At 43.1% G+C, this 282,910-nt stretch overlaps 6 protein-coding genes across 22 annotated transcripts; 4 read left to right on the top strand and 2 right to left on the bottom strand.

Moving 5' to 3' along the window:
- Positions 1 to 44,254: 44,254 nt before the first annotated feature.
- Positions 44,255 to 50,515, top strand: ATP4B (ATPase H+/K+ transporting subunit beta). The gene is made up of 7 exons (XM_075436851.1): positions 44,255 to 44,366; positions 45,717 to 45,845; positions 47,021 to 47,134; positions 47,913 to 48,112; positions 49,479 to 49,535; positions 50,094 to 50,186; positions 50,354 to 50,515. The coding sequence occupies exons 1-7, from the start codon at positions 44,255 to 44,257 to the stop codon at positions 50,513 to 50,515; spliced, it is 867 nt and encodes a 288-aa protein (XP_075292966.1).
- Positions 50,516 to 57,467: 6,952 nt separating this feature from the next.
- TFDP1 (transcription factor Dp-1) lies at positions 57,468 to 106,412 on the bottom strand. 3 transcript variants are annotated; one of them, XM_075425459.1, is made up of 12 exons: positions 106,291 to 106,411; positions 105,328 to 105,412; positions 91,861 to 91,927; positions 76,890 to 76,996; positions 71,643 to 71,764; positions 70,173 to 70,338; positions 69,831 to 69,977; positions 66,685 to 66,753; positions 65,182 to 65,333; positions 64,236 to 64,402; positions 63,528 to 63,609; positions 57,470 to 58,832 (listed from the first exon to the last, which is right to left on the bottom strand). In XM_075425459.1, the coding sequence occupies exons 2-12, from the start codon at positions 105,337 to 105,339 to the stop codon at positions 58,685 to 58,687; spliced, it is 1,239 nt and encodes a 412-aa protein (XP_075281574.1). In that variant the 5' UTR covers positions 105,340 to 105,412; positions 106,291 to 106,411; the 3' UTR covers positions 57,470 to 58,684. The 3 variants fall into 3 exon arrangements, with proteins under 3 accessions (XP_075281593.1, XP_075281574.1, XP_075281584.1); XM_075425469.1 differs by having other exon boundaries at positions 69,831 to 69,974; XM_075425478.1 differs by lacking the exon at positions 63,528 to 63,609 and having other exon boundaries at positions 57,468 to 58,832; positions 106,291 to 106,412.
- Positions 106,413 to 108,100: 1,688 nt separating this feature from the next.
- On the bottom strand, positions 108,101 to 154,030 carry SLC9D1 (solute carrier family 9 member D1). 3 transcript variants are annotated; one of them, XM_075425305.1, is made up of 14 exons: positions 153,679 to 154,018; positions 153,422 to 153,517; positions 150,485 to 151,027; positions 145,700 to 145,879; positions 134,957 to 135,148; positions 133,672 to 133,800; positions 131,710 to 131,802; positions 130,343 to 130,529; positions 129,265 to 129,382; positions 128,496 to 128,691; positions 122,174 to 122,324; positions 115,854 to 115,933; positions 115,200 to 115,349; positions 108,101 to 113,568 (listed from the first exon to the last, which is right to left on the bottom strand). In XM_075425305.1, exons 3-14 carry the CDS (start codon positions 150,929 to 150,931, stop codon positions 113,455 to 113,457), a joined length of 2,037 nt encoding a protein of 678 aa, XP_075281420.1. In that variant the 5' UTR covers positions 150,932 to 151,027; positions 153,422 to 153,517; positions 153,679 to 154,018; the 3' UTR covers positions 108,101 to 113,454. The 3 variants fall into 3 exon arrangements, 2 of the variants coding, with proteins under 2 accessions (XP_075281420.1, XP_075281430.1); XR_012764475.1 differs by lacking the exons at positions 108,101 to 113,568; positions 122,174 to 122,324 and having other exon boundaries at positions 115,262 to 115,349; positions 153,679 to 154,027; XM_075425315.1 differs by lacking the exons at positions 108,101 to 113,568; positions 115,200 to 115,349; positions 115,854 to 115,933 and adding an exon at positions 115,940 to 119,290 and having other exon boundaries at positions 153,679 to 154,030.
- Positions 154,031 to 154,062: 32 nt separating this feature from the next.
- On the top strand, positions 154,063 to 183,197 carry DCUN1D2 (defective in cullin neddylation 1 domain containing 2). Of its 8 annotated transcripts, XR_012764479.1 has the most exons (8): positions 154,459 to 154,964; positions 156,533 to 156,749; positions 159,835 to 160,003; positions 163,118 to 163,248; positions 168,003 to 168,108; positions 169,509 to 169,636; positions 170,798 to 170,874; positions 176,856 to 176,942. XR_012764479.1 is itself a non-coding variant. In XM_075425343.1 (7 exons), exons 1-7 carry the CDS (start codon positions 154,164 to 154,166, stop codon positions 180,472 to 180,474), a joined length of 780 nt encoding a protein of 259 aa, XP_075281458.1. In that variant the 5' UTR covers positions 154,063 to 154,163; the 3' UTR covers positions 180,475 to 183,197. The 8 variants fall into 8 exon arrangements, 6 of the variants coding, with proteins under 6 accessions (XP_075281458.1, XP_075281495.1, XP_075281477.1 ...); XM_075425343.1 differs by lacking the exons at positions 154,459 to 154,964; positions 168,003 to 168,108; positions 169,509 to 169,636; positions 170,798 to 170,874 and adding exons at positions 154,063 to 154,166; positions 179,542 to 179,638; positions 180,395 to 183,197 and having other exon boundaries at positions 176,856 to 176,938; XM_075425380.1 differs by lacking the exons at positions 154,459 to 154,964; positions 168,003 to 168,108; positions 169,509 to 169,636; positions 170,798 to 170,874 and adding exons at positions 154,081 to 154,166; positions 179,542 to 179,638; positions 180,395 to 183,197 and having other exon boundaries at positions 156,353 to 156,749; positions 176,856 to 176,938.
- Positions 183,198 to 187,745: 4,548 nt separating this feature from the next.
- On the top strand, positions 187,746 to 222,731 carry ADPRHL1 (ADP-ribosylhydrolase like 1). 6 transcript variants are annotated; one of them, XM_075425265.1, is made up of 9 exons: positions 187,746 to 188,279; positions 191,935 to 192,099; positions 198,325 to 198,450; positions 200,954 to 201,094; positions 204,608 to 204,735; positions 208,240 to 208,372; positions 209,647 to 209,800; positions 215,991 to 216,676; positions 217,475 to 222,731. In XM_075425265.1, exons 1-9 carry the CDS (start codon positions 188,066 to 188,068, stop codon positions 220,762 to 220,764), a joined length of 5,037 nt encoding a protein of 1,678 aa, XP_075281380.1. In that variant the 5' UTR covers positions 187,746 to 188,065; the 3' UTR covers positions 220,765 to 222,731. The 6 variants fall into 6 exon arrangements, with proteins under 6 accessions (XP_075281380.1, XP_075281370.1, XP_075281360.1 ...); XM_075425255.1 differs by having other exon boundaries at positions 215,991 to 217,324; XM_075425273.1 differs by having other exon boundaries at positions 187,749 to 188,279; positions 215,991 to 216,192; positions 221,508 to 222,731.
- A 19,853-nt stretch (positions 222,732 to 242,584) lies between these two features.
- GRTP1 (growth hormone regulated TBC protein 1) lies at positions 242,585 to 282,348 on the top strand. Its single transcript, XM_075425232.1, has 8 exons — positions 242,585 to 242,744; positions 244,423 to 244,574; positions 250,680 to 250,838; positions 257,145 to 257,269; positions 261,046 to 261,142; positions 279,114 to 279,286; positions 279,410 to 279,595; positions 281,719 to 282,348. The coding sequence occupies exons 1-8, from the start codon at positions 242,707 to 242,709 to the stop codon at positions 281,806 to 281,808; spliced, it is 1,020 nt and encodes a 339-aa protein (XP_075281347.1). The 5' UTR covers positions 242,585 to 242,706; the 3' UTR covers positions 281,809 to 282,348.
- Positions 282,349 to 282,910: the final 562 nt, after the last annotated feature.

Below are 282,910 nucleotides of genomic sequence, written 5' to 3'. Positions count from 1 at the left end.
GTGTATGTATTGAACTTCTTCAGTCTTTGGCTGATTTCCCTAGAAGATTGTTGGATGGAAAGAGACAACTCTCTCAGGTACCACCCCGAGCCTGTGAAGCCGAGTAGGCCTGGAGCTAAGGCCAACCACAAAGCCACCTTTTTCTCTTTGTGTCCTCTAACCTGGAGGGGTTGAAGAAAAGAGAAAAAGGAGACTACAGGTAGTATTCGTACTGCGTATTAATTACTAATTATTAATATAACTTAATGAAGTAGTGGAATGAGAAGACAGAAAAGGTAATGGTGCAAATAAAACATTTCTTTGAAAGTGACCGGTGTGGATGAGACTGATAAAAAAGATCCAAAATCTGGTATAGACCCTCAGGTTCAGGGATGGCTACGGGCAGAGGTTTCCATCAGCACTAAGTGACAGGGAGGGCTGCAGAAGCCTGTAATTCCCCAGGCAGTTTGGAAAACAAAGACCATATGCAGCATGTATTCTTGGGTGTGATGGGCTATAAACTTTCTCTACCAGCAGCCACCAGACAGATCCAACAGCCCAAAGGGATGCTGCTTTAGACTTCTTTTCACTAAACAAAACGGATATTATAAATCTTTTTTTTAGATAATTTGATTGTAGAAAATAACCTTTGATGAATGACTCATGTTTTTCAATGCAAATTTCAGAAGAGTCAAAAATAGATCTGGTCCTGCCATCCTGGATATCAGAGGGCAAACACTAAGAAACTATGGAAAAATGATCGGTGAGGCTGCCTGGACCTAAAAACTCCAGCATTTGGATGTGAAAGAATCATGGACTTTAAATCCTAAATGAAAAATCCTGTATAGCACTTTCATCTCCTAAAAGAGGTTGGAATATGTCGAGAACAACTGTAGACCTAGTGCATAAGTAACTATCTGAAAGAGGACGTTGAAGTAGTGAGTGAACTTACAGAGAAGCAAACAGGAGAGCTACAGTTTGCGGGGTTAGAAACTGCAGAACTAGAGAGAAAGAATGGATAAAAATCGAGCTCAGCCAGATGTTGCAAAGAAAAGGGTAACAGATAACAAAGAATTCCTCAACTATATAAATAAAAACATACCTAAAAATAAATATTTTTATTAAAAAAGTATAAATTCAAAGAAGGAGCTGTATGATCAGTAAATGCTAGGGGTGGGATGAAGACTGAGGCCGCTCCAAATCTTAGAATCATAGAAATCATAGAATTATTAAGGTTGGAAAAGACCTCTAAGATCACCAAGTCCAACCATCCACCCAACACCACCATGTCTGCTAAACCATGTCCTGAAGCACCATATCTACACCTTTTTTTTAACACCTCCAGGGATGGGGACTCAGCCACCTCCCTGGGCAGCCTGTTCCAATGCCTGACCACTCTTTCATTAAAGAAATTTTTCCCAATGTCCAATCTAAACCTCCCCTGACACAACTTGAGGCCATTGCCTCTTGTCTTATCGCTAGTTACTTGGGAGAAGAGACCAACCCCTGCCTCACTACAACCTCCTTTCAGGCAGTTGTGGATAGTGATAAGGTCCCCCCTCAGCCTCCTCCAGACTAAACAGCCCCAGTTCCCTCAGCTGGTCCTATAAGACTTGTTCTCTAGACCTTTCACCAGCTTCATTGCTCTTCTCTGGACACGCTCTAGCAACTACATGTGCTTCTTGTAGTGAGGGGCCCAAAACTGAACACAGTACTCTTGAATGAATACATTGCCTCAGTTTTCAATCAGAAAGTTCTTTGTATGAGGATATTGGCGGAGAACCTAAAGCAAGTGAGGGTAATGTAGATGATGACATTAGCAGATGTGAAGTGGAAGCATAACAGGCTGTTTCTTGTGACAGGCCCCAGAAAATTGCACCCCAAATGTTGAAAGAATTGGTAGCTACGTTTTCAAATCCTAGGCAACGTTTTCAATGGATCAGACAAGTTGGAGATAAAGGAGAATAGGAGACCTCTCTTGTAAAAAGGCAGAGGGAGTGAGGGGAACAGCAACTCCATGCCCTGATAATTTGGCTGGGAAAGTCTGAGAGGTAAGTGAAAAACAGGTTCAAATACAGTATGGTTTGTCAAAGCTAGGTCATGTCAGACTAACAAGATCTTTGATAAGGTAAATTATTCCTGAGGCAACAGCAGTGCAGCAAAGCAAATCTGTCTGGATTATGCTACGCGTATGTTAGATTCCTTCAGAAAAAATGACTTAACATGGAACAGACAGGTCCATATACAGGTCACCATCAGGTGTGGAGATTGCTAAAGGGAAGCCGAGATACCAAAAGGGGCAGGCTGTCTGAAATGTGCCTCAGGGAGCAGCCTGGAGACGAGATCACTGGTGGTGTTGGGTTCAAGGAGTGTATGTGTGGTTATGAAGTGTGTGACCATCACAAAGCTGGTAGACATTGCTGTTCCTGAGGACTACGGGAGCAGGAGCATACTAGCATGTTAGAAGCGGGTGATGGTGGAGCTCGCACACTTGCAAACTGACAATGAGAGCTTTTATTGTACCTTTGGAGTCTCCTCAGTTCAGTGAAACTGAGGAGGGATCTGCGTATCACCAACAGTATTTGCAAGATGCCAATGCAAAGGCTGCTAAAGAGATGTGTTCTAGGATGTGTTATTTAATACTTGTTAATTAGTTCAATGCATTAGAAGTGCGGTAGAACTTCATTTTGTATTTATGTCGCTGGTTGTTTCTAAAGCCAAAAGGATTTTTTTTTCGCCATTTTGATGTGTAACTTGGAAGTGAATTTTCGTAAGATTTTTAAGGTCTTTGTTTCTCAGATGCCTGGCTCGTGTACCTTATTCACACGTCTAAATTAAATTATTTGCTAGATTTGTGCCCAGAAGGAGTCCCCGCATTCCACGGGTAGGTTTGCAGGGCTGTTAAAGAGTTTTTGTAATGTGTGTGTTACATGGAATGGGGCCTGTTTGTCAGGAGAAGCTTTGCATTTCACCTAAAGAGTACCCTGTTGGCGCAGGGCCTGAAGGCCTCTGTGATGCCGTTGATCACTCCTGCTCCCTTCCCGTGGCACGCGGCAGCTTCGAAGATTTTTGTCTTTTGTCCTATGGGTCATCATTATGCTGGTGAATGCTTTGGAGCTGAGATTGGTCACATGTAAAACTTGTGTCTTGTGTGTCCTTGAACTCTTTTCTTCTTCCCGAGCTGTTTGGTCATTTCCCGCAGGTCGTGTTTTCCATGCTAACGAATGTTCCTGTTGCTTCCCTCCAGTCTCTGTGTCATCACACTCTGTGTGGGCTGCATCTTAAAGGGTGATGCCCAACAGCTGGGCAATATTTAAAAATAATTTTGAATTCTGAATCTGTCTACTAGCATACTCCCTCCAAGATACTGCACACTTTTTCCCAACTTTATGTCCTCAGCAAATTTAATAAACCTAATATCCCAAGGCCACCAGTGACAATACTGAGCAGTACCAGACAATGGAAGCACCTCAGCACTTCCCGTCTTCCAGGACCATTGATAGGCATGACTCTCCAGCTGCTTTTTTCATCCCTTCTGTACTATTGTCATTTACACTCTTTTTCTGTAGGAGGGTCCGGTCTGGTACTAAGTCCTGTTGTATTGGCTTCATTCTTTTGCAAGGATTATTTTCTCAATAACCCCTTTTGGGAATCCATCGTGGGCCTTTGGTGGTGGTGGTGTTGTCTTTTGGGGAAGGTTGTTTGTTTGATTATAGTAAAATTCAAATAAAAAAACCAACCTTTCCAGCCCTCCTCCGTGACTCCTGCTCTCGGCAGTGGTTTGTTTCCCAGGCCCAGACTCAGACATCCAGTCACAGAGACTGCCAGTGTGACGCAGCTTAAACAACCCCAGTGCTCTTAAGTCTTCAGCATAGTACTTGGACTGCTTTTGTATTCCTCAAAAAGTTTGAGGCCTGCCTCTTCCTCACTGTATTTGAACCCCCAACAGAAAGGTAAGCCAGTCATCGCTGAGGCTAAACTCAGGATTCTTAATAAGCCAGCTTGCCCAGTCATGGGGTCATGACAACGAGGTAAGCAGATTTCATTTGTTCATGATTTCTAAATAGTAATTATTGGCATGGTTACTGGTATAGTCCTTCTAGGAACACATTGCCTTAGTTCAGCTGGGCAATATAAGGAAATCATGCAAGAAGTGAAAGGAACAGAAGTAGCCACGAGGTTGAGGTTAATGGCCACTGACTATATGACTAAAATAGTTGATGGCTATTAAAAGACAATTACTGGACAATTCACTTCAAAAAATCCACTTCCTGGCACCAGCCAGATTCCAAGGTGTGGTTTGATTTGGCTTTATTAGCAGAAGATTTAAAAGACTCTATCTGCCAGCTTAGAAATGGACTTGAGAAGGTATAGCTATTCATAACATTGTTCGGAGGCATCTGAGATAATGAATGACAAATGGGTACATGTTTGTCAAAAGCAGATCTGAAGTCTTTAATTGCCTTCAGTAGACTTTTCACCCATTACTTTGTGCAAGTCAGTTTTTGAACTTTATAAACTTTTGGCATTCACAACATGTTGTGACAAGGAGCTCCGTGGATATATGTGTGCTGTGTGAGGAAGTGGGATATCCCAGTGGGAGCAAGAAGCAAACTGAAAAGAGCAAGATAAAAGTCAAGTAAATGTCAGGTGTATTTAGAGACAGAGGAGAATGTACCTGAGGAAAGGTACATTGCCCTTACGAAAAAGCAATTGCTACACGATACCAAAAGTCCTGATGTTACTTATCTCCTAATAAAGCTAGATAATGAGACGTCATATGGACGATGCACATAACCATGTCAAAGCAACAGTATTGTGAGCAATGGGCTTGACTTTGCTGAAGATGGACAACTGTCTTTTAGCTTGGCTAATGACAATACTGCTTTCTTCAGGAAAATCCTGTTGCTCAGCGAAAGAAGGGAATTCATCTCATTCAAAGGATTTAAGAAAGGAAGATAAAGCAAAATGCGAGGGGTAAGCAAGAGGCAGAGATGAAGGTCCTTTGCGGTAGTTTGGAGACAGGCGTAACAAAATGCAAAGATGTCAAATGTAACGTATTCAGAGTCCTAATAATTATATGTCCCCATTAACACAGAGTATGAAGACATGCAAGATCAGAAGACATACAACTCCTCATATGAAGGTGCGACTACGAAAATGAAACGTGCAAAGGGTTTGCAAAAATCTGTAACAACAGGATGAAGTCTCTGTACCCTTATCTTACTTCATGGAACAGTCAATAGGGTTTTAGTAAAGCATGCGAATATCTTATCTTTCAGGTGCCTTCCAAAGGATTGACTCAATACAGAAATAAAATCTCTGAAAATTGAACTATTCCTTTGATAGATTAAAGTGGCTTTCTTTGGGTAGTTGTAAGTTAGTGACTTGAGAGGTGTAGACAGAACATACCAGCCCTTCGTCAGGAAATTCCTATTGGTAGGAATAATGGAGAAACTAAAGTAAAAAAAGGTTTTCAGAGAAGTACCTGGTTTTGAAATATTCTTATATTGATAGAGCCTAATTTTATATAAGCTGGATGTGTACCTCTGCAAGATGATTAAGAAAGGTGTGTTTGAAATGCACCAACAATAACACATCAGATGTGTGACCTAGTCACTAACCTAGTTTGTGTTGTGAACTGTTACATTAATTTGTTCATAGGTAAAAACGTATCTACAAAGGTATTTATCCCAGTCCAAACAGGAACAGATCATCACTTTTTGGAATGCATGTTACAGAAACTCTTCTGGAAAATGCGGCTTAAATTTCAAAAATATGCCATCACCAAAAGAATAAATCAATTTGAAATACAGGTGTGGTATGATATTTTTTACAACAGGCATAAATTCAGTTACATTTCTAAGCAGTAAATGTAAAATTTGATTAGTTATTTTGCCCATCTCAAGGCATCTTCAAAAATTCCTGTAATAGCACAGTGAATTACACTATCCATTCAAATTACATTCTTTTTAAAGCCCAAAAATAAGTGAGGCATCCTGTTCCTTTCCTGATGTCAGCTGGTGCCTGATTTAGTCAGGCACCCTTCGTGTCTGCTGTACTAGACACTGGTAAAGCCTAGGACAATGTGTAATACAACCTCAGTGTGGGAAAAGTGCTCCTTGCACCCCTCTCTTCCTGTGCCAGGTTGTTTCCTCAGTATATTCTCAACAGCTTTGCTCAGTTCAGTTTTAAAGTCTCATTTACGATGTTCTCCTTTCCCTTGACAGGCTGTTTTACAGTTTAATGGAAACTGAGGAGAGTCAAGAGCCAAGTTCCACTCTGAGAACCCCCTTGAGAGTTGTAATCTACTGCAACATTTGTCAAGCTGATCTCCTAACTGTTTTACTGATGTAGCCCTTAAATAACTCACAGTACTCTTCTGAAACTCTGGACAGTGAAATATGAATTAGAGTAGTATTCTGTCGTGCACTGCAGTTTCCACTGTATCAGAATTATCTAGGTAAGGAGAACAGCGAAGTTTGGAGAAGGTGGTAGTGTGGCTAAACAGAGAAGAAGAGAGCAGAGGGAGAGGGTGAGCGGAGATAAGTGGATCAGCCTTTGAAGCTCAGGTCTAGCAGGAAAGGTGCCAGCTGTGGAGCGGAATCCTGGTAATGTAGAGTGGGTCTCTTTCTCCCGCCCAGGAGGCCCTTAGGAAGCACCCGGGTATTTGGCAGGCGATAAGATGGTGGGCTCTTACTGCAGTCCAGTGTCTCAGCGTTTCTACAGTGCTCACCTCCATTGAAAGGATCACAACAGCAGCATTTATTTCACACAGGAGAGAAGCAGCTTGCCAATTCTTAAAAGCTTGTCTTTAGTATTAAATAAAGATGGGAAGGTGTAACAGAAAGCAGGCCATAAAACGTGACTCAGAGGCTGGGTCCTCCAGTGGGGCGTTGTGTGATGTAGCTGGAGAGATGAGGATTCCTGGCTACTTGGCAGAGTAATGCGGTGAGCGGGGTGAATCACATTTAGTGGGAGACAGGGCAGGATTCGCAAACAGCAAGTGGGCTCTGGGTGTCAGAGTCCAGGTGGCTTTCCACCAGCCTCGCTAGCCAGCACAGCGACTTGGAGCAGCTGCTGCTTTAGCTCAGCTGCGCCTTCCAGCCCTGGAAGGGGCTGTCCCTACACCCTCCAGCTGGTGGCTGTACCCATGCTGGCTCAAAAACAGCAGAGGAACTTGGCCTTTAATTTTAAAGGGAAGGGTGATGCTCCATTCCCTGTTGATACCTCAGTGGGGAAGAAATTCTTCAATTAAAAGTTAAAATGTCAGCACTTTATCTTCCAAATTCATAACTTCGTTCATTATGGCAGTGCAACGGAAGGGCTACAGCCTGGTTTATTTCTTCTGCTTGATTTGAAAGTACCAGAATTAATGGTGCATGTGGTGACATGGGCTGCTTGTGGAGATAAAGAGGAGCCAGAGGGTAGGAATAAAAAAAGGTCACAGGTTTTAAGATGCATTCTTTACCCTCATGGCCAAGGCACTTTCAGCAGCAGTTTAGAGTCTTCCAGGCACTTTGTGTTGTAAAATACTAAATTGTTAATAAGGGAAAAAGAGTTAAAAGTAGCTGGTGGACCATGACTTGCTGCCAGGGAGGTTTAACCATCCAGGAGATGGACTATGGCTTGCTGCTATGGAGGTTTAGACACCCATGTAGAGGACAAAAGACACAGAGCCACTGCAGCCCAAAGAATTTCACAAAGGAAAGAATTTTTATTCTTTCCTTCAGTTGTCAGTCATAGATAATTCTCTCGACCTCAAAGCCATCACTTAAGCAGCAGAGTCCCTGTGCTTTGTGTGGTTAGCCCACAAGAACAGTATTTTCCACAGTGCAGGACAGCACCCACAAGAACCCAAGAGAAACCTCTCTAGGCTGAAAAGATTTAAGCCATGAACAAATGCTGAGACTGGATTAGAACAACCGTGAGTCAGACTGGTATTTGCAAGGCCTGCATCCTCGTTAATGTATCTCCTTCTTTGCTGTCTGTGGACCCCCAGCGACAGAGCCCTCACGTTGCTGGATGCAAGGGGTTGTGCAGAGGTGAAGAGAGTGCTCCTGAAGGAGTAGGACAAAATCAAAGCCTTTCTGTCTTGCTTGCTCTCCTTCATGCAGAACTGCCTGCTATGCTGGAAGAAAGCCCTGCCGGTGTTGGCAGTGCTACAGGGGAGTTGAAGGGTGACAGCCCAGGGAGGCCGTTCACAAGGTGACAAAATGCAGTTGCCCAGGAGGAATTTCAGACTCTCTGAGTGCAGCCACTGAAGACAGACGCTTTTTAATAAGCTGCTTTATTCTTCCTCAGCAAACAAGTTACAGCACTGGGTAACAAAACAAGAGACATATTCTTTGCTTATGCGCAGATGTAAGCAGACAGATAACTAGAATGAGAGTAGGAAACCAGTCGCTCTATTGTGCACTTTTTCAGTGCCAGTAACAAAAGTGGTCACAGAAGTAGGAGTAGGGAAAAAATAGAGTGAGAAGTGAAATCAATCAGCTTGTGTCGGCTGGAGGCACTGAAACACCTGCGGAGGCAACTGTGCAAATGGAGCCCAGCATCATTCTTGATTTCATAGACTCTTAAGGGAAAAGAAAGGTTATCTTTGGGGATGAGCTGACCTTTTACAGTAAACAGATAGCTTGATAAATGAGGTGATACTTTTGCTTTGGAGAGGGACTTTTCACAAGGGTGTGTAGTGATAGGACAAGGGGGAATGGCTGTAAACTAAAAGAGGGCAGATTTAGATTAGGTATTAGGAAGAAATTCTTCACCATGAGGGTGGTGAGGCACTGGAACAGGTTGCCCAGAGAAGCTGTGGATGTCCCCTCCCTGGCAGTGTTCAAGGCCAGGTTGGATGGAGCTCTGAGCAACCTGGTCTAGTGGAAGGTGTCCCTGTTCATGGCAGGGGGTGGTGGAACCAGATGATCTTTAAGGTCCCTTCCAGCCCAAATCATTCTATGATTCTATGATTCTATGATTCTATGCTTCACAGACTATGAATGATGGTTTACATCCGATATTACATTAACTTTATCCACTCACATGACTGGTCAGCTGAACAAGTGTAAACTTCAGGTAAACTTAAAGCAGCCGTTACGGGTTTGCCTCCAAGGTCCCTTACAGTTCCTTCTCAGATTTTGATCAAGACATCATTTTTCAGGTTACTTCCCTTAGCCACAGCATCTGCTTGGTTCCAGCATAAATGCAGCAGCAACAGATGATTCATGGATTTCTGGCCCTTTTTCCTGAGGATCCACAAGAGTGTGATCAGTTATTTGCAAACTGAGCTTTTGTTTATGTTGATAAGATAAATGAAGCTGTAATAAACCTATTTTTATCATAAATCATCTTCAAACATCTATGGTTTTTTTTCAGTGAATCTGTTGTGCAAATAATGCAAGGAACTTTTAGAAAAAGAAGCTGACCACTTCAACAAGAATACAATATTGAATATTTATTTATGCTAATATTCATGTCTTTTTCCCTTTCCAAGAACAACCTTGATATTATCCAGTTATTAGAAGTAAATCACAAATGCCATTAAAGAGCCTGTCAACATCATGACTTCATTATTATGTTTTGCTGTATCTTCCCGTCTTCCGTGAAAGTTTGAGTTGATAAAACAGAGGATATCTTTTAGCACAGTTCCGTAGCATCTTGATTTCCTATATATTTTTTCAGGTCACATCTGAAAATGTGTTGAAATTGATACTGAAAACCTTGATCCAGCAAGCTAGCAGGTGTCTGCTCAACATCCCGCCCTACAAGTCATCCCTTTGGCTCCCATGGACACCCCTCACCACCTCTACTGTGGTCCTACCATGAAGAAGGCAGATCCTGCCAACCCACAGGCAAATTCTTCTGACTACAGCCTGGCCCATGGGCTTCAGAGGGTCTCTAACTCATACAAATGCCATTTCCACACAAGTCAGTGCAGGACTGCATCCTCTAAGCTTATAACCTTGTATTTTACCAATAGATGGATAGAATGCAGTAATAAAGATTTATGAGCAAGACTGAGCAAATGCCTGAGCAACTGTTGTATGTAAAGGCTTGAAAGATTTAGAGAGACCATCCAGAACGTGTACCACCTCCCAGCACTACCGAAAGGGCACAGTATATATATCACACAGTGGCAGAAAAACTGCTGTAGGTACTTCTTTGCAAAGATACTTCAGAAACTGTGCTGCCGACATTTCTCACGTGTCTCTGCAGCCATCTGCCTTACTACATAGGTACCAGACTCAAAAGAGAGTGAGAAGCTAACTGGGAAGTTTCTGAATTCTTTGACAGTTATTGAAAACTGCTTTTCCATGTGAAATAATACCTCAGTTTTAGGAGTTGGGCCATCTGTGAGGAGATCGGCTACAAAGGTAGGAATCTCCGTTTCCATTTGCACAAAGCCTTCAGTCCTGGATTTCTTGCACGTTGAGATTTCAAGTCTTAAGCCTGACTGTTTCAGGAAAGGGTGCTACATTGCCTGGCTGCCTGGGTCACTGGGAGGGATGGGGAAGGGTGTGAAGACGGGCAGAAAAGCACTGTGGAGATGGAGTTGGTGAAAGATCCATCTTCAGAAAGGGAACGTTTGCTGAGAGCTCATGTTGGTGGGAGGGCATCACTTGTTCATCCTCCAGGGCAGCAGCAGTTCAAAAGTATCAGGGATTTATAGTGTGTGAACTGGGCCCAAAGGATGCAGATTAGTGGGACGAGGTGCAGGTGAGGCTTTAAAAAATGTCTGGTGAATGAAATGTAATTGCACATAGTCGTAACTCACTTGTGTAGGTGTATCTATTTCTATTTGAATATGTATACAGACATGCTCATGTGTCCCATTAAAAGATGTTGTTGGGTTCATAAAAACAGGAGCCTTACCATATGTCCTTCGTGGGACTCAGAGCCAGTAGGAATTTTTTTTCGCAGCTAATTGTAAATCTTTCAATTTACTTTGACACTTTCTTCGCAAATTGATCCTAAGTTCCACGCGTATATTTGTTACCATAATTAATCCTACGGACACAATTTAATATGAGAAATAAGCCATTCACTTCATCTATTCGTTGTTTCTTTCTTTTTGTTGTGTGTGATCAGTCATCCACCTCCAAGGCTTTCTAATGGTTGTGGCATGGGATTGCCCCGGAAGGAGGGAATGAAGGATTTCCCCTCAGAACACTCCTGCAGTGTTGTTTTACACCTGCAGCCTCGTGCTATGACCACCAAGGTGCAAGGACACCTGAGACTTCCTTACCACCCTGGAGGGAGACCTGATGGCTCCCAAACCCAAGGTTTCAGCCCTCCTTGCACAAACATACCTTCTCCCGTCCCAGTGCCTCTGCACCTTGGCTAGGAAAAGAAATCTTTTAGGATGAACTTGAATAACAATTTGACATACCCCATATACTACTGTTTGCTCATCAATATATGTGTTTATACAGAGAATAGTCATTTCTTGAGCATCTATGCAAACAAAAAAATCTCACCCACACAAAGTTTATGAACAACATGTAACGGAAGTTACACATTTAGCAGTTAGGAAGAAGAAATGTTTGTGAATCTGGTTTAGTACTGGGTTTATTCTAGTAAGAACAAACCAACAGACCTGGAAACAGGGACTTTGCAGTAAACCTGAATTGCATTAACATTCACAAAAGACTTCTGGCTCTAGCGAAGGGTGCAGTTTTGTGGTTCCCTGTATCTGCCGGGCTGCACAAGAAAGAAAGGAGATGGAGCACCTAGTTAAAAGTAGTTGCTTTCTGCAGTTGAATAACCAGCTCTCCACACGCTGTGTATTGTCTTACATTTTAAATAATACTTACCCCAAGGTCCAAATGAGTCAGTAGATGTGATCACAGCTACTAGTATATAGCAGTTTATTTCAAGTGCTACAGGTATTTACTGAATTTTGCTTTAGTAAAACTTTCAAAAGGGCCTTCATTTAGTTGCTACATTTTGATTTAGGTTCTGTCATGTAAAGGCATTCTTCTCCCACCATAGCTCCTTCAGTAATAACTAAGTTTACTGATCCACTTGGCTGTTATCCCTGGAGGACTTTCTGAGCAGAAATTAAAGATCTACATTTCCAATGTCACTTTTTAGTCACTTGGGAGCATTTATGCCCTAAACCACATCTGCTTTTATGGACCTTGATTTGGCATTTCCTTTGCACCCAAATTCCTGCCAAGAGTGATGCCAGCCTGGCATGCACGAGGGAAGTGGCATCAGACCCAAGGGCTCTCTGCCCTGACAGAGTACACTTAGGATAATTTAAGATTTTGAGTCTGGCCCCTCCTACATCTGTACTGAAGCTTTTACACATCATGTCAGAATTTGGCGCAGTTCGGGTTAGCAGATGAGCTAAGGCTGAAGTCACAATTTTTGGAATCTAGAACTTCACACAGTTCAGAACAGAACAAGGGAAGTAGTAATGGTATTCAGGGTTCTAACCAAACACAGGTTTCCTGAGCACACTCAGAGAGAACTAAGCTGCAACACTGACAGGAGTCACTCAAAAACTGCATTACGAATGGAAGAGTTATAGAATACCAACATACAGGAAAGAGTGTTTTTACAGACCTGTTTTTGGAAAAACTCCTGTTGCCATGCATCATTTCATACCTCTACATTAACTTTCTTCACAAGTTGCTGGCAGTTACTCCCTCAAATCTCGTGTTTCTCTTGTTAGCAGCAGGTAGCTGAGTGTCACAGGGCTACAGCTGGTACTCACCGTTAACGGTGGGCACGCTGTTAATGCAGGTCCTCAGCAGCTACAGTGGGACACAGAAATACAAGAGCTTCTCTCTCCTGGGTGCCTTTGGACCATGTCGCTGGCACAAGCATCCCCGGGCAGAAACTCAGCCCCATTTTGGTTTGTTTGTAGTACGAGAGAGGAGAAATACCACTGGGGTTGTTACATGTTAAATGTGAGGTGGCGACTACAAAATCCAACCTACAAAGCCAAATTCATTTTTAGAATGGTCTTGAGTGTTTATACTCCATATGAAATGCCATAGTCTTTTGCGGTGAGAAGAAACAGCTTAAGGATTGGAAGTGAAACTACGTTGAGGCTAGCTGATGGCCAAAGCTGTGACCCAAAAAGATACGGTGGCAGATCCCTGCCTGACTCCAGCAGCAATGTGCCACCTCTGCACACTGTGGGGCCGCTCCTAGCCCAAGTAGCTCGGCATCTCTCCTCAGCCCACGTGTGTTTTAAAAATAAGGTGATGACCACAATTTATTTAATAATTTCATGGCAGTGGTGCTCGCTGGGGAAGCCTCTGTCTGAGGACAGCCTGTATTCACTAGACCAACAGTACTTTGGGAGGAATACATTTGCTGCTACTTATGTTTGCTAATGAAGGTGGACCATCATTACTGTCTCCTCCAGCATGGAGGCACTGGTTTTGTTTCTTATCCAGACAGTACTTAATGAAAACTGCACAAATAGCTCATGGCATACGGGCCACAACCGCCTTATGTCAGGTGAGTATTCTAACCACTAAAGTAGTGTCCTGCTGCAACGTACTCCATCTCTTCCACAGATTCAACATGTTCAGCCAAGCCTTTATAGAAAAGTGTTAGCTCCACTGATGCTTTGGAAGCAGAGGTGGGGAATTTTTTGCCCTATAAAGGAGACTAAATGGACAGAGGCATCTGCCTGCAGCATTGGGATGTATCTAGATCTTGGAGAATAGGATAAACCACTCTTCATGGTCCCTCCTCAGCATGCTCAAAATTTGGAGTGCCATGTGAAAAGACCTAACTCCACATACTCTGCTGACCAGTCCCTGGGCTGCCTCTGTTTCAGAGGTCTGAATTCAGTTTGGGCAGAACTTGCAGGATCTTCAGCTTATGGATAAACACCCGTTTTACTATGGTTTGAACTAGAGTGTAAATTTTATATATCGGATTCCTGCCTTGCATGTGTGCATGGGTTTTATCCATGATAAACACAAGGCTACTTTTCACCTCACTGGAAAAAAAGACATTTAATTTGAAAAATGATAATAAAACAATGTAAACAATGGGAATAAAACAAGAGCTGCGATCCAGGTTCCTGCCATAATGCAAGCAACTTTTGAAAGAAGTCAAATAAAAATACACATCATTCTAATTTCTGATGTATTTAGGTTGTTCTTTCTGAACACAAACATTTAATATTTTTAATTGCTACAAAAACCTCATAAGTCTAGAGGACTTCCATGCAGTTGAACAAAACTGTCTTCATCAGTCTGGAAGATGATGGCCACCTGTTAACAACAAAGCTGAGTCTTATCCAGCCTTCAGAAATTTTAATTATCAGCAAACAATTCACAAGCACGCGTGTGGGTGTTCAGCTCTGCTTTGACATAAATGTCTACCATTTCTTTTGCCCTTTTAACTATAGTGCATCATAAATAAACACGAAGAATTTCCTATCTAGAGCGCTTTGTTCCATTTTTTACTACTTACTTAGACTGTTGTTTTTTAAGTAGAAGCTACTTGTTGATTTATAAGCTGCAGTTTTCTTACTGTGTTAAAAATTTCCTGCTATAGAGCATCCCCTACCAAGCAAGGATGCCAGGTCTTTAATCGTAATAGCACCTCCTTATCTGTTTGTATATGACAGTTGTTTGTGGAAGCTTCTATCCTTTTCATTTTGGTGAAGGACACCTTTAAGAGAACACGTTTAGGAGTCTGCTGTGTATGTGCTGTTCATGCAGCCCCCAGCATGCCCTGGCTTCGCACTCGGGGATAAACAAAGAACTGGTGCCTGCTTTAGAAAACCTGGACCAAAGGAGAAACACAAATGGAAAGGAAGGAAATGGGACATGAAAATCTTAACTGGGTTGGAGGTTGGCCATGTCATGCTTACTCAAGAGGCTTTTGTTTGATTTTCTTCTCTGGAAATGGGTCTGAATCAGTCACGCTGCCTGCAAGTTGTTTCTGGGAGGTGTTTCACTAACAACTTTTGAAGCCTGGCCAAAGGGGCACCCTGGGCTTCAGCTCAAAGCACACAACACAAGTGACTGTACACCCTCTGAGATGTTTACGGTGTATAACGGGGTGGGGGGCGGTCACAGAGGGACACATCATGAGGGACAGAAGGTCATATGGGACCGAGAGGCCAAGCCAAGACCTCAGCAGAGGAAGGAGAATGCCAGAGGAAGGACTTAGGGAAAGCCAGGAGGGAGACAGGTCATAAATGCTGCAGCATTTTAACTCCTCAAATAGTGACTGTGCTTTCAGCAAGACATAAATTGACCCCAACCTTATGGTGACTTTAGCAATAAAAGCTAACTTTTTAATTAATTACACAGTGAACAAGAGAGAAATGAATGTTTCTTTTCTATAATGATGATGTGCATTTGGTAGTGCTCTCCTGCTGCCTAAATAAATGGCCAGCAGACTGTTGTGGTGCTCTGGCACCGCTTCTGGAATTGGATTATCTCCCCTCCTCCACCTGGAATCACAGAACAGTCACTCTTAATTGTGCCTTCTAGCTGATTATTAGCCACTGCTTCTGATCATGCTCCAGCTCTAACCTCATCTGCTTTTTATCGTTTGCATTGCCTCTTTATCATTGCAATAGACCTGTCTCAAGGCCCCGAATTATTTCCTATCACCTTTGGGTGCGGCAGATTGGTTTGGGGATTTTGACGGCTCCGCTTGCCTCAGTGCTGTTCACCTCTTGTCTGAAGCTCTGGCTGGTTGGGTTCTGACATTGGCCAAGAGCAGGGGCAGTTCCTACAGGTGCTGTTGAACTTAACTCTGCCTCCAGGGATGAGGACCCTGAACCAGCACGACCTCCATGTGGTGGCAGTCTTCAAGTAGCCTGGCAGGCCCAACAGTGAAGGTACTGTGAGCTACAAAAAGGGAATCCGTTTTGGTACCACACTGCCCAGTCTGTCTTCAACAGCATCGATATGAAATGTAGCGGTGGCTGCCAGCCCGCAGGTGATAGGCGAACCGATGACCTTCCATCATGGTCCAGGGGCACTGGCATAGTGTAAGCAGTGCATGGCACAGGCTGTAAAATGCACGCTTAAAGGTGTTTCATGTATGCAGTTGTTGTCTTCTAAAAATCCTCATGCCAACCCTCCATGCAGCCAGACAGGAATTGCCTCAAAGTCCTTGAAGTAAACACATTTCTTCTTTAAAATCCTATGAGACAGCCAGACCTCCTTGCCAGGAATGTGATTAGGCAATCACTTGGAGGCTGGAACAGGGAAAAGGAATATATGAAAGAGATAATAAATTCATCTATTCATACTACAGATCATGAAAGGAAAAAATCTGGCAAGCACCTGACATGTAAGAGGCTGGTCTGGAAGTTGGGAGACAAGGAAGAAAGAGCTTGAATAGAGCCAGACTTCTCTGGAGGAGCAAAAAGACCCAAAATCGCTAAATACTGCAAGTATTTAGCCCAGTGAGACAGCAAATACTGGATGAAACTAAATTCGTATTACCTGAGTGATTAGTTCACTAAATACCTGGCAGCAGCCAGCTCTGAGCTGCGGTGCCGAGTTCAGCAATGCTGGAAATTTCAGACAGGGAAACTGAATACCGCATCTGTATTGCTGCTATCGATTACTTTGCTTGCATTTATAAATAATGCTGGGTTGCTTAGGTTGCCGGTTACGAGCTCTAAGACTATCGGGGGTGGTATTTCATTCCTTCAGAAAGACTCATTATGCACTCTAAAGGACATCACTGCAGAAAGAGGCATTAAAGCCACAAAGCAAGAAACAGTTGCATGGAAAAAATGAGTCTTCATCCCACATCAGGAGGAATCTGAGATCTTCTGTCCTTTTTCCTGGGTGAAAACAGGACGCTTACCTCCCAGATAGTCAGTCACCAAGAAGCTGGCCTCACCTATGGAAGTACTCTGGTGTTTCGGACCCTGGTTCCTGAGTCACATTCACGGAACTGAGAAAGCAAATCCCCGCATCCTGACGAGGCCTGTGATGCAAGAGCTAGTACTTGGCAGAAGTACATCTCTGATGTAGGAACATACAGTACATCTACATCTACACATGCACACCCACGCATATGCACAGTGTCCAAGGACCGGTGAGCTTGGGTTAGATGAGGTAAATAAAGTACAAGGGTTTACATGTGCAGCTACACATCAAAATCCTCCATGCAGCTGATTTGCCTCTTGAAACCTGGGAGAGGTATGGCCCCTTTGAAATTGAGACCCGTTTAAGGAGGTGTCTGCCATGTTTTCACACTCCAAAATGGACATCAGAGGCACCAAATTCATGTTTTTTTATAGTCTCTATGTTATGAATAAATGTAAGGCCCTTTTCTTTTCCAGGTTATTGTTAGCTGATGTGCAGATAACATATCTGTCCGTACAACATCTATAGGTCCAGCCTTGTGCAATAACTGTCTGCAATTCAGGGACGTTGTTCCACTTGTTTAAGAGGAAGAGCATTGCCTGGAAAAGCCCTGCTCAACCCGTGCTTTAGCCGATGAATGCTTGAAGGTCTCTTAAGGTTTTTTAAGGTTATTTTTTCTCCTTTTTGTTCTCCCTGGGGGATTTTTATCCTTGTTTCCCCTGGAGCTGAGACTTGTGCAATTGTGCTGCCTGTCAATCCCTTGTAATAACATTTGAACCCAGTGGCCAAAAGTAATCACACTTGGCAGAAGGCTGGACCTCCGAAGCATAGCACAACTGGGGTAAAAGAGGCAACCAGGAATGAAGGGAGAGGGAGTAAGTTGGTGCACTCGTTGCAGAAGGGTTTCAAGGAGAGATCAAGCACATTGGGAGGCACCAGAGGAGTTACACAGGGGAGAGATACATAAGGAACAGCTTTTGCCGATTCTGCCCATCACAGAGCAGCTTCGAAAACCTGGATGGACCATTCAACACTGACAACATCAAGTATATGTCTGCATGTAGATGAATTTCCTCTCCAGCTTTCAGCTTCCCAATAGTGACAAACAGATGAGGTGTGCTGGATCAGTTCAGTCCGGCTCAGTTTTATTATATCTGCAGAATCAGATTTGTTCTTTTGCGAATGACTTCAAGAGACAGTGTTTGGGAGGCATCCCTGGCACTGTTCCCTTTAAAAATCAATTGCTGAGTGCTTGTAGCCAAGCACTTAGAGAAGCAGGATATATAGTAAAAAGTAAGTCTGTTTCTTTCCTCTCTTGTCATGGACTGTGCTTCTCAAACAGTCTATGCCATTATATGAAAGCGGACGGCATTTCTTCTCCGTGCAGTCCATACGGCATTGCCATGTTGAGCACAAGTGGTGGCGTAGCGGGTGGTTTCCTGAATAGAAAGTAAGTATGTTGATTTGTGTCAAAATATCTCATCAATGTCCTGGAAAAATTGTGAAGCCCACTGAAAGAAATCATGATGGACTGCAGACATAAGAAGGGAGAGGCAAAGCTTTCCCTCAAGTGACACGCAGCAGCCAGTAATACCTCCCCAGGCAGGTTAGTGCTGCTCACAGGGGGACCTTCTCCCAGCAGGAACCAAGGATTTACGCTTCCTTATTACAAAAGGACATCTGATAGCCCAGTTTGCTCTGCTAGGCAATCTATCATTTATTTATTGGGCTTTAATGGGATTGAATAGCTGTCTGCCCCTCCTGGATGCATCCTGCTTTCTGCTCCATGAGTGACTGATAGGCACCGCTAATTTTGCGGTGTATAGATTCATTGATTTTAGGGGGAGGAGATGTTTCTTAAGATGAATACTGTGTGCTTCTCCCCACATACGGAAAGCTACAGCAGAACTGGAAAAAATGTGGAGATGCATCAGGATGAATCTGTGCATCAGCAGTGAGGATAATCAAAGGCACCGAGTGGCCTCTGCACCAGCAACCACTGAATCGCGGAAGGCTCTTGTGTTTGAAGAAATGATGAGCGGAGGTGGCATGAGGGAGATCGGCAAGACCATGAATGGCAGGTGACAGTCACCAGCTGTTTCTTCTAATCCAAGAAGCACAGGGCATCAAGTGAGCCTGTCAGGCGGCAGTTTTAAAGAACAGAAAAATACTGGTGTGCGTAGGATGCAGCTAATCTGTGGGCTGCCTTGCCAGAGACCTTTCGTAGGCTAAAAGATCACCCGGGCTCAGAACCCAGACCTGTTGAAAGGAGAGTCATCACCACTGGTTTAGATCGTAGAAGTGTCCCTCTGTTTCCTTATCCCTCAGGGGCATTTGGGTCTGTGTCTTACGCCCAGACATGATGGCAGGCAGCTGGACGAAGGCTGCCAGGAGACCCACAGCTGCCTCCCATGCCCAGCCCAGCCCAGGACAGCCTCCTGAGCGTGGGGATGCTCCAGGACTTCCTGCCCCATGTCACACAGTGGGGCTGGATGAGGGCAGGGGGCCCCTCCTGTGTCTTGCTGGGAGAGCAGTCTCAAGATGCGGAGCAGTTCCCCGTCCGGTGGGTGTTGGACCAAGGGCCCCCATAGGGCTCAGCCAGTTGAGCTGGGGAAAAACCCACATCATAGCTGTTCCACAATGTCCTACAAACCATTTGTATAAATAACCCAAAAAGTAGTTTGAATGCAAAGTGTGTGTGCTGGGGAGACCATCCCCTCATCCCAGCCTCCGAGCCCCCCTCCTGGGGCCTCGACCACACACGATCATGTTCACCTTGTTCGGCATCCGGCACATACGCTGGTGACACCTTATATGCCCTCCTCAGGTTGCTCCTCAAGTAGTCAGACTTCCATTATTTAATGAATCCATTGATTTGGTAGCAACTGAGAAGCCTGTACAAGACCAACCCTGAGAGTCAAAAGGGAGGGAGGCTGCAAAAGCGGAGATGAAAGGCATCCTGCTGGAGTCAACGGCATCCACGACACAGAGTTTCTGGATGTCTGTTGCAAGGGCCAACAGCTGTGTTACTGTTACTGGAGAAAAGGAAGAATAAGGTACAGTAGGAAAGCAAATCATAATTTCATGAATGTAATGTATTAGCCGAGGTCGCTTTTCCTCCTTGTGCAAAACTCTTCTCAAAGCCAACAGAGGTGGTGCGTGCACGGAGGTCCCGACGGAGTTCAGAATCACAGAATCACAGAATAGTAGGGGTTGGAAGGGACCTCTGTGGGTCATCTAGTCCAACCCCCCTGCCGAAGCAGGGTCACCTACAGCAGGCTGCACAGGACCTTGTCCAGGCGGGTCTTGAATATCTCCAGAGAAGGAGACTCCACAACCTCCATGGGCAGCCTGTTCCAGTGCTCCGTCACCCTCAGAGTGAAGAAGTTCTTCCTCATGTTCAGACGGAACTTCCTCTGCTTCAGTTTGTGCCCATTGCCCCTTGTCCTGTCACTGGGCACCACTGAAAAGAGCTTGGCCCCATCCTCTTGAGACCCACCCTTGAGATGTTTATAAACATTTATTAGGTCCTCTTGCAGCCTTCTCTTCTTCAGGCTGAACAAGCCCAGTTCCCTCAACCTCTCCTCGTAGGGGAGATGCTCCAGTCCCCTCACCATCCTCGTAGCCCTCCGCTGGACTCTCTCCAGTAGCTCTTCATCTTTCTTGAAGTGGGGAGCCCAGAACTGGACACAGTACTCCAGATGAGGCCTCACCAGGGCAGTGTAGAGGGGAAGGAGAACCTTCCTCATCCTGCTGGCCACACTCTTCCTGATGCACCCCAGGATCCCATTGGCTTTCTTGGCAGCCAGGGCACACTGCTGGCTCATGGTCAACCTGTCGTCCACCAGGACACCCAGGTCCCTCTCCACAGAGCTGCTCTCCAGCAGGTCCACCCCAAGCCTGTACTGGTGCATGAGGTTGTTCCTCCCCAGGTGCAGGACCCTGCACTTGCCCTTGTTGAACCTCATCAGGTTCCTCTCTGCCCAGCTTTCCAGCCTATCCAGGTCACGCTGAATGGCAGCACAGCCTTCTGGTGTATCTACCACACCTCCCAGTTTGGTGTCGTCAGCAAACTTGCTGAGGGTACATTCTAACTCTTCATCCAGGTCGTTGATGAAGAAGTTAAACAAGACTGGGCCCAGTACTGACCCCTGGGGGACACCACTTGTTACCAGCCTCCAACTAGACTCAGCGCCCAGTTAATGAAACTGGGCTGTCTTTAGCCATCTGAACTTAGCAAACCCGTTAAGCCAATGAGAGAAGAAGACAACAAGGGAAACTTATTAATTTCTAATATGTAAAACCAGATTTAAAATAACTAAAATGTAAAAACCTTTTACTTTCACATATTCCCTGCATGGCTTGTATTTCTTAGAAACTAAGAAAGAACAGGTAACAGAGACCTAAGACGATGTCCAGTCCCTATCCTTGCTGGTGATAATGTTTGGCAGTGCTTGCCCTATCTTCTGAAAGGCTGTACTGTCCCTGAAAGACTCTTCCTTACCCTCCCCACACTGCTCCATAGTGCTGCTGGGGGCCAGAGAAAGCCCTCCTGGGTACTCCTGCTCCTCACTATGCAACACATATCATGAAATTCAGCCCAGTCTTTGCTACAGTGATCTCCTAGCTCACGGTTTCAGAAGTGATTTACAACTGATCTGGAAACCTGTGGGTGAAGTTCCCTATGAGGGCATAAGCACATAAAATGTTGATACTCATTACTTCCCACCTAGCTCCGGAGAAATTTGATTTCCCTAGCTTTCAGCCAGTAAAGACTCCTAAGTAGCAGTAAATGCAGCTTCAGAGGATAAAAGAACTTTACATTTCGAATATAGATTTTTTTTTCTGTTAATCGTGCCCTTTCTGAAAGATGGTCAATAATGAACCATCAAACACACCAGTATCAAAAAGGTCTGCCTTTCTGCTGCCTGCCCTGTGCTGGGGACACCTCTACAGGTGGGTCCTCAGCCTCAGAAGCAGCTCTGGTTCTGCTGGAGGGCCCTCCCACAGCAGCCATTAGTCCCACGTTCAGAAAAATGACCTGACAGGTTTCTCTATCTGCTGCTCTTCACACGGAACCTTTGCGCCCGTGATGCTGTTCTGGAAATACAGTACCGGATAACACGTGCGGTCAGTAGATTACAACCTGCCATCTCATCTGTTCTCGCTGTCTAGGAGGAAGGTATAGGTTCACCAAATTAGCCCATTACCCTTCAGACCAGTGCAACTGCACGCGCGCAACCTTAAAATGTCCAGCCTGACAGGCAACTTCGAGCTGCTACCGCACACACTCCGCTTTTGCTCCTTATTGTGCAGGTAAGAGAGGGGGATCAATGCTCTATAGTGTACTGAGTGCTAGTGATTACTGATCCTCTTGACTGTCTGGCTGAAGTGGCATCGATTTATGAGTATATTTGCAGAAATGCTTAGGAAGGAGCAGACACATGCGCATGCATTCCTCATGGGCAGAAATGAAGAGAGGAGAAGTGCAGTTAGCCTGTATCCACACTCCCCGTCCTGCACCCCCAGAACACAGGACCCAGACGACTAGACTTTATGTGTTTTGATGGAATGAGACCACACACGAGTCAGCGGTGGGGGTACATTCACACACACAGCACGCCCGCTTCTGCCCAGTACATCTGGGAGCTCTGGGTGAGTGTTGGCGTCTGTCAGTGAGTCCTGCAATGAGCTGTCGGAGACGTAAATAGGAATTCAACTAGCAACACTCTGGACATTTACAAAAATTATTTCAGATTACTTCTTAAAGAAGAGGAGCTTTAGCAAGCCCTCACTTTTCAGCCACTCAGCAGACAGCAGATGCTTTCCAGCCTCTGCACTGCCAGGGAGTTTGTGCTCACCTGCTGAGCGCAGGCGCATCCTCTCAGCAGGGCAAAGCCACGCAGCAGGCAGCTTGAGGGCAACGCTGCCCGCTGCACACAGCCAACGCACTTTGCCTTGCGGCCTGGCCCTGGCAGGCCCTCAAGCAACTGAAGTGACTGAGATGGGAACCCCCAAAACCAGCAACTTTAGTGCAACCTGTGAGGGGAAGACAGCTGTCCTGGCCAGGAACAAGGCCAGATGCCCCCCCAGAAGCATCCCATAGGCAGCAGCACAAGACAGATGAAGCTGGTGGGAAGCAAACAGCAGTGGGATATGTGGTGGGAGAGGAAACTGGGTGAGCAGCAGGATCTCGGAACAGCTGGAAAAGCAGATGGGAGAGGCAGGGAAGTAGAAGGAGAAACGCAGGAGAGAAACAGAGCAGCAGACAGAGAAGGAGGGAGAAAGCATGAGCAACCTCAACAAGGAGCAAAACCATGTTCTTTGCTATCCTCAGGGTGCATCAAAAGCTTTCCTTTCTCAAAGTTCATCAGCTTCATCCAGGTCTCAGTGCCAGAGCTCTGGGACCCTGAGGATGTATGCGTCCTGGTGATGGGACGTGGTAGAATTGGAAATTACCCACATTTCCTCAATTTTTTGATCATGTGGGTGTATCACAGAATCACAGAATGGTAGGGGTTGGAAGGGACCTCTGTGGGTCATCTAGTCCAATCCCCCTGCCGAAGCAGGGTCACCTACAGCAGGCTGCACAGGACCTTGTCCAGGCGCGTCTTGAATATCTCCAGAGAAGGAGACTCCACAACCTCCCTGGGCAGCCTGTTCCAGTGCTCCATCACCCTCAGAGGGAAGAAGTTCTTCCTCATGTTCAGACAAAATTCCTGTGCCTCAGTTTGTGCCCGTTGCCCCTTGTCCTGTCACTGGGCACCACTGAAAAGAGTCTGGCCCCATCCTCTTGACACCCACCCTTGAGATGTTTATAAACATTTATTAGGTCCTCTTGCAGCCTTCTCTTCTTCAGGCTGAACAAGCCCAGCTCCCTCAGCCTTTCCTCGTAGGAGAGATGCTCCAGTCCCCTCACGATCCTCACAGCACTCCGCTGGACACTCTGCAGCAGCTCCTCATCTTTCTTGAACTGGGAAGCCCGGAACTGGACACAGTACTCCAGATGGGGCCTCACTAGGGCAGAGTAGAGGGGAAGGAGAACCTCCCTTGACCTACTGGCCACACTCCTCCTAATGCATCCCAGGATCCCATTGGCCTTCTTGGCAGCGAGGGCACACTGCTGGCTCATGGTCAACCTGTCAACCTGTACGAATTGTATTGCGTTTTTGTGTCAAAATTATGGGGGGGGAGGAGGGTTGAACTACAGGGGTGGCTTCTGTGAGAAGCTGCTAGAAGCTTCCGCTATGTCTGACAGAGCCAATGCCAGACGGCTCTAAGATGGACCCACTGCTGGCCAAGGACGAGTCCATCAGCGACAGTGGCAGAGCCTCTAGGATAGCATATTTAAGAAGGAAAAAAAAGGTGTGTGATGGCCACTTGCAGCTGGAGAGAGGGGTGAGAATATGTGAGAGAAACAACTCTGCAGACACCAAGGTCAGTGAAGAAGGAGGGGGAGGAGGTGCTCCAGGTGCCAGAGCAGAGAAGACCATGGTGAGGCAGGCTGTGCCCTTGCAGCCCATAGACGTCCACAGTGGAGCAGATGTCCACCTGCAGTCCATGAAGGACCCCACGCCAGAGCAGGTAGATGCCCAAAGCAGGCTGTGACCCTGTGGGGAGCCTGTGCTGGAGCAGGCTCCTGCAAGGACCTGTGGATCCATGGGGAGAGGAGACCACGCTGGAGTAGCTTGTGTCTGAAGAACTGCACCCCGTGGAAGGGACCCATGTTGGAGCAGTTCATGGAGGACGGTCTCCCAGGGGAAGGACCTCACACTGGAGCAGGGGCAGAGTGTGAGGAGTCCTCCCCCTGAGGAGGAAGGAGCGGCAGAGACAGCGTGTGATGAACTGACCGCAACCCGCATTCCCCGTCCCCCTGCACTGCTTGGGGGGAAGGGGTAGAGAATTGGGGAGCAAAGTTGAGCCCAGGAAGAAGGGAGGGGTGGGGGAAAGATGTTTTTAGGATTTGGTTTTATTTCTCATTTTCCAACTCTGATTTGATTGGTAATAAATTTAACTAATTTCCCCGAGTCGAGTCTGTTTTGCCTGTGACGGTAATTGCTGTGATCTCTCCCTGTCCTTATCTCAACCCATGAGCCTTTAGTTATATTTTCTCTCCCCTGTCCAGCTGAGGACCGGAGTGATGGAGCAGCTTTGGTGGGCACCTGGCAGTCATGCTGGCTAAACCACAGCAGTGTTCATCGTAGCCAGGGCAGCTCTTGCTGCGAGGGGCCCTGGGGAAGTGCCTGCCCGAAGGATGAGCTGGGAGAGATGGGGGGATGTGGGGAAACGCTGGCAGAGTCAAGGCACGGGGCCGCAGGGCATCTGCAGCCCCCGCCACTGTCCCTAAAGCTGCAGGCAGGGCTGCAGGCCAGGCTGCTGCCCCAAGGTTTGGGGGACCACCTCGTCTACCTGCTCAGCAATGGACAGACGCTGCCTCCCCTTGATCTGCCAGCAGGAACACATCTATGGAAATCTTCCAAGGATAAAAAAAAGCTGGTGATTAAGGGCATTGAGGTAAAGCGGGTCACTGGGACATCAGAAGGCTTGGAAACCATCTCACGTGCAGTTGTGCTGGCTGACTGGATGGGGGCAGCAAAACTTTGGGGAACTTCGGACCCCAGCTCAGCGCAGGCTGTGTGTGGCCCCAGATGTCCTTTTCAGGGGTACTGACAGCCCTTGCACCCACCCAGCCGCATCCCATGCCCAGCTTTGGAGCCCAGCGTGTGTCTACAGAGTCCCCAAAGTGTTCAGTGTCCCTGAGAGTGCCTTGGCCTCAGCTCAGGTCCTGTGACCTCTTGCTGAAAGTCTCTGCATCCTGTCACCCATCCTCAGAGCTACCCACTAATAATTCATTTAACGATAACGGCATTTTGCAACATTGGCATTTAAAGTGACTTTACTGAGTCAAGGAAAATAAGTTGCTTACAGGGGCACAGTCACAAAGCAGGCAGAAAGCAGAGATCATCGCAGAGCGCTTCTGCCCCGTACATCCCCACCTAGCAGGGTGCTGCTGTCCTGGGGCCGTGGGAAGGAACAGCCCACACAGCTCTGTTTCCCTTGTGCACTGAATGATGCTGTTGCAGCTGAAGAAGGGAGACTGGGCTTGGAATTTAGGACATTTTGGTGCTCCCCATATAGCTGAAGTCATGGCTGCCCATATGACCAACAGGAGCAGCCATTAATGCAGGGCTTGTTCAGGGACTTGTCAGTTGGTGAAGGGTCTGGAGAGCAAGTCTTCTGAGGAGCGCCTGAGGGAACTGCGGCTGTTTAGTCTGGAGAAAAGGCGGCTGACCTTATTCTCTCTACAGCTACCTGAAAGGAGCTTGTAGTGAGGTGGGTGTTGGTCTCTTCTCCCAAGTAACTAGCAAAAGGACGAGAGGCAATGACCTCAAGTTGTGTCAGGAGAGGTTTAGGTTGAATGTTTAGGAAGAATTTCTTTACTGAAAGAGTGGTCAGGCATTGGAACAGGCTGCCCAGGGAAGTGGTGGAGTCACCATCCCTGGAGGTGTTAAAAAAAAACGTGTAGATATGGTGCTTCAGGACATGGTTTAGCAGACATGGTGGTGTTAGGTGGATAGTTGGACTTGATGATCTTAGAGGTATTTTCCAACCTTAATGATTCTATGATTCTTCTGTGACTCCTCCTCTGCCACTGATAACCTGTGTGACCTTGGGCACATCACTGATCCTGTCTGCCTCCATTCCTTACCTGAAAACGGTGATGACAACCCTCCCCGCCATCCTCACAGAAGTATTGCAAGGTGGTAAGATGTCACAGTGGTGGGACCCACATACATAGCTGCAGTGCAGAGTCCTGGCAATGGGAAATGAGATTTCTTGTGGATCTACAAATCTTGGGAGTTCAGTAGTAGGGCAACAGTTCAGGTCAAAGTCATGATGCGGCTTCACTAAGAATCGTCATGAGCTTTAAAGAGATTTTTCATCTAAGTCTAAATTTAACTTGAACAGATACATCAGCATGCCAGATTTGAATTTTTCAGATCACTTTGGCTTAGTTGAAGGCATGCACTGCTGTGTACCTGAGTGATTTGACCTCTACAAGGTCCAGCTGCAGCCTACTGCTTCCTTCTCTGCAAGGTTCTTATCGTGTTCTGTCAAAACAGGGAGACAAAAGCAAGGTGGATCCCACCTTGATCCAAGTCAGGTTGAGACTGAGCTTGCTTCCCAGTGTGGGAACTTGAAAGCTTCCAAATCTGACTAAGGAAGCATATGAGTAAAGCCACCGATCTCCCAGTGCCTACCCAGGCACCACAATAACACTGGTATTCATTGTGTGCACACACACAGCCCCCCTCCTGCCCCAGCAAACCCTGTGTGAGCAGAGAGGCGGGGCCAGCGTTCACCCAAGATGGCCTCCATCCAGCCTCAGGAATTCAGAAATGACCCCAAATAAGTAATATAAGTAATATAATAAGTAATATAAGTAAAATGCCCAGCTTCAGAGAAGCTAAATTGGGTGTCGTTCCTCTGCTGACTCTGCAGGGAGCCCTGGCTGGTCACGCAGGCACAGCAGGCAGGCAGCATGGACGCATCCCCAGACCATCCATGTTTTATCCACTTTCAGCGAGGCACGGGCACCTACATGCCAAAGGTCCGGATCCCCCGAGATATCTAAGTACAGAAGTTTCACTGAAGTACTGCGGAGCGTATTCACAGCTGAAAGCAAGAGCAGGCTACAAAAACCCCATGACTAAATAACAGCAGGGTCTGTGCTAGACCATTTGGAGGTCTGTTTATCCACTGAATGAGCAAGAAGAGCCAAGAACACAACACAAATAACTAAGAAGAGAAAGGATTACTAGCTGCTACTTACCAGCCTGACTTCTCTGTGAGCCAGAGGTCTTTCTTCTCCACCAGTCTGCAAATGGAGTGCTTGAAGACTTTTGTTAATCCTCTGTGCTGTCCTACAGTAGCTTTATAGCAAGCATCCCCCCATGTCCTTGTTAAGACGTTTCTGCACTTTAGCAAATGAAGTAAAGAGATTTTTTTAATTGGATTTCTGTGTACATATGGTTACCCTTAGGACAAGCCTTTATGTCTTTCTAAACTGGAAGAAACTCTTCGCCTGATTCTCTGGCTTTCTAATTGGAAAGTATCTTGTTGCCTGTCGTAGATATTAGTCATTATGTCCTCTCTTATTGCACTTCTTTCCCCCTGGTTCTGCTGTGCGTCATTCCACTCCTGTTTTTAGCTGAGCACTATTACAAGAGGCACTTTCCAAATGATCGATTATTACTGAGCTGCATTTCAAGTGCGAAGTCAGACTTCGCTTGGAACAATTTCACAGCAGTGGATTGCAAACTGGAGTTTAAAGGGCAGGAGGAAAAACATGAATTGTTAAACACAAATGGGAAAAACAACAAGAAAGGGCACTATCTGCAGATATGCCAGTGATTTCAGGCAACCAGACCAAAGACCCTCCACCATTACACCTCTAGACAACAACCTACGGCCCTGATGAAAGCAGTTATTTAGAAGATATTTCCTACTCTTTTCTTCATAAAGAAACAGCATTCAGTACAGACTGTGAGAGGTTTTCACCCCATTTTTAACATCTGATTCACTGCCACATTGCAATCTGAGGTTTTCATCACGGTTTTGCATCTGCACGATATTTTTTTCATCCTGGAATACAAAGTACAAATATCTGTGTAAACAGAATAACCTGAAAAAATGTTACGAATACCTGCTCAGACTCACTCACTGAGCAAATAAATAAGCTCATACAATTCTATCGAAAGCCCTGAAATTATCATTCTAAACCTGAAAGATCAATTTATGATTCATTTTCATGCCCAGCTGAAAATCTAGCCAGGGAGGAACATAAAAACGCTAGATAAAATCTGTTTCTGGATGTGTGTGTGTGTTTCAGGGCTGGAAAAAGTCTGTCTAGAACTATCACACATGGTTGTGTCCAAAATACGTTTTTGGCAAGTCTCGTGTCCCCCTCTGTAAGCACGCAGCGGGGGTCCCAGCCCTCCATTTGTGAACGCTGCGGGGTCCTGGGTCAGCGCATCTTTGTTGCCGAGTATGGAGCAATGGTCTCCCTCACGAAGAGTGGCGGACCCGCAGGCTGCCCTCCTCGAGCCAGCAAAACGCCGGCTCTGCAGGAGTCCCCGGTGTGGGCTGCTCACTGTTGGGTGCTGCCGTGCTGCTGGTGCCTGCTGGGCATCACCATGGGTGGGAGCGCAGCCCACGGTGGGCGCCCGGCCGGAGAGACCCCCGACAGTGGACAGGCAGGACAGGCAGCCCGCACCGCAGAGCGCGCCAGGCCCGCAGAAAGACGCGATGTGACCCTGTTATGGACCACATCACCGTGTGCCTCCGGCTGATCCGCAGTTTGTGTAAACTACTTGAAAGATACATTTTTCTCCTTTATTTTAAAAGTCGCAATGAACTAATCTGTGATCTCTTACTTTCCCTTTTTATACTTTTTGTAATAAAAATTAAAATTTTTTTGCTCGATAGCAGCTGTTTTCTGAGGGCTATCATTATTCAAGCATCTCTCACTGGTAAATGTCGAGGTAAGAACGCTTCTCAAATACTGCCCCAATGATCTGGCAGTGGATGCACTCCTACATATTGAACTGCCCAGCACTGGTCTCTGAAGGGGCTTACTGAATCTATTGCATATTATTTCCTTATGAATAGCATTAAAAATGGCATCAAAAGCTCTTTCCTCATTCAAATGGTGTTTTGATTTGTTTTTCCTTCAGTAAAAGAAACTCACCGCAACGGGACTCTGGCAGCTTGCCACAGGCTCACCGCAGCTCACTTCACCGAATACCCTCTGCAAGAAGAGCCCTACTCAGTGGGAGGGGGGGCAAATTTTTATTAATATCTGTATCAAGAATCTCAGACAGGGTCTTTGAAGTCATTGGGGTAAACTGAAGGCTAAATCAGATCTGTTGTTTTTGCTCTCTTCGGTTGATGGTTCAGGTTTACAAGTTTGGCGTTCTGGCGATGTTGTAAAAGTCAGATGAGAATCAGGCTCAGTGTCTTGTGGGGTGGCCAGCAATCTTTGCCATGGATCCCACCAAGTTTGCCAATCTTAACACTCATTTCTAGGAAGGGATAAATCTAGTTACAGGTATGAGGCAACTGATAAATGCAACAAATACATCTTTGTGCCAGTCTTACTATTTAGGAACAGAACACGTTCTTTATAGCAACTGGGATATATTTCGAGAGCCAGGCCTGGTATTCACAAGTACCTCAACAACTTCTGCTTCTAGCAGTAGTTAGTTCCAAATACTGGGACTTCGTACTGTTGCCTTGGGATCACAAGCTTCATTATCCATTATGGATGCTGATCCCAGGCACTCAGCTCAATATAAAGACGCACCGATACTTAAATTCTGATGTGTAGCCATATTCTGAAATGTTCCCATCTCAGCAGGATGACAGCTAAACATAAAAGTGCCATAAATGCTCCTAACCCATTTTAGTGAAACACTCAGCTTTAAAACAATTTTTTTCAATCTGGCATTCCCTTGAAATGTTGATTTAGCCAGCATTTGTATTAATGGCATCTCCATTAAAATTGTTCACCATGTCTCTCTGAAAACAGAGTTTTCTAAGTCTTGTAGTGAAATAACCAAAAGTGGAACTGTTTCATCCATAGCCATGTACCTTTTTAACGTCAGGTCGCTAAATATAAGATTGTTGTACAAGACAGTGTAGTTTAGACCAGTGGTTTAATAGCTCCAGAAGTAGGCACACAGAGATGATTCAATGCGAAAACCTGCTTGTGCTCAGCCCTTGTCCTCAGATTTCTCTCACTTCCTCTTTGCTTGAGGATCCCTCCTTACCACTTACAGTCCTACTGTCAGGAAAAATCTCACCGTCTTTTCCCAGTTACCAACATTTGCTGGAACAACAGAAATGTTTCTGCTTCTGGACAGAGACTGAATGCATAATTTTTGCCATTTCCTCAATCGTTCAGGCACCGTTTTACAACGCCTCTCAGCACACATGGTTCCCGAGATGTGCAAAGGGAGATCTGTGGTGGTTTCCAGAGCCGTGCAGTCACGCGCAGCTCACCGTGGAGGACCCTGGGGGCCGTTCCCCCTGCACTGCATCCTTTCGGGCAGCCCCGGAGGGATGCTGTGGTGGCTGCCCGTGCCAGCACCCTGCTGCTGCTGCTGCTGCTGCGTGTGTGGGTGCAGGACAGCAGCAACACGGTCCCACCATCACCCCTGCTGCTGCAAGACAGGTGACTCCTCGAGAAATAACCTGACCTGAGTTTGGGGTCGCTTATAGCATAGTGCCATTACATCGTGCTTTTCGATAGCTCAGAATACTTTATTCTACACAAACAAACACCTCTTTATGCAGCAATAGGAGCCACGTCAATTCAAAGAGCATCAGTCTGTTGTTATAACAAGGCCAGGAGGACGGCTGAGCAGCTCCAGAGGGACAGGGAGTGTAAAAGGGCGTCTGCATGCTAAAATGAGCTCATTAACCACTGAGCAGCCACTGTGGTAATACTGGAAGGTAATTCCACGCTTGCTAGCTGGCCTCACTTCCTTGTATCAGCCTGGAAAATAATGCCTTTATATACATACATGTTTATATATATACACACACACACATAAATAGAAGTATTTGTGTGTGTGTGTGTGTGTATATGTATTCACACATATATATCATTGGCACCAGTAGGGGAAATAAGGCCTATGGGGATTTAGCTCTTAACAAACATGGTATTACTCAGACTGACAACACAGGAGGAATCAGCCATGCATACCTGAGGAAAACCTTCAACGAGCATGAGGGGCATCTGTAAAAACACATTTTCCCAATGGTATTTTAACACCCACAGCCTGAGACGCTGCTTTCCACTCGGTCTTGATTTCTCACCCAGTCGCAGCTGACCTTTCCCTGCCCAGTCTGGTGCAGAGATAGTGTCCCAAACAGCACACCCAACGGCTGCAGACAGACCAGATGCCTCCAGGCAAAGGCAACCGGCTGATCCTCACCTCAGCTGGGCTGTCGGTGGCGTTGGGCAGGGAAGGAGCTCTCGGTGCCGGCTCTGAAGCTGCAATAAAGAACACAATTATCTTGTCACCCAGGTCTGGCAGGGCCCCGCTACGGTCAGGGCGTGTCCAGCTTTGGCTGACACCAGGTTACATCCTTCATCTGTTTTGGCCGGGAAAGAAGGGGAGACCGTACCTTGAGTCACCCGTTACCTGGGGGAAATCTGTGTAGCAATCGGCAGACAGCAGCAGCCCAGTATCAGACAAAGCCAAGACTGGGTGCAGGCCACAAACAAAGGGAGATCAAGTTAAGGAACATACAGATAAATGTGGTGTTTTTCAGCTGGCCAAGAGCAGAGCGATTCATCAATGAGTCAAAGCAATCTCTGAGAAAATCGCTGAGGACTGGCCTCCTTCCCAGGGGCCCAAAGACAGGTAAATACACCACCTTCGTTTAAAGCAGAGGGAAAGGAAGGACCTGTGGAAATAAGTCAGTCCCACAAAAATGCGGATGAAGAGGCTAGAAAAGGGCTTACACAGTCACTTTATAAATATCTGCAAGTTCATAGGGTGGTTTAAGTCATGCTGAAAATGATGGACCAGCCTCATTTCTTGCTTTGCTTAGGAGGGCAGGTGGTAAACTTGACGTATCTTGGTAAGGTTTTCAATTGTTTCATGTAGCATTTCTCCAAGCAAACTTTGATAATGTGAACTAGGTGAATTATAGGTGAATAACCATTAGGTTAACTAGGTGAATAACCATTAGGTCAGTTCACAAGCATTTGAAAACCTGTTCCCAAAGAGGAGTTTCAACCTTTGTCTGTACTTGTCCATGCTTGTAAACTGGGAGGGTACTCTTGAATGAAGGAATCTTTCTCCCTAAAACACACTGTAGGTTTAGTGAGGAACTCGTACTTCATCACCTCCTCACCATTACACCACTGGTAATGTAATACCTGCTTTAGTGATGGATTTGTTGGATAGTGTTGTTAATCGTCTAGCAGAGGCCGGGTAAAGAGTGCAATCATTAATTTGAAGGCTATAATTTGTAATACAGAGACCTGCTGCACCAGAAGGAGGGAGTGATGCAGCAGCCCAGCGGCAAGAGTCACCTCAGTGCCGCTGCATATGGTTTTCCCAATCTCTTGTCCTTAGCATGTAAGAAAATGTTGAGTCTTGGGAAGAAATGCTTTGAAGCTGCTCGCCTTTGCTCTGCTGGGTGCTAAGTTCGTTTCTGAAAACAGGCACAGCAATTGAGCTGGCAGTCCTTCGAAACAGGATCAGTCCAAACACCTAAACTAAGCGAGGTGCATTGAAATTAAGGCACAGACTCTGCATTGTTACTTCGTCTCAGTTAAAAACTAATCTGAAAATCAGTGCACATCTGCTACCGATGCAAGAGAGATGGTCAGACTGTCCACAGGGGACTTCAAGTAAGAGCACGGGGAGGTCTGGCAGGATTAGAAACTTGGGCTGAAAACAACATGGATTTCAGTGTGGCAAGGCACAACATACAAAGCCAGAGGGCAAATATGTGAACAAGTAAAATTCGATGGGAGGAAGGACTGTGCAAAGAAGCAGCACTCAGAGGGGTTTGCAGAATTTGCTGAATAGTAAGTACACATCAATTTGCAATTTGATAAGGCTATGTAAAAAAAAAAAGTCCTAAGCCATTCTCTCATGCTGAGACATCATGTTACCAAGCTGAGAAGCAGTATTCTTCTCTTTAGGCCAGATCCCAAAGTAAATTTCAGCCAATGGGCACATTGCCATTGGTTTTAGTGGGTTTGTGGTTGGTGAGGCCACATCTTGAACAGCATTCAATTTTGGGCGCCTTATTACACCCAAGACACTGACAAGCTGGGAGAAGTTCAAAGGATAAATGGTAGTAACAGAATTCAGGAGAACTGGCTTAGGAAGTAAGACTGAAGAGTTATTAAATTATTAATAGCATGGCTAAGTGATATCTCGACAGTCTTTGAAGCAAGGAGGCATAAAGGAAGGAGGGAACGGTGAGGGGATGCAATACCTTGTAAGGTGGCGGTGCCATCAGAGCCATGGTGAGGCCAGAGCTGGGGAGAAGACCAGCCTGACACATCTGAACAGATTTGAAGGCTGAACCCCCCATAACTTCAGTGTGATAGGAGTTCCCTGCAGTGAAGGGGTGCCACCGGCTGCCCCTCTGCCCACAGCACCCCCCAGCCAGGTGCCACAGTCCCCAAGGGGTGCCTGGCCTGCCCAGGGGTGACGGACTGCCCCTGGTACAGCGCTGCCCTCGCCATCGGCTGGCCACAGGCTGGGCAATGAGTCTTAGGAGCGAGGTCCATCGGGCATGCTGATTCTGGGCTTCTCTCAACCTGCTGGCAGCTCTGGGTTCCTTCATTTAGTCATAGCAGCAGCTTTTCTAGTGGACCAGGTGTCCTTGGAACATTTTCTTTACTTGTTTTTCGTCTTTGTATGATACAGCCATAGCTTCACACATAGAGACACCCCCAGGTATCAACAGCTCACAGGGGGGCAGGTGAGGACATGCGGCCTGAAGTTGGGCAGAAAGGGCTTCAGGGCTCGGGAAGAGAGCAGAGATACCAGGCCTAACAGGCATAATAACTTGTAACAAGATAGACAGTACACACCATGCACAGCAAATTCAGATGCAACGTGAAGCTGCAGACCAGTGAAGAAAGAACAAGGTAGAAAAGTATGTTTGCAAACACAAAAATGACCCCGCGCAGCGCCTTGAGTGAAGCCAAAGAAGCCATCAACACAGACATCACTTTGCTCCCAGCATGGGACTGCAGCTGTTCGTGACTCACCGTAGCCCCGACCAGCCCCACCAGCAGGACACCACCAACCTCAGGACCCCAAGGAGCGGGGGAGGGGGAAACATAACATCAAGAGGAGGGGTAGTGGCTAAAAAGTGTGTGTACCATTTTAGCTGCATTGTTATTCTTTCCTGCAGCATCTACATTTGGACTAATAAGGATTAGACTCCTAAGATTTCAATTATACTAATAGTAAATTCTTGGCTTTACTTGATGAGCATCCTTTTCTTGTCCATCCCAGCCTTGCCCACGAACAACACTTTGAGTGTAAGCAGAGCCAGGGCGCAGCTTTGCAGATGGGCGTTTGGCTGGGCGCGTGGCTCATTTCCTTGCGATGCCGCGTGAAACTCTGTGGCCTGTGATTGTCTGTGCAGATGGAGAAATCCCTTCAGTGAAAGGTGATGAAGCCAGAACTGATGGAGATGTTTCATGGGATGTTTAACGTTCCCAAGGACCTCTTTACTCGCCATCGTTTGAAAGAGACCGTGAGCAGTAGCATGTTGCCCTCATAACAGCAGGCTGTACCAGTCAACCATGCCTGAAAGGAACATCACTGGGGTTTGCTATGTTTATTTTTCCGTTTGATTTAGCAGGCTTTCATAGCAATAATTTCCTTTCATTTCTGAGGAGGCAGAGGGGTTGTGAAGGGAGCTGGCTGGGCTTGTTGTGGGGTCAGCAACCCTTGGACAAACAGGAGCAGGACAGAAAAGCAGAGACCAGCCAAGCTCCTTTGGGAAAACCGGGGTGAGGCGTAGGTCAGCCCTGAAGACAGGCTGCTTTGCCTTTTCCACAGCCCTGGTCGTGCTGTGCTATTGTCAGCCCAGCATTGCGTTTTTTCCACTTCCCCCCCACCCCCATTGCTCTTGCCACTTGCCCTGAGGCTGGACACAGTGGGAGCATCAGTTCAGTTCAACTCCAAGATGTTTTCGCTGTTTTCTTCCCTGAATTGCTCAGGCTGCAGATCTGATGTCTTCATTCTCAAACACAGAATAACTGCGTTCCCCAGGTCTGAAAAATGCCAACAATTTTTCTCTTGTCAACTTGCAAAACACGTGAGAGAAATGAGAGGGATTGCCAGTGAAACACACAAGCCAGGTTTTAAAAACAAAAACAAAACGCCAAAAACCCAATCAAATTGTGAAACAACATACAACCCTGGACACGACTATTGTCCCTTCACCATGCTCCACTGTTTGAGGCAACGATTTTTGCTGCATTCTCTTACATTCTGGATTTCAGATTTCAGAAATTTTCAGAAAAATTTCATTACTGTCCCCATGAGAAAGGCAGAGCAAGCCCAGCCTGCCTCTGCCGGGGAGCCAGGCTGAAATCCTGACAGCCCCCATCCGCTGGCCGGAGCAACACTGGACCCAGCACTGGAGAGATCTGTTCTCTTACTTCTTCTCCTGCTTTCCTCTCTGTCTCTGACTTCATAGGCACATAAGGATGATGATGTTGTAAGTTGGTGAATCCGCTGTATTTTACAGTTTTGCAAAATCAGATGTTATATTGCTGTAAGCTTTGCCAAGTCAGTATCTGTTGCAACCCCGCTGCGTTAATAATAATGTCGTTATAAAGTCACGAGGCTACCGTCTTTTGAAATTTCACCGAATTCCAAGTAAAGCTTTGTTTTTAGTCCAACCTCTTGGGTCTTTGTCGCGACTCCTGGATACCACGCAGAGAGCTGGAAGAGCTCACCTCCCCTTGCCTGTGGAGTGGGATGGGACCCTGGCCCCCAGCACGGCGCTGCCAGCAGGCAGCGACCCATCCCTCCCAGTATTTCCCTCACCCCACCTCCTGCACAGCCTCCACAGGAGGGGGGAATCGGTGCCGTTACCGTGAGTGAACGAAGTTAATCCTGTATCAACAACGACGCCGAGCTCCTGTTCAGTGCTGGGCAAGCCTAGAGCTGCCCAAGCAGGAGTGGCACATGAGGAGCCCTGTTCAGCCTCCGCTGTCGGAGGTGTGACAGCTTCCATGTCTGCTCAGGACAACATCTCCGAGGGACAGCGCCTTAGGCTGGATCTAACCTTTAAGACGTGGTGCTCCAGAAGAGGCCTTCAAGCTTACCTCTCAAGCTTGACAGAGTAATGGGAGAGGAAGGGGCTTCATCTCTCTCTTTCTATATACAAATTCAGCTGTCACTACAGCAAAGCAGCTCTCCCAGACACGCTCTCCATGGCTTTTTTTGGTGATTCTGGGCCTCCCTGAGGCCAGGCTTTGCTTTGTTCACGCCTAGAGAAGGGAAACAGATGGAGCCTGCCTAGTCCTGCCCGCCACCATGCCCGGGGATGGAGCGTGCCCCAAGCTCCCCTCAGAACTGCTGCAGGGGTTGCTACCCACCCTGGCAGGGGAAGCCGGGCCACGGGCTCTCCTCCAGCCTTGTGCCATGCCCACACTTCTGCACGACCTTCTCCCTTGGCCATCCTTCCCTCAGCGGCCAGCCCAAGGTCGCCGAGGCAGGCGTTAAATACCAGCCAGGGACGGCAAACAGCAGTCCCCGCTGAGGCAGAGCTGGGGACATGAAACACGACAAAAGGCTCTGGGCTGAGGGACCTGAGAGCCAGGAGCCTTTCAGCAGAGCCCACAGAGCAGCCATCACTCCGTCCTACCTTGGTAAACTTCTTCAGACAGGCAATGCTTGTTTTCACTCGCACACACCAACTTTTCTTGAGAATCCCGTATTTTTTACAGCTGCACAGGGGTTGTGTCAATGGCTCAGCAGTCCCACGCAGCTGTCAGGTCACAGGACCTCTGATTTCAGCTCTGGGCACCAGCGCTTCCCCCTCCCGCTCTTCCAGCAGGTTTCTCACTCCACTTGCCCTCCGCATTTGCTGCATTCCCACACGCAGGCATCAGTGCCCTCTGCTCACAGCTTTCCATCTCCAGTGTTTTGTCCACCTCACGTGGCAGGAGACAAGCAGAGGGAGATTCCTCTGGCCTCCTGTGCAATTTAGTGAGTAAATCAAGGCATCAAGGACTCAGCTTCAACTCCGTGCAGCCAGATTTCACTCTTTGTTCAGAATAAAGCCAGAGGAAAATCTGTCATTACAAATCTTTGCTCCTTTCATCCCAAACTTTTCCTCCAGCCTTGCAGGTGAAACACCAAGTTCTGAGTCAATTTGTTTGATGGGAGGTGGAGAACCCCTGGCTCCCGATGGGAAATGTCTACACTCGGCACTCATGCATGTGAGGAGGTGCAGCTCTCCTTGGCTCTGCTCTAATCATGGTCTCTGCTGCTGCAAAGCAGAAGAGGGCAGGAGGATGAGCCCGTGAAGGTGACATGGCTGTGCCTGGCTCGGGAGCAGGCTGCCTGCATCCACAGCATGCAGCACATGGTCCTGGGTCCCCTCCGAGCCCCTCATGGTGCCTCTTTGGCCCCACCAAAGGCATAATCAATATTTTTGCATACTTTTCCAGGTCTAAGTCTTAGAAGAGGGTAGGGCTGTGCTGCAGGCAGCGTGTTGGGGGGGCTTTTGTGGCATGAAGCAGAGGGGACCTGTTGTGTGCCCAGTGGTGCAATGCCAGGGCATGAGGGATGCAAGCCCCCTGGGTCAAAGAGAGATGCCCACACTACTTCTGAGGTCAGCCCCAGCACTCAGCATCCCCATACCCATCCAGCAGCCAGAGCTGTCCAGGATGGTGCCCACCCCGGCTGGGACTGAGCCATGTGGGTGACCGGGCTTGTTGCAACGTTTCTTTTGCAGTGGCTGCACTCCTGGAGTCCTGTCATCCAATTCTACCTTTATTGCGTGAATTACATACACTGGTTTTTGCTGGTCTTGTTTTGTTGTTTTTTAAGGCAAGCTATTTAATAAACATAACCCTGGAAATTTTATACTTTTCAATTCCGAGGTCAAGCTGCCACAGAAAGATGGTATGGCTTCCTTCCACTGGGGCAGCCCCTGCCTGAAAGGAATTTCAAGTCTTCCCTTCACCTACAACACAAGCAGTAAGAGAAGCTTTACAAAAGCAGCACTACTCTTCAGAAGAATGCTTCAAAACACATTCAAATTCATGCAAAGTCTGCACCAGAGTCTCCTGATTCAGTGAACCACTGTGGGTACGGAAGAAGAGCTGTGATGGCGTATGGCTGTCACACACCTGCACGTACACAAGCACACAAGCGAGGGGACACGGGCACAGTGCCCCTGATGGACTCACCTCCCAGAAGGAGCAAACCCACCTGCTGAGGCAGGAGGAGCTGTGAGAGGGGCAAGAAAATAGAGAAGATGGGGTGGGAGGGCAGAAGCGGGAGCGCAGTCCCTGTGGTAGCAACAGCTGGGAGACTGGGAGGCGGTTTGCAGCCTTTCACCAGACCTGGCAGGAGGAAAGGTTGAAATGTCAAAATATCCCAAGAATAAAAAATTCCTGAAATTTTAAAACATTCCATTTTGGGTCAGTTCGGTGTCAGGCCGGGTTAGCCTCTCCTGTCACATCACCTGGGGGTTCACGCTCGAGCACCTCTTCTGCCGTGGCCAAGGTCATGGGATGGGCACCCTGGCCGGGCAATGCGGTGTCTGCCGAGGAAACCCCCGTCCCCACGTGCAGCCCCACTGCTGTGTCGAGGCTTGGCATAGCCCTGCTCCCAAGGGCTGAGCAGAGGGGCTTGGAAGCAGGGGAGGGCTTTGCTACCTCTGAGGGAGCCTCTCAGAGCAAGCAGGTACCGATGAATCCATCCTGAACCAAAAGCAAGCGATTTGTCCTGATCAGACATCAAACTGAAAAGACAGAAAAGTCTTCTCATTTGGATGAAGCAGCCTGGAATAAAATATTCAATTTTTGTATTCTCAGTTAAAACTGGAGAAGAAAATGAAGAAATAGAAACATCAGCACTTACTGATAGGCAAGTATGGTGCTTATAGGACTACAATAAGATGTGCTCTACCCCTTATGTGCCGCCTTCGAAACCTGTGAGGTTTGGCTTTTTCTAAGCATTTTTCAGCAGAGTTCATCCCTGTGCAGAGAACACGTGCTCATGGGCACAGGGCCTGTTTTTCTGAATTACCTCTCCCACAGCGGTGGGAGGACATTCATACAGAGACCTCAGGGGTCACAAACCACACGTGGAAAACCAATTCTTCTCCATGGTCTGCTGGCAGCTCTGCACGGGGAGGAAAGGAGAATGACGCCTGTGTGGGTTTCGGTGGTGGTGCATGAGTGATTGGTGGGGTTCAATGGGTGTGATGCGGGGCAGCCACCAAGGCTTTGGCACCTGCTGCTACGCCGAGCTGGTGCCGTCGGAGAGCTCTTGGGGAAAGCAGAGCAGAACTACTCGGCGCTGTCACAGGGGTTCTCTGTCCTTTCCAACCAGGGCTGTAGGACCTACAACATCAGGTCACTCCCGTGACACTGAGGACAGCAGAGTGTGCACTCATTTTCATTAATTCCACCAACAGACCTGGAAGTGACAAATACAGAAATGGAAAGTGTTGTCATATAACAACAGTATCACAGGTTTTCAGTGTTACTTGTCCTCTCCTCATTTGCCTCCTGCTAATTAAGAATACATTAGGATCGCAGGGTGGTCTGTGCAGGAAGGGACCTTTGGTGGTCCCCTAGTCCAACGCCATTCCAAGGCAGGGCCAGCCCCAGGGGTACAGCAGGTTGCATGGGGTTGCACCTTGTTGGGATTTAGTCTCTGAGGATGGAGACTGCACTGCCTCTGGGGGCTCCCGTTCCTGCGGTGACCACACTCATGGAGAAAAGCCTTCTCCTCTTAGCTTGCAGGAGTTTCCTTTGCTGCCACTTGCATTTGTTGCCTCTTCTCCTTTTGCTATGCTCCTCAGAGGTGAGCTTGGCTCTAGAACCTCCCTTCAGGCCACTGAAGGCAGCAGTCAGGTCCCTCCCCTGCCGCTGAGCAAGCCCCAGACACAGGGCTCTGGCTGTGGCCCAGTGAGTCTGGACGAAGGCGAAGAACCCACCACGCTGTGGTCCCAGCTTCCCAGGTGCTGTCTGTCCATCCCCCCGGTCTGCCTGGAGCCGACACGCAGCTCCCTGTCTGGCTGCTGCATCACAGGCTCCACTGACGTCAGGTTGGGTGATGTCAGGTTGGAAAGCCACTGCTTTAACCCCCCAGCCTGCACATCTCACATGGGGAAACAACCAGCCCGGTGGGCACGGCACGCCCCTCGTAAACCCCAACCACCCTCCTCTCTTTCATGTGCTAGAAGTAGCTTCCAAGAGGAGTTTCGTACTTCATGAGTAGTTACTTGTTTTCTAACCAGTCCCATGTCTTTAATCATGTTTAGAGATCATGCAAGTGAAATTGCAGTTTTTAATGAAAATTGTTTCTGCAGTTATCCGTCTAGTGTTAGATAGGCAGCGCCTATTGACACGCACCAGGCCACACACAGCTGGCTGGTAGCACAGGCGGCAGCTCTCCCACAAGCAAGCCTTGTCTTCAGTTCCAGTGCTGGCTCAAGACCGGTGATCTCTTCAATAAAGCAAGGTCCTCAGCTCAGGTCTACTGATGGATCACTCTCCAAATATTGCTGTCTTTCATTTTTCACTGACAAATAACTGACATTTTCATTAAAAATTTCCTATACGGTAGGAGAAATCTGAGAGAAAAAATATCTTATTATAACTGCCCAATGTTATATGACTTTGTTTTTCTTAATTCTGTTTTTTATGTAAATGCATTTTTGTAATTTATTGGTTCTAATATATTTAATTTCTGCATCACTTGAAATTACGTACATAGCTTATTATACAATAAGGATATAATAAAAATATACTAATTCTATTTATGCTTTTATATTAATGTGGTTTATGCATTTATCTAATTTGTATTTTTGGAGCTTCTACTCAGATTTCCATCTGTAATATTGTTCCACCTTTTGTTGTAGATACTGCTGTTAATTTGGTGCATTTTCAATTTTCACTGAACTTTACTCACCCTAGTTTAGAAATAAGGACATTTAATTTAAACCACCCAGTTAAATCATTTAGCTTCCCTACTCTTTCTTGGTGCGGCTTGCACTGCTGAATCTAGGTTAGCAGATAACGTACAGGTTCCAGGCAGCGTTACAAGCGGCCGGGCCCTCCCCCTCCATTTGAAATCTGGCTTTCCTTTCCTTCAACCACCCTTTTCCTGCCTGTTCTGTAATACGCAGATCCTGACAGATTTCTTTGCCCCCATTGGGATGAAAGCAGGAGACAGTGATGCTCTCCCACTGCCCGCATGGTCCTGTGGAGCTGCCCCGTGCCTCCCTCACCCTCCCACACGTGGCTCTGCCCTCCTGGATTGGCCCTCTCCCTCCAGCTGAGTGGCCACATCTGGGCGAGTTGTGCTGAGCTCGGCAGAATTTTATAGGTTCCCCGGCCAGCAATAGATGGGAACAGACGGGATGAAACGCGAGAGAGAAGAGCACACGAAATCCTTGGACTCCGTTTCGTTAGAGTGCAAACTCCTCAGTTTTGAGAGGCTCCAGTTCACCTCCTGCGCAGACACTTGCACCCTGCTGGTATCGACATCGTCTTCACCGTGTGAAAACAGAAGTAACAACATTATCCTTTTGAACATAATTTGGGATTTAATTTCGTCATCAATAATTAACTTGTTGTTTAGATTTATTTGCCTCCTGAAGTCCATGTACTGTTAAATTATCACCTTTCTGCAAGCAGTGCAGAAAGTGCTATTTCTTCACAAAGCTTCCAACTCTGCATCTCGCCTAGCCCAGCTCTCCTCGCCTTCAGATCCACCTCAGGGGCTCCTGCTCAATACAGGAAAGGTTAGATCCTGCTGAAGACCTGTTGCTTCCCTTCCTGCTTTTCCCCCTAACCTCTTCACTCCTCTGCTCTCATTTCGGAAATTGCTATGAGGGAGCCTCCACAAGCCTGTTAACCTCTGGGCAGCTGTTTAATTTTCATCATTTTCAGGCTGCTGTCCAATCTCCTTGTCTTATTTTAACCTTAAAAAACCCCCACCACGTTTGTCCTGAATATCAGTCGGCTCATGGTGTAATGACAGAAAGCACCTTTTTGATCACCCTCTCTCCTTTCTATGGGAAATACAAATTGGTCAAATGTCCGTAAATCTTATTTTTCTTTTATGCCCCAAATTGGTGGCTATGATGCTAAACTATTGCACTGCCTGATCTGAGGCAGCAAAGCACAATAAATCTCTCTCTGTGTTCAGAAACTCCGCATTATTTAGCTGACAGAATAACCCTGGCGCATTAGTCCAGCAGACAGGCTCAGTCACAGCTGTCTCCGTGTCCAAATATCCCAAAGCCTCTCAGCTAGCCTTATATATGTGCCCATTTTAAAGACTTTGCCCACACGACATGTCCTGTGAAGTGGGTGAAAGGTGGGGCATGCCAACATACCTAGTTAAAAGGAGCTGGTCCTGCTGAATTCACTGGATGACTTGGGGGTTTGACATTACTGGGGTTCAATAAAAGATTAAGAGCATTAGGGAACAACTTGCCCAGCCAGCAAGGACACCAGAGTGCCTGGTAGGGCTTTCTAAAACCCAAGCTGCCCTTGCAGCGGGGGTGGTGGGAGAGCCCCTCGGCTCTGCCACTCGCCGTGCACCCTTTGCTTCTCCGTCTGCGGGGAGCTGCTGGGGACACTTTTCAGCCCTGCTCCTCTGTGCACAGAGCGAGCTCAGGGCTGGCATCTGCCTCTGGATACACCACTGCGTTTAGTTTAAAGCAGATAGAAAAGGTAATTAAATGTCCAGGGAAGTGGTGGAGTCCCCATCCCTGGAAGTGTTCAAAAAACATGTAAATGTGGCACTTCGGGACATGGTTTAGCAGGCATGGTGGTGATGAGTGGATGGTTGGACTTCATGATCTTCGAGGTCTTTTCCAGCCTTAATGATTCTATGATTCTATGTCACCTGCGTGTTCTCTGCTCTGCCTTGTCATACACCTGTATGGCAAAAATTTCATTACATAGCATTTTTTTCTTTTGCTCTCTCCAGTCTTTCTTCTGGCTTTTCCAGTGGTGTGCGAGGCAGGCAGAGACAGCAGCAAACAAGGTGGGGATACCCTCTGAAGCTTAGTTAGCATCGTCAGAGATCACCTAGAAATGTTCCCCACAGAAATCAGGAAAACGTCAATCCTAATTTCCCCAGCTGCGCAACATGGCAAGCGCTCTGGGAAATGGTGCTTTTCCCTGACTCACTCCCCCTGCAATCCCCTACATCCCAACAGACGGCTACAGGTTACAGTGGGAGAATTATATCCACTCTTTGCAGGTTAATTGGGAAAAAAAAAAAAAAAGAGAAAAGCAAATCCAGAGAGAAACAAGTTCTCCTTCGCTTTATCTGCTCCGATAAGAGCTATCGCACCGAGTCTATCGCAAGCCCTACAGGCGCTCAGCAAAATGCGTAACTCTGCTGATCTGCTAAGGCAGTCAAGAGAAAGGAGAAGGGCATTTGATAGGAACTCACTTTTCCTTGCCAGCCTCAGCACCAGCAATATCAACACCCTTTATAACGAATTGTATCTGCTGCAGGTTGATAATGGTGAGCAGGGGCTTTCATTGGTATAGGAAGTAATCTCGGTGACCTTCAGCGGAGAAGTAGGTATAAAAACCAAAGTCTTTTTCCTGGGTGACCGTTTGGGCGCTGGCTGAATTTCTTAGTTTCTGAGAAGGACGTGTTTTGGGGAAATTTTGTGAGAAAATGGCAACTTTAAATGAAAAAAAGACCTGCAGCGAACGTATGGAAAATTTCCGTCGTTTCGTCTGGAACCCAGAAACAAAGCTCTTCATGGGAAGAACCTTAATTAACTGGGGTAGGTTTTCACATGCAAGAGTCTTCTCTTCCTTCTGGTATGCTTAAAAATCTTGGGTGGGGTGTCATCCTAACGAATGGGACATAATGTGGTGGTAGATGCGTTGTCATAGGTGAAGACATCAGTTCCCATATACGCTTCTGAGCCACTTGCAGGGTGCCCCTGTAAGCTGAATCCATCAGATCGAAACGTTGATTCAAGCAGTCCCTGCAAATGTAGGAAAACTTTAAACTGGGTTTGGACCAAATACTTCAAAAGGACAAAACTTAACAGATTGACAGTTAAATTATTAATAGCTAAGGGCCATGATTACGGTGTGGTTCTGACATTGCTGGCTATATGGGGTTATGGTGTATGGAGAATTTTGCTGATTTGGTGGGTTTTGTCCAATTCTCTGGAAAGGTGTTTTGCTGTTCCAAAAGTCCTTTCGAAATTATTGTCTGCTCAGTAGATCTTCTCTCTTATCACTGCATGCTAATACAGACTTCTGTCTACAATGACGATGTGTTTTCTGACCTGCGTTCCGGGAAGGGCAGCGCTGGCCATGCTCTTCCCACAGACCGTAAGAGTAGCTTCAAGTTTCCAGGTGATTTTTTTTCTGCCGTACAGCCCGTGAATGTAGCTTGGCAGCCATTCTTAAAACCAGAATTTTACAGAAAATGAAACCGAAATGTGATCATTTCCAGTTTGGAGAGAAGAAGGTGCTGTGAGGTGCTGGTGAATACTGGGAGCGGTTTCTGACGGGCCTCCCAAAATAACCACCAGCTGCTTGCGGGGCACCGGCCACTGGCCAGACAAGTTATGCACATACGGACAGAAACACGGCGTCATTTTGCGCCTCACACCAGAAGAAAAGAGCGAGGAGACACATTTTGCTGAAGGTGATTTCAGATGTAAAAGGCAGCAAGGTGATAGGGGTCTAAAGTCAACACAACTGAAACACTGACATCTGCCATCCAAATAACACAAGGAGCAACTTCGTTTTGTCACAGAAACCACCTCGGCTGTGTCGCTTTGTCCATGTGTAAGAAGTAGATAAATGGTCTTAATACACAATGTGACTTCAAGAAGCCACACAATCTTTTCAGCTTTAAATAACCTGAGCCAAGCATGAACTACTTCAAAAATCCTTGTAAAACTGAACAAATCTACAGCCAAATTTTTCTAGCAGAACATTCTTTTGAGTGTACAGAAAAAGATCCAAAACACCTGTTCCTTTGCAGGGAAAACCCTCCTGGGGCCAAGGGCAGAAAGGAGATGGCAGCTGCTGCTGGGACAGTCCTGGCTGCAGGGGGATCACTACACTGCCTTGCTCGAAAAATGAGATTTTGCCCTAATTTTTTTCCACAGTGTGGATCAGCCTGTACTACCTGGCTTTCTATGTGGTGATGTCGGGGCTGTTCGCACTCTCCATTTATTCTTTAATGCAGACGGTGAATCCGTACGAGCCGGATTACCAAGACCAGCTGAAATCCCCAGGTACTGCCACGGTCCGGGCAGCTGCTGACCGGGAGGGAGTTAAACTGCGTGGGGCTGGGCTGGGCTGAGGCATCAGCAGAGCCCAGCACGAGGGAAGACAAATATAGAATAAATCAGGTTGATTATTCCCAAAAGATCCCTGAAAAGGTTAACCTCTGCCTGAAAACACTTTTAGATTTAAAAATAAAAAAGGCATATTTATTTAATTTATCCATCTTTGTATATTTATATATTTCGTATATATATAAATACATATATAAATATATAAACGTAAATATGCACCTCCTCTCCCCATGGGCAGGGGTCAAGCCCTGGGGAAACCCTGGCTTCTGCTCCAGCCCCTCAAGCACCCCGGAGGGTTTTGGGGTGCCCGGCAAGACGGAGAGGTGCTGGGGTGAGCAGGCTGGGGTGGGTATTTCCACACTTGCCAGCAGCATGGGAAGTCCCTGGGAGAGCAGGAATCCCTCCCTGCTGGGCTGTGCTGTGCCAGTGGCCAAGCAAGTAAAAATAAAGCAGGCAAAGACACATGGGATTAGAAATAAAGATCTGTGGGACATGAAGTGAGACTGGGGAGGGACAAGACAGTATCAGCGAGAGATCATCAGCGCCTACTGCTAAAATTTCATCCCCCTAATGGCTTGTTGTTACAATGGGGAGGAAAACATTACTTTTTCGAAGCTGTAGCCCTAAAAAATATTCTGTCTGCCTGCTGCTGAATTTTGAACTTTCCTTTCCCAATACTCAGTAAGTTTGGTGTTTGCTGCCAAAATAATTCCTGTAACATATTTAGTGTGGCTCTTCCAAAAGCTGTTTCTCCCACTGCAGTACAGTCTGTTTCTTTAACCTGACATGACTATTGTAACTGTTATTTTTAACAAGTCCTGGGGAAATCCAGTGCAACTGCTGGAATGATTTTGCAAGCTGTTCTGATAACGGCATGGATATACACAAAAGAGGAGTTCAGCAGTAGCAGAGGCTTTAGGTTTTCGGTTGAACAATTCAGAGCTGAGACGGTTTCTGTACATGGTTAAATCCTCCCCAGCAAAACCTGGGGATCTCCTCCACTTACAGCAACGAGTCTTGATGCAGCGTAATCACTATGGTCAATTAAAATAAACCAATCCGTGCCTGGCACCTCTCCTCTGCTTTGCCTTCCCTTTTCTTCTCCCATGAAGGTGTAACGTTACGACCCGACGTTTACGGCGATAGAGGACTACAAATTTATTACAACGTATCCGACAACAAAACCTGGGAAGGTTTAGTGACAACTCTTCAGACTTTTCTGACAGGTAAAAATGAGGTTTCCTGCCTAAAATTGAAGAAACGTGCTGTCGTATCTCCCTTATTAGGTCTGAGGACCTTAAGTCAGTGTTTCCATTTTCTATTTGTCCTTCTGAAGTCAGAGATTTTGAGTGGAAAATGGATCTTCTGAAATGGACGAGTAAATCACCTCATGGATCTATAAATCAAACATATATAAATTTGTCTATTAAAGCAGAGCTTTTAGTTGCTGCTTCAGAGCTTTTACTTTTTTTTCAATCCTGAATAGCCTTAAGATAGGCTAATAGAAAGTTGGAAGGAAGAGGCTAAAAAAAGGTCTTAAAAACTAGCCTCATCTAAATTAATCTAATATTGTCTGTGACTACAGATACCAAAGTGCCATAATAAGTCTCGTGAAGCCGTTGCATAGTGTCATTGGAGAGTATAGTCAAAGCAGGTTAGGTGCTCTATTTGCTTGTTCATATCTTAACGTGTTTATATTCCTTGTGAACCTTAATATCGTATTTCTGGTTTTCATACGCACATTGAGAAAAATTATATTTGAAATGGACTTCACGTGGAGCTATCAACACAAATTGCCAGCCTTAACTCAATTTGATCTCTTCTTTTTGCTTTGCCTGAGTAGTCTTAAAAAAACCCCAAGACCCAACAATTTAAACTTTCCTCCTTCCTTCTATTCCCAACTTCACTTGAAGTACGGTTTCCCATGATATAACCTCCAGCCTGATATTGGGATGTATAATTTATGTAAGAAAAACTTCAGAGGGGAATTCTTCTTCCTTCTAGCATATACGCCAGCTGCTCAGCACCTGAACATCAACTGCACCAGTGACACATACTTCATTCAGGACACCTTTGATGGCCCGAACAACACAAAACTGTCCTGCAAATTTACCTCAGATATGCTGCAAAACTGCTCCGGCATCACAGATCCCACTTTTGGATTTCCAGAAGGAAAACCCTGTTTTATTATAAAAATGAACAGGGTAAGTACAAACTCAGGTGATGAGCAGGAAAGAATTCACCAAAAAAGACCCTGACAGCTCCAGTCTCCTCCTCTGGGTAGCTGCGACGTCGCCTGCTGCCCCGGGCTCTGATCTCTGCTTTGCGCTGGGAGACAAATCCCTGTGCTTTTCCCGAGAGACCTCCGGAGTTACTAGAGGGATAGCGAAACTCCGTCATCACCCCTAGGAAAGTAACGCAGGGTAAAGCGATCTCTGAACTGACTCTCTAAAGCTTTGGCTTTTGTTTAGTTTTGTCAGGATCTCCGTAGCGCTCTCATCCGATGAACTGGTATGTAAAGCAGTTTCGTTCTGCAATACCGCAGCCCTGTGCCTTCAGCTAAGGCGTTAGGGTGTGACAGCGACTGAAGCGGTTTCAGAGGGGTGATACTTGCACACCTCATTTCTCCAGGCTGCAAAGAAAAACTTCAGCGGAACATGTAATTCAGACCTGGTGGATTTTTTTTTGCAGTGAAAACCACCAACACGTGTTTTTTTGAGAGCAAAAAGGGAAACTCCTATGCTTCTTTTATTTTTTTCAGGATGTAGACAAAGGCATAAGCATTTTATTTTTGTTTTCAGATGAAATTGAGCCTTCTAGATCAATTGCGGTAGAAAGTGAAGAGCTCAAATTTTCCTCCAGTTCCTGATAAACACTTGATTATTGGTTTGGCTTGCACCCTAGGCGTTTTCAGGAATCCGTGTGAGATGTAACGGTGAGAGGAGAGCTGTGCCCCTGATCTTGGCAGGTGAAAGGCAGGCTTTCCCCCAAAACGCCTTTGCCTCCTTCAGCACGGCTGCGCGCCAGCCCTGGCAGGGGAAATGCGCATGGGTAGTGCCCAGGTGGCCTCACCTCTTTCGCCTTTGCTGCTACAGGATGTGGCCCCACTGTTGTTGTAGGATCAAATGGGCCCAAGGGTTTCTGCCGAAGCCAAGGTTTTCTAACGAGGTGTAAGATGAAAAGCACAGACTCCCAGGTTCAGCTATAGATTCATTCCCAGAGATTCAGCTTTCCCTTTGTTGCCCAGCAATTGGCTGTTTGCAGATGGCCCCGGCTGCCTGGGCATCAGCAAGAACAAGTGGTGCGTGCGGGTAAGTGCGCTGGGCCTGCTGGAGGTGCCTGCCCTGGCCAGGCTGGAGCCCGTCGGCAGTGCCCGTCCGGGGCAGCACGGAGTCCTGCTGCCTAAGCATCCAGCCACAACACGGCTTTTCACCGAGGTACATGAGATGAGATGATCTGACAGTGCCTTACGCAGAAACACGTTAAGCATCCTCTGAAGCTCAGTTAATCGTTTGCTTCTTTTTATGTCAACACAATTTCCAAGATGACCAAATGTGTTTTCTGTTTCAGATTATCAAGTTTTTCCCTGGCAATGGCACTGCACCGAGGGTGGACTGTACGTATGTGGTAAGTGCGTGAGGTCTGAGCCTCAAAAAATTCAAGTACTGCAGCTCTGCTAGCAAGTGAAGTGCAGCTGCCACCAGAAAGATTACCCTGCAGCTCTGCAGATTAGATCATTCTGGCCAAATACTGGAAATACTCTCAGTCCTGCGCAATTTCTTGCAGCACCAGACACCCTAAGAACAACAAAAAAAATGTTCGCTTTGTTTTAAACAACCCGAAGAATTGTTTTTCCGTGCTGCAGAGAACATTTGCTATTTGCTTTCAGCCCCCACCAGTGCAGTTCACGCCTCAGAGCAGCCCCTTCAGGCTCTCTGCACATTTCAGCAGGTCTCCACGCACTGAATTCACAGCTGCCATGAAAGAACACTTGCCTGTTTCTCTTGGCAATAGTAACAGCGGGAGATTTCCACTTTTGTTCGAAAAATAAGACCGGTGCTAAACAAGACTGCTGAACTTGAGTTCTAACACACGCTGCGCAGCTTTTAGCAGCAGTAAAATGCTTGCCCCGCGCTGGCTGACGACCGCCCAGCCAACGAAGCCGCTTTCTTGCTTTACGCGCAGGGCAACGAGCCTCGCCCGCTGGAGGTGGACTACTACCCCGCCAACGGTACCTTCAACCTGCACTACTTCCCCTACTATGGAAAAAAGTCACAGGTGGGTGCTCACGTAGCTCGGTATCGTTTTTCTTCTATATCTTTCTATGAGATGAAGCGTGTGGAGCACCTCTGCAATCTTCCCAGAACTGGAGAGAAGGCTAATTTTAAGACTTTATTTTTAAATTGGTTGCATGAAATGAAAGTGCTTTTCTTCTTTCCCCCTAGCCCAGCTACAGCAACCCACTGGTAGCTGTGAAATTTCTCAACATTACCAGGAACGTAGAACTTAAAATCGTGTGCAAAATCATTGGAGCTGGAATTACCTTTGATAATGTTCATGATCCGTATGAAGGAAAAGTGGAATTTAAATTGAAAATAGAAGACTGAGCAGCAACAGAGACGCTTTGGGAATACACGTGCTAAGACTGATTTACCTACTGTCACACTCATTTGTATTTATTTTCTCACTATGATTTCCATACAAATTTATGCAAATTACAGTGCAAAGAGACATTTTCCACTGAAAGATGACCCATATAGCTAAACATCAAGATACCACTCTCAGTGTATGAAGGAGACAGGGATTATCTCAATGTACATAGCTTACTATTCCAAGGCTAAGGTATGCTGCTGCCTTCATGCAAATATTTGTACAAAACCAGTTTCCTCTAAACTGAATAGCTGTGCCTTCAAAAAAAATAAGTATAGGATCAAAACATCATTTTCAGTCACTTTCCAAACCATAATATATAATTGATGCATGATACTAAATCTTGGATACTGAGTAAAAATTAGATAGCTAGAAAAAGAAACCAATACTTTCAAATACCAGCAGGTAATATAATTCTCAATCTCTCTTTTACAGGATGCATGAACTATAAAAGTATATTAAAATTATCTGTATCCCAGTGTGTTTGTTTATTTGTATTAGGCAGCCAAATCAGCTTTTTTTAGCTGACAGATCAATGACTGCAAAAGAAGTGAACTTGAAATCTGTCCTCTAGCTTACAGATTTTATTGTATTTTATTTACAACTTCCGTATGTGTATACCTTCATGAAAATGACCGGTAAGACTGTAACATCCAGTTACACTGGGAGAACTGTGCTCATTTAACTGTTGGGAGTTTTCCTCCAGTAGAATAGGCCTGTGTTGTAGTGATGAGTTTTGGGTTACTTGGAATGATCTGCAGGAGAATGAAGTAACACTAAATCGTTCAGTCAACCTGAAATTTGAGAAGTTTAACGCTACCACATATGATACAAATACACAGGCTTGCAATGTCTGTGTAGTATGTTTATGTCAGATGAAGTCCAGGATGCTTCAGCCAGAGAATAACATTGCACAGAAAAAAGATATTCAAGGGAAGAAATCATTTTAACACCCTCACTGCCTGGACATTTTAGAAAGTGGGAAGATGTGACAGCTCAACGTCCTTTACTACAGTGACACTCAGACAGCCAGCGTGCAGAAAGAATACGGCTGGAGGGGAATATTTCCCCTTCAAAACCGCAACTGGTATTTTGAGCCTTTCTTGGAAAAATTAGGCATCTGCATTTCAGAACCAGTAAGAAAATGCATCCTCATACAAGAAGTTTCCTTTCCCCTGGTCTTTCCTGTTTCAGTTTTTACAGCGAGACTTTGTCTCTCTTCTAAAAGACCGAATTAAAATAAATTTTATGTCCTTGTTGGAACACAGGTCTCCCTCTGGGCATCTTTCCAAAATAATATGAAAAACATTGAAATAATAAAATATTTTTTATAACAAGATAGCAATTCATGCTCAAAATTAATTCAAGGTTGTCTATAAACAGAACATTTAAATATTTCCAAGAAAACGGAGAACTCTTCCCTTGGTGTCTCTAACATAGGCAGGTTCTCTGCGTGACTGTATCTGATTTAGCATTTACAACGTGCATGTTTGAATCGGGCGATGCAGTATCAGTATCACAAACTCACATTTTAGTTCACGCTACATCACAACGTAGGAAGATGCTGAAGAAATTTCCCACAAACTGGGTGTCTGCACAGCCACAGCCTCAGAATGACAGCCTAGACTGGCTTTATAAAAAGACCTCTGATGCGATAAATACACTGAACGGCAAGACTGAAGCGTCCTTGTGTTGACCAAAGGACGATGAGTTCTGAGGTCAAAAAAAAGGGTATGCAGGTCCACCAGATCTGGTCCTTTCAGCACAAAGATGGTCACCCTGAATTTAATTTCTCTTGAACTTTTAGCCATCTGAGATTACTCTTTCTTTACTGGAATTACAAACAATAATAGCACAGAGCACAGTTTGTGGCTACTATAGCTGAAGTAGAAAAGTTCTGTGAAAGCTCTAAGTGTATTAATCTGGGTATAGTTAGTATAAGCTTGCCTGGAACCCAAATATAAGCACACTTAAATAGCAGAACAACCAGCATGCAAATATTTGGTAATACTGTGACGGTGCAGCCCAACGCTACGTGCAAGTGTTTCCTGTAGCGAGCAATGTAACCATCCGAACAGCCAAGACCAGGCTTGCACAGCTGCACTTCAGAGACAGCCAAGCAAGAAGGGTTACAAGACAAATACCAAAATAAGCACAGGGGAAGGAAAACGGACAGGGCATCCTGCCCAAGGCACAAAAGGGATGACTGGCAGAAGCAAAACCAAGTTAAGGAGCAGCTGAAATCCCCCTTCAGGCAGTGGGGCAAGACACATAAAATACCAGCAATGACAGGGGAGAAGTGAAGACTGACACTTCCTCTGGTGGAAGAGCTCTCCAGCCTGATGGCCTTCACCTTGGAGACTAACGAGGACCTCGGCCATCAGTGCTAGCAGCTCCATGCTACCGTACAGTCACAAACAATGTGGTGTACAAGTGTTATCGACAACAGTGGTCTATATAAAGTGATAATAATTAATAACTTGCAAGATCTAATTAGCACAAAGCGAGTTGTTAATTTAATAGTTTTAAGTTTAAAACTGGCCTTGTTTATCAGTCTTTTAAACACTCCTTGCAAGTCTCCAATTTCTTGAGATACACACACACACACACACACAAGAAGATACAGATAATACACACAAATTCAGTTGCAACATTCGAGATATTTGATTGGAGCAAACAATATAAATGGGATAAAACTATCAGGCTACATGGGTTTTTGGTTAGGAAACTGAAACAGCGCATTTAAGAAGTAAACACCAGTAAACCCAAACTCCTGAGTTTAGCGGGATGCTGAGGAGCCGGGGCCGCCTGACAGCAAGGCCGGGCCCCTGGCCGGCAGGTGCCACCAGAGGAGACGCTGGGGGGGCAGCCGGCACCAGACTGCCAGTCGTTATTCTGACCGGCTGTGCAACAGGCAGGCTATCTGCGAGAAGAGGCATAAGGAGGATAATAATGTGCCATGAAACTAGTCTCACTGACTCCATGATTTTTTATATCCAACACATTTTAGTTTCCAGACTTGTCCCTTTAAGGCGTTGTCTAAATCTCTCTCGAAGCTCAGTGCAGAAAGGACAGAAACAGGGCAGTTTCTTTGAGATGTATCTTCCTCTCAACACTTCGATCTATTCTTATGAATATTCATGCAACTGGTAAAGCCAGTAATTGAAGCGTAAAGTCCTAGTGTCTATTACTAAAAATCACGTATTAAAATTAAGAGTGCACAGTGAATACAAGCTCCTTGATGCTTAAGGGATTTTCTGTGCTACGACTACGGGACTACAGTAAGTTTAAAACATTTGCCCTCTACCTTGCAAAATTTTCAAGTATTACATATTAAGTCTTTGCTTAATGGTATCACATGATGTCATTGCTATTGCACTTGGGAATCCCTCCCATCATTTCATACAACTGTTTTTAATCTTTTACCTGTAATAAACGCCAGGCAGCAACTGATTCTGTGGCAAATACAGCTGTCTAACCACACGCTACTTTCTGTAATTGGATGGAGAGTAACAGCTGCATCTGTAATGCTTGCAAAAAATATTTCATGCTTTGCACATATACCCCCTTCACAGGCTTCACCTCTTTCAGATACTAAAGTTCAAGCTCAAACAAGATTATCTCATTTAATGTAAAATTAAAACGTGCATGAAAGAACAAGTGTCCTTTTCCTCAATTTCATTTGAAAAACTCTCACCGAGGACAAAGACTGTTCACTTTTCCTCTCTTTCTTTTTCTTGGTGTCAGAGAAAACAATGCACACATGGCACCTCTCATTATGTTAAGAGCAGAAATTGAGCCGAAAATACCCTTTTTTAGGTTTCCACTACTTCTCTCGCACTGGGTCTAAAATAAGAACCCAATTCTGGAGAGACACTTCGGATAACGTGCTTCATCATTAACGTGTGTATTTATGTGTAGTCCTACTGTTACCAATGTGGGAATTCTATCATTCCAATCAAAATATGTTCCAGGGGTTTATTAGGATCTTTATCAAATAGATAACTAATTCTAATTATTCTGATTTCAAGTCCCAGTCCTTCAATCTCGTGTCACTTTTCTGTCTGATCTTGATTAGCCTTTTTAAATGGTATCTTTTTGTGTGACCTCACATAAATCCAATAGTTTCCTTTTTTTTTTTTTTTTTCTTTTTGAATTAAAATAGAGTTCCTTAAATCTTTTACTGAGAGATCTTGACCTTAGGCATCAAGTACCTGGGGGAAGCGCTTTTTCCTGAATGGTTCCTAATTTTTGCAATACCCTTCTTAAATGGTGATGCTGACAAGTACGCAGCTGCTCACTATTGTCTCACCGTATGCGTTTGGACATAACAGCACTTTCCAATCCATTATTTATTTTATCTATACATCCAAAATCAGATCAGCCAATTCCCTAAAACACTGCGTAGGAGACATATGCGGTTCATGCCCACCTTGACACCCACATCATTTTTAGGATCCTGCAGTTTCAGCACGTTGTCTTACCTCCTAGAAGCATAGTTGAATTCTTTGCTCAGAAGACATGGAGTTTAATCATAACATGTTTTGGACATGCCCTGCTTGCCAAGCAATCCACACTGATCTGTCCTTTTCATTGTTTACTTCTTTTCTAACCAGCATCACTTAAAAATATTTTTAATATTCTTCTGGGCTATTGAAGAAAATATTAAACAGAAGCACAATCTTACTTGATGTAGCTGTTCAGTCAGTGATAATGCCATAAAAACTATTTTTGATTCATCAGTAAACAGTTCATAACCCTTTAACACATAATGTGTTGCTATTGTAACATACATATTTAAAATCCGAACGCAATGAAACAGGAAAAGCTTAAAGATGCTGAAACACATCAATCGTTTTCTTCATCAGCTGAAAGTTGTAATCTCCTCCCATATTCGTATGGTAAGAGCTATTCTGTACTTCGTCCTTAACATCAACGTTCCAGGCTTTTCATCTTCTTTGAACCGTTTCCTTCAAGAGTTTTTCTAGTACGAGGTTCAGTACTGATGTCAGGCTTTGTAGACCACATTTGGAAAGGACTTCCTCACATCACCTGGAAAACTGGCACTCTAGTATTATTTCAGTCTGTAAGAATTCACTATTTCAAGGTTCATTAAATATCAGCATCAGAAACGTAGAGATCCACTCTCTACCTAGCATAAAGTACTTGGGTTGCCCGTTTTAACACCGCTCTATTCTCTGCCACATCAGGACATTCTGCCCTTATCACAGCACGCCCATGAATCAATAATCATTATTTTCTCTGTTTAATATTTCACATGTTAGTGCTGGCATATTTTGAATGTCTCTCTGGGGACAGCACATCTCCAGCTGAGTCACAGGCAGACGCAGGTAGGTGACAACCATCATCATGTCAGATGAGAATTACCAATGTAACCAAATGTTGGAAGATGGAAACGCCTGTGCATGTCAGTTGCTGCCCTTCTTCAGTCTGCTCTCAGCACCGCCTGTATTTCTGCTTCTTAGAAACCTCATCCTGAAGAAAGACAGTCTTCACTTCTACATGCTCATCTAACTACCTTTTCCATCATAGGAGTTTGGTAATTTTTGACAGCTTTTGAAAATGAGCTGAGCTTCCATTCTTTTTCTGCTGAGTCTTTGGTACACTGGCAAGCCAGATGATCCACTTGTTAGTCTGTTCACAATACCAATAAATGGTTTTTTCTACCATGTTTTTTGTTTTCTTTTCCTCTCTTTTATGGGATCCATATGGTAATTGAGGCTGGAAGGCACGTCACGTTGTCTCTAGTCCCTGCTCAAAGTATGGTCAGCCATGAGGTGGGACTCCACATTGCTCAGGGCTTTTATCCTGTCTGGTCTTGAAAACCCTAAGAAAAGAGTCAGCACAAGCTCTCTGGGCAAACTGTTCCACAGCTTGACCATTTTAGGTTCTTCCCTAAACCCAGTTCAAGCTCTTGTTTCAGCTTGTGCGTGTTGCCTCTCCTCCTCCCACCATGCACCCCTGTGGACTGACTCCATCTTTGCAATAACTCTCTCGCAGTACTGGAAGGCGCTCTCTCTGTGGATAAAATTGCCGTTCAACAGCAAAGATAATCTGAGTCAGCTGACTCAACCGTGACAAGAACCTTAACTCTAGCATTAGCACTGCAAAGAACGACATCTTCAGTAAGAAACAAAGCATGCAATTAACTCCCCACAGATGGTTTTCCCAGTAATTTGCTTGCTTCACTCTTATTACAAAAAGGTTTGATACAACTAGAAAACTTTCACTGTATTGTCAACTGCTCTGTAGTAAGCACCCACATCCCCTTGCCACAGAAGATTTGTCAAGGCATAACCCCTCAGAGAAAAAACATGTAACACTTCATATTTACCACAGGGCCTAAATGCATCCAGCAGCCCTTACCACAGGCAGAGCAGTTATTAGACTGTAAGCTGTCTTTGCAGTGACTCCCTGGAGTTTGTGGAAGCAACAAATCCTGACGCTGACAGCAGCCTGCAGAGTGATCGAGCAAGTTCAGTAACCTGTGCTTTCAGGTGAGGGCAGGGGATGTGATATAACAAAAAGGTTTAAGGTGGAAGTATACAGAAAGTATATAAAGAGCTGTTCTGAGGGCATGGGAACGTATGACAGAAAGCCAGGACTGAGGACTATGGGGCAAAAAGTTAGAACAGTAAGGGTGCGTTTTTAAACATGGAAGCTGGACTGGAGTACCAAGACTACCCTGACACTCTGAGGAACAGCAGAAGACGTGACAGAACACACTACACATGGTAAGATGCTGCTTTTTGCATTGGAAATTCCCAAGAGCTATAAGGACAAATTACCAAGTAAAAGCAAAAAATCTGGGCCCTCTGTAGCGCAGATGCAGTATCCTGAGACAGTTAATTCTAGGTCTTGTGATGAGAGGAAGTGAAATGTTCTAAAATAACCCTAAATTAGAAAAACCACAGAGCTTGTTAAAAATGCCCATGCGCGTTTTATTAATAAAAACTAACAGTGCCAAGGTTAAACAAGTCAAACAATTATAGTCTCTTTATATTCCATAAAATATTACAGAAAAGTTTATTTGTGTTTCAATAAAAAGACTACTGTCTTCCAATAGGCAGCTGACAGTATTTGTGCAGTTAATTGTTTGTGAATAAATTTAAAAAGACTACCACCTGCCCTGAAATTCCTTTTATAAAAATGAACTATTAAAAATGATTGACAAATTTTGAGTTAAAAAACTTAAAACATTCTCTATATTTAATTTCAACTTTATAATAGATTACAGGAAGATGCTTATGAAACAAATACAAACATTTGTTTCAGTACATGTCTTTATATGATAGACTTATAAGTATGTAAACAACTATATAATAAAAAGTTTCCAAAGTCTGCCTGTAAGAAATCAGGCAAATTTCACCATAAGCAATAAATCATTCCAAACCTTCAAGACATTTTATATAGCTGCACCAACTGGCAGTAAACATTTGCCAAAAACTTTGTAATTCATATGTCCCAACATACAGTGAAAAGTATATAAACTTGATGGAATCATAATGTTAGATATAATTTAAGGGAAAATAAGTTCACAACAACATTTCTGGAATTTAACATGTAAAAAAGTAGGACGTATCTTTCTTGTTTGGTTCTTTGGACACTGCGTGATTAACAAAAAACACTACTACATTAGCTCACTATCCCTCAAAAAGTGGCATAATCGCAATACACTCCAAATAAATTGCCATTCAGTGTATTCATTTTCCACAGAAGGACAGCATTTTATTTCTCAACGATGTGTCTACATTTTCTTTAGCAAACTTCGCAAGAACATTTGGGGCAAAATCCATTTTCCTTCAAGTAAAAAAAAAAAACCAAACAAAAAACAACCAACAAACCAAAAACCCCTAAAACAAGAGTAAATAAAGGCTCTGCATTAACACACTGGTATCAAAACACACATCCACACCACATTTAAAAATATCCTACATAAAACAATCCTCGTTTGCTTATCAGAGGTGCAATTTCTAAACTCAGAACTGCTTACCAATATTCTCCTTGAGGGATGGGGCAAAGTAATTTGAGACACTTCTCCCTAGAACAATTTATTCCTGAAGCTTGCTGAATTTTAACAAAAAATAGTCTACAAGCAAAGGGCATCAGTCGTCATCATCATTTTCATTAAAATCATCATCGTCATCATCATCATCCCCAACGTAAGAAACTGGTGTTTCAACTCTGGAGCCACTGTACTGAGATCCATTGGAACTTGTAGCCAACATCCCATCTCCACCATTGGAAAAGTCACTGAGCAAAAAAACAAAAAAAGAGGACAGTTGACATTGCTTAATGATTTTTCCCAATTTACTGTGCTCTTAAATAAAATCATACATCCACTCCATTCCTTTAATAGATCTGCCACTGCTGCTTTATAAACTGTCTTTAATACACGTCTAGTTGTTTCTCAAAAGCAGAAACTGTTGGAAGTAATTTTGAAACGGTTCTTACTCATTCCTTCTTTTAGGTTTACTATAAACATTAAATCCTCTCACTGGCACCTTGGAAGTATGCTTTCCAGGTTTATTCTAAAGTACATTCAGTGTTAAGGCTACACAGCCATCTAAGCCCTTCAATATTTTTATGTAGCACTGGACACTTGCATCACAAGAGAATCACGTCTTTCAGAAGCACTAATCTTGATTCAAAGACTTGGAAAAGGAATGAATTAATTGCTTCTCCTTAATTCCTTGTTATTACATGGCAAACTATCAGTGAAACACATGCTGCATTTTTCACTTGAAAATGTTTTCTTATTATGCTTTTCTTTTCTGGTTTAAAAAACATACCAAAACAAAAACCAATCAACCTCTTCAGCATCTTGTATTTTTCTCTCTGTGAAAGTATCCCTACTCCTGGATCAGCAAGTACATTTAGAGAGTATCCACTTTATTACTTCAATGTGTTCTTTTTCCACCAAAATACACACACGCATTGTAGATATGGTCTGAAATCTCTTGTTCCTGGATGAATTAACTGTATCCAGAAGTATTTTATTTTAATAGAGCCAGAACATTCCTGCCCCCATTATTGCCTGCTATTTTGCCAATCTGTTTTGTTGTTTACTTTCTCGGTAGTTTGATAAACTGTTAAACTTGGTCACAAATTCTTGACAAAATGTTTTTCTAAAAATCAAAGAAATAGTATACCCAACTTGAAATACATTCATCATTAAAAAACTGCTTTAAAAAGTATGTTTGCTAGTCATTTTTTAATATGGCTAATGCACATAATCAATCATGCACACTACTGTGGTATGGAGCTAATTCAATGGTCTATTGTCACACAGAGGGAAAATGAATGGCCGCAACCCTGGAAGCTCACAGGGAAAACATACCCAGTGAGGCACTTTCAAGGGTTTCTGCTGTTCTGCACCCTAACTCAAAAGGAAGATACTAAGATATCTGTCTAGCTGTAGTCACATGGCTTATAACAGGTTCTCCATAATTATCTGCAAAAGCAATTTCAAAAACAAAGGAAAAAACATGGAGATCATTCTTGTGTTCCTCTGAACTTTGAAAGTACAAACCCAAAAACCTGTCTCCCCTCTTTTTGATAAAAATGAAACTGGATTTCATAACCTGAATATCCTAGCAAGACAAACAAACTGGGATGAAAGCATTGGCAGCGGCATCTTGAGTCTTCACAGAATGGTAGGGGTTGGAAGGGACCTCTGGGGATCATCTAGTCCAACCCCCCTGCCAAAGCAGGGTCACCTACAGCAGGCTGCACAGGACCTTGTCCAGGCGGGTCTTGAATATCTCCAGAGAAGGAGACTCCACCACCTCCCTGGGCAGCCTGTTCCAGGGCTCCATCACCCTCAGAGGGAACAAATTCTTCCTCATGTTCAGACGGAACTTCCTGTGCTTCAGTTTGTGCCCATTGCCCCTTGTCCTGTCGCTGAGCACCACTGAAAAGAGTTTGGCCTCATCCTCCTGACACCCACCCTTCAGATATTTGTAAGCATATGTGTCTTCTGCACACTTTCTTTAGAGAGCGTGGTAAATTAATTTACAGCCTTTATTTTCCTTGGCAGCAATTTTTGGTACCAGAAAAGCTACACATCTTGTAGTTTCCTACTGCCATTAATATTTCTATATGTACTATTATTAAACACAATTTGTCATTCCCCTTTTCCAGCCTCCTAAGAAACAGAAGCGGTGGGAGTTCTTGTGCTTCTCACCAAGATAATGAACCAGTTAGCCTCTGGTATTCTACTGGCATCTGGCTAGTAGTGGCCCATTTAAATTTCAAAGTCTTAAAAATACACAGTCTCTTTTTCACAAACACCATGCTCACTATCACACAAGCAACCTTAGTGAAAACTTTATGCACCTTGTAAGTTCTGCTTCTCCAAAGATGTACTGGCGATATTCTCACTCAAGCTTCGGCTCTCTCACACAAAACAGGCAGAATTCCCCACTCTCTTTTGGGTAGCAGGAATGGGCTGGAGCATAAACCATGCTCCTCACCACTGCCAGTGCCACACATCCCTGAGCTTAACTGTTTCCCTTGCAAGTTATTTCCCCACCCTCCCCTTTTTTTTTTTCACTTTGCATTTAAGTAAGTCTATCATCTACAAAAAAGGTCTGTGGTTTTGTTTTTTTTAAGAAATGCTTTAAAAATGTAATTGCATTAGCCTTTTAAATTAGGCTAGATACTGTATCTTTAGAAGGACCTCCTTCCAACTCTAACGGAAGGCAGATGGGTGAGAGAAAGCTGCCAGAAGACTGTCTTCAGAGAACAATAAAGCTGTACTTCCTTTTCTAAAGAACATACAATTTTTGCCTTTAAATACAAATGGCTTAAACGGCCTAAAAATCAGGACTTAAGAATTTCAATGGTACACCAATTTCCCAAATAGTTTACAATGCAGAGCCTGCCAGTTGATTCTGACATACAACAGTCACTGTTGTGGAAAGAGCCAAAGTAATCTAGAACTTTCCCACTCCTTTCAAGCCTCACCTCAGTGCTCACTAAAATCATGGAACAGATCCTCGTGGAAGTTATGCCGAAGTATATGCAAGACAGGGAGGTGCTTAGGGACAGCCAACAGGGCTTCACCCAGGGCAAACTGTGCCTGACTAATCTAGTGGCTTTTTACGATGGAGCAAATGCATCAATGAACAAGGGAACAGCTACAGAAGTACTCTACATGGACTTCTGGAAGGCCTTTGATACAGTCCCCCACAACATTCTCACCTCTGAATTGGAGAGGTACGAGTATGACAGGTGGACTATGTGATGGATAAGAAATTGGCTGGATGGCCATGACCAAAGAGTTACAGTCAACAGCTCAATGTCCAAATGGAAACCAGTAGTGAGTGGTGTCCCTCAAGGCTCAATTAAGGGATGGGTTGCCATCCAGAGGGACCCCGACAGGCATGAGGAGCGCGCCAATGCTAACCTCATAAAGTTCAACAAGCCAAGTGCAGGGTCCTGCACCTGGGTCAGGGTGATCGCTGGTATCAGTACTGCCTGGAGGATGAATGGATTGAGAGCAGTCCTGTGAAGACTTGGGAATACTGGTGGATGAAAAATTGTACATGAGCTGGCAATGTGCACTTGCAGCCCAGAAGGCCAACCATATCCTGGGCTGCATCAACAGCAGTGCGGCCAGCAGGTCGAGGGAGGTGATTCTGCCCCTCTGCTCTGCTCTGGTGAGACCCCACCTGGAGTCCTGTGTCCAGCTCTGGGGTTCCAGCACAAGACAGAGATTGACGTGGTAGAGTAGGTCCAGAAGAAGGCCATGAAAATGATCAGAGGGCCGAACATCTCTCCTATGAAAAAAGGCTGAGAGAGTTGGGGCTGTTCAGCCTGGAGAAGGGAAGCCTCTTGGGAGATCTTATTGTGGCCTTTCAGTACCTAAAGAGAGCTTGTAAGAAATACGGAGAAAGACGTTTTACCAGGGCCTGCAGTGACAGATAAGAGCAAACCGTTTTAAACAGAGAGGGTAGGTTTAGACAGGATGTATGGAAGAAATTTTTTACTATGCCGGTAGTGAGGCACTGAGACAGGTTGCCCAGAGGAGCTGTGGATGCCCCCTCTCTGAAGTGTTCAAGGTCAGGCTGGACAAAGCTTTGTGAGCAGCCCGATCTAGCGAAAGATGTCCTTGCCCATGGTAGGGTGGATGGATTAGATGATCTCTGATGATCCCTTCCAACCCAAGTCATTCTGCAATTCAAAAATTGCTCAGATTGGATTAGTTCCGTTACATGTACAACTGAAATTTAACTAACTTTTCAGATAAGGCTAAGTTTCTGGACACAACAGAAACAAGGGGCAGAAAATGAACACTTTTGCAGACAATTTGTTCAGCTAATCAGCTTGCCCAATTCGAATAGTTGTTGACTATGTTAAACATTTCCATGATATTTGACTCATTTTACAACTTAGTAGAGCTTACAGAAGGACATCTTTTTGATGAATGCAGTAGCTAGAAACTAGCGCGTAGTGACTACATAAAGGAAAAGTGTCTTATATAGCAAGAGAAAAATAATAGTTATGTTCAGAAGTGACGTATGTCCACACAAACTTAAACACAAGTTGCAGTTTATCACTCTACCAGCTTCTGATGTTGTTTAAAACCTAAACATCACAATCATTTTTTAAGTTAGACACTAATGACCACGGGAGAATCTTCTCCATATTGTATCTTTAGAGAAGTATCTGTTTTCTCTCACAAACTCAAAATTCAGCAAAAATAACACCTTCAAGATTAATAGCAGTCCAACAAATTTCTTTTCCACTATACAGGAAAAGATTTCTTTAATGAGACTGGTAAGAACCACCACTACTGAAGTAAAAGTGATGTCTGAGAATTAACTTAAACACATATCCACGCCACAATTAATCAAAACAGAATTTGTTTCATGAAGTATTTAATCTCTCTAAGTTTCTTTGATGATCACAGATTTTAAAAACTAATTGATAATTTTATCTCACCTGGCTGAAAATCTTGTGCCATTTGATGCAGAACCTGATGAAGAGGTGACATATACACTGCTGATTGATCCCTGAGCCATTTCTGTGAAACGAACAATATGTATTTCAAGAATACTTCAAAACACACTCAACTAATTTAGTGGAAATGCTTAATCCTTTTCAAGTCCAGAAAAGGAGCCTTGCAACCAAAACACCACCACATATTGATGTACTATATCCAAAACTGTATAATTGAAAACCAAGAAGCTAATGCAACAGCAAAAATTCAAAATACATTAAAAAAAAATTATTTTGAAGTGAACAAGTCAGATGTCTTCAGTATTCTTACACAACGAAAATGATAGAACGATACAAAATGAAGCCATGACCATGTTTGCACTTACTACCTTTTGCCTTTGCAGCTGAAAAAAACTGTAAATACTGTCCTCTTTAAAGAATTACACACTGCAAAGATCTGCTTGTGAGGTGTAATGCAAAACGTTGTTCTGTGAAGAGCACCAGCCCATTCTCTATGAATCTCTATGTTCTTTGTTCCCTAAGGTACACTAAAAAGCATATATATTTGAGAACTTGTTAGAAAGTTCTGTGATTCTGTGAAATCTTCACCACAAACCAGTGGAAATTAACCGATCTTAGATATTTTCGTATTTTTTCCTTGAGTCCCATATTAAGGAGGAAAACAAAACAACTCTTCTTGGAGTAACTAACCTGTCACATATGGTTCCAGAGCTTTAGGAACCAAACTCCTTGCAATTTTTAGGTCCTCTGCTGAACAGCTTCCAGATTCTAGCCCACAAGCCATTCCCATTCGTTTTAGTACTTCTATATCATCATGAATTTCAAAAGTATTGTCAAAATTAAATAGATATTCAAACCTGGAGAGTAAAAAAAATTCTCAATTAGCTTCAATTACTTTAACTACCTTTCCAGTTTCAGAAATTTCAGCATTTCAAAAACTTGACACACAGTGACACATCACATTAAGCAATCAAATTTTTCAAGATTTATGTATTTGACAGCAAGCAACAAAAACTGTAATTATACACACTATATAAATCATTAACAGGTTTAACAGATACAGAGTTTTAATTAAGTGCTTTGCATGTTTGGTAATTTTTTCTTTACTCCCATTCCTCTGCCTACCATGTATTTTTTTTTCATGTTTTTAAGCTTTTCTAGTAAGCTAATAAGTGCAAGGAGAAACCACTCCTACATTCAGCTTTTATTTAGCAGATGTGAAACCTGGCTTTCTGAACCAAAAGTAGAGAACAGCAGTTTTGAAAGCAAAATCCATTTTCAGTTCTTCTGGCTGTATTTTATCATGTTAAAGCCAAAGGAAAACACTAGTTGGTAAAGTACGATACGAAACTTCAGCAGAGCTGCCTGACTTTGCTCCTAACAACTCTAGATAGTAAGTCTTAAGTAAGTTATTAAATGTGAACACAATTCTTCTATTTATTAAAAAGCTCTATAAAACTCTGTTTCTATTCAACATAACCAAGTTTTGCCTGTCTTAAACGCATGTTCTCAATCTACAAAAAGCACAGGTAAAATAATGTGTATTTCATTTTTAACAAATCTAGATGAACACTTTAGCATGGACATAGAACTCACAGCTGTACCAAAAGCCAGACAGAACACTTTGTTAACTCACTTGTCATTTGAAATACTGCAGTCAATCACTGTCTTCTTGCTGGTGTTCACAATGATAAATGGCAAATGGATGACAGAATTGGAAGGTGGCGGTCGATTTGCCTGTTGTTCTGCTTGACGGTTTCGCTGAACAAGGTTCTTGAAGGCAATTTGCTAGAAAAAGCAGTAGTGATATGAAAGTATGAATTAAACCTTAAGATTCTGTTAACAGAAAAATCCCTCAGACAAAGAATACCAGCAATAGTTGAAGCAAGTAAATGCTGCAAAGGTCAGAATGTTCACCATATTCCTGCATGTTAAGATGCAAGAACAGACACAAATGATAGTACTGAAAAATACAACAGAGTAAAACTTCACTGAGGAGAAAAAAAAAAAGGTATTCTAATAACTACTTCAGGACAGTTCCTTGGACAGATCCTTAACAGTATGAAACGACAGTGACTAGAAAAAAGAATTTTCATACAGCATCCTACTTCTACTCTGTTTAATATTCCCTGCTAGCTACTGCACTCCACATGAACAGCTGAATGATTAATACTGTATTTTTGTTGAAGTTATATGTTAAAAGACAATTAACATTTGGGATTTGAATGTCTGATGTTGGGTTTCTGAATTATTCAGCAAAGATTAGTGACTTTACTCTCACGTCTTACCAAAACTGCTTTTCAGAATGAAGAATGTTCATATTTTAAAGATTAGCAATTGTAAGAACCAAAAACTCAAGTTAACTATTGAAACTCAAGTTATAAATCTTATAGTAGGCCACCAAACTAAGAAAAAGTATTTTTCTGGTCATGGAATCAAATTAAATAAACAGGAATTAAAAACAAAATCCAAAGCCAAGAAAGGGGCTGATAAAAATCAGACACCTGTCGAGACTGCTGTCCCAAAGCTGCCTGTACTTTCTTTCTGCATACCTTCCCTGAGATTCTCATTCCTACTGCACAGGTAATGCAACTATTAAGGGATACATTCCGGTGAACCAGTAGCACAGTGACTTCAGGGATAGACTATGGCTTCCCCCAGCGTTCTAGGGGAAACGTGGGAAGGAATTCAGCAACTGTTTCACAGCAGTTAAGCCACGTACAAAGCAGGGGCAGCAATGTCCCAGAAAGGCAAGACACAGAGCATTATGAGAGATGACCTCTACAGCCATGTAATTTTATCTATGGACTCTATCACAGAAAAACATTCTAGATACAATAACTGGAAAATTCAGAAGGTACAGTATGAATTACAGCTCCTGTCAGCATAAATCCTGTTAAACATACTTGAAACTGCAAAATAATTCACCATAACTCACGGAAGGTTGCTGGCTTCTCCAACGGCAATGGCCAATAGCACGGTCCCAGCTAAACTACAGCGCGAAATTAAAACTGCATACGCCTTACCCTGAAATTCACCTCTAATCTTCTCAGAAGCTTCCCATCCCTCACTGGGATAAAACAACAGGAATATAGATATAAGTTACCTTGCCCTATAGACAAGAGTACCTTGACTGTACCTGTAGAATGAGTTCTTGTAGTTGAGACTGTTTTTGCTTTATTCTTTCAAGTCTTCTCTGTTTCTCCACCTTAAGACAGAACAAGGATTAGTTAGTTTGTTGGTTTTAAGCAGCATTTTATATCAACATTTTCTCCCATTAAGATCTTTTACACAGAATCACAGAATGGTAGGGATTGGAAGGGACCTCTGTGGGTCATCTAGTCCAACCCCCCTGCCAAAGCAGGGTCACCTACAGCAGGCTGCACAGGACCTTGTCCAGGTCGGGTTTGAATATCTCCAGAGAAGGAGAATCCACAGCCTCCCTGGGCAGCCTGTTCCAGTGCTCCATCACTCTCAGAGTGAAGAAGTTCTTCCTCATGTTCAGATGGAACTTCCTACACTTCAGTTTGTGCCTGTTGCCCCTTGTCCTGTCGCTGGGCACCACTGAAAAGAGTTTGGCCCCATCCTCCTGACACCCACCCTTCAGATATTTGTAGCCATTTATAAGGTCCCCTCTCAGCCTTCTCTTCTTCAGGCTAAACAAGCCCAGCTCCCTCAGCCTTTCCTAGTAGGAGAGATGCTCCAGTCCTCTCTCATCATCCTCATAGCCACTGGCCTTCTTGGTATCCTGGGGTGCATTAAGAAGAGTGTGGCCAGCAGGTTGAGGGAGGTTCTCCTTCCCCTCTACTCTGCCCTAGTGAGGCCCCATCTGGAGTACTGTGTCCAGTTCTGGGCTCCCCACTTCAAGAAAGATGAGGATCTACTGGAGAGAGTCCAGCAGAGGGCTACGAGGACAACGAGGGGACTGGAGCATCTCTCTTATGAGGAAAGGCTTAGGGAGGCTTCTAATGCACCTGAAATTCACCGCCACAAATGACTCAATATTCAAAGCAAACTTCATACAAAGTAAAAATTTGTGGAAGAAAAATTAACTGAGGGCTATTAAATAGAAGGTTACTATATCTGCCTCAGCGTGTGTGTGAACCACAAGTCACAGAAGAAAACATGACTAAACACTTTCTCTAATCTTACACTCCTTCCTAGGTAACTGCTACTGTCTGGCAAGGCACTGAAGTGACAGATTGCTGGCCTGAACATCAACTTTTGTTCTTAGGTCCTTAAAATATGCAACTAACAAGAAAATGACTGGAGTTAATAATTCACATGAATGCAGTTTTCTGTTTGTTTTGGGTGGAAAAAATCCTGAAGTGTACACAGTTGAAAAAATTGCAAAAAGGTATGACTTAGAAGAAAAAAAGGCAGGACTAAGTCTTATAATTTAGCATTAGAAAATAAGTCAAATAACTGCGTCCCCCTGGAAAAACTTACCACAACTCACCTGAGATTTTCCTATCACATACATGTAAAATACATAGCTTTCCATATTATTTCAAGATACAGACCTTTTTAATTGCCTCACAGCCTCTCTTTTTGCATTACCAGGACATATTTTACCAAATCTAATATTCTAACTTACACAAAGTATAAGTTTAAAAAGACTTAAAATACCAAATACGTGAGGGGGAACCCCTCAAACTCCAGTGTTCCCTTATAAACTATTTAGCTTGGTTTTTCAACAGTTTAAGGGTAAAACTAAGCAAAATTAGAGGGAACAGTAAAAAAAGTTTAGTAGGCTTAACAATTTCACAAATTAAGTATCAGCCTCCACAAACTCACTATAAAGAATCTTATCCAAAAAATTGTCAGGTAATGTCACTAACAATTTAAATGTCAATAGAGCTTGCAGAAACAGGAGCTAGAATACTCAGAAGCAATAATGGGGAAGGGAGGAATCCTGCAATTTCCTCAAGTGAACTCAACACATTTTAGGATTTTTACTATTTTCAAGACTATATTACACTTGTGGCTCAATTATTCAAGGGTTAATTGAACTCTTTCCAATTAACAAGTTCTCACTTTGGTATCAGAAGTTATCACTGTTCCCATCTTAAACACATGAACATTCACTGTGTATTATTACATTCAAAGTTCCTTTTTTTACTTCAGTAGTACTATCCCACTTTTTAGCACATTATCAATCACGACCTCAAACCCAGCTGAATGATCCACACTCTTCTCTTTTGTTCCAACATTACTGGCAATGCCATACTTTGTGAGACAGATCCAAAGAGATCTACTTTTAAAATCCCCCCAGCTAGCTGGTTCCCTATTCAGCACATAGCACTGTCATCTTCAAACCACTTCACCTTCCATACTCACCCTACTATTTATGCCCCAATTATCACTCTCTTACATTAACTCGTAATTTTCACTTGGGATGATTAATACTTAAATAAAACTCACATTGATTAGATACCCTGTATTTTCTTCATCTAGATAGCAATTACAGTGCTAACTGAAAAATAATTACCAGTATCAAACAAAAATCTCCAAAGAATTAGCCCTTTGTAGATAGATTCCAAAACCTTTTTTTTTTTTTCCCCTCTCTCTCCAATTTTCCAGCTTCTGCACTGATTCTTTCAGTCCTTCTGAAGGAAATTTAGGCTTATTAAAAATAAATACAAACTCTCATTCTATTCTGACAAAGTGAATTGACTTTGGTAAATCTTGGTAACTTTATTATCCTACAAATCTCAGTATACTTAATCCTGCCAGAACTTATGAATGCCTTTCAGTATAAAACATTTTGCGTCTTAACCAAGACATGCAGTAAAAAAATTTGACATGTTCAGGTAAGACAAATGTCAGTACTACGCAAGGCCTGCAGCAACAAGGAAGGAGCCATGAATACATATAGTGATCTACACGCCACATCTATCATCACAGATACATTATTTGTCTGGCACATGGAGAAAGCAGTCTTCCTGACTCTTGAGCACCGCTACTGGAATGCTGGAAATACTTACTAATCTTTCAGTTTGATTAACTTCCACTCAGAACCATTTCACATATACTGTAAAAGCTGTGACAGAGCTGTATTTTTGACACAGAAGAATTAAAAATAAATATATTTAAGTAATCTGGAAGTTTTAATGTGTTCTGTAAATACAGATAAAAAAATTAAAAAAAAAAAGAGTCAAAAGGGACCATACTATTCTACCTTGCTATCTCAGAAGATCACATGCACCTGTTGGATCAGAACATACCAAAGCTGTAAACATTTACTCAAACACAAAGCCACTGTGAGTTTCCTAATACATGTACCTCTAAATTCTGACATTCCTGAGCCGAGTTAGTAGGTAGACCAATCCATTTGATTTCCTTCTTCTCCTTAGAGATAATGTTCATGGCCATAAGGACATTTAAGGCATCATAGACACGTCGTCTAATATTCTTCTGGTCATAAGCCTGCTGTAGACATAGTGCATTAATAAAAAACATACCTGTGGCAAAAATATTTTAAAATAAATGTATTACAGTAAATGGGTAAACTTGGGTAATGTCTGAACTGTTTCATTCAGCAGTAGGAAAAGAAACACAAAAGTCTTAAAAGAAATTTCTCTTCCCCCACTCAGTTCACATGTAATTGACCTCCCATATACTTACTGATTCATTTGGTGAAATGTGATTATCAGTGGTACTGAATTCTGCAACCAACTCGTCTGCCACCTCATTGTATGAGGTGGTTCCTTTTCTTTGTACCTTCTCACAAACCTTCATAGAGAAATGACGTAAACCCTTGCCATTCTTCTCTCCTTTTTTGTTCCGCTTCCTAAATATACGTATAATATATATTTTAAGAAGATTTGAACTTTGGAATATTTAATTAACGTCTCTTTTTCAAATACAGGCACACTGCTGCAAAAAACAAGCCTTCCCTTTTGTTCTGCTTCTCAACCCTCCCAACATTTTTTCCTGTATTTTTTCCCCCCTACAATTTACAATAATTAACAACTCTAATATCTTGATGCTGAAACACAGTACAAATTCATCCTTTTGGCAACTCTGCTAGCTCCAGCAGCAGATAATAAGTTAACAATAGGGATATTCATTGAAGATGTCAGTAAATAAAACCTTCCACGTTTGAAGACAAGAAAGGGTAGGGGGACAGAGGCCTAACTATGAAAAGTGAACTACATGAGATAAAAGGTTTGGGGCTTTTTTGTTTTGGCTGGTTTGTTGGTGTCCCCCCCCCCCTCCTTTTTTAAAAATTTAAATAGGCCATTGACCGAGCATTGTTCTACACAAATCCAATAATCACTGCACAGATGAAGTCCACTACTGGTTGAACTCACTAAACATTACACAGTAACTAAAACACACATTTGAAGTTATACTGTATGTGAAGTTGTTACAAAAGTTTCAAAGTAACAACAGATGCAAGAAGTATATCAAAGTTCTCTGCATAGCTTTTAAATAAAAAGTTCCTTGCAACTTGAGGAAAAATATAAGTATCAACAAAATGAGTATCAGCAATAGAACTTCTCAATTCTCTACAATCTCATTTTGCTGTATAATTCCAAAGTAGAAATCTATTTATGTGTAACAAGACACTGACAATAAATTTAGTTTTAAAGCAACTATATTTAACCAGAGATGCTTAAAAACAAGCTTGCATGAGAAAAGACACCAAAAGAATGCATTCATTGCATCTAATGCTTTTTTCCCCCCAGTAAGAACTACATTCTTATTTCAAGTGATACTTCAGGATACATTTGTTCAATCTGATATGTTTTTTACTTTCTCGAAATACACCAGAAAAATAGAAAAGCAAAATTAACAACTGAATCAAGTCAGATGAATTCACATATCCTTTTAGAAGCTAAATTCTCTAATGGTAAGTAACCTGAGAATATCCATTAGTGTTTACAGAAAATACTCTTCGTTTTTATGACAAACGAGGGGTTATTCATTCTTGTTTGACTATGCTTGGTTTTAGTACAGTATAATTTATTGTTGAAGTGTTCTTGATGGAAAAGTAAATATACTCTCTTGCACTGCTAGCCTCAAGAGTACATACACTATCACAGCGAACATTTAGAACAATTGCTCCTTTGTAACTTTTATTTTGCTCACCCAGCAGACCATGGCGAAGAATCTGCAGTCTGGTTCTGTGATACAAAATGTGTGTTAGGTGTATGTGGACTTCCTACCAGGATAGTATTTGGCGCTGAAGGTCTTTGAGGTGTACCAATAACCTACAATAAAGATAAAATTATTTGGAAAATGATCTTAAGTATTCAAAGATATTCAGATACTGCATTACTCAAATGATGTATTATCCAAACATGAATAATGCATTTCTACTTACTTTGATGCATTAAATTTACATACACTAGCAGAAAAACCTCCTATTACATAGTTAGAAGCACACCCTGAATAATGAGCATTTATGTTTTATCCTTCTTAAATGAACTTTTCATGCTTGTTGTATTTCTTAATACTGTTGTACACTAACTTTGATCTTGTCTAAGTGCATACACACACACACACAAAAAAAAGAGAGAAAAAAAGAAATAGGAAAACAAAGGGGGGTGGGAGGAAGAAAAGACAACCCTACCAGGCAACGTATAAAGCAGCTGCGGTAAATTACAGTTGAAATATTAACATGTGAAACAAGAAGATCTGAAAATCAGTAAAAACAGAGGGAAAATGGGGAGGTGTCGCAACAAAGGCCAAATTCTCTCCTGCAGCCAGTCTCACTACAGAGCCAAGACCAAACTACAAGTATGTTAGAGGTAAGGAAGAGTAAGGGCCAACTTTCTTAATGACTGCAGTAAGTGAGACCAATTTAGGCAAAACCATTCCATTCTGAACATGTTAGGAGCACACACTCAGCTGACCGCCATGTTCCAGCCTACAGGTAAGTAGTTCTGAAGATGTGCTAATCTGGTCATGAGTAATGCATACATCCATTCATACAGTGAGCCATGCTCCCCTTATCTGTGAAACTAGCTGAAGCAGAACTCTTACTCTTGCAGATGATGGGTTTTTTATCTCCAAAATGTTTTAAATGTAACTTTCTAGAGAATACATATTTACAGATTTCTGTTTTGTACAAAGATATGCCCACTTTTTGAGAGTACATTTACCTCCTAACGGAAACAGTATGTTGCATCTCTGACATCAGATAACTGAAACCAACATCAAATGAACCTGAGCTCATAACCACCCACAAGCTTGCTATATATTTTCCTGCAGCCACATTCTGCCTCGTCAACAAAATTTTAAGTTTCTTCCTCAATAACTTTATCTCAACAAGAAGAAAATAGGAAAACTGAAAATGCAGAATGAAACATTTTACGCATGAAAGCTAAAATGAACCAAAATTTGAACAACCTTTAAATGTAGAATGCAAGAGGCAGTCTGTTGACTATCAGGTGTTCATGAGCACAGCTGCCTGGAAGGACAAACAGCTGCATTTCTTCCCAAATACTGTCTCTTTGTATTATGCTACATCTCTGAGTAGTTAACATACAAGTTTGTTACATCCATTTCTGACAGATGGAAAATCTTAGGTCCTCCTCCCCTGTGCTCATTTCCACACTTAAAATGATTCTAATTCTTATGGGAAGTCAACTAGTCTGCCCTATTACTTTTCATAAACAAAAAAATCTGATTGAGGGAAACACAGTGAGGGTGGGGGATGCCAAAGGACAGGCACAGGACATATGTGAATCAGCTCACTTTCTCCCCATGAAAAAAATACTACCAGTTCTGCTATTGACTGGTCTGGTTCACCAAATGTCTCAAAAGACTGTGAAAACCACCAGTGTGCTATTCAAGTAATGAAGACAATACAGAGAACAGAGGAAATCTGTTAGGCAATTTTTATTCCCTAGGGTGCAGCTACAGAGGACTGGAACAGATGATTCAGCATCTTCGAATCACAGAATGGTTCGGGATGGGAGGGACTTTAAGATCATCTAGTTCCAACGCCCCTTCCATAAGCAGGGACACCTTCCACTAGACCATGCTGCTCAAAGCCCCATCCAGCCTGGCCTCAAACACTTCCAGGGAGGGGGCAGCCACAGCTTCTCTGGGCAACCTCTTCCAGTGCCTCACCATCCTCATTGCAAAGAATGGCTTTCTCGTATCTAATGTAAACCTACTCTTTCTCAGTTTAACGCCATTACCCCTTGTCCTATCACTGCACGCCCTTGCAAAAAGGCCCTCTCCAACTTTCTTGTAGGCCCTGTTCAGGTACTGGAAGGCGGCTATAAGGTCTCCTCGCAGCCTTCTCTTCTCCAGGCTGAACAGCCCCACAACTCTCTCAGCCTTTCCTCACAGGAGAGGTGCTCCAGCCCTCGGATCATTTTTGTGGCCTCCTCTGGACCCGTTCCAACAGGTCCATGTCTTTCCTGTGCTGAGGGCTCCAGAGCTGAGCACATGACTCTAGGTGGGGTCTCACCAGAGCGGAGCAGAGGGGCAGAATCAACCTCCCTTGATCACGCTCACAGAGGCTAAAATTAGAGGGTCCCATTCTATTCCCTAGCTTTCCAACCCCACGAACAGCCCCACCATCACCCTGGTGCCACATCTAGAATTTGTATGACTGTGCAGTAAGATGAGAGCCAAGCCAGTACAAGGGAGGGGGTGTAATTTGTAATTTCATTACTGTCCCCTGGTTCTGGTATTTTTCTAAGAAATTTTTTAAGTTACCTGAAAGAGCACTTCATTTGCAACATTAAACTCAAGTATATACACAGTCTCACAATAACACCCAGAAGGGACCCCCCTCTGTGCCATTATGGCCTGTGATCCATAGTTAAAACATTCTCCTCCTACCACTGGTTACTGATTTTAATTTAAACGAATGCTTAACTACTCTGAATATCCTCGTTTCCAAATTTATTGATAAAACATCTCCTACTGAAGGGGCATTTTCATTTAGTTGAACTTGTTTCGCTACACTCTAACCTCCAAGTGGCTGCTGGAAGTAGTTAATGCAGAACCACTGCCGGAAATATAGCACAGTGAATGATCTGCAATTACACAGACACTTCATTAATCAATAATCTCCAGTCTGTCTCAGTCTCCTCAAACTGTGTGAAGCTCAAGACTTAAACACAGTGATACTGGATCTGCAATTCAATTAAAAGCACGGAAGGATGTACAGGTTTGAGGATTTGTCTTTTCTTCCTCTCTTCAAATTGAGAGTTATACCACAGCAGCTACATAAACACGGTAACAGTTTCAACGTATGTTCAATAAGCAGTTATACAGCTATGCTGCCTATTGCAGAGAGACTAGACCATCGCAGTATCTGTACAGTTGAAGAGGTACACAGAATCACAGAATGTTCGGGGTTGGAAGGCACCTCTGGGGATCATCTAGTCCAACCTTCCTGCCAAAGCACGGTCACCTACAGCAGGCTGCACAGCACTGCGTCCAGGCGGGTCTTGAATATCTCCAGAGAAGGAGAATCCACAACCTCCCTGGGCAGCCTGTTCCAGTGCTCCGTCACCCTCAGAGGAAAGAAGTTCTTCCTCATGTTCAGACGGAACTTCCTGTGCTTCAGTTTGTGCCCATTGCCCCTTGTCCTGTCACTGGGCACCACTGAAAAGAGCTTGGCCCCATCCTCGAGATATTTGTACGCATTTATTAGATCCCCTCTCAGCCTTCTCTTCTTCAGGCTGAACAAGCCCAGCTCCCTCAGCCTCTCCTCGTAGGGGAGATGCTCCAGTCCCTTGATCATCCTCGTAGCCCTCCGCTGGACTCTCTCCAGTAGTTCCTCATCTTTCTTGAACTGGAGAGCCCAGAACTGGACACAGGACTCCAGATGGGGCCTCACTAGGGCAGAGTAGAGGGGAAGGAGAACCTCCCTCGACCTGCTGGCCACACTCCTCTTGATGCATCCCAGGATCACATTAGCTTTCTTGGCAGCCAGGGCATACTGCTGGCTCATGGTCAACCTGTCGTCCACCAGGACACCCAGGTCCCTCTCCACAGAGCTGCTCTCCAGCAGGTCCACCCCAAGCCTGTACTGATGCATGGGGTTGTTCTTTCCCAGGTGCAGGACCTTGCACTTGCCCATATTGAACTTCATCAGGTTCCTCTCTGCCCAACTCTCCAGCCTGTCCAGGTCTCGCTGAATGGCAGCACAGCCTGCCAGTGTATCTACCACTCCTCCCAGTTTTGTGTCATCAGCAAACCTGCTGAGGGTACACTCTAACCCTTCATCCAGGTCATTGATGAAGTTGAACAAGACTGGGCCCAGTACTGACCCCTGGGGGGCACCACTATTTACAGGCCTCCAACTAGACTTAGCGCCGCTGATGACAACCCTCTGAGCTCTGCCATTCAGCCAGTTCTCAATCCACCTCACTGACCACTCATCCAGTCCACACTTCCTCAGCTTCCCTAGGAGGATGTTACGGGAGACTGTGTCAAAAGCCTTGCTGAAGTCTAGGCAGACAACATCCACTGCTCTCCCCTCGTCTACCCAGCCAGTCACACCATCGTAGAAAGCTATCACATTGGTCAGGCATGATTTCCCCTTGGTTAATCCATGTTGACTATTCCTGATAACCTTCTTTTCCTCCACTTGCTTGATGATGATCTCCAGGATAAGCTGCTCCATCACCTTTCCCGGGATGGAGGTGAGGCTGACCGGCCCTGGGTCCTCCTTCTCGCCCTTTATACATTTATATACAGTTTATACATTTAGGCAGCTTCAGTTATAAAACACTCCTTTGAGCTTGGAGTTGGGAAAGGCAGATGCAAAACTGCTTTGACATATTCCATTTCAGTTGTTTATGTAATACAGTTGCCTTCCAGAAGATTAACTGAGACCAATTTTTTTCAGATCACCAAATTTTAATTTTGATCACTGTAAAAGTGACTTCTCATAACCTATGTATTATCTATCACACTCTTAGATTCTTCGGAACCTCTAATTTTATGTACTTCACACAAAGCTCTGATGTGATTAAGCAAAAGGATATCTAAATTAAGCACTAAGAAATGTAGCTCTGTTTTCAATTTTGTTCTAACTTCAATCTCAATAAAAACGTGCTAATAGACTTCACTTACACTTCCCTAAGCCAGATTTCAAAGCAGAATCTGAAAGAGCCCTTGATTTTAACTGGCGAGACTAGAAAAGATAAAGCCACTTGAATATTCAGGTATCCATTTTGACAGTCACCTTTGCATTTCTTTATGCAAAAGAACATTTGCTTCAACATGAGTCTATTAGTAGCAGAAACAAGCTCAGACTATCTGCCTATGACAAGTGATAACCAACTAACAAGCTACAAGTCAGATTTACAGTATGTGTAAGTAATAGCGCAAGCAATAAAAAACCCCATGAAGCCTCCTTACCACTTGTTGTGCAATGTTGACATTTGACTGTCCGAATGTTTTTGGCAGGAGCTGTTTTCCAAGTGTATTTACTGCAGAAGGATGAACAGCCAATAGAGAAACAACTCCTAAAACAAATACAAGCAGACAGCTTCCGGTCAGACACAATCTATTATTTTAGCAACTGCAGTTTCACATATACTACCAATGTGTATTAATAGAAACTAGCTCTGAACTGCACAGAGTCTATAATATATACATAACATTTACACATATGAACACAAAAAAAAAGAGTCAAGATTCATGATACGTTTTCTCAAACTTTCTCCTATGTAACTTTTCAGGTCAGTGATCTAGTATGAACATGTTTTGATTCCTTGTATTTGAATTTTTCTCTCGAAGCAGAATAATAGAGGTAATGGGCATCTGACAGACAGCATGATCCTCTCCTCTTCTACCCCTATCCTTTGTGGCTACTGAAATCTTTTCCCGCACCACCTGAAAAACTTGCTCAATGCCCCAGCATACGACATACTCTTCTGAGGCATGCCGGTCTACAGAGGATAAAATGTGGTTAGCACTGGCCTTTCCAAGAGAAAATTCCCAACCTTCCCCTAAATGCCCCCTCCCAGATGAAGGCAGGGAACAAAATAACAAAAGTCTTGAAGAATCTAACGTTTGAGCAAAACACACATCTCACAGTAGACCAACCCTGCAGCGAAAGCTGCTCTTTTCCTGTTCATAAGCCATTCACAATCACCACTGATAAGTAAAAGCAAGTCCTACACCACGTAAAACAAAAATTCAACTACAAAAATACCAAGCCACATATCTAGCAATTTGATGCTTCATGCCACATTAAAAAAAAAAAAAAAAAAAGAAACAAGAAGCAACAAAGACTGAATACAGAAGAGTAGTAATGGGACAAACAAGTCTTCAAATACTGGAGACATTTATTTTGCTGAAACATCTGTCATTTGGTCGTCATGTGAAAGTTTAGCAGTTCTTTCCCTCAGATCACTTTTAAAGGGGCCAATGAAGCCAGAAGGATTTGGCACAATTCCCATTCCTCTTCCTTTCGTTTTCCCATTACCAGATAGAGAAGCAATAGGCAAGAATTTTTACAACGGTTACCAGGAAAGGCCGTAACAAGTCCTTGATGCCTACTATCCCTCTTACGCACTCAGGTAGTCTACAGAAAGTTGGGAACAACTCCAATCTTGTTTAAGCCCTTGCTTTCCAACAGGCTTGAATTTCCTACCTGCTATTGCCATACCGTGTCAAACTGATAGGTCCACACAAGAACCTATTTTCAGTCCCCCAGACTCCAACAGGACGCAGTAGCCTGTCATTCTTCCATTATTAACCAATTTTTCAGTACTCTTTCAGAAAGTCAGCAGCTATCTAGTTCATAACATAAGTCTTTTATGCCTTTCTGATCCTTGAAGTACACCCATCACTACCACGGCCTGTTTCGCTTGTGTTCTTCCTCTCTGCAGAATGCAGTAAAGCGATATAAACTACCCTGGCTATCAGTGTTGTGTATCTTCTTCTCAGCTTCCTGGAGGTCAATGCGTCTTTTTTTAACCTCTGCCTCATTGCTTTAAAAACAACTAAGTAATCTGAAAACTGTATTTCCAGTATAAAGAGTTGTAACTGCTTTCCAAAGTAAAGATGCCTCATCTGTTTGATCAGTTTTCCTTACCTTTGATGGTTCTTTTTGCCCATACACTTTCGAGTTCTCCTACTTCTTGAAATTTATTTTTGCAGGGGACAGGGATGGATACATTATTCATTACAAAGGCATGCAAATTACAAGTGTTATTAATTGTACATGTTATGCAATTAAAAATGTTATTGTATAACCCCATAGCACATTTTCTATTTTACTCCCTCTTCTTTTCCACAAAATTCTCAAAATTCACCTTGCTTATTCCCACCAAATACCGATACCACATTTTCACAGTATAACCTACAATGACTTCAAGATCTCTCTTAGGTGCTAATAGCTCACTTGGGGTCCTTATTGCATCTAGTTTGGTTTTCACCAATTATTAACCCATGGGAGGACCGTCCAATTCTGTGACACCTTAGTTTCTTTAACAGGCTGATTAAGGACCTTGATAATCAAGGGGGGTTTGCTGTTATTTTTAAGAAATCCAAGGACATCACACTGATTAGATAACCCTTATCCACATGGTTGTTGACTCTTTCAAAGCATGACTGTGAAAAGGCCTAACTTCCCTTTGCCCCTCCCTCTAGAAAAGCCCTGTTAACTCCTGCCCATTATCACATTTGTCCTTATGCCTGATACTTCTCTGTTATGCTCTGATTTGCCTAACAGAAGCCTGACTCATCTGCAGTTATCTGAGCCCTTCAAAAACTGGTGCAGCATATGTCACTTTCTATCCTTCCAGTGCTTTATGAATTATATATATACTAAGGACAGAAGTACCATTGCTAGGTACTTTAAGAATTTACAGGTAGATATTCTATGGCCATGATGATTTCTAACTATTCACGTTAACAATTTTCCCTAAGACAACCTCTAGCAATACTGCAGCAGGACAACTTCATAAAGATCAGTATTGCCACGAGACTCTGCCTAATTGTCTTAATCATTTATCTGCTCTGTAGATGCATTCAGAGACTTCGTTCTTCTGCTATGTTTAAAAATACATTAATTCTTTACACTATCGTGTTGTTTCTTAAAAATTTTTAAGCAAAGACAAACACAAAAATCCTGCAGCTGTAACAGTGAGGTCAGGGGTCAAATGGTTAGGTTAGGAAGCAGACGTGCAGGGGTCCAGGTTGACAACAAATTGAATGTGATCCAGAAGTGCACCCCTGTGCTAAAGAAGACTTAACTGATCCTGGGCTGCATTTGGAAGAGTACAGAAAGAAGTACAAAAGCAGTGATTATTCCCTTTTACTCCAGCATTCTTTAAACTGTACCTGGATTAGCCTGTTCAGTTTTGGGGCCCACAGTGCAAGAGAGGCATTAACAAACAGGAGAGAGTCCAGCAGAAAGACACTAACATGGCTAGGGTACTGGAACAAGGTGCAAAGAAGAAGGTGAGGGAGTTTGGCACACTCACGCTGTGGAAGGCAACATTAAGGTGGGACAAGCAGTGTTTGTGGGAATGTAATCACTGCTTTCAACTACCAAATGGAAAGTTAGAGAGATGACAGAGGACACATCAAAAGGAAAAGAGGCAAGGGTCACAAGCTTCTGCACAGCAAATTCCAACCAGACACGAGGAAAAAAAAAATTCACAATGAGAAAGGTAAAGCACAGCAACAGGTTGCCTAGGAGGTTCCTCAGAGATATACAGAAAAACTCAACTACTGGAGGCTCTGTGCTTCGAAGCTGGCCCTGGTTTGATTGTAAGGTCAGATTAGATGGCCTCCAGCATCCTTATACTACTCATATAATTCTATGAATAGCTACCTTGCAACTAAAACATCTGCATGAAGGGCGGAGTATGCACTATGCTTAAGTTTTTAATCACATTAACATTTCCTGTGGTGCTGTGCCAGAGTTAATTCATGCAACTGCACCAACCTGGCTTTATACAAAAACTTATGTATGTCTATACGGCACAAACTGATTGGCAAGGAAGTGCAAATGTAACTGGAAGAATAGCAACACACACTTCAGTTTGAAGTGAAGTCAACCTACAGAACACATCATCCTCAATAGGAAAGAGCATAAATGTTCAACAACAGGAAAAAAATGGAGGGTTTTTTTTAAAAGTGTGTTTTCAATTTGTCTCTGCCCAAGTACATCCTCCTATTTTCTCATTTATCTGATGTGCAAACATTTTTCTCACATCCATCTGCATTTCCATCAAAGGTTCACAATGCTCTGTTTTTGTAGTGGTTTTGTGTGTGGTCTGTTTGTTTGTTAAGTATATAAGCAGAAACAACTTCACTAACTTAGCTTTGCAAGTAACTGACAGCTCAGTTTCTCAAAGGAATATTACTAATCACTTGTTAATTACTGTTACTCTCAGAGCAATCACTACAAACCAAATAAACCTTCACTTTGTGGCCAACATACAGTGTGCATAACAGCATGTAAAAATTAAACCGCAAGTTTGCAAACAGCTTCCCTGGCACCAGCTCCTCTTCCTTTTCAAAACAAACACATATTAATACCGCTAGTTCCTGACACACTTTTTTTCTTCTTCTAAAGACTTCAAAAACCATGGGAAAAGGCCACGTAAAGCACAGAAAAAAAAATTACAATTACATGGAAGGACATAACTGCTGCTTAAATTCTTGGTCTCCCAGACATAGCCAGTTTCAAAGACAACTCATAGTAACTTACAAGCAATCACTAAAACTAAATTAAAGTAGAACAGCAAGTTCCAAAACGCTTCCAAACAGAAGGTAATGATACAGGTGGGATCAAGGAGTCATGCTGTATAAAACTGGTACAGGAAAAGCAAGAGGACCCTTTAACCTGTTTTTTAATCGGTCTACAAACTGTTCCAGATAAGTGTTCTCTTCATACAGAGGATGCAGTAAATAGCTTGCTTTGGTTCCTGACTGCATTTAGGGGAGAACTTTTGAACTGGACCTTTGCTTGCATATAAAAATAAGCCCAAGAACTTTACCAAAAAGAAATAATCCCTTGCAGAATTTTAGCAGTAAAAAGGACTGATGACACAGCCAATTATGAGCATTTTAAATAACTTAAGTTGCCACAGAAAAAGACACAGTACATCTAAAATTTGAGAAAGGAGTGCCCTCTGCAGACAAAGCAGTAGACCTCTCTAAAACCTGACTGCTCCCGTTCATGAAATGGTAGTGACTTTGAATTTGGTGTTTCAGATCAGAGGACTCCTTGCCTCAGGAGCTGAAATCTCACTCGTTCTAGGTGCTGTATCATTTTCTGACGTAATCTGTCCGTTTCCTTTACTTGTGAAAGAGTGAGCAACAGGAATGATGCAACAACAGAAGTTAACAGAAAAACAAGTCAGTTTCCTTATAATGCAGTCCTTAACAAACTAAGTCGTGTCAGTCTGTCTTCTAGCATAAAAGCAATACTGTATATGGGAGAACTGGATTTGTCAAGAAGGTAATTTTGCAAGCACTTTTTGCATTATTACCAGCCCCAAAAAGACCATATAGAATGAGAAGAGTGGTTTCTCAGAGTGCAAAGTAATTCATGCCATCTGCAAAAGTCTCAACCAAGCTCTGTCCAGCAGATCACGTTGTACGTAAATACGCTACATACCAAGCAATAGAAATTTAACAAAACACCCAAGTTTGTTTTGTGATTTGTTTTTGGTTTTTTCCTTAAAAAAAAAAAGGTATGGGAGACATCATGGAAGCTCATCATGGAGACTGAAAGATAAGGAAGGCAGATCCTAGGAAAAACTTAAGTTCATTAGTCAGCATGAGAGTCTAGTACATAGAAACAACAGTAAAGATGTGCCTTCAAATAAGGAAATCCAAAAAGCTCCCCAGAGTGGAAGAATCTCTAGAAGGCTCCAAATCTTACAGGTGTGCAACCTCTGAAGCTGAGACAGAGAATGAATCCTGTTTCAGACAGCAGTGAAACAGAGCTCAGAATGTCATCTATATTTAAGATGGGAAATAATGCACAGAAAGTGAGAATTTCAGAGCTACAGAAAGCTGGTAAGGCAGTCAGGACACAAGCAAGTAAGTTGAGAGAAGTCCTCAACTTATCTACGCAACCATCACTGAACAAGAGGCAACAAAAGAAATGTCTAAAAGAAACATCCTGGAACAAGGTATCATAACAAGAAAAGTTTTCTGTATGAATTAATGGGGCAGGCTTCCACGTCTTTCTCTGCCTCAAAGCATCATGACAGCAGGAAACGGTGTACTAAAATCTCAAACCCATTAAACTGTCTCAATACAGTGCCTATGCAATACTTGACAACAACCTCATTCAACCACAACACTAGACACAGCTGAAATGGAAGTCAAATGCCAAGCAGGTCCCTCAAGGACTGTTTACAGTATTTTCTGTGCATTTTGCTTTATAAAATCTACCCCAAATCACTGAGCCTGAACTTTGCTTTCTTCCAAGTGCAAGAGGAGTCTTGAAGACACAGCTAGGATAAAAACATTAGTTTAAAGGTGCTATTTAAAGTGCCTTTTATCCTGTCCACATCGCCTTCATAGAAACTCATTCTTACCACAAAAGCATCAACTTGACTGCTTTAGATTACTAAATTACATATGCATAGAGATTCTCAGGTCTGAGAAAGAAGACAGAGGTAACAATGATATCCTAGGAGCTTATTCCTCAGATGTCACTCCCGTGAAGTTGCAGCTTTTAACATCTCTCTCGCAACCACCACAGATATTTCATGATTAGTTAGTTACATGCTAATTTTCGGAAAACACTGAACACTGTTTGAGGGTATCAACCTGCCATAAGCTTTCACAAAACACAGATGATAGTCTCTAGCTGTGCGCCAAGTAAAAATACCTCTGCTTATTGAGTAAGTCACACCATCCTGTTAAGACAACATGCTTATATAGCAACTCTGAACACTTTTACAAAGACATCGATCTTCCCTGGTGTGTAGTACTACTAAGTTCTTAAGCAACTTCTTACACCAACTCATACTTTCAGGTGATTCTTACCATCCTTAGACTAGTAATACTTTAGCTATTACAAAACAGTCTTTCCAAGTCTGTGTTGAAATAAACTGTGTGGTCTACCTATATTTAAAAGTCTTTTTAGACTTCTGAAAATATCATTCCTATTTGCAGCAACAGTTCTATTTTCCAAGTTTGACTTTAGATAATGTTAACTATTTGGATTTACCTCAGCTGCAATAACACACAGGCATTTTATAACCAAGGTTCAGGCATGTATCTGTTTATTAAAGCATGAATCACGGGCTCTGAAATAGATCTTTACTTCTGTTCCAGAGGAACAATTCCAGTCACTGCCAAAAGTCAAGAAGAGTTGGATCTTGCAGATAAAATTATCAGTAAAAGTACACTGCAAAAGTTTATTGTCATATAAACAAAAAAACCATGACAATTTTACAGTCAGGCAGTGTTGAAATGTAGGAGTCTAAATACTTACAAATCTACATACTTGACTTTAATTTTTTTCAATCACTGAATCTGAAATAAAAATAAAACCAGAATTCTTTATGCCCATAAAATGTGAAACCTATTTTGAAGTGTAAGAGGTGAAAGGAGCTAAAGACATCTTTCACAAGTATCTTCTGGTTACATACCAATAATGCCACCTACTGGCATGACAGAAGATCCAAATTTTCCTTCCAAGTAATTTAAGAGGTTTAATTTCAATACAACATTAAATACCATTGGTTATCTTTTCCCTTGCACTCATTTAAAGCTGATAAATTCTTTCACCCAAATGGCTTCACTAGCAAGGGGCAGGATTGAAATTGAACAGTGTTGTATTCAATACTTAAAAATAGTCTGAATGTAGCAAGGACCAGAATGTAGTCGTTTTCTTCAAAACGCAACCTTCCAGAACAGCAAAATTTCTAAGTCTCACACTCATTGCCAAATAACTTTTAGAGGATACAAACTTGTGAGGAAGTTTTACTGGTTCAGCACCTACTAAAAATTCTTTCCATCCTTCCAACCCGTATGTATTTTCTAACCGTCAAAATGAATTCTATTTACAATTATCACCTAAAGTCCATGCACAGGGTGAATTTTAGCAATTTCAGGTTGTCGTGGTTTAACCCCAGCTGGGAACTAGGCATCACGCAGCTGTTCATTCAGTCCTACCCGGGTGGGATGGAGGAGAGAATCAGATGAGTAAAAGTGAGAAAGCTCAAGGGTTGAGATAAAGACAGTTTCAGAAGTAAAGCAAACACGGCGCATACAAGCCAGCCAAAACGGAATTCACTCACTATTTCCCATCGTCAGGCCGGTGTTCAGCCATCTCCAGGAGAGCAGGGCTCCATCATATGTAATGGTTACTTGGGAAGACAAATGCCACCACTCTGAACTTCCCCCCCTTCCTCTTTCTTCCCCAACTTTATATACTGAGCATAACGTCATACGGTATGGGATATCCCTTTGGTCAGTTGTGGTCAGCTGTCCCCCGCTGTGTCCCCTCCCAGCTTCTTGTGGACCTCCAGCATCCTCACTGGTGAGGTGGGGTGAAGGGCCTTGACACTGTGTAAGCACTGCTCAGCAATAAATAAATTATCTCTGTATTATCAACACTGTTTTCAGCACAAATCTGAAACACAGCCTCATACTAGCTGCTATGAAGAAAGTTAACTCTATCCCAGCCAAAAACAGCACATAGGTTTAAGCAATTAGCCAGGTGGATACCCAAAACTAAGCCAGGAATTAACACAAATTTACTGACCAACTCTCGGAAGCCTGTTCCAGGGTTCGACCACTCTCTCAGTAAAGAACTGCTCACAAGTGTCGAGTCTAAACCTCCTCTGGTGCAGCTTTGAACCACTCCCATGTGTTCTATCACTGGATCCCACAGCAAAGCGATCAGCACCTCCCTGTCCCTTCTCTGAAAGCTGCAGAGAGCAACGAGGTGGCCCCTCAGCCTCTCTTTCACCAAACCAAACACAGAGTCCTTAGTTGCACCTCATAAGACATGCCTTCCAGCCCTTCCACCAGCTTTGTTGCTCTGCTCTGGATGCACTCAAGGACCTTCACATCCTTCTTAAATCGTGGGGCCCAGAGCTGCACACAGTGCTCCATGTGAGGCCGCCCCAGCGCTGAATACAGCGGGACAATCGCCCCTCCTGACCGGCCGGCTGTGCTGTGTTTGATGCGCCGCAGGGTGTGGTTTGTCCTCTGGGCTGCCAGGGCACGCTGCTGGCTTCTGTTGAGCCTGCTGCTGACCAGCACTCCCAGAATCCTTTTTATGATTACCAGAAAAAGGGATAGAGCTATGAATCACAATTTGGGTGCCCTTACAGCTTTTCTTCACCTGACCTATTATAAATCTTGCTTCCGATTATAAATTGAAGGTTTACTGGGATTAATTTAGGCACAATTTCTACAAAACCCATGCTGAACATAGGGTAAAAAGAAAAGGGAAGAGCCCTGAGTAATGGTGTTCTCAGCAACTGAGGCTTTAGGGGGACAAAGACAAATGGATATTTTGGAATGAGGCAAGGAAACTTGCAACTGCTTCCAATGGGATTCAGCATTCCTCCACAATCTCACACTTGAAGCTGACAGTAAATAAAACAGCTCAGGACAAGCAGTAGATATAAAACCAAGTGGCTTCATTAGAGTTCATCAGTAAGAGGACATCTGGATATACAGCTACCTTTTGCTGCACGTGTTAACTCACTAGCAAAGCTACATTTTAAAAGCACCTGGCACTGGTCAGGATTTCCTGAAACAAAAATTTCCCTTCTCATCTCTGCGCATTACATTACTGCTTCTCTCCAAAACAGGGTTATAGCAGAAAACCATCTTCCTGGTCACCAAGTATACCAAACCTTTTGCAGCCATACTTGTACCAAACCAAACAACTCTGGACCAAATCTGGGGATTTGTGCCACTTAAATCCTATAAGGCTACAAACTCCACAGACCTTGCACTTAACAGGAAAGCTGCACTAAGACGTAGATGTGATACCTCATGTCCTTCCAGAAGCTAGAGCTTTTCAACAGCACCACCGTGGAGCCAAACATACTGAAAACCCTCATTACCTAAGTTTCCTCATCCAAGGACTGGCAAATATTCAAACAGTAAACAAATACATCCCAAACACATGCATTTCCATCAAGAAGAAAAACTAACTAGATGGTACATTTTCTGAAACTTTTTTAAGATCTCAGAATCAATAAGGCCTTAGATCAAACAAGGGTTGATATAACTGATGTATCACTCCACTGATACTTTCCCAAGGTATAACTTCAAGAACTAGCCTTCCAGACTAAATTCTCAGTGGAGAAGGAACAGAAGCAGACAAGAGAAAACGTTCCTCTGATGAGCAGAGCTAACAGTGTCATCTTAATACAAGGGAAAACTTGCACCTTGCTTGGGCAGCTCAGTGGAACACTTTTTTTTTCAGGGCTAAACGGGGTGTTCTCCCAGGAAAGATGATGGAGCAGCTCATTCTAGAGGTCATCATCAAGCAAGTGGTGGAAAAGCAGGTTATCAGGAGATAACCTGCACCTGAGAAGGAACAACCCCATGCACCAGTACAGGCTTGGGGTGGACCTGCTGGAGAGCAGCTCTGTGGAGAGGGACCTGGGTGTCCTGGTGGACGACAGGTTGACCATGAGCCAGCAGTATGCCCTGGCTGCCAAGAAGGCCAACGGGATCCTGAGGTGCATGAAGAAGAGTGTGACCAGCAGGTCGAGGGAGGTTCTCCTTCCCCTCTACTCTGCCCTAGTGAGGCCCCATTTGGAGTACTGTGTCCAGTCCTGGGCTCCCTAGTTCAAGAAAGATGACGAGCTACTGGAGAGAGTCCAGCGGAGGGCTATAAGGATGATGAGGGGACTGGAGCATCTCTCCTACGAGGAGAGGCTGAGGGAGCTCGGCTTGTTCAGCCTGAAGAAGAGAAGGCTGAGAGGGGACCTGATAAATGCCTATAAATATCTGAAGGGTGGGTGTCAGGAGGATGGGGCCAAACTCTTTTCAGTGGTGCCCAGTGACAGGACAAGGGGCAATGGGCACAAACTGAAGCATAGGAAGTTCCAGCTGAACATGAGGAAGAACTTCTTCACTCTGAGGGTGACGGAGCACTGCAACAGGCTGCCCAGAGGGGTTGTGGATTCTCCTTCTCTGGAGATACTCAAGACCCGCCTGGACAAGGTCCTGTGCAGCCTGCTGTAGGTGACCCTGCTTTGGCAGGGGGGTTGGACTAGATGATCCGCAGAGGTCCCCCTTCCAACCCCGAACATTCTGTGATTCTGTGTTAACACTCCAGTAATGGAAACACAGAGGGGTATCAGAAAACACGTGAATTTACACCCACTGTCTTCTGGGGGTTGCACAAGCACTGGTGGAAGCACAAGCTTCCAGATAATTTTTACCACATATAGACCGATACATCTTATTCCACACTGAAGATGTTTTTGAAGACACTTTCAAAGCATTTTCCAGGATGATTATTTTATGTCCGTGACCAATTGACTCAAAATTACATGTATTATAAACTTTCCTTTTTGTTTTAAACTATTTTCTCCTCTTAAAACAAATACACTCAGTCTCCTAATCTGGAGTTGATAGTTGAGACCAGTCTCTCCAAAACCAATCAGACTGAAGCATGTCCCCAGTAGCTAAGTAAAAAGGCTATCTAGGTTGGTAAACTGTTTCTGACAGTGGATATTAGTGGACAATCAGGGAATTAATGTAGAGACAGGACTTGCAAACAAAGATAATTCCCTAACATACCCTCCCTCTCCCAGATTCTACAGTTTCAGGAATTTTTGAGCAAGAGGTTGTTCAGCATAACTGTTCCTTGTAACTGCTGAGCAAGATAAGTGATGTCCCCTTTCCACCACTCATCTAAGAAACAACAGCTACATACCCTATCAAAACTCAGTCTAAAAATAACCTATTCCCAGTTCCCCGATTTCTACCAGTGTAGATTAAAAATTTTCAGAAGTCCATTCACAGGCTATTCTGAAAGTGTTGCAGCAAAGCTATTCAGGCTGTACGAACTGTTGCATAATAACCCATTTTGGCTAGAAAAGTCAACCTTTGCTTATCTTCCATAGTTGATTCATATACCTACCCCTTAGTCCTGTACTCACCTTATAGACCTTTGATGTTACAGAAACAGTTCAAGACAAGTATTCTGCTCTCTTTCTCCCAAACCATGTTTTTGCAAGCATGTCCTTACAACCCAAAAGACAAGTGATTTTTTTGTCCTCTGCCACCTCCATAAAACCTTTCTGCCTCTGACAGCTGACCTCCTCCTCCTTTCACATCTGGGTGGCAACACACAGAAACCGAACTAAGTCATAAGTTTCTTGTTGAGGTTGCATTCTTAATTTGCTGAGTCTTCCAAAGTTCGACTTTTCCAAAAAGATGCTGGAATGCACCCTCTGATATTACTAATCCAATGACCTAAAGTGCTGTGAGAGCATAAGGAGAATGAACTTCAAAAAGTAGCCAGGCTCTTGCATTTTCCCTGAAGAGCCTGCCCTGTTACTGTTGTTGGGGGCAGCAGACTGGGCTAAGCAAACCGCTCATCTGGCACAGCAGGGAGACTCGATCTCGTATCAGTAATACAATGTATTCTTAAACTCTCCTTGTGATTGACTTGCAATTTGCAGAAAAGACTCCGTCCTTTTAAAAAACACAAATCCCGGGGGGGGGGGGGGGGGGGGGGGGGAAGAGATTAGGAAAAAAGCCAACCACAAAAGAAAATACTCCCACTTCTAATGATGACCACCAAAGAACAGAAAGATTCTTTCCTGACCTACTTCAATTCATCCTAAGAAGTACACCAGCCACACTTCTGCTACCCTGTGGAAAGCTTTTTTATCTATTGCCGAGTGCTGAATCCTCTTCATTGTGAAATTCAGAGAAATTTCGCACAAACTTGGCAAGACAGTAGAGGACTGGACTTTTTGATATAATGGCACGTAAACAGATACTTTCAGACAGCAGGTAGTACTTCTGTGTAGAGTAGCTACATTTTAAATGCCAACATCTAAAGACTACACAAGACCCCTAAAAATTATTAAAAAGTGGCAACAGACAATGAGTGCCACTTTACTGAATAAATCCCAATACATGTCTGAATATTTTAGTGACAAAATATTTGCTATTTTAAGCTCTGATTAAGACTACAGAGCCTGCATATAAAACACAGACAAGTTAGAGGCAGGAAACATAAGCAAGCCAAGACAAACAGTAGTTCCTTCTCAATATTAAGAATTTAGTTGTTGCCCTTTAACTTTAGAAAACTTGCCTAAATGAAATGAGGTGGTGAAATTAACTGAGGATAGCTTAGTTTGCTTGATTATTCATGGTGGTATACATGGAGAATAGAGCTCGACTCTCAAACCAGAGAAGCTGCAAGCATATAATAAACTATTTAATCACTTGAATTTATTTTAGAAATTGTACAAGCAATGAAATGGCCTCTATTTTGCTTAGCTCTACTTTAAGAGCTACGTAATAATGGAAGATTCACATTTCCAATCATTGCTGTCTAGACAGCACTGTCTGTTTTGACTAGCTCTCCACTGACTGTAACAGGGTCCAGACACAGACACCTACATGGGTGTAAAATGTCTGCCCTGACAAAAAAAATCAGGTATACTACCCACTGCAGTATCGAAAATCGTACAGCTGTTAAGGATCAGTTACCTACCTGCACACTTTTTTTTTGTTCAGGGGTGTTTACAAATATACACGTGGACCAGTTAATAAAGTGTCAGTTATTCAACCCTTAGTGCCTTCTCCATCATAAGTAGATCACGGCAGCTTAGTCAAACAGCCCCCTTTTGTGATGCAATGTATATTTTAGACAAGGCAATATCAAACAGAGAGCCTAATGAGATTCCAGTAAAATACGTGATGTACCTTCAAAAATTTAAACTGGTAGCAACAGAAATTAGAAATTCTGCAGGTCATGAAAACAAATGCTTAAATGGGTTTCCTGAAATGGTATATGAAAGGCTAGCACAGTAATACTAATGCAGTTCACACGAACTGGACTATAGGTTAGTCAGAGTACTAGCACAACCCAACAATGCACAAAGTCAATAGATCTGTCACCAGCGAGGTTTATGAGTGTATCAGACAAGAAGAAATAGGTGACTCTGTCCTAATAAATTTCACCCTACTTAGCACAGCCTATCAAAGCACGCCATCTGTCATACACAAGAATAAACCAGAGTATCATCATTTGGAAGCAACAAAGGAAAACGGCAATTTCACCAAAATCTGTTGGGAGATGGCTGTGAACCAAACATGATGCTGCACAGAAAAACTACTGATACCTCCATACAAATATGACTGACGCTTCACTTGGAGTCATATATACTATTTTGGTCACCTGCGTTCAAGAAAGTTGATGAAAGCAATCAAACACGCTCAAAGAATGATGACAAGGAAAATCCAGAAGACAAAGAGCTCATATGATGAGGAATCTAGGAAACAATGGCTAATTGGCTGTCAAACTAAAGACTGCTAAGATACACAATTGTTATTTATAAAGAATAGGTAATCACACCGGAGAAAACTATTAAGGTGAAAAATAACATTGCCACCAGCAAAATGCATAAACTGGCAAGAATAGACTTAACTGGACATCAGAGAAGTTCTACAGTCTCACTACAGAAACAGCCTTCCCCTAAGAATACAGGGGACAAAAACCTAATTTTCACATATAGCATAATCAGTTTACAGCAGAGGGTATATGACATAGCTGCCCAGACCTGCAGGTGATTAGAACTCGGTGGTGATTCTGTTTTTCCAATTATGCTAACTGTAAAGTGCAGCACGTAACACCCCAAATGTTTAGATACTCTTAGTTTTTGAGCTTACATATCAAATTCAAGTTTATAAACTGTGTTCTATTAAATTGCCTGATTACACTACACTACATTATCATACATGCACAGTCATCACCTGCAAGCCCAAAACAGTTCTGTTCAAAATATTATTTAAGATAGGCTTGCACTAGTGTGGATGCAGTATCATAAAAACTGTCATAACTCATTTTGACTGCTACACTCCTGCATTTTTCCCATTTGCTGAAACATAGTGCCCCAAAAGATATTTTACACCTTCATACTTAAACACAAGCCTTTATACTTAAGACACAAGCCACACTAATGAGAAGATCACACACAGGGTGACAAACCACCACCGAACTTCACATGCAGTTTTAAGACAATTATAAGCCACAGGAAATTTACAGCTTGCTTGCTGATTACGTAAGATATAACTTAAGAAAAGTTTTATAAAAACTACACCAAGAAAGCAGTTTAAAGACAAGAATAACCATAACAAATAAAACCCATGAAATTAAGAGTCTTAACAAAAATTGTGTTCTTACCTTTTCCAGGACTTAGGTTTTGGTCTATAAACACCTTAAGCTCTCCATTGGCTTCAATTAGTCCAGCCTGTTAAAGAAAGTAACTTTTATTAAATTTATAAATACAGATAGCCTTTAATTGTTAAAGATATTATACCAGAAGTCTCTGCTGCTATCACTCACATTTTGTTTCAAATCTTACACTATGCAATGACACTGTTTGTGGCACAGTATTTGCTAAACTTTAAAATCTTGATTTTATAAATACCATAGTCTCAGAAAGCAAGCAGAAAACCAGTTTACACCTACTTTGCCATTTTGTGTCCTAAGGTCTTACAGTGTACATGCACTGTTTTAACAGCTAGCTGAACACCCTTCCAGTTACAACCACTGACCCTGCAACTACAGCTTTCTCTGCGTAGATACTACTTACCTACCACAGAAGGTAACAACATTATAGAAAAAACAGCACAGGTGGAAGAGAGCGCCTTAAGTCATTTTAATCAGAAAAAAGGCATTAAGAAGAAACACCTTGAGCTTTCCAACTATCATTTTTTTTAAAGAGCAGAATATAAAGCTCTTAAGTGAAAGAGCTACAGAATGACATACAAGTTTATACAGTAATCACCATCCTTTGAGAAATTTCACAATAGAAGTTATTTTTTAAAAAAATACTATTAATTTTTTGATAGAAAACACTTGGTGCAATAATTCTGTGGTATCTCCAGACAAAGCAGTTCTGAAAATCTAATGAACACAGGACACACAGACCGTTTCAATTTAGCAAGAACACCAAGAAAGGCAACACTTGTACTTAACCATAATTTAGCATGCTGTGTTAGACGCTGAAAAGTCCCTAGCTTCACTTTGTGCACAGCTGGTGTTTGCAGGCTACTGCCGATCTTCAAGAGACAATTAAGTGGTTTGCTGTCAGTCAGCAGCGAAGCTTTTACCTTACAAATCTACCTGAAGAGCCCTACTTACAATTTGCCAGAGGTTCAGCAAACCAAGCGAGCCACTAGAGGATGCTATGGTGCTGTTATTATCCAGGTGTATGACAGCTATGATTTCTTAAGACAGACAGGGAATTTCAAAAAACGGGAAACTTTCTCTCCTCAGTGAAAGGGGAGGGGGAAAAAGAAGATGATCGAGCACTGGGAACAGGCTGGGAAGTGAGCAGAAGAGAAATTCTGCCAAGGGAAGCATAAAGAGCAGGGGCCTTTAATGGCATGGCATCAATGAGGACCTGGTAGCACAAAGCAAGTGTTAAGTGAGGAGACAGTGGAACCGATGGGTTCCAGTACCTGAAGCGGGCCTGTAGGAAAGATGGGGAAAATATTTTCAGCAGGGACAGTTGCAATAGGACAAGGAGCAATGGCTTTAAACTAAGGGATAGACTGGATATAAGGAAGAAGTTTTTTACGATAAGGATGGTGAAACACTGGAACATATTGACCAGAGAAGTAGTGGAGGCCCCATCCCTGGAAACATGCAAGGCCAGGTTGGATGGGGCTCCGAGCAACCTGGTCTAGTTGACGATGTCCTTGCTCACTGCAGGGGGCTTGGACTAGATGACCTCTGGAGGTCCCTTCCAGCCCAAAGCATTCTATGATTGTATGAATGAAGTTACACTCACCAACATAAAATCAGTATCATACACAAAGATATTATTAGAACTACAAAGATGTTCCTAGTCTTACACTCTATGGCAATACAACATTCCAGAACACTGGAACCCAATGTGTTATATGGAGATGAATTTTTTAGTCAGTGTTACATTATACTCCCATTCTACCTCAATTTCGCAACAAGTGTTAAACCACACAGGAAGTGCAGTCTTATTGTCATATTTTTTTTAAATGCAATACTTCAGTTTCTATTCAACAGCAGAAAGAGAAGGCCTGTACTCAAAGATTCCTGCAAATTCTCTTTTCTATGAGAATCAAAAAGAGATCAATGAGACTGGAAAGACATCTAATATACTGAGTTTGTGAATAGTGCATCACCAAGAAAAGGGCTGTTTTCATCTGTAATGCCTGTCATTTTAGAAGCACATGAATTTAATAATTTTGAATTATTAAACCAAATCACCAGTTTAATATGCAAAAGCAACCTTGCATCAATTTCACATCACTTACAGGGATAATCCAAACCCAAATATTTAGGCTGCGATATTCAGCAAATTCAAGTATTAAACACATATAATTATTTCAGTAATTAGCAAATTAGGCAATTCAGTAATCCATTACTTATTGGTCCCTGCCGATTTTTATTTTTAAATTAGAATGGTCTCAAATATAACCATTTCTATTAATTCATTATATGAAAATTTTTAAGTATTCAACCAACCACCATACTGTAGTATCAAATAATCTCATGAGCGTCAAGTTTTCTTCTACATAATTAAAATATACAGTGAAAAATATTACCCAGAACAATCTGCAGCTCCAAAAACCACTACCTAACCTAGCATTACAAAGGGTCAGGTTAGTGCTACACGCCCTGGTCCATGTTTTTGTGTGACTGACATTACGCAAGTTACTGACAAACTGGAGAATGTTTGGGAAAAACACTGCACTTAATCAACAAGAAAATACAATCGGGAAAAAAACAGAGAACAGCTACCACTGAAGAAAAATCCCCTCAGGAACCACAACACTGGTGAAGAGTACAGCAGTTACACTTCCACCACCTTTCCACACTAGTGTCTTACCAAAGGTTGAGCTCTAGCAGTTAAAAAGGCTGGTAGAATATTCAACTGTTTGTAAAAGTATGCCTAGGAAAGATTCCAAGAAAACTACTTGGAAAGAATACTTCCAAATCCCACAGCAGATAGCACCCCCAGCTGCTATTATTCAAAACGAAAATTGATTTCCAGTGAAAATCCTCTTACTCCAGACTCAGTATGCTCTTCAGTTCTGATACACTAATTCTACAGTTATCAAAATTTACGACCAGTTCTGTTATGTCTCCTCAAAGTCACAGATACAAGATTTTGGCGAGAGAGAACTGAAAAGCAAAACTCCCATCCCATACGAAATTCTGGTGTCTTTGTTCTAAAATGGAAATACTAGGCAAAAAAATTTATTGGTGTGTATTTCGAAGAAATTCCCCCAAGTTTTCAAGCCAGGTTATTTTGGAGAAGACACCAGGATTACTCCCCCATAACCGATCTAGCATAGTGCAGTGCCCAAGAGAAAGAAAACAGGATGATCATAGCTCCCATTAGGTATATCATAGTCACAGATTCACAACAAACACACAAAAAATCCAACCAAAATATCAACAAAAAACCCACACCAGCAACAAGTATCTGATTTTCCCCAATGGAAAAGTAACGTTCTGCCAAGGAAGGCTAAGACATGAAGGAAATTCTATTGTCTGATGGGAAAATACATATAGTTTTCAGGCCTTATCAAGCTACTTGTAACAAGGTATTTTGATTTTTATTTTCTTCGCCTGATAAATTTTTTTTCATATTCCACATTTTCTTACCTTCTCGTGATTCTCAGTTTCAAAATGCATTACTTCCTTTCATGATAACCACAACCTGCTTGAAATAATATCATGCTCTTAATATTTGATTCTGAAAGCTTTCTAAGTGTGTGCTACTTCACAATTCAGCACTGCTTTCCTCTTCAAAGAGACACGTTGGCTACGTATACTTCTCTATGGCTACATAAAGCAACTCCCAGCATCCTAAACAGGCAACAGATACAGGAACAGCCTTTATCCTTTTCACATATCAACAAAATCAACAGTGACTTTAAAAAAGCTTTTGACACTCAATATAGCACCTAAACTGTAATAACTCAAGATCTCCTTTCCACAGATCAGAGGAAGAAGGTTAAAGACCATTGGACAAACCAGTCAATCTGGTAATTTTAACTGTGGTAGCCATGCTGGAGTGGAAACCCCAACCACCACCTAGGCTTTGTCTCACCACATCATTCAGAAGTCCTAAGGAAAAGAAATCAACTGATGGACTAAACATAGGAAAAATTAAACTGAAGTTAGCTCTGGCCTGCTATGAGATCATCAGCAGTCATACGGACTGGGAAGTCTATTTTTGTTTTGTTTACAAGTAAAAGCTGAAAAGCACTACCAGTACTCTCAGCCTGAAAGTCAGCAAATTGGGAAATATATTTTTTTTGCAACTACAGTTAATCTGAAACAAAATTTGCTAAAAATGCAGAGAATTTCACTGATTAAAAAAATCCCTTACTGTAGACTATCACAGAATAATTTTGTATCTTACTAACAAGCTAATATTTGTGGTCTCTGAAGTTATGCACTAGAAACTCAACATCCTTACAAGTATTTCTTCCACAGCTTTCCAGACTTGCAACTCAATTTCTTAATAAAAATTGGCATAAAATTATTCACCAAGCCTTTCAACAGAAAAGTTGAATTCAGACTGAAGGACAAGGAACCTACAAAAGCATGACCAAGAAGTCCTACTAAAACAAGACTGAACAAGTACACGTGCTATGTCTATCAGGTTTAACCAGAGAGGAAGGTCTTCCCCTAACTCTGATAGGAACAGAAGGGTGCTTTTGTGCCACAGAAATACCTCTTCTATCTTGCTTCCAGGTAATAAGCCTGTTTTAAGTATACTCCCTGAAAACAAGCCGAAAGCAGAGCAGAAAGGGTAGAGAGAAACGGAAACAGAGGCATTTGCCAAAAGGTATTTCTCAGAACATTTCTCAGAAATATTCAGTTGCTAACAGCAGGTTAATCCTGCTAGACTGAGGCACAGGACTGGGTCTGACAATAAAACATGAGATGTGGGTGCCCAATACACAACATTGCTTGAAGAATGGGAGTCAGAATGGGACAGACAGAAAAACAAGCAAACCATTTGTGGACTGGCTGGAAAGTGACAGGAAGTGAGCTACAAAATCAGATGGCAGATCACAGAATCACTGAATGTTCGGGGTTGGAAGGGACCTCTGTGGGTCATCTAGTCCAACCCCCCTGCCAAAGCAGGGTCACCTACAGCAGGCTGCACAGGACCTTGTCCAGGCAGGTCTTGAATATCTCTAGAGAAGGAGACTCCACAACCTCCCTGGGCAGCCTGTTCCAGGGCTCCATCACCCTCAGAGGGAAGAAGTTCTTCCTCATGTTCAGATGGAACTTCCTATGCTTCAGTTTGTGCCCATTGCCCCTTGTCCTGTCACTGGGCACCACTGAAAAGAGTTTGGCCCCATCCTCCTGACACCCACCCTTAAGATATTTATAGGCATTTATCAGGTCCCCTCTCAGCCTTCTCTTCTTCAGGCTAAACAAGCCCAGCTCCCTCAGCCTTTCCTCGCAGGACAGATGCTCCAGTCCCCTCACCATCCTCATAGCCCTCCGCTGGACCCTCTCCAGCAGCTCCTCATCTTTCCTCATCTTTTTTGAACTAGGGAGCCCAGAACTGGACAGAGTACTCCAGATGGGGGATGGCAGATTAAGAGTTGCAGTAGAGAAACTGGGAGTCATTGAAGAAGTACAGGAAACACAACTGGTGAGAACCTAAGAGAGAGCCTGAACAGGACCAGGGGATCAGATCCTATGCGGAGAAGGGAAGAACATTGCAATGGGGAGGGAACATACAATCTATTCTAAACTATGACTGAAAGGGTAAATAATCTGGGACTCACACTAAGAAATTAAAAATAAATCAGGTATGAAGTAGTAAAGACACAACCAGAAAACAGAGAAATTGTGAAGGAAAAGTATTCCCATTAGTGTACATTTCCTCCCAGAGCTTGTCAAAGGCATCAGGAGGATGTCCCTGCTGTCTACAGGCATTTGCAAAGTCTACTAGCAACCAACCACACACCTTATGCGAACTGCACCCAACCTGATCCATGCAGAATGACAATCCCTACTCATTTTACTGCTTAATAGGAGATAATAAATGTAAAAGTTCTATGCCATGCAACTCTACTATGTGTCGATTCACTGACAACGTAGGGGTTTTTTTTGTTTGCCTTATTTTAGTATCAGGAAGCAACAAACAAACACAACAGAATATTAGCACAGCTACAAAGTGGAGAAAAGTTTATAATCGGAAATAACACTGCTAAAACAACCTTAATTCTTCTTTCACCCCTATCCATATGCAAACATCATTTGTAACAAGATGATAATACACTATTTTTCCCATTGGATTCTCATCTCATTCAGCTACCAGAGCAAACATGTCCTGGGAATGAATCATCACGTAAATGCAGGAGACTATTTTTATGGGACACCAAATTCATTTTTGACAGAAATTAAAAGGCAATTAAAATATGAAGTATAGGAAAGGAAAGTTCTCAAATGTAAAACATTTGAACTTCATTTTGCAAATGAAGTCAGCAAGAACCATTCCTCACCATATAAAGTAATATAAAAGAACTTTTAAAGTCAGGCTATAGGAATCTGATCCTGCAAAATTCTCGGATGTGTTACTCCACTGTGTCTCAGTAGCCTCCTCCTGAAACAGAAATCGTACCACATCCTCAGTTCATGGCAGCATCATCAAGATGAATGTGTTTGTCAACCACTCAGCAATGAGCTACACCATAGAAATGGGTTTTCCAAAATGTAAATTTGAATTATTAACACCTTAACTAGTAAGGCATCGTCAAAGCACAAAGATCTGGATCACACAGAATTGTGCAGGAAAAAACTAAACACAGGTTAGTAGCTCATTTAAGCATACAGGCTCCACTGATACTGCACATACCCTGGACACTGAGTATATGCAGAACGACACCCGAGGTCGCCTTATTGCTGAATATGTAAAGACCATTAGCTTTCTTGGCTTTTCTTTCTAAACAGAACAACACGTCTAGAATTCAGCAAAAGCTAAATGAAGATTTCATTCTGAAGATGAGTCAAATAGTGGTCCAGTCTTAGCAGCCACACAGATCAGAGACACCACAGATGTTAAAACCATTATACCAAGTTGTTTCTTAACAGTAATTCAATTGCCCAAGTGATACAATCCTTGTAAAATTTAAAGGTGACACCCCCAAAACTAAGAGCAAAGCTGTCAGAATGAACCTAAATTGAATATGAGATTCCCAGGGTGAGTATGACCAAAGCACTGGTTTGCCACTTCTACCACATAAACTACTCAGAAAATAAATCATTCTTTGTGTCCTCCCAGACTAAAAACCCATATGCAGAGAGGTACCAGCAGCAGCCACTTCCATGACTAGCTCCTGGTGCTATTCTAGATTTGACCTTAATAGACTTTTGTTTTTTCAGCCAAATTGAATCTTTGGAGCAGTTTGTTCAAAAGCATCTGAACCACAGCAGAAATCAACCAGTAATGTCAAACAGGACTAACTCCAAAACCATTTGTCTCACCAACCTTCTTATCAGTGTATTATAAGGCTTCAGTAGCCTACAACGTAATTTTCAAGCAAGTCTGTGTAACCATCAGTGCAACACTGGGACACTTAGCAGATGTAATGCAACACAAGACAAGTAGCAAGCAGTATTTTTGGGGATACAGACCACTGTCAATCTTTAAAATCAAGTTGTCCGCTATCTGTCTGAGAACCATTTCAACATAGAGAATGTTTAGCAAAGATTGGCCCATCTTTCCTCCCACTTCTAATTAGCCACCATAAATCTCCATTAAGTGATATCCAGGCAAGCAAATACACACACTAAAATAAATGATACCTAGTGTAATTTAACTTTTAAAAACTGCATTTTTGTTTAGCGTGTTGTCAGCACAGTATATTTACTCAGTAAAACTACAAATACATATCTATATAGTGCCACTACCATTAACTGACACATACAATTACTAAAGTTAAAACACTTGAAGGCTACAAGCAAATTCTTTATTTGCACAAGTTAATTGGCAAGGTGACAGGCAACTTTCAACTTGCTATTTTCCGCCTTACAAACACAAACCAACACAGAAAAAAAAAGGGGACTCTTACTGTGCGTTTGGAATGTAAAAAGGAGAGCTTAAAGATAATTTTCCTTCTTCTGCCTTCTAAAAAGCGTATTAAAAAATTAACAACATTTGAAATCCCAGACTGAGATGTCTTTTTAGAAGACCTAATTTCATAATATTATTTGATCTTCAGTTGGCAAACTTCTGAACCTTAGAACTGACTAAAAGCAAACAGAAATAGATCAAGCTAACAGAAGATGCTGAACCAAAATGGTATAAAAAACGGTGCATGAACCACTTGAGATCCCCTAAAGACTTCTCTAGTCTGCCTCGCTGAAATTCCCAGTATATAACCAAAAATAAACATGAAAGGAGAAATACATGCTGATATTTTAAGAAAAGTCTGAACAGTGTTTTGAAGACTTTTCAATACTTTCTAAGCATTGAAACAGCATCATATAAAAAAGATCCAAAATACAACTTTTTCCTACTTCCATTTAGGTCTTTTTTTTTTTTAAATCCAACTCAAATGGAACCTTTTCAGACCATAAAGACTTGCTCAAGATTGATGTAGAAGCACTGCATGAAAGCTATTAAGTTGTATAACTTCTGTGGTGTTCTGGCAAAATTAATGTACAGCACAGATATACTTCTTTCCCCAAATTCAGTTGACCTATTGACCTATCCAGTAAAATTTCTTTAAGAACTTAGTTTGCTGTGGGTTTTTTTAAAATATTCTTCGAGCAAAATATTTATCAAGTAATACTGTGAAATAAATTCATTGTATTAAACTACATACCCAGATGTAATCTGAAGACTCAGTTAAAACAAACCATCAACGTTAATCCCTACGCAGATCAGGTGCTTAATTTTGAGTGAGCAGAACTGCTTACATGGTGTCCTCAGATTTACACACGTGCAGAGGGCTTCCTTTGCAAAATTAGATACATCGGCCACATCTACTACTCGATGAGACTAATAAAAGCATCATGAACTACTAAAGAGATATAATAAGCTTGTGAGAAATTCTGAAGGCTAACAGTACTGTGTCAGTTTAAAAAGTTTGTGAAACACCAAATTAGTTTTCAACCATATGTTCTTCATGAACAATTTTTTTTTAACGACTGGAAACAGTCCGTGCAGTAATAGTCAAAAACTGAAACAATCATAAGCAATTGCAACCATACAGAGTATTTTGTTTACATAATTCATGTGTTTGGATATACACAATTTTTGAGATCAGAAGGAATCGTACTCATTCCTTTTGTCTAGCCCCTTTCTCCTCAGTACTTGCTGGAACACCACACACTGGACTATCCCCTCTAACAGATCCAGTTCTTGTGAGTGACCCCTGCTTCTCTTCTGCTATTTAACAGTGGGTCTTAAAGAAAGGAGCTGCAAGCTTCTCTTTCTTTATGGCTGCTCGAGAGGTCTCAGCAGTTCATTTTCTTCACCAACCTTCTACACCGAAAGGGTTGTCAAGCATCGGAATAGGCTGCCCAGGGAAGGGGTTGAGCCACCATCCCTGGAGGTCTTTAGAAGACGTGCAGACGTGGCACTTCAGGACATGGTTTAGTGGTTGACTTGGCAGTGTTAGGTTTATGGTCAGACTCAATGACCTTAGAGGTCTCTTCCAGCCTAAGCAATTCTATGATTTGAAACAGAAGCAACTAAGGGGAGAACCAGGTTCACATCACAAGTTGGATCTTCAGCTACACTACAGAAACTGTTAATTTAGTGGTGGAGGGTATGTTAACCACTGATACTAAAAAGTATGTATTGTCTTAATTTACAGATAATTCTAATATACAAATGAATACAAAAGTGGCCAGCAAGTAGTCTTCAGTCTTATACTGGGAGTTGGAAGACATAAATGAAGTTACCAAATTTACATTGTTGTCACAGTAATTCCTGCTCCTTCTTTCGGTGCTGCATCCTGCCTAGTTCTAAGCACGTCAGGGTGGACAGGTCACCATTTCAGTTAAGGAACTGTACTCTCCATCAAACTATTAATTCCATAAATCCAGTAGGCAGCACAAGTCAGCTGAGGACCTCAGTGTATACATTTGACTCCTCCAGCTCCCGCCTGGAAGATGCCACATTTCTAAGAAGTGGTAGAGTTTACAGTAGACTCAGCAAAGTCTTACAGAATGACACTGATTAACCAGAAAGAGGAACACTGGCTAAGCTGGAGTTTCTGGAGATTGTCTGCCTGTGATAACTACCTTTGTCTCACACCAAGAAATTTCCCATATGGTGCAAATACACGTCAAACTGTACCTATCTCTACTGACCTCAACTTAATTTGCCATCCAGCCTTTGACAAGCAGTACAACGACCCCACTCCCAAGGTACACAAGTCCTTGAGACACTGCAGTTGGTGTTCTCTCATCCACACATTTTATTCATTGTTTCTTTGAAAAAGAAAAGTAAAGGTACTTTTACAAAACAAAGTCTTTCTAGCAACAAAGATCTTCTGAACTGAATGCATATTCTGTGGCCAATGTGCCTGATTTTGTTAGAATTGCTTCTCAGCTCCACACAATGCTCACTTAAATAAACCCAAAAATAGCTATGCTCATTACTATTACCAGATCACACTGGAAAATGAGCTTGCTCCTTTCTTCCCCTTTATACTTATTGCATTCCAGATCCCATACCCTCTACGTAACAGTTTTCAAAAAAAAAAAAAAAAAAAAAAAAAAAAAAAAAAAAAAAGGAGATACACAGATACTTCAGCCTTCACAAGCTAGTATTTCTCTTATTCCATTATTATTTTTCCACTCGTCCAGCTGTAACATTACTTGTGATTATGCTCTTAAGCTCCACCTGCAGGCTCTTAATTAAGGTGCTACATATAAATGTATCTTTTTTTTTCCCCTCACAGCTTTCTGACCACTGCCATGAAATGAAAGTATTTTGTAAAAAAAAAAAAAAAAAAATCAATACTTTGTTGCCTATTTTCTTTATTGTACACTCTGAAAAGCATTAGAGGGACACATTTTAAAGTAATACTTAACAGAATTTAGACTTGGGTCAAATAGCTCATAAACTATTGCCAGCTAACCTGATCAGTACTTCTATAATCATTTAATCCTTTGTAAAAACATTTAATTGGGTTTTCTGGTATTCTCCATCATGCTCCAAAATTGTTCAATTATCCAGTAAAGTCTCAGTCTGCAAACTTTTACAAGTATTTGACTTTTAAAACAGGTCTTTTCCAATTAGTTTTTACAAAGAGGTACCAGAAGAGCAGCTGGAAGCAAGCAACATAAGGAAAAGTGCCCTCCCGCGGCAGGCATGAGAAGCGGTTAAGTATGAGCAAGTTCTCTTGTGGCGCCCTGGCTCCACACCTTCCTCTTCTGCAGCGCTGCCTGCTTCACCCTCACGAGAGGAAGCACCAGCCCCAGCAGCAGCACAGAGTAGGAGCGGGAGGCACCCCAAGCCCGCACTCCCCGGCTGGAGCACACTGAAGCATGCTTGGCCATGTCAATGCCACCTGAAGCCCAGATGTGGCACTGGAGCGGCACAGCCATCTCACACTTTGGCCATCTCAGCTCTGCTGAGAAAAAGGGAAGGAAGGGGTGGGGGCATTCATCAACTGTGCCATCTTCTTCACCACTGCATCTCACAGCCAGTTAGCACACTTCATAGGTGACATGGCAGAACCACAGGCCATTAGTCACAGCTATATTTCCATGTCAGAATGTTTAAATTTACAGCGGTGCAGGGCTTCACAGACTCATGGCCCCGAAATTTAGTGATACTGTCTCTATCGTGTTTAATTCCATTATTCCGCTAGGAAAAGAACTTGGATTTTGTATAAAAAACATGCGAATCATTCTCTTCCCTTCCAAAGAAGCGTTCTACCAACTAACATCTCTACTTTCTAGCATTCTATCAAACCTAGCAGGGCCCATAATCAGACCTGGAAATTCAAAATTTCCCAGCATTCGCTACACGTTTTAGACATCATGTAATGGTGGGTATATAATAGTCTGCAAAAAGGTAAGCAGTTCATCTTTCTTCCCTGAGGCAGGATTAAGTATGTGTAGAGGTTTTTAAGAACAGGTTAGACAATCCTTCAATTACGATTTCATACCCTTTCTAGCTACCCTGTTCTGGCGCTCAAGTACACTTAAAACCTTACCTAAAACCTGACCTAGATTTTCATTTTTCAAAATTCAGCTCATTAACTCTTGTCATAAAGATACTAAAAGCAATTTCTTTTCCTATCTGTAGCATCTTCTTCCATTTCTGAAGTTTATTATCACATATGTTCTTCCTCCCTTCGCTAGTCTCTTTTCTAGAATAAGCTAGATCTTTCAAAAATGAGGTTCTTTCTTGAATGTCTTATTCTGCTCCCCGTAGACCTTCTAGAATATTCATCTGTATTTCCAGGCACTAGCACTTCTTCACTTAGTTGATCTCTCTCCCAAAAGCTAATATAAAACAATGTACTTTAGTATCTCAATCACTTTAAACTGTTTCAATTTAATCTCCTAGTCTAACATTCCTCTTTCATTTTCTTCCCGCTCATAGTGCCTTTCATTCCCTGAACTCTGCTATCTGTAACGTACTTGGCCACCCTTATCTGTTCCAGGCAAGCTTTGAGTGACTATGTACTTCTGGTTGCTTCTCCACACATTAAGATGTTTTTCAATGGCTTCTGAATGACTAAAATTCTCTACAAGATTAGTTTGTTAAACCAATCACTATCTCATGGAAATTCTCGCTATCTGAACACTACACATCAGACTGTAACCTTCTGTTTAAGAATTTGAGTTGTATCAATTTTCCTCAGCCTGTATGTTGTTGTTTTTTGTTGGTTTTTTTTTTTTAAAGGGGACATATATTCTAATTTGAATATAGAGTAGTATCTTGTCTTATTTTCAACAAGGAAATGTGAAAGTTCAATTATCTTAGGTATTACCAATGAACTACATCTTAAATGCAGATTGGTTTAATTTTTTTTTTTAAAGTACTGAAATGGGTAAAGAGCAAACATGGTTCAAGAGGCAAGCCACAGAATCAAAGCCACTAACCTTAGCGCCAATAGTAATGGAAGTCTACCATGCAAGTCCCCAAAGCCTGTTTTTACGGACACTAACTAGCATCTTTTGGTAGACAGAGACAAAACAATGAACACATATGGAGCCAGAACCGCCTTCACTCCCTTGAATATACAATGCCTCCTTGAGCACAAGAAAGGCAATGCTAGTTGACAACAGCAGTCAACGTCAACCCCATCATCAGAACAGTATTTGCTGGATTTTTTGAAATCCAATTCAAAACCAAGTTATTTCAGTGTTCATTGTAAATACGCATAATGCCAATGGCCCAAGTGCTTTTATGAGCACAGCGAATACTTAAGATTAATTACTCTGAAAAAATGGCTGCAGATCTGAAGATATTTTATGCTGTTAGATCTACAGGAAAACATAGCCCAGGCTTGACGTACAACACAGACAAAGTAATTTTCATATATTCATTAATACCAGCTATTATAAAGCATGACCTGGTTTGCTTTTGTTAACAAAACCAAAAATATTCTATGAGCTGTGCTGCCACATACAATGTGCTACAAATATACTTACATCTTTTGCCATGTTACCAAAGACTAGAAATCAGACCTCTTGAAATCTTGATGGCTGCAGGACACAGAGACAATGATGCTATTTTCTAGAAAACAAATAAAGACAGCAACATCAGCTATCAAAGTAAAAGGAGGGAAAGTTTTTACAATTGGAGTTACCTGACTACCACCAGACACCATTTAGTTTCCACAAAACCGTTTTTAAAGAGGGAAAAGTTTTCTGCCGTCACCAGCTCACCCCCAGGCCCGGCACCCCCCCAGCCCACGCTCACGCGTGGGACACGCTCCTCCGGCAGCGGGGGCCAGCCCTCCCCTGGCCGGCGCGCCTTTCCCCCAGCACGTACCCGGGCCCGGCGGGGCAGCCCACGCTGGGCCGGTCCCTGTCCAGCTGCGCCCTTTGCAACACGGCAGCGCAGGGCGCGGGCAGCGGCGGCGGGGGAAGAGATCACTCCCTCGGCCGCCTCCTCCTCCTCCTCCCCACCCCCATCGCCAGCAGCAGGCACAAGTAGGCCTCAGGGGCCAGCTCCCTCCGGGGCCCTGCACCCCCCCCCCCCGCTCGCAGGCAGACGGGCCGCGGCGGCACCGAGGAGCAGAGCCTGGCAGCCGCCGCCGCGCCCGGGGCACCCACCGCGCCCCCCGACCAGGGCCTCACCGCCCGGGCGAAGCCCTGAGCCCCGCGCCGCCTCCCCTCGGCAGCGAGGGGCCGCGCTAATCACCTCACGGCCGGCGGGGGCACGGGGGAGGGGGACGAACGGGGGGACTCGCCCGCGCGTTAGGCGGCACCGACGACGACGGGGGGGGGGGGGGGGGCGGAAAAGGTCCGCCCCGTTCCCAGCCTCCTCGCCCCGCCGGCGGCAGCACCCCGCGGTGCCCTACCCCCCCATCCTACCCCCTCACACCCCCACAACCCCCCCCGATGCTCCCCATCCTCCTCCCGCCGCAGGCCGGCCCGGGCCGCCCGCACCTGAGCGGCCGAAGGCAGAGAGCGCCGGCTCCATCCCCCGCCGCCGCCCCCAGACAGGGACCCGGAGCGCGGAGCGGGAGCACCCCCCCGCCCGCCGCCGCGCTGCTGCGGAGGCGCCCAACTGCACATGTGCGGCGGCGCGCGCGCGCGGGCCTGGCGGGAGGGGGCAGGGGAGGAGGGAGCCCAACGGCCCCAACGGCAGCGCGGGCGGGGTGAGGGGAGGGAGGGGGCCGGCAAGGACCGCCCCGCTCCCCGCGCTCCGGGGCAGCGGGGGAGGGGAGGGGGGGGGAAGGGGGCTGTCTCTCCCGGCGGGCTGTCACTTTCCAGCCCGCCTCTGCACCCGCCGCTCCTCAGCCTGCCGGGCTCCCGGCCACCCCCCCCACCCACCCACCCGCCGCCCGCTGCCCCGCACACCTGCCCGCCGCCCGTGCCCAGCCGCCGGGGGGGGGGGGGGGGGGGTGGTGGTGTCAGTGAGAGAGCGGGCGCGAGCCAGCGGACCCTCCCCGGGCTCCGCGCGCGCGACCCGGCCGTTCTTTTTTTCCCCGCCCCCCCCCCTCGTTGGTGGGGGGGGGGGATTAAAAAAAATATCGAAACTTACACTTTTGTGCGTCCCACCGGCGTGACGCTGCGCGCTGACGTCACGGGGTGTAGCGTGCCTTGCACGGGCACACGCGGAGCGGCTAAGCCAACCGCCCGCCGCTCCATGGGCGGAGGGAGCATGCGCGGGATTTTCGCGCCTTCCGACTCCCCGCCCTGCGGCGCTCGCGGCGGGCGCGCGGGAAGCATCGGCGCGAGATTGCTCTTCGGCCCCGGCCGCCGCCGCCGAGCACGTGGGCTCCAGCCGCCTCCCCGCGTGGCGCCGTGAGGGGGCGGGAAGGCGCCGGGCGCCTCCGCGTCCTCCTTATCGCAGCGGGACACGGGCCGCGCCTCGGCCCCGCTGAGCCCCGCCGCTGCCCGGCACGGGCCCCGGCCGCCGAGCGGGTCTCCGGGGGGGGCAGGCGCCGGCGGGGCGGCGCGGTCGGTTGCCACAGCATCCTGCCCGCGCTTCCTCATCGCGCTGAGCCCGGCCGCGCCCCGAGCGCGTCGGCCGGCAGCAATGGTTGCCGAAACGGGGGATTTCGGGGTTCCCCCCCAGTGACAGCTTTTCCGTGGGGCCACTGCTGCTCTCTGGCATGAATCCAGCCGGATCCACGCCAAAAGACCCGCAGCCGAGGTTCCCGACACCTCTGTGCGCCCCGTCCACTCGCTGCGTGATGGAGTTACACAAGAATGATGTAATTCTTGGCAAAAACCTTTCCGCGCGCGCGGCGGGCACTATAAAGGCAGAGCCGTCATGGTGGAAGCTGCGGCGAGGCCAAAGCCTTACACCTCAAAAGCTGCGGTTCTGGCGGGAGGGGGTGTGAGGCTGGGGCGATGGGGGGCTGCAGGCAGCTCTGCGGGCGACGCCAGGCCTGCGTGGTGCGAGGCTGTCGGTAACGCCGTCGGGAGGGCTGCAGGAAGGCGAAGGCTCGTTCTGCCTCTAAAACCACGCTGCTGCCTTGATGGCACCTGGGAAGGGCGACGAGTCGGGAAGACAGGACTCGACCAGCAGAGCCGTGGCAGGCAAACAGAGCAGAACAATCTGGCACAGACGCCGGAGAAGACATTTCATCAGCTGACTAGGCTCACATTTATACCTTACTCAATTTTTATACCTTTTATACTTTTTACCTTACTCAATTTTTTTTTTTTAACACATGGGGAAGTTGTATTTTACAACAATAAGGAAACACTAGCTATATTCATTGCTTGAAAAATAGCAATCTTTGAATCTTTTTATTCACAGTAACACCCCGCTTGCCGCTCCGGGGTTCCATGGCTGCTCAGGCAGTAGCCTGCTTTGATAACAACCGTTATTACCCCATTTCTTCATTCTTCTTGACTAAGCTCGATAGCAGTGGACATCAAAGAAAGAAGATGAGAATAAAAACATAACTGTTTATAACTTTTCAGAAAGAGGCAAGGACTTTGACACACAAAAGACACGGAGCGCCCCACGCCAGCTGCAGAAAAAGTGCTTCTTCAAAGACGACATCTCCTCCAGCCTCCAGGAACGCACCCTCAACAGGGTATGCCCGTCCCAGGGTGAAGGGACTACAAAAAAAAGCAAACATGCTTTTAAAAAGGCAGAATTAAATGACTGCGCTAAGATGCAAAGCATTTCCTGTTGTAAGCTTTACCTGAGAGACTAGTGCCATTTTGAAAAAGGCTCAGTCTGAAGAGAAACCTTCTACCTTCTCTAGTACAACACAAAATTCACAAGAAACGAATTTAAAAAGTGGACAATAATTCATTAGCAACTGTGATTTGTAGGGACTATGATAACTATACTAGCTTTCGGAACGGCGGAGCAGTGGCAATCAAAGGACAGAATCTGAACCTCACGCCACTACCTGCTTTTTGCAAACTACACAGCTTCTCTGCATACATCAGAACGCATGCTTTCTTGGCCCTTGTCAGTATAGAAATGGTGACCGAAGACCACCTTTTTTAGTTACTCAAATTCTTCCATTTGCACTTGTCACATAATCTTGCTGTGCTGCTCGTGCTTCCCTTCCCAGTAAGCCTCTCCTTGCCAGACAACTGAACAAGCACGAACAAGAAGGGGGGGTCCTGGTTTGCTAGCATTTATTTTGACACATTACTAACTGCCCAAGCACACCCACTCCCAGGTGTTTTTTCTTCTCTAGCAGAGGGTTCTTCACAACTAATTTGAAGTATTTGTACCAGTGAAAAAAACTTCATTTCTCTAATCTCTGCGCACGCCTTTCTCAGGCATTTTGAAGCTTTAGGACTCTGTTTGTGGTTGTAGCAGCGAAAGGCTGTTCCAGTTCACGGCTGGTTTTGGTGGCCTGCCTCCCTCTTTTAAGGGTGCTTGAAAAGCAAAATGGATCACAGCTTTTAAACAGCATCAGCGTGGCAGAACTGCGCAACAGACACAAGGAAACTGTTCCAAGAGGTCATCTAGTCTATAGACAGAAACCTACGGCAGACGCCAGAGGACATGCATGTGGACATATTTTGATCTACATGCACTTCAGAACTGGAAGCCATGCCATCTTAGGAGAGGGACCTGTGCGAGCTCCTGGCTTAACTACAGACCTCACAGCAGTTGACAAGGTTGTCAGCATCTGGCCTGCTTGGGAAGTAGCATCTCCCAGTTCTCAAATTTCTGCTCTGTTTCAGGAAATAAAAAATACAGCTTGGTACCATCACCTTGAAAGTGCTGCCGATCCCTGGTCTAGATTTTTGTCCCCCACGGCAGGATCAGTTGTACCTAAGCCACTCTGGTCACACCATTGTCCAGTTTGTTCTTTGTCTCCAGGAATCAGATTTTTATAGTCTCAACTGTCCTTACTGTCGGTAAGTTTTTCCCACCCAGCAGTGGTCATTACTCCACAGGGGCGGTGTAGAAAGCCAAAGCTGCACGCCTCCTGGGCTGCTAAGTGAAGCTGGTGGAGGCATGCCTTTCTCTTTAGGGTGGGGTGGGCCACACATCTCCCAGCCCTTAGGACATCTTGGGCTCTTCCGTCTCGCCTCACTGGTTTTGTTGGCTCCTTCGTTGTCGGGTCATCTTAATAGTGGATGGCTGGTACTTCCAAGCTCCTTCCAAGCTACTGCTGTTTCCCACAAAGATGTGAATGCTGTGAGCGTGGCTTGCCTGCTGTCACTCAGGGGTCTGATTTCCTCCACCTTTGGCACTACCCACGTCCTGGAGCACTGCCAGGACTGCTTACAGAGCGGAACTACAGATTCCTTCCCCAGACAAACCCCATGAGTGCTTTTGTGGTTATGTTGTTCTGGGTTCTCTCCAACAAGCAGCGAGACCACGTGAGGTTTCTCACACCCTCCATCAAGCATCATCATACAGCCCTACTCTGTCATGCTAGCACCCCGACACGCCTCTCTGCCCACAAAGTGGAGGATGTCCAACTGGAAAACCAGTAAAATACAAGGTATTGTGACACTGCTTTCTCTTCATCTTTGAGATGAATGAAATAGGAATTCTTACAGCTTTTTAAAAAGCTATGTAGCCCCATGGACTAGGCCACCATGACAGCATTCCTTGAGCTGTCCTAGACACATGTCAGTCACAATTGCAAGAACCAACCTCACAGGTCCCACTAGGTATCTTCCCACTGAGGAACTGAAGCGGCCTGCCCTATAAGGCATGAGCCGTAAGTAGGGCGGTTGTGGGTCCATGTGTACCAGTCTGACCCTGGGGAGAGGGAAACGACTCACAAAGTATACAGCATAGCCCACACTACCAACCAGCTTTTAAACTGTTTTGGTTCCTTGACCCTGACAGAGATCAATGACCAAAGGGAGCAATTAAGGGGTAAATGCAAGAACTCAGATTTTCAGAGAGAAAGGCACACAAAACAAGCAACCAGTTACACCCACCTCCGAAACAAACCAACCAAAAAAACCACCCCAATCCCAACACAGATCTGCTGAACGAGGTGCTACTCAAGAACAGAGCCGACCCTCCCTTTCCACTCCCCTAAGCTCAGTTTCACCACAGAAATATCCTCTCATCGCTTACAAAGTTTCTGCCCTGTATCAACTCTTCTGTATTCAAATAATGCTGATCATTACATGAATGAGACGGAACCTCAACAAAGAGGCACAGAACATTGATACTCAGATGATGCTCCTATTTCTCTGTCCCCAGTTCTCCTAAAGCCTGGCCAAGTCACAACTGAATCAAAAATTATTTGGGAAAGAAGTGACAGAGATGAGGCAACCAGTAAGGTATCCAGATGCCTGCTTTCCTTTTTGGACACGGTACCAAAAGGACTCTTCACCCAACTCCTTTAAAGGGTAATCAGGAAAATATTTCCTCTCTTTTAAGAGACACAAACCATCAGTATTTCCTACTCTCCCAACTGAAATTTTCCAGAGAAGTACAAGTAGCCACAGCAATTTATTTAGACAAAGTTTTACTCAGCACAGCTGTAATACTTTAATTATATAATAGTTTCAAGGGCTAACTAAGAGACATAATGGAAACCATACAGAGGTCTCTACCACGGTCTCTCACAGATATTCTTTTTTCCCCTGAAAGGCAGGTGGTAAACTACATGTGAAATAAGCACCTTTCAAAACCAAAATGAGGCATTCAGGAGAGAAGCTTGTATTTCAAGCAGAAACTATGAGCTAGGTCAGTGGACAGAGTACGATTTCTCTCCCTAGTGCAGTTAAGAAACAAATGATTTTAGTGAGGCACCTGAAAAAGAGTAAAAGGTCTGAGCTAGTAGATTGTTAAACGGTATCATAAAACTTCTGAATTGTTTCTGTATTTGGAATACAAAATATTGAAATACACCAACAAATCAGTTTCAAGTTTCTCTTCTGTTACAGATTCGTTTTACAAAAAAATTATTTTATTTATAGGCCAGCTTTTTCCTCCGCATTTGTCACTGTTCCTCAATAACTTTTCAAACCATTCAAGGTGAACTGGAATTGCCATACATTCCTGCAACCTTTATGAAGCAACAGTGCCTGGAGAGAAAGCCCCAAATCCACTGAGAAAGAACCCAAATATGATGAACCCCACCCCGTCCTAACAATTGGAATACACTCCAGACTCGTCCATGCTGCATTTTGACAAGCCCAGCAGATGTCGGAGAAAACATGGGAGGAAACTGAGGCTACTATGGCAGAGAAAAGGGGTATAAAGCACACAAATCCATCCAAAGCTTCATTTTGGTACCTGGAGGACAGCTTTCATTTTACTTAGCAATTTAAACCTATGCAACATGCCTTTTTCTAACCATTTTGTGGGTATCAAAGTTATCTCAGACGACAGTATAATACTGACCTAAAGTGTTGATACATCTTTAATGGTACCGTTTTTAGCAGATAAACCTCAAGATGATTTTTAAATTGTCAGACTAGACTACAGTCTATGAGTAAGCTTTCTCTATGATGCTTAAACAGTGGGCTTTTACAAGACTTATCCCGCCACCTATAACATTTTAAAGAACAAAATGTTACATTTACACTTACATTTAAGATCACGTTCAAAGCAGTTTTTTTAAAATATCATGATATTTTGAAGAGACTAACAGTTTATTCAATGTAAATGCAATGTATAAAGTTGTGGAGTTCCAGATACATATCCAGTCTGCCATTTCTAGTTTTGTGCAAATTAACTTACTTAAAATAATTTCAAATCTAGCATAGTGTCAAGTAACATCCAAACTCCAGAGTTCCAGAACTGATGTTTCTCACGTTTGCTTGAAATTAGACTTCCCAGTTTTACTAAATTTATTTTTGATTTAAAACAAAGAAAAAAAACCTGTAAACAGTTACTGTAACAGCAGTTAGCAACAAGAATGGGTGACAACTGTCAGCCTTCAAATATAACTTATGCCCTTTCTTACCGTCAACTTTTTGTCAAATATGTAAATAAATACAAGAACTAACACAAATAAAAGTTACTACTGTAAGAAAAAATATTATATGCTGCAATTTGGAATAAAATATCATACAATATCAGCTGCATCATTTGGAATATGTATTTGAGTGCTTAAAACAGTTTGATGCTAAACAGTTAAACCTTTCTTTGTGTAGAGAACCACACTTTTATTCACCGTTAGAAATGGGTTTTGTGATTAATTTTATACTAGAATATTAAACTCCTAAATGTGAAAATGACTTAAGTCATTAAGTGAAAGAAGATACCATAGGCACCATAATATATATTTTTTTTCTTTTTAAACAAAATCTGGTGATGAACCAGCAGTAACAAAATAGGATGAAAATTAAAAGGCACATTCAGGCAAAAAGTAATCAACACAGTTTGCATGATGCTATATTTAAAAAAAAATAATTTATGCTCTGAATAACTGATTGGATCAGAAATAAATATTCTGGCAGATTCTAACCTGTCAGAGAGACAGTAAATTTTTGTAAAAGGTGTGCAATTCAAATTGTATAACTATTTTTTTGATGTTGAATTTTGTTTATGTTTTAAGGTCAGTATAAGGCTTATAACCAAGTGCATGTGAAGAGGACTGACTACTCAAGACCTCGTGCTTTCTGAGTGCATAGAAATACAATGAGCAATGAAGATATCCCTTGCAAGAAGATGTGTTCTTGTATATGTGCAAATCTTAATCAAGTACTTGAGCGTCTTTCAGGTCTCGGAACACATTTCATAATCGCAGCTCTCCACAGGGCAGGGGCAAGTAAAAGACTTAGAGTAGTCACACTCAGAATAAGAAGATAGACCTGAAAATTGAAAAGAAAAAACCATTACTTCTCTTAGTTACATGGTAAACTAAGAAATGATTACAAGTTTGAGGAGATCAGAATCTTCTCGACAGTATTTTCAGGAGACTTCACCTGTCTTCCCAAGCAACTATGCATATTGCTACAAAAGCAAACAAATGCACGCTCAAATCATCTAATTATCTCTTTACCTGGTTTGAAGATACAATTACAAGAACAATGTTATAAGGTTATAGAAAAACAATTATTTATATATGTAGTTAAGAGGTCAATTTTGAAAGCTCAATGTTTGCTAAAAGGTCAAAGGCCAAATACCACTTTATTTAAAAAAAAACCAAAAACACGAAACAAAAAAAACTCCTACAAAAATCAAACCACCCAAATCTATTCTGGTTTAATGATACAATGGCAAAGTTCACTACTATTTTATACACTAAAAAAAGCAAACAAAACGCCCTTTAAGTCATACTGCACATCTTCTGAAGAAAGATCTTAACTACATAGTCTGAATGAGTCTTAGAAAACAGCAGCAGGAAGTAGTTTTGAGGTCCCAAACAGGAGAATGACTTGGAAATTTCAGAGCTATATAAACCTACACAGTAGATAATCAAGTGAGAGCAGCCACAGAAAAAAATGAAAGCCTAAAGGCCTCCAAGCACAGTGGGTGGGCCCCTAAGCTGGTTCTGTGATCACATATGGATATCTTGAAACTCTATACAAACGTACAATATTTATAACTCCTAATTATATGCAGGAGTGAACATGAAAATGAATCACCTTTACCTATACAAGCGAACAGCATTGTGTAAGTTTTTCACACGTGCTTTATCTGGAATTAGTTCCAGCATTACACAGCCCACTTACTCACACGATGAAAAGCTCGGAGCGCCAGCAGTGTGTTTTTGTCAGCAGGGAGACAGAGGAGAAAGCAGTTCACACTAGAAAGTGAAGTCAGTTTTGTATCTCTATAGCTGTAATTTACTTACTCTCTCAAAGCAGATTTCATCTCGAAACAAATAACGTTCTCACAGCTTGAATATAAAACTAAGGTTTCTTTCCTAGAGGATTTTTTTCATGACTACTGAAAAAGCTGGTTATTTCTTCTGCAGAAGATCTAAAATGAACAAGCTTTGCAGGTAAAGATTACAAGTTTGCTTGTTTAAATGTTAAGGTCATTTCCACTTCACTATATCTGCTTTCTAGTTCTCATTTACTGCTATTTCCTTATTCAAATCCTATGCTCTCCGTTACCTCTTTCTACACCTATATCAAGATTTTAAAAGCAAAGACTTACCAGTCCCAGTGACTTGGGTGCTAGCTACAACTCACTGCTCAGTTAACAAAGAAGTTGTGAGAACAGTTAAGGTAAAGCATTTATAACAAAGTTATTTAAAAGTAAAACCTGCTATTTAAAACATTAAAGTACAATTTGAAACAAGCAAAAGACTGGAACTAAGAACCCTATCAGGGACATACATGTCTCCAGTTGTATGGGTTGATTCTACTTGTTAACAGTTAAGAAATGCCATGAAATTGGAGTGTATTGGTATTTCAAATATACTGTAATACAAAATCCCAGTAAGTTATTCAGGTGCAAAAACCCCAAAGTTAATAACTATAGAACAGCTTACCTCCCGAGATATGATCCCTGCTCTGCGTGCTCTACTTCCCAGAACAAAAGAGAATTCACTGACTTGTGCCAGTCCTGCTGAGACAATCCACTTGATATACTGGCTGGTCTTTGGAAGAATCAGAGAAAGGACAAGCACTGCCAAGACAAACTTTAAAAAGGTTTTTTTTTGGTTGTTGTGGGTTTCTTTTGTTTTGTTTTTAAGTAGAAGCAGCATAATAAATAAAATAATACAATCTTTGTAAGATACATAGCATCAAATACAATAATTATGGACATAAAATAAACTAGTAGAATTCTAAATATGTCTTCTGTATTAATGTCAAAAGAGACAAACATACATTGCACAGTGAAAAGTAGTATCTTGTATACTATATAAAAACACTAGACAACTGTCACAAATCCCAAGCTAGATAAGCAGATGTTTCTCTGTGTGTAACTTTTAACATTAAATACAATCCTGTTTTTTTTGTAATATCCTAAGAATGTATCAAACTGTATTCTAGTCAGTAAGGTTCCTCCAAATACAGATTTACAGTAAAGATGTAATATTCTCTGTTATATCAGATGTTTAATTCTTGCACAGAATTTTCATTAAGGCATAGCAGCACACTGATTATTTAGACCATAAAAAGATAATAAAAAAGAAAAATACCTTCATTATGACCACAGACAATGTAAGGAATAGTAAGACCGTGAGTTCATATATTACAAATGTGGGGAAAACATGAAGTCCTAGAAGGAAAGAAAACAGTATTTCAGAGTTTAAGGCCAGTATCTTACTATGATAATTTTCTGAGTTAGTAACAGATTGAATTGCAAGCCTGTATTCTCAAAACCAAACAAATAAAAAGCCTTAACATACCTACCAACACTACCTACTCGATCACTAAAGCACTTCCTGCATTATCCAACCGTTTTTCCTTTGGAGGAGTTTAGCACAAACAATATTCCCAACCAAGTTAAACTGTGTATGACCGATGCACGAGCACTTTCCTTTATAAAGTTTTCTCTCTTCCACACCAGTCAACAATCCAGAATCTGAACTGAAACGCACCTCTGATGAGAGCCATAAAAATACTGCAGAAAAACAATGCCATTGTTCTGCACAGGGATTGTAAAATACACTTTGGTAGCCCTTTAACATTTTTGTGTGACATGGTAACGGGACTACCACTGTGGGAGGAACGTGATATTTAGTATTTGTGTAGACTATAGCTACAACAGAAAACATAAGTGTTTTGATCACATGACTCTCACTTCCAAACACTGAAAGTCACCTGAACTGGAAAAGTCACTTGGACTGGAATCAGGTAAGGTCCTAAACCCCTAAGTATGGGCTAACAATTAAGGAAGTCTATAAAACGCCATTGCTATGATGTTGGTTGGGTTTTTTGGGGGAGGAAGGTACTTTTTTTTTTCCAATTTTTTTGTCATTTTAATTCAGTAATTATATGAAGGTAACAAGAACCATAACGAACACAGAAATTTAAAACTAAATACTGCTAATATTAAACATAAGAAAAACAAGTATTTGTTGGAGAAGTCCTGGAGTCACTGAGGAAGATTCTTACAGCTAAGTCCATTTTTTCCTCCTAGGGTATGAGAAACTTGTGCAGGCAAACATAACTGCGTATCTTTGGAAGCTCATTCCTTTTTCATAAAAGTTCTTAAAAAGAGGAACCAAAATAGTGGTGGTGTTCCTGATAAATCCACAGGAGTTAGCAGTTCTCCAACCCAAGTTTTTCTGGAGAATGACAAAAGTTTAGCTTTCTAAAGCACGAGGCACATAAATCAATGCTGTAACTTCTTATTTTAATGCTAGAGAACTTTTCAATAAATTTCCCCACCCCATAACACTGCAGAGCCAGAAGAATTGTAGAGAACTAAGAGTCATCTTCTCTTCCTGGGTGCGCAGGAGAAGTTAGTTACAGTAACTTCACAATGTTTTGTCCATACACACATTCCACTGTGGATGGAAATGTACTTGAAGTACATCAGAGATTTTTATACAAGTACTACCCAGTCAGCGTGCACACACCCTGGTTTACGTCTTAATTTCCTTCCAACTACTGAAGCACAAGTGCAAGAGATTATCACAATAAGAGAGGAGATGGCAGAGTAAGAGATGAACACCACACCAAGGAAACAAATCCAGATGTGTGCACATATGCACATGGAGGGGCAAGTAGCTTCTCTTTTTTACTGTGTTATCACGTGCACATTGCTCATTCACCTTTAGGCCCATCTCAGAAACGTACATGAAAATCAACTAGAGAAATACAGCCTGTAACAATGTTGTGTTTGATAAGAGGGCCAACTCTGCCACATCTGGAACTGAAGATTTCAGAAGGAGGCTATAAATACAGCCTAATGCTCTCATCACTACTGGTGGAGCTAGGTTTTCGGTCCTGGAGCAGACAGGCAGTCTGAAGTCCATTTGACATGGAGGTTATTACCATATTCCAAAGAGCTGAGGCACAAACTACTGCAGATTTCTATACCAGTCCCATGGAGGTGAGCATCTGCGAGGTGAAGCAAGCCTAAACCTGTGAGCAAACAAGTAAGGATCCCAGCACACAAACATGTTTTGGGGGAAATAAATCCCACCATATGGGATATCATGGTCATTACAGACCTTTGCCCCAGCCCTAGATGAAAACTTAGGCTAAGGCCAGAAGTCATATCAGACTGCTATACAAGCACATGAAGCCTTCCTGACAACACAGACGTCATCAGAAAGATTAACTTCAGAAAGTGCATGGATATTAGCATTTACTTCAATCAGACTTTGTGACTAAGCTTAAGAGTCACTACAGACTTGTTCTCTAGAATGGAAGAAATACTTCAATCAAACAATTCAAGAACTTCAGCACCGTGATCAGGCAGCATGTGGCATGTTGGCCTGTCAGCAATAGCTAGGATATCACATAGGTACATTTTCACAGAGCTGAGCATAAGCCACTGGACTTCAGTTCTAAGCAGTGTTCTGGAATAGCTGGAATGGAGGCCTTGGGGTGAAGGTGACCTTGCGTCAATGTCAAGCCAAAAAGTACAGTTCACTCGTGTTGGTATGTGTTCTTCTGTGGATGATTACAGGCAAGATTTTGCACATTCTTTTTATAAGTACTTTTTTCTTAACAAGTAAACTCCCTTTCCCCCTCTGATTAGACAGATTCCACCAATCTGCTGGATGGCCGCTAGACAGCACGTGAAGATCCAAACGTTATGACCACATCCTGGAAGATCCAGCATCAAGCAAAGGAATCGTGGAGACCCTTGGCGGCAAAAAAGATTACAGAAACCAGAACTCTGTTGGTCAAACTGGAGCCAGTAGAATTAATTCTGACACATCCTCAAGACAGGACATCACTCTGAAAAATCATGTTTGTGATGCGTTGGGACGCTGTATCTACTACGAGTCTTAATGAACCTAAGAACATAGCTAGCAAAGGCAATAAAGGCTACAGCCTTGGCTAGATCATTAAGTAGCAGAGGGAAAAAACAACATTTATCTCCATGTTTCTGCAATGGGGAAAGTCCTCTTGATTCTAATGTCAGTTCTGAGAGCCTGAAACCTCCAAGTTTCATTGTGTTCCATGCAGGACAACAAAGCATTCGAGCTGGATGGATAAGGAGAAGGCGACGTATGTCACCTGATGAATTCCAGTTGGGATCTTCCTTTGATTTCTCTCAAATTCAACAGAAATGTTAAGGGGCTCATCAGAGAAACGTAGGGTGCATGTTTGTTCTGGACAGCGGTAGCGCTGACGGTGTCGGCATTACCCATCTTCTGAAGAAAAAGACCACACTGTTAAAAGGTTTTCAGCACCTTGCATTCCAGATCCAACACTGACAAGAAGCTTTACCCAGAAGGGAAACCTGGAGCCTGGCAAGTGAGGATATCCATACAGCACATTGAGGGGACACAACTTTCGCAGTCCGTGGAAGTAATCTGCCTCCTGACCAGTGGCAGATAGGGTCCTGATGCCCAATTTCAAACTCCATATGCCTTGTAGACTGACAAAAAATGGGATATTGGAGCCTTTAAAAAAAAGTCGAACAGTCTATGCAAAGATGCCTTCCATCTTCCTAAAAAGCAATCAAAACAAAATCGAATGATGCAGAGGTGGAAAGGGAAGGATCTGAGTACTATATACCAAAACAGAAATGAAAAAGAAAGTTCTCAAAATATGTCTCTAAGGGATTGATCCAGATGTTCTCTCAAAAATATTAGTGAGGACAGACACTAACAGGAACTTTCTAACCTCAGCAGACAGCGTAAAGAGAGCCAGAAGCCTTGAGGAATACACGCAGGCCTAAATGAATGTAGAGATGGAGAGTGACAAAGTGCAGCTGTTAATGCCTAACTGCAAAGCTGTATTATTCCCACAAATGCACCCATGCGTGAACTGGAAAGCAGTGGCACTACACAGGTCAAGCTTAGGGCAGGGCCACTGTTGCAGATATCACACGAACAACTACTGTTCAGCTCAGCTTTTAGGCACCAAAAGGATTTCTGTAGTGAGAACAGAAAAGCAGGCATTTAAGACAAGCAAAATAGGAACTAACTTTTCCAAATGACTTAGTTATAGTCACTTTTCAATTAAGTAAAATTTTTCTATTTATTCCTTTATTCCAAAAGGAAGAGAAATTATATTACTGCATTGGTGTACCATCTCACCTCAGGATGTGAAGTGTTTCTGCTCTCTATAATAGGGTGCTTGCTGTATATAGCAACAAGCCTTCTCTGTAGGCGAGGGGAGCAGAATCTTCCCCTGTGGTCTTTCCATAATTTCACATAGTAAATCTCTTTATATTTACAGAGACATATTATTTGCATGTGTACATATATAAGTAGAGAGCAAGCAAGAAGTCTTCTTACTAGCATTCCTTAAACTTTTTAAAAAGAAGTATTTTTATCCTACTTAGATTTTCTTTGCAACATCACATTACTCCTTTTTAAAACCTACCTCCTTGCCACCCCACAGAACTTCCTGATAATCACAAAATTTGAAAGTAATTGAAAATAAAGGGGGAAGGGTGGGATAATGTTTGGGGGGGGGGAGGAGAAGGGTTTGTTGTTGGTTTTTTTTTGGTAGGATGTGTTTTTTGTTGTGTTGTTTTTTGTTTGTTTGTTTGCGTGTTTTTTTGTTGTTTTGGGTTTTTTTTTTCCAAGCAAACATTGTCACATTTTGTCAGGCCTATAACACAGCTCATTTTTCTGATTTTTAGCTAACTTTCTTCTGAGGCAGGAATAACACCCATTTTCTGTAAAACCTTACAAATGTGTTAGGCAATTTTTTTTCCCTTCTTGCAATTACAATGGTAACAACAGTTTAAAAGATTTTTTTTTTCTAATTCTGTAACAGAACTACTAAAATAATTTCCTTACACTATAATGTAGGCTACATGGGGTGCTGCCAGCATGCCAACTGAGGTCTTGCTATTTTCTTGTACTCTGCCAAAGTCTTATCTCTAGTCTTAATTTATGCAGTCACAAGAACGTAGGACAGTATTTTTGTTCAGCCCCTTGTAAAATTAACTTTGGGCTTATCCTGATAACACTATCCCCTCCATCACCATCTTTATTGAAACACATGAACAACTTACCTGTGAGCGTTTAGCAATTACTCATCCAACCTCATCAGTTATATGGGTCCAAGAGTTCTACCATAGCTCACCACTTTCCTCTCTTTATTAATAAATAAGTTATTCAAATAAACGTATCTACTGCTAAGCAATTGGACTGATCAGCACAAGTTATTATCATGGGCTGGGTAAAACAAAAATCAAGATTGGCAAGCATAACCATTCCATTTTCATTTTGGCAACCACCAGAAGCAGCTTTACTTTCTGTTATGAAACAATGCGTATCAAACACGTATATGAGGAAAGGCATTACAATTATGCTGAGACTTCACTATTATCTGAACATATGGAGATAAAAAGAACAACAGAAAAAATAAAACCAGAAGAAAAACCAAGGGTGGTAGTGGAGAAAAAAAAACAACCCCCCAAAATTTCTGAGTAAGCATGGCTTGAAGGAGGTTGGATTTGTGAGAAGGGCCACATTCAAACTCTGTTTCAGACCTTGCAGTGTCCCCAAAATAGGACACACATCTCCTACGCAATCCACAGGGAGAGGCACGTGCTTTCACAGTCTTTATTTGCTGTACCTAAGCACTTCAGTAACAGGTTTCCTTTTCCTTTAGGGAAAGCTCATTGGGGCAAGCATGGACAGCTAGAGAATACAGCAGTTCAAAAGGAAGCTACCCATTGACTGTAAATAGTCTCAGAGTTAACTTGTTCTGGATAATGAGCATGATAAGTTACTCTGCTGGTCTTAGACATCAGTGCTGCATTTCAGTTGGCATTCAGGTAGCCTCTGAGATACATCTTGTTCAATTATTTTTTCCCTGTGTTGAGAACACACAGGTCACATTTTCCTAACTAAAGAAACAAGATGCTATTAAAAAAAAAAAATCTGTTTCCATTATCATATTCTGCTTCTAGAGAAAACCAAGCCATAAGGACCTTAAATCTACTCTACCAACTGACTCAAATTGTAATTGATTTTAGGATAAAGTACAAATATATCCACTGTGAAGACAGAAGAACATTTAGGGGAAAAAAAGGCAAGAAACCCAACCCAAAAACCTCTTTTTTACCTTGAAATTTTTAGTTATGTGTTTTAAATGGCCCAGACAAATTCAGAATTAGCAGAAAAAAACTGACATTAAAACAAGAATTGAGAGCATAACACAGAAATTGCTCATGAAAATGAACGTTACATTTAAAAATATTAGCAAAGTGAAACTAATATTGTGGTCAGTTAACATTTTAGTATCTTAACAAAATAAAATAAAGATAAATTGTATCTCCTCTCCCCAATTTGTAGACACCATTTTTTTTTCTCCTCCCCCACATTTGTAGGTTAACACTATTTTTAAAGTAAGTTTTCTTAGAAGTTACCTATGGATGCAAAGAAAATGATGGCAAGAAAGTCACGTATTGGTTCAATACAGGACATAATCTCCTCAGTAACCATGTGACCCTGAGAAGAGATCAGAGCTCCGGCTAAGAAGCATCCCAGCTCCATTGAAACATCCAACAGCTCTGTGATCTGTCAAGGAATAACAGAAATTCTATTGCCGTTTCCTTTAGCCCTGAGTGACTTCATATACCATTTCACAATGAAATTATAAAACTGTACATTGTACTGAATGTAGGAAATTACTATGTCTTTAGGCTAGTTCAACAACTAAAATTCATCATATTTCAGTGTTCTAAAGTATTGTATTTATGCAAAAGACTCACACAACCAGTTTCCTCCCCACATTATCTCCTTCCTCACAATAACAATAATAAATTTCTTAATCTACATTGTAATGCTTTCTGTCACTCTTAAGGGTAGCATCTGAGTTCACAAAAATGAGAAAAACCGTAACAGCTTCGGAGTCAGGATTGGATAAGACATTGAGGCTGTGAAATAAAGCAGTAAGAACAGCATATCTTCCAACTGTCAAACAAGGGGAAAAAATAAAAATCAAAGCTTATAATTTGGGAGAATAGTCTCAATTTAGCAGAAGTCCCATGCATAAATTATGTTTTATTATTGTAAATTGGACTTAAATGTGCCTGTGGGCTTCACTGAATAGAGATGCATTTAAGCATGTGAAGTAAGCTGCTGAAATGAAGCACGATATCTGTTTGAAAGAATTCAGACTGCTCTGCATTCTTTTTTATTATTTGAATACAGTACTAGAAGGAAGAGATGAAACACATATAAAGAGACTGAACTAAAACCAAATCAACTGCCCAAGGCAAATGCTCAGAACATTAAAAGAAGCAAGCAGCACTTTTAGTTGGTATAAAGTATGTTTCAAAATAACTACTTTAAAACCATGCTGCTGCAGACCGTCATCTTACTGAGAAAGGGAAATGCTATTAATATTAATAGAACACGTAAAACTGAAGACTTGTTTCCATACTAATTTAGATTAAGTAACAATACACCATAGTACATTTATGGACAACATTCATCATATCTTGAACGATGTTACACTATAAGGCATGAAGCTAAAACTCAAGTGACTTGAAATTAATGGAGGAGAACAGAAGACACAATAAACAAGTCACCAAGCTATGCATGAAATGCCACCTAAAAATAAACCCCAGACTTCTGTATATTGAAGTATTAAATGTCTGAATGCTCATCACCCAACTCCATTTGTGCTAACAGCCTGTAATTTATTGCAAGACATTTAAGAAAACAAAATGGTTCTGTCAACTAATGCAAATAGTTGCTGATCACGGAAAACCAACAAAAACATTACAATGTTATTCTCATTTTAAAACAAAAGGAATTTCAGTGATTTTCACCCCAATTTGAAATTGTAAGAGGGAAGAAGGAAATATATATTAAAGGCTTTAAAATCACCATAAGATAAAGGCAACAACAGTTATGAATAGCACACATTTAAGTTCTTCTCAATCACACATTAGTTGTTTTAAAAGTCACAACCTCTTGAGTATGATTAAGATCGAATATAGCCTCTTCATATAAGTTGGAATTATTTTTACTACTCGGGGGTAATCACAGAATGGTAGGGGTTGGGAGGGACCTCTGTGGGTCATCTAGTCCAACCGTCCTGCCGAAGCAGGGTCACCTACAGCAGGCTGCACAGGACCTTGTCCAGGCGGGTCTTGAATATCTCCAGAGAAGGAGACTCCACAACCTCCCTGGGCAGCCTGTTCCAGGGCTCCGTCACCCTCAGAGGGAAGAAGTTCTTCCTCATGTTCAGACGGAACTTCCTGTGCTTCAGTTTGTGCCCATTGCCCCTTGTCCTGTCGCTGGGCACCACTGAAAAGAGTTTGGCCCCATCCTCCTGACACCCACCCTTCAGATATTTATAAGCATTTATTAGGTCCCCTCGCAGCCTTCTCTTCTTCAGGCTGAACAAGCCCAGCTCCCTCAGCCTTTCCTCGTAGGAGAGATGCTCCAGTCCCCTCCTCATCCTCGTAGCCCTCCGCTGGACTCTCTCCAGTAGATCCTCATCTTTCTTGAAGTGGGGAGCCCAGAACTGGACACAGTACTCCAGATGGGGCCTCACCAGGGCAGAGTAGAGGGGAAGGAGAACCTCCTTCGACCTGCTGGCCGGAACCCATCAGGTTCCTCTCTGCCCAACTCTCCAGCCTGTCCAGTGTTATCAGTTATAACAGAGCTCCAGACAGAAACTTTTATAGCTAGTATTTTAAGTATTCACATGGACACGGTCAGGTTACCATGTAAGAAGGGATTTACAATCTCTTTATCGGAATTGCAAGGATTGCTTTGCTTTCTCTAGAATGTTGGATTTTTACATTCTAATGTTCTACCATACCAATAAATAAACAAACATACCTTACTGCTCTAACATCTTCCAGCTGGATTTCAACTATTTGTTCAGCAGTTGTTTTGTGTATCTTCTCTAATAATGTATATCTTATTCCTACTCTTTAATCATCATAGAACCTTAAGGAATATGGTAAGCCAGTAAAATTAAAGAAATCCCTGATGGAAATAAATGTATTAGAATTTCAGGCTTTAATAACTTAAATATGCCCAAAAGTAGAGAGGTGAATTCTAAGCTTGCATTTTAAGGAAGTAAAGCCTTAATGGAAACGGAAACAGTTTTCAGTGAGCCCTGTAAAAACTCTATCTCGACTGTATTTTATTAAATAATTTACTAGAATATTTGAGATTACAGTTCTTCCTTAATCTTCTCCTTTTAAATGATACGAAATCCTGAGTTCGTAAGCAGGCTATGAGCCACTGAGAATTACTCCAGGCAAACAAGGAATGACATTCCTAATACACTGCAGGAAGAAGTATGTACATTTTCACATCTAAACTACTGCAATAACATAGCTATATTTTCTTTTCATCTTCTTGGTATATAAAGCAAGCTGGCAATTTCCCTCCATTTGCTGCCATCATCCCAGGTCAACCATAATGCAGTCAAACTTGAAGCAACTTTCCCCCCTCCCCACAGAATCATAGAAAGTTTTGGGTCGGAAGGGACCCCTAGAGGTCATCTAGTCCAACCCCTCCGCAGCGAGCAGGGACACCACTAACTAGATCAGGTTGCTCAGAGCCCTGTCCAACCTGGTCTTGAATGTTTCCAGGGATGGGGCCTCCACTACCTCCCTGGGCAACCACGTAAATGTAACTGCTAGCCTTCTTGTCAGGTCAGGTTTGGTTTTGTTGTTTTATTTCGAGTTTTTTTTTTTCCAATTCCTTAGTAATATTCAGCAACTTAGTTTTAAAACATAACAAAACTGACCACTGTTGTCCTGCAGATACCTAATACAGCAACTCACTATCAGACTGGTGTTTGAAACAATTTTGCTTGTAATGTTTCGGCACATACAGAACATGAAAAAAAAAATACTACACCTGCGAACACTCTGGCTGACTTATAACACGTTCTTCAGCTCATTGTGGTATATATCTCGACCTACAAGTACCAGTTTGGCCATCGATCCTATGTAGCCATATTTAAAACCATAAGTTAGATTTGCTCTTTATGTTTAGATTCAGGAGAACATCTTCCCAAATAAAAAAAGAAAAAAGCATATCTGCATAACTCAAAGCTTGAAAAGGAGTGGCTAAAAGCGTAATAATGATTTACTAAGCCTTTGTTACTGATGACAAGGTACATGACTGAAAGATGCACAACTGTGTCTCAAAGTCAGCTAGACTTTTACAGGACTGGCACTTGACAACCCCCACACCCCGTGACCTACCTAACTAGTTGAGGGGGAAAAAGGGAGGGGGAATTTCAGTCACTTCTGAGAATATCTGGGAACAGAAAGAGGTATCTTAAGGTCCAATTCTTGGTAAAATACCTCATATTCAAGATCTGTTACATCTCTTTTACTCTAAGTGAGTTTGTCAAGAAGACACGTATTTAAGATCCAGTTTCAGATTTAATGAGTTGCAATGTTATCCAAGCAAGCCAAGCAGTTCAGACATGCTCAAAAGTCACTTCCATACAAGAAGTTCCTCAACGGACAGGATAATCCCTTACATCAAAATTGCTTACTCACTTTGGTCCTATCCTCCCTCTTGTTTTCCCATATAGATTTTGCCCATATTGGTAGAGAAATTGCAATTCTTGTTTAATTAGTCATCTGCGATTTTCGAACACAGGAAACCAGTAAAATAAACCAAGTTTCTATATAATGTGCATTACATGTGCTAGTGTTAGAGAGGAACCCCAACACAAGATGAACTTAGGTGGATCCCAGAAATCCAGTCAACACTGAAGCACGTAACAAGTGATACACATGTATGCATGTAATTGTATGTATGAAGCAGGAATACAGTATCATTCCTACCCATTTTGTCATATATTGGGAAGGATGTGGCCTGCAGAATATCTCACATACTAGACAGAGAATTAAAATATTTTGTTTAAAAACGTCTCTCAAGCTTTCTCAATGGACCAAAGAGTCATCTTTGGTTAAGGCCACTAAAACACATCCTCTCTGTAAATTCCAAAGCTTTTTTAGAATTACATCAGTATGGAAAAATCTGTGTTTGCACACAGTGATACAAACTCTGTCAATATTTATGCTTGGTTTTCAAAGATTTGCAGGAACCACCACAGTTTAATTGTTTTCCTACCTGGCACCCAAATGCCTTAATTTATTCTTTCCAAACACATGCAACATTTTTTTCAAATTAGATTGCCATCCCCCATCTTATGTTTTTATTCCTGACATAGTAGGGCATCTATACCCAGTTAAGATTTGTTTTCCAAAAGATTTGTTTGTTGAACTGTTCAACTGGACAACCAAATACTTTTTAAGGTTTTTTTTATTATTGTTTTTTTTTATAAGCCTTTGTGCTCAAACCACAACTTGTAGTATTACTATAATGAATGTATCTGTGTCAGTGAACATCAAGCATCTCAACTGGTTTACTGAGGTTACATGCAGTATCCTTTGTACTGTTCCCTTTGATACATTATTTATCAACTTTAAAAGGAAAACTGTTTTCACTTAAAGTACACAAAATATGTGCTCCTTCAAAACGCTTCCCATGCTGAAAAAGTATTCTGTTTTGCAGTATGAATTCAACACACTCCAACATATTCTCTCTCAGGCTTGTATACACATAGATCTTATGTAAAATCACGTAGACAAACTCCTTGTGGATTTGATATGTGATTTGAGCACAATATGCTACATTTAGTCAGATCAGTCTACGTAGGCTGTATTTTTAATGAAAGTAAGACTGCTTCTAGATACCATAATGTTTTATGCAACTTTTGTGGTTTGGTGGTGGTTGTTTTTCATTGAAGTTGTTCTACAAATGTGATGTCTGCTTGTTAGAAAGGAAAAATGAGAAACTAGTTTTGTTCCTTCTCTTATTAGATGGTACTCCTGTTTAGAATATGAATAGCTCTTTAGAGGGATGGCATTTTTAACCTATACAACACAAATCAACAAACCGTAAAGCTATGCTCTCACTAACTTCTTTCTTGACTTTCTTCCTGAAGGAGGCCAGCTTTCTCTGTTGGACCTGTAACAATTAAGTAAATACTCCTAGAAAAAAAGGCGCATGCACAGGACCGTTTTGGGATAACTTTTCTCAGAAATTCTCAGAGGACATAACAATCTGCACATCCAGGATAATGGGGTTTCAAACCCACAACATTATCAGCGACTGTCACATTCTGTTCTCTGGCAGAATAGTTTTTCAGAGGGCTGAAATGCAAGATAGAAACAAATAGAAGGAAGGTTCGGAAGAAAATGAACCAAACCCAAAAGGCGTATCAAAACCTATGAACTTTAAAGGCATTTCTCTACTTTCTCAAATTCATCCCAAACCCTTTACCTCCCACAGAAGAACAAAAGTATTTTATAATAAAAACCATGTTCAGAATTTGCTATTGAAAAGAAACTTGTGAGCAAATGTCACAATTGGCTATTATCAGTATCTCAAAACCCATCCTAAATTATTTTCAAATGCATGAAGTAGCCCAAAATTAAAACTGGAATCATGATTCTTTAACTGGCTGTATTAAAAGTTACCAGCAAAAGTTCAGCTGATTTACCTTAAAATTTTATCTCTTCTTACTGATCTATGCTGTAATGCACGAACCACCTGTGCATTTGGGGTTTGTTTTAAAACCAAATAATTAACTAGAGGTGCATGCAATAACAATAAGTGTGATGGCTTTTGTGATACTGATGCAGTAAAGTACCACATGTATCAAAACGTTTTATTAATTTAAAAGATTACCGTTAACATAAGGAAGATGAATGCAGTTATTCCTAGAATGAGGATTTCTTTATTCCCTTTGCTTTCTGCATGCAACTTGCGATAATACGGTCCGATGAGGTAAGTCTTTATAACAAGACATATAAGAAAAACAGCAGCCAGAGAAAAGAGAATTTGGCCAATCAGTATCAGTATTCTCAGTATTTCCTTGAAAATGCTGGAAGAGAAGAACAAACAAAACATTTCTTTCCAGTGCTCTCATGCCTTCCAACCAGTTCCCCTTAAGTGAAAATATTTAATTCCACAGATGTTCAAAACTGACTATCTACGGTAAGATATTTAGATACAGTAGTAAACAAGACAAATATTAAATCTGTTGAGTGCCCAGCAATCTCTTTTACAGCCTAGAATTTACTTCCATGTTGATTCAAAAGGATTTTTGTTGATTGATCTTCAAGGTAAGCCATCAGGCTCAATAATACTATCATATAGTCTTTGACAAAAATACGTCTTGAGGGAATAAAGTAACTGAAGAAATTAACTTGTTTTCTACAATAACAAACTTCTCACTACAAATTTCAAGTACTGGACAGGACTAAGGCAGCTAGAGCAGCAAGAATATCCTCACACAACCTGGCAAGTACAAATAGTAAAGGGAACTCACAGAATAGAGTGAGTAGTTTTCACAGAACTGACATTAACTGTAGTACTCTCATATTCATATTTGCAATCCATATACTAATTGGAAGGGGGGGTGGAGAAGATACATACAATTTTTTTTTTTTTTTACCTGGAATATGTGCTCGCTCCTGCTTGAATCAGTGTAGGCATGACAGCTATAAATAAACCAAGCTGCACATCCTGCATCACCAACATGCCAAGTAGTACGCTACTGTAGTCAATATCCCCTGTACACCAACAAAGAAGTGATGGAAACATTCATCAGAATTTAAGAATATTTGCAGTGCTCAGAAATCTAGAAATGTCTTAATCAAATGGAGGCTAAGTATAGTTCTCAGTGGGGTAAGGTCATTCAGAGCATTCTGTTGTTCCCCCCCCCGTAAGTAAATTAAAAAAAAATATATATAAAAAAGATATATTAAAATATTAATAAAATATTCACATGAAGCTTCTGTTACACAATAAAAATACAGACTTTGCTTAGCAGTTAAGCAGTAGTTACACATTTACTGGAGCTTCTTTACTGAAAACACACAGTCTTTAGAATAACAGACACATATAAGATCCAGCATGTATAAAATATATGCTTTGAGTTTAGGCATTAGAATATGAATATTCTAGGGAGTAGGGAGAACTTGAATGCAGTATGCATAAGGGAGGTTTAAGTGGAAGAAAGCAAGATGGCAAAACTTCTGAAAGGAAACATTCAGAAGTGTTTGAGAAGCTAGCAATATGGCACTTGAAGGTACTTACTTGAAGAGCTGTTAGCTATGAAAGACTACCTGAGCTGGTCTTAGTTTGCTGAAGAAGGATGTGAATTATTTAAGTTAGCATTTCTGCCCTGATGATAGACTGGTAATAATGGTCTAACCTGGTAACCTCTTAAAAAGTACAAGGATTCCAGACCCTCAGTGAAGTCAATTCTTAACCTGGAGAGTACTGACTAGGCTACACTGTATTCCTCCAGAGAGGACTGGTTATCTAAATAGCAAGTACACCTCATAACGAGTACACACAACACTGGTCAGTGTTAAAAGAGGATGATCACTTGTAAACCAAACTTAACAGTGGGGTTTGTTTAGTTTTGTTTCATTTTTTAACTAGTTTATCTCATAACATTACAAAGTCAACTTCTTTCAAATTTTATTGTAGATGTTACAGTAGTCCATATTTAAAACCATACTTGCCTTCTTTGTCGCCTCGAACACTGCCTGCAAGAAATCGTGACACCAATGGCGTGCTTGATAAAGATAAACAAGTGGAAATGAAGACACTTTGTGTTGGTCTAATTTGGAGCAAGTGTCCCCACAGTAAACCAAAGGCAATCATCAGAACTGTCATGTAGCAGGGTCCTTGCAAAGATATTTTCCATACCTTAGGAAGAAAACAAGCTCTTATGATAAAGTCTGATGACACTTTCCTCACTGATAAGTTACAAGGATTTTCAGCGCAAACAAGCAGTTAAAGATGCATGATTTGGGGCTGCAGCGTTGGGCCACAGAAGCAATGCGCTGTCATCCTATACATCCTAAAACTCTGAAGTTATTATGCCTAGTAGATAATATTCTATGCCAGAAGGCTCATTACCAGGAATTAGGTAAATTTCGCAGAGCTCACAGACAAATTAAGGGCCAAAGGTCCAGCATGGGGTGAAATATATTAAAATCATCAAATGGAAGACCAGTTATTTGATGTGATTCCAGGGCGACGAAAAAAATGGGAGAGGCAAAGACCATCATCAATACCAACAGCCCATTCCACACTAGTGAGCACACAATTCTGAAGTAACAATTTACATACTACAGTTTATGAACCCTTGAATTACTGATTTTTATCTTTGATTTGACATGGACTAGAAATAGCGGATTAAGATGAATGTTCATAAATTTTAATACATTTCAATTAAAGCTTTTATAGTCTCATGAACTCACAACCATCAGTTTAGGAACAAATCACGCAATGCAACTCTTTACATACAGTCCTTATGTATTTTTCAGCAGTATTTTCCACTATTAAAATTCTAGCTGGTTTATGAGACAACTGTGGGTTTTTTTAATTAAGACCAAAAGAAACTTGTACTTTTTTACTGAATCCTGATGGCCACATCATGTAATATTCCAGATTGTGCTAACACACTTGCAGAATCAGTTTATTAGCCAGTACAGCATGTATCATCAACTCTGCACGCAGTACTTCACAAACCGATTTTTTTAATAACAGGACTGGCAAACATCACTGGATACTCCATAACAGCAACTGACTGTTGCTGCATGTTGAAATAAAGGAGAGATGGATTGCCATAAATTGTGTGAGGTTTTTCCAGTAATCTGTTTTACTAAAACAAAGAGGAATAGCAAAAGTTTTACTGAGACCGAATAAATAATACATTCTGTTCTTTCCAAAGAGTTAAAGAGAAGAACCGTCACATTTGTCTTTTTGAAAATGTGGAGTTATATCAGCATATTATGGGGAGAATGTAAAAATCTGAAATAGAACTGATAACTTCAACATTAGTAATTAAATCCTCTAATGTAGAGGTATTATACAAAAATACCTTTCTTAATCTTTCAGGAGAAAATTCCAGACCAACCACAAAGAGAGTGAAGAATACACCAAACTCTCCTAACGTCTCTACCTGTACAATAGACTGTAAGAAAAAAAAAAAAAAAAATCAGTGCACAGCAGTCTACTTACAATACTAATTCTAAGTTCACTTATGAAACAAATTGTTTCTGATTATGTTTCCACAGGCAGTTCACTTGCTGGTCATATAACATCAGAAGTGCCTCAGCATCTTTAGGGTTCAAACATTTTTCCCATCACCTGGCTGCTACTAGATAACTTGGTTGGATAGTGCTGGTCACCCAAAATGCACACGTGTGTTGATCTAGGCAAGCTTTCTTGCTTGTTGAAAATAACTAGGTTATGTTTTGTGTATATGCTTATTAACTCCCCAAGGCTTGCACTCCAGAAGATACTTCTGGCTAGTTATTTTATTGGCCTATTGGCATAATCATTCTGCTAGGCTATAGTTGCTGTTCTGCTATCTGCCCCGTAGACTCCGTGCATCCATCTCTCAGACCAGTACAACTACCAGCCTTTCCCCTTCAGAGAGAAGCGTACAACAGCAAGAAAAGTGGCTGTCTTGTCACAACAGAAAAACCTAACATTTCTTTTCCATGTATTTACAGTCCAGAGCAGAAGAGGACAGAGTCTATCATCAGTCCCAGAGAAGTGGGGATGGAAACGATCTTCCCTGCCAGATTAGAATCTGCCTGCCTCCTCAGTTCCTCTGACATTCTACATTTTTTATGAAATACAGAAGAGAGAAGGAGAGAGCATACAGAAGAGACCCAGTCAACATGAACATCATCCGGATGAATAATGTTTAATCACAGCTCCACAAGAAACAGGCAGCTCACTAAGATATTGTCCTAAAGAAACCTCCCTCATCTCTGTTCTGACCACATCATCTTCCTCGGCATAAGTCTCTGAAAATTCATTGTTGAATCTCCTTCTAATGCCAAGCTTACAAACTTGTTTTTCAGTCTCAGTAGTCAAGCTTTCCAGACCTTCTCAACCCAGGAGTTATGTATGACACGAAGGTTATTATTTAATTTCAATTTTAGAATATGAAATTTTGCAAGTGTAGCATTGGCCTTCTCTTCCAATAGGAGATCAACAAAATCCTACAATTTCTACTCATCCCTACTTACTTTTGAGCCCAACAGCCATTTTCAACAAACGTCCACGTAAGAGCAGAGGTTGCAAAGACAGTAAGTTCCAAGCAGTTACGTGGATATCAGTGGAATAGACACGTGTAACTTAATCGGACATTACCACGCAACCTCAACATGTGTTCTGTTTTGCCTGCTGGCTAAACAATCCGTTAATGCACACCAGACCACTGATCAAGACATGTGCAATGCCTAGCCAACACCAGCCCACGGTTTCGTATTGAGCTAGTAATCAGGGTACACGTGATGGAGCTAAAAAGGTTCCAGAGACTTCAGAAATGTGGGCAGGGGACTGGAAAAGAACTAGGGTGACTAGGATGGATAAAAGAGCTACAGAGATGCAAAATAACCCTCTAGGAAGCCAAACTATGCTACTCCGGGAACTACTTTTTTTAAATACTTCCTCCACTGCCAACACTGACTTTGTGCAAGTTTCTGCATGTCTGATGTAATTTAAATAATTTGGCTCTCAAATGTAACGCTTTACGATTAAATATGAAAAGAAAAAAAAAACCAACCAAACAAAAAACCCTGACAATGTGCAACCTTCAGCTTTCACTTTCAACAATTGCTTAGGTCATGATTATATAGGAGAAAAAAACCTGAAAACAAAATGATTCAAAGACATAAAATTTTAAGGCCTCATTTTGCAAAGGTCCAGGTTTGGGGGACTTTTTTTCTTTAAATACATTTGAGGTTGGCAATACCATATTCTTCTAAAACTACTTTCCAATATTTCAACAAAATGGAATCAGTCAAGAAGCAGCTTGCACACTTACCTTGATACTATTTAGTCCTGATGGTCCTAAGAGTACTCCACAGATGATATACCCAAACATGGTTGGCAATCCTATGGTAGTGCACAGCCAGCCACATGGCAAAGACAACATTCCTATTGTCACAATATCCTAAATATATAAGGTTTACAAATGTGTTAATATAAAGGACACAAAAATTTGTGATGAAATTAACGACTATTATCTTTCAAAAGATACATAGCATTGTGAAATTAAATGTAGAATCATAGAATCATAGAATGGTTTGGGTTGGAAGGGACCTTAAAGATTATCTGGCTCCAACCCCCCTGCCATGAGCATGTGTTAAAACACATGAAAGCTTGTCGTATAAATCGGAAGCGTCAGACCAGTCCTTGCTATAAAACTACTACCAACTATGCGTGATTTTAAAAAATTATGCCCTGTGAGACTTCAGCTATTAATCATTCAAGACAGAGACAATGTCAGCTTTCGCTGTGGATGGGTCCCGGGCAGCCCTGGCCTGGCTGGGGCAGCTGTGCCCTCTGCCCGCTGGAGATGCTGAGGGACTCCCACTCCACCCTCAAACCCGAGAGGCTCCCAGAATATTACCTGTTAACAGAAAACACAACTTCAGTAAACTAACCTGAGCACTTTGTTATAGGTGTGAGCAATGCAGTTATGAAGCAGATGAGGTACTGACCTTAAGTAACTGGTAGCTTAGGGGATTTTTAATCAATTTATTAAATATTTTAAATACATTATAGGAGGTAGGCAGTTTCCTGGGGAATTGTGGGGGGAATGACACTTTGCATTATAACAAAATGGTGAAACAGATCCTTTTGTTTTGTTTTTTTTTTAAAAATCCCGATCTAGTTATTCTTCATGAAGCACAAATACAATTGAAAAAAAATGTATGTATTTTCCAGCATCCTTTTTTTCATCACAAGACATAAACAGATAAATTCTCACTAGTGACAACATGCAAGTGGCTTATCAGGCATAGGAGTAACTTGCTTTTAACACTGTACAGTCCAAGAGAAGGAGTGCTCTGTCCCAAAGGTGTAACAAGTTAACTCAAACAAAAATAGAGATGATTCATGTGGCACGATGAACAGTCTCGTGAAAACTATACTAGGAGGAGGGAACACATTGGCCAGATCACCAGCAGACAGGAGAATCATGAATGCTAGGGTAACTTTAGAAGGACAAATACTGAAATTCAATCCAACCAAGCAGTACTGGCATGCAAACTAGCGGGGCTAAACCTTACCAAAACAAATTACAAGAATGTCTCTAAAATGATTACCTTTATGAAATGGTGATCAGCACGAGGAATGGTTGAATCTCTGGGCTTGGTAAGGATATACTGATTGTTCTGGGAATCAATAAGCATACTAAGACCTAAGTCATCCTCCACTTCTCTTTTTGAAGCATTTCTTTTGGAGTTGGCTTCATCTTCCTCCACCCTTAAAACTGCTTCAAAGTTCACACCTCTTACCTGTAAAACAAAGAAAGCAAATAAAAAAAAAAAAAAAAGGGTGAGGTGTCAATGAAGCATACAGCGAAAAGGGAAAGGTTATCAGCTGTGCTTGAAGTTGCTCCAGAATTTGTTGACGCTGACTAAAGATACTGCACTTACTTCTTAAAGGAGTTTTTCAGTCTCTTTATCAAAACTTGATGTCCATAACTGAAAAGGCTATAATTTGCTTTGTATTTTTTTTAAAAAAGGGGTTTTCCAGACCAAAAGATACAGGGTTTCAAAGCTGTAAAATTCCAATTGAGTGTTTTCCATTGCATCTAATCTGAAACACGTTTTTTAAAAAAAGCTTTATCACATTTAGAACACAAAAAGTTGGATTGAAATGTAACATTTTATTCCCTCAAACAAAAATAATTAGACATTACAAAGTGATATTCCATTTATTCAGTTTGCAAAAATCTGAAATAATGATCCCATTCAAAGAAAAAGTCACTGTCCTGTAAATTTGAAGGAGAGAGGAGAAGTGTTTCTACCTAGTGCTGTATTCAGTGCCTGTAATTACAAAGTGGAAGACACAAGGATGATGTCATTATTCACAGTATTTTAAATAATGCAGATTTTAACCAATAATCAGAAACCATTAAAGTTGTTGCTTCTTTTAGACTGCAGTAAAGAGAGTAGGCTGTTGTCATTCCGATGACTGACTACAAAACATTCAACTTTGCTGGAGGACCGTATTTTGCCCAAGCAACTCCCCAGTTTAATGAAGAAACGCATTCACATAAACCATCTATAAAACAGCCTCCTATTTTTCTTTGCTGATTCCCCAGCACGTTTCCCCCAAACTGTTCAGATATATATTGCATTTTGAATATTTCATATTTAACCTGCAATTTTTATCCTTTGCTTCCACTCCTCACATTGGGGTGAGTGTGTATAATCAAATAAAAACTTTTATCTTGGAAATGACCTCTTTCCCTGCTTTTGGACATCATGCAATATGACAGGCCTCTAAAGAACTGGAATTCACTAAGAATCAGACAGAGGGGGGGAAAAAAAAAAGAATTTGAAACAAATTATGAAGTTTGCAGAATTATTCAGAAGCATAAAATAGCTGCTTCAGACATCTGCATTGCCAGCTGTTGGAGTCAGAGGCCGATGGCCGGTTTTTTTTATGCATTATGTCTTTTCACCCTTTTTTGCCAAAAACCTGTCCTTTTATATATAATTTGCCTTTACGTCCCTAAGCTCCCCACTTACCAGGCTATTTTGCATTCCAGAATGAGGTGTCCCTTGCCAAGTCTACGAGATCAAACCATGTTTTCACATGAGAGAAAACAAGAGCAGCTGCACGCCACGTACACGCAAACTATTCTCATACTATTGCAGCAAAGAAGAAAGGCTTCCAGAGGAGGCTGACAGGGGACCTTATTGCTCTCTACAACTACCTGAAAGGAGCAGGTGTTCGTCCCTTCTCCCAACTCGATAGGACAATAGGCAATAGCCTCAAGTTGCGTCAGGGGAGGTTTAGACTGAATATCAGGAAAAATTTCTTTACTAAAAGAGCGGTCAGGCATTGGAACAGGCTGCCCAGGAAGGTCGTCGAGTCCCCATCCCTGGAGGTGTTTAAAAAACGTGTAGATGTGGCACTTCGGGATATGGTTTAGTAGGCACGGTGGTATTGGGCAGATGGTTGGACTTGATGATCTTGGAGATCTTTTGCAACCTACGATTCTAACCAGAATACACAATAAGTGCCCAATCCTACTGTTTTTCTGTCATCTTTGCTCCTGACCTCCTCTCCCATGCCCTCGTATCTCTCCAGGGATACTAAAATAGACCTTAGAGCTTACTGTTATGTGTTGGCTCTGCATAAAACACACTTTACACTGACTTTCACACCAGAATTATTTCACTGTTCAGTGCAGTGTCCCCATCTTGCAGATGACTAGTACTTTGCCTAAAAACCAAAATGCTAGGAAGCCAACATCTGTTCTAGTGTCTTCTTGGGAATTTAATGTTATGGCATCAGTGATAATATTTACTAAGAAAAATTATAAAATACATCAGCAGTGAACATCTACTTTGAAGTTCTGGAACTCCAAATTCATACAGAGTTTGTTATATGTTCCTTTGTACTTGGTAGCTTGTGTATATGGAATCTAACTAAATTTCTCTGCATCAAAATTAAAAATGTATCAAAGATCATGTAAAAGCAATGCAATTGGATAAATACATTCCTCATCTAGTGGAGTTCACAGTCGAGGTCAGAAACAATGTTAGGAAAAAAGGGAAGATGTTTATGAGATTAAGAGAATTATGAAAAAAAATCTTTATTTTCTGCGTTATATATAAATTATACATTGTGTGGACATTACAGTGCATTTTTACTTTTACAAAAGAAAAGTGAACTGACAAAAGACAGACTACGCTAGAAGAGCAAGAGTAGATGGCACAGGTTCAGATGAGCTTTCAAATACTAATAAATTTGAGGGAAAACAGGTATTTTCAGGATTTTATTTCCTAAATCAGCAATTCCTGAAAGCAGGTTGCACATAACAGAATACAATGCGCAAATACTCTTGTCTTGCATTAAGTGGGTTAGCTCAGATTATTTTTTTTGTTTTCATTTTTACCTACTACACTTGTCTCTCTGATCATATTTTCATAGAAGCTTTTGTATCTTTATTAGATTACTGATGATTCTATTAGAGCTTCTTTGTTCTAATGTTCCCGCGTTCCAGCTTAAGAGAAAACACGCTAGATGTTTCTTGCAAACATGGAGATGCGAACAGCCCTCCAAGGCCCACGCGCTGGCATTTTGCCAGTTAGCAGGTGCAGCAGAGGTAACCCCATTCCGGGTCTCTTCCAAACATGCCGCTGTATCCCAGGGGAACAGGAGAGGGCACCCCATCAACCACAGCCCTTCCTCGCTGTTGGTCCTGCCAGGGGGATACCCACCGGGTACAACAGTTGCGATACGGCATATATGAAATAAAGAGCTGAGAAATAAAGAACTCACTTTATCTCAGTGGAGTGCAATTGCAAAAAATGGCTTGGCTGTCTACTACAGAGCAACCGTTTTTCCTCCTCAGCACAAGTCAAGAGCTATATTCGCCTCAGAAGTCAACCCACAAATCAACAAAAGCCTTTCACGAGCAAAAGCCGAATAACATTGCAACCCATATTTATGCAAACAGGACCAATTTAGAGAGCCAGTCTCTGAGGATAGCACAATGGAAACACCAGAATGTACTCCCAGTTCCAAATACACACAGCCTTACCTGAAGGATACTGTCCATCATGCAACACAAACAATTAACACTGCCAACAGGCCAAGGTACGAAAAGCAGAGGAAGTCAGAAGTGAAAGAAAGGAACACCACATTTCAAGTCCTTACCTTGAACAATATATCTTTTCCCAGACTGTGAAAACTAACTGCAAGGATTCTTGTTCTCCCATAACTTTCTCAACAAAACAAAAAGAGAAAAAAATGGAAACTATGCTTAACGTGGTAACTCCACATTCTGCAAAGTCTAAATGTCACGGTCCCCACCACCACCACTGAGATGTCCTAACTCTCAAGGGCTGTATCAGTGAGACAGACTAGACTTGCCGCTGTCAAAGTGCCAGCTGCAGGGAGGACTTCCACATTAAAAACACAGAAATCACTAGCAAAAAGGAACAATTATTCCTGTTTGCTCACTCCTAACAAAGAATCATTCTATCACTATGTCCTGGGTTTGGCCAGAACAGGGTTAATTTTCACTGGAATCCAGGAAGGGGCACAGCCGGGGGGTGGGGGCTGACCCCACCTGGCCAAACAGAGCCTGGTATTCCATACCATGTGCCGTCACGCTGGGTTCCGGTGGGGGGGGGGGGGCGGTGCGGCGGGAAGGCACTCGCGGCTTGGGCGGGCGCAGCGCCGGTCCGGTTTCGGGAGAGCGGCTGTGTACGGTTCGTGGTTGTGTTTTCTCCTTATTTGTATCGTTGTTGTTCCTGTTTTCCCTCTGTTTGCTGTTCTGTTAAACTGCCCTTATCCCGACCCACCAGTTTTCTGCCTGTTTCTTTCCATTCTCCTCCGCACGCCGGCGGGGGGAGGGGCGGCCGCGTGGCGCTTTTGTTGCCGGCGGCAGCCGAAACCGAAACATTAAATTGGCGCCCAGACGTGGAGCGGGGATAACGGCAGGGCTGAGCAGCGGGTGTTAAAACTGCTTTCTTAGATTTTGTTAAATTTTGTTATACGCATTTTTCTGTGTTAAAATAGTCGCCGGTAAAAATGTTTCTGACTTTGATCAAATATCTCTGCTACGTAAATCCTTACTTGCTGTATGTGTTTGCCGCCGTGCTGTTTGTTACCTCGGGAAAGAAGATCAGGATGATGATTTTGCTGTACTGTACGATATCGACTTATGATATGATAACATCACTGTGCATGAAATTAGTCTTTTATTTGCATGCGGCACTGCGGTCATTTCCGTACCTCGGATCCTATGTCTTAGATTTTGTTAATAATCAAACCCAGTCTGTGGGGAAAACCGAAGGGGATACCTTCCCCCACTCTTTCGCCCCCCCCCCTCTCTCCCTCAGGCTGGTCCTAACTGCTTTTGAGAATTTCGAGTACCCGTGGGATGCTCAGGGCAGCACTCTCCTTTTGTTATGCCTCCTGAATGGGTTGCAGGTTTTGTTTAGGGTTAAGCAAGTCGTTAAGAACATCGTGCAGAGACCTGCCCCGGGGCCGGATAGCTGTGAGTGGCTGGGTGTGTGGGACAGCATGGGCAAGTACCTAGGGCAGTGGACACCCCCGATGTTTTTTAAACTCACCCCTGAGCAAGTACAGAATCCGGACAAACTAGTAAAATATCTGCAAAAAGTGTGCTGCCACCCTGGGAACTCCAGAGAGACACAGATCACAGCAACGTGCTGGGGTCTGGCCCACGCCTACCGAGCTGCACTGTTTAACACTGTTCAGTGCCCTAAAGGGGAAAGAGGGGGAAACGAAGCAGCAGGCACTGCGGCTGGCGCTGCCCCCCCAGCCGGCCCTGCAGCCCCTCCAGCCCAGCAGGCAGTCACAACCCCCCCGACTGGCACCGCCGCTGCCACAGCTGCAGGGTCTGCCTCGGTTTCCCTGGCAGGCACAGCAGCTGCTCCAGCCCCAGCTCCAGCTGCAGGCAGCGTGGCTGAGCCCAGTGACCAACCTGTGCAGGTAGCAGTCGCCCCTGTAAAACTAAAGAAAGACGCAAAGAGAGCAGATCGCTCCGGGAGGGATGACGATGAGCCAGGGTCATCACGGGAGATAGAGACAGAGATCATCACCCGGTCCCTGTCCCTGAGCGAGCTGCGAGACATGCGCAAAGATTTCAGCCGCCACCCAGGCGAGCACATTGCCACCTGGCTGCTGCGGTGCTGGGATAACGGGGCCAGCAGCTTGGAATTAGAGGGCAAGGAAGCCAAGCAGCTGGGATCCCTGGCCAGGGATGGGGGCATTGACAAGGCCATTGGGAAAAAGGAACAAGTCCTCAGCCTCTGGAGGAGACTTCTGTCAGGTGTGAGGGAGAGGTATCCCTTCAGTGACGATTTTGTATGCTATCCTGGCAAGTGGACCAATATGGAAAGGGGTATTCAGTACTTGAGGGAATTGGCTGTGCGGGAGCTGGTTTACTGTGACACAGATGATGAGCAGGTACCCACAGACCCAGATGAACTCCAGTGCTCACAATCCATGTGGAGGAAGTTTGTGCGGAGTGCACCCTCCTCGCATGCCAACTCACTGGCAGTTGTAAACTGGAAAGGTAAAGACACACCAACAGTGGACGAGGTGGCTGTCAGACTCCGCCAATATGAGGAAAGTCTCTCTTCCTCCCTTGTCTCAGCTGTGGAGAAACTGGCCCGGGAGGTGCGGCAAATCAAAGAGAACATGTCCTACTCGCCACCTGTACGGGCCAGTGTCTCAGCTATTAGGGGCAAGCGTTTCCCTGCTCAGGAGAGGGAATACAGAGGCTATACACCCCGAGGCACCCTGTGGTTTTACCTGCGTGACCACGGAGAGGACATGAGGAAGTGGGATGGAAAACCCACCTCAAGTCTAGAGGCCCGAGTACGTGAGTTGCGAGGTAAAACAATCACAAAAGGGGACTCTGTTAGGAAAAATGCCGCTCCAGTTTCCAAAAGCCAGCTCTCCAGACCAGGTAGACAGTTCGACCTTGATTCCGATCCTCTGGAGGGGACCTCCAAGTCATTTTTACAGCAGGTGAGCAGCAATTTCTCTGACGAGGATTAGAGGGGCCCTGCCTCCAGCCAGGTGGAGGAAAGGGACAACCGTGTCTATTGGACGGTGTGGATTCGGTGGCCTGGCACGTCAGATCCACAAGAGTATAAAGCTCTAGTGGACACTGGTGCACAGTGTACTTTAATGCCATCAGAGTTCAAAGGGTCAGAGCCCATTTGCATTTCGGGAGTGACAGGGGGGTCCCAAGAGCTGAGTCTACTGGAGGCTGAAGTGAGCCTCACTGGGCAGGACTGGCAGAAGCACCCCATTGTAACTGGCCCCGAGGCTCCGTGCATCCTTGGGATAGACTATCTTAGGAGAGGCTATTTCAAGGACCCAAAGGGGTATCGGTGGGCTTTTGGCATAGCTGCTGTGGAGACGGAAGAAATTAAACAGCTGTCCATTTTGCCTGGTCTCTCGGAGGATCCTTCCGTTGTGGGGTTGCTGAGGGTTGAAGAACAACAGGTACCCATCGCGACCACAACGGTGCACCGGCGACAGTATCGTACCAACCGAGACTCCCTTCTCCCCATTCATCAGCTGATCCGCCAGCTGGAGAGTCAAGGAGTGATCAGTAAAACTCACTCACCCTTTAATAGTCCCATATGGCCAGTGAGAAAATCTACTGGAGAGTGGAGACTGACAATAGACTACCGTGGCCTGAATGAAGTCACACCACCGCTGAGTGCTGCTGTGCCAGACATGCTAGAACTTCAATATCAGCTGGAGTCAAAGGCAGCCAAGTGGTACGCTACAATTGACATCGCTAATGCATTCTTCTCCATCCCTTTGGCAGCAGAGTGCAGGCCACAGTTTGCTTTCACCTGGAGGGGCATCCAGTACACCTGGAATCGACTGCCCCAGGGGTGGAAACACAGTCCCACCATTTGCCATGGACTAATCCAGACTGCACTGGAAAAGGGTGAAGCCCCAGAACATCTGCAGTACATCGATGACATCATTATATGGGGCGACACAGCGGAGGAAGTTTTTGAGAAAGGGGAGAAAATAGTTCAAATCCTTCTGAAAGCCGGTTTCGCCATTAAGCGAAGTAAAGTCAAGGGACCTGCCCAAGAGATCCAGTTTTTGGGAATAAAATGGCAGGATGGGCGCCGTCAAATCCCAATGGATGTCATCAACAAAATAGCAGCTATGTCTCCACCAACCAGCAAAAAGGAAGCACAGGCCTTCCTGGGTGTTGTGGGTTTTTGGAGGATGCACATCCCAAATTACAGCCAGATCGTGAGTCCTCTGTACCACGTGACCCGGAAGAAGAATGATTTTGAATGGGGCCCTGAGCAACGACAGGCATTTGAACAGATTAAACGGGAGATAGTTCATGCCGTAGCCCTTGGTCCAGTCCGGTCAGGGCAAGATGTCAAAAACGTGCTCTACACAGCAGCCGGGGAGAATGGCCCAACCTGGAGTCTCTGGCAGAAAGCACCAGGGGAGACTCGAGGTCGACCCCTGGGGTTCTGGAGCCGGGGATACAAAGGATCTGAGGCCCGCTATACTCCCACTGAAAAAGAGATTCTGGCAGCATATGAAGGCGTTCGAGCTGCTTCAGAAGTGGTCGGCACTGAAGCACAGCTCCTCCTAGCTCCACGATTGCCGGTCCTGGGCTGGATGTTCAAAGAGAGGGTCCCTTCTACGCATCATGCCACCGATGCTACGTGGAGTAAGTGGGTCGCTCTGATCACCCAGCGCGCCCGAATGGGAAACCCCAGTCGCCCAGGAATTCTGGAGGTCATCATGGACTGGCCAGAAGGCAAAGATTTTGGAGCATCGCCAGAGGAGGAGGTGACACGTGCTGAAGAGGCCCCACTGTATAACCAGCTGCCAGAAGATAAGAAACAGTATGCCCTGTTCACGGATGGGTCCTGTCGCATTGTGGGGAAGCAGCGGAGGTGGAAGGCTGCTGTATGGAGCCCTACACGACAAGTCGCGGAAACTGCCGAGGGAGAAGGTGAGTCCAGCCAGTTTGCAGAGGTGAAAGCCATCCAGCTGGCTTTAGACATTGCCAGTCGAGAGAAGTGGCCAGTGCTCTATCTTTACACTGACTCTTGGATGGTGGCCAATGCCTTGTGGGGGTGGCTGCAGCAATGGAAGAAGAACAACTGGCAGCGCAGAGGCAAACCTATCTGGGCTGCCCCATTGTGGCAAGATATTGCTGCCCGGCTAGAGCAGTTGCCTGTAAAAGTCCGTCACGTGGACGCCCACGTCCCTAAGAGTCGGGCCACTGAAGAACATCAAAACAACCACCAGGTAGATCAGGCTGCTAAGATTGAAGTGGCTCAGGTGGATCTGGACTGGCAACATAAGGGTGAACTCTTTATAGCTCGGTGGGCCCATGACACCTCGGGCCACCAAGGAAGAGACGCGACATACAGATGGGCTCGTGACCGAGGGGTGGACTTGACCATGGACACTATTGCACAGGTTATCCATGAATGTGAGACATGCGCTGCAATCAAGCAAGCCAAGCGGGTAAAGCCTCAGTGGTATGGAGGACGATGGCTAAAATATAAATATGGGGAGGCTTGGCAGATTGACTACATCACACTGCCACAAACCCGCCAAGGCAAGCGCTATGTGCTCACAATGGTGGAGGCCACCACCGGATGGCTGGAAACCTACCCTGTGCCCCATGCCACTGCCCGGAATACCATCCTGGGCCTGGAAAAACAAGTCCTGTGGCGACATGGCACTCCCGAAAGAATTGAGTCGGACAACGGGACTCATTTTCGCAACAGCCTCATAGACACCTGGGCCAAAGAACACGGTATTGAGTGGGTGTATCACATCCCCTACCATGCACCAGCCTCTGGAAAGATCGAACGTTACAATGGGCTGCTAAAAACCACTTTGAGGGCAATGGGGGGTGGGACTTTCAAAAATTGGGATACCCATTTAGCAAAGGCCACCTGGTTGGTTAACACCAGAGGGTCCACCAACCGGGCTGGTCCTGCCCAGTCAAAACCTCAGCGCCCAGTAGAAGGGGATAAAGTCCCTGTAGTGCACATGCGGAACATGTTAGGGAAGACGGTTTGGGTTAGTCCTGCCTCGGGCACAGGCAAGCCTGTCCGCGGGATTGCCTTTGCTCAAGGACCTGGGTGTACCTGGTGGGTAATGCGGAAGGATGGGGAAGTCCGATGTGTACCTCATGGGGATTTAATTTTGGGCGAGAATAGTCCATAAATAAATTGTATAAAGTTAGTTGTTAAATAACCCTGTCACTGTCTGTTATCACTGTTATAATTGTTATAGTTTGTACCAGTAGTAGCATAGTAAGAATTGTCCAGATTAAAGAAGGATGGACTTTTTCGATGAAAACCTAGCAGAGCACAGCGATGATGGAACTGGACCTGGTTTTCAACAACTGGCATCCAGCAACTTCATCAAGATCAACATCTCCTGCAGACTGTGGGCACGGGCTGCACCAGATACATCAGCCGTGAGCTCCGGATGCAGCAAGTGACCGCCCATCACCACACATCACCTCCCCTGCCACGGAAGACCATAACGACAGATGGAGCCTGAAGTCATGGATTAAATGAACTCAATGGACACTTTAGAGTGATGATCCATAGACTAAAGGAATGATATCTGGAGACAGGAGAAGTGGTGGTGATCAACTGGACAATGGGGGACCTGGGCATGACGTAGATGGTATGGAATAAGGGGTGGATAATGTCCTGGGTTTGGCCAGAACAGGGTTAATTTTCACTGGAATCCAGGAAGGGGCACAGCCAGTGGGTGGGGGCTGACCCCACCTGGCCAAACAGAGCCTGGTATTCCATACCATGTGCCGTCACGCTGGGTTCCGGTGGGGGGGGGGGGGCGGTGCGGCGGGAAGGCACTCGCGGCTTGGGCGGGCGCAGCGCCGGTCCGGTTTCGGGAGAGCGGCTGTGTACGGTTCGTGGTTGTGTTTTCTCCTTATTTGTATCGTTGTTGTTCCTGTTTTCCCTCTGTTTGCTGTTCTGTTAAACTGCCCTTATCCCGACCCACCAGTTTTCTGCCTGTTTCTTTCCATTCTCCTCCGCACGCCGGCGGGGGGAGGGGCGGCCGCGTGGCGCTTTTGTTGCCGGCGGCAGCCGAAACCGAAACACACTAAATACTTTCTTCTGTTGAAAGGGAAGCAAAAACAAATGTAGAGCCAAAAGGGCTTGGTTTCGGTTTTTTTTAATAGTCACTACAATCCTAACAACTATTTAACACAAGAGAAACACCCCTACAGTGCAAACATGAACTAAAAAATAAATGTACACCAATGAAAAGACTGCGTCTAAAACATCACTTACAGATTTGTTGTCATCAAAGGCATGCTCTTCTATTTCCTCTTCCAATCTATCAGCTGCCTTCCTGACATCTTCTAGAATTTCATCAAGCATTGACAGGCTTTTGTTTTGATGCTGCATGTTCTTAAGGGCTTCAACTTGATGTTTTTCTGCTGCTAAGAGTTCAACGTATTCCATTTCTTCCTGTTGAATTTTACAACACACAGATAAAGTGCTGGCCAGGCCTTCAAGCAGAAAAACATTTGACAGTAATGTACACTTCTTTTGACACAAAACATCTTACGAGTGGAATTGCAAAAGCAATATACACTTTATAATGGTATTTGAAGATTGCTTTCTCTTGTGCCAATTTTTGTTGCGAGAAGCAGGCAAGAAAGACAACCACCAAATGAGATAGCCAATAATCGCCTTTTCTAATCCATTAAATGGTAGAGCTGTCTCAAGGTTACGACCCAGAAAAATACAAGAAACTTTGAGGAACTCTAGGAAACGTTTCAGAGCCATGTAAAGTTTAGAGCTCAGTGCTTTACCAGGTAAGTATAACAACCTTGAAAGCATAGCTTTACTAGCTACAACAAACAAATTGGAAGGAAAAACACAATGAATCTTAGTATTATAGGCCATTTTATAAACATGGGAAGAGGTCTGTTTATGGTTTTCAAAAATTACAATAACTGTGGTAACAGCTACAAAAAAATAAAAGCAGTTGGGAGAGAGTACAGATGAGCAGTCAAGCACTCTAGCTGAGGTTCCTGTTTATGCCTCCCAAGAAGCATTTTTCCTATCAGAAGTAAAATACTTTGTCCATCTTTTTGGTTTGGGCCTTCTATGAACTTGCACTAATGACTTCTGAAATCCATTTCTAGGCTTCACAAGTAGAAAAAGAAAAAATGCTGATGTAGTTTGATACGGTGTAAAAATATTTGAGTAGCTTCCCTGATAAAACTTGTGATGTTCCTTTTCCCTTTGGATATTTCAGGTTCAAAAAGAGAACTATAAGAAGTTTATTTACTGATCAAGACTGGACTTAACACTGCCTCTTCTACATGGTTACTAAGACAATAACCAAACATAATACTTTGTGTATTGACAGAGTATAATTTAAGTTTTTGGGGGAAAAAAGGTAAGATGCTTCACTTCACATGACTACATTCTTTTAAAGGTGCACAGGTTGAGAGAGAGCACCGCTATGAATAAGGAAACATACGCAATGCCAGGCTTCTTCCTTTCAGTTAGATGCAGGATGCTGAGAATATTCAGATGAGAGAGACCCTAAATCTGTTCTTTAAGAAAGCCAATATTATTACCAAGGAAAAAAAACAGACCAGGCAAAAAATACAGGCAATCTCTAGGTCAAACTGAATTCCCATAAAACACAAGTTTCTGTCTCCATTTTAGATGCCCTGCCACACCCAGTTAGAAATCAGACAGAACACAGGTCTTCCTTAGGTTGTGTGTTTTATCTGCCTACCCCACACAGATATCTTGGATAACCTGGGCATCTAAAATGGTCCTAAACTCCTATGTTTAAATAACTGGAGCATTCCCTCCTCCACATGTTTGTGGATGGGCATTTTTCCCCTTGAACCCTGCAAGAACATGCATGTAATTTAATCAATTCCTTGAAACTAACACAAGAGTATGTTCGGTGCAGCCTGTAACTGTAGCTTAACCCTTTTAAAATCCTGACAGTCAGATGAATACTTCTGGTTGTGATGAAACCACAGAATTGCTGGCTCTTGCCTGTTGATGTTTAGAATTACCATAGTTACATTGGCATGATGAAATTACCCAGTTCCTAACATAACTGGAGTCGGGAAAAATGTAACTATTAATGTGCTTGGCCCAGTGTCAACTGCTTTCGTTCTTACACAACACAAGCAAGACTCTCATGCAGCCTCAAGTAAAAATGTTTCCTATCTGTTGTTCTCCGCTAGCAGACATTGCTTGGAAGATGTAAAAAACAGGCCCCATATGAGCTGCAAATTCTTTCCTCAGTCAGCAGGAACTTGGAACGAAAGATGGAACAGATAAGGGTTAGATTCTTTCCCCTCAAAAATGGAACAGGTTTTGGGTGGAGAGAGCTGATCAGTCCCTTGTGCCAGCTGAGACAAACTGGCTGAACAGTTAGAGGTAAACTCCAGAAAAAAAAAGGCTCCAATTTGCAAGCAGTTAACTTACCCTGAGTAGAAGAGCTTTGAAAAATCTGAGTTTAACTGTAAGTTGCTTTAACTAATGAAGACAAAGATTTTTGTGCTCTGCTAAAGTGGCATCTCTGTTTTCACCTACAGAGCAGAGTCACGGCAGCAGAGTGGGACCATCGCAGAGAATGGTGTCCATGATAAGGACAAGCCATCTCAAACACCCTGCTACATGTTAAGAAGAAGCGCATCACAGTATAAAACACTGTTCTGCAACTCATGCTGGGATTGGAGACACCTGATCACAAGGTACATACCAAACAATCTTTTAAGCAGGGTAATACAGGTAAGCATTGTGCTCTAAGCAGGAGACTGGAACACCGAGAAACACATGAGCAAAATGAAGTGAAATTAAGCAAGACTTTGGGGCAATGCTGGTTAAGAATGCAGTGTTGCTGTTGCCCTCCACTGTTTAATCAGGGATGAAAAAAGCACATTTAGAAGAGGATGCATCTTTGCACTACTTGTGAGTTATTTTTTCCATCAATATCTGATCCAAGAAATTAGAAGCTGATTTTGTTGTAAGATTTTGTTGCTTTTTCCTGAACCTCCACACAGTTTCCTGGAGCAAAGGAAGGCTGAAGCTATCTTCAGTGCGTCTTCCTTCCTCCCCCCACGAATGATTCCACTATACCTTTTCCCCAGCAGCAGAACCAGCAAGAAATGCATCAAACATACATACATATCCCAACACTAAAGACCTCCAAACACTTCAACTCAACAGAAATAAAATTAAGGGAAGAGTCCAACATGCTCTACAGTCATTTGTATTTTCCATTCAATCACTGTTTAAAAAATGGAAAGGAGGTCTTATGAATACACTAACAAAATAATAGTCATAGTAAAATGAAACTGGAACAAAATTGGACCTAATGGGTGTCTTCTGAAGTAAGAAGGCCAAAAAAAGTGTATCCCATGTAATTCTCATCTTTTTGGCATGCATTTCCCCACTATCCTTTGTTTCACTTTATATAACAATTGCAAAGTAAGAACAACAAATATTCTGTTTAAATAATCATGTGCATGACATAAGAAGGAAGCGTGTAAAAAAACTGCTCATTCAAGTAAGTATCTTGATACGATAATACAAAGAAAAAGCCTACACTGTCCACCTCTGCAGAAGTAAAACTTTGAAAGGACACACATCATTATACACACAGGCCTCCTTTTATGAGAAAAATGAAGCGGCATCAGTCTCAGGTTCAAGGATAGATTACTTCAGCATTTTACAGTGACGTTGCCAAGAAGTAAGTAAATGAGCAAGAAGATTCTGGACAGCTTCATTGCTGCTATTTTAAGAGCATGGAGAAAAAAAAAAAAAAAGGTGAAAAATCAAGTCATTTTCATGACAATTGCTACCACTTCTATGCAGCAGAGGCTGGCACTACTGTTAAGCGCCAGTATCAAGTCATATTGAGCACTGCATTGGAAGACAACTAGATCCAAGCTACTCCCTACCCAAATTTGTCACAATTCAGTCTTTGTTTTCACTGCACAGGCACCTCCAGTTGCCCAAGTCTGCATCTCAACTTCAACTGCTACCAGCCTTCCTTGCCACAGTTCACTGCACACCTTTCTTGCACACAATCTCTTGCCATCTTCACCTGTTAAGATCTGCACACCTCTCACACAAATGCCCTTCAGAGATTCTCCCAGCTCAGATGCTATATCCCAATTACATTTTTTTTCCTTCTCTTCCTCCCTTGCACAAGTGAAGCCTTTTCTTTTAACAGACAGAAAACAAAATTCCTCATATTTTCATTCCTCCAGTGGTTGAGGGATAGAGCAAGGAAAAGAGCAATCTGAATACCAAATCAATTAAGTGACATTTTCTCTCAATGGGAGACTTTCAGTACACAGTCTGAGAACTATCAGTCCAGTAGACAGTGGCAGATTGTGCACACCCTAACAGCTCTGCTTTGACATGGAAACTCAAATTTTCCAGGAAGTACCTGTGCCCAACTGTTAGTCATCTGTGCTTTTCTTGGTAAAGTTATCTCAGCCAGCTCTTTCTTGGAAGCGCTGTTTTTCAAACCTGCACTTCTTAGGCCAGGAGTACTATACTGAGATTAAAAACCTAGTCATTGCATTATTTCAAGTGTCCACGTTACCCACTTCTATACGAATATGGAAATAAAAGGCAAGTAGTCCTTGTGTTTAAATAGTAGATTTCGGTTCAGCAATTCTAATTTAAAACAGAAAAAACAGTTAGTATTTTGCCAGTTTATGGCATTATTTCCACTCCGATAATCCCACTGGCTTATCTAGTGCAACTGTGCTATGTGCACTGACTCACTTCTTGTATTCCTTTCCCTTTAACATAGTATTAGCCATAAGTCTTATGATTATGCTTAGTTTTGTTTTGAAATAAGAACTATTGACTGCTAGTAAGTTTTAAGCTCTACACCAGAATTACTTGTAATTTTACTAATGAGAACAAATGCTTCATTCAAAATCGATTATATACAGCAAAACATGGCGAGTTTCATGTAGATCCACTTTTTTATTAAAACAGATTGAAACCATGCCAGAATAAGATCACAAGTAGAATATTAATACTCTAGTAATAAACACGGGGGAAACTAACCTTAATTGCAGCTTCTCTCAAGGCTTCCAGTCTCTGTCTGCTGCTTTCTTTCATATTTACAACATCTTTGTAATCACCCTGTAGAGCTCTCTGGAGGCCGTGGATTGCTTGAAAGACCGAGTTTTCACTTTCATTTAACTCCTTTTGGAAAATTTCAAAGGTATGCACCTGAAAAAGTTTCTCTTCATCTGACAGTCCTGCATCCTTCTCAACTGCTCTTATAGCATTTTTTAGTTTGTTGAGAACAACGTTCTTTTGGCGAAGAAGACCAGACAGTTTTCTGCAGCTCTCCAACACCCACTGCTTCCTCTGAGCGATAACAGCTCCTTTCCCACGGTGCAGCTTTATTGCATGCTTCACTACATCTTCATGTTCTGCAGGATTCGCTAACTGGCCACAAGGCAGTGAAACCAACGTCCACAGGGAAATAAATCCAGTCGCCTTCATTCTTCACGTTTTATTGCTGTTGGGAGAAACTGGTAATCCAGAACTGCTCAAAGCTTTCTGCTACTTGGTTTCTGCATCTCCAGCACGCATACCATCCTGCAAGATAGTACCAATCAGTCATCAAACATGATAATGTTGGGCCATTAGGTCAAACAAATGCAGAAAAAAACCTAAGACTGCACCCTACACTACAACCTTCAACAGAACGTATATGGTCTCCTTCAGTCAACAGTTACCAAAACCAAGAAACAGCCCAAGGTTATTGACAGATTTTTGTTTTCCCCTCAACTATTCTCTAAAGATCATCTTGTTTTAAAAAGACTGAATGGAAAGCGTAGTCATTTCACACAGTGGTCACCTGCACTTGTTACATGAGAGAGAAGCCATTAAAAATATTAAGCCACAATGCCATAGGCTGTACTTCAACCTAGCACTAGAACTCGTTATTCTTACCTATCAGTAAACCTCTTGGTTTTTTCCAAACCTATCCTAAAAAATTGTATCAGAACCATTTGTTATCTATACAGCCTCAGAAGCGTTAACACACAAATATACAAAACGTAATGAAAAAATTTTAACTGAAACAGATTACATTATAAATCATACTTTGTGAAAGAAACATTCCCACAGCAAACAAATGACAGCAAAACTTCCTGGACTTCTGAGCACTACTAGTTTGGACCAAAGATATTCACCTGAAAGGCCGCATGGCCTTGAGGCATTTTACTTCAAGGCTAATTATTGATCCTCATGATTTTAAAATAGAGTTATAAGAACATTAAAAGTAAGATCAACTCATTCATAAGTTCATTTCCCAGAAGCTACTTGAAGATCTGTATTTAAACTGCTGTATTTGCTTTTAACACCAAGCAGGATAGAATTTCAAAACTAGGAACGAATTTCCTTCCCTCAGATCCTACAGGAAAACACTGACCTTGTTGTCAAGTAACAAAGTTACATTTTCTTAAAAAAAAAAAACCCAACAAACAAACACAAAAATCCCGCAAAACACCCACACACCACAAAGCTATACCTAGTAATGTATAATTTGTTTTGTACATACATTTACCACTGAAGTATGACATTCTAACAACATGCAACACACATTATGTGTTAGCAGATCATCAATAGGGCAGGTATTTGCGTAAAACTTTAGCTGCAATCTTGAGCTCTGGGCCAACAGCCTTAGTCAGGAGCTAACATATGGACATAGTCATCTGGTAGCAGTCTGCCTAAGAGAGAACCTTCTTTCCCTGTAATGTAGTAGCAGCCACAATCACAAGCATCCAAACCAGCCATCGTCAATATATAGACTAGGAAATGATGGCAAGCACAGCCATGCACTACCTTCGTTTTTAAAATGCCCTCCCATCTCTGTCTCAGAGAGAACTGAGGAAACCCATCTGTGTGTTGGTTTACTTCTTTTCAATGCATGAATACAAGCCAAAGTGTTTAGCTATCAATAGTTGACTATGGGCTATGGTTTAACAATGTGAAGAGCTAAAACATTTAAAATTAAGAACAGAAAGTGTAATCAAAGTAGCAAAAGCGTATCTCCATCACTCTAGTTTCAATAAAACAATAAAGTAGAAATATTTCAGAACTTTGATAAAGCTATGGGGTTTACTATTTTTAAGAGATAAGGGAAAAATAACAATACCCCCGACCTGGCAAAATTCTAGAGTCTATTTAAGGAAATATTTCTTCATGTATACAAAGTAATACTCTTCCTGTTCAACATGTTTGGGGGAGAGATTTTGCTGAAGGTATCACAACCTATTCCTGCAAGAAAGGGGGAGAAGAAAACACCTAGTGTACGTTGAGGCTTCCATTCACAGGGAGGCGAGCAAAACACCACGCTGCACATGAAGACACGTAACTAAATTCTGAGCAGATTCATACAAGTAGGTTCGCCCACTGCTGCACCGTGTAAACTCACCGCCATGGCACAGACACGGTACCGGTTCTGTTCCAGTAACGGTGTTTTTTCAGCTGGTTGGCAAAAACTCTTTAGAAAAGTGGCACCTGGGGCAGCGCTCAGAAGCTCTCGATGACATCACGTATAAAAATATACGACGTGCTTCAGAGCGCAAACGAAGAGAGGGAAAAAAATCAAACCAACCCCACCACGCTCCTCTCCATGCACCATTAAGTACCAGACTAGAAGGAACTCCTGCCGTTGGGAGCCCTTTTTCAGCACGGCTTCTTTTCTGCAGAATGGCAGCTCACCTTCCCGGTTCCTCCTTCCCGGGCCACCATTCCGTAGCACCGGATTCCACCCGGCTGCTCTTCGACCCTGCCGCCAGCCCTGCCCCCCTCTTCCGAAACCCCTGCGGGTCCTCCCGCACCCGCCGCTGCTTCGCCGCCCCCCACCAGCCCGCCCGGCCCAAGCCTCTCCTGAGGGCCCGCAGCGCGGCCGAGGCGGCGGCCGCTGCCCCCCCCATCCCCCATCCCCCATCCCCCGGCGCCTCAGCCCCGGCACGGACCCACCTGAGGGCGATGGCGCCTGAGGGCAGCTCCCGCCGCCGCCTCTCTCCGTGGGCCGGCTTCCGCCTGACGGTGCCTCTCCCCCGGGGGAAGGCCGGACTGGGGGAAGCGGGGAGAGACCGGTGCACGGTCAGGAGAGCGCGGATGCGGTCACCCCCCCCCTTCCCGCCCCCTCGTGGAGACGGCGGCTGGCCCGGCCGCCGAGGGGAAAGCGACGGAGACCGGCGCCGGGCGCTGCTTCCTCCCCCCGCCCCGCTCACCTGAGGGAAGGAAGGAGAGAGGGAGGCAGCGGCCAGGGGAGCGCGGGAAGGCCGGGATCGCAACGCGCCAAGCGCTGGGGTGAGGGGGCGGCGGCCGCTGAACGGGAAGGCGCCGACCAGCCCCGCCGCTGCCCGCGGCCGCCCCCCTCACCGGCAGCCGGTGCGGCACCTTTAAGCGCGGCGTCAGACGGGAGCGGTAGTCCGAGCGCCTCCTCGCGGCCCGCCACGGGAAGCGCGGCCGCGGCTCTTCCGCCCGACCATTCGCCCCCCGGCCCGTCCGCTCTGGCGCTGCCCGTCCCGTCCCCGCGGGCGCGGCGCAGGGAGGGCCGCGGGGCGCCGCCCCCTCCCGACCCCGCGGCTCCGCTCTCGCGGCGGGAGGGGAGTGCCGCGAGCGCGGCCGGCCATAGGCGGCGAGGGCGGGCCGGCGCGCGCCTGCGCGGGAGGCGGCGCCGGGCGGTGAAGTTGGTCGGAGCGCCGGTGATAAAATGGTAGGTTGGGGGCGTGCGGGGGGGACGCGGGGACGCTGCAGGGGGAGAGGGGGGGACACCACCCCTCCCCCCCCCCAAACTACTCAGGCCAGCGAGCTGAGCGCCCCCCGCATCCCCCCCCGCCTCCCGCGGTGCGCCCGCCGCTCCCCTCCCTCGCTGCCGCCTCCCCTGCCCGCGGCGGGGGGCAGGCGGACGGGCGGCGCTCGGCGGGGGGGGCGCAGCGTGCGGAGCGGCCCTCCGCCGGGTCCGGCAGCGGGGAAGGTCACCGGGGGCGGGCGGACGGGCGGGCGGGAGCCGCTGCCGCCGCCGCGGGTATTTCGAGCGCCGGCAGCCGTCGCGGCGCGTACCTTTCCCTTTTTTGGGCTTCGGGCTCCCGGGGCAGGTTGCCGGAGCCCCGCTTCCCTCGCTCCCGCCTTCCGGCACCGGGCGGGCCGCTCCCCGCCCCGGGAGGCGGCAGGTGCGGCGGCGCCTTCGGCCCTTCCTTCGGGGGCGACCGCCGTTCCGAGGGGGCTCCCGAAGCGGGGCGGAGCGGTGTCGTGAGGCGAGGGGCACCCCCTCTTTTGGGTCCCCTTGCGAGGTGCACCCCCCCTTCCTCGGGCTCCGCCGGCGAGGAGGCGTGCCAGGAAGGCGGCCTGCAGACCCCCGCCCCGACGGGACGCGCGGTGGAAGCTGTCCTGGCTTCTGCTACACCGCTACTACGTGGTGGGGCGGCAGAGCGGGAAGTGTTTCTTACCCCCGATGCCTTCAGATAGCTCGGTGTTTCGCTTTTAACCCAGAAAATGCCCCGAAATGCCTGGCGTAAGTACGCTGACAAGAGGGCGTGGGTTTTGCTGGGGAGGGGTTGTCAGAGACCTCTGTTCTGGCGTGGGCATCGCTCAGTTTCTTGCCGAGACGTTTGTGTGACCGAGGAACGTCTTAGCGCAGAGAGACTCTCCTAGTTAGACCTCAGTGAAAATTGTTGGGGGGGGGAAGTTGCACAGAACTTGCAGTCAAAGGATCACTGAACGTTGTCTTACCAAAGTATGTCGTGGTTGTTTTTGCAGCTCTTTTCCCACCTTACATCTTTCTTCTTGTATAGAAAGAAACTTTACAGGTTTCTTCTTATATAAAACTGAAAAATCTTGTAGGGAAGACCAAAGTCCTTATCTTATTTACATGATATGTTTCTCATCTCAGGACCATCTGTGGTCAAGATGCCACCATCCATGTGCGTGCAAGAGATAACGAGTAAACTGAAAGATGGTCCCGTGTTTACTGAAGTGGGATTCAATTTTTCCCCGTGATATTTTAAGAGACCACTAAACTTTGTTATACATGATGATTTAAGCTGCAATGAGGAACTTAGACAAATTTCTCAGCTTAATTGTTGGCCCAGAAGAAGTGTTAAGTATCGTTTAACAAAACTGGAAAGTATCAGAATATAATAAAAAACAGAGTGTGATTTAAGCTATCTCTTCCTTCTTCCAGTTTCACATAAAGGATGATGTTGAGCTATGTTAATGGCAAATCTGCTCCCTGTGAAATCCCTGTTCCTATCTCTTGGGTTTTCCAGAAGTTTAGGGTTGTTGATACGTGTAGATAACGGTTGCTGCAATTAGCTGCTGTTCAGAGAAACACTTTACTTGTTCCTCTATACCACTAAAATACGCAGTTTTGTTGTTTAATGTATTAGTAGTATAAACATCTTTTTCAGAGTTGAAGTTTTAGATCCCATTCGCAGCAACTTTGTGGTCTCATCGCAACATTCAGCAAATCTCGGATGTGTCTGCTTTATCTGTTTTCTTTTTATTGATGTCTTCTGCTGGCAATGGCTTCTACCATAAAAATGTGAGAAGTGCTTCTGCCTTTTTCAGCTGATCCCTTAAAATGATTAAACTCTGCATTGTTCGTTGTTGCTAGGAAAATATTAGGAAAACTGTTGAGCCGTTTTTTTCTCTGTGTATGAAGGACTTATACAGAATCTGAGAATCTGTAAGTTGTGCCTATGTGATATCTTGTTTGTGTAGCCGCTAGGCATATTTTCAGAAGATAACCATATTGTTATTTGATGAAACTTGTGTTTACTGCTGTTACAGAACAGAAAACCTTCTGCGTATGTGAGCAATAAAGCAGAAATACAGATGTATTGCTGCCAGAATATGTGCTGCTAAAAATGTGTATATAGATGCTGTCATTTCAATTTTCAGAAGAAAATGCTGTCTCTTTAACTGCAGAAGAACAAGGCTTTGTCTTCCTGTAATTCTGAAGTGAAAGTTGTCATCAACAAGAAAACTAAAACCTTTTAAAGATAGGCGTTAGTAGTAGAATGCTGAAACAAACTTCTGGATTAGCTTCATTGGCTTTCCTGCTTCTTTTGCATCCCAAAGCATAAGCTTAAATCGTCTCAGAAGGACAAGGTCCGCCAGTTCATGGCATTTACCCAGGCTGGTGAAAGGACTGCTATATACTGCTTAATGCAGAATGAATGGAAGCTAGAAGTGGCAACAGACAACTACTTCCAGAACCCAGACTTGTACTACAAAGAATCCATGAAAAACTCAGTAGACAGGAAGAAATTAGAACAATTGTATAATCGATACAAAGGTAAGGCTTGGGGTGTTGTTTTTTTCTTTTGTTGTGGGTTTTTTTTCTAATTATTTTGTTTGGGTGCTGTTTCTGCTTTTCCCTCTGCCATTCTTAAGGACTTCTGAGGAATGATTCCTAGCTTTTGCTTCTCCCTCTGTGTTTGCGGTAGTGAGGTAAGAATGAAAAAAGTTTGAAGTGCTCTTACTGTTCAGTACACAACTTCTGTAGATATTCCTGTAGAGCTTAAAGTAAATTCACAATAGGGAATTAAACCTATCATGAGGAAATGGTGTCGGCTACGTGTGGTGGGAAGGAGAGTAAAGCTTATTATGCAACTTACTTGATTTATTGCTGGTGGCTGCTATTAAATATAAGTGCAGTGCACTTTGTGGCAAAATAATACATATCATTCTTATACTAATGTTTGGGGATGTTATTTTTGTTCAAAGGTAGTAGTATTTATATACATTAAAATCAATAACGTTTCAGATAGCGTTACAGCTAGGAGTCTGACAAAACAGTCAAATAAGAAAACTCAAAAACTAGTTGTGGAAACTGCATCCTTAATATATTCTTTGTGCTGGCATATTACAACAAAAGTGATGTGCCTGTTTCAGAAAGGCTTGGAGGGAGAACCACAGGCCAAGTGGATTAAAGACAGGGTTGTCTCTTTTCCACTTATTTTTATTTTACAGCATTGTTAAAAAGAACAGAAAAAAAGAAAAGATAGTCATGTAAATATAAGAATGTGTGTGATCCAGGCAACAGTGCTTTCTGAAATGTGGCCATCTGACATGGATGTGTGCGCTGTTTGTTACGTGTCAGAGCAGGGTGGGCCAGAATCATTACCAGCCCCTGCTGAGATCCACACATCTCGTGTTTTAAAAAATGAACTCCAAACTATTACTCAACTACGATTTTATGTACTTTTCTAATTGCAGTATATGGCATGCTTCGTATGCACTTTGTCCTGTTCTTATGATACTGTTTCCACCTTTTTTTATTACTCTTTACATAATATGTTCTGTTTTGAACAACACTATAGCATTTGCCTTGTAAAAAAAAAAAAAGACAACCCTTATACTAGAGAACCACTTTTTAAAATTTGTTTTATATATATTTAAATATATGTATGACATATATGAATATCTAAATCTTTAGCTTGTTCTTTGCATGTCAGTCTTAAGAGGTTGCTGGGTCAAAAATAAATACAAATTGGTAACTGCTACAAAGAATGTCTAAACTGAAAAAAATCACAAATGTTATTTATTATTCATAATTTTCTAGTGGTGGCAAACTGCACCACTTGGCTTTTGTGAAGAAACTGTAGTCCATTTTATTTTCTGTGTTTTGGTTAGCAGCACACCTTTGCAGTTCTATCACTTTACTGCTTAAATAAAGTTGTAAATTCGAACAAAACCTTCACAAGATTAGAGAGAAAACAGTAAAAGGCTTGGTTAAGCGCCTTTCTTTTTTCTCATATAGCTTAAACCAGAATCATTGGCCTGGCAGCGACAAGGGATTCCTTTGTCCTACAGGGCCTATAGATTACTATAGGCATTGCACTATACTTAAAATCTGAGATGAGAGGTCTTTAATTTTGTGTGCTGTCTTTGTGTTAGTTTTCTTATCTGTTTATCCAGCAACTCTGTCAAAACAGTTTCATTTTTGTTCTTGGTTACCTGGATGATGTGAAACTTGATAAGGATGAAACAGTCCTTGTTGAAATCCGTCAGAATTTTTCTGCAGATTTCAACACTTGTGCACTTTTTGCCTTTGGTTCTTCAATTACTTGCCAAATATACAAGAAATGCATTTTACATGTCTTAGAACTTGATCTGGCATATAGTACAACACATATATTTCCTTGTTATTCCTGCTCAAAGGTCATTGAATTATACCATGGGTGTAATTCTTTGTTTAATGGGTGTAAGTCTATGTTTGCTAAATTTACTTCTCCCTGCATTTTAGTATTTCTTCCACTGTAGTATTAGCTGGAAAAGCAGAAGAGATCTTGGCTTAACACCCCCCCCCCACACACACACACAAAAAAAAAAAAAAAAAAAGTTTTATTTGGACTTGGGGTTTTTAATCAATTCATTGAATAAGGACTTAAAAATAGTATGGTTGAAAATCTTACCAGTTTAAGGAGTTAGTCTTAAATTTACTCAAGGGCTACTTTTCTGTAGAGCCCAACTTATGATATGGACATGTCTTTCTATCCAGTTTTGTAGTTTGTAAACTGTCAAGCTTTGAAAACTAATGGTGTGATTTCATTTTTCTTGTTGTTTCGGCTTTTTCCCCTCCAATTATTAAAGTTTACGGGGCGGGGGGGGACTGGTTGTTTTTTGGGAGTTTTTTTCGAGAGACAATTCTGTTACAGAATTGTTACAATGACATCTACCCTGACATTGGTAGTTAGGAAGTGTGGTTCTGACCTTCAAAAAGGTACTACTTAGTACTGCTGAAACTTAGTATTTCCTAAGTTGTATTCTTTAGTTTAAGACTCTGCTATGCTAAGGCATTGTTTGAGCAATGTTTTGGTGATTTCCCCGACTTTTAATTAAAGTCCAAAAATGTTTGAGTCAACTGTGGTCTTGAAACAGTTATGGTGGATTCTCATACATCCCTATCGGGAAAAAATCTGTGGGCTCAATTGGTAGGTGTGGTTTTGTTGGCGTGGGGTTTGGGGAGAGTTCTGTTTGTTTTAAAGTTAAATACATGCTAACAGTAAATACGTTGTACATTTTGATGTGTTTATCAGCCTTACTGGTTTTAGATGTAGTCAGGCATCTCCTCAGTTAATTCAGGTCTTTTACTGGGCATTGTGGAGAGAAGACAAAACTGTTTCATTAACATTAGCTGATGAATTTAGGAAAAAGTTGCAAACCAATTTCTAGGGAACTTTGCAGAATACTTAATCGGTTTACAGATATTCTTTAAGGTACTTCTAGAATTTACTAGATTTCAAGTGAAGACATTTGTGAAGCTTATGGAAAAGTGAAGACCTGTGTTATGTAGCATATCGAGGCTGTGCAGGTGACGATTTGTAAGTATTTTTGTAAATAAATATTAATTCTCCTCTTTGTATTTTGAACTGCAGACCCACAAGATGAAAATAAAATTGGCATTGACGGGATTCAGCAGTTCTGTGATGATTTAAGCCTGGACCCAGCCAGTATCAGTGTTCTGGTTGTAGCATGGAAGTTCAGGGCAGCTACTCAATGTGAATTCAGTAAAAAGGAATTTGTTGATGGCATGACAGAGTTGGGGTAAGTATCTATTTCTGCATAGTTCATAATGTAAGGCCTGAGCTCAGTTTCTGTTTAAAATATTTTTAATTGAATTCAGTGTGAATCTTCAAAAAGCTGTTAAGGCTGGTGCCAAGCTTAACAGGTTGCCTGTTGTGTCCCATCTTCCTTAGCGTGGTGCCTTACTGCGAAGCCTTAACAATGACCGCAGTAAGGGTGAAGCCAAATAATTCCTACCTGTACAGTAAGGAGGACAGACGGATACTGCATCCAGCTGTGGAGCCCTCAGCACAGGAAAGATATGGACCTGCTGGAGCGGGTCCAGAGGAGGCCATAAAAATGATCTGAGGGCTGGAGCACCTCTCCTGTGAGGAAAAGCTGAGAGAGTTGGGGCTGTTCAACCTGGAGAAGAGAAGGCTGCAGGAAGACCTTAGAGCAGCCTTCCAGTACCTGAATGGGGCCTATGGGAAAGATGGGGACAGACTTTTTAGCAGGGCCTGTTGTGAGAGGACAAAGAGTAATGGCTTTAAACTGAAAAAAGGTAGATTTAGATTAGATACAAGAAAGAAATTTTTTACAAGGAGGGTGGTGAGACACCAGCACAGGTTGCCCAGAGAAGTGATAGGTGTCCCCTCCCTGGAAACATTCAAGGCCAGGTTGGATGGGGCTTTGAGCAACCTGGTCTGGTTGAAGATGTCCCTGCTCACTGCAGGGGATTGGGGCTAGATGACCTTTAAAGGTCCCTTCCAACCCAAAGCGTTCAGCGTAAGCTGAACTTTTTATGTAATTCGTAATAAACATATGCATGGTTGTGTTAAGGTTTTGAGTTGGCCTGTGTGCTGTTAAAAGCTGAAAGTCACTGGAGATACATGAAGGAGGAAAGTTCAGTCGGTGTTAAAGCAGAAAAGAACCTTCAGTTCTTTACCTTATCACCACCAAATGCAACTTTTTTTTTTATCAGTTTTGCAAACCGTAGTTTTCTCTTATTGCCTGATATACTAGATACTTCATTTGTACAGAATATAAGAAATTGAAATAAAAATGAGGGTTTGGTAGTAGAAAAGGTTGTTTAGTCTGACAGTGTACGGAGATGTTCTGGGTAGTAGACTTTGAGGTTAAACCACGTCGCTTCTGTTTAGCAATAAAGTCTGGCATTTATCACTGTAAAGTAATATTTTGTGTATAACTTTTCCTTGGAAGAGATGCTCTATTTCTAATGTATGGAGATGTCGAAATGATTTTTTTAACAGACTGCATTAAATAGGTGGAGAAACTTGTTCATGTTTCTTGTAGCTAAATAGTTTTGCTTCATCTTAGAAAGGCGCCGTATAGTTTTCTACAATAGACCAACTTCTAGCAAATATGGCGGTTGTTTCTTGAGCAGAGGTCCTAGCAGTCTGAGGTTACTGACCTCGCCAGTTACTGATTTCTTTCTAAGCTTTCATTTTTAAGTTAAGGGTAATCAGAAAATGTGATGAAATAACTTCTGGTATCATCTGACGTCTATTGCTTTATTTTGTCCCTTTGGCTAGCTTTGGGTAGAGACTGTGAGAAGAATTAGGATATTCTAGCCATGGACAGCAATCAAGTGCTCATGCTTTTGTATAAAAGGCTGCCAGCATGATTTGACGTAACTGATTAAAGGGTTTTTGCTAAACCACCTGTGGTTTCTGGCTTGGATTTTGTTTTGTAACGTTATTGCCACATTGCTCCTATGTCCTCTTACTGTCTCTGATACAGTCCCACAGAGGTCTGTGATTTTTATCTCTTTCTGCTCAACACACATTATAGTGTTCTAGAAGCATAACCTGATCATACCCGCTTGCCACTGCTGTGCTGCTTATTGAGAATTTGGAATGATTTTGTTATGTACTTGAGGTGCAGTGTCTGTGGGTTTTAGCATTGAACATAGATGAAGTTTTGAATGAAAAGAAATTCCCTGAGGCTTAGTTCATATAGCATCTTTAGGGTCCCTATGGGAAGGGATGATATTTGTCCCCATTGTTAACTAGATCAAGGCCCTGTGAAACTGAAGTTCTCAGTTGAAGACTGTTGGCAGAATTCTGTATCTTTTCTCCACCAGGTACTGCTGGAGGTCAGAAAGGTACCTATTTTTATCTGTAACATGCAAAACAGTTGAAACTGCATCTGCATTTTATGGATTTTGCTGTAGTTATCCATTCTTTAATAAAATTATTTTTGAATCTTTAGGATAAATACAACATTTAGCTACTGAGAACTTTCAAATGCAAGATGTTAGTTATGACAGCGGCTTCTTTGAAACCTATTTCCCTTGCTCTGAGTTTCTAGGTACAATTCAAAATATTGTAATATGCTGTAAACCTTGAATATTCATTTGATTCCTTAGCATAGAGGAAACCCTTTTTCTTTTTAAAATTGCATCTTGTCAGCTCAGGTGCTTTCACTGAAAATGCTCCAGGCTTGTGTTATTAAGGAATGTGTTGCTGTTAGAATCTCAGTAACTTGATTCTATCTTAGCATACCTGTGCCAGGCTGTTAAATGGTTTGTCAGCCTTCAAGCTATGGTCAAAGGCTTGGTTTTTTTCCTAGGTTTTTATCCGCAGGTGTTCTATGGTGGGGAGAGGATGACTGCAAATCATAGTTCATTTTGTTTGAAAGTCCTCTAATGTTAAGATTAACTGTGCACATAGTATGCAGCTTTTCATTTAGGTAGAGCAGGGAGTAAGTAATGTCTCTCTAGGTTAAAGCAAAAACCTTCACCGTTGTGTTACAACAGCTATAGAAGGGTAAAGGATGATGGATTTCAGTGAAGTTTATATGTTCTTCAAGAACAGAATAATAGCCATTGTTTCAGTTCATAAACTCATGAAGAAACCGAGAAAAGAAGTTAAACCACTGAATCCTCTTTGGGTTGTGTACTTAGTGGATGCCTGTATGTAACATTCCACTTAAAATCGTTTAGTAAAGGCATAGGAGATTTTATATTTTTCAGGAATGCTATCCAGATCCAGAAAGATACTCTGTTTTTATCTTAACTACTGTTTTATTTTGCTCTGAAACTAAACCTTGAAAAAAACAAACAAGAAGAGAAGGATAAAAACAAGTAAAAAGAAATATTAAATATTTACCAATAACGTAACCTTTTTTGAACAGGTGTGACACCACAGAAAAACTAAAAACTCTGTTGCCAAGACTGGAACAAGAGCTGAAGGATCCAACAAAGTTCAAAGATTTTTATCAGTTTACTTTTAACTTTGCTAAAAACCCTGGACAAAAAGGTCTAGGTAAGTAGAAAGAAAATTGAGAAAATATCTACAGACAGTGAAGTCAGTTCCAAATACTTCCAATAATACAGTTTTCTCATTGATGATTCTATAGTAAATTTATTATTGATTTCTTTCACTGACTTCTCCTCTTTTCCATCTTTCAACTAATCTATTCTCTAATGTCTGCTTGGTACAGATAACCTAATGGGGTTTTCTAGTATTGACATTTTCTCTCCTCTTGTCAAAGGAATTTCTTGCAGTTCTTAAATACTTGTCATAATTTGTTTTAAAAGACTGAGCTAGTGAGATCCTTGTGTTTTCCATTTTGTTCAGAACATCTGAAACAAGATGTGTGTATCGGCTTAGAAAGAGGGAGAAAACTCTGGGCAAAAGTTATTGTTCTTCTAAGAATTTTTAGTTTTGGCTCACAGTTTTTATGTAAAATTTAGAAAAAGAATATTATGGACTTGTTTCAAAGCAAGTAAATAGAAATAGGCATACAGTTCATAAAGTATTAAATTACTATTCTTTAGAAAGTTAGAGATTTGTCCCAGTCCATGTCATGTATTGCTGGAGTAAAATGGATACATTATTTATTCTCTTCAAATCAAAAATACCTATAATTTGTGAACAGATGAAAAAAATTGTAACATGAAAACTGATAGCCTTTCAAATTTGTCTACTTTCAAAATACAGCATGTGGGAAAGAATTAAACTTTTTTTGTGTGGAGTAGCACTGTACCATCATCACTGTTCTGTTTGTGCAGTGGGTAAGAGGAAGTGGGTTTTTGTAGCATAGCCGCTTTAACTCTGTGTCTACATCACTTGGCAAGCACGTTAATAAATAATTTTTCGCAAAAATTGTTGGATGAGAAATGAGATGAAGCAGCAGAACACTGATTTAGATCTTCTCAACCAGAGGTGTCCATTCCATGTTGTTTTTTGATAATTACTTTGAATAGTGTCTCTTGTCTTTCCCAGTGTCTTTTTTTTTAATCTTTTTTCTTTTTTAAACTGTGGGCAACTTTTAGCCAATTTCCATTCTTCTTTATTTTTTGCAGCAATTTAATTTTTCAATACATGTGTCGCTCTTTCATGGATCACATGCCACCTTTCCAGACATAAAATGAAATAGTCTTGTAGTGGTTCTGTGAGGCTGATTGGAATTCAAGTCCAACTAGCTAAGGCTAGTTGTTCATTTTCTTGCCTCTCTTCATTAAAAAGCGTAGTACCTTGAGATTGCAGAACAGGTAAGTCAGTTACAGCTGAGGTTTGGAATTTATGGAATACCTGAAGGAATATTACAAGTGGCTTCCTGTTTTAATTGGCTCAGTTGCAGCATGAAGCTCATGTACTTGGGAAATGTCTGAAAAGCTTTTCACCTAAGCCTATACAAAGAGGAGGAGGGAAGGCAGCCCGACTCAGGTTATGGAACTGAATGTTCTGGTTTTTTGAAGTGAGGAGGAAAAAGGAAACTTACTTGTATTCCATTACTTCTGTTTATTTGGTATGGAGGCCTTTTCATTTGTAAGTCTGTCGTCTTTGTTGTGTAAGAATGGTACTTTTTGGCAACAGAACACCTAAATGCCTTCTTGAAGTAAGAGTTGAAGTGTTAGTGGCAGAAAGAAAGAAATCCAAAAATTAACGTTAAGCTTGAAAGAAACTGTAGAAGGAGTTGACTGGAACTATTGCTGATTTCAGTTTTCCAGGATTTTAATAATTCTGGTAATACTGTTTCTTAGTTTCAAGTAGTGCTTAGTTCTTACGTGGCAGTATTTTGGTTATGTTTTTCATTGGACTTTTTTTCTGGTTTTGCCAAGATGAGTCAAATAAATATAAGCAGGTGCCACTGCTCTTATTTCAGTGGAGATACACCATATTTCTGTCTGGTGTGAACTTGGATCGCTATAGGTTGAGTAGAAAAAGAGTGCTGAGCAAGCATATTGACTAATTTTACATTTTGGAGTGGTTGAGGTCATTGATAGCTTATCATAGTAAACAGTGTATAGGTTTGGAGTTGGAATCTTTTCAGGGAATGCCTGAATGGAGCAGAGAGATGGAGGAAAAAATAAATTTATGGATTGGTGTTTACAACATACTGCTTCCTGCTCCAATTATTCTAAGAGTTATGTTTGTCCTCTTTCGGCAAAGAAAAAAATTCAGTCAGTTCTCGTACAGGAGTATCTGTATGAGCTGAGAGTTCTAGTTGCTTCAGCTACATTTAATCTAGGCTTAGGTGCTTTTTTTTTATCCTCTTCTCTGTAAACACATGTATTTTCTCCTAGAATTAGAAACTGTCCATCTTCCCTCCCTCTCTCCACGACTAATGTAGAAGTGTTTGGTATTTGTGTCCCAAGGACTGTGTGCCCTATTGTCAAGGAGATGCGGGAATTTGTCTTGTCCATGTATGAAGTCTGTTTCTCTCTTACTAAGTTTGGAGCCTTGGCTCGGGATGCTTCTACGAATTCAGTCCAGAGAGTTAAACAGAACGTACAGTTGGATTTGTTACCAAATGAGCTGGTATAAATCTCTGCCTAGCTCTGTCTAGGTCATCTGAAGGCGTTGATCTCCCCTGCTTCCCCACATGCACGTTAGCTGACACGGAGTGCCGCAAAGCTACTGCCCTAGCTGCTTGCCTTAATGTTTCTGGTGACATGCTCCCATGATAGTGCTTGCCTACTTATTCCCATACACTCACACTTGAATTATGACTTGAAGAGGTCGGTATGCTTATGGAAGGTAGGGATAAAAGTGAATGGTTTTAATTAATGAAGTGGAAATAATTAAAGGAATTATTTCCTGACTTTCAATTACAAGATATTTTAATGTGATTTTTCTGGGGCGTGAAGTGTCCAATACTTCTGCTTATTACACTTGCAGCTCAAATCACTGAGTCTGGTAGCTGTTGCACTCATCGTTTAGGGGAGTGGTCTGTAGTCTCAAAGAGTATTGCTTGATTCCCGGGTACACACATGATGTATGAATACACCTGTTTGAAAACTAAGTGAACGTGGCAGAGTGCCAGTGACAAATGGATAATTCTTATTCTTAGCAGATTGTTAATGAAAACTTTTTATAAGAGAAGATGCAATTGAAATAGACCTTCTGTGGATCCTTTGGACTAAGTGCTAACATGTCTCTTTTTTAACAGAAATAACACGTGAGACTAGAAAAATGTCTGTGATAGGCAAAGAAGACTTATTTATGCAATTATTTTTTGTGTTTGTTATCTTAACATATTGAAACTGTAAGAAATTAATGAAATGCCTCTGAAATGTCTGAACACTGATGCTTTGGTTGAGTCACGTTCATTGCTCTATCACTATTTTAATATGTTTCTGATTACTTTTTTATCTATTTATGCTGTTTTGAGAAGTGATAAACAGTAGTTATTACTTTATTTTTTGCCCCATCTCCCCTGAAGAGCATCAGGAAATGCAGTGATTCATGGGTTGCTCTTTAATACGCCAGGTGGTTGTTCAATTTAAGAAATAGAGAAATGCCTATTTAGTGTATTCCCTTGTGCCAGACGGAATCAAGGTCTACCATACCCATTCCTTGCAGATGTATTTCTAGCCAGGTGTTTGGTGGTCTGCTAGTGATGTATACTAACTTGCCTTTTCAGTTTCGGTAGTTACCAGTAAGATATGAGATCTGATTGGCAGTGGTCCTCTAGCTTAAGAAGTTTGGGAGCTATTGCCTTCATATAGTCTTAAATTTCCGATGGCGGGTCTCATACATCTATGTCCGTGCTTCCTCAAACCTATTGTTATTTTTTTTCCCCCCACCCTGTTTCTAGCATTTAACTTAGATCTGTGTTACTGAACTCTTCAGTTCAATACTTACTGGTCCAGAGTAAATACATAGAATACATGTTTCCTTAGAGTTAGTAACAACTTTGTACATGGTTTGGCAGCTATGTATACATCTTCCCTTGGGCTCTGGGCTGAGTAAAACCACCTACCCTGCCAAATTTTATCTTCCAACCCCCTGATATTGGAATTATACCTTCCAACCCTCTTTTCCTCTGCAGTCCAATTGATCTAACTTTCTTTTGTCTTGTCATACCCGAACAAGCTAGATATCTTCCATGTGTCTTACATATTTTGCTCTTTGTTTTACACCCCGTTACTAAGTTTGCTGATGTTTGTAACACTGATACTGTCTGCAGTTTGTGATCTATTATATTACTGAGTTTCTGCAGAACTGCAATGCACCCAGTTAATTCTGATCTCGTATTTCTGCAGTCAATTATACCTACTAGCTATGTGACTTTGCAGTTCTCTTTAATGAAAGCTTACTTATTTAATTCCAAGTGGTTTTCCATTTTATTCAAATAATTTTGAATTCTAATCCTGTCCTCTACCATGCTACACTTTTTTCAGGCTTTGTAGAAGTTGCAGGTTTAATAAAAGTTTTCTTTGTTGTATTGTCGGAGTTTAGTGTTGGACAGTCTTAGATACAGGACTGACCCCCAAGGACGAGTTACTTTCTCCTAGTTTGGCAGAGAACCACTGAGGTTCTTCTAGAACCTCGTTTGACTGCTGTGGAGTCTCGAAGATGGCAGGTAGCGGTTTGAGGTTGCTTTGACATATTGAGATGAATTTCACCACATCTAGCTTCACTTTGGGCATGAGCGCTTTCAGGCTGAATTTTTGAAAGTTTTTTCTGAGATTTCTGTCAGTTTTCATTGAACCTTTTTGCCTGGAGCATATCTTGAAAAAAAATCTGTGAGATATCAACAGAACACATGGTATCTTTTATTACCCCAGCTGCCATTTGTGAGGGAAGGAGTGGAAAGGCACAGAAGCCCCTCTTGGAACTTTTTTTGACGATAGAAGAAAGCAGGACTGCTCCAGGAAAGCAGTCCGAGGGGAGGTATGTGTGTGCATATTTGTGTTTTATTTATTTTTAGAATAGCCTGTCTTCCACTGCTTTTTGATTTCTTCTTATTCTGCAGTTCCCCTCAGAACCAATGCAAGAAATTCTGCCTTTATGTCATTAGATGAGAAGAATCCTCTCCAATAAATTGTTACATCTATGCTGTCATTCCTCATAATAGGCACAGAGTTCAGTACACCAATACTCATTCCTAGAAATAGGACTGCCTTTTATAGGAGTCTCTTTTCCACAGTTCGAGTGGTGACACTAGGGAATTTTTATTTCTCTTTGTACCTGCAGGACTTCTGTCTCTATAGTCTCATCCAAATTGAATGTTTCCATTTACTTTTACTAGTTTAATATTGTCAAGTAGTTTGCTTCGCTCTGGACACGTGCTGTTTAAAGAAGTAAAAGTAGTACCAGTCCTGCTAGGTGACAGCTCGTGTACATAGTGAGATGCAGGCAGCAAAAGGATCTTGCGAGAGGTCGACCATGGTTTTCTTTAAGCAGAAAACAATGTTCTGACGATATGTTACTCAGGACCCAACTGTCAAGTGTATTTCAAATCCATCTGAATAAATTTGATTATTATCTAAGAAAAACATGGATGCTTAGAATAGGTAAGACCGTTGTTCTCCAAGTGGCGGACAGAATTCAGGAAGAAAAGATGGCAAGGTTTCAACTGAGCAGTGCCACCTGAATGGCCACATATCAGACCTGGCAGGCATAATATGTAGATCCATTAAACTTCATCTGAGTGTTTTGGATATATTTTGAGATAATGTAAAAGATGCAGTTAATTAAGGTCTGGCTTGCCGGGAGACTTTTACAAGGAGTTATTGTGGATAATGGTGTTCTGTCTGTTGAATCTGCTCTCTCATGGTCTTGCTACTGTATTTAGTACAATAAATCTTTAAGTTTTGCATGGAGCAGATTTGGAGAGGTTTATCTTGCCCTCTGCTCCCAAGTTTTAGCCTTTTCTACTGCAATTTGAGTGAAATTTTTCATCCTAGCTCTTGGTTGGTAAGTGTACTAAAGAATAGGATTATAGATCTCTTGTCATGTTGTATACAGAGCAGTTCAGATTTCTGAGGGTGCTGTTCAAGCTCAAAACAAGGCCATAGGTCCATCTTTTTTTTTTTTTTTTTAACCTGATACTTACTGTGAGTCTCTTAAGGGATCTCCCTTTGAGCCCTAACAAGACATGTTCAGGAGATTCCTTGTGCTTAGGAGTTTGCTACAGTTTGTTTCAGTACCATGGAGGAACTTAATGCATTCTTTCGTGGTCTTCAACTTTCAACATGGAAACAAAAAACAGATTTGGTCCTTCATCACTCCTTTGTGGTCCCTTCGCCTGCTTGCTGGCTCAAAAGGTTGTGCTTCCTTCTCTCTGCCAGTTTCCTGGAATCAAGCGAGAGATGATACATGAGGAGGGCATTCAGACTTGAATCAAATATTACCTCAAGACCAGAAGAATGACTATCTTTGCATCCAGTATGTGGACTTCAAGAAGGTTTCATCTTCTGTGAGCAGATGAGTATAATGTGCTCTTTTTAATTGAAGCAACATCAACTTTGGCTTTCATCATAGCAGTGTCTCAAGATTCTTTGAAGAGATGCTTAGACATTAGGGAAGGGTATTTTCCCACCCCCACCCCCAACTAGTTATCAAGATTTCCTCCACTTTCAATGAAGAATTAGATTGATCCATTTGTAGGGTGTTTGTAGGAGTGGGTGGATGGAAGAAGTTGAGGGAGTTCGATAAGTGAATTTCATATTTACTTTGGAAGAGGTCTGTGAATGCTGTATTGTAAGTCTTTCAGTGGCCTTGGTCTGTGTTTTGTGGTCCTTGTTTTATTTTTATTCACATTTTTCTTTCTGAAAATGCCAGCAGTTTAGGAGAAGCTTAGTATAGAACAGGGTGCTCTGATCAAAAAAGGCCAATAGTAGCAGCAAAAGTGTGGTGTAACTGCCAGTTTCAATGCCTCATTGATTCCTTTACTGGTGATTGGCTCTTATTTGGGACATGTATATCCAGTTAACTTTAAGTCATCTGTTGTAGTTAATATGACTTGTACATGGAAAGATTTGCAGTGTTGGAATGATTTTTGAAACTGGCTGCAATCAGGATCATCAGGCTGCACTCAAATTCAGGTTTGGATAGTTATCTTCTAAGCCTGGTTCACATTCAGAAGCAGTTTATCTGCTTTTGTGCAGTTGATGCTCAAGATAATAAACATGAAAGGTTCTGCATGGAATCGTCCTGCTTCAGTGCAGCAGATGCTGAGACAGAGGTAATAAGCACAGTCAGACCCTGGCCGATTCCTGCAGAGCTCTGCTGAAATCCATGTGCTGTGCTTTGCCACTCTTCCCCGTCCACCATAGGGACTTAACTCTTTGTTTATGACTTTGCAGGGATGAATGGATCCATCTCAGCTGGATCCTGGCTTCTTCCAGTATTTGTATCATACCCCTGATCTGTTTTCCCCTATCTTTTCCTTCTGTGGGGAAGCTCCTAATTGCAGATAAGGGCTATTTTGCTATAATTTTTTGGCAATTTGGTGAAGCGTTTTTAGGTTGAGTCCTGATGGTATTTTCGTGTTATTTTGCTGTGTGGATTTTATTTGTTTGTAGAAGAAGAAAATGTTCTGTTTAGGAAAAACTAATTCTTGTGTCCATGTCCTTAGTAATTTGGAAGCCGAAGAAGACTCTTAAAATCATTCAGAAATGAGGAAACAAGGAATCGAGTAACTCACTGAATCTTGCAAGTATTCATTTGGTGTTTGTTGGTCAGGTAGTGTGGTAGTCCAGCTGTTGAGATACATTGACACCAGTTTCCACTGTTCCCCCACCTGCACCAGTTTTGACACAGTGTCCAGGAATTTTATTGAAAGAAAATGATTTTGCGCAATGTAGTTTTTGTTTTAGCTTTATGGAAGTGTGATATTTGCCTGTGATCACAGTGAGAAAACAAGAGGAAAGAGATCAAAGAATATCAACCAAATGACACTCCAGGGCAAATTATATGACTGTAAAGAAAACATCTCAAGTTCAGTCTCTTACAGAGGCTACATACACTTTTACAAGACATTTGAGTGATCAAATAGATTTCTGTGTCTTGCATCTGTCCAGATTAATTTTTTATGCAGTGTTGGGAACAGGAGAGTTTCTTGGCTACTGTCTTTTTTTCAAAGCTGTAGAGTAAGTTTTGGTTAAAGCACTGGGGAGAGAAAGCCTCAAACAAGGGGGCTCTTGGCTCTGAAATTTTAATTTCCAAAATTTTTTTATCCCCATCCTTATTAACAGGTCTAATAAAAGTAACTTTTTCCTCCTACATGCTTTTTTACATTCTTTACTAATTTGTTGGTTTGTGTCTGTACGTGGACTGGGTAAGGCTGACTCATCCTGTTATTGGGGGGGGGGGAAATGCTGCCTGTGTATGCTGTCCATGCAGTTTGAGAGAGTACTCTTAAAAGAAAACGCGTTGGTGAGCACTGATACTTACAAAAAAGCTGCCCAAAGTCTCTCACAGAGACGGCATATAAAGTAGCAAAGCTTTACAATATTGATAAGAAGATTAAACATCCGTAAAGGAAGAAACAGGCAATACTGGGACAATCAGTAAATGTCAAAAGATGAAATTAAAATAAATTATTTGTCTCCAAGCTCTAAAACATGATAGACTCTACCATCATAATGTACAGATCTGTACTGGGTTTGCGTGGCAAAGTTTTGGTAGCTGGGGGGGCTGTGGGGGTGGCTGTGAGAAGCTTCCCCTATGTCTGACAGAGCCAGTGCCAACCGGATCTAAGATGGACCCACTGCTGTCCCAAGGCTGAGCCTATCAGCGACAGTGGCATAGTGTATTTAAGAAGGGAAGAAAACAGCATAACAGCCATTTGCAGCTGGAGAGAGGAGTGAGACTATGTGAGAGAAACAACTCTGCAGACACCAAGGTCAGTGAAGGAGTGGGAGGAGGTGCTCCAGGCACTGGAGTAGAGATTTTCGCATGCAACCTGTGAAGACCACTGTGAGGCAGGCTGATCCCCTGCAGTCCTTGGAGGTCCACAGTGGAGCAGATCTCTACCTGTAGCCTGTGAAAGGGACCCCATGCCGGAGCATGTGGATGCCTGAAGGAAGCTGTGATCCTCTGGAGAAGCCCGCACTGGAGCAGGCTCCTGGTAGGATCTGTGGACCCATAGGGAGAGGAGCCCAAGCTGGAGCAGTTTGTTCCTGAAGGACTGCACCCTATGGAAGGGACCCACACTGGAGCAGTCTTTGAAGAGCCGTACCGCATGTGAGGGACTCATGTTGGAGCAGTTCATGGAGGACTGTCTCCCGTGGGAAGGACCCCACGCTGGAGCAGGGGCAGAGGGTGAGGAGTCCTCCCCCTGAGGAGGAAGGAGCAGCAGAGACAGCGTGTGATGAACTGCCCGCAACCCCCATTCCCCCATCCCCCTGCACTGCTCGGGGGGAGGGGGTGGAGAATTGAGGAGCAAAGTTGAGCCCAGGAAGAAGGGAGGGATGGGGGGGAAGATGTTTTTAGGATTTGGTTTTATTTCTCATTATCTTACTCTGATTTGATTGGTAAGAAATTAAACCGATTTCCCTGAGTTGAGTCTGTTTTGCCCATGACGGTAATTGGCGAGTTATCTCTCCCTGTCCTTATCTCGACCCATGAGCCTTTCATTGTATTTTTCTCTCCCCTGTCCAACTGAGGACGGGAGTGATGGAGCAGCTTTGGTGGGCACCTGGCATCCAGCCGGGGTCAACCCACCGTAAGAACCTAGCTGGTATGTGAACTAGGGACTATGAGGGCAACAGTGACCAGTAGTAAAGCATTCCTATAAATAATGTAAAGATTTTAAAATCTCGTTAGGAGGCCAGTGTAATGCCTTTAGCCTTTTTTTCGTTTAAGTGGTGTCAGTAATTTAGGTGGATTAGTTTAATATTCTGACGGCTTCAGACATGACTGTGTGGACAGCTGTGTTGGTCGGGCAGGCTGAGGGCTGGAGAGCTCTCTCTGGCAGAGGATGACAAGTGAGTGCTGCAGTCCCAGAGTGCTGTTTTGGCACAGTGGGTCTAAATGAACTTCATTTCATGTTCCTCATAAATCCTGCTCTTCAGCCAGTTCCTTGCTATCTGTTGATTTATCTTTCTGTTTTCGCACTTCCTTGATTACTTGTGTGCAATGACTTCATTGCCCTTGTCCAAAGCCATAGCAAAGCGATGAGGAACGTAATTCGATTTTTTTTTCATTCCTGCAAGAATCTAATAATGATTTTTTTTTATTAACAAGATAAGCATTTGATCAAATCTTGAAAGTAAACACAGGCTGTCTAACTGATAATGTATTTCTTCTTCTGCATTAATTGTGCTAATTTGTTATCACGTCGAGCTTTCTGTTCAGTCAGGGTAGAAGGGGCTGAGGGTTTTTTAAAAACAGTTTCAGAATGAGGCTTTAATGTTTCAGAATAGATAATATTGCTTGCAAAATGCTTTACTGCTGATGGTGAAAATCTGATTGTTTAAATAGTTCAAAAGTGTGAAGAACTCAAAAAATGTACCAAAACATGTTTACTATAATGTTATTTAGCAAAATAATATTTAAAATAATGAAAACATTCTTTTACTAATCTTTTCCTCCTTCTTGAACTTGTTTTACTTGTATACATTTTAAATTTTTTTTTTTTGTACTTTTAATAATTTTGTAGTGGTAATTGGTGTCCCTTTTAGGTGACTCAGTTCTTAGGGTTTTACTACAGAAAGCTTTACAGATGTTGTATATAGCCACAACTAGACTCAATATCCAGAAAGCCGAGTATCTCGGTATTGAAACTTTGTTTCAGTGTGTGCAAAAATTTTGTACTGTAAAGCCATTATACTGAAGGGGCTGCATGACATACAGTCACTAGGTATTGTCGCTGAAGATATTTTGGGGTGAAGGGAAGGCTCAAACTGTTGTATAATGTACAGTATATGATGTGGTATTTTTATGATGTTCTTTAGAAATTAACTTTTAGTAATTTCAGGTTTTGGATATGAACATAGATGTTTGCAGTGAAGTCTCTTCTGAACTGGTCCTTGCTTAGGTGTTAGTTTCCAGAGATTCATGCGTCTGTCCCTTCCTTTCCATTTATAAAACTTACATTATTAGTCTATAATGTGGGAAGCACATTTTCATAGTTGTAGTTTGATTTAATTTTACTTTGAATGGTGCCTTCATATCTGTGCAGCATTGAAATAGGTATTCCTAAGAATGTGTAAGAAATCCATGCTTTGCAAAAGCGTCTTCCTGTGGGGTGCAGAACTCCTGTGCCATAAGACTTTCTTTTTTTTAAACTATCTTTTGGTGCTGTCTAATTGTTGCAGATACACAGAGTTCCAGTTCTACATTAGGGTGCTGATAGTACTATCAATAAACAGAAATGCTGTAGAGTTTGTGTAACTAGGTCTTCCCCTTAAAGCTGAAAAATCCTATTTTGTCTCCTCCAGTGCTCAGTTTTTCAATCTAGGCAGGGAAATGTCTTCAGACAAAAGTGTAGGCATATCCCTTGAGAATGTAGCAAACCAGAAGTCCTGGTTTTCTCAAATACTTTAAGATTGCATAAACGAGCACCACTACCAAAAGTGATAGTCCTTTTGTTCAAATGTCTCTTGTGTTAGTTCATGAGTTTGTGTGATTGCAGTGAACCAGATGAGGAAGATTTAACTTTTTTTTTTTTTTTTCCCCTTGAGCTAATTTTAACCAAGATCAGGACTTCCCTCTGTGTGCTTAATGGGGAGAGCAGCTCCTGCCTGGACTCGTTTCAGCCACTACAGAGCAGCATCCTCAGCAGGATGCGCTTTTGTTGTACATTATAGCAAATAATTCCTGTATCTTTGTGCAGGAGAATCAATTCGCACACACTTAATGTATCCCTCAAGTATCAACTTAATTAAGATAGTATTTCACATGCATGGCGTTGAATATAATTTTACAATAATCCAGTTCGCCTTAACATAAAACTAAATTTGACAGATACCCAAATAAACCAAGGAAGTGCCCTCTTCTTTCCCTTTTAACTTTTTTTGTGGCACCTTTAACCATCTTTGTTTCCTTGCCTGGACCTTCTTTCTTTTTCCAAGGAATATTGTATCAGAAGTATAAAAACTGTTCTGCTATTCACAGTGCATTTGGCTTAATGTTGTCACATGATAGATTTGCGAGATTGGCTTGGAAAGGTTGAGTCTTCGTAATGAAGCCTGAGTGAGTGGGATCAAAGCCAGTCACTTCACAGTGAAGTTTAGAAACCTGTAAGATTATTCAGATTTATCCCTTCCCATTTCTTTTGCTTTTCATTTGGGACGACAGGTATGAATAATTAATCTGCATATCTAAGCAGCAAGTAAATGCTATTAACTATTCCCTTCTATGAATTTTTGTGTGAAAAGTGAGCGTGATGGCAAAGACAGGAAGGGCTGAAAGAAGTTTATGAGGGCAGAAAGCAAGTTCTGTACTGAGAAGCACTCTGACCGTAGTAGAACAAACCCCGGCAGCCCTGTCTCTATATAGCTAGGTACAAGCGTACTGCATTTCTTTACGTCTTAACTATGGCACTTCGCCTGGGCCCCAGCCCTCTATGAAACGTGTAACTGGCGATGTTAAAATCTGGAACGTCTTTCGGACTTGAAAGTTGGTTTCAGGTGACAGTGTCCTTTGGTTTGTAATGTGATACGTACAGTTTGAAATATCGTGCTCCTTCCTTGTAGGTGGAGGTCAAGCTTCCATCTTATCTGCTATGACCGTACTTTCTATTCAGTTTCATATTTTGATTATACTTACTTTATGCTGAAAGCACAACCTGAAATCTTAATGTATTTGAAGAAAGGCTGTGCTTTATTCTGTGGCTGCACAGCAGTACGTGTGTGTTTAGTGCAGTTACCCATGGGACCAAGCACAGAAGCCTTGAGGTATTATGAGTTGCTGAGAATGACAACAGCCCTTTAACAAAACATCCTTTCTACTCTTACACTGCATCTAATCTTGCTCCTGCTTTTCCGCTTGATTGTGTGGCAGCTCTGCATCTTCCTGCAGGCGTGCAGGAGCCGAGCGCTGCTCTCGGACCGGTGCTCACGGTGCAGAGCAAGGGCTGCTGACTTGGGCTCACAGTTGGGTGCCAGTGTTTGTCTGCTAAATGGTTCCGGAAGAGAAGAATTGTTGCTGTAAGGGGTGCTGTAGAATTATTGTGGCCCAGACAAATCTTTTTTTTTTTTTTTTTTTTTTTCCCCTTGTGTCCTTGAATTCCCTTTAAAGTCAGATGTGTCTAAAATGTGATAAATTAACGAGAATTGGCACTTGCAGGCTTAAGTTTTGGGTTTCTATCAATATTTGCAGTGTTTGTGCATATATCTTCTTAAATATTTTTATTATTATTTTATTGTAGACAGAGTTATTGATAACTACGTTGTTCCATTTCTGTAGATTGAAAGTGGCATTAATCCAGCACTGCTGGATGGTGACAAAAAGACTTTAATCTTTATGACTGTGATGTTCAATATGCAGTTTACACTGTTAATGCTTGTCTTCCACCCTTTGGGTCAGTGAGAGTAGAAAGCACTTCCGTATAATTTTTGTAGTGATTGTAAAAGAATGTTATTCATTTGTGTCATAAGATACTGGATGTAGCATTAATTTTTTTAACCAGAAGAGTTCTGTTGCGTATGATGTGCTGCAGTATTTACGTGTTGCTTTGTCTCTTGCAGATCTAGAAATGGCAATTGCATATTGGAATTTAGTCTTGTCAGGAAGGTTTAAATTTCTAGATCTTTGGAACAAATTTTTGTTGGTAAGTACGTACCGTATTCCTTTCTGACTATCGTAGTCCGCAGCAGACTGGCTTGTAGTCTGTGTGCTTACAATGAAGACGAAAATAGGATGTCTGAATACTTCCTTTTGAACCGTTTACTTTTTGAGAACCGATATTAAATAATCTTAAATCAAGCCACATTAAATCTTCCCTGAGTCGTTTTCTACTTGAGAAGAATGCAGAAAGATGTAGCAAAGCAACAGAGCATTCTGCTTCCTTGATCCTGTATCCTCCTACTTATGAAAGCTTCTGCATGAAGTGAAGCCGTGTTTGTAGATTGCACCTACGTTGTCTTTGTTCTCAAGACAGCTGTGATTATTGTCAAATATGTATTTTACCATGCTCTGCTTTTTGTGGTGTGAATGCATAAACTCAGTCTTTTTTTAAATGTCGATTCTGTTATGACTGACTTAACCTGAGAGACTTTTCTTTTTAAGTGAAAGTTGTTGTCTGAGTCATTATTTTGACTCATTTTTTAGATAATAGTTGTGAACTGATCTTGATGAGTAAAGATGCATAAATTAAACTTCAGAAATCACAAAATTTTCTTATTAAAGACTTGGTTCATTCATCCGTGTTTCTACATTTGCATCTCCATGTACTTGCATGAAAAATACCTTATATAATGTTACATAATGTATAATTTATCTTGATTTTTTTCAGTTTATCTTTTTGTCTGTAGTTCAGGAGAACTAAGAAATCTTTCTGCATTTTGTCTCAATCACCAATGCTGAATATGGAAAGTGTATACTTTTTGCAATATTTTCTGAATTTTTTCTAAATTTTGGACAGTATATTTATTCACTGAAGAATATACCAGTTTCATCAAGAGAACTTGTGAAAACATTTGACGTTTTATCTGCCTTAATACGCTTCACACAACCAAATTAAGATCTATAGCTGTAACTGAAGAAAAGTCGTAATATTTCTTTTTCCCCACTTGGTTATGTGATCAAGTTGGTTACAATAGACAGTTCTGCAGATCTCTACTTCAAGCAATAAGCTAGATGATCTGGTATAAAGTGTCTTACTTTGCTGCAAATATTTAACCTGATTGTTTACTTGAGAATAAATGTTTAGATTCAACCTAAGAAAGAAGCAACTTAGGACTCCTTAGGATGGGGGGGAGAGGGGCTTATGTTTTTTTTGTTTTAAGGAACCTTTTCCAGAAGGTATGTTTGCTTGCCCTGTATTTTGCAGTCAAGATACAACATTCAGCTTGAGTGAGAGGACATAGAATCACAGAATCACTGAATGGTAGGGGTTGGAAGGGACCTCTGTGGGTCATCTAGTCCAACCCCCCTGCCAAAGCAGGCTGCACAGGACCTTGTCCAGGCGGGTCTTGAATATCTCCAGAGAAGGAGACTCCACAACCTCCCTGGGCAGCCTGTTCCAGGGCTCCGTCACCCTCAGAGTGAAGAAGTTCTTCCTCATGCTCAGACGGAACTTCCTGTGCTTCAGTTTGTGCCCATTGCCCCTTGTCCTGTCGCTGGGCACCTGTTGTGTTGGACATCAACCTCAGTTTGATGAAGTTCCAGATTTTTGAAATACAGTTTGTTGTTCTCAATGCTGTAGGGTATTACTGCTTGGAAAAAAAAAAAAAAACACCCCGCACAAACAAAAGAAATCTCCTTGACACAAAATCAAAAACACCAAAAAACCCAACCCTTCACCAGTCAAGTGATCAGTCTTTCACCCATGCTTTTCAATGCAGTTGCAACTTTTTGCAGCAAACCAGAACTTGGTGTTCCAACTGAATTCCCTATGAATCCCCCTGCTGCCTTCAGGTGTCTTACCAGTATCAGCAGTTGGAGGGAGGTGCGAAGGCTCTGACACTTGATCCTGTAGCTGACAGCTGCTTAGCAGTTGTCTTTCCCCATGTGCGCTCACTTCAAAACCTGAGAGAACGCTGACGGGGACTGAAGTTTTTTGGGGTGCTGCTCCAGGGTGGCAGCTGGTACTTGTGAGTGGGGGGGTGCAGGAAGAGTGCGCTTGAAATCTGACAAGGCAGTGGTAGTGGAGAATAGGGCAGACTGGGGAAAGGGAGACTGGGCAGAGGTCGACCAAATGCAGGCAGGGCATTATGGTGGAGGAGAGAATGGCTGTGGAGAGGTTGGGGTGATGGAGGCAGAAAGGCAGTCTGGGAGTAAGTGGGAAGAGTGAGGTGCAGCTATAACCAACTGGTTGAAAGAGACTGGGTAAGTGTAAGTGAAAAGGGATGAGGGGAAAAAGGACTCGAATTGAAATGCCAGAATGCTAACTGGTGGCTGCATAGTTTCAGAACAGGGAATGGGTGCTATTAAGTAGAAGTATAAAGTACATTTGGCTTATTGTTTTCTGTAACAAGTTAGGAACACGTACCCTAAAAGCAATCGGAAGAAACAAAAGAACTTAAACTTTTTTGCCACCTGAGTTGCAGTTTATTCTATAGCTTTACTTAGAAGTTCTGAATTTTATTTGGAATAAAAAAAGGAAGAAGAAATACTTGCAAAATGTGTATTTCTGTATATGTCAATATAAAATACTACTGAGGGATTTGTAAATAGTTTGGATTGAACAGTACCATTTTTACTTCTTTATAGGAACATCATAAAAGATCAATTCCAAAAGATACTTGGAATCTTTTGTTAGACTTTGGAAATATGATTGCAGATGATATGTCCAACTATGATGAAGAAGGTAAGAAGTACTTGAATATCTTCAAAAATTGGTACAGCAGAATTAAAATATTGCTGTAAGTGAACGACAGAACATGCTGCTACCTTCTGTCTTAATTTGTTTACTCTTAGAGGTTTAGCTGCAAATATAGTGTTGTGCTTGTTGCCAAAACAGTAATGATAAGGTTAACTAGTTGGCTGTAATATGTAAATAGCATTAAAGATACTGTCACATCGTGCTACAGCACATGCTAGTTGAACCTGTTAAGCCACAGAAGTCTCACTGAAACTGTGTTTTTTTGTACAAAAGTACTGCTAACTGCAAGGGTAGAAATCATTTTTCTACTTGCAAGAATGTCTACATGAGCTTTTTTTTTTTTTACTAACCTAAAAGCAATTTACGCTCTGTCACTAATCCTGCAAATTCTATTTTGGAATGACTGTGTACAGAAATATTTTGTAAGTTATGAGTGGCTCTAATAGGAATAGGAATGCCATGGTTTTGTGATCATCTAATATTTATAAAATTTGTGGTGTGAATTATGCTTTAAATACTTTTTGTTTGTACTAAACTATTGTACTAACTGTTGCTGCAAGAAGAGATTCAAAGGTTTATTAGTTAGGTGCTTGTTTTCAAGCGTTTATCATGTCGTGCGTGTTAAAGCTAGACTAGGGCAGAAATGTCCAAGTGAGCTTCTCATCCTTTGTATTTAGAGGCTACACCAATTTGCTGCTGATAATGATCCATTAATCTCTGGATTGCTTGACTTCTCTTCAGGAGCGTGGCCTGTTCTTATAGATGATTTTGTGGAATATGCACGACCGGTAGTCACAGGAGGAAAACGTAAAACTTCCTAACCCCAGACTTGTCAATATGGACTAAACGTGCGCTCTGAACTGCATTAGGTAATGAAGATTTGTTGACTGATATCTGTGCACGTTGTTGCTGGTTTCAGTGGTCGTGATGGGATTCTGCAAACACAACTGAAATTCTTCCTTTCTGTCTGAAGAGAATGATGGCTGACTTGTGGACACTTCAAGAGCAAACTCAGAAGATAGTCCAGGCTGTTTGCAGGCTATTGGCTTCAATTATTGTACTGGTTGTATCATATAGGATGTAGATTTTTGCATGATTTTATACTTTGGAGAAGTTTAACTAGAGGCCACTTTATTAAAGTTTTGACAGGATAGCATGCCATTCAGTTCATGATCCAAAGTGAACACCAGCAGTTACATAAATAAAACTGTATTATATTGTACTTATATTAAAAGCAGTATTTGTGGTATATAGATTAAATCCCTAAATAAAACTTATGCAGTATGTTGTACTTTTATAAAGGTTAGTTCTGTGGATCTGTCCTAATATAGAATTGTAGCAAAACGAAAAAACACTTATTTTTTTTCACTTGTTGCAAAATTTTAAATTTATATTTTTGAGTCCAAGATGTATATAGATTGATTGCATCCAGCCTTTTGTTTTCTCCCAGTGAGATTAACTGCCTCATTATTATTCTTCTTAAAGCGCTTGGACATGTAACAGTAGTATTGCTGAGGAAGGGCTGCTGCTCCATGCTATGTTGCAACTCCAGCTATTTCTATTAACCGTTTTAAAGCAGACATTAAACAACCAAAGATGCTCTTATAATTCATGTCTGTCTATCATAATTCAGTTAGTCTTCAACTATGTGTTTTATTTCCTTTATTTTAAATCATGAACTGGTGGAATATAACTTTTAGTTTTATTTGTAGCATGAAACATATCATAAATTTGAGTTAAATGAAACATAGTTACAAATGCAATCCCTGTGAGGTGTCATAGAAAATAAATGTGAATAAGGCCAAAGACTTCACTAATTGGCTTCCACTTTGGAGAAATAGTTGAGGTAATTAATGATGATAAGCATTCATGCCTCTGGGTGTATTGTGTGTTCAGTAACATTTATTGAAGGGGGGGAAAAAAAGGAGTAAATTATGCAGTATAATTGTTCTCGGGGCTAGTGGAATTGGACCAGTTTTCACCAAATCTGAATTTGTCCAGTCATTTTCTTCTCCCCTTTCACCAGCTGTCGATTATGAAGTGTACAGAGGTGAGTCTTCTCTTTCTCCACAGTGTCTTCCAATGGCTAAGCACAAAAAAGCTTTACTTAGAAACTGTTCGACACAACTTCACACAGGGCTCTTTTAAACGCTACCTCATCAAAATAAGTTTGTCATAGCCACTGTAAAGTTTGTTAAAACAAATAGTTGCTAAAGGGCATGTACAACTATGATTAATTTATTTTCTGTAATCAGAGCTGAATAGATGCAACAATTTTGGAGAAAGTAGTGCATTAAGTTATATAATTTGTATCTGTGGATCACATCAGATCATTTCAGTATTGCATGACAGCATACTATTTTGTAGTTGTGAGGGTATAAAAGCTTACAATATTCTCTTAAACTCTAATATTTAGAGTTTTATATAAGCAGTCAGCTTTCATTGATGTCAGTGCAGCCTACAAGAACAAATTACGTGCTGTGTACAGAGCGATTACCTGCATTCTTCCACCTGGGAGAACTTCGGTTGCACATGGAGTTTAAAAAGCAGGATTAGGACAAATTTGAACAAATTAGAAAATTTTCTGGTAATAAGAATATAGCAGGCAAGTTACAAACGCCCCATGGGTGATTCATTAGTGGCAGCCTTCTTACCCCAAGCAGGATTTGTAACTGTCGGGCCTTGCGTGGCAGCCACTAGATGTCAGTGGCTCGGTCCGCAGCTGCCTCGCGCTGCTGTGTAGAGTCAGGGAGTAATGTTAACCCAAATCCTCACGTTCTGACTACAATGACCCACAGAGGTCCCTTCCAACCCCTACCATTCTGTGAAGTCCAGATACCGCAGTCAACGGATATTTAAAAACCACATGATGCTCTTCTTTAATGCATTTGAGTTACCTACTCTTCCTTCGCAAAACAAGCCATTTCTATATCCGTCCTGTAGGCTTTGGGGAACGTGTAACATCAAGTGCATTTATCCAGCCAAAAGCGGTGGAATCCTTGTTATTCACATAATTGCCACTTAAAATATATAGCTGTAATATGATTGACCAGAAGCAGTTTAATCTGTTGGTATGTGATGTAAGTTTCATAGCGCTAGAGCCTGTGAAACATTTGTTCAGGCTGAGAACACCTTCAAATCAACCTGATAATCCTTCTACCTTTTAAAATAAATAGAGCATAAAAAATGCATGCGAGTTGAGGGGTTTTTTTGCCTTGTTAATCTGAGGAAGAAGGAAGGTGCTTAGCACAGTATTCAGTTTCACACACTTATTCACTTATTCTTAAGCCTCATTCCTGAGAGGATCCTTCATGGAAGACACCTTCCAACAGAGGAAGACTGGGCAAAATACTCTCAAGAGAGGAGTTGCTCCTTATCAGCCAGCTTCCTAGGTATAGTACGCTTTTTTCTTTTGTTCTTCCTAGCTTTCTACCCATTTGAAACCATGTATGCATTTTTACATTCCCATAAATGATGGCACGGAGTAACACCTTCACACTGAAACAATTGTAAAAATAAATGCAAATAAACTGCTTTCAAGTGATGACTTCCTTATGTATTTTAATAATTTGCTGCTGCCAACTGTTCCACTTTGCAAGGTACTCTGACTCGCTTTTTAGGTAAGCTGGTGCAGGGGTAACATCTAGGCTGATCAATTTATAATCATAAATGGTACAGATGTCTTCAAGTTATTCAGTGTATACGGTATTAGTTCCTGGGTAAGCTGTACGTATTTTTAAAGTTGGTGCCAAGTTGTTTGCTTTTACGTCTGGAGTGTTTGAAACTGAGCCAGAGGATTTGTACTTGCCAATTCTAAATTTAAATGTAATTTGTCATGTATGTCATGCCAAGGAGAGCAAACCTGCAGGCATCTGCTCATTCAATGCACCTGAGAGATTTGCTGCAGAGTAAGCTGTACGTGTGTAAATTTTGTGGCAATGGAAAAAGGAATAAAGGGACTGTCGACATAAAGGGTTGAAGTCAGTCATGCGAGATGTCTGAATGGTTTTTGTCAGCTTTCTGCTTTGGAAGCCTTGCAAAGGCTGGTTTTTTGTTTTCTCGTTAATTTATTAGATTCATTATTATTCCATCAGTCAGAAGGGGGCAAGGATGTAACTCATGAATTTTTGAGCAGTTACAAGAAATGTCTGTTTCGCACATCTGTGCCACCCTTCAGCTTTTAAGAAGCTCGCTGCGTTTAGCTGCAGTGCTGCATCCACTACATGTACCTGCCAGCGACCAAGCGCTCTCCAGTTTGTGTCGTTAGCCTGTACTGGCAATGAGAGGTGTAACTGCAGGGAAAGTCTTGCTCCGTCCTGGGCTCTGAGCTCTGTAGGAGAAGCAGCACGCTCAGATGTCTCTGCAAAGCCCTTCAAGGTATGTATTCAACTGTCCTTAATTCTCTGCTGAAAGTTTAAATCAAAATAAAGAAGTTGTCCTCTGTACTCTGCCATCTGGCATCCTTCTCCAGTGGTTTCACCAGCCACTGGCGGCTTTGGTATCACACGAGTCTGTCTCCCTGCTCCTGTAACAGCGAAACCGCTGGTGCTGATACTTGAACCATGGCGAGCTCTTCTCCTTTCAAGTGTCAGCACTGGCTGCTTGCCTCAGCTGAGCCAACCAGCACAGTCCTTCTGAAAGGGGAAAGTGTAATGTTTTACAACCAGGAGAACTTTTTGAAAAGAACATTCAACCAAGCATGTCTTCTGACCTTTGCATTACATACAGTATGCGGAGTAGAATTGGGTTGAAGATGAGACACCTCTAAAATGGGCTTTTTTGTTACAAACAGTTGGCAGAGGTGTTTGCAACTGCAGCTCTCTCTACAGCCACATGCGGAAAATTCTGTATTTTGGACAAGTGGGTACAATGTTCACCTCTCGGTGAGAAAGGCCCGAGGAAACGTAAAGGGCATCCAGATTTCAATTGAGTGTAATTGTTGGGATACTGCCTCTTGTTGGTGCATATACTTGACAAAGTCCCATGTGTGCTTTCTTGTGCCTCTTTTACAGGCAGTGGAATACTCCAGTTGTTGTTAGGGGAAACCCATAGGCTTCTTGTCATGACAAAGGCTTTCTGTCAAGAGAAACGTCCCCACTATTAAAAAATTGAGTAAAACCAGTCTTTTTCCTGGCCCTCAATGAGTGTGTTCTATTATTAGTATTGTTCCTAAAGGAATGATGCTGTTGCCGAAGCGAAAGCCTCCACTTCTGTGTTGCAAAGATGCAGCTCTGACAGAAGTCTGACACCCACCTGGCATCAACCCTCCTTTTCCAGGATGCTCTGCATGCTTTGGATGGCTGAACTTGGAATCAAGAGCATTTCTCTGCTGAGTGTTGCTGAATGGTAGAAGTATCGCTCACGCACTCGCTCATGGGTGAAGTACTTGGGGCATAGTCACCATCTTTTAACTTAAAACGCTGAAGGGCTTTGTGTTGGCAGAGCAGTCTCAGCCCGTGCTCCATTCACCGGTTCGTTTCTTCATAAAGCAGGAGTGGCTCTGTGGCTCGAGAGCCCTCCTGGGTGGTGGAGATGCTTGGTTTGCTTCCCCTCAGGTGGAGCCAGGTCTGCTGAAGGGGCGCTTTGCGTTCTCACACAGGGCTTCAGATGCAGTTGAGCTGAAAAAACAGCACGATGCCACCAACACAAACAAGTCTGTTCTCTGTCCTGCCTTCCTGTTCCTTATTTTCTGGAATCTTTCCACCTGAAAGCAGTGATGTACACTAATGAGAGGATGCCAAAGCTGCATTTTTATCTGATTTAACATTTACCAAATATTTTTTGCCAGCTCTACTGGGTTTTTTTCCTGTTGTGAATATGTATGATAAGTGAAGACTTATCCATCTTAATGGAGTTGTTATATTTTTGCTGTGTTTAAGATACGCAAATATGATATTTTACAAATAATTGTCTCTTTTGAGGGGAGTAGGGGTAGACACCAGTGTGCCTAACCTACTTCTGCCAAGGAAGCTCATAGTGGCTGGAAGTACTACATGAAAAGGAGATAATGTGCAATTAATAAATTAAATGAGAACAAAATTATTTTTGCATGTTCTGTTTTGCAGAGTTGAAAAATAGAGCTTCTCTGAAATTTTCTCTGGTTTTCATTATAGCCTTATTTCTAAAGCCAAAGATTTTATTCCTAATTTGGGCCGTATTACAAGCAGCTGAGTGTGCATGCAACAGGGTAAAGTCCAGGGAGGCAAAAGGGCAGTGCAACTGCCAGCCACAGTCAGAAGGAAGAGATAAATGGAAAACTAAGAATAGCTTTGCCCATTTTCAGGAAGGAACCTTTCATCTGATGAGGCCCTCGCTAGCTCTCCGCCATGCCTCAGCAGGTGACTTCTCCCATCCTTGCTTCGCAAGTTCAGATTTCGATGTGCTTCCAAATCCTAATGCTCCGTGGGAACACAGCAGCGGTGGGTGCCGCGGGAGGTGTATGGACCCAGAACGCAGACATCAACATCAGTGTTTATGCCTGGTGTGGTTTTTTGTAAGCTGCCTTGGCCTTAGTTTTCCATTTTGAGTGTTCCCTTTCAGACACGCAGAACCTAAAGTGCTTCTGGCAGCACAGGGGTGACTCTGAGAGTACCTCTGTGTGGTCTAAATGCCCTGGCTGTGGGAGGTGATGCCTGTTCCCCTGGCCACGCAGGGCAGAGGGGCTGGCATCCTTGCTGATGGCGGCGAGCTGTCCCTAGAGCAGGCTGGCCATGGCCTGTAGAATGCTTGGCCCTCCATCTTCTCTGGTCCATACATAATGCCCCTGGTATCCTAAGAAATAATTGTCCTTTTTTTCTTTTTTGCTTTTTCAGTGCAGAGTTGTTCCTTCCTAGCAACAAAGACACCTTCTCAGTGTCCTCTGCTTAATTCTCGGCACTTCTGTTACCCAAGTCCTCGTCTTCAGAAAAAGGAGTGTACTAACAGAGGCTACATTCACCACTTTGCCACCTTCTTTCTTATAATGTAGAACAGGAATGGCAATGCTCATCTGTGTTCTGAAACTGTGTTAACGTTTCTTGTGAAGTACAGTGATATTTCGACAAGTATCAATAACTCAGCCCACGATTAACTGCTTATTGCTCTGGGTGGTAGGAGGACGCATCCTTTACACTGCTGGCCTTTTCCATCCGAACAGCAATCACTATTGCTTTCTGAAAGAGATAAAAACCTCTCCCCAGGTATCCTTTGTCAAAGTTGTAGTCAAGCGAATCAAAGCTTTCTGTTTATCTACCTAAGTTTATGTTTTCATTTGTATTTCTATATGCAAAGTAGTAATAATTTGTGAGCCTTTAGGACAGCATGGATGGTGACTTGGAACCACGATCTGAGTCAGTCTCAGCAGACCCCTTGAAGGAAGACGTTGAGCCTACACAGAGATGTGTTTGTGGACAAAATACGTTCAAAAATCTGCGAGACTACAGAGCCCCTTCTTGCACTGCATGGCAGAAGCACAGAAAAAGCTGCAATAATAGAATGAGATACATAATTGCACAAGTATCAAGTTTGAAAGGATGGTATTAATAAAGCTGAGTTCTTATTAAGTGAAGCATTAGAGCTTAGAATTAGAATTATGAAGTTCTAAGAATTAGAATTAGTAAGTTCTTATTAGACTCACAGGATGCCGTTCAAATGCATCTTTCGAAATACTTTCCTTCCAGAGCCCAAATGTGGGCTGCGCCTTAGGAAAAAGTCAGTCTTTGCCAGGGAGTAAGAGGCGTGGGATTGAAGCTGGTATTTTGCTCAGTGTTTATCCAGGGGTGCAGTGAATTAGCAAAACATTCTCGTAACAGGTGAAACAGAGCAAGAAAGCTGTTGACAAAATATCGCTTTAGGCGTAATTAGAAATGGGAGAGGTTGTCTGCATTTGACTAGTTTTCTTACTGCCTAACACTCATTCTAGTGTTTACAGAGTTTTGAAGCTCCTTTTCTCACAGGCTTTCCTTCTGACTGGTCCCTGAAAGGGAGGCTGACTCCAGCATATCAGAAAAGGGCAGGAAAATATATTAATTTACAAGTTATTAAATAAATAAGCACCCCTGTGGAGGCATCTGTTTTTCTGGGTGTAGAGTTACGTACGCTGGGTAGGGCTAAGGATTTGCTGCCTTGCTTTACGCTGGGTCGCAGAAACCAGGCTTTTGCGCTTCGCTTTGCGGGTCCACTGTTGCGGTTTCATTGAACAAAGCCCCTGCAAAATCCCTGGGTGATGAAATATTTCCTCTCCGTCAGGTCCCGGACAAGAGACGGCATTTGCAGAGCCAGAAAAGGAAGTCCTTGCCTTATAGAGAGCGCTCTCGGTGTGACACAATGGCTGATATAAAGTGTCGGGGGAGCTGAGCCGAAGGCAAAGGAACAAAGGAAGATCGAGATTCGGTGGCTGTCTCGGACGAAGGAGCAGCGGGAAGTGCCTTGGGGATGGATAAATTTAAGGCTGCGCTTGTTCTGGCTGGGGTAGGGGATGCTCTCGGTTATCGCAATTTCTCCCGAGAAAACAATGCCTTAGGTGCAAAAATCCAGCAGGAGCTGAAGGAAATTGGAGGGCTGGAGAACCTGGTGCTCTCCCCCGACAAGTGGCCAGTGAGTGACAACACGCTCATGCACATGGCTACCGCAGAGGCTGTCATCACAGGTAGGTACGGCGGGGCTAGCGAACGCACCCTAGGAAGGAGCAAACCTATTGAGCTGCTGCATTTCTTAAAATGAGCCTGAGTGCTGGGCAAGTCGTGAGAAAGCGTGTCAGAAATGCTGCTTATGTGAATGATAATGTGAATTAGCTTGTCTCCTCCGTCAGCGTAACCGTGTGACCATCACACAGGCTGGGGTGTTTTGGTTTCCTGAGCGTGGAGAGGCTCTCTCTGTGTTTTCCCTAGGTTTATACAGTTGGTTAAAGCTTGAAGACTAAAATATCACATGTCCAGCATAACGAAAATAATTGCCAAGTAGATTATCTGTATGATGGAATACGTCAGGGAGTAATATAGCCACTAGAAATTCTTCTGTAAAAGATAAGAGCTCTTCTAAGTGCATTTTTAACATGCTTGTGTCCAGAACTCCAGGCTGGAGTAGACTCACCTTAATACCTCTCTCAGGCGACAGTCGCTAGCCCTGTCTCCTCTTTGCTGCCCCTCGGGCAAAGGGTTGCACCTTGCAAGGCTAGAAAAGGAACAATTTGCTTTATAAGGAGAGCTTTGTGTCTTTAGTCCAAAAAATATTCTAACATACTAGGTTTAGAACAAAGCTTGTCAGAAAAGTCGAAGTTATTAATATATGTCTTCTAAAATCACAGCTGTTGGAGAAGGAACATTTGTTTTTTCTTAAGATAGGAATAGTCTTTTGTAGGATACAATAGTACTTGCATCAACACCCTACGCATTGAACTAAAGCTTTCTGAGACTGTCCAGATTGTCATCAAAAGTACACGAAAAGACAGTGACCATTCAGCAATACTTTGCCTCTTCAGAAGGAATGAATAAATTATTTAATCTCTGTAAAAACATTCTTGATTTTTCTTAAAACACGTAACACTGGGTGATTAACAGTAGCAGAAGCTCACAATGTAGCTAAGTATCCTTCACGTCAATGAAATATCCCTTGTGCTTCTGTTTCACCGCTTTATCTGCCTGCTTCCAATCGGCTCTAAATTTAGGATGTAGAGATCAGTTGAAGAGTGTGTTGGACACTTCATGCCTGGCTATTAGCTAACCAATGGCTTAAGGGGTAGCTAATACACTAAAGATAAGGGCAAGATGTCAGCCTATCAAGAAAAAAGATGACTAACAGATTTCTGAATATAGGCTATGATTAAATATGTATTGTATGTTTCTTGCTTACTGAACTCTCTAAAACCATAGCTTCTGGGTAATCAAGCCAGTTAGAGTAACTATAAAATAATAAATCTTGTTTCTTAAATACACCAGGAGTACTGTGGCTCTAAAGAAAAAAAATCTCAGCTGTAATTCCCATCAGCTGTGTTTGTCCTGCACTCTCATTTCTTTGGCCTGATCAGACAAGACTTTTAAAAAGATGCTTTTATGGGCTGGTGAGAAAGCAACAAGCTGGTGTGGCGAATTTTAGTAAGAAATCTCCATTTCATAGTAACGTTGATGAACGGGGGAAAGAGGGTCCTTCTCTCTGCTTCCCACAAGGGAAACAGAACTGCTCCTGTCCACAGCAGTGTCTCCTCCTGGCATGGGGAATGCTAAAAAGCCACTGGGCTTGCTTATGGCCCAGTCTGCCCGCCAAGTCATCCAAGTCAATGGAGGGAACCTGAACAAGGTGAATGTGGGTCTGTGAGGCTGAAGACGGCTGCCACCAGCCCTGGGAACCTGCCTTCCTCGTGCAGCGGGGAGCCCTCACTGCCTTGAGGCTGAGATTTTGCAGAATATATTGGGTGTCTGGAACATTACTAGCCAAAAAAAAAAAGACGAGGGATAAGCAATAAAAGTGTTCCTGTCCATCACTGCCCCACTTCCCGCCCACCCCGTTCACCTGGCTGGCTGGTGCACGGCTCTGGCTACAGGTGGGATGCTGGCAGGCTGGGTCGAGCATGCCCAGGGCTTAGGCTTGCCGTGAAGTCCCATCGCCGGGGCGCTGCTGAGTGTGAGGGGGAGCTTTGTGTCAAGGACGAAGGCAGGTCTCACCCGGGGAGGTGATTCCAGCCAGCGCTTCACCGGCTGAGTGGAGGGCATCCGAGGAGAGCCATGGCCAGAAGCAGCAGGATCTGTGGGTGCTGCTGCAGGCTGAGCTGACGCTCCCCACATCCACCATGTGCACGGACGGAAAGGTTGATGCCCCAATGAAGGATAAATGAAACCTCTGCTTCCAGCAGGAACCTGTCCTATAAGGGAGAAACAAAAACAGCATCATCAAAAGCAGGGGAACTACCCCTGCAACGAGGAAAGCCTTTTCCTCTCCGACTTAAACAAAGGTTTAAAAAAAACCTACTGTTTACTTCTAAAGAAAGAACCTGTCCTATTGACTTGACGGCTGAGACATCAACCTGGCTCCAGGTGTGGGAACCATGGTGGGCTTGGGCAGCCCAGAGGTGCTGGACCACAGGGCTCTGCCTCTGCGGACGAGGCTTCTGCAGAAGCTGCCAGGCAGTAAATCTTGGTGCTGGCTCCCATCTGGATAAACTGACACCTGATTCCTAAATCTGGAAAGAGTCGGTAGCTTGGAAGTATCTTAGTCCTCTGGGATTGTATATGAGATGGCCAGTGTAGCTGATAAGGGCTTTTTTTTATGTGAAAGGGGGAGAATCTTGGTTTTACACTGCATCTTCTTTACTTGCCTGTCTGCCTAGCTGGTACTTTTGAGTGGCTCTGGCTTATGGGGCTCTGAACTTTCTCTTAAATTAAACCTTTCCTGTGGATTTCAAGAAATCACTGATCTTTGACAAAATGAAGATATTTTTGGAAGAACTTCCCCTGCTGCGTCATTTGATCTGTGAGTGAAACCAAACATTGGGTGGGGTTTCTCTAAGTACGTAGAAAAGATATAAATGGACAAATGCCGACAGCCTCCTTGGTTGCCACTGATTACACAACCGTAACAGAAGCCAGCGGAATCTTTTCCTCAGCGAGAGCTGAGGGCAGGGCTCTTCAAGCCCAGCGACACACAACAGCAGCCGAGAGAAGCAGCTGTACTGAAGAAACAGCGTATGTTTAATGAGGGCAAGATTCTTCCTCGGGCAAGACTGTAAAAACAATCAATAAACAGATATTTCTAGTGAACTTATTCCGGAAAGAAATCTATCTGCTGAAAATACTACAGACTGTAGGGATTTTCTGCTCTTACAGATCTTCATAATCATTTTTACAAAAGCTTGCTGTTCTGGTTACTGTACTGACATAAGATATTGGGATCCCTGCATGAAAGACCTACAAATTTGAGACAAAATAAATATGAAATACAGATAAATATAAAATACACGCACTTGCCTTGCAGTTAGACACCTCTGTAAATACTTCACACCAAGGAACCTAAATAAAGCCCCTGAGCGACTACCGTTGACAAACAGAATGCCTTCATCTTTCCAATTAGAGACATTGAAAATGGAAAGGAATGCAGGAAAAGACGAGAGCAGAGAGACAAGGCTGTTCTTCCTCCAGCCCACTCTCATGGTGTGTAAAAATTTGTTGATTGGCACCAGAAACACGATTCAGTGTATTGGAAGTGGGAAAAGGAACATTTCTTAAACGCATAGTGATTTTGCTTGTTTGTTTTCAGGGCTCCCTTGCTCTTCTGCCTTCACATAGCAACCTTCTCTTCCCTCCTCTGAGCAGATTACTGGTGTTTAGAAGACCTGTACCGGGAGCTGGTAAAACGCTATGTGGATGCTGTCGACAAGCTTTCGGGGAGGCGGCCAGACCCCGCTACCATTGAAGGCTGCAGGGAATTAAAACCAGACAACTACCTTCTCGCCTGGCACACACCATTCAATGAAAAGGGTACGGTACCGCTTTCCATTTGTAGGTCCTGGCTCAAATAATGCATGCTTTTGGCATTTGTGGCTGTATGGAAATTTTTTCCTTTTCCCCCCTGACATCAAAGGTTACTAGCCCTGAAACGTTTCCATGTTTGCCTGAGGATGGCAAGAGATCTGCCAGGAATTCCTTCTGTAGGGCACTATGTCCTCTCGTAAATGAACCCTTCTCTCTGCAATGTCTATTTAAAGTGACTTTGTTCTTGGCTCTGTGCCTCTGGGTCCAGATCTTTGTCCTTGAGTTTAATGGTTATTTAAAGAAATCTTTTCTGCTGTTTTCTGTTTAAATATTTGTAGTCTTGAATCTTTTCAGCAATGGCAGATCTGAAACAAAATGCTGAGCTTGTGAAACGCTCTATGCACCAGTGGGTTCACTGGAGGGAAAGCAGAGACTTTTCTCCAGGTGGCTGTCATGCTAAAAACTATGTCCATTTTGCTGATCATCCCCAGTGTTCCTAGCCCTGTTTCCCTACCCGTGACCCTCTCTTTCTTTCTGCAAGGCAATTTCATTTTACGATGAATTGAATTTCTACTTCAAGTTAAACAGCGTGCATGCAGCTATGTGCACACGCATATGCCCATGTGCACACAGTGCAATTAATCTTGAAAGACTGTAGAGGCACCACACCATCAGAGGAGGTAGGCCTGGACAGCCACGAGATGATGGCAGCTCACGCAGACGTTGCGCTCTGTCGGTGTGGTGCTCTGTCACTGCAGTGCATACCGGCACCGCTCAGTAGTGCGGCACATTGACGCAACATCGCGGCAAAGACCTGCTGGCACGATGCCATGGCTATTTCTGGGTCTCTGCAGTCAGTTTTTTCTGACACAAAAAGCATCCCTCACTCGGCCCTTGCTCCCTACAACACCTGCTGGGAGGGAAAAGGATCCCATCCCCGTTTGTTCTGCCCAACCTGCTATTAGCCAGGCAGATCCGAGAAGGTGCCCCTTTGGCACTCGTCCTATGTTTTCCAATTGACAGTAAGTAAAATTTGGTCAAAATGATTGTGGGAGCTGATGGTGGCCCTGAGCAGCTCTCGACATCTCCAGCAGTGGAGCACGGCTGTTCCCTGGCCTGTTGCTGTGTTGGAACCACACCTCTTCTTTTAGCCTTCCTCCTCCCCAGCTTTCCATGACAAACTGTTTGCTCTTGGGATACTCTGGGCTAGAATGTTCTAAAATTAATTCCTGGCTTGAGAACTGGCAGCTGAAGCTCATCTTTTCCATCTGATCTGACCAATATCCTGAACATCTCAAGAAGCCTTTTTTCCACTCTGAGAGCAAAAGAACCAGTGACCTGAAGTGCAGATGTTCAGCCTACCGTGGGGCCTGACACTGCTATGGACAAAATAACCTTTTTAATTGAATTTTCACAGATTTCTTCTTGAGATAAAAACATTCCATGGGCATTGAATGCCTAGCAGTCAGATGATATCTTGGATGGTCTGGAACCAAGACATCATAGCTTAGGTAATTTTGAATTGCTGATATGCAGCTCCTCTGCTCAAATTCTTGTGGGTATAGTCAGCACACTGAGTTCTTAAGTCAAACTGCCCTGTGTGTCTCTGCCACTTCATGTCATGTTCATTGCCACACTCCTTGCAGAGGTACCCAGATCATGTTAAAGGCTGGCGAGATTCCTGTGACTGCCAGAAGACCTGCCCAAGGCTGTCTAATACCTTCCATTTTAAGAGCTTGTTTTCGGTTCATGACATCAATAAGCTCAAGGCTGAAATTTTCACCACTGAGTGTTTGCCTCTGTGGGTCTGTCAGCGTTTGTTTAAAGTTATCATGCAGATAAGTCTGCTGTTTCTAAGACATGGTAAAAATGTTTTGTTCCATTGCTAAAAACTCGAACTTTTTCAGAAGAAAAGAGCCGATGTTTGAGAGCTGGAATCAAAATCTGACTAAGGTGGTAGCCCCTGAGCCAGAGACGTGCCTTCAGAATCACTGTGAAAGGGCAATCAAATGGCAGCTTGGCTCTACCTGTATCACACGTATTTCAGGCTGAGGCTGCAGCATCCAAGCGGGTCTTTATTAGCAGCTACCAGAGCAGCTGCTGGGCGGCCTAGAAGAGCTTGAGAGCAGTGCCTTTTTGCTGGTGGCACTGGTAGAAGAGCATGAGGAAAAAACCACGAGTTAAACGCAGAAAGTTGGGGAGCAAACGTGAAGAGAAGGATAAGCCACAGAGGGACAGGAGATAAAGGAGCTAGCCTCTAAGTTCTCATGCAGAACAGCCTGCAGTCACAAAAGAGACATCCTCTTCAGGGCTGAACAGCTGTTAAGCGGAACTTTGTCATTCCACAGATGTAGGGTAAAGAAAAGCACACTGAGGTATTGCATACTAAAAGAGAATAATGTCATGCATGAATGAAAATTATGTAACAATAAAATGTCAACACAGCTTTTGTGAAGAGAAGTCACACCTCAGAAATCTACTAGAAAGCTCATGAAGTAGCCAAGAAACAGGAGTAGAAAGAAGATGCTGTGAAGATGGTCTGTGAGGATTTCCAAAAGACACTCAACTAGGTCCCTCACCAAAGGCACTGTGTGTTGAGGCACTAAGTTGTTACAGTATGGTGGAAAGATTCTCCTGAGGATAGACAACTGGTTAAAAGACAGTAAATGAAGAGTGGGAGATTGCAATCTGTTTTCTCCATAGAGAAGGAGATACCTGTGTTGGACCTCTGTTGTTCACCACGTTCATAAACTATCTGGAAATGCAAGTGCATAGTGGGTCAGCGAAGTCAAAGATAAAATGGTGCAGAGTTGTGGAAGATGCTCACAATGATGAATAGCTGTATGGCACAGTAGCAGAACCAAATGCAATGCAGGTAAATTGAAAGTCATACATGGGGGGGGCGAAATCCTAATTTAATATACATAGATGCAGTTGCTGATTCAGTTACCATTCAGGGAAGGGATTGTGGAGCCACAGTAGTTCCACAAGAACATCGCTTCTGTGCTCAGTTAAGAGCCAGAAAGCAAATAGATTATTAGAAATGACTGGCAAAGGAACAGAGAACAAAACACAAAACCTGTTTGCACCACTCTACAAATCCATAGCCGCTGTTTCTTGGTTATTGCATATAATCTCGTCCCTCCCTCTCCCCAAAAGGACATGAGAGAACTAGAAAGGATAAGAGGAAGGATGGTTGGATTAGTAAAAACTGCTTCCATAGGCTGTGATGTCTGAGACAGTAAGACAGAGAGCTGTAAAGTCGTAGATAACTTGGAGAACATGCACAGGGACTGAGAAAACTCACTGACTCCTCCAGCACAGGAGCTAGGGACTTCAAATGAAACTGGCGAGTCAGAAGTTCAAAGAAACCAAAAGGAAGGACTTCACACAACTCCTAATTAATCTGCACAACAATTTTCCAATGCCAATTTGCAGATGCTACAGTTCATGTGACTTCATAAAACAGCTGGGCAAATTCACCCACGGGAAATCCTTCGAGGGTTATTAAGCAGAAAGACGAATATCCAGCTGCCTCCTGGATCAGGGAGAAGAATCGGCAGCAGCTTAGTTATTACAAAGGGGTAGTGTCGTTGTACTTTCTTTTACTCTTTCGTAAATATCCGCTCCATTGGCCACTGTCAGACACAACCAGTTAGGTCAACCTTTGGTCTGATCACAGAGGACAGTCCTTATGTTGTTACACATTTGTCTCACCTCTTGCTTGGACTAGTCTCACTGTCCCTTACTTCATTGATTCAAATGGCAGATACTGAGACATGGGAGCTAACAGCTGCTAAGCACCTGAAGCCCTGTCTAGGCTTAATGTTACTCCAGGTGATGGAATTTTTTTGTTACCGAGTTTGCTTGTCTAATTCTGCAGAAGGTTTTAAAATAACTTCCTAGGCTGGAGGAACATGATGAAGCTGCAAAGACAAGCACCTTCATACCAGCAGTCAGGTTACTGTAATGCATCCTCCACTTTGGATATACTAAGAGATGTTATTTAATTAGCAGTTCTGTGTAGTGCAACACTCTGCCCTCTTGGATAACCAGCATGGAAAGTATCCTTCGGAGGAACCAGGACTGCATAGTGAAGAAGACTCTCATCTCTGTAGCAGCAGAAGGTTTAATGAAGACATTGGTTTTGCAAGCAAGAGAAGATATGTTCTCCCAATTAAGTTGACTGATGCTCTGGAAGACTGAATTTCTTTCCTGACTCTGCCTTGTGGTTTCTGTGTGATCTGTGGGATAGGCAGACAGCTTTATCTGCTCCTGGCTCCTTAATAGCCAAGCATTACATCTGCAACATAGGTGACGTACAGGAGAAAACACACTATTTGCAGGCAAAGTGTCCAGACTTTTCGTGCAGAGCAGCAGGCAAAGAAGTCCTGGAGAAGGGTCCCTTTCACTGGTATCACAAAGGCTAGCAAGGAGGAAGCAAGCTCCGAGCTTGTGAGGAATCAAATGGTATTTTTCAAAGCTTTTCATGTCACGTTTATCAGATGTTTGGCCTCTTGTAGATGGCCCTTCATGGTTAAACCCACTGGAAGAGTTATTGCATGCAAAATTTGCACATTGGGCTCTGGGGAGGAAGGGAAGAAATGTCTTCAGCTGACCTAATTAGATCACATAACCAGGATGCTCTCTCAGGGTGCTCGCTCTCTGGGGAGGAGAGCTCTCGCACCTGGAGATGCCAATGGGTGGCTTATGTTAGTGCTCCAGTTTTGGCCCAGGAAAGTACTTCTAAAGCAAATCTTCCTGTCACCCCCTCTACCACATTTTGATCACACTCATGCTTTTAGGCCACCTGAGTTTGAGCCACTTGGGATGACATTAAATGGCACACTGTGCTCCAAGAGAGCCCCTGGTGCTCTGCGGGCACAGCCCAGGGGAGCAGCCGAGGGCTCCTCTGAAGGCAGGTGACTAAAAGCCCTGACCTTGGCATTTGCTGTTTCAATTCACTCCGGCTCATGGATTGCTCCTACTATGCCATTGTACCAGCTAGTGGAGATAGAGCCTTTCTTCATGCTGCCTGTCTGAGAAAGACAGGGAGGCTGTGCTCCAATTGCAGGTTCCACATATGCTAAAATTAGATCGCATAAATATGCCCCTTATCTTCCAGGGACCAAGCAGAGAAATACTGGTTGCTCTCAACTATGCCCAAGGTCACTAGGAAGTGTGATTGAGCAAAGACAGTGCTGAAAAATGCCAAGTACTTTGAAAAATTGAGCCCTACCCATCTCAGGGTGGGTGCCTGCAGTGAGTTAAGGCTTTTTTGGGCATTGGCTCACCAGCTGCAAAGAGGAGATAATCACCTCACTGGTGCCTTGTGAAGATAAGCTCATTAAAAATTGTGTGGGATCCTGATATTACTGAGATAAGTACTGCAGAGAAACTCGTTAGTAAATTTAACTCTCCGTTCAGTGAAGTGTTTAAAAGTTGAATACGTGGGATCATGCACACAATGCTGAGGATTAAAAGAAATACCGAATTAGCTATTCAATAAAGAAACTCCATGCCGCACGAGGCAGAAATTCCCAAGACCAAGCTCAGGAAGTACAGGCTGTACCATAATGAGTGTGCATACGAGCAGTAATTTCAGGCTGCACAGGAAACCTCAGTTCTGACATTGCCTAACTTTGGAGGATTTGGCTCTGTAGCCTTTAGTTTCCTTTTGGACACATTATATTTCTATGTAGCAGAAACTATTTTGTGAACTACGTGTGGGGCTCTTTAGGATGAAACACGCAGTAAAATTGTTAGACCAACAGTGATACTCATATAAAATATTTTAATTGTGTGCTTTCAGCCTGAACACTACTAAAATAAGGGCATAACAAAAGCATATTTTTTCCTCAAACTTCTGTTTCTAGTGCTGGCACCTGGAGCAAGCGAAACAGCGGTGTCAGCCAAGAATGAGTAAAGATGGCGTGAAAGTTTGAATCAGACAAGTGCTGTGAACAAGAGAGTGCACTGCTTTCTGAACCCACTGGGCTCTTCACAGCACTTGAGAATATTGGAAGGTACCTGTAAAACCAGGATGACTGCATAGCAGCAAAATTCCTAGCGAGAAACTTTCAAAGCTTGTAACTTGCCTTGCACGGTTTCTGTTCCCTGAGTTCCTACACATGAGCTGAATTAATAAAATGTGCTTGTTTTGCATCTTATCAACATATATGTGTATCATTAGTCTCCTTTTAAAAGCTTGGCATTATCTTTTTACTTTAGGTTCTGGATTTGGAGCATCCACAAAAGCCATGTGTTTAGGGATGCGATACTGGAAGCCGGAAAGGCTGGAGTCACTTATTGAAGTGAGCATTGAATGCGGACGAATGACTCACAACCATCCCACAGGTAATGTCCGCCGACGTATTGGTGCGCTGAAGTCCCTAAGTCTGCTTTTCACTGCTGGGCAGACTAACATGGCTCCTGTGAACTCACTTGGTTAAACTGCTTCTGCTCTGCAGACTCCAAGGCCTTGGTCTGGGTTTTGCTTGGATAGTATATACGTATATTTATCACTTATATTACTGATATATGGTTGCAAACAGCAACCTCAGGCATGAAAGTTTTCCCTCCTAAAATCCCAGTAACTAAATACAACCCGTCTTGTCCAAAGCATATTCATGTCACTTGCCTTGATCAAATGTTGGGATTCACATCTAGATGACTCACTGTTATCATGCAAGTTTATGTTTCAGGGCATAACATAATTTTTCTCTTGGCAGGTTTTGTCATATCCAATCACAGTAGGTAAAAGTAGAGAGCCAAAAAATCTAACTCCACATTTTTTAGGACAGAGTATGAAACACTCTAACAAAACACAGACAAATAGATTTGATGTTTTGAATATTCAGGTCTGTCATTCTGATAATTTTATGATATGTAAGCATGTATTCATTCTGTCTGCTTTAAATAGATAAACCCATAATGAAAGGTGACACGTTCAACAGGCTCAGTGTTCTGAAGCAGTCAGAAAAGCCATCAGGATGGCATGAAATTAGAGGAAAAGAATTCAAAGCAAAGCAGAAAATGTCATTAAGCCAATACATAAAGTCCACGGTGCGTTAGCAGTGGTAAGACTGCTTGCAGTTCTGGATCTCCCACCTCATAAAGGACTTACTAGAGCCAGAAAATCGCAGTAAGGAGCGTCTAAGCCATCAGACACCTTCCATATGTGGAGAAATTACACCCAAAAGGAGTTTTCAGCTGGGAAAAGAGACAAGTGGCACGGTGGGGAGGAAGGGAGGAGAGGGGTGGAAGGGCCACCATGAACCTCAGTTACCATCCTGAAAGGTGCCAGGGAAACATCAGTTGTGATTCTCACAACTCGAAGATGGGGAAAACCCAAACGACATGTCAGTCAGGACTGAAACAAAGAGACAAAGGAAGTACTTCCTTGTGTCATGCATACTTAAGCTGCAGACTTCGCTGCTGCAGGCAGATGCAAGGTCCACAGATACGCCCGAGTTCAACAGGCATCAGGCAAGTGGATGAGAATGGCTGTCGCTGTGAACAACAATCAAGCTGTGTAACTAAAATTGCCCCTAAACTAGTCCAGAAGCTCTGAGGAGTGGAGAAGCCAAACCAATTAGGCTCATTCCATGCTGGCATTATTTGCAAAGCCAGGAACCTCGGCTGGGCCTTGCTTTCTTCCCCGGTGAGCGGCAGGAGGCTACGTGAGGCATAGCCCTCTGCTTCATCCTCTAAACCCTCTGCAGCCTCCCTCACGCTGAACGTGGCACTCAAGGATCCTTATGGCCATTGGTTTAGATGCTGTCTAGCCGAGTGAGACCCTTTGAGCTGGCTCTTCCTGGCTTTTTATTCTTTCTGAAAGCATCTGTTGGATCCTGGGTTAGACGTGCCTTTGGCCTGGACCCAGTATTGCAGGTCTTATGGCAGAAGAAATTAGTGATCATCTCATCTGGACTTGTAACTTCCTAAAATCACTTGGTTTTACCTTCAGCAAAACACACGAAAATCATGCTTACCTCTATGCATGAGCGAATTGTTTTGGATCCATGCACCAAAAGAAGCACATGCATCAATACTTTGCTCACCTGGGGCTTGTTTAAATGACAGAGTTGTTTTCTTAACCTTCTTTTACACGTTGCACTGGGTTGGTTTTGTTGCCTTTGACAGAATGCCAAGAGCACAAGCAAATATAAGAAACAAGCCCCTCTGTTTCTGACGTCATGGAAGCATTGAGTGCCCATCAACAGAAAGTTCATCTGAAGTATGTTCGTAGCCAAAGTGGAAGACCTAGTCAGGCAGGCAGACTTACTTGGATAATTTTTTCTTTCTTCTAACGGGTCATGGGCTTGTTCCCTTAGAGGAAAGAAGGGGATATGGGCTTGTCGCCTTAAAGGAAAGAAGCGGTTATCCAAGTAAGACATGGACTTGACTCCTTAGAGTAAAATGAGCCAGAAATAGTGTTAGGTCTATCAACCACAGACCTTGAGCTGGATGACTCTGTAAGCAAGGTGATAGGGCTTGTAACCAAATCGCTTTGAGCAAGTCAATTATTTCATGTGACTTCAATTAGAAGATTTTTGGTATCACATTAGTGGATGATGTTTATTTTTGACCCCTACCTCAATTTCTGTCATGTTACACCACTGAGAACAGAAGCCTCCTTCTATGTAAAATAAGTTGTAAACCAACAGGCACCACGCATTAGCCAAGAATCTCAACATGCCACGAGCCAGTCTGCAAACAGGCAGAGATAGGTTACGTTGCATTCGTCAATCCACCTGACAGCCATGAGGCATTCCACTAGTGATTTTATGAAGGACAGGACAATGATGGTAAATGCACAGTCCACGCTTTAATAATCATTGTTTTCTGTGAATTCCAGGCTTTCTAGGGTCCCTATGCACAGCTCTCTTTGTGGCATACGCAATACAAGGGAAACCCCTTGTGCAGTGGGGAAGAGAGATGATGAAGGTTGTGCCGATGGCTGAAGAATACTGCAAGAAGACCATTCGCCACATGGCAGGTAACGTGTCTGAAACAAAAGAGTTCTTTTCTTAAAACTATGTTCAGCTAGAAAGGCACTGAAGAAATATCACTCCCCAGTGTCTCCATTTTTGCTGCTTTCTCCCCTCTCCTGTCTCCAAGGGCTGTCCTCCCACTTTCTCTGCTCAGACTGTGAGCTCTTCGCAGGTGGTGTCACCTTCTTCTACCGTCTGTTAGTTGTGTGGTATGTTGGTGGCAAAAATACAAAGAGAAACAGCAATGATCATGCCCTACTGCACAGTTTTATTTTTAGGAAGTCTTCAAAGATTGCTGGGCAGGGGGGAGGGAGGAAATGATATTTAGCAGGTTATTAGGCAAACTGACTGCTGAGATATGAATTATTCAGCTCATCAGTCAGCACAGTCCAATATTTTACATAAGAAAACCCACTGACATTCTTCATTTTGCCAGCGAAAGTTCACGTGCAGAAGCCTCCTGACCAAGAGTCAGCTTTTGACCACAAATTCAGACTTGACTTGTTGCTTTTCTGAACAAATGGGATACAACCTGTTATAACCTTGTTTTAAAACAACTGAGCATAGCACAACTACTGAACTTGATATCGCTGCTTTAGTAATGTATGTGATCTTAAGGGCAAAGGCATTTTAGTTTCCGCTTGCCAGGGAGTGATGTATTTGTAACTGCGAGACCTACCATGGACAGACAAGTATCATTACATCAGAACATCAAGGAAAGAGCTTTTTCTGTTAGTTTTGAGGATTGGCTGTTGAGAAAAATTGAATTCGATAGAAATCTTTACTCAAGAGTATTCAGCAATGAAGATTTACCTGGGAAGGAAAGCTACCACAACAAACTCTGAAAGGAGCCAGGGAACCTTTCTGAAAGACCCCACATTTTCGTCTGCTCCTCATTGCACACCAGGATTTTTTTAGCCAAGACCTATGAGGAGCAGGTGCAGGATTAGCGTGAGTGAGCTCCTCTCTGAGCAGCTTTGCAGCAGGTCCCTGTCACTCCACTCCAGCAGGACCCCTCAGCGTGGAGGCATGCGCGTTGGACTCCTGAGGCACACTGTCCGACTAGTGCCCGTATTGTTGAGCTTTGTCCTATTTTGGTAGCAGGGAAAGTCTCCTGCATTAAAGTTAAGCTCCTTGGCTGGTGAGATGCACTGCAAAGAAATCTTGCCAGAGTCCTCCAGTTTTAGAAAACTCTTTTTTAGCTGCATTATCCCCCGTCAATAACAAACAGAGTGTTCAGTCACAGAGGGCTCAACTCAAGATCCCTTTCTGATATTCAGTTGCGATTACTTGCCAGATAGTCCCACAGATCTGAATATGATCATCATCTCAGGCTGGGCTCAAGGGATGGGGCAGAGCCTTGCTAGGGCTGGTGACATGGGGTTTCTGACCATGCTACAGGTCATCCATATGACTAAAATCTCCTGCAACTGCTTGATCCCTTTGTTTCTGGGCCTGTGCATTGGGATAAATCCCACTTAGAATCATAGAGTCACAGAATGGTTCGGGTTGGAATGAACTTTAAAGACCATCTAGTTCCAACCCCCCTGCCATGGGCAGGGACCCCTTCCACTAGACCATGCTGCTCAAAGCTCCATCCGACCTGGCCTTGAACACTTTCAGGGATGGGGGCATCCACAGCTTCTCTGGGCAACCTCTTCCAGTGCCTCACCACCCTCACAGTAAACAATTTCTTCCTTATATCTAATCTAAATCTACCCTCTTTCTGTTTAAAGCCATTACCCCTTCTCCTATCACTACATGTCCTTGTAAAAAGTCCCTCTCCAACTTTGTTGTTGGTCCCCTTCAGGTACTGGAAGGCTGCTATAAGGTCTCCCCGGAGCCTTCTTTTCTCCAGGCTTCCTCCACCACTTCCTTGTTTGCTGAGGTGCTACATAGAAAACACTCATTTTTGAGGCATTCATTGTTTATGGTCATGGGGGAAGTTGGAAAAAAGGACACACAGAAAGAAACCTGTCAGGTCCCCTGCATTTCTATAAGCAGTTTTGTAACCAGCTGCTGGAGTGAATGTCAATAGTTTACTTCAACAAACAATGTATTCTTCGTGTGGAATTTTTTTCCCTGAAGATGCTCTTCATGGCCTGACGGCTGTGAGTGCACTTTCACTTTGTATTTCTAAAAAACCGAATTTTTTTGTAGAAACTCCCCTTTTTTAGGGTTCTAATGACTATCTTCCTTGTAACCAGCCAAAACTGGGGCACATACTCAGGAGAAGGGCTGCTGGGGATTTGGAGGCGTACAGGGCCACGTGATTGAAGGCTCATCCCTGTCTGGGGCTGGGGAACCGGCAACCTTGTGAAAGTATCAGGTCCTACAAGGCAGCTTGGATTTTTTTACATGGAGTTGAACTGCTCTAAAAATCTTAATTGCCAGAGTCACTTGTATGGCATTTTAGGACAAGAAGCAAAATCAGAGTACACCCTTCAGAGAAAAGGTTAGGTTGTGTGCACGCTCCTTAGCCACTTGCAGCACACAGCTGAGTGACCAGGCAGGACAAAGGCAGGGAAAAAGCAGCAACGCTCAAATTTAATTTAAACTATATGCCAATAGTCCCATACTGAATTGCAAGCTCGCCTTGGCATACTTAGAGGTCTCTGCCATCTCACTGATTTCTAATTCCTGACCCCATTGGCTTCCCGGGCAGGGTTTAGGTCGGGCCTTAATTCTGCAGACAGGTGCGTATGTGTGTGCTTAACAGATCAGTGTGACGTACACGCCTTTTTAAGCCTTTATGAAAAGGTTGAACCAGAGTGTTGTCTTGAAAATAAACTCAATTCAACAAGATTATTGACATGCGCAAAGTTGAACATGATTAAAGATATGCTCTTCCTAAAGTGACAGAAAAAGGAGAAAGACCTGTTGTTATTAAAAAAGGCTTATTTGTATAGGCACAGATAGCAGGGATGTGTGTTATTTATTCCTTTTGCTACATTTGATACGTATTCTAACCTTAGCAAATGGAAATTTTGGTCTTTCCTGTCTGGCTTTTCCTGAAAGATGACACAGAAATACTGTGAGAACAGAATAGAAATACTGGAGAAGTTATGTGATTAAAAACTGATAACTGAGGTAGGAGGCGATTTGTATTTAGGACTTGTAAGCATTATTAACTATTCTTTAATCATAGTAAAGGAATAAAAAGATGGCATAAAACTGTTTTTTTTCTCTCTTTTTATTGACTCTTATCTGTTCCTTGGAGTGTTCCTCAGACAGTTCTCTAAAAATCTCATCTTGATGTTAATATAAATTTAATATACTGTAAAAATAGTACAAGATTCTGAAAATATTTTCTTCTTTCACATCTACTGTTTCCAGTTAGATGTCCCACTCAATATTAAAATGCACTCTTAGTACATATGCCTGCGTAACATACGTTACTTTAAAATACCTAGTTTTTCTGGTCAGTCAATACTGTTATTTTCTTTAAAATTTGCTAAGTTAGAACTGAAAATGTTGCCGAGATGAAATACTACATCACTAATTTCTTTTGCATTCAGAATATCAGGAGCACTGGTTTTACTTCGAAGCGAAGTGGCAGTTTTATTTGGAGGAGAGAGAAATCAATGAGGAAAATCAGAATAAACCTGTCTTTCCAGACAACTACGACGCAGAGGAGAGAGAAAAGGTAACTGCAACTTCAGACAGTGCTCAGAAAGGCTCTGAACCAAGAGAGGTATTTTCAAAGAGACACACCAGTATTTTTCAACTGTTTCCAGTGCCAAAGCAGTCAGGAAGTCATTGTTTTTTCTATACTTTCAAGAAAGGACAAACAACTCCCATCCTTGGCTCGGGTATGTGTTAGCATAAAAAAGCAGTTGCCACCGGTCCTGGGGTTGCTGCAATGGGAGAAAACAGTGCTGAGAGGCAGACTTCATGGTCAGAGGTGTCGATGCCCAGAGCAGGTACAAAACATAAGCCACGGCTATTTGAGGGCAGAAAAGGCTAATGTCTCACCGAGGGCTCGTATTAAAGCCTGGTGGAGCAGTGGACTGAGTCCCACAGAAATCCCCCCAGGTAGTCGGTGCTGGACTTGGTTATGGTCCTCTGAAGAGAAGAGCAGCCACCCTGAGCAATTCTTTGGCAACTCAGGCTGGGCCCAGGCTAGTTTCAAGTGTCTCGAGAGATGGTGTTGCACCATGTCCCTTGGGATACTATTTTATGGTATACATGATCTTTATTTTGCCTTGTGGATTCAGGTTATACATTCTTAACTCAAGAGAAATAGCGTATCTTCTTCCTTGGTGTTTACAGCTTTCTGATATGTGCTGGCGCTTCTCAAAGCTCTCCATTTAGCAACTAAGCAATAAATATGTGGCTCTTGTCACCTTTTCTTGTAAATCAATCCTTTTTTCTAGACTATTAAAGCAGAGTTCTATTCTGAGAAGTCGCTTTGTATATATTTAGGTGCTCATCTACACAGTGAAAAGCGCCAGTGGAAGGTAGATTGACTGTGGGTAATAAGAAATTGCCCACTCTAAAGAATAGATCCCCTTCCAGTTTTATTTTATTCATTCAGTGCCATGAATTTGCCACTAGTTTTTTGTTCCTTACAATTCTACCAGAGTCTTAGCAGAGCTTTAGGAGAGATTAAAGCCAACAGTATTTCCCCATGATCATTTCAAGAGAGAACTGCATGAATTCCTAATGCAGAAACAGAACTTACCTTAATTACCCAAGCTCAACTAGTTTGGCCTGCTGAGCTATTTATTTTGATGCACAAGAAAGGAAAATGTTTCTTGACCCTCAAACTCCGCTGCCAGCCAGAGATCACAGCCTGACGGAAGTCAAGTGACTTAATTCGCTTATAAGCCGAATGTGTTAATAGCCATGGAAAGAATAAACGAGGACAAGGTAACCATCCTTCCTGCCTTTTTCCCAGGAACTCTTTCCTCTGCACTCCCCCCAGGCTAACTGGCCACTTGTATCTGGAGTTATAGCTCATTGCCTTTCTACAGGCAATTGGGAAAGCACCAATATCTGGCACCGCTCTTGCCAACGGGTGACTGTATGCATGTTCCTGCTTGACCAGGCGCATCTCTCTGCAGGCACACCAGTGGCAGGAGATGTGAAAGTGAAGCCCTCAAATGTGGCTTGGATTGATAGAAGTATGTTGTGAAGGCAATTTCTCTCTCTAAAAAAAATTAAACCTCAAAATGGTACACAGCAGCGACCACAGCTTAAATTTGGAGATAACTAGAAATGTGGGGATAAAAGACAAATTACCCCTTCTTGAATGTATAAATGCAAGATGGGCCAATGTAGGATGAATAACTTTTCAGTGATTCACTTTTGGAAGCTGCTAGATACACAGTGAACAGGCAGACATTGCTCCGCACTCGGGCTCACTCTTGCTTCTGCAAACCAGTCACTGGCGCTGCTCACTTTCCTACGCTGGACACGATGTGTGACAAAACGGGAGAGAAACCAAACCAAAGTCATCCAGGCCAATTAGGCTCTGAGAATCTCATCCCCTCAAGATGGAGTTGCTTAAATCAGCACTGTGAAAGGACCCAGAAAGGGAAACATAATGGAAGGAAAGGGAGTGCTAGCCAGCAGCAGGTCAGCTCCTGGAGGGCAAGGAAGTTGGAGACAGCTGTAATTACTGACTGCAGGGGTCTGCAGCGAGGAGGGGACACGTGAATTACCTCCAGGGCCTGGCAGCAGCTCGGTGCCTTCAGCAGGAGGGATTGGGTGTTGACAACCCTGTCCACGCACTCAGTGCCACCAGCCCTCGCCCACCCACCCTGGGGAAGCCAGCCTGGTGCCACGTCGCAGGGCTGCACAAAGGCACAGGAGTCCAAAGGAGGCTGCACTTTTGAAAAACTTGAAAAATGCTGCCTCAGTGCAGTTAAGTCCCCCCGAGCTTGGTCCTGAGGACAGCTATCCTTAGGGTAAATATGTTTCAGCAAGGCGAGATGACATCAGAGGTGCGCAGAGGATCTTAAGGGCTAAATGGAGCGACACTTGAGCCGCCTGCCTGCACACCCAGAATAGCACCTCCACGCTTCGTCCTCTTGCCTTTGCTGGTATTACACGTGTGTCACTGCTGCTTCACCAGCATCCAGACTGCAGCAGTAAGGCTGGAAAGTTTGCCTGTGTCAGAGGACAGCACAAACACATAAATACCCTCTCTAGATTGAAAAAAAGAAAGAAAAAAAGAAAGCAGCGGAGTGAAGCTGTAGCCCAACTCTGCCTTGTAGGTATTTGAAGATAAACCACAACCGAGTATGTAACGGCTGAGGTGAAAGTGAATAGATAGAAATGCAAACCCTTCATACATGTTGCAGAAGCCAAGAGCCAGCCAAGCAGCAACAATTCAACTTACCATAACGTAACTTAAACTTCAGGAAATAAAGCTGCACATCTCCTTTAAAGGAAGGGGGGTTTTTGCTATAAATTTATCACTGTTGAGTTCATTTGGGGAATTTGGGCAGGAAAAAGTGAGTTCTGGAGGTACCTCCTCTAGAGAAAATCAGTTTTTTCTTTGCAAACCGAGCTGTCGGCTTTGGGGTTTTTTTCTTCTTTCTGCTCCTGGGGAAGGAATGTTTCTTACATTTGCAAATTATTTTCCCTCTTGTTCAATAAATGCTTGTGGAAGAGGAGAGAAAGGGTTTGGCAAGAAAAAGTCAGCGAAGGGGGCTTGAATTAACACAGTCTGAAACTGGGCCCCTAAAGAAATTACCGAGTCAGAGCTTTTTCACCGCCCATGTAAAACTTCGCTAATTGAAACATTTGCAAATGTGTGATATGAGGAGTTTAGAATACTTCCAAGAGGCTGGAAGAGAACTGACAGAATAGGCCTTTACCAACCCTACTTTTTTTAATAGTAAGGAACATCTAGGGCGTGAACTTGGAAGCTATCTCGATCTACTTTTGGGCGTTCTTGGCTTGTTTGCTTAAATCAACCCAAGTTCTTGGCCTGCCAAGAACTCGGTGCGTTAAGCTGGGGTGCAGGCTCGTACCCGCATCTCGGGCATCGCCTGGGCTGCGGCAGCCAGCTCTCCTCGTGCCACTCCCCTGCGAGATGAACCACTCCTGCCTGGCAGGGAGGAAGCCACGCCGGCGCAGCCATGTGCCCCGCACCCCTATGTTCATCACCCTAACCCCACCAACGTCATTTCTCCCACAGACGTACAGGAGGTGGAGCTCCGAAGGCCGGGGCGGCAGGCGAGGCCATGATGCCCCCATGATCGCCTACGATGCCCTGCTGGGCTGCGGCGGGGACTGGACAGAGCTCTGCAACCGCTCCATGTTCCACGGAGGTGAGGGCCCCCCGCGGCTCCCGCCCCTGGCTCCCACGCTGGGGGCAGGACAGAGACCTTCGGGCTGGCGGCTGCCACTGTTGGCCAATCTGCCATGTTGCCCATCATTTCTGTGCCCGTGGTTTTACCAGCTGCCACATGTGCTGCTTACGGTGCTTTTCAAATGTTGCTCTGTCTAAGTCTCACAGTCTTGAGAGGTGCACAAGAAGAAAATTCAACATGACTTAGTAAAGGGCTGGCATCTTTCTCCTTGCAAAATGCCAGTGCCTCTGGCAATGCGACCTTTTAACTGCACACGGTGAAACCAAGATGGCTCATGGCCCCTCATTGCAGAGCCCGGCAGGCATGAACCTGTGGGCACTGCGTGGGCCATCAGTGCTACTCACCGTCATCACAGTAGAGTCATAGAACCATAGAATGGTTTAGGTTGGAAGGGACCTCTAGAGGTCATCTAGCCCAACCCCCCTGCAGTGAGTAGGGACATCTTCAACTCGACCAGGTTGGTCAGAGCCCCATCCAGCCTGGCCTTGAATGTTTCCAGGGATGGGGCATCTACCACCTCTCTGAGCAACCCATTCCAGTGTTTCACCACCCTCATTGTAGAAAAATTTCTGTCTTATATCCAGAGTAAATCTACCCTCCCTTAGCTTAAAGCCATTACTCCTTGTACTGTCGCAACCGGCCCTGCTAAAAAGTTTGTGCTCGTCTTTCTTACAAGCCCCCTTTAAGTACTGGAAGGCTGCTATAAGGTCTCACCGCAGCCTTCTCGTCTCCGGGCTGAACAGCCCCAACTCTCTCATAGGCTCCAGCCTTCTGACCACTTTTGTGGCCCTTGACCTGCTGACCACAGATGTTTTAAAGCATGTGCAAAGCCATGCTGTGCTGTTAGGAAGGAAGGTACACTCTCCCATCCAGGAGGTTTGCCAGGTAGCAGGCACCCCTGCAACCACTCTTCCCTCCTTTTTTCCTAGTGATGGCTAGCTGCTTGCAAGAGCTGTTGTGTTGCAGTGGATTTTCCCCAAACCATATAAGCTCCTGGCCCAGGAGCGCATGCCACAGAGGCATTGCTGTGGCATCGCTCTCTTCCCTGGGCATCCTCACCCAGCACTGCCAGAGGCAGGACATGGGGCGGTGCAAGCCTTTGGGATTGACCCAACATGCCCCCACCACCCTTCATCGGCAGAATAGTATTTCCTCCTCTGTGCAGCACGGTTTTTGGTTGTGTATGTAAAGGTGATACCAGGAAACCATTGCAATTGTGCTTAAACCTGCAGGAGAAAGCGCAGCTACTGGGTCTATCGCTGGCTGCCTGTACGGCTTGGTTTACGGCCTGAGCAAGGTCCCCAAAGGCTTGTACCAGGATCTGGAACAACGGGAGAGGCTCGAATACTTGGGGGAAAATCTTTACCGACTATCCATGGAGGAAAAGTAAAGCAGTTTCTGCCATTTTCTCTTTCTATAAGGACTGTCTCAAACCCTGTAGATAACTGACTGACGCTCATAGCAAAGGAGTTAGCCGAGAGTTAGTCTGAAAGGCTGTATGTAGATCATGTGCAAGCGAAGATAGCTGAATTATTCAAGAGTGATTAGATACTTACAGTCTTTGTGTTTTTTTACAGATGTAGGGAATTCTGAGTATAAAGACTGCTGCTTAAATCAGTGAGATAATATCAAATGGAAAAAAATAAATAAAACCTCTTTTGATTTATTTCAGTCTAACTTGCTATAATACCACTTCCTAAACACCTGTGACCAGTAATTACACAGACAAAATTAATTTTCAGAACTAATGCTTTCCTGCAAAACTAATAGTAGTACCCACTTACGGGGATATTCTCTGTATATTTGACAATCCTTTCACCACTGCTGTTCCTTCTTGTTGTCAAATCTAATGTGTCTGTGGCACTTGTAAACCTAATGTCTCACGGATTAGCTTTTAATGAACCACTGATCCCCGCATCAGCACTGTGGTGCAAGGTATTGTTACATTAGAAGCTTCCAGAAAAGGAAAAGCCAACACTAAAAATACCCTCAAGGAACAGCGAAGCATCATTGTGTCTAAAATTTCTGAATTACACTTTTATCATTCTTCAGTCTTCAGAACAAAAGTTTTTTAAAATACAAGTGGCTGGAATATTTGTAAATAAATCCATCTTACACTGTTTTCTAAGCATCATTCTTTATTTTTAGACTGAGTAGATTATATGTTGCTATATCAGTGTCAGAATTTTTGGCTGAGGTCTTCAAGCAGTTGTAATAGGTCAGCAGTCAGGCTGTGATACATTTCAGAAGTTTGCGCACCACAAAAACCCCAGGAAGAAAATAATTACTACTGCTTTACCTCTTTCCTCTTTCCTTTTTCCTTTTTATCCTTTTTATCCTTTTCTCTTTTTTCTATTTTCCCTTTCTTCCCTTTTTCCTCTTCCCCTTTTCCCCCTTCCCCCTTCCCCCTTTTCCCCCTTTTCACCTTTTCCCCCTTTCCTCTTTTCCCCTTTTTCCCCCTTTTTCCCCCTTTTTCCCCCTTTTTCCCCTTTTTTCCCCTTTTTTCCCCCTTTTTTCCCCTTTTTTCCCCTTTTTTCCCCTTTCCTTTCCCCTTTCCTTTCCTTTCCTTTCCTTTCCTTTCCTTTCCTTTCCTTTCCTTTCCTTTCCTTTCCTTTCCTTTCCTTTCCTTTCCTTTCCTTTCCTTTCCTTTCCTTTCCTTTCCTTTCCTTTCCTTTCCTTTCCTTTCCTTTCCTTTCCTTTCCTTTCCTTTCCTTTCCTTTCCTCTCCTCTCCTCTCCTCCCCTCCCCTCCCCTCCCCTCCCCTCCCCTCCCCTCCCCTCCCCTCCCCTTTCCTTCCCCTCACCTCACGTCTCCAACTTCTTCTTCAACTTTTTTAAATTTTCCATTTTCTTTTTCTTTGTCTTTTATTTTTTATTTTCCTTTCCCTTTCCCTTTTCCTTTTTAAACTCTTTTCAATTTTTTTTTTATATTTTTAAAGAAAACCAACAAACTGATTCAGTTAAAAGTTACATACTGCAGACAAAGTAAACCGTAGACCTCAGTGAGGAAATTCTGATGCACCTACAGATGCACAGGCACAAATCTGCAATCCTCAGTGAAACAACAGAGAAGAAGGAAGCACAGAATTTGTCCCTGGTGTTTAACTTTGTATTTTACCTCAGAAGTTCAGGAATTAAGGTCTGCGTAGCACCTGCTAATCTCCACTGTGATTGCCTACGTGGTGTTGGTTTATCCTATCTTTCTCCAGCTGCCAAACCGCATTTTAATAAGATAGCTAAAAATACATGAGTACTTTCCTACCCCTTTTTCCATGTAAGCAATTGCTGGAATCATCACTGGGATGCTATGTGGCAGAAAGAGGAGCAGGTGATCCCTGTCGTTATGAATAGCAGCCTGCATGACCATATCTGTACGAAAAGGTTTTCCGTACTATGAGCTACTTCAAACACTGTTTGAGCATGTTTTCTCTTTGCAGCTTCGCAATGTGCTTTCTGGTTTGCTTTGGAGATACGTTAAACCAAAAGGAACATTTGTGTCAGTAGCTTTTGATCTAAGAGAATACCAAGACGTTCTAAAAACATTCCTTCTAGTTTAGGGTGCCTCTAGCATACCTGTAATAAGTTCAGCAATAGAGAAGAAAGAAGAACATATACTGCATCAGGTAGGATTTTCTCTAGTACTTTGGCTTTTCCTCTTCCTTTAGAAAAAAAAATCACAATCAAAATGAAAAAATGAAGAGCATTCATAACTGTCAAGGCTGGGGAGGACCAAGTTCATTTCAGAGACAAATAAGATAACTTAAAGGCGGTTCTGAAAGATTGGACTTGTAAAGCACCATTTCTGCAGCTGTTGAGGCGAACAGCATGTTGGCCAGCATTTCATGCACTACATTAAAAAGTCCTGTGCATTGTTCCGAGCAGGCAGAGCTGCTCCCAGTTGCCTTAGCTACAGGCAGCTCTTTGAACCAAACACCACGCAGAGCTGGGTAGCCACAGGGATACCTGTGGACGAGGGGTCTACGGGATGCAGCACCTTGTGTGCTCCAGCTCGTGGCCATTTCCCCAGAGCCAGCCAACAGTGAGTCAGAGAAATCCATCAATCTCTGGCAACTTCTGCAAGGCAATGTTTCCAATTTTTTTCCCGCCCTCGGATGAAGTCTCTGTAGTGCTGCCTCCTACTGCCCTTGCCCTGTCCTGAGCGCTGTCCCCGTGGCTGTGCAAAATGGTGGTCGGACATTTAACACATAACTCAGGGTGAAGAGACGGGGCCTTCTCTTCTCCACACCAGAGACAGTAAACGAGAAGCTCCTTCAGCCATATGCTTTTAGCAAACGCCGTGGGATGCCACTACGCCTTGGTGCTCAGCAGCCTCCGGAGCCCTCACAGAGGGGAAAGGAAGGGCTGTGTTGGTGCAGGAAGATGTGAGCAGGGCTGGGGAGAGCACTGGCTCCTCTCCTCTGCCGTGGCACATCGGCTTTCCTCCACTTCATGACACGGCAGTGTTCGCTGGAAAGGTTTCCCTGGGATTGGCCAGCCAGTGAGATAGGGTTGCACCACCACCCATCAGCATATCAGGCTGTTGCCACTCAGATGCTGGCATGATAAGTGTCACCAAAGAACCTATAAATAAATAACTAAACTGCCTGTCTTACGCATCTTAATTATTCATGGGCCAAGAAGACAGGAAGCTTTTGAAGGTAGCCTTGCCTCCTCTGGAGGTCCAAGTGGTCTGTCCTCCAGACACTGAAAACCATGCAGCAGTGCTTCCAGAAACCAGTAGCATGTGAAGGCAGCACCACACACATTAAAACCAGTGAAAACCAGCATCTGCAGGGGAGGAGAGAGGCAAGGAGGCTGAAGTCCATACTAGGCCATTTCACAGCATCAGGAAGGAGCCGAAGTTTCTGCCTTGTCATACAGCACAACTCACACTGCCGGGAAGTGACTTCTGCTGGAGTGGGGTTTCCCCTGTGCACTGGGGGTACCTGCCTGGTTCCTCCTGGCCACAGGTGGGACTAGAGCTGGTGGTCTATTGTTAATATAGAGGTTACTATATTTCATTGAAAGGTCACATAGTTTAAGAATAGCAGGATGCAACTTGGGAAAAGGTGGTGAAGAAAAATTAGGGATAATGTCTAGGCCTGTTGAAAACGTTGATCATGCTCCCAACCTGAGAAGCCCTCCTTATCCAAGGCGGAAGCATGCTGTTTTCCAGACACTGGGCAACACAGCCTCATCACTACCCTATTTCCTGTGGTGGTCTCAGAATTCAGCGTCGTTGTACTACAGCCCTTGCACAGAAAGTGTTTTAGACTTACACAATCATAAGGCTGGTTTGCAGGTGAGCTCATCTTGGAAGAACTTCAGATGCCCTAAATAGGTGCCACAGCTGTTTGCTCATCTGCTGTTGCTTGCTGGTGATTACAGATCATAACGCAACATGTCTTGGTACTGAAGACAATGCAGTATTCCCATAAATGCTACCTTTCATGCAGCATCCTATAAGAGAACTCTAGCATGTATTTTACCAACAGCATAAAAGGACAACTCTGAACAGAGCTGACTAGTAAAGTATTTTCATGAAGTTGTTCAAATTTGGTAGCTGAGAAGTGATTAATTACTGTGAATATTCCTTGCAGAGAGGTTTGATCTTATTCCCTTCAAAATCAATAGTAGTTCAGCTACGCTGACATCAGTGAAAGCAGGACTAGTCCATATTTTGCTGTGGCCATTTATTGTATCCAAAGTAGTTTGGAAGGGAGAGATAAGCAGGACATCTTGTTCTGCTGCTGTTCTCTCATCAGAGATGACCCTAAATCACGCTGGTTGATGGCCCCATGTATGCTGCTGAATACACCAGGCGCTTCTTAGGGAGGAGAGGAGTGGTCTTCTGCCACGGGAAGCTTTCAAAGTATCAGCAGATTGGCTATAGGAGGGAGAGTGAACCAAGATATTTTAGCCTCAATTATACCTTGAATTCTGTTTTTTACTTTATTCTGAACATTCTGATTGTTGTGACAAACAGGGATCTCAGTGTAACACAGGAACCTTGCTTCCTTGGCTGTGGTCAAATCAGTAAGAGAAAGGATAGATGTTACCACATTGTGCATGTGGGAGCATGCACCTGTGCTATGCTGAAATGTGGTTGCTCCCAATACAAACCTACAAAGTATTGTTTGTCACATTAAACATGGACCAGTTGTCACGCTTTTTTCTTTTATTAGCCTTTAAAAATATCTACAAAGTCATTATAAATAAACCTTCTTCCACTCAAGATGGCAACTTCATCCCACTGCTGAAGGATGCAATTTTCAATATGTGCACTTGAAGTGTAGCCAAGTGGAATCCAAATGTCACTACCCAGCTGGACGAGGACCAGCCCCACAGTTTGCAAACAGCCCCCATAATATCGCAGTGGGGGACCAGGTCCAATTTCTTTCCGAGTCTGTGGGGTACCAGCTGCTGGGGCACAGCTGGGACTTCCCCAACATTTCAAGCCTAACACTCCCTGAAGGACGAGCCTCTTCGCAGCCTTTCTTCATTTTCTATGTGTGGGCTGTATTTAAAGAATTTGTTTATTCCGCTTCTGCTCATAAAAAATAATCCCTTCCCGGTATGCAGGCTGCATTCTGTGCACGAAGCTATTTCACTGCATGGTGAAGTAACCTTCCAACTTTTCGTGGTGTCAGAAAGCTGACACCTCTTGGGTTTTTTCCCTTCTAGCCCCATCTATTGTTATTGACTTCATGGTCCAGCTTTTGTGTGGAGTTCAGTACTTTATTTAGTAACTGATCCGCACCAATTAAAGCATTGCCTAAATCCGCAGCTGTCCAAGGGCTCGATTCTGCAAACTCAAGCATAAGGTCCAACATAGCAGCCTTCTTGCTCCACGTTAAAGGGAATTGTGGTCAAGGGACATTGCCAGGGTTGCTGTGCTGGTGCTACACTTCACAAAGCAGATTTAGGAGCATAGTCCTGATGTGGGATCTGAATGCTATCAAAAGGCAAATCTTGCAAATCCTGTGGGGTTTTTTAAGTTTTGGAGAGGTACCTATTGTCTTCTAGCCTGTACCAACAGCGAAAACTATCAAGGGCATATCTGTGCTCCTCAGCCTTGATATTTTGTTTTGATGGTTTGAGTCTGGTTTTATAACCCAGAGGCAGAGCCATGTTTTCCTATTAACTGCGTTCTCATCATATCTGTCTTTGCCTACACTTTACCTAGCAGGAGAGGAAAACACCTTCGATGTTGCCCTCGCATTAGGACACAGTAACACTAAATGAGTGAGGGGTGGAACAGAGGAGATGCGGTCACCCCAAATAGCATTTCTTGCTCCCCTAAGCACTTCCACTGGCCTCAAAACAAAGAAGAAAGAGCCTACAGTGCCATGTGGGACCATGTGAAGCCCTGCACGCTCACATTGCACCATGCCTCACAAAGCTTGTAAAGCACTTTGCATGCTTTTTAACAGGCCACTAACGACAACTCTCTTGAGAAGTTCTAAATTAAAGTATTTTTTTCCATTTTACACACAGCAGCATGCCATTAAAGCAAAGTAAGCAGGTAGCAGCAATGTTGATGGCTTGAAAAGAACATCCATGTTTTCTCTTGCGCAGCACCAAAAGCACACACTTTTGTGGAGATGATAAGATGCTGGTAGACCCTTTGGTGCTGAAGAAGAAGCTGAATAGGATGGCAACAGAGCAAGGGGCTTTTGCTGTTCTCAGCAGCCTGCTGCTCTATGTCACCGAGCTCGCAGCCAGCGACCCTCAGCTCCGCAGAAAGAGGACAAAATGGGCAGAAGGTAAAGAAAACAAGGTGAGTTATAACCAGCCATGTCCAGATCCAAACAGGGGCCAGCACCCAACCAGATTTCAGCTCTTGCGGTCCAGGTTTTTAAACAACAATCGCGAACCGTACACCAAGAAAAGAAGAGAAGTCGGCAAACTGGTCATTAAAGAGAAGCTGTGGGTGAGCAGGGCTGGTAACAAGCTGGACAGAAGCAGAGACAGGAAAGGAGATGGAAAAGCAGCAGAGGAGGATGCAGACACAGTGCTCAGCGAGAGGGCCAGGTGGAGTTGCGCGACTGGGAAAAACACAGTGAAGAACATCTTGAAGAAATTTTTAGCTGCTGAAGAAAAAGAAGCGAAGGAGAAATCTCCCAGTTGGAAAAAGAAGGGGCCAAACAGCGGTTTGCCAAAGATAGTCAACAAGAGTTCGGTCCTGTCCAAACTGAAGGAGCAGTTTGAACAAAGTGCTCTCTGCTCAGCCGCAGAGGTGAAAGCATCGCTCTTGCGCAAAGGTGAGAAAAAGACTAAAAGCTTCCCAAGCAGAAAAACTATTCGTAAGCCAGAGGTCAGAGTACTGCGCACAGCAGCAATGACAGCCACAGGTATAAAGACCCCAGAGTCCCAATATTTAGTGTGCTCCACGGTCCCGGTGCCCAAGCTCAGCATCGCTACCGAAATCAACCATCCTTGGAGCTGGTCAAAAAATAATGCTGCAAAGCAGCCTTTTGGTCATGACACACCACTGAAGGAAAACAGGGGGTCCAACAGAGAGCCTGGTGAGCACAAAACACCCGCAAATGCAGCACAGGACAGGGAGGACAAAGAAGAGGTACCGGTGGCATCCAAGGACGTGTCTGATGAAAAGGATTATGCTGAGGCTAAAACAGATTCCTCAAAGCAAAGACCTGATTTTAATCCTAATCTAGATAGCTGTTCTACTACCTGTAAAAACAAAGATCTTGCAGACTGCATTCTGCCCTTGTCTGAACGTAGTCTAGACTGCGACAGGAATAATGTGCCTGCTGGGCCTGATACATCTTCACCACTGGGGATTACCAATGCTGTTCAAAATGTTAAGGAAGACAGTTCACCTTCTAAGTCGCCTTACTCTAGCATAGCTGTAGGATCCCATGAACAGAGTCCTCGGGATACTGAAACAGGTGAGATTCCTAAAATAACTATGTACCTATACAGTTCAGAGGAAGCTGACACAGAGCTCATACAGCCAGAAAACGATCCTTTCCTTGCAGGTCAAAAATGTTTTCCAGAGCTGAAAGCACTGGAAAACATTCTGCCATTTCACTCTCCAGGAGTTCAAGCATCTCATGAAATAGAGCCTTCAATGGAGCATCAACAGCTAACGTTCCTAACACCAGCTTCTGGCAAAAGGCCACCCATTGTCCAAAAAGAGGCACCAGGTTTAAAAGACAGATGTTCTGAGGAAGCCAAAGAAGGAGTGAGGTATCATAGAGAAGACAAAATATCCTCTACTTCTAGCAAAAAGAATAGTGATGTCCCAACAAAAAAGGAAGTGGAGCATAAAACACCTAACAGCCAAATGCAAAATGAGTCCAAAACCAAGCAGCCACAGCCTCCTCAAATGCCCAGCCTACGAAACAACTTTGGTAATTCCAGTGCTGACATATCAAATCCAGATATAAATCAGGCCAAACACACACTCTCCTCAAATGAGAGCCAGGAGCAGAAGCCTGGTGCTGCAGAAGAAGAGCACATCTCCTCTCACTTGGAAAAGACACAAAGCCCTTTGCCAGGTGACTTTGTGAAGCACAGGTTCTACATTGCAGAAGAAGCTATTGGGAAGGACAAATTATCTTCATCAAGTGAAATGATGAATCATGTAAACAATCGAGCTCTCAGCAGGAGTACCTTGACTGACTTGGAGACCTGCCACGATCAATCCAAATCTTTCACTGAGCGTGAAGAGGCCACTGCAGATGAGATGCCCTGGCCTGACCCTGAGGCATGGCAGTCATCCTCGTCAAAACCTTTACCAACACCAATGAGTGGGATCGCAGGACAAAGAATCCATCACACTCTTGGAAATCCCCCAGCCCTTCCACCTACTGATCTGGTGAGGCAGGGACCTCTTGGTGTGCAAGATGAGTGTGCCGGCCATGGCCATGAGAAGCACCCACCACCCTTTTCATATGAGTTGACAAACTATCGGAACAATACTACAGTGGAGAAGAAAACAGCATGCGATTTCAAGAACCAAGGGCTGTCCCCAAATGATGAAACAGAAAATGAAAACTCTGCAGTTGAAGAGACAAATATATTGCAGAGCCTTGAGAATTGCCTTTCACTTTCAATCAAGAAGCCAGGAAAACAAGAAAATAAAACCGTGCTATCAAGAAAGCCGCTATTACCCTTGGAGAAGAACCAAACACCAACTTCAGATGATACCATGAAGCAAGTAAGTGATATGCTGGAAGAGAACCTATTTCCTTCATCAACTGAATTGGTCTCAGTCCAAAAGAAGCATGCAAAAGGTGGTAATATAGTCTTCAAACATAAAAAAGGTAAGGTCTTGTCATCAGATGCTGACACGAAACATAAGAATGGTAAGATGGAGACAGGGGAGAGAGAAGAGAGAAATGTCTTGAATAAATCTGTGAAGGAAATAGTATCCATACCGAGTGATATGATGGATGATGATAATAACTTTTCAGATGAGAAGAATGCTCATAGGCCTCAGACGTCCCAGTTACCTTCATCAAAGCATGACACCAGCATTCAAGGAGTGAAAAATACTGGGCAGAGTTTGAAATGCCTAACACCTTCAAGAGATCTTGTGAAACATGAACATGATCTGACAGGAGATGAAAACCTCTGCTGCAGCAATGGGAAACACCACCTGTCCTCATCAAATGAACCAATGAAACATGCAAATGGCAGTGCAGAGGAAAGAAATATCAAATCAAAGTTCAAGAACTATTCAATGCCAACAAGAAATACGTCAAGGCAGGACAATAAGACTACTGATGAGGAAAATGCCCCTCCTAACTCGAAAAAAGAACCAGCACAGCATAAAAAGAGTTGTGAAGGAGAGAGGAAAGCTTTGTGTGATCCTAAAAATCAAATACCGCCACTGAATCCATTGGTGAAGCAAGACAAGAAATCGCACCCTCTGCAGACACAGAAGCAGATGTCACCAGGTCACTTTGGAAAGCCTGAAAACAAGTCAGCCGAAAAGAAGACAAAACATACCTCTGAGAAGCCCCAGCCACTTTCTTCAGACAAAGTGCTGAAGCCTCAAGAAAGAAGCTCTTCAGGAGAGAGGAAGCAAAAGACACCAGCAGCGGAGGACAAAAGCTCACCTGAAACAGAGGCTGCAAAAAAGGATAATGAGCACCGGAATTCTGGGAAGCAGAAGCTTCCTCCTTCAAGAAAATCAGCAAAGCATGAGGAAAACACTCCAGGAGGAGAAAAGCAGCAAACAAGCTGCGAAGATTTTACGATGCCTGATATGAATGCTGCAAAAGAGAAGAACAAATTTGCAAGCTCCACGAAGTACCGATCAGTATCTTCGGAAACTTCAGTTAAGCCTCGAGAAAAGAATACTCCGGAACAAAAGGAACAAACATCAGCTTCTGTAGGCATTAAGAGGCCTGGTACTAAACAAGTAAAAGAAAAAGATGGAGATCCAAGTTCTGAGAAGTCACCTTCTTCAAAGAAAATGGTGCAATCCCAAGAAAAAAGTACTTCAGGAGACAGGAAGCAAAAGACACCAGCAGCAGAGGACATCTGGTCACCCAAAAGAAAGGCTATAAAAGAGGATGATAAACACCAGTGTTCTGGGAACTATCTGTTACCTGCTTCAAGTAAACCAGCAAAGCCTGAGAAAAATATTCCAGGACGAGAAAAACAACAAACTGTATCTGAAAGTTTTACAAAGCCTGATGCAAGCGCTGTGGAAGATAAAAGCAAAGATCCAGGTTCTGGGATGTGCCAGTCCCCATCTTCAAATTCGCTGGTGAAGCCTCAAGAAAAGAACATCACAGCCAAAAAGAAGCAGTTGACACCACCAGCTGATGAAAAAGCAGTGTATAAAACAGGTGGTCCAGAAAAGAAGAGTGGACCTGAGAGACGAGAGAAATACCAGCTGCGCTCTTTGGCTCAAACAGAGAAGCAGAGGAATGATGGCTCAGGAAAGGAAGGCACTGTAGACAATGTGAAGCGATACCAAATGCCATTGCCTAGTGACGGTAGAAAATGTAAAAGTGATGCTGTCCCAAAAAAGACCAGTTTGTCTAATACAAAGGAGTCCTCCAAATCATCTTCATTTCATGTTCCGTCAAAAGATGAGTATCCTGCTGGAAATAGAAAAAACCAGCCTGGATTTAAGAAGTACCAAGTGCTCTCATCAAAGAAATTGGTGAGGCATGAGAAAGATGTTGGTGAAAGGGAGGGGAGTTGGCAGGCAGCTGGTGAAACAAGTGACAGGGAAGTGGAACTGGAGGACTGCTCTAAAGCACCATTCTCAAAATACACAGTGGAAAGCTACAGTGAAAGACCCTTAGATTCATCTTTCAAACCACTGATCATTAGAGTAACTGACACATTTAAACATCACAGCTAAAAAATACAGCTACAGCTTAGGCAAGAACTTACAACAGATCACGCTACTGATTCTCTCGATCTTTCTTTTTTCCTTTACTCTCCAGGGCATTATATTCTCATTTTTTAATCACAAGGACATTGATGTGCGTCTATTTGAGCTGGGGTTTTTTCCTTTCTTAAACATTAGCCTGAAGACATGAATTAAATCAATCACTGCAAGTGAATTAGCTAATCACTGAATTAATCATCAGTTTATAAATTAAATATGAGAAGGGCTTTGAGATCAGTGTGAATTCAGCCCTGCTCCAGACTCTCCTTGCTAACTAATGGCTTTTGTTTGTAACAAAGACGACCGTTCAGGGTGAATTCTATTTGTATTTACTTATTCTAATGAAACTTTGCTAATACTTCTTCCAGGAATGGTGGTAGGCAGTGTCAGCTTTAATTATGTCAAAAAGCACTTGTTCTAAGCTCTGCCTTTTCACAGATTAACAGGAACCGTTGATCTATTGCTGCACTGAGTGACACTGTTAGCAGTAGTGAGGGAAGGAGGGGAATGCTTCATTTATCTGCAGAAAAATCCTCAAAGGACGTTGATGTTACAAGAGGATTTACCATGAATGCAAATGTTCAGCCTCATTAATATTAATATTGGAAAAATAGTGTTTTAACCTCCTCTGAAGCTATTTGCACTTTGGCCATACACTGTATGCACTATTGTTGTAAAGACACACCATTTCAAGGGGTTCTTAATTACCGCAGATGAACATGCAACAAGTGTAAGAGTTCAGAAAAGCTCAACGCTGAAAGGCCCTGAGGACCTCTCCTGAGGACAATGCAAGCCAGAGACTCAACACCTTGCCAGGGCAGTTCAATTCCTGCCGGGACATCTGCTCCACTTTGAATCCTGGGGCACACAGACATCAGGCAGGTGCCGCAGCTCACGTTAAATGTCTTAGAAATGTTTATTTTACAACGCAATGTGAAATGGAGCACTGAGAAGCAGCCAGTGTCACTGAATCCTACCGATGCGATACGATTTTTTGTGTTTACAGTAATAGCAGCTTCTGCGCAAAGTTTGCTTGTGACGAGCATTGTTTTGGAGAAGGGAGGGCACGGCTGCTGCCTTGGGTGTGGTAGCAAAGCTATGACAGACAGAGAAATCTTACAGCATGACTCCCCCCATACACCAGTTCATCTTCGTGTTGTAACTGCGCATTCGGGTTGAAATTCCCTGTGGAGGAATCCTGAAGGCACATCCTAAGGACTCGCCTGCACAAAGTTGCAGAGCTATCTGGAAAGAGAGAGGGTTTACACAAGCGAGGTCCTGCTGCCCCCGCAGCAGTGGCTCCCTGTGATGAGGCACTGGCCTAAACCTATGATTCTATGATTCCCTTCGATTTTTAAAATGCTCTCCACGACCGCACTCTGTGCAGCCGAGGGCTGGCCGTTCCTCCAGCCCAGGATGGCAGAGTGCCCTGACCCGCTGCCAGCAAGGGAATGAGGACAGGAGCAGGCTGGCAGCAAGCTGAGACCTAACTCGTCTGCCAGCACAGGGCACACAGGTCACCTACGTGAGCCTGGCCGGGGACGCTGCCGGGAGGAAGAGGGGACTTGAACATCGTGTCCCCTGACTACTAAAGAGGCTCAGATTTTGATTTCTTTTCCTTCATAACATGCCAAGAATTAGGCTTTCTGTTATCCAGAGTCTCACAAAATGAAAATCACATGTGTAAATCACACTGGTCCCCAAAACAGAGGCTAAACAGAATTTATTTGAGGTAGAAGACCGTCCTTCTGTACAGAGGTGTGTTCCACCCACCAAGCTTTTATGAGCTGGCAATTGTAAAGGCCACTTCGTACTAAACCTAAACCTAACATTATTTCATTTCCCATTTGAGAAAAGTCCTTACAACATAAAGCTTTTGCACCAGACTTGAATAATAAATTCTCTATTAGCTGGCTTCTCCTGCCAGCACAGGAGAAGCCATTTTAATGATCCTTTTTCTAATCTTTTAGAAGAAATTTACCAAGGGGGTGGGGGGAGCGGGGTGGGGATTGCACCTTCTTCACACCTGGAAATATCACTGCCCTGTAACAAATTAAAGGACTTTTGCCTGCCAGAAAGAAGTTAACCAAACCTTAAGCAGGTAGCTCCCAGGAGAGATAGTCAGTGGGCACCAGGAGGCTCTCCACTCTTGCAATTTGCACCTGCAATGTCTTTTTTTCTCAGCAGAGGTACAACACTAGCAGAGTCAGGTGCAGCACCCTGTGTTCAGGACAAGTCAGGCAGAGTCATCTTGTGGGGGTTAACTTTTAGGCTGCTGCATGTCTTCATCTCTGCTGGTAAGACATAAATCATCTTTCCAAGTCAATTGACCATTCCTCCCTGAAATGCACTTAAAACATGACAGAGATTTGCACTAAATGCATCCTCAAGGGTAAAGCCTCACTTAGGCAAATTACCAAGTTTTGTTTCAGAGTCCACACAATCAGTCCTCCAGGAAAGGAGAGAGGGCGGCTGTACGAATTCCAGCGGCAATGGCTAGAGGAGCAGTAGAGGATTGGTGTGTCTTGCAGTCAACAGCCCGAAACAAGCCACTCCAGACCATGCTGGCAGGAAATTTAGCGCAGGTGACAAGCAAAGAAACGTTAGAAATGGGTATTTCAGAAAGAACAGGAGTTTGCGGAGGGGTGGACAGGTCTATGTCAGCTGTGCCAACAGGTGTGCAAATGGCAAGGCTTGAACCCTGGTGACACCCTTGCCTGAGGGAGATACACAACAGAAAATAAAATTGAGTTCCCAGTGCCCAGGAGTCCTTCCCATCCTCCTTCACCCCTGGAGGAGAGGCCCCATGCCTCCGCTCTCCTTTAGGCAGATCTCCCGCCTTGTCACAGGAGAGGCAGTGAAGGGAGCCCTCCCAGGCTCCCATTTCACCTTGTCTGGCTGGGTAACAGATATTTTTGATGGCACATCTCTTGGCTTTCATAGTTTTGCATGGTTCTGTTTCTCAACCATACTAAAGCCCTCTGCTTTACTAAAATGCATCTTTCAAGGCAAGCATCTCTCAAGGTCACCAAAGGTATTAGGTCCTTAGCCCTCACCAGACGTAGCAGGATATTTTTTTGCCAGTTTTAGTAATGCTTCCTTAAAGCCCTGGCTTGGCTATAGATACAGACAGACAGTCAAAACCAGGCCAGGCACATGGAAAATAAAGAAAAAGCAAAGCCCAGGTAGAAAAGGTTTTTCAAGGTTACACCTCTGTGGTCACATAGTCTGAAATTTCTGAGTCTTACAGAATTAGCATCTCGTAGAGAGAGATTTTCTTAAAGGGGACTGGGCAAAATGAACGACGATGTCATTTCTCCAGGCATCGCCCATTGCTTTGGATTCTCTGAAGTGCACCTTTCCAGGAGTTTTTGAAAGCCTGAGTAAAGGAGGTGTTTAAAGGAAGTCCCGACTCCAAGCTGGACCTGGGGTACTTGGAGGGTCCTAGCTGAAGAGGCAGGTCTGAGGGGTGTTCGGTGGGAAGTGGTGGGGTAGAGATTGGGCAAGCAGAGAAGCCAGGTGGGCTTCGAGTAGCAGCCATCAGTAAAGTCTTTCAGATTTTTTTATGTCCTCCCTAATTAGGCCGCAGTAAAAAGCTCCCCTAGCACTTCACATCAGCAGGATGCCTCTCAGATGGGTTTAGTAATACGGCATTCACAAAAGGGTTGGTTTGGGGTGATTTGGGTAACCAAGCATGGACCCGAAAATATCTGCACACCGGTGTTGTAGCACAGTTTCCTTCCCAATGTCAAATACGTTCCCATCGTCTCCGGCAGCCCCACTCACCCTCCTGTGTTTCTGACCGAAGGACAAATCTCTGCCTTTGGTCCCCAAACTCAGCACCAGGCCAACTGCCCTCTGCCCGTGCCTTGCTCTCCCACCATCTCCTACAGCAACACAGCCCTCGACTTCTGGCTCTGAACTGTGAAATAACTTCGTCATTTACCAGCACCTTCTAGCGCTGTGTCTCGGGCAACCTTTAACATGTTGCTCATGACAAAATAGAGACCAAGACCTGAAGCTGTACGATTTGACTCAGGTTTTCCCCGTTGTACTTTTATAGGTGTCAATGGGGCTGGTAACAGCAGCAAGCACTACAGGGAATAGGTAAGACCGCATATTAAAATGTGGCTTCTTCCCTCCATTTTAGCTTTTTCCGTTTCCACCTGCAGCCAGCAGGTCCCAGCACCCAGGGATTATTCAGCACTCGGGCAAAGCTCCCCTCCCAGCCCCGAGATGCCGCCGGTGAAATCTCTGGGCTGCCAGCAGTAGAAACGCTCCATCTAATGGCTGAATTTGTAAAGTAGGGCGCCAGCAAGCAGTGATCAACGCAGAGCAGAAGTGAGCATAGCCGTGCGAATAGCAGGGAAATTTAGACATTCAGAGAACCGTTTCTTCTCTTATTCCTGTGCTGGTAAGGACTGGACACCATGCAAAAGGAGCTTGTCTGTATGACCAGAGTAACCTCACAAGTAAGGATCTTTACGGATTTTGGGATGAGGGATTCCTCTGGAAGGCTGAAGGAAACCTCTGTTACATGTTACCTGAAAAATCAGCACAGGGGAATTCTCAGCTATCAGAAGAAACAATTTTAATTACTCTACTCACAATGTGGTTTCCAAAATGCAACATGTCCTCTGAGCCTTATTTCTCTTTGTCATTTCCATGAGCATCTCTTCTTATAGAATGAAACATTTTTCACTCCTTCATGAGAATGTCCAACACAGGAAAAAAATCTTGCTGCGTATTCACTTTCCTGCCAACTAAAAGGCTTTTGTACACTGAAAAGCCAAAGAAGCAGCAGGTCGGTGTTTTACCTCTTCTGATCTGAAACCTGGAACAGCTTTGGGACTTGCTAGACACCTCCCGTTCCGGTACTTGGTTTGTCCTGAATGTGCCTTCAGTTGCTTGTATTTCACTGAGCTGCAGGTGCAAGAACAACTTCGCAAGACAGCGGGATTTTCACTTGGCAAGCGAGCGCTAGGGCAGGCTTTCAATGATGCGTGTCGTGCAACAGCAGGAACATACTGCCAGAGGGAAAATTTCCTGAGATAATAAAGCCATAAAAATCTATAATGCACTGAACTGGTTATCCTCAAAAAGCCACCAAATAGCTGTTAAGGCCTATATTTTTGAAAATGGCTAGTGACTCCAAAAATCCAAAGGATCTGATTTTGGGGGGAAATGCTCAGCACTTGCCATCTGAAAATTAAGATTCTTTCATAAGATGCCTCATGTTAGGCAACCAGAGCCGCTTCTAAAAAAATTGACACAGATTTCTGTAATTCAGGAGAGCTTCGCAGGCACCTTCTTGCCCCTGCATCTACAAAAAAAGGCTGTGAATGAATCAACTGGCATGCGGGGACCGGCCAGCTCATGGCAGCCCTGTGGGGGAATGCAACCAGTGCAGGTTGCTTTTCCTGCCAGGAACTGCAACCACTTTCTGCAGACCGCACAGCTTTTCGGCCTGCAGCACGGCAGTTGCTGAGCCAGTTGCTCTGGCCCTTGCAGGGAGCTGAAAGAGTTTTTCTGTGGTTGAGATGCAGCCTAAAAAGAAGGCAAGTTCTTCCTGTCACTGTGCGCCCCGAGGCTCCCGGAAGGAGTCAGAGAAAAAAAGCTCTTGGACACTGTAGACCCAGCTCACTCTTACCAAGAAATAACCATGTTTAGTCAAGTTACACCATCAGAGCTAAATGCCTGTGCCCCTCGGGATTCTTAGGAACACAACGGACTACCCAAAGGCAGCTCTGGATTGCTAGCCCCGGCTGCTGAGGTCTTTCATTCTTCTGAAGAATGGGATCAGTGCGGGCAGCGGTGATCCAAGCATCCAGACAAGATTCCACCAAGGCTGCAGCTCTCAGTATCTCCAGGGTCCAGGAAACTTATCACAGAAGAACAGAAATCCCCAAAAGACATCTCTTTATTAACTCATGTAAATTACACCCATCATGTAACAACGACGTCTGTACCATTGTCACACCATACAGATTTCTTAATAAAACTGTTTTCCATCTTAGATGCGTTACTTATCTGTACCACTGAGTCTTACTAGTGTGTTGAGGAGATGAAAATAATAAAAGCATACAAAATAATGATCCTGTAATCATTCTGTCATTATCAAGCAAGGAGTATGAGAAACAAAGACAAACAGCGCCTGAGAGTGTCTCATCAGTATGCAAACTGTTTTCATTATGCCCAAGAGAGCTGACACATGCTGAGTTTCGTGGGACAGCTGGGAATAGGTGGAAGACACGGTGCACTCATTAGGCAAATGTTGTGGCTTTGAAAAGAGCGCGACAAGCTGCATTTCTGCAGCTCTTTCCTTGCTACCCTGTCCCCTCCGGCTCCTCAGACGCGGGCAAAGAGCAGGCTGTGTGCCAGGGAGGTGACTCCAGCTGCCAAAACAGGAGCGGTGACAGGCTGAGGAGCAGGTTGGTGGGACCAGCCTCCTCCTCCCACGCTGCCCGGAGGGTTGGGGTGGCCGGCCAGGGCTGCATGACCTGACGTGGCTTCCTATCTTGTTTTTGCTTGGTAATGGGAGTGATTAAATGCACACTTGAAACAAACCTGGTGCTGTGGCAGGGCTGGATCAGGTTTGGCTATCCGTGATGCGAGGCTGGCAGGAGAAGCCATTAACTGGTGACAACATTAGTAAGAGCTGCAGAAAGGCCTCAGGCAGCTACTCCGTCATACATAACCTTTAAGCAAAACAGCATTACTGTTGAGATTGCCGGATGCTGTCCCCTCCAGAACGTGAAACACACAAAACTGAACCCTTGAATATGGAAATACAGTCACCCACAGAGCAGTCCAGGGTGACCTGCTAGTGCTCCAGCCCTGCCTGCTGCTCGGCTGGAGCAGTCGGGCACATCTGGGGCCAGCCTGTCAGGAGCAAACCTGAGGGAGACCACTGGCCCTCGCCTGAGCTGGGCCTTTCTTCTGCTCCTTCAAACACCAGTGAAGGGAAGAGAGAGATCTTGCTGAGGGCTCACCCTGCCCCATGGGAAGATGTTTTGGAGGAGCCAAGATCAGTTATGTCCTTGCTCATCACAAACTGTCTGTGCAATTGTCGGCACTTAATCCATCCATGAATCCCACCTCCAAAACAGAGGACATCACAGTCTGCAGGCAGCGGAGAGCTCGGGGGCCAGCTGTGGCCAGGGTCCAGCAAGCACCCAGCCTGGACCCACCGCCCAGACACGAGCAGTGCAGGGATACCAGGACAGCAGCCTCCCACCCACGCTCGCCATCGTCCTGTACGTCTGGCTCCTCTTCCAAAATCACTGCCACTGATCCTCACCCCTCCTTCGGCTCTTTCAGCGTTAATTCTCCAGGGGATGTGTAGATGAGCTGGCCCCTGAGCATGAGAAGCGCGGTGGGGAGTGGGCAGAGCTGTGGTGGGACACAACCCACGCAAGCACGCAGGTTATCAGAGTGATTTCACATGCAGGTTATAAGAGTGATCCTGTACACAGGGAACAGTTTTTATATTTTATATTTAGTCAAGTTGTGACTCCCCTGCCATCACCCAAACGGGGTTGCTTGAGGCCGTCCGATGTTCCCCCGGCGTTTCTCTTCACCAGCTCGTACAACCCATGTTCTAAAAAGGCACAAAGTGTGGGTGTAAAGCGCGTGGGAGCACGATTCCCGGCAGGAGCTAGTGTGAAGCTGAATGTCACTAAGAATTAGAAGAAACAGACTTGTAGAAGTATCACATGGAAGCAAGCACTTAAGCACAAGATGTTCCTAAGGAAAGGTAACAAAAACACAGGTAAGTCTTGATTTGTCCCCGTGCCCAATACAGTAAGTCTGATGTCAAAAGAATCAGCTTCTTCCCATGCCTTGCTTCTCCGTCTGCGGAATGGGAATGAATGCCTTTTCCCCTCACCTCGCTGCCTGTCTTTGTGTGCGTGATATATAAGTTCTCTGGGCCATGGTGGCCCGGAACAAGGGTATGTATGCGAACGTACCACCTGTCTGGCCACACCAAGAGCTCACCTGAAGTCTCCAGACAATGTGAAAAGTCAGACTGAAGAATACATTTATTATTTTCTATTATTTACAGATTATTATTATATTATTCTCTTATTTATTATTTTCAGTCCCTTGTTTTCAGAATTCACCTGGAAGCCACAGACTTGGGGCACAGGCGCTACCTTTGGGTGTTCCCTTTCAAACAAGCTATTGCTGAGGATTGGTTTTCTATTAAAAAATTGGTCCGCTGACTTCTTAAAATGTCTTAAAATAAGTGGTCACTGCTCTCCAATGTACACCACTAGCCCGCAGCTCTAGGCAAACAGAATTGAAAAATCAGGTCTTTCTTTGTGCTTTCTCCTTTAGAAAACGAGGTTTAAATTAAAAATCAGCTGTTTGCAGATCTCAGAGGCTAAACTACGATGAGATAATTGTCCACTTCCCAGGGGCTGAAGAGCAGTTCAGCTTCACTTCTCAAGGCCGTGAGATCATGACAGCCTCTGTGAAGATCATTAAGATTCCACTTTGAGTGCCCCATGACTGATGAAGGATTGGAGGAGTGTGTTAAGTCAACCAGCAGCGACAGGACCCCAAAGTTTTGGTGGGTTCGCTGGGCAGGCCTTTGCCTGGTGGCTGCCTTCCTTGTAACCCTACGGCAGCAGAGCAGCTCCCTCCACAGCAGAAGCTCCAGGTGGGATAAGACCATCACCAAACTTCTGATAGGAGCCAGAGGAGGCCGTGGTGGACCAGCTTGGGTCTTGCTCACAGTTACTGGGACAAGTGGGGCCAAACGCATGGTGAATTATGAGCAGGAAGCATAGCAGTAACAAGGCTCTGCTGTTTCTCATTAGCGTGCTGTGTGATGGTGTTTAGGACACGGCTTACAGGGCTGGTAAAGGCAGGGCTGCAGATTTTCTGGTCCCTCTGTGGTGCCGTCAAACCTTTCTGTTGCTTGGGGAGCTGGGCTATGTGTGCTTTCCTTTCAGCAGCTTTCAGATAGCTTTTATTGAAAATGGGGTGAAACTGAGGTTGCCTCAGTTTCCTCTTGGGTTTTTTAAGCGCTGAATGCAAATAATGTTGTAAAAATGAAACATTTTCTTCAGGTTTTGACTTTTTACTGTTAATTGGATGCAACTGTGATTCTGGAGCACTACAAGACAGCCACTGAAATAAGGTAACTTTTCTTCTTAAAATTTATTTTAAATAGAACAATGCATTCCAGCAATGTTCCTCCAGCCTGACAAAGAAAGCTTCAACTTCCCGAAACACCGTGTTTTAGTATCTTTCAAAAATAAAACATGTTCTCATGGGAAAAAATATGTTTATGAAACAGTATGTTCCAATTAAAACCATGTTTCATGGGGAGACCAGTGCTGATTTCTTATAGAGGGGAGAGGGTGTCCAGTCCCGGGCTGGGGAGCCGAAGGGGGCCAGAGCCCCGCAGCGTGGGCTCTCCTTGCCACCAAGACCAGGCGCGAGGACACCACTAGCAAGGGTAGCAGCAGCCTGCTGCGGAAGAACATCCAGGCCAAGTTTATAAATATTTTTAATACTATCCACTGGGATTGGATTAAGCTCCAGAGTCAGACGCTCTGAACTCCTTTGGGATAAAACCAAAGGGTGATTTCCTTTTGCTGACCGGTGCGTAAAAGGAGAGGACATCCTAAGGCCAGCACAAGCGAGGTGGCCCCGAGCTTTTGGGGCTGTTTCATCCCCCGGTCCCTGCCAAGCGGGCTTCTGGCCTGCAGATGGCGGGTTTGCCGCTTGGATGCTGACAAGGGCGGGGGCGGAGGGTGGGGGATGAAGCCCTGCATCCCTGAGGGAATCTGAAACACAAATACCGCCTGAGGGTGACTGATAGCTAAGAGTTAACCCTTCACCCTCCCTAACAGCTCTCCTGTAATGCTTCGTTCTGTGTGCGTGACCAGCTGTGTAGTGGGCGTGAGGACATTGCCCTGCAGACGGTAATACCGGCACTTTGGCTGAACGGGAGGCGTTATTACTCGTGGTGGGAATAGGGAAGGAACTTCACCACCCACTGCAGCAGCAGCCACCATCCACAGCACAAAAGCATGAAGACTGTTCCTCCAGGAGGCAACATAAAGGTATATGATGATCATGCTATCATTTTCTCATCTTCCCTACAGTCTTTAGTAAATACACAGACAGGAATTAAGAGATAACCATATTGACAGATTGACTCCGAAGGTCCCACAGCAAGGTCCAAGGCTAATACTCAAGCAATGACTTGCGCTGTTACCGATCTCTGCACCACCGTGAGCCAAACTCGCCCAGGAGGTCAAAAATTGTGAGTCTGGGCCCCGCTGAAACATCACATACTTCTAGGAAAACACATTTTCCCTATCCATTTTTCAAGATCCATGTCTGTGTTTTAAAATCCTCTGGAGTCCTTCACCAGTTCGCCAATGTAAAAATAGGAATACTTCACAAAAGTCAAACTATGAAGTTGAAAAGAGTACTTTTAATAGACACAAGAACACATATTTTTCCCTGACTGCCCACGTGGAAACCCCGCGAAGCTCATGCTGTGTGACACATGTGTACCCGATTGCTGGCTTCCCTCTCTTCCTTTCCACTTTCCTACCTTTCCCCTTACATTTCTGTCCTGTCCAAGGGCTACAAAATGAGGCTGGAATGTGAATCATGTATTTCCAAGAAACACAGAGAACTTGCTCTATGGATCAAATTTTCCATTTATTTTTCCATAAAGTTTTCTAAGCCCTCCTGAGAGCTGCACGAGTAGGAATGTCTTTCCAACATGCAGCTGCTCGTTAATTCCTAGGAAAACCCCTAAAACAAACGGTTTTCAGTAACATGGTAATCTTTCCATTCTGAAGCTTCACAGTTATTTTGCTAAAGAAAGCTCTCACAGCCAGTCAAAGAAAAAAAATTCAATGCACTGTTTTGATCAGCTACACAAATACACACACATACTGCATTCTGGCTGCAAATCTCAACTTTGGTGACAATTTGGTGCCCAAATGAAGAACACATGGGGGGAGGGGGGAATTTTTCCACCCCTCCTGTTCTCCAGTGTAGTACCCGCTCTTTCGTGGATAGCCTGGGACTTTCCCTCTGCCACCACCCCAGCTGCAGGAGGAGCCCTGGGGGGAAGGAAGGCAGTGTCCTCTGCCTCTCTGAGCCCTGGGCAGCACAAGGGATGGGCAGCTGCTGCTGCCACTGGTATTGCTACAAAGGAGGTAGCAGCATCGCCTCCGACATTTCCAGCATTGCAGGAGGATGCTATCTCAGCTATCAGACCATGAATGCACTCCAAACAAGCCAGGCCTGTTCTATTTGGACCAGAGCTGAGCTCTGTCATCGTGTTCGTCTCTACAAGCTGCCAGACCAGATGAGCTGCATGGGTTTTGCAAGAGCCTGGGCACATACGTGAGCGTGTTTGCCCATGGCTTTTCCTCCAACACCCAACATCCAGTGCTGCAGGGCTGCTGCCGTGGCTGGAGCTGTTTCGGTGCTGCTGCAGTGATGGTCTCCGTGCCGGCAAGCAGCTGTGGAGCACAGAAGAAGGTGGAGGTTTCCTACAGTACCAGGAAAGGAGAAATGCACAGCAAAGGCAGAGTGGTAATAAAGAGGAAAACTTCCTGACTTGTGCTCAGAAGATCACGTTGCTGGCAAAGAGCAGCAGTCAGTACCCCATCCCTCCTGCTGCCCACAGACTCCATTTCTAGGTGTTAGTAGCTTGTCTTTGTCCCCACAGCAGTTTGTGGGCCCTGTGGGCAGAAGGGGAAGAGCTAAGGGGAGCAGAGGCAATACCTCATTGGTGTATTTCACTAGCCTGAGGACATTCCCTTTGCATGCACCACATTTTTTGGCTTAAAAAACCAGGTTTTTTGGCTGACTAAACCCTCTTGCTCTGCTGCAAGATTCTCTATGCCATTACCCAACACACATAGGGCTTCCGGGCTCAGCCGAGAGTGAAGATGCTATGGGGTCTCAGGAGTACTGGAGCACGGGGGTGGCAAAGCCTCGTTACAATTTGGCACAGAGTGTGCTTTTATATCTGACTGGATGGAAATCATTCAACCGCTGCCCCAGATCACTGCTGACAGAAATAATTCCGGGGTTTGCTGTCACTTTGACGACGTAGCTGTGCAGGCCTGAGAGTAAGACTGCACCCCTGGCAAGCCCTCTCCAGCGAGAGCACCGGCTCCCTCCACCCCACCCAAGCCATTTCGGAGGGCTCCCACACAGATCTCTGCAAAGTCCTGCCGCTTCAGGAGAACGGATGCTGATGGCGTGTCGGCAGTGGGCTCGGTAGCCCCGCTGAGCACCAGCCGATAGAGAAGTGCTCTGCCTAGCCGGAGCCCCTGCATTTTGTAGGATCTGGCCTGTTCTTTCCGTTTTCCAGACTTGAAAATGTCTGGAGGGTGTTTTGCTGAAATCAACAGCCAAAACCTCCACGATTTGTTTCAAGGCCCTTTTGACATTCCCCAGTAGCGTTTGCACAGTGATTTCTTCGGCTGTTTCTCTGCTGCAGGCATAGATCACTCCGATCCCCCACCACATGCCGTTCAGCTTCCATTCCCCAGCCACCATAGCCAGTCGGAAGCTTTTTGAATGAGGTTGCTTTGTCACTTGTGAATATTATCATTCAGCACTGTGAGCAGACCTGGGAGCCAACAGTTTACTAGCAGTAAATGGCGATAAGAAAGGCGCCCTTGGCAAAGGCAGAAGGAATCCTGCCCTGCAACAGCTCCCTTATCCTGGGCCAGCCCAGGTCGCTCCTCTGACAACCAAATGCAGGTTTATGTGGCAAACATGTTTCTGTGTCCCCTGCTAGGGATTACAGGGTTCTTGCTCTCTGCTGTTTTCAGGATTAAGTAATGAGAGAGACAAATTTCTTGGTAGCAATTGTCTTGCTGCCAGAATGATAGAAGCTCCACAGAATAGCAATAAAAAGAAGGCAATAGGAAAACACAGCAACTATCCATGACACACAAAAAAATGAGACTTTTGTAGAAAAGGCATTCACTCCATTAAACAGTGAGAACTAGAGGCTATAAAATTACTCTCCAGAGGTAAAATGTAACTGATCAGAGTTCAGGTAATTAAAGCACTTTCAATCCACACTTTAAAGCACAAACTCACCTGCCAGGACTGCCTGGGAATATTCCAGTAGGGAATACTCAAGGGGAAGCGGTGCTCTGACTGGTGGCTTTGTGCTACACCTTCTTACCTTCTCTATCAGATTTAAGCATTAATAACTGTAATTTCTCACCCATCCTGGGCAGTCAGATCCCGTACCCAGTTGAACTGGTCCACCCTAATGCCCCCTGAGCCATCCTTCCCATTGCATGCCACACACGCTTGCTCTTGGGTTGGCTTCACATCATTCATTTATCTCAGGCTGATTTTGCCTGTGAAAACCTCTCAAGCCCTACTTTTTACGTCCTTTTTAATTTTATTTAAGTTTTATTTTTAAAAACAGCAAATTAGAGGGAAAGAGAGGTAAAATTAAAGCACAATTCAATGTGATGGAAACTAAAAGAAGGAATTACTTAACGCCTACTTGGCAAAAACCTGCTTTGGCTAAATCCTGATTGCCGCACACGACGTTGCTGGCTCTAGGAAGGCGGTTGTCTCTGCTGGCAGCCGTTAGTGTTGTTGGTATGTACAACGGGTCCTCTAAAAATAGCCATGTGCAAATTAGAGCTGCAAAAACCCTCATGCAGTGATTCTCTGTGGTGTCCTACCTCACCTCTTCTCACACTCATGAAAGATGGATTTTGCCTCACCTTCTTCAAAACTACTTTTACCCATCTTTAATAATACAGACCATCAACTTGATTACTGTATTGAAGTACGTATGTTCAGGAAGGAGATCCCAGATGCCTTTGGTCAACACGGATTTTTAGTTTAATTAAAGCTAAGTGCTAAACCAAAAGTGGCAAGATATGCATCTTGCACGTCCTTACCAGCCACTTTTCAGCATTCACAGCTTTGCTCTTTGCAATCATGTGCAGCAAATTTCTTAAATATTATTTAATGTTACTCTATTGGTTTTCAAAAGCATTTAGCGAGAAATGTTAAATGCAGTTCGGACCCAAACACCTGAAGATAGCTCTTGGGGTCAGGGAAGCGCAAGCCGCAAAAGCCAGTCACTCACAGGAGGATGTATTTACAAAAGATACTGAAGGGTGCTCAAGCAGAAAAATAGACTATTGCAAAGCTTTGAAAAGCTAAAATCAGCCATTGGTCCTTATGTAACTGTCATCTAATTGTTATTTTTTCCCAGAAAGCAGTCCATGAGAGCTCTCTCTTGTTTCATTACAAGTGTCCCCTTTGTGAGGGCCCTTGACAGCAATTGTGAGGTTTTTAAGTACTGTTTATTATCAACACATAAGCTTGACTGCAAGGATCAGTGTTAGCTTTCTCCCCCGGCAATATGAATGATATTGCCAGGGACACACTGTCACTGCTGTGGGAAATGCAACACCTTGCTAATCTGGCATTTGTTTCATACTACAAACTACACTGTGAACACTAGCCACCCCTTGTAGTAGCCACACATCAGTCCTCTAAAATGCAGCCACTGCAATCAAAAGAGCCACTGGCTCTTTTGACCTGGCCTGCTCTATCATATAGCCCCCAGCCTCTATTTTTTGGTGACACAATCAAAAGACATGCCATGTGAGAGAAACAACAGACATGTGTAACATATTTCTTGAGAGTGAGCTGGTACTTTTAGGCAGGGACCGGATATTTCTGGCTAGGAGTGCTAGAGCTTCCCAGCGGCGTTCCTCCCAGCCCAGCAACCCGGCATGGAGCCTTGGCAGGCTCCAAGCCTTACAAGGGTTTCAGAGCTGAGCACTGGAGGTGGAAAGAGAAAACACCTCTTTTTGCTTAGGTGAAGGCCTGAGTGGGAGTTTTTCACATCGTAGGAGAATCATCTCCCCTTGAATGATTGGCACGCTCTCTGGTCCTGCGCTGCCGTGTCTGTTTGAACCCCAGGGACTGGGACAGGCTGAAACAAAGAACTGAAGATGATGAAGAGAGGCATGATGAAAACTCAGCCCTTTCCCCCCTAACCTGGTGACTTCTGTGGGATTGAATCTGAGCTTTCTTTGCTGAAAGTTGTTTCATTTACACAAGCTAACCTGTTGCACACATGTAAAGAACCATTAAATACTCAAAGTCTGTGATTTTCAGTAAATTTTATACTGGGCATTTATGCTTCCATCAAAATGCAAAAAGCTATGTCTGAGAGACATTTCCAAAGCAGTGTAGTTAAGAGAACTGCAGCTGGAATTACAGACTTGTTCTTTGGAATGCTAAATGATTTCATCACATGTAGATCTCATGGGCTAAATTGTAACTGAGTGGGGCAGGGCATCAGGGCCCCTACAGGGCATGTCCACAGCAGGCAAAACTGTAATGGTCTAATGTCAATTCTAAGTATTACTTACGTATTTTGGTGGGTTGATTTGCATCTACATACAGATTATGACTATGGTCAATTTTTTATCAACAATTCTCCATCAACATCTAATAAGCAGACGCTCGCACTTTTGCAATCAAAAATGATTTTTCAGAGATCAGAAAAGATAATTATCATAAAGCTTACCTAACTGTTTTCAGAAGTTTATCCGTTTGTCATGGAGGACTGGTAGTGGTGAGATGTCATGTAAAAGGAAAACATTATAAAAACAACACTGTCGGAGTGTTCTTGAAAAACATGTTTTTTAGAAATATGAAAATGCAGAAATACAAAGTATCTGTTGCAGAAGCAATACGAATGTGCAGCATGGTCGTATGCAATGATTGCTATGGTTTACTGGATAATAATGGCAAATTAAGTTGTGTAATTTTCGTAAGTTCACACATAGCTGAAATAAAATTTCTTGGTCAAAATAAAATAATCTGCTGTATTGTTGACATGTGAGCTACACTTTCAACAGAAAAAAGAATCAAACAGCTGGCTGAGAGCATATTATTTTTGTAATCACTTGCGCAGCAGCCATGGAAATACCAAAATGTTGCTGATAGTTTTCAGTGCCACATATCCCTCCTCAATTTGACTATTTTAAGACAGGAAAGTACAGTGTCAGAAATACCTGAAATATAAAAAGGAAATTTAAATTAAATAATTTCATTTTTTACAATGTATCAGATAGTGATAACCCTCAAGTTTGAGGGACATTTATCTGCAAATTAACACAAAACGAGAACTGAATTTTTCCTCCAGTATTAGTCATGATAACCTGTAACCTGACAAAGTAATTCGAGACAAGTCATAATCTGATCCTAGATGTTGCAATCAAAGTTTCTCACCTTTCAAAAGAATTTTAAAATAACATGATACTTCAGCTGATACCTTGATTACATGTCAATACTGACACATACCTGAACAGATGGTTGTTGCTATAACCCTGCAGTTCAAAGAAGCTTCATCTGCTCTTGCTGTCAAACGCAAGTTTGGGTTTTCACAAACCTTCTTGTTTTTCTTTCAGCCTGTGAGTTTGAAAAATGTGTAAGGAATAAATATGCGGAAAGCTACACTGAAGAACAACCTCCTTGTGAGCAAGTTAACTTTGCGGAGTTCAAGGCTCCAAAGCTGGGAATTTAAAGAGAGAGAATTTGCTGATCCGACCTAAACTTGGTGCCCTTGTACCTATGCATTATGAAATAGTATTTAATTACAGAAACTTAAGGTTATCTGTGCTCCTGGAAAACTCCTGTCTTATACCATGTAAGGAATGGATGTCTCTTCCTGAATGGATAGCTATGCCTTTTGCTTTTTCCACAAAACTGTATTATTACTTTAAGGATTTTTTTCCTTAATCAGTGATTTTTAGACAAACTCTTAACAGCTTAGAGACAATTAGGTGAAACAAAGTTATTCACAGCTAACAGCTGTGTATTTACATGCAATGATTGTGTTTAAATGCCTGTAATGATAGCTCTGCCTGCTCCTTATGGGATAGGACGTGCCTTGAGACAACTGAAATGAGAGTCTTTGCAGGAGTCCTAATGCAGAGGCAACTGCAGGCCAGGAGAAGGTTTGCCTTTACATTTCCCAACTAGGACCACATGTAAAATCACAGTAGACAGCCAGAGAACACCTAGGTTAAAGCCTGTCCCTAAGCAGTAGGTCTTGAAGCTGCTGGATTTGCGAAGCATGTTACCTTCACAAACAAGGACAATAAAGAAAAAGGGGATGGGAGACATAAGGAGGAGTTAATAATCTCTGATTTTTTCTGTCATCTCTCCCTGTGAAATTTCAAAGTTTGGTTATATGCCTTGTACTCATGCAGCCAGGAAAATAAAACATCAGCATGAATCTAAAGTGCTTTCAGCATACCCCTCATGATCATTCAAGCAGATAAGGAAAAACAAAACAGGCAAAACAAAGCCATTTAGAAAACACTTCATTTTGTCAGTTGAAATAATAAGCACGTTTTACAAAGTTGCAGCCTGACCTAAGTTAGATTCGTCCAGTAATTAGCCGCTGTGAACCACTCTTTTGGTTTACTCAATTCTACACTTTCGGGTTGCTGATCTGTGATAGCTACTGACCTTTTTCTAAGGACATCCCTGGCCCTGTCTTAGGAAGCCTTTCTGCTAATAACATTTGAGTATTTTTCCCGTATCGCTTCTGACATATAATTCTGCTGTGTTTTTCACACCAAGGGCACTACCACATCATTTCTCTTTCGCTGCTGTTTCCAGCATTGTCACTTACAGCCTTGAGCCTTCTTTTCTGACGCAGCTGGAGGATGGCAGCTGAGTGCAAAAACCCTTCTGTAGAGATTTCCGTGGGTAATGTTGATTCTCCAGGCGGCTGCGGTGCTATGCAGCAAGCTTTAGTGCTCCTTTTTATAGCTGCTCACATCAGTATGCTTTGACTCCTGGGGCCACAGTCATACTGAGAATAATCAAAATACGGCCACTACCCAGACTACACGTGGATTTGCAGCTTGTCCTACCAGCTAGTAACCTTCATAGCCATAAAGCTGTGAAGCTTTCAGGGAACAGAGGAAATAATTCTTTTTTTAAAAATAAATTTCTGTCCTTGCTATGCAGTCTGTTCTAAAGTTCAGTGACCGCTGCTGGAACCATTCACGTGAGCAGGTTTAATCAGGACCGCAGACTACAATTATGTAAGCATGACACAATTCTCTGGAACAAAAACATGGAGCAAGTTCAGCATTTCATCACCTGTCCAGAGCCTCAATCCATACCTAGGCCAAGGTTGACTAAACTTGGTAGGTAGCTGGTTGTAACAGGAACCAAAGGTGTCTGGATGTGACGGTGGCATTCCGTAACCTCATCAGCTGGGTGAATTGTCTAGTCCTGGAGCACATTTTGCCTCGGTTAGAATACAGACTTGCAGTGATTAAAATATATCTATATATATACACACATTTGTTTACTTCTTACTGGATATTTCTATACTGCCAAAACTGCTTAATCTAAACTGTCTTCCCCAAGTATGGAGTAGCAGATTTTTTTCAGGTCATGGGAAAGTAGCTCAAGACAAATGGATGCAGAGTAGTGCTCCAAAAAAGCAGGGTACGCCTGCATGGCGTGGTTTACTAAATACAGATACAAAGATCAGTGGCTGTATGACAAACCACACAAGCTAGGGAAGCCACTTATGCTGTGGGAATTTCATTGCTTACTTTGGATACTACAACAGCCAGTCACTACCAGGAATTCTCTTTTTATCTCTTCTCCAACGCTGCTGCATTCATATTTTCTGAACAGGGGCCATCAACCACGTTGTGAGCGGTTAGGGGGTTTTTTAAAACTTACTGTCTGGATCTGGAAAAGCAGAGCTGCTAGCTTTGCTATGAATGGTGTTTCTCACTGGTATTTCTCAACGACCAGACTCGCCCATGCGCTGTCTCAGAAATAGTAAGCGTGCTATCTCCACACACACCTTCTATATCCACACGTATCTTAATCCCTTTCTTGCTCCTACTGCACTTTGCTTCCCCTTCACAATTTCTTTTCTTTGACCTCTCTGCAGCCAATGAAGAGAACCTCGGGCAAGAAAACTGACACATTTATGATATACAAAATTATAAAAATATTTCTTCTGTTCTTGGACAGATAAAGAATTCTTACAGCCCTCAGGCAGTCGAGGAAATACTTTCAGGCACAAATAATATCAAAGGCTTTCTTCTGATGATCCTTCCCCACTTCTGGCCTAAAAGTAACAACGGCCTTGGGCGGTATGTGAGGAGCTGGACCACCTTTCAGCACTGCTGATACATCAAGCGTACGTGGTGTAGAACAAATCTCACAGCTTTGGGAAGCGTAAAGCCACCCCAGACTCATTCCTGATAGGGCTGAAAATTTTGCTGGCGTCGTTATTTAACAACAACTGCTCTGCAAAGACAAGTAGCGAGCCTTGCTCACTAAAATACAGGGTATCAGACAAGCGAAGCTTTGAACGCCTCAGCCTGAGAAACACTTGGCTCCTGTCTTCATCTGCCTTTGCAGGGAACACGTCTAAATGCCTTACACTTAAAGGGAAGTCACTATTTTAAGGACTTACTCTGGCAGCAGCGGGATGGGAATTTCTATGAAGCACGTTCACTGTAATGTAAAAACTTCAGGGATAAGGTTCAGATGCAAAAGCAGGGGGAAGTTACATAAGGAACATTTCCTTTGTGCCAGGTGGTACGTAGGAAGGCTGTGAGCTTCACCAGTCTGAACGTCACCTAAGTCTGCCCTCCTGCACGCTGCCACTGCCACCAACTCCTGCAGAAGTAAAGGATGGAAAGTAAACAGTATCCTTTTCCGCTGATCACAACGCCAAGCACACGCAGTTTCCAGATTCGAGGGTTGATGCATTAGCTTCTTTGAAAGCCTTTAAAAGCAGCGTGATATAATCTGTCCAGAAGAGAGCAGCACTGACACCCTGTGAAGGACAACCAAGGTATTATCTGTCACCAGACAGTAAGCTGGTTCATATTATCAGCCACAATGTGGGGATCCAACTATTGCACTAAAATTTCGGAATGACTTCTATTAATCGATGAATGTTCTAAGTCGCTTCCTTAAAAGGAGTTCCGTGAATTTTCTTAATAGGAGCCTTTGAGTCAAACAGGCATAAATCTGCAGGAACCACGCAGTTGTCAGGCTCGTCTTAGAGCAACAGGAACTGTATATAACTGTATATTTAAGGCTTGCTGACAGTAAAAATGCACTTTGGTATACACAGGGCTACTCTTGATGCACTGCAGATGTACCTTTAATTAATCACAGAAATGATCTGCTATTTGCAGGCACATCCATTTTAAAAGGAACATGCACCAAAGACCCTGACCTTGTCAGGTGAAGTATAACTCTGTTGCCAAGCGAGCCTGTGGCTTCAGGATTTGGGGGAGAAGAGGGTATTCTGCCTAACCGATGCTTCCTTCCCCTCTTCCGCGGGGCAGCATTGCCTCCTCCTATTCACAGCTCCGCTGAGGACTGTCTACGCGCCTTCGACCCGGTGGCCCAGGCAGGGCTGTTTGCAGAGCGTGCCTCTGCCTACGCTCCGCAAAGGCCGTGCTGGCGGGATGTCAAAGCGCAGGCTTGGCAGCGGCACCGGCCGGCTCTCCCCGGGCTGGTTGGTAATCAGGTTCCAGCCCTGCCAGTACCCGAGCAGGTTCGTGACGCCGCACAGTAATTTGAGCGGGACCACCCTCCCGCAGGAGAAGCCCTACGCCTGCCAAAGCACAGTATTTTCCCCCAATAAAAAAAAAATAATTACGTTTTGCTGAACAATCACGAACTTTTACCACCCTGTAATGGCAGTTAAGCCAAGCACAAATATCTGTATTTTTTCCCTGGCGTCAGAGTCTAACTACCTCCACTTTTCTGTGTGGGTGACTGCCTTCGGTCCTGCAGAGAGGAGGCAGCTTTCTCGAGGAGCGTGCTGGGAGGGAACAAGTTCTGATCCTCCGTGTGAAATCCCATCTGTCGTCTTCAGCAACTCTCAACTCGCCGGCTGAGCGAGATAATGTTTCTCCGGCAGCGGCTGCGATTTTCCAAGCTCTTTGCTGGGTGCAAAGCCAGAACTTGATCCAAACAGGACAAGCAGGGCTGTAACCTCGCTTCCCCGCTCTGCTGCGCAGCGTGTTAGGAATCCAGCTGCTGGCAGCGCAGAGTCCGCATGGGTTTCAGGGTTCGTTCGACGCCTCCGAAGGCGAAGGGCAGCACGCGGATGTTAGAGGCGGGTTCTGGAAACAGGGAAGCCTTTTGGGGTATCATTTGGGGTATTCTGGCTCCACGTATTTGACAACCTGCCTTTCGTTACTTAAATCAGATTTAAACAATTGTCAGCTTGTGGTGGAAACCAAGTCGGCAGAACCTGAAGTTGGTGACATTTCAGCGCAACAAAGCATTGCAATGAATTGTTTGGGGAAATTAAACGGAAGAGCGTGAGGATTCGGGGCAAAACAGCCCAAACCAGCGAAGCGAACTTAAAACACCAGCACGACCACCTCTTCTCGCTGGCTATGGGGAAACCCCTTCGGTCCGAGGGGCTGAAGCCGCTCCCACCCCTGCCAGTGAGCCCTTCCCCTCGGCCCAAAGTACTGCAACTTCTCCCAAGACGTGACAGAAAGCCCCCAACCTAAGGCAGTGCCGGGTCACCCCAACACCTCCCGCCGCCGAGCTGCCCGCCTGCCCCCGCGGCCCTTCGCTCGGCGGCGCGGAGCGGGCGGAGCCGCCGCCTGAGGGGAGGAGGCCGCCACCCCGCCGCCTCACGGCCGCGGAGCTGCCGTGCCCGGCGCCCGGCCCCTGGCACGGGAGGCGGGACCCGGCGGCCGCCCCCGCCCCTCGGAGGGCGGCAGGAGAGTCGGGCTCGGGAGCCGCGGCCGCGGCTCTGCTCGGCTGGAGGGGAGCCCACGCCGCGGCCGGGGCGCCGCGCTCCCCGCCGAGGGAGACGGGGGGAGGCCGATGGAGAGGCGAGAGGACGGGCGGGACTGGGCGTACAGGTAGGGCTGCTGCTGCCGGCGGCGCTTCGCTTCCCCCGCCCCGGCTGGCTCCGGCTGAGGGAGGGAGCCCGGAGCGGTGACTCGCTGCGCCTCGCAGGGAGTTCGGGTATTTTGGGTCGTCCCTTACGGCGGGCTTGCTTTCCCCCTGCTGGGGTCTCGCCGAGGAACGCGAGGGGCTGGGGCAGAGGGTGAGTTTGGGGCCCGGGAGAGCGAAGTGTCCCTCCCGGAGCGCCGGGGGCTGTGAGGCGGTGGCCGCAGGTGGCGGCGGGAAGCGGCCGGGGGGGGCTCGGCGGGGAGAGGCCTCCTCCCGGGGGGGAGCCCCGACGCGGGCCGGCGGCCGTTAGCCTGAGGGCCCCCGGGAGCAGCGGTGACCCTCGCTGGAGGGGGGTGAGGGAAGGTAGCGCCCTTCAGACCGTGCTTCCTGGCTCTTTACTCTGCCTTTCTGCCTCAGGAGTGGGGTTGAGCGTGAACTTGGTCTGCAGTCGCTGCCTGGACAGTCGCAGACATAAATACGAGAGGTGTTCTTGTGGAGGTGGTAGGATTTTTGGGGCGTCCTCACGTTCTTTGCCTGCAGAGAAACCTGTATTGGGAGGGGGGTGCAGTGGGTTTTACACCTGTGGGTTTTTTTCTGTCAAACTTGAGGAGTCCGTGAGTACAAAAGTCACTCTGCTAACTGCCAGCTGGGTAATGCCAGTCTGAGGTCTGGAGATTAAAATGTTCCTCTTCTGATTCATGCTTTACTACCCGTGATGATCCCGTGAGCCGGAGTTTACCCAAGGCTGTGCCGGTGCCGCTCCGTGGGCAAACTCCTTCTACGTGAAGGGAACGGGCGGTGTTTGGGCAGGTTAAGCCCCAATATCTGTCTTGGAAGCTCTTCTGCGTGGACAGGGCCCTCTGCCAGTTTAATTTCTGCAAAGCCCATGAGTTCTCTGTACTGGAGCGATGACTGGCAGGTGTAAAGCGTCCCAGGAAGTTGCCGGAAATCTTGTTTAGCAAGGTGGCTTGATACGTCAAGCTAGAACGGAATCAGGCTTGTGGTGCTGAAACTCCCATCAGTGCCATGCTGCCTGTGGTAACGTGACGTAACATTGAAAAATTCTTAAAGATAATAAAATAAGCAGTTTTGGTGCTACATATGAAGAAGGTTGACACAAGGATTTGTGGGTTTTTATCAAACCGTGTATTTTCATGATTATAATTTCAAAAATAAGCCCTTCTAAAAAATAATCTTTGTAACTTGTTTTGTTGTCATTTTTTCTGTGCAGAACTGTGTGGAAAGTGAGTTCAAGCCATATTTGAGCAGTTGTGCTATACCTTCATACTTTTCAACTGTTTGTGTTATGGAGAAAAACACCTCCCAGACTTCTGCGTGGTCGTAATTTGGGTCACTTTTGCACTCAACGGATCCTTTGCTCTAAGAACTCGTTACTTCTAAAAGTAGTGAAGTCTGTAAAGCTGACTGAACAGTACATGTTTAAATTCATCTACTTCAACAGCTTTGATATGCTAAGTGGAATGTAATAGTTTGTGTAAAGCAGGTTTTTGCTGGGAGGAGGGAGTTCTGAGCTGCTTTTAGAAATAGCATCTGGAAGTTATTTAAAGCATACTTACATATATTTTTTTTTTCAGCTGTAGGTTTGTAGAAGCGTTTGTACAAGAATTCTTTTTTATTTTGTAGGGTTGATCCATATGGGTTTGAAAGGCCAGAAGACTTTGATTATGCATCCTACGAAGCATTCTTTTCCAGGTATCTAGTGGTACTCACGAGAAGAGCAATAAAATGGTCCAAGCTTCTAAAAGGGAAAAATAGTATACAGAAGAGTTTAAAAGGTGAGCTGTAGGTCTGTTCACAGGTAAAAGTACATTATGTTGGAACCAATATAAACCATATTAAATTGTTTTGCATTTCTGAATGTTAAGTACTATTTTTGTCTTCAAAGGAAAAAAAGTAGTATAAACAGTAATGATACGTAAGCAAATATGCTGCTGTTACGGGGATGGTTGATTTGATTCAAAGCTTGCAAAGGAGTCATCCTTCTTTGTCATATGCTGTAATATCTTATTACATCTGTAACCCAGAGGTTATGGCCACTGGCACTTCAAGATGCTGTTTTACAGCTGTTTGTTGTATTGCACGCTGCTCTGTGCTCTCTTTAAAAAGACGTGGGATTGTGTAGAAGACACTGTATTGAAGACACTGTATTGAACCCCAGGGATCAGGATCTTAGGGCTCTCAGTTTCTGACTCTTGCCAGTTTTTTAGACTGCTGAGATTTTCTAGCTCTCCTTATCCTCTTTTTGTAAAAGGACATTCATCTCACAGTTATAAAAAGGTGTGTACTAAGAACTGGTGCTAAATGCCTTATGAAGTAAAGAAAGTAAAATTAGCACAGGAGCTAATGCAACATTGGATAAAATGCTGATGAAACTGTTAATAGCCACTTGAAAAAGCAAGAAAACCTCTAGTTCTGTTTCAGCTTGCAAGAGCAACAGGGAGAAATAAATGGAGTCAGAAGGTGGCAGGGAATCCTGTGAGACTAAAGGGTGGGGTTTTTTTCCTCCCACTCTTTCTCTGGGTTATTTTTTCGTATAAGCATCTACATTTTCCTCTTTGCTCTTAATGATGCTATACAGCTTGCTTTCTCTTAGGAGTCTTTTGGAGTTGAGCACAGTTCTCTGTGAGTATGTTGAAATGAATAAAACTAAGCAAAAGTTCATCAGACACTGACTGTAACATAGCAGAATATTTAGAGCTGTGCTTCAGGTATGGACTTTGCTAATTCTGGTGGTTTTGTTGTTTTAGTGTGGGTTTTTTTTTTCCTTGGCACCAAGAGTAGGATGATAACTAGCGAGACATTTGAAGTATAACACTGTGTTTAGTGTATGGATGTCCATTTTAAGGCTGAGGAATCCTGGAAAACATAGGTTTGAGCTATAGCTGCTAGATCATATGCTGCTAACTAGAAAGCAGCTACTTCTGTTCCCTTCTTTTTCTTCCAAATGTAAAGAAGCTTTTGTTTAGGGTGTCAAGTTTGAATATAGCAATAACTGTACAGTATTTTGAATTAGTCAAGACTGTGAGATTCTGCAGAATTTAGTCTTCTAGTTGTTCTGAAGAAATAATCTTGGACTTTAATTGATGTCCTCCTTTTCTTAAAATGTGCGAACTGTGACAGTGGCAGTTTTTAGCAATTTCTGTGAGTTCATTACATTTCTCTTCCGTCGTGTAGCCTGTTCCAGCATTGTAGACGCAGAATGCTCCTGTGATACAAACAGTGTGAATGCCTTTGGTCTTGTTTCGGAGCCAAAACTTTGACCAAATCTCTCAACTTGTCCACCGGGCTTCAGTACTGACAGTTGTGCTGCCCCACTGCCTGTGTAACGGCAATAACTGTTAACATGGCGTTAACCGTCTCTAACAGGCTACTGTTTGTGAAAAATGGGATACCATAAATCCACTGAGTGGACACAGGCAGTGACTCTTGACTGCAGCAAACCCTTGCGGGCTGGTGCATCACCTTTGATGTTACTAACTTTTGCTAAAGATACTTGAATTTGTAGACTATGTATTCTCATGTATCTATGTAATATGTAATTCTGAGGAGAGCGACTGGGATAAATAATGTTGAGGAAATGTAGCCTGAGTGTAAATTCAAAGTTGTTATAATCAGCCTCCCTCATTATCGTCAACTGATAACCTCAGAAGAGAAGAGCAACAGGTTAACCTGTACCAAGTACTTCCCTTCTTATAGCAGTATTAAGATCGAAATCTGTGGCATAAGCACCTAGAATTATGTAAGCAGTTGTTCTGGTGCGATGATCCTGTGGTGATTTCCCCACAGACAGTCAGAGAGCAGAAGGTCTGCCTGGAGATGCACTGATTTTCACTCCTCCAGGACCTGACTTTGTTGCTTCCAAGCTTTGCTCAGGACCTGCTGGTTCTGATTAACTTCCCCTCTTCTGCAAGTTGGCCATAAGCAAGAACTGAGAAGAATATTTGGTTTGATGCTTTCCCCCCAAACGCAATAGCGGTGCCTGCGAACCCGTATCCTTATTTTGAGTTTTGCTGGGGCCTTTTCAAAATGTGTCCTGCTGTGAGTAGATGTGGAGAGGCATTGTCCGTGTGGTATCTCAGTTGCTCCACACCCATTTGTCTTTACACAGAGAAGCTCATAATTCCTGTCTGGGTGAGCAGGAAGAAGTGATGACTTGTGCTAATTTTCCAGTTTGTAAGTGTGTCGTGTTCACATGCTGCTATGTGTGCCTTGCGTCCAGGTATGCATGTAATTCTGTTCTACCATAAAGAAAAATAATTAGACTACATTTTAACAACAGTAATTTAGTGTATCCTGTTGTTCTGGATCACAGCCTTCCGGCAGGGAGGCTCATGGGAATTTTGGCTGATGGTTCCTTTTGCTCATTCTCGAGTCTCTCTGTTATTTTGTGGTCATTTGTTTCCCCCTCTACCCTTGTTAACTTCAGTGTCTCCTTTGCACGTGTGAATTTTCAGTCAGTGTTCAGTCACGTGCCTTCTCTACCTCCATCACTACGGACATCCTCTTAATTTTTGCTTTTGTCCATTCAGCTGTTATCTTTATGGGACCAAAAGACAGTTTTCTGCTCTGGCTTGTTTACAGGCAGGTAACAAAGTGTCTGACATAGTTGCCCAAAGTGGATTGATTCTGACCAAACGCGTGCTACATAAAAGAATTTGGTGGTAGGTGGATTAGTGAAAACTGACCAGTAGTAGAAGTCTTTCAGGGTGATAAAATACAGTGGAAGGTGAAAGTAATGTTACTAAACAGTGGTTGTAACAGGAGCACTTCTGTTCAGCCCCGGGGTTGGAGGATGGAAGGAGCGTCTTAGAAAGTGAGGTTTTGTGTTTGACTGTAACTTGAACATTGTCAGCACAGATCTGCTTTGTTTTTTCTGTGATGTATTCATAAAATAAAACTTTCAGTTCCTTGTTGTATGCTGTTTTCAGCTCTTTTGTAGAATTTTTCCTCTAGGGTCCGGGTTAGGTTCTTTAGCATACAACAGTAATTGTTGGTAACTGAAAAGTGCAGACACTTTTCAAAATCACACTCTTGTAATATTTTCTATGAGATAATTTTTGTTCTTAAATGGAGTTTTCCTACATACACTTAATCTGTCTGTGGTGTATGTGAAACAATGTTAATGGGGGGAAAAGAGAAATACAACTTTATCTAGAGGCAAGAACCTAAAAAATTCTCATATTCTACCATTAAACAAGGACAGACAGGTTTAAAGTGATTTACTTATTCAAAAATAATCTTGTTACTATAAGTACTCCCCAATATTGGAAAATGCTGTTTTCTGCATGTTTTTCTCTTGAATTTACTTTGGGTATTTGTCAGCACTGCTAGACTACTTCCCTATCATATAGTTGCTTTCTCTGTTAACAAGAAAAACATATTAGTAAGTGTGACTCTAAACCTCTGTAAATTGGCACCAGATATCAGAGGTAATAGAGTTGTTGGGGCTACTTTTTTTGCTTAAAAATAATTGGTGATGTTTCATATTTTGTTAATGAAGAGGCAAAATTTCACATAAAGATATTTATGGCAAGTGTGTTAAAGCTTGGACTGCTGTGTACATTGCGAGTGCCCTGGGAGTGATTCTGAGTGCAGATACTCAGAGCTTGATGGTATTCAGCAGTGCTACTTTTGAGATCAAGCCCTTGGTTTACAGCTGGAGTCAGATGTGTGATTGGAGACACATGCACAATCCAGCTTCATCTGTAAAAGCTTCTTAAATATTAACGTGGGAGGATATTCTGCGGTGTGGGCTGTTGTGGGCTTTTTAAAAGTTCCTGAGGATAATGTGGAAGAGGGCCTCTAGAACACAAAATAAATACATATTTGTCTAAAACAATATAATTTTATGTATATAATATGACATGTATATGTAATATATGTGTATATAAAACTTATTTAATTGCAGCTGTCGTGGTTTTCAAAACTACTTTGTTGGTTCTGTATGCCAGTTTGCAGATCCTGGCAAGTATGATAATGGTGTGGGGAAGAAAAGCACCATTTAAAGGGCTTTTCCATTCCTCAGGGAGTGGGGAAGCTGGGCTAGGTAGTCACTTGGGGCAATACAAGCCTCTGGCTGTCTATTGCCATGAGAACAATGACGCTGAGGAATAATGAGTGTATGCTGTGCTGCAGGGCTGCTTTCCCCTTGTGCCAGTGTCAGAGGCTTGTCCTCTCTTGAATTTAATGTGTGTTGTTGGATGTGAATGTTGGCTATGCTTTCAGAACTGACAGTCGTTCCAGAAAAAAAAAATAATAATTGGAATTATATGTTAGAATATGATAACTCAGTAATTCAGCCAGTGAGTTGGCTTATAGAGACATTCGCAGGCTCATCCGAACGTCCCTCCTTGTTGACCTAAATGGGACTGGTTCCTCATACTCATTCCTGCATTTTCTACGTCCATCTGTAGGATTTCTTGAGCATTAGTGTTCAAAGTCTTGTAAAAAAGATGAAGTGCAGATTATTAAACAATCACAGAAGCAAATAAATTATTTCCAGTCTGTCTAAAAGGAGGTTGTAGTTAAAGTTACTTTACAGCTATAACAGTAGAAACTCTAACCCATAATGTAAATCATCATCGAAAAGCAAAACAAAAACTGTACCCTGAAGACCAGGTGTTTATTGCAAATGTTAAGGGTAGCAGTGTTTCTTAGAGAGAAAGTAACAGATTTTGGGTGGGTGAAATGCCCATTAGAGATGCACAGATTTCTCTGTTGGCACTGGGAAAGCAGCTTTGGCGCTTAAAGGATAGGCAGCTGCAATCAGGTGTAATGTATTTAGAAGGTGACTGGCTGAGTAGTTGTAAAACCTTGGTTTGCTCTGCTGTTTTTAAGGTCTTTAATTCAGGCAGCATTTATCTGGAGTTACAGGTCTTTGTGATTGAATAAAACCAGATTAGGTAATGATATTTGTGTGTGGGTGGAATAAAAAATCATTCATTCATGTGGTAAGAAACCTCTGGTTCCTTTGTCAGTTTCTTCTCCCTGGAAAAAGCAGAAGGATCTCAAACATTTGACTGTCTTTTCGTGTCAGAAAGGGTAATGCTGATTTAGAATTGTGTACTAAGGAGCAGCGTTGGCTCCTTATTAATATTTTTCGTACCATTCCCAGGAGGAAGCTGCTTTGGCTGTCATTAGCCTAATGCTTCTTCCTGCAATCTTGCATCCTAGTTATTTAGACTGAATCATCTGCTTAAAAAAAACAAAACCAAAGCACACCCTGATGATGAATGTGATGCGGGAGATAAGAGGTACTTCAGATTTGAAAACACTTCCCCAGTTATTCTAGGCAAAATCATCTGCTGCTCACTCACGTCTCCAGTCCTTGCAGAAGCTTATTTAGACAATAGCCACATATTTAGTATTTCTTAGTGTCTGCTGTGATTTCAGTGGTTAGATGCTGAGCTGAAATCCTAGGGTTATGTCAACATAGCCATTTATGCTAGAGCATAACCTGGCAAACAGAAAGGGCTATCATGGTAGAGGCCGTTCGTAATGTGGGGAAAAAAGAAGTCGGTGCTCATCTAAATGAAAAAGGACGAAGATCAGGGAGAAACTTTGCTGTTCATATGTCCACCCGGAATGGAGGGAAGAGGAGGAAAGGATTCAAAACCCTAACAGGGGAACAGAGCAGGGAGGAAAGCCTGGGTCTGGAGGTCTGTGTTGGGAGTCTGAGTGGCAAGAACTTACAAGTGAATCTAAAGTATGCTCTGTAGCTGAGGAGGAAATGCTTATCCCAAGTGGCAGCATAGGAGAGAAAGTGCAATGATCTCTAGTCAAGAGTTTTCCTATGACTTCTCAACTTTCTGTTGCTCATGTCCAAATGAAAAATACCGCTGGATTTTTTTTTTTAAATCACCAAACTTCTTGTTTTGCAGTGAAGAGATATATCAGGAAAGGCATCCCCAATGAACACCGTGCACTGGTCTGGATGATTGTGAGTGGGGCCCAAACCAACATGGAACAAAACCCTGGATATTACCACAAACTGCTCGAAGAAGAGAAGAATGACAAGCTGGTTGAAGCAATCAAAACAGGTTGTTGTCTTGATAATGCTGTTTATCTCTGTTTATATGTCCTGTGTCCTTAAATGTTAGAGATCAAGCTATGTCATGGAAAACCTACATTTCTGTAGTAGTGCTTTAAGTGCTGAATTAACATGTAAATTAGATTAGCCATAAGGTCTTTAACAGCACAGATCTTTCCAGGTTCATCATGTGGTCGAAAGCATTAAGGAAGATTAGAAGTTACTTGGGAAGGAACAGAGAACAAACTGGAAAAAGTTATTATGTCGTCTCCTAAGTGATTGAAGAGTTAGAGCTTTGTTCCATGAGACCTGCCTTTGGATTTGTTTCTCCTTCTGTCCCAGTAGGATGATGTGGTACAGTGTCTGTATGAGGCAGATGAAGTGTGCTGGGATTTCAGCCTGAGAAAAAAGGCTCCTGAGGAAGAAGCTGCTGGTAGAGATATACGAATTATAAATGGTGTACAGAGGGTGAATGGGGAGCAATTGTTACTTGTTTCTTTTAACATATGAACGGTGAATGAAATTTGCCAGGCTGCAGCTTTAGAAGAGCACGTCACTGAATTGTGACAGTTGTTCCTGGAGGGTGCTGCTGAGGCCAGAAGGATGAACTGATTTTAAAAGGAGTTTGACAAGCTGAGGGGTGAGGAAGTCCACCTGATGCATGAAATCCTAAACACTAAATGTAAATCCCTGAAAGAAGTGTATGAGGAGAAATACCCCTCCTCCTCTAATCCAGTTTCATGCGTGCTGTCTGTGAACATTGATCTGTGGCCAATATTGGTGACAGGGTATGAGGGCAACCAGACCTTAGACTGGTCCCGTGAGTGTTTGAAAGAGGCAGTAGGGGAGAACAGGCAAGTAGAAGTTTGATGTAACTGATATTTGTCCTGAAACTTTTCATCCTGCTGCAGCAGAGCTTTCATAGAGTAGCTGATACTGGCTGAGTTGCCCAATTAATGAGTCAAGAGGTTGAGCCGTGCTCTGGACAAGAACAATGCTGAGGTGTTTTTTTCAGAATGGCAGGTGCAGTTGTCATCTTTTTCCACTTGAAAATGCTAGGTAGTTAAAGTTGGGGCTTTATGGATTTTTATTCGAGTTGGATAACAATCTGAACACTTCTTGGTTTATGCTGAGTTTCTCCTCCGCCTCTCCCCACAACTGCAACAGCAGCACTGTGGGCTTTTGGGACTGTGTGCCTTGCTAAGGCATTTTGGAGCATAAACTTTGAAGTTCCTCCAAACATGAAGACCAGCCAGAAATCTTGAGGCTCATATCCTGCTCAGAATTAGAAACAGTAGAGCTCAAACTATAAATACGGAGGGAGATAATAAGATGACTTTCTAAAGCCAGCCTTGGTAAGGGCCTGGAGAAGGATCAGACTGTATTCAGTTGAGGTACAATTGCTGCAAGAGGGAGTTGCAAACAATTTCTTTTCCAGTACTAGCCAATGACATGGAGGGTCATATCGTGGCAGTAGGTGGCTTTTCACACAGGTTATACCATGAAATAAAAATATTTCTGTGGGGGAGGAAAAATAATGGAAGAAGATAAAGATCTACTGGTGAATTGTGGAGGCAATAAAGTTTTGGAAGAGCTACTGCGTTGACTGGAAAACTGCAGAAGAGAAAACTAACAAAGAGCCAGTGAGGGAAGGGATAAAGAAAAATGGGTTGGAGGGTTTTATCAGAGGAAAAAAAATAAAAATAGGACCTCAGACTCCAGAGTGATAGATTTCCCTTCAGAAAGAAAGAACCAATGTGAACGCGTGAGGGATGGAAGGAGCAAAGTACTTAAGGTGAATGGAAGCTTTGTGTGTAATAAAATCAGTGCTCCTGTTGACTCTGCAAATTTTATGGTGGGCTTTAGCTGACGGCTGTTTCAGTGTGAATTGTTCTCTGACATTCGGTTTGTTTCTGCCTCTCTTATTTTCCCCATCATTGTAGTTGTTTTCAACAGTAAACTAAAGTAAGATGTTGCTGCCATGCGCTTTTCATGTCTGCAGTTTCCAGAATATTCAGACAATTGTGCTGTATTTAATCCTGCAGTCTAAAGTTATAGCCCAGGACGATGCTGCGGTTTAAAAACAAGAGAACAGCAACAACGCTTTCTTTTTTTTTTAGGAGGAGGGACTGGAGGACAAGGCCAACCAAAGACTTTATTTCAAATTCAGTTTAAAACATGTGTAAGAGCCAATGTGTGCTTTATCTTTTACGTGCACAGAAGCTCCAAACAATTTTCATGTACATTTGGAACTTTTCAATATGGGAATGTCTTTAATGTGATATAATCAGGTTAAAAAGTGCAGGTAGACTGTGTAGAGAAATGGTCTAATTTTTAAAGAAAAATCCAATTAGTAATAGCAATAAAAGTCTTTCAGCTAAATAAATCTAAACTGTCCTTTCACCATTTTTGCCCTTTAATTTGCCGATTCTTAACTGATGGGCCTTATTGCTGATGGTATTTTATATGGTACTTGCTGTTTGAACGTACTTTTTTTTTTTTAAAAAAGAGATGTACGAGGGAGCAGACTTCTTGCTTTAAGCATGGAAGAAAGAACTTAAAGAATGCAGGTCTCTAAATTTTGATGGACATTTTCATGATTTAGTTTACATACACATTTAGAAGGACATGCATTCCTACTGAGCTTTGTTGTTCGTGCCCTATTATAATTAAGTTTAGTAGGCCAGATGATGTTGGCAGGATAAAATGTGGCTGTCCTCCTAATGCAAAGGCTACCTGCTGGTTACAAAAAGGCTGGAGTGTGAGGTGACGTAACTTCCTTGCAGTAAGGCCACTTTAGGCCAGGCCATTGAATGTCAGAGTAAGTTTGTCTCTGTCTGCAAGTCCTCGTGTGCACATGCAGCTCATATCCACATTTCCACTTCTGCGCTTCATGAGGAAGAGTTGTAGGTGCTGTGAAACCCAGGGTCTGGTATTTGTCAGTCAGTCACCTGAGCCTGCACTGCACCTCGTGATTGCTGGCATAAGAATCTGGCTGCGTGGACTGGATAGTAGTTGTAGGATCTTAGTTTAGTTATAAGTCCTAAACACCCGGTTATAACAAATTTAAAATACCCCTTAAGTATGGTATTTTTTCAAGTTGTAACTGATGACCTAACCTCATTATTCTGGACATTTGCAGTGGAGTTTTTGAATGCTTGTAGTTAGCAGTTGAGGTGAATTTTTGTTCTGCTCTTTACTAAGTAAAAAAAAAAAAAAAACTTTTTTAAAAGAATTACCTGCCTGGAAGCTATTCAGAGCACATGTAAATTACAGATGTAGCATTAGCAAAGAAGTGACCAAAAGTGGAGCAGAGGATGCTAATTATAAAAATACTTTTCTAATTTACTGGACACTCTGTCTGGGAGTGGGAAGCACCTGGATATGAAGGTAAGAACTGAAAGGATGGGATAGCAAGGTTGACTTGTAGATGCCTGACTAAAATTTTAAGTACCCTGAATATGGAAAACATAAGACTGGTACAAAAGCATTAGTTTTCTGGACTGGAGATTTAAATTTCTCAGCTCCAGAAACAGCATCAACAATTATGATTCCAGGTGCCAAAATAATGTCTGTTTTGTAAACTGAGGCTAGTGTGGCTTTCTGCCTATGTTTGTATTACTGAAGGAGAGATAGAAATACTACAGAAACAAGCCATGGTCTTCTCATGGTTGCTGCACAGAGATAAATCAACATAAAAGGAAAGCTGTTGTGTTTTGTTTCACAGCAACACAACACAGCCACCTCACCTGAAAGATCATCTGAAAAAAGAACTATTGGGATGTAATCTGAATTTACTGCGAAGGAGTAGCTAGTCTTTTCTTTGTGGCCTTCTTCTGGGTCCCATGCTGCTATACCTAGTTTGGTTATAGCGAGCAGATCTGCACACAACCACAGGATGGTTGTTGTTTTGGCGTTTATCTAGCAGTATAAAGTTCTAATGTTCATTTTCCTGCTTGAAAACAATTCTGATTTTTTTTTTTTCCTCCCCTCAAACTGGTCTGGTTTGAGGCTGTGTTCCTTTGGATGCTAACGTCTATCAAGAGTGAAGTAGGTTAATGGATAACAGGTCAGAGGGTGGGCTGCATGGAGTGGGAGTAGGAGGTGTTAGGACATCTCCTCTGAGACAAGTGTAGTAAAGCAGTGCTCAAATCACATGAACAGCTCTCACCTGCTCCTGCTGTTTGCCTGAAGTCATCTCTGGCAGTCGTCTTGTACGACAGTAAAACATGAGTTTGTGCGAGCTTGGGGAGCGGGTTGACTTCTCTCACCTTGTAGTCAGAGGAGCCTCAGAGCTGGAGAAGGAGGGAGAGCGTGCAAATGGAGCAGAAGGGGGGTGATGGACAGGAAGCGGGACACCCCACTCTTGGTATGCGCAAGATAATAATCTGGCATAAGGAGTCCTGTGTGACCATGGCCCATATCTTTTATTAAGGGTAAAGACTTCTAGCTCTTGTGGATTGTTTTTGTCCCGAACCCCCCCCCCCCCGAAAATACTGTTACTAAATATACAGAAAAGTTTAAAAACCTTCATAAAATTAGGGAAGACTTCCTGCAGTCCGTGAGGGAAAAACACGCGCTGCAATCAGAAAGCAAATTTGAGATGATTCTTTCAACTACAACCTTCCTCAGGTTGTGAAACAAAATATGAGTTCAGTTTGAGTAGTCTCTGCTCTGTATGTGATGTACTTTTCCTACTCCCCTCTCACCTTTATTGTAAATAGCTGATGGCAAGAGCTATAACTGAAATTTCAGCATTAATCTTTTCTCTGATATCCGTCGTACACTTTAATAAAGAACAAATTCTGGTTATGCAAATACTGTGCTGCTTTTCATACCAAGAAGAAGCAAAATAAATTTATTTATCCGATAATTGTCTGGCTGTTGCTCAAGTCCCTGTTAAAAGTTGTCTTTTTCCTTGTGTTTTTCATTTCAGTCACGTGAGAGGTGTATTTTCCTGTGCTCTATTTCTGTAAATGATTTGTTCACTTTTAAAAGGAAGAAATAGTGATAGTATGATAACTTTTTAATGCCTGTGACTTCCATGACACTAATCATGATTTTGAGGGGCTTTCTTCCGTGGTTGCTTACAACTCAGCTTTGTGTCAAAGCTGTAACAGACTTCTTCCTTTATGTAGGAAAAACCGGTAAGAAGTGATAACTCTTAGGACAGAAATATCTGTACATTAGTGCTGTTACTGATTTTTTTTTTTTTTTGTAACTTTAACTCAATTTTTTGTTGTTGTTAAATATAACCAAAACAACTGTTCGTATTTACTCATAGAGTCATAGGTTGGAAAAGAACTCTAAGATCATCAAGTCCAACCATCCGCCCAACAACACCACACCTACTAAACTAATAAAGTGTTGGGTTTTGAAAATCTTCAGAGTTATTTTTGAATAGGATTTTTCTCCCCAACTTAAACTTCTGAAAATCAGATGCACAAGTCTGGACTAGTGACCTTGGGTTCCCTCTTCACAGAGCGAAGCAGGCCAAAAAGTAACGCTGCCTGTTTCTTTCCAACAACTAAAGGGAGTTTTGGGTAACTAGCTCAAACTTGCATGTCTAATTTTTAGACCTTTGTGAGGAGACATGAGTCCTACTGTTCATGTTTGGTCTGGAAGAAATGAATGTTTTGAAATGTGAGTAATTGTATAGTCCTTACTTGGTTTAGGGTTGAGCTTGAAGCATGTGGGATGTGCTCTGCTGCTTGGATATGGAAAATCACTCTCCTTCTCGGTGATCTTGTGCCAGTGAAGAAACAACTTTTCTCATGGTCACATCATGGAGAAACTTAAACTTTGAAAATACTGTGATTTTAAGTGGAAATCACTAGCTGCAGGCATAGGTTTGTTTTTTTTTCTGTTTGGTAAAAGTTTGCTGAAAGCCAGTTGAAAATTCATCTCATTTTTTTAATGAGAATATGCTTTCCTAGAGGTGCAGCTCATTTCATGCCACTTGGTTAGATAAATTTGCTATGTGTTGTTTCTGTCAGTCTAAATGTCTGGTTTGCTTTCATTTAAGCCTTTGCAGCCAGATGTTGAGAGAGTCCAGTCTTCAGCAGAATTTCTTTAGTCCTGCTTGAAATTGACTTCTATACACTAATAGGATTTATCTTTCTAGGAATAGATTGTCCTGGAATGCAGATGGCCTTTTAGCCAAAATGAGGTAAAGCTGTTTCTGAAAATTCATCCACCAAAACTGCAGTTTTAGTGAGTGGAGTCTCAGCTGTACATCAGAAAAGCAGAAAAAGTTTGTTTGGTAAGTGAAGGAGAGAATGGCTCTTAATTTTGGTCTTTTTTCCCTTTTGTCTAGACATGAACAGAACATTTCCAGATAATGTAAAATTCCGCAAAACTGCTGATCCCTGTTTGCAGCATACACTCTACAACGTATTGGTAGCATATGGGCATCATAATAAAGCAGTAGGATATTGTCAGGTATGTAATCGCTGGTTGTTAAACAGTGCTGAATTTCACCAATGGCAATTGTTCTTGTCCATTTGAATGTGTGGTTTTAGCAGCAGATCCACAAACTTTCTGTTTGTAAAATGAACATGGGGAGGGAAAAAATTAAGCAAAAAATGAAGCAATCTTCAGGCAAGTTCAAACGTACTTGTGAGTTTCTCCACTGCTGTTTTTGTAGCGTAGTTGGTCATGTTTGGTTCCATTCGTTAGCTGCAAAATAAATGTTTTATCACACATGGTTGTATCAAGATTAGTTGCTTTGGACAGGAAGAGAAAGCGAGCTTGCTTTTCCTTCTTCCTCCCTCCTGCCATCTTTCCCAAAACAGTCCTTGGTATGTACGAGGCATCACGAGATCTCAATTTCCTTTGTTTTCACTGTCACATTTTTCAGAATGCAGGAAGACCAGTGTTCATGCGACATCACGTAATTGGGAGGGTGGTAGTTTTTTGATGTCATCTTCCAGTGTAGACAGGCAAACAGGAAGAAAATTTGTTTGAAATTCAACCTGATACCACCTAGATAGCAGCTCAGAAAAGCTCATGTTGTCACTGTCAAGTACTGTAAAGTTTACTGTGGGACACAAGATAAATTTGATTCATGACAGTCAAGAACCTAGTGGCCATCTTTAAGGATCATAAAGAAGCAGGAACTGTCGTGAGCAAAATGTGTTTTCAGTTCACTTATTAAGTCCTCTCTCCTCCCCTTCCTTACCACGTATGCTAACCTATATTTCATGTTACTTGGGGAGGTTAGTATGGTAAATACAACTGTTTCAATGTTAAAAGAATATGAATTGTATTTATTGAAATCTTCAGAGTAGAAGACTTAGAGGGACTTAAACCTAGACTGAAGTCAGTAAAACAAATTCTTTTTGTGCATCCCAACCAGTTTTAGTACAGAAATTACATGGAAAATGGGAGTAAAGATGAATGATTCTTATTATTTTCAGTATTATGTATTTATTAAAATAGAATGTTTAATATTTTGAGAATAACAGAAAAGGTAGAACTGTGAATACTCTTTTGCAAGTGTCAGGCTCCTGTATAGGGGTAATTGTACTCACAAACACATACAACTTCAAAACTGTACTAGCTTCTACCCAGAATATCTCCTTGTTACTAAAAAGTTTTGGTACATTAACTGTTTAATCAGTGGGCTAATCTTTTCATTTTAACTTGGCATTATGAACACTGGAGATAAAAGAAGATGAGTTAAAAAGCCTTATGCGATTTCTTTTCACTTTTGGTCTCCTCACAGAATGCATGTTATGTTTTCTGTCTAACTAATCTGAACATAAACCAAAGGCCAGCATCTGCTTTCCAAGGCACATCAGAAATTAAGCAGAGTTTCAGGAAATTACCTTTTCTGCTAGGGAAGCAGCAGACTTTATCGAGATAGATATAGTGATACCTACTGCTTGGTAGGAGAGACCTTGTAAACCCTAGAAAATTCAAAGTGTTTTGCAGAGCTTTTACTGACTGAAGGCTCTTCACGGGATGTTTCCATAATGCTGGAGCATTTCACAGAATCATAGGTTGGAAAAGATCTCTGAGATCATCAAGTCCAGCCATCCACCCAACACCACCATGCCTACTAAACCATATCCTGAAGTGCCACATCTACACATTTTTTGAACACCTCCAGGGATGGGGACGCAACCACCTCCCTGGGCAGCCTGTTCCAATGCCTGACCACTCTTTCGGTAAAGAAATTTTTCCTGATATCCAGTCTAAACCTCCCCTGACACAACTTGAGGCCATTGCCTCTTGTCCTATCACTAGTTACTTGGGAGAAGAAACCAACACCTGCCTCACCACAACCTCCTTTCAGGTAGCTGTAGAGAGCAATAAGGGCCCCCCTCAGTCTCCTCCACACTAAACAGCCCCAGCTCCCTCAGTCGCTCCTCCTAAGACTTGTTCTCCAGACCCCTCACCAGCCTCATTGCCCTTCTCTGGACACGCTCCAGCAGCTCAGTGTCCTTCTTGTAGTGAGGGGCCCAAAACTGAACACAGTACTCCAGGTGCGGCCTCGCCAGTGCCGAGTACAGGGATGCGATCACCTCCCTACCTTTGTGGTACTTCCTGGTGTTGAAGTCTCGCATCTGGGAGTGTATTAGGCTTTGCATTGTCATGCTGTGACAGAGGTACAGCACTGCCTACCCTGGTATGACCAGGGAAATTCGGTGTCCTGTCAGGCTGTGCTCCAGAGCAGCGTTTTGTGCATGCCATGTTAAATGCCAAAAGGTCTTGTCACCACAGATGCAATTACTAAGCTGACTGTCAGCATGGAAACAAATAGTTGCCTTCCTAACTAGTGGGGCAAGCACTGTGTTAGGCCGTGCAAGGTCTATCCAGGCTGTTTGTGTAACAACTGCTGTAGTGATTCAAAGCTTGAAAATGAAACATTGGAGAAGATGCAATATCCTAATATTTCAGTGTTCTGGGAGTGTTGCAAGGCCTTCTGAGATGGGACAGGCAAGTCAAATCTGTTGAATGCAAGAAATGGGATCTGAGTTCGGTGAGGAAATTGTAGCTTCCAGAGGCTGCAAGGGGAGTTCTTTTTGGTAGCTGTCCTCTGGCTCACAGCTGTGACTGGCAGTGCTGCAGGTACCCAGAGACCGTGGTGCTGCCGCCTGTGGCCATCGACGTGCTGGAGAAGTTCAGCTCAGAGAGAGAGAGAACAGGAAGGCCAAAGAAAGGGGTGAAACCAAAGAAGGCAATGTAACCAACACCAGCCTTCATAGCCTGTAAATATTTAAAGATAATTTTCTGTTAGCTTAGGAAGGCTTTGCAGGGGGCTTGCATCTCAGGTGCAACTTTTGTATGTTGTTGTACTGATGTGCTGTCTGTGTTACTATGGTTGTCAGCTTGTTTACGATGGAAGAGACATACTCAAAAAATGCTTAAGGAAGTGGACTGCTGTGCATGTAAATCAGTAATGTTGCCATAACTTAGCAGTGTTATGGTGGATACAAGAAAAAAAATGCCCGAGACAGAGGTAATGTGTTTACAGGGAATACCAGTTCGTGACCAGTTTTCTGTATGCCACTTCTCCGGTCCGAGAGTGTCAGTAATGGTTACGAAAATTGCAGAGTTGGAATTTGGCCAGTCATAACTTGACTACTTTTCACATATTTTCTGGTAGCTTTTCCAATCCCCCCTTCTTCCCCTCCCCCGGTGTTTAGCTTCTGTCTGCACGTTGAAAGGCAGGACCTATAGTGGCTCGTTGGTGACTGGCATGTGGAGTACTGGAGGCATAAACGTAAGCGAATGATTTGTATGCAGTCTTTTGGGGTAAGCAGCAACAGCTTGTAAAAGCTGCTGGAGCTGCAACTTTTTACTAAAGACTGGGTCAGGCATTCTCCCTTCTGCAGCCACACTGTCTACCTGCAGATGTGTTGTGTTTGTACTGCATGTCTAATACAGCTGTGTTTTGGTTCTGGTCAAAGCAGTCTTCAGTTGCATGGGGACAGGGCTTTGGGATTTAAAAAAAAAAAAAAAGGAAAATTGGAGGTAAATGATAGACTCCTAAGCTCTTTTAATTTTCTTCTCCTTGATCTATCTGTGTTAATAATTCTTGTTAGCTGTTGTCATGCAGGTTTAACAGCTTACTCAGCTGGTGGCCTTTATTCCTAGATTTTGCTTAATATGCCTACTTTGTAGAACTGTAGTAATTTAGCCCTTAATCAAAAGAAATAAACTAGAAACTCTTAAGTGTGTGCATCTTAAAACCCTGCTTTCTATTTCAGGGTATGAACTTTGTAGCTGGCTACCTGATTCTTATTACAAAGAATGAAGAGGAGTCTTTCTGGTTGCTAGATGCTCTTATTGGAAGAATATTGCCTGGTATGCTAAAAACACCTATAATTGTATTTGTATGTTGGAGCTTGGCTTTCATTTTTTCTTTGCATTCTTCTCCGTTTTTAGAGGTTTTAGATGTTAAAATGAACTTGCATGACTAAGGATTTTGTAGGGTCCTGGAAACACAGGACAAAGACAGAGCACAGAGGCAAAACCTGTTTGTTTTATGGTCACATTTTGGTCTTCATTAAGTGGTTTATGTGTATGTTAATTTGCAGTCATACTTCTCACTCTCTACTTGCACCTGTTAGGTAGATGTCTTCGTATATCAGTATGATGCTGGGGAACAGGACTTGCGAAGGTGTCTGGGATTTGGCACTTCTGGTTGCAGGGATGTGATGTGAGACACAGACAAAGCAGTGATCGCAGAGCAAAGATGTGAGATGTGCACAGTTTGAACCCTGAGCTTAAAGTAGGAGTTCCCAGTGCCTTGGTAAGAGGCAGCATAAGCTTCCTTCAGAGGTGTTTGGCAAGGTGGTGGTAGTTTCTTCTAGGCATGGTAGTTTCTGCTGTCCCCTGCTTCTGAGCAGGGATACCTTGGGCACTTTATGCATCTTGATTCTGCAACAAAGCAAACAAGTGCCAAAATCTCTGTCTGTATGGGACATTCTTGTCAAAGCTCTGTTATAATCAATGGTGATCTAGCCAGGCTGGTTGAAAGAGTCTAGAGGGAAATTCAGCACACTCTTAGCTATAGACAACATCTACATCTGGCCAGTTCAGTAGCTCTCTAGGTTCCCTTGCCTGGATCTCTGGATTTGCAGGAGATGTTTACACACTGAATTTTGCCCCATGTATAAACTGAATCTCACCACATGTGTGGAGTAGTTTAAAACCAGAAGCAGATGTTAGGCACAGCTATGTTTTATAATCCTATGAAATACATTTGGGAACGTTCTTTCTTGGGATTTAATTATAGAGGAGGAATGGTTTCATTGTGAATTCCCATTAGGATTGCACAAGACTGAGGACAGCTACACCCTTAATGTAAAGCCATACTCAAAATGGGAGACTGTTTTTTCTATAAGGAGGCTTTGAAATTCCCTATTGGCCCAGTTTTGCTTTTGAACACATCCTTTTCCCATACGGTTGGAGGCTGAATTCAGTATTACAGTGTTAACTCAGCGCTGGTCAAGGACATCAAAGTTGATACTTTAATTTCTGTTTTGCTTTTTTTTGTTTAATCTTAAACAAGAACAGAAAAGTATATAATTTTTGGTCCCTTATTGAATATTTTTGGTCCCTTATTGAATAGACGGGAAAGATTTTGTGTAAGAAGGAAAAAGGCTGAGGGAGTATTTTAATGTTTTTGAAGTACTGTAAGAAATTATCTTTTATGCTGAATACGCTGTGTAGGAGCTCAGGTTTTCCTTGCATATGAGCAGAGTGGTTGGGCTTTGTTTGCAGATTGAAAGAGTAGAGACAGGCAGGGATTGCTATGACTTGTTGAATCAATCTGCAAATATTTGAGGTTTTGCAGCCTTGAAGTTTACTTTCAAGCTATAAAAACAGTTTAAAGAAATCAACTGTCTGTTGCTTATGTTCAGCCTTGAGAGCTATAAGCTGTGCAAACAGGTAGGAGGCTCGAGGGCTGCTGTCTGCCACATGACCTGCCACTGGCTGACACGGGAGGATGTCTTTCCATTGACATCACTGCATGAGGGATAAGGCCCTCAGTAAAAGGCAAGTTTCATTGCAAAGTGATGTGTGGCAACTTTTTCTATTAATCTTTTTGATAGTCTTACATGTATTTATTTGGGGCAAGGGAGTAGATTCAGAATCTTTTGTTCATTGGTTTTGGTAGAGAACTTAACTTTAGTTTGTCATAAAACCTTTAGTTCTTCTTGTACATCCTTCTTCTTCACTTTGCTGATACCTAAATGACTAAAGTTGCTCTTAGTTTTCCCTCTTAGTTGTCGACTTTATCTTATGCCGGTAGCATTGGTGATGAGAAGAAACTCATAATGTGGAAGGCAATTACTGTGAATAAAGGAGATGTACATTTATAGATACATTTTTACTACCCTGTTTATAGGTATTTTTTACTACCCTGTAACAAGAGTCTTGTTACAGACTTTAGCCTGGGTTCAGCACATCCAATACAGGCATCTGTCTGAGATGCTGAAGTTAGAAATACGTGTGCTTACGTTTATTTGATAGTCAGTGGGGAAGGGGATATCTGTTCAGAGTTGCTGATCTGAGTGTGCCCCTTTCCCCTCCACAGTCAGTTTTAAGAGACCTTGAGGTGTCTCTTCCAGTTTGGATGCCTCAACAACAGCCCAAGTTAGGTCATGTGAATCTTTTATGTAGTGAAAATATTTATACTGAGTAATACAAGGCCTTATTGTCAGAAAACTTGCTGGTGCTATTTTTTTTTCCCTTTTATTCCCACTACCCTCCTATATAATGCTTGAATTGTACATTTATAAAAATCAAAGCATAACGGATAAAATAATTGGCATGATATCAGTGAAATTTTGTGTGTGTATACATGAGAGAGAGAATGAGACAGGCAGACTGTATCCATAAAGAAACCTACTCCAGTAAGTAAGTAGTGCCCTTCTGTAAACAGTGCAAGGTACAGCACATTTCAGTTTAAAGCTGTATAATTATTTGTTGGGGAAGCAGAAAAATATTGTATATTCTCCAGATCTTCAGAGGGAAAAGTGGCAGTCATTTTTTGTTGGATGCCAACAGTTTGATTAGCCAACATTTTTCCTTTAGTTTTGTTACTGATTCTCTCTTCTTGATCTGTTTGTATTATTATCTACATGTTTTTCCCTTTCATGGCAACAGGTATGCCTTCAGGTCATGTCCTCGTTTTCAAGTGTGTCCTGTCACTGCCAGTTAAATTGGTGGTGATTTGGGATAATTTAGAAATTCCTTCTCTGCGCTCTGCAGTGTCCTTGTGAATGCTTCCTTTCCCCCTGCCTACACACATTTAATTACATTAAACATCTGCTCCAGTACCTTGATGCTGACAACATTTTTTTTGTGAGCAGATGAACCAAGCCAGCCACAGATCAATGTCACTGATCGACAAAGGTAGAATGTGACAGATGGGAGCATTAGTGGCAGCTTTCTGGGGGAGTGACAGCGAAGGGCTCCCCAGGCTATGGCTCACCTCCCCACTTGTACTGGTTTTTAGGTCTGGGTGGAGGTGTGTACAGTAGGACACGATGAAGGCGTGACTGCTCCACCCACTGACAGGAGGGGGACAGTTTGGGAATGGGAACCCACTGGTAGAAATTTTGTGGCTGAATTGTTCTGTTACACCCAGATGGAGTTGGCACAGCTGGAAGAAAGAGCCAGCAAAAATTACTGTTTGGTTTGTTGGTGCGTGGAGTTGTATGCACGCTGTTCATCTGGTGGAACGTAGCACTGCTGGGTACAGCTGGTGAGGGCAAACGGATCCTGCTTCTGCTGAAGGCAAGCCTGTAGTCTGCTGCCTGGTGTGTCTGTCGGCTGCTCAGCCAGGGATTTGAAGGGATTAGGAGCATATCTCATTTAAACACAGCAAAGGGGAAGAGAATTATTTGTTTAACTGAAATTTTGGGTGTTACCAAATCTCTTATTCCCAGGTTCATTCAAAACAGATGGCTGGAGCAGACAGTATTGCCCACAAGAAGCAGTATGGATTCAATTTGAGCTCAGAGTGGATGTGTCTGCAATTTCTGTTCAGCGTCGCTCTAGTGCTTCTGTTCTGTTCATAGCTCTGGTTCTTGAGAAATTTTTTGTTCTGTTGAGGAAATATTGGGAGGTTGCTTTAGAAAGCATTAGGTAGGTGGGAACTTTTGAGTGTTGTAATTTAAGGAGCGTATTTGTCATGTTTTACATATTTGTGATTAAATGGTGAGTTTAAGAGAAGGAAAACTTGCCAATTTGAACTCACTTTCACATGACAGCTATGCTTATATATAACAACTTTTTTTTTCCTCCACTTCAGTGGTTCTCAGTCTGAAAGCAGCAGTGTTTACCAAGTTAAACTCTGATCAGTCTAGTAGACTATTATACTGGAGTTATTTACTCTTATTGAAAACCGGTTGTAGAATGACTCCTCCAGTGGTTAAGAGAGGTCTTATGATTTCTGCCTTAGCCTGTTCATGGCCAATTTTATATCCTTTCATGCCAGTGCTGGCTTTTGAGGGTAAAAAAAGTAAGTCCTCCTCTCTCTTGTGCTTACATTTCATGTATTTGTAGGATACAGTCAATTCATTTTACAGTTCTTTTGTATTTCTAAGCTGCTTCAGTCAAACTCTTCTCTTGTATGAAACTCCTCTCTGTTCCCTAATAATTATTTTGTGTGCTTGTTCCAGTTCAAATTTATTTCTCTTATTTTTTTTTTTTTAACTTGATCACAGTGGCGCCTTTTTCTTTTCCAGTGGGAAATTTGCTAGTGCCTTGTGCAGTGACATTATTTCTCTCTTCACAGCTGAAAGTGTTTTATTTGAGAGAGGAAAACTGTAGTATCTCCCTTGCCTTTTTTAACTTGTAGCACGCTGGTTTTGATTTGTGATCTCAGTAACAATGCATGCACTATTGCTCCTCTCTCATTGTCAACAAGATGTTTTTTCCACAGCTTATAGGAATCCATAACACCTTTTTGCTGACCTTGATTTGCACGTTCTTGTCCTTGTTATTTTAAATATCATCATGTCACAGAATCACAGAATCATAGGGGTTGGAAGGGACCTCTGGGTATCATCTAGTCCAACCCCCCTGCCGAAGCAGGGTCACCTACAGCAGGCTGCACAGGACCTTGTCCAGGCGGGTCTTGAATATCTCCAGAGAAGGAGAATCCACAACCTCCCTGGGCAACCTGTTCCAGTGCTCCGTCACCCTCAGAGGGAAGAAGTTCTTCCTCATGTTCAGACGGAACTTCCTATGCTTCAGTTTGTGCCCATTGCCCCTTGTCCTGTCGCTGCGCACCACTGTCTCTCTTACTCCACTCTTCTCACTAGATTACTTTGTTGTGCCCTGACATGGGACAGTATGTCTCAGTTTAGGATTGTTAACACATATCAGCTTTTTCTTCTTCAACATTGTTAATAATCTTACATTAGGTGTAGCCTACAAGCATTCTTGAAGGATCAGTCTAACAACCTTCCTTTAGCCTTCTACTTTTTAGCATTTTGTGTTTGTAAAAATTTTTTTACCCACATGTACTGCCTGGCTGTTTATCAATAATTAAAAATAATAACAATTAAAACATAAGAACAGAGTTTTGAATGCTGAAACAGTCATAAAAGTAGTAGACTACACTGAACTAACTGGTGTTATCTGCAAGGAAACAAGGTGCAATGCAAGATACCGCTTTGGTGGGTAGCTTAGCGACTGCCAGTTAAGGCAAATGTCTGAGATAATGGACAATCCCACACATTTCTGGTTTGAGCTCTGTGGTTCTCAATTGTATCAGGTATAGACTTGCAGGTACTGTTGTGTAAGAGATTAGGCATAGTAAGAGACAAGAATATTTGAACTGAATAATAACATAGTTACGTATCAAACACTTGGATATCCTTCTCTTTCGAGTGATTCGTGCTACAACAGTCTTTGAAGTCCCATCGTACAGACTTCCAGGTGTGAAGGGAAGGGCAACTTGAGAAATGCAGAATGTTGTACTACCTTTGCAGAATTTGTATTTAGACTGATGCTTTTAGTTGCAGTTAAGTATGTATTTGTTTCATTCTTGTGGCTGAATTTATTTTAATACCCTAATTGGGTATTGCCAGGGAGCCTCTGAATGCAGAGCTGGCTGGGTAGCTGGGTCCTTCAAGAGCTGCTTGTCCAAAGGGGAGTGGAACTTTGTTTCACGTGAAGCATTTTATTCAGTTGTGCAGATAAAAGACACTTGTTAGACCTGAATAGTAGTACTGTTGAGCTGAATTTGCAGCCTGTGAAGGAGACTGTCATGATGAAAAGCATGTCCTTTCACAGAGAAGATTTGAGCACCACAGGCATGTGCCTTTGATGTTGAAGGCTCCTTACAGGTTTATGCATAATAGGCGTGACCTCATGTTTGTGATGTAGTTTTTGATAACCAAGCTTTTTTATAGCACCATCAACCCAGAAAGTTTCAGCAGATTAATCAGTGCTGGGCTATTTGCTTATCTTCTTCCTCTGGCAGCACCCAACTGCAGGGCTGTGAGCTGGTAGAGTTCTTCCTCGTCCTTAGAGGGTTCGTCTGTGATTGCATGTGAAGCCATAGCAGTGCGCACCTCTGAAGTACAACATCACATCTACCATGAGGAGAGAGGAACGTTTGGCTGGTAGGCTCGATAATTAGGGTTTTTGAAATATGGGATTCTGACATGCTTTACTGTTAACCAGCAGCCATGGTGAAAACATTCATCTTTGAACATTAGAGGTCAGTTGTATTTACCTAGGAATTAAGCCTGCAGTGTCCTGTTAAGCTGAAGGTGGAATGTAGGAGTCATCATGGGCCTGTATTTAGAAACCACGATAAGCCTGAAATGCTTATTACTTACAAATCTGAACTGCTAGGGGATTTGGGAGACTTGAGCAAAGAGGTAATGAGTAACTGATGTTTTTCTTCTTTAAAATTATACATATATTTATACTTTTGGAATAATTTATTTCCTGTATGTATTGTATGCCTCCCCCCAAATCACAATCCTCATCAATAAGAGAACAGCATCAGTATTTAGTAGATGTGCTTTAGATAGCTGGGTAGAAATCATGCAGTTCTGTCTAATACAGAAGTTTCCTGTGTATGACAAGAATATACACATTGTCAGCCTTACTTTTATGAGGAAACGTGCCAAGTTTCAGCTATGCAGCAAAAGGACCCATAGTGTTTAAAAATGCCGAAGAATATTGTGTTCTTTGGTATGGCTGTATTTACACTGGAAGCAGGACCTAAATGACTTACTCCACCCAAAAGAGTCAGGTATGCCTCTTTCCTTCTGGCAAGCAAGCCTTGTATTAATACAATTTGATTATGTCAGACTTGAGGTATCTTCAGTAGGCCTTCTGTGGTACTGCTCTGGATGGGATGGCAGCCTTTGGCTAGCTGTGCAGGCAGTGGTATTTGCCTGTTTATCTCCCCAGTAAATCAAAGTTTCATCCCTTTCAAAAGCCACCAGCAAAATAACCTTCAAATGAAATCTTAGTTCAGTTAGGACTGATCAAAGGTAGAATTCCCTGGCTGCATACAAAGGAGGAGAGTAGGTAGAGTGGTGAAACGCAGAAGTGTGGGTTTGGGGGAAGAGGTCCCCTTTTTTGGAATATGTAAAAACCAATTAGTGGCCAAGCCTTAGCATGCGGCACAAGCCTTACTTAGTTTGTGCTTTATATTTGATTGGAATAGCCATGTTGGAGGGATTTTTTATTTTTTTTTTAGTTTTAGCTAGTGGCTCTAGTTGTGAAAGCACTAATGTGCACATGTGGTATTGGAACTATAGTTTTCACAGAGCTGTCTCCATGTTAGAGGGACTGTGCTGTTTTAATTGTAGAGTTAAAGCAGCAGAGGTGCAAAGCCAAAGCAAGTAGTTTATTGCATTCCTCATAGCATGTTTGGCTTTATTTTTTGACCTTCTAATAGCCAGCCAGGGCTCTTCATGTTCAGTTACAATTTTAATAATGCAGCCTTCCCAAATGTGTCACTTTGACAGCAAGAAGCGTAATATAATTGCTGACAAATGTATAATACGGTTATAGGTACTCAGTGCAGATCCTAATATACAGTTTTGTATTTTAACTTGTAAATCCCCATAATATAGATTCATATGCTTGAAGTAATCCATGTGTTAAATACCAAGGCTCATGAAACTGGAAATGTAGCTGGACTTGCTGTAGAAGAAGCCAGCAGAGGAAATGCTACCATTTCTTCCCGTTCCCTCTGCACCAGACTCGTTTGGGTAGAGCTCGTCTTTGCGAAAGGTCCTGAACTTGGTCTGAAAGAAGGACCCTACCACCACTCTTATTAAAAATGTTTGCTATACTTTTTATTGGAATTTGCTTTGTTCTAACTTGTTGCTATTGCTATTTTTCAAGACTTTCTTGTACTATATTGAAAAGCCCATTATGCCTAGAGTGTTTTCTCTACAAAGTGGTGGTTTACTTTTAATTTTCCGTGCATAAATTCTACAAATAGAGAAGTTCCTTCCAGAGCTCAGTTTTTGTAAGTAGTGGTTATAACTCTTTCTTTCATGTCCTTTCCAGTTTTTCAACTTCCTGCCTTAAATGTGAATATCAGAGCTGGATGCAGTTTTCTAACCTCAGTTTTGCTACTGCCATATACAGAGATGACATACTCTTTCCTCCAGTAGTGAATATATCCAAGGATTACTTTGGCTTTTCCTGAGCTAAGATGTGCTTACTCTGGATTTATCGTATTTGCAATTTAAAATCCTGTAAAATTGTTATTTTAAATTGCTCAAGTGTTTTGTGGTTTTTTTTACATAGCATAGTATGAAGAAGCACTGGCAACAGGCTTTGATATTGTTTCAAAGTGTAGTATAATGCATATGCAGCATAGGTGGCTACATAAAGAATGTGTTTGTGGAGGCAGATGTGCTTTGGGAGTAAAGGAAATTACATGAAGAAAATCACGTGCAGTGGTAACTTTTGTCTACCTAAATGTACAATAACAGATTCTGTTTAGTTTCACAGAGGTGTTTGGGAAATGCAGCCTTGGTTGATTCCTGTGTTTCATGTTCAGAAGACTTGAACACTTTACTAAACTTTCAATTTATGGCTAGTGGCGAAGTCTCATTTGTTCCCCTCGTACTTTTAAGACCCATGGCTTCAAGATTAAAATTAATTCTTGTTAGCTTCTTCAAGCTTGAAGTAAGAGGATCGTGGCTTTCATTCGCCTTCTTTTCAGACTGAAGGGTTGGATTGGTTTCCCTCTCCAAATATTAGGCTAGAACCGTATGTGTCTGTCCAGCTTTCTGTTTTAAGCCTCCTGCTTCTGTCCCAAGTCCTGAAGTGGTGTTCTCGGTAGTTCCTGTGGCGTGACTGTAGCGTTCTTGTAAAGAGCTGAAGAAAATGTAACACTGGGGTGGCTCTTGAGTGTGAGAGAATATAAATGCTGTGTTTTGTGCTGAGGTGTTAAGAATAGTCTTGTCAGTGCGGTGAACTGATAAAATAGCTGTTCTTCCTAATCCCATGGGGGATTAAAAAAGCAACAGATCCAGGAATCCATATGCAGCTGAAGTCATCAGTTGTTAAGACTCACTGTACAATTGTAAACTCTTTATTTTTTTTTTTTTTTTTTTTTTTTTTTTAGGAAAAAAATGTTTATTTCCTCTACAGGCATGAGAAGTAGTTGTGGTAGTCGTCAATGCTTGTCCATGAATTTCCCTTCCGTTTGAGGAAATTACAGAATCACTGAATGTTCGGGGTTGGGAGGGACCTCTGTGGGTCATCTAGTCCAACCCCCCTGCCGAAGCAGGGTTACCTACAGCAGGCTGCACAGGACGTTGTCCAGGTGGGTCTTGAATATCTCCAGAGAAGGAGACTCCACAACCTCCCTGGGCAGCCTGTGCCAGTGCTCCGTCACCCTCAGAGTGAAGTTGTTCTTCCTCATGTTCAGACGGAACTTCCTGTGCTTCAGTTTGTGCCCGTTGCCCCTTGTCCTGTCGCTGGGCACCACTGAAAAGACCCATCCTTAAGATATTTATAGGCATTTATAAGGTCCCCTATCAGCCTTCTCTTCTGCAGGCTAAACAAGCCCAGCTCCCTCAGCCTTTCCTCGTAGGAGAGATGCTCCTGTCCCCTCATCATCCTTATAGCCCTCCGCTGGACTCTCTCCAGTAGCTCCTCATCTTTCTTGAACTGGGGACCCCAGAACTGGACAGAGTACTTCAGATGGGGCCTCACCAGGGCAGAGTAGAGGGGGAGGAGAACCTCCCTCGACCTGCTGGCCACACTCTTCTTCATGCACCCCAGGATGCCATTGGCCTTCTTGGCAGCCAGGGCACACTGCTGGCTCATGGTCAACCTGTCATCCACCAGCACTCCCAGGTCCCTCTCTGCAGAGCTGCTCTCCAGTGGGTCTGACCCGAGCCTGTACTGATGCATGGGGTTGTTCCTCCCCAGGTGCCGGACCCTGCACTTGCCCTTGTTGAACTTTATCAGGTTCCTCTGCACCCAACTCTGCAGCCTGTCCAGGTCTCGCTGAATGGCAGCACAGCCTACTGGTGTATCCACCACTCCTCCCAGTTTTGTGTCATCAGCAAACCTGCTGAGGGTACATTCTAACCCTTCATCCAGGTCATTGATGAAGAAGTTGAATAAAACTGTGCCCAGTACTGACCCCTGAGGGACACCACTAGCTACAGGCCTCCAACTATACTCAGCGCCGCTGATGACAACCCTCTGAGCTCTGCTATTCGGCCAGTTCTCAGTCCACTTCACCGACCACTCATCCAGCCCACACTTCCTCAGCTTCCCTAGGAGGATGTTATGGGAGACGGTGTCGAAAGCCTTGCTGAAGTCTAGGCAGACAACATCCACTGCTCTCCCCTCATCTACCCAGCCAGTCATGCCATCGTAGAAAGCTATCAGATTGGTCAGGCATGATTTCCCTTTGGTGAATCCATGTTGACTACTCCTGATCACCTTCTTTTCCTCCACTTGCTTGATGCTGACCTCTAGAATGAGCTGCTCCATCATCTTTCCCGGGATGGAGGTGAGGCTGACTGGCCTGTAGTTCCCTGGGTCCTCCTTCTTGCCCTTTTTGAAGACTGGAGTGACATTGGCTTTTCTCCAGTCCTCGGGCACCTCTCCTGTCCTCCAGAACCTTTCAGAGATGATGGAGAGTGGCTCAGCAACGACATCCGCCAGCTCCCTCAGCACTCGTGGGTGCATTCCATTAGGGCCCATGGATTTGTGGGCGTCCAAATTGCTTAAGCGATCTCTCACACAGTCTTCCTCGACCAAAATTAGTGTTAAAAGTCTGTCAAGGTCTTTTTGAATTAAAAGCCTTGGCTCCTGGCCCCACCGTCAACCCAGTGTGCTGCAGCCTTCTCCAAAGCATGCAACTCTTCGGACCGGCACAATTCATAGAGTACAACGACTGGAGTGAGGCCGGGGCGTTTGGAAACTGCTTAGTGGTGAATAACCCCTGTCAGTGTCCTTGACACTATGAAAAAAAACATTGTCCACAAAAAGGAGTGATTCCAGAGTAGTAGTGGATAGGAAGAGGAGGGAAAGGGCAGAAAGGAGAATTGGCCAACAGCCTTTTGCTCAGAGTTAAGTGTAACCCATACGAGAATGCTTTGGTAGCTGTAACTTTAATCTAGTTTTTAATGATGCAAATGTCTCTACTGAGCAGCCCATAACAGAGAGTTAGTATTAAAAAAAAAAAATAAAAAAATTACCCAGTTTCATTCTCCATAACTAGAATGTCTGAAAGTTGCATTTGTGCTTTCAGACATCCCACCAACTTCAGTTTGTTTCTGCCAGAGGTTACACACCGAGTCTTTGTTGATTTGTATTTCATCTCTGCCTTCTCTAATGTCTGGAAGGGTATCATATTTGCGTTTTTTTCCATTGTCTTTGTAATTAATAAGCATCCTTCTTCAGTTTCCAAATGGTAGCTACTACATCTGCTCAGAATCCCACTGTGCTGTGTGAAATGCAAATAAGAAACCACAGTGCGCTTTCTGCTCCACAGGATCCGTTGTCAAAGTCTGGGATCAGAAGCAAGAGATAGATACAAGCAGATGGGATTATGCAGAAACAATCAAACGCTGCCTTTCTGTGCTTGCTGAAAAGGTGTTAATAGTAAATAATTTCTTAAAATACTAGTATTTTAAATTTTGTATAATCTCGGTATGACAACCAATAAGCATCCGTAAAATGCTTGCATTCTCAATTTTTTTTTTTTACAGTAGTTCTGGCATCAAAAATGAATTGGGCTTGCTTACGGTTTTGTGAAGCTAATGTTCAGTTGGGAATGATACAGCTACTGCTGGTTCTGGTGTGAGCTCAGGACCTCAGGACAGAAGTTCTGGTTCAGTTGGTTCAATGAAGGAAGAATAAAATACGGCTTGTGCCTGTTTTGGGTTTGTTTGCTTGGATTTTTTTTTTTTTTCAGTTCCCTGAGGATTAGGAAGGTACATTTTAAAAATAACATAGTCAAGAGTTCAGCTTGCCATTTACCACATATCTGCACGATATCACTTTGGCCAGGACATCTGCAGGGGGTCACTTTGGCCTGATATTGCAGAAAGAATTGGCAGTACTCTTGGTTTTCCTCCTTTTCCTGTTGTGACTTTCTGATTTCCTCCCAAACGTAGGTTGTCCAGGTTTTTATGCCAGGCTCATAATGTGGATTCGTAGAAGACCTGTTGCACCTTTTCAGACTATCCCACAGTAGAAATAAAATAGCAGAACGTTGCCTTGCCTTCTTGGACAAAGCAGGATGAGAGTTGCCAACAGAGAGAATGAGCGAGTCAATAAATTGTGCAGGAATAGCATAAAAGGCATTTCAGTGCTCTGAAGGTAAGAAGGGACTGCTATCATAATCTAGTTTGACCTCTCTGTAACTGCAGCGATGAAACTCATTCCATGTGTGTTGCATGAAGTTCATAAACTCAGCTATGATAGCGTATCTTTTTGGACAGGAAAACTTTGCACTGCCAAGGTTATTTTAAATAACCCCTGTGTGCAGTAACGAGCAAACAGCTAAGTTTTTATAGTGAGGGATTACTGGAAAGGATTTTTTCCCACAAAGGCACATGGTGGAATCTGTTTCTGTTTTCACTTGAAATGTAGAACTGAGTGCTTTTCGTGAGGTTGGCCAGTTCTGCTCATGGCAACCTCTGCTTTTGCCTGTCAGCGCTGAGGCCTGCTCTGTTCGTCTCTGCTGGATTCCACTGAAGTCCGGCAGAAAATGGTAATGTGCATCTCCAGCACGAGGACACTTTTGAATGTTGCATATTGGGGTAAAAATAACCCATTTTTGCTTGTTTGAGGGAGGAGAGAGAACTTTAATCTCCCTCCCTCCCCCTGCCGTGGCTCTTGTGGACATTATAAACATGTTCTTGTGAATAAAATACTTTACATTGCTCCTGACCGTGAGAAAAGTTAAACCAGCTATTTTTTAATTTTTCAGTTTGGTTAAATAAACTGGATCACCAAGACAAATCGCTCAGTTTGTCCCAGGCTGGGTTATACGGGCTCTTGAAATAATAGTTAGAAGTGGAGGGGGATAAGCAGCAGAGCTGTCATCTTGCCTTGGGTGTTTCTGTAGCACTAAGAATTCATATGATGTCAGTTCCAGTAGGAGTATTTATATTTAACCCGACATATGCATAAGAGACTGAAAGGATTCTTTTTTAACTTCTGCAGCTCTGACTTGTAGAGGTAATTTAAGGCTATAAGAGTACTGCTTCTTAAGCTTTTATTTTTGGAACCTCTTAATCTATTTGTAACGGAGAACAAGGTCATACAGTCCCTACAAGCTTTATCCTTATTTCCTGCAAATCTCATTACAGCTCTGGAGCACAAGCAAACAGTTATGTCTTAGTCCTGGACATCCTGGTAGGGTTCAGAGAGGTGCTAATTATTGTGATAGGGAGACGGTGAAATGCAGTTTAAGGAACATCTCTGCCAGATGCTGAGCTAGGACAGGTTTCAAGCTAAGTGGCAGCATGCCGCAGTCAGTGCAGCGTTAGTAACAAAAAGCCCTTTAAACAGAGAAAAAAGTCTCTGCATCTCGTCACCTGCGTTGTACAGTAGCAATAAAATACCTGGCAGCTGGTGAAGCTGGCTTTTCCTTTTTGCTGTTCAACTCTGAGAGGAAGAGAAGCTGATGGTCCCGGCAGAGCCGTGGGGGCTGCGCTGCTGTTCGGGGTCAGAACTTTCATGAGGAAGGGGCACTCGGTGGGGTGAATTCCACATGGGGTGCTGCTTGCATTGCCCTTTGCTATGCTTTCGGCCACCCCTAAGCTTAGCAAGGCATCCAAAATCCACGGGCAGGCACCAGGAACGATGGATTAGGCAAAGCAGGTGCGTGTGGGAAAGCAGCAGACAAAGGAAAGCCGAGAGGAAAGGCAGGCAGGGCTAGGACTGGTTTACAAAAGAGCTTGGCAACAAGGAGTTTTATACTGGGAAACTTAAGTTTCATCTAGACATTCTTCTGGAATTTAAGAATAGTTTATAATTATTATTATTAATTAAATTAGAATTATGAAATTATTATTTCATTTGTTACCTTCTAGAAGAAGATGCAATGAAAAGTAACCTAGCATGTGATCACCTAAATGTGAACATTCTCACTTCCATTTGACAGTTGGAGGAATAAAAGGAAGCAATCTGGCTATGTGTTTTTTTCAGGGAGATGATATATTGTCAGAGGACATTCTTATAAACCAACCTAGATCCGTAGATACACGGTATCATTAGCCTACATTTGATTTTATTTATTTTAATTAGTAAGTGGAAGATTGGGAGCAGTTACTGACTCAGGTCTGTTCTGGGTCATCAACTGCTCTGTATTTTGCCAGATTATTGAAAGGGAAAAATAATTAATATGCTAATTAAGTGTGGATCATGCAAACTTAGAAATTTCAAGTAATTTGTAAGATATGGAAGTAACAGAAAGCTAATGTATTTTGATGGTAGGTGAGTGAAAATAATTTGCTGCACAGTACCTTGTGAAAAACAGCTTTGTGGTGTGGGGGAGGGTTAGGCTTGTGTAGACTTCTTTATAAACAAGGCTATGTTGACTTTAGGGAGGGATTCTGGGCAGAGCAGCCGATTATAAAAGATGAGGAAAACAGGGCACGCAGTGAAACATTTGCAGCAAGGGAGAGCTGCAGGATTTTTGCGGAGGGGACATTTCCAGAAGTCTTGGGGACTGGGCGTCCCTAGCAGGCAAGAACGGAAAAGAGCCACCTAGGTTAAATGTTACCAAGCACATGGGCACCAAAACGAGTTACAAAACCGCTGTCAGTAGTGAAACCAGATGTGGACGGTGAAAGGTGGCTCGGGCATGACGCCGGATCCTCTTCGGCCTCGCCTGTGCTGTTCTGGCTGACCCTGCGTAGCCCTGGTGACTTGGTGCTGGTCCCTGGGGCAGAGCGCAGGCGTGGGGGCTGCCGGCTGTGCCTGCCGGCCTGGCACCCCTCCGGGGGTAACATCGGTGCTGGAGCCGTAGGCTTAGATCTGGGCTATCCCCTGGGCTGCTGCAGTGCTGTTACGTGCCTTGTAAATGATCTGCGGGGAGGTTTTGCACAGGTACGGGGTCCTGCAGGAATGTTTCTGGAGGACTGGAAATGTGGCTTTCCTAATTTGAGGAGCTAATTTTACATACATACATTTATGTATAAAAGTGTGTGTATATATATAGTAAAATTGTATATATTAAATTATAATTACATAGTAATTATGTGTAATAATTATAATTAATACCCCCAGTAACTATAATTAATGTACAATAATTACATATTAAAATGTCTTGGGTGCAGATTTGTTTAACGTAACTTCTTTCTGTTGTGAACTGGCAGCTAATATCCTGGAAAAAAAGCTGCTACTCAGTCACTGGCATTTGCATAAAATCGTTAATCGCTGCTCCCGCTTGTTTTGCAGCGGCGCTGGGCTGAACGTTGCAGTGGGGCGTAGCAGGGCACATGGGAGCTGGTCCTGCTCCACGAGGAACGGCAGGAGGCTGCCCCAGATAAATGAATAGTTCCTTTTTCCTTTCTGTCCAGCAGTACAATTTAACAAACTTGCACGAAATTTTAATTTCCACCGAGGCTTCCCGGCTGCTTCAGTGACGGATCCAAGTTGCCTGGCTGTTAACTTCTTACTCGCCAGCTCTCCAAAAGCTGGGTGGGTGTCCAGTTGCATTCTCGCTGAGACCCTGACATTTACTTTGCTGTACAAAGTAAAAATAGCAGCTGCTGTTGATTTCAGCGTATCGGATGATCGCAGCAGAGCAGAAAGTGTGTGGGCTGCTGTCTTTCCTCCTGAGGATGCTTGCCAGTTGTAACTTGAAGAAGTTTTAAGTTTTTTTAAGTTTAAGAAGTCTCAGGAGCACAAAAAAGAAAAAAAAATGGTTTGTAGAGGTAGGACAGGAGGAGGAAGGGTAGTAAAGGGAAGAAGGCTTGTTCTGTTATGTGACACGTGATTCTTTGTTTTTCACTTACATGAAAGCAGCATTTGAAAAAAGGTTTACTCAGCCAGTGAACATCACTTTACCTGCATTCCGATTGACAAATGAGCACCACGCTAACACAAAACAGGCAGAGGAGAGGTTTTGAGGTTGGCTCTGAGGTCATGGCGTGAGTCCGTTTGTTTTCAGGACACTTTTTCACGGGATTACTTGTGCTTTAGCTCTTGGAGCTTTCTCTACAAGCAATTGAAAGGCAAATGGTTAAAGGAATGTGTGTAGTGGCAGTGGCTCTTAGGTCTGCAGAGGAGTTTTACCTATCGTTCTTCAGCAGGAACAAAGAAGATACAGCTCACAGACAAAAAGCTAGCTTCGTAAAGGGTGAATGTGATGTGAAAACTTCCGTAGGTGTTCTGCAGCTTGGACCGGACAAATGTATAGCAAATAGCTCCTGGAGGGGGGAAATCTGTTCAAGAAAACCATTGACACAGAACAGTGAAATATTAAACTGCTCTGGTGATTTCATTAGAGAAATTAAAGTGGTTAAAAATGTACTGCATAATTTGGATATCATCTTTAGCTTATTTGTGGCGCTGGGAGGTTTTATTAAAATGATTTCAGACAACTGGACTTGCTTCACCTTCCTGTGAACCACGGGTCTATGCTGTGCCTGTGTCTGGGAACCGTGGCAGAAACCAGCTAAGTTAGAGAAACCTGAACTGCAGCTTTCCAGAGTCAGTGAAGGAAAGAAACACGTAGAAAGGTGCTTGTGTTACCAGTTATTTATTTCAGTAAATAATTTTAATATAACATAGGTCTTGTCAGCAAAGCACTAGTGAACCATCAACCAGTGCTTCCCAGGGCTGGAGCCATCAAGTCCAGCTTAAATGTTTCTGTCAACATCTAAACCCAAAATACGAATTCCTTAAACATCTGTGCAACTCTTGTCCCTCGGTGGGCCATCTGAACTCTTAGGAACTAAAACAGTATTTTTCTTCCCTTAAGTATACCCAGAACTACTTGTTTCTAGAAGTGTGATGCTTGTTATTCAGCCTGCACCTTGGTGATGAAGATGCTTACGCTGTCAACAGGCTGTGCGGTAACAGTCATAGTGTGCTCCAGTTTTCTTAATTTTGGATTTAATGGTTCAGTGCAGCGACCAGCAGTGGAGGAGATGTAGGTCTAATTTCAACCTGTCTCGCAGATAAATTAAGTAGGCAGAGCTGTTGCCTGGGGGACCTGTCATTCACTTCCTTCTGCAATTAATTCTATGAAAGATGGGATTTCCTTGGCTCAGAGAAGAGAGGAAAACCTCTTAATGGCAAAGTCATACCCTAGGAGCAGTGGTATCTGGCCTCCAGCACCCCTGCGCAGTTGACACTCTCAGAAATTCATGTTTCCAGTTAGTGACTGGACCCAGTCTAAAGACTCTGGGTTGGGTTTTTTGTTACCTGTCTGGGTATTGCGTAGACTGGGAGGTGTGCAGCCCACACACACAGGAAGGAGGCAGTGGTTATATTGAACTGTTTAAATATCAGTGAGACTTCTGCAGTTTAAGCTAGTAATGAAAAATGACCTAGATTATCCTTCCTTGGGAAGAAATAATGAATTACCAAAACAACGTCCGAGAGAAAGAAGATACTTTGGTAGGCATGAATGAAGCGTTTGTGTAGAGGGACGAGCCTTGACTGAAAGACAAGTGCTGTATGACCATAATGCAGACATCTTCATTGCAAGGTTTAATTTACTTCAACTTGGGATTCGTAGCCTTAACATGCCTTTATATACCCAGCTGTACAGCACATTCTCTTCCATTTTGTGGAAAGGTCATATCCATAGATCCCTGAATTTTGGTTTCTTCTCTCCAAGATTATTACAGTCCTGCAATGTTGGGCCTGAAAACTGATCAGGAAGTCCTTGGAGAACTTGTGAAAATGAAAGTTCCGGCTGTGGCAGAGCTGATGGAAAGACACGGAGTCATGTGGACCCTAGTGGTGTCACGCTGGTTTATATGCTTGTTCATTGACATTCTTCCAGTAGAGGTAATTGGTAACATGAAGTTCTCTTTATATATACTCATAATCATATTTCATTTGTAGTGCTTGAGTAATAATTACCTACTGGAAATCAAGCAGCTGTAATCTGAATTTTCTCCTTTCCTGCAGACTGTACTCCGAATATGGGATTGCTTATTCTATGAAGGGTCAAAGATCATCTTCCGCGTGGCCTTAACATTAATTAAGCAACACCAAGCTTTTATTTTGGAAGCCACCAATTTCCCTGACATTTGTGATAAATTTAAGCAGATCACCAAAGGAACACTTGTAACGGAGTGTCACAGCTTCATGCAGGTAAATTCTCTGCAGCTTTTAGTTGTTATAAATAAATTAAAAACAAGACTGACTTTGAATGAGTTTTGCTTAGTCAAAAAGATGGATACAGTTCAGAGAAATGTATCTGTAGGAATTGCTGAAAGGATGAAGAATGTTTTTATATAAGAAATGCAAACCTTTTAAAGTAGTATCATCTAAATCCATATATAGTAAGCCACTCACATGATCTGTCCAAGGAAAATTTTTTGCCCTTTTTACCAGTTAAGGCAGGAAGTCTGATGAGAAAATAACCTTAGTGCCTTCTTTCAGTGAACGATGTGTTGTGCTCCTGTGCTTTCTTCAAATGAACTGTAATAGAACATTGTAGAATAGACACAAAGTGAATTTTAAACTCACATTGATGAATCTTCATAGTGCCAGAATATAAAGCATTATGTTTAGTCAGAGAACAAAAAGGTAGCACCAAGTTCTTTTTTTCAGACAAAAAATCCATGAAGTTGAGTGGTCAAGTCTTACGACAACCTGCAAACTAAGAATTATTCTTGTAAACTATGAATAGATTGGGTGCCAAATCTGTATAAAACACTAGACTCAGAGCTTAACTCAGCAGATGAAAATGTAAAAGATGTTAATTGAAAAAAAAAAATCACAGGAGCACATCTGTCCTACATCACTTGGCCAACGCCGCTCTCACTGGTGGCCAAGTGTGCACACAGCTCCATCCCAACAGACAGCCGTTACTCCCCAAAGAGTTTTGTGCTCAGGTCAGACCTCTGTGCATAGGGCTGTCGTAGTAGGATGTCATTTATGTTATGTTTCATCTTTGCTCATATAGAAGAAAAATAAGCTTAACTTACTCGTCTTTGTGAGCCTTTTAATTAAAGGAGCAAGGGAAAAATAAATTACAGATACAGTGTAATTTAGAAGGGAGACATTTGAGGGGTTTTCCCATTCCATAAAGGGTTTGGAATAAGAGGTTTGTTAACACGTTAACTGCCATGAGAATACCAGTTCAGAGACTGAGACAAACACTTGTCCTTGAAGGACTTCTCCCATCCTCCTCCCCCTTAAATGACATTACATTTTACAGCAGCTGTTTTTAGAAAAATCAACTACCTTTTTCTTGCAGTTACTCTGAATAAAATACTCATTTTAACTGTGTGGGTTATTGTAGTGAGGGGGGTTTCAAGAGAATTAAATAAACACTTTAGTTATGTTCTTACGTAACTTTCGAACACGTACCTTTGGGTTTGGTTTTGTGGTTTTTCTTCCAGCAGCATAGATAGTGGTACCAGCGGAGGTGATGACAGTCGAGTATTTTATGCCCCCCTTCCCCTGAACAAAACCTGAGTTTTAAGTTGAATGCAATGCAGGCTTCTTCACCAGAACGCTGTTCAAAACAGGCTCATTTATAATCTCATCTCCGGAGTAGTCAATTACAACTACAGACAACTGAGGAACCCACACATCTTAACAGTAGATTAAAGTGCATAAACTTGCAGCTTGCTTCATAGTTTTGTTCAATCAGAAGTTTTAGATGAGGTAGTGAAAACAAACACATTTTTCTTGAACAAGTTAAAGCAAAAAAGTATCACTGATATATACAGAGCGTTTGAAATGCCTCAAATTCCATATCCCCTGCTGCTCTGGAAAGCTTGGTAGAGAAGAGCGAAGGTGGTACATCAAGGGCTTAAGACTGACTTTTTTGCAGTAGGATCATGTTGTTGTTGTGTGTGTGTGTGCGCTCCAGAGCCCGAACAACCTGTGCTAGCACCAAGTAAGAAACACACTGGTGCTTTGCAGCATTACCCAGGTTAGCTTAATATGTTCTAAATCTGCCTGCCAGCCACCAACACAAATGCCTTCTGAAATAATTTTAACTGGACGCTTATATTCAAGACTAGCTTTAGTGTTGTTGCCTTTGTGTAACTTACAGCACTTGTTATGAGCTGCAGGTTTACCTGGTAAACAGCAGCGTAGAAGAAGGTGTGACCCTGTCACAAGGAGGCCAGACAGCAGTCAGCGTTTTCACAGTATGGGTATCAAAGCAAGGATTTCACACTTGACAGGATGATGTAAAAGTTCCAGCATGTTGTCCAGAGCCGGAATGTTAACTATGAATTATCTCCTTTTGCCCTCAGAAAATATTCACAGACCCTGGAAGCTTGTCCATGGCAACAATCAACAAACTCCGAGAGACTTGCAGAGAGAAGTTGCTTTCTCAGGGATAACTCGCCAGATTTAACCAGGTGGTGAGATACTACAGCAATTGACACATTCCTCTGTTTGCACTGACTAAAGCACACTGTAAGCTTTCCATGAGTTAACTGACACTTGACCAATTTTTCCTGCCTTTCAAGTAAGTGTTGTTAACACTTTGTACTGTATGTCAGATGTCATAACTGGAACTGGTGGTTCTGCTGGGGTTTTTTTGTTTTTTTTTTTTTTTAAGGATTAAAGTATTTTCAGAGTAGAATGTGATCAGTGTCAGGACACTCCTTTTAAAAAAACCAGTCACCGTCCTTGTCTTTTCAGGGCATTTTGTAATGTTAAAAGAAAACAGGTGTATAAAATTACATATCCTTCCTACTGTATTAACTGTGACACTGCTATCATTTGTACAAAATAAATTAATTTGTCAGAACTTGTTTCTTCATGTGAAGAGAGTAAAATATCCGATCTCTTTCCTGACTGCCACTAGTTCGCCAGAATACAAGCATCTTCCTTTTTCCTCGTTGCTGTCACTTAGGGAACTCACTAAATATGGCAAATTGCAGGGCAAGACAGCAGTGAGGAAGCTCTTTATCTTGGCTAACAGTTACACCTATGCAGTGTACAACAGCTCTTCAGGTGAAGGCAGCAGGGAACATGTGCAAGTCCAGGCTACAGAAAGGAGCAGCAAAAACTCCTCTATAACCACTCTTAGTATTTTATACGCTTATTCAGGGTTTTCTAGCACAGCAGGTAACAAGGAATTTGACTCAGGTCCGGAAGCAGTATTTTGCACTTTGATGTAAGGGATGCTGAAAGCAGATGCTGTTACTTCTACTTTGTGCTGTTGCACTGAGGTTACACTACAGGTGCTATATCCTCATATACCTGTGTCCCTAAAAAGTTTGGGAGAAACACGTGTAGAGATAGCCAGACAGACTTCTTCCTTGACAGGGAGAGACATCAGGCAGTTCCAAAGCTGGACCTTAATGCCTACCTTGTCCTGCCCCTGGGCAGCCACAAGCAAAGCAGCAGCCCTGCCACTGGCGCTTGGCTGCTTCCAGCCCCACTGGGGCCGGGTGCCTGCAAATTGCTTCACTGCTTTCTCCTCCCCCTCTACTC

Source organism: Opisthocomus hoazin, chromosome 1, assembly GCF_030867145.1.
Source record: "Opisthocomus hoazin isolate bOpiHoa1 chromosome 1, bOpiHoa1.hap1, whole genome shotgun sequence".
Taxonomy (NCBI): Eukaryota; Metazoa; Chordata; class Aves; order Opisthocomiformes; family Opisthocomidae; genus Opisthocomus; species Opisthocomus hoazin.
This window is presented reverse-complemented; position numbering and strand designations above follow the sequence as displayed.

Bases quoted from the DNA above. Each gene is read 5' to 3' on its own strand.
- ATP4B (XM_075436851.1), top strand. From the start codon at position 44,255: ATGGCAACTTTAAATGAAAAAAAGACCTGCAGCGAACGTATGGAAAAT. The intron at 48,113-49,478 runs GTAAGTACAAAC...TTTCTGTTTCAG, and splicing joins TTATTATAAAAATGAACAGG to ATTATCAAGTTTTTCCCTGG. The intron at 50,187-50,353 runs GTGGGTGCTCAC...CTTTCCCCCTAG, and splicing joins ACTATGGAAAAAAGTCACAG to CCCAGCTACAGCAACCCACT.
- TFDP1 (XM_075425459.1), bottom strand. The intron at 70,339-71,642 runs GTGAGCAAAATA...ACGTATATTTAG, and splicing joins TCTTCGCCATGGTCTGCTGG to GAAGCGGAACAAAAAAGGAG. The intron at 65,334-66,684 runs GTACAGTCAAGG...TGCTTTTTCTAG, and splicing joins TACAAGAACTCATTCTACAG to CAAATTGCCTTCAAGAACCT.
- SLC9D1 (XM_075425305.1), bottom strand. From the start codon at position 150,931: ATGAAGGCGACTGGATTTATTTCCCTGTGGACGTTGGTTTCACTGCCT. The intron at 133,801-134,956 runs GTAATCATTTTA...TTATATATTTAG, and splicing joins CTGATCACCATTTCATAAAG to GATATTGTGACAATAGGAAT. The intron at 130,530-131,709 runs GTATTTTTGTAT...TTTCTTCCTAAG, and splicing joins CTCCTGAAAGATTAAGAAAG to GTATGGAAAATATCTTTGCA.
- DCUN1D2 (XM_075425333.1), top strand. The intron at 160,004-163,117 runs GTAAGTATCTAT...TTTTTTGAACAG, and splicing joins GATGGCATGACAGAGTTGGG to GTGTGACACCACAGAAAAAC. The intron at 176,939-179,541 runs GTAAGTACGTAC...ACTTCTTTATAG, and splicing joins TTTGGAACAAATTTTTGTTG to GAACATCATAAAAGATCAAT.
- ADPRHL1 (XM_075425245.1), top strand. From the start codon at position 188,066: ATGGATAAATTTAAGGCTGCGCTTGTTCTGGCTGGGGTAGGGGATGCT. The intron at 198,451-200,953 runs GTAATGTCCGCC...TGTGAATTCCAG, and splicing joins GACTCACAACCATCCCACAG to GCTTTCTAGGGTCCCTATGC. The intron at 208,373-209,646 runs GTGAGGGCCCCC...TTAAACCTGCAG, and splicing joins CCGCTCCATGTTCCACGGAG to GAGAAAGCGCAGCTACTGGG.
- GRTP1 (XM_075425232.1), top strand. From the start codon at position 242,707: ATGGAGAGGCGAGAGGACGGGCGGGACTGGGCGTACAG. The intron at 279,287-279,409 runs GTAATTGGTAAC...CCTTTCCTGCAG, and splicing joins TTGACATTCTTCCAGTAGAG to ACTGTACTCCGAATATGGGA. The intron at 279,596-281,718 runs GTAAATTCTCTG...TTTTGCCCTCAG, and splicing joins AGTGTCACAGCTTCATGCAG to AAAATATTCACAGACCCTGG.